This window comes from Gymnodraco acuticeps, unplaced genomic scaffold (assembly GCF_902827175.1).
Source record: "Gymnodraco acuticeps unplaced genomic scaffold, fGymAcu1.1, whole genome shotgun sequence".
Taxonomy (NCBI): Eukaryota; Metazoa; Chordata; class Actinopteri; order Perciformes; family Bathydraconidae; genus Gymnodraco; species Gymnodraco acuticeps.
Genome location: NW_022992100.1, coordinates 3,545 through 287,898, shown reverse-complemented (window position 1 = coordinate 287,898; position 284,354 = coordinate 3,545). Strand labels below are relative to the sequence as shown.

The window sequence follows — 284,354 nt, the reverse complement described above, 5'->3', positions numbered from 1 at the left end:
TACCTTTACAAGTCAGGCCGTCGGCGTCCAGCTCGTAGCCCTGGTCGCAGCGACACAGGAAGGTGCCGTACGTGTTGTAACACCTCTGAGAGCAGGGCGCTCCCATCTCACATTCATTCACATCTGAAGGGAGGGAACATAGATTTGATTGATACACTTAAAAGTCAAAGAGCACACACTTTAATTCTTTTACAGGTGCTGGATCCAAAACCAGAACACTCCAGATAAAATAATTGCACTGAAAACACATTTTCTCAATCAGCTCTACTGTGAGTAACGGGGTCCAAAATAAACACAACAAACCTGTTTAGTTTTCTTTACACAACATTAACTCAGTGAATACAAATAACAGTCTAGGATATCTTTCACGGTTCATGTCAATCAGAATTGATCAAACCTCAAACGATGAAGCAGATTTACTGATTTTTAAGAGTTAAACCCTTTTTATCTTTTATCTTAACGTAAAATGGAGTCATGGACATGTAATGTTACAGATAAATGCTTTAAAGTGTACTCAATTGATTCAGCATTAAACTACTGCAACATTATCAGACTTTTTTGTAAAGAAACTAACTAGAGGGAGAAGATCCAGATACATCCTCTTTATCTATCCCACACATTCTTCCTTCTTAGCGCCAACATTACCCATAATACAACTCCACCACAGACAGAAATGTGGTTGTATTTTGCTAGTAGTGGCTAATATAGCAGGAGAGGGCAACAGAGGTCTCACTCTCTAACTCCACACAACTCCATGAGTTTGTTTTCTCAGTCTTGTAGTCCAACTGACACTGACTCATTTGAGGCAAGTTATCAGATTTCACACAGCTCCCTCTGTAGCCAATAGATGCAAGTATTTTCACATTTTCACAGTATCACTCCCCAAGACCTGTAAACAGACTTCGATATATACAAATCTGTTATAAGTAGGATAATCTTACTAAGGTCATAATAGATGGGGGCTATCAGGACACTGTAGAGTCATTTTGCCTGACTTCAGAGACATTAGCTGTGTGATCACTCACCGATGCAGGAGCGGTTGTTTCCTGCCAGCTGGAAGCCCGGTTCACATTGACAGGAGAAGGATCCGGGGACATTAACACAGCGATGTTGGCAGTACCTGTACCTGCACTCATCGATGTCTGAGAGAGAAACAGAGACAGAAGAGATCATTCAGATAAAGCAGGTTATTAAGGTCACTCTTTTAGATGTAACTAACTTCTCCCAGGCCAAATTTAAACATGCTTATCTACACTATTTTAAATGTAATAACAAATAAATTATCTCACCAATGCACTCTGTTCCAACCTTGCGGTAGCCATCGGGGCACTGACAGGTGAAGGCGCCCAGTGTGTTGATACACTGCTGGCTGGGCTGGCAGTCATGTTCGTCTCGCTCACACTCATTGATATCTGAAACAGGGACACACAGAGCTGTGACTTTAGCGATTGGTCGGTCAACAGAAAAATAATTGGCAACAATTTTGATAATCGATTAATCGTTTGAGTAATGTTTCATGCAAAAATGGCCACTTGAATATGGAGTTGTCCTGCTTTACTTTGTATAAAAACAACTGTAAATGAGTATCTTTAGGTTTTGAATGGAAAAAACAAAGGCCTTGGACAGTTTTAATTTGCTGATATTTCATCGACCAAACACTTCATCAATTAATCTAGAAGATGGATTCATCTGTAGACAAAATAACCTAATGTGCAGCCTTGGACACACATGTAGAAATAGATGTGTTATTATGAGCAAACACAGCATCATTGATCATGACTGAGAGACATGGCGACTCTGTTCTCCTCATTTGCACCCGACAGCTGAGAATATCACATCATGCTGAATCATGTTTGCGGTCCCAGCTGAACACCTCACCGTCCTCCAGCCTGAGTAGCTGTCTCACTGCCAGTCCGGTTCTTAAAACACAGCAGCTGTCCTCGTGTGAAATCCTCCAAATTCCTACAGTCTGTCTGCCTGCCCCCTGTGGACTCACACTCACCCACACAGTTTGCACCTACATGCAGCCCCCCGTCCCAACACCTGCTCAGCCACCTGTGCCTCGCAGTCTGTGACCACTGACAATAAACGTATACAATCACACACACAAACATGCTTAATGGTCATCCTGTGGCCACCTGTCCACCTCCAACCCCCCCACCTCACAGCGGACACCCACCCACACAGCTGTCGTCCTGCGCCTCGTAACCCAGCGGGCAGGGGTTGCTCTCGGTGGGCGTGATGGCGGGCTCTGGGGCCGGGATGACGGAGGCAGAGCGGGGGAGGCACAGGTAGCCCCCGTAGTGGTTGAAGCACTTCATCCCCCCTTTGCAGGCATCTGGGATGGTGTCGCACTCATTTATGTCTGATGGGAGACACAGAGACAAAAGTTTAGGCTCTAACCAAAGTTGATAGGAACAAATCAAAGATGGGAGAGGGCAGGAAGAGCAACAGGATGATCACATCTGGTGCTGTACATAAGAATTAGGTGATATATGAAATGGATTAAATAATGTTCTTTGTTCTAATCTAAGTTCTAAAGCGATTCTCAAAAACAACAAAGCAATATAAATAGAAACAGACAAGTCATGCATCATCGTGTTTAAAAGAAATACAGTATAGTTTACACCAAAAAAGTAGTATATGAAATGCCATTTTAAAGAAATCAAAAACACTTAAAATGGGAATTAGACTAAAATAAAATCAGAAAATGTACTCCAATTAATAATATATATAAAAAACGTTATATTAGAAAGAACTTTGACATTTTAAAAGGGAAGTTAAATTCAGGAAAATCCAATAAAATCTATAACAAAAAACAATGTTTTCAAAAAAGAATAAATAATGAATGCAGGTTAAAAAGTGCTTTACCTTTGCAGTGCTCCGTCTGAAGGTCCCAGTGATACCCATCTGTGCACTCCTGAAGGAGAGCACCAGAGAAAAGTGAGTATGAGAAAATGATGGAAAGAAAGATGTGAACAGGCCCTCTGAGCCAAGTACTTGCATAGTATATTTATAATACATAATTAATCCCCAGTAGTGGGGCTTAACAGAAAAAAACAGAACAGAAGAAGGAAAAACTTGTTTCCTGTGTATTTGTAGGAGTGCTGGGCCAAAAACACATGGAGGCTGCCACAGTTTAAGGATTTTTGACATTTAAAACTACTTTAATAAAGCCAAACGTCACCTCAAAAACAAAGATCTTAAGGCCAATGTTTGGAAAAAGGGTAATTATCATTCTGGAAAAAATATGTTGCAGTGAGCTGCATGAAAGGAAACAGTGAGGCCTGAAGAAAACATGGAATTAAAGCTAAATTTACCCCCAACTAAGACTACTATAACATGTTGGAAAACTGCTGTGGAATATTAAACAAGAAGAAGATGGGGGAATCAGAAATTGAGCTCAGAGAGAATAAAGAGAACTTGAGGCGAACATTTCCACATAAAATAACATGTGCTATATCATATAAAGGAATATGAGATGAAAAGAGAAGAAAGATTTATCCATCCTTACCGTGTAGGTGTCACTTTCTGTAGGTGGCTGTGAAATAGCACTGTGGAGGAGCACTGACACACATATGCACACGCACGAGATTGACACACAAGCACCCTGCATACTAATGCACTAATTTGGGGGGGAGACAGGATGGGAACACACGTAACACATGCACACAAACACACACTCACACACACACTGCTATCCCACAGGCAGTGCTGCTTTAGAGATGAGAGCGGCAGCCCAGAGGTTGTTCCTGTATTTCAGAGGGAGACCGAAGGAAAGACAAACAAAATATACATTAGAAACTCAGAAATTGCAAAAATGTTTCAGTCTCAAAACTCACAGGTGCTTTGAGTTGCTCCCACAGCTGAAATGACAAAATCAACTCGAAGCAAAAAGCAAACTGCAGCCAGATTTGAAGAAATCAGTCAGAGCAAACAGTAGGCGTCTTGGACTTGGGTCACTGCGTTCCAACCAAACAGTTCCCCCTTGATCGCAGCTGGAATAAATGGCGTGAATCACTCTGCCAGTTTAAAACATAAACATTGTGACGTACCCCATGCTTCTGCTGAAAATAACAAAATCAACATTACAGAAATACTTCAATTTTAGCTGCTCACAGAAGACACTGTCTGCAGACTGAGACGCTGGAATGATCGTCTCGCCGAGCGCTGCCTCCAGGGCTCAGATCACTGTGTGTCAGCAAATAAATCCTGTATATTAGTCGCATATTTTATAACAGCATCTCCTGCCCAGCTGCTTCCGTCTGCTGAATTGAACGTTTATTTCTTTTTGTCTCCGTGACAAAGAATCTCCTCTGTTAATACTGGGTTTTGTCTCTGCAATGTGAGAGGGCCTCTGTCTGGAAAGTATGGACAAATGTTGATACCTTGGGGCCCTAGTAGTCATGGACAAGTAAAGGGACTTTTGGCATTTTATCTTTATTTTGGCTTTATTTAATTTTTGGGGCAATTTAGAGTCTCTGATTGGACTATTTTTATCTCCTGGAGGCAGTGAGCGTGTCTTGGTAGTCTTTTTGGGTCCGTTTCTTGAGGTTTTATCTTCTCGGATTATTTTGTCTCTTTTTGGTCCTTTTGTATCTCTGTGGTCGTTTTTTTGCTTTTTTTGTAGCGACCACAAAGGTTGTTTGTTTCTCTTTTAAGTAGTTCTCAGTCACTTTTGAAAATGTTGTACCTCAACAAGAGATCTTAGCAGTAACTGTAAACAGAAGCACTCAACCAGGGGCCTCCTGACCGGTTGAGCCCCCTGGGCCGGTGCACAGTAGGCCAGTTCAGTAATCAGTTATTATTATTTTAGTCACGTTATTTACGTCTACTCCACTACATTTCAGAGTTAACAGAAAGAGAGGATGACATGCAGTATAGGGCCCTGGGCATCACCAATAAGAATAATAGGGTTGTATTTTGTCCTGCAACTAACTGACATAAGAGCCCATGAAGTTTAGTATTTTTGATCTTGTTTTACAAGATTATATCTTTACTTATAACATAATATCATCTTGTGCGATCATCTTAAGGACCCCACAGTAATAATGTATGTTACACATAATGTGTACTCTGACCTTGCTGGTAGAAATGTACCTTTACTCAATTAGAATTTTTAATACAGACCTTATTGAAATTGAGTTTTGTTACTTTTACTTATGTGTAAGATCGGAGTACAGGTAATGTACAGTGCTGTGTATTTTCGAGGTTGATTTATAGTGTATTATCTTTGCTGAGTATTCCAAGTATTCAGATGGACTGGGCTTTCCTCCCAGCAGAGACACAAGCACCCTTCAGTTTGAGTTCCTGGAGAGAAGCTATACGTGTTTAAACAGACGTTAAACATAAACAAATCACCTATTCCAGCTCCCACAGAAAAAAACAGGTCAATTGAAGGATTGAAAAAAAGATTCTGAGAAAGTGCCAGTGAGCTCCAGCAGGTTATAATCACAGGCTGTCTACGTGCACAGATGCACGCTCTTGTGTAAACTCACATTTACAGGCATAGCTTATTGTCTCATTTCATGTTGAGACAAACAAAAGGCCGCAGGGTGAGGATGACATCACAGGCCATTTGTGACCTTTGTGAAAAGGCAGCAAAACATCCCCTCCTGTAAACACAGACGGTAACACATAACCACCGGGCAATCACACGCCCGCAGTACGTGACCTCTCTGAATTGGCCAGGCGGACACCTACAACCAGCAAGAATGTGACCCAAAACCAGCCAAAAACAAACTGACCATCAGTCTGGGGTCCAGTCACCCACTGGCTACTGAGAGTGGGCAGCAGGGATGCATGGGAGTGGCCCTGATGGCACTGGAGATCAAGTGGCGGTGGACCACTGGAATGCCAGTGGCGAGGATGTGGGCTCCTGGTCCAGCTGGGATGCCCTGCCTCGGCCGGGCTTCCCAGACTATCGGGTTCTGGGAAACCCCCCATGGCTCACATAGGGGATAGCTGCTGCCAAACCTCCGGCCACTGCTCCCCTAACCGCTCATCTCTCCTCTGTGTAGGAGGATGGCAGAATGTGAAAAGTGCAGCAATTGATCGTCTAGGATTTGACTGACGTCGAGAGAAACAGGTTGACTGTGATACCATGTAATCACTATATACGGAAAATAATCAGCAACTATTTTGTTTCTGTCATTTTGCAAAAGATAAACGTTTGTTTGTTCCAGTTAGGACTAACACTAACAATTGTTTTCATTATCGATTATCACCAATGATTCTTTCTGGATAAATTAATTGATCGTTGAGTCAACACATTGAGAAAATAGGTTCAAATGTCCATCCTCGTTTCTCAAAGTCCAAGCTTATGTTTTTAAATGTCTTGTTTTATCACTCCGAAACCCCAGATATTCAGCTATATGATATCAAACAGTGAATGGGGAGATCTCAATACTTGAGAGGCTGGTAACAGCATTTTCTGCCATGTTTGCATGGAAAATATTTCACAATTTATCCATTGGCAAATTAATTTGTGAATATTATCAATAATATCAGTTGACTCAGGGACTCTGGATCCAGCTTCACATATACTGTAGGAGCATGTTCTGTTCTTTCTTGTTCTATATATCAAATGATATGTCTTTGTGTTTTGGATTGCTGGCCATGCAAAACAAGACTTTTAAAGACATTGCCTAGACTTTAAGAAACTAGACATTTGTAAATATTTTTGGACATTTTAAAGACCAAACTATTAATCCATTACTCTCAAAACTAACTATCAAAGTAATGGATAATAAATTAATTAACTATTTGTTGTAGCCCTAGAAGACACTTTAAAACATTACTGCTCTAACACCTGTTGTGTATACTTTTAACGACACGTCTATTATAACTACCATTTGGGGCTCAAACAGCAGGATGACCCATTTCGAAATTCACACAGTCAGCACAATTTAACAGGCAAGATGTCCGGAGGCCTATAAAAGTGACCACATGGGGACAAGAAAAAATACACACACACAGTGAATGGTCATCATGTGTTGTAGTGTATACATGGCTAGCTTTGTGTTGTTCTGCTCGGTTGTGCGTGGAGCTGCTGGAAACACGGTGGCCAACACGCTCCGTTACCACTGTGGCAGTGAACCTGCAAATCCCCACCCAGGGGGTTACACACACACACACACACACACACACACACACACACACACACACACACACACACACACACACACACACACACACACACACACACACACACACCACACACACACAACACACACACACACACACACACACACACACACACACACACACACACACACACACACCACACACACACACACACACACACACACACACACACACACACACACACACACCACACACACACACACACACACACACACACACACACACACACACACACACACACACACCACACACACACACACACACACACACACACACACACACACACACACACACACACACACACACACACACACACACACACACACACACACACACACACACACAGACAGATTCAGGCTTGAGGTTTCAGAAACTCTTTTCTGCTACCACTACACTACATTTGACAACATTAGTTACTTTGGAGATTCAGATTATTAAAACTAAATATAAATCAACAAATGATGATGTATTATTATTGATTAACCTATCCAGCAGTATACAAAAGTATTTAAAATGAACTCCTAGCTGCAACAATAAAGTCTTTAACAAATGAATGCTCATAATCCGATCATTTAAAATACATCATTATGAAATGAGTCATTCTTCATAATGGACACTTTTAGTTTTGGCACTTTAAGTATACCTTGATGCTAATAATGTTTTACATTTACTTGTGTAAGATTTTGAATTCAGGACTTATTTGTAACAGGATTGTATCACTTTAGTATTGCTGTTTTTACTCAAGTGAAAGATCTGAGTATTTCACACACACACACACACACACACACACACAGACACACACACACACACACACACACACACACACACACATCACTTCAGGGGACATTACATTGACTTACATGCATTTCCTGGAGACTAATCCTAACCTTAACCAACACATGCCTAACCCTAACCCTTAACCTAACCAAGTCTTCACCCTAAAATTAATTATTCCCCTCATGGGGACCTCCATTTTGTCCCCATAAGGGAGGTGAGTCCCCACACGTGACTATGTAAACAGATTTAGGTCCCCACAAGTATAGTAATGCTAGGCCACACACACACACACACTCTTATTCTGGGAAAGTCGACTGTCAGTGATGGATAGTGGCCTGCAGGAGATGCTCACACACTGTAGCTGTAATGAATCCCTCTGGGCCGGTCCTGTTCTCCCACTGGTGATTCTGCTCTGTCTGCCTGTGTAAAGAGCTTTAAACGTCTGTGATGTATGTGTGTGTGCATACAGTGTGGCACGAGATGATGGCCGCTCTCAGGGGAACTCTGCTCTCTTTCCTGTTGCCTCTATAATCCCACCTGAGTCATTACAATGACAGTAGAGCTGTCACATGTTAGCTATTAGGAGTGGACAGATGTTAAATACACTGTGCAACATTAGTGAGGCAGCATCCCACACTGTCTTAGATTTCCGAGTTGTTATGTCTTGTGTTTTCTTTGTATTCGTTCCTGTAGCTGCCACCTGTTTCTTCTTCTTCTTGTTCATTAGAAGCTTCTCTCATTGTGAGTCATTAAGTCATTGAGTCATTAAGAGGAGATTGTGACACCGGCTTGTATATGAGGGATGAAGTGAAATCACTTTTGCAACATAATGTCCAATAATGCATGCCCTGTGAGTCATTACCTCTCTTCCTGTCCACCCCCTATTACAGTCTGAAACCCAGAGCCAAGAGGCAGACTGCAAGCCACATTATCTTGGCTGAGTGTAGCTGTGAGAGCAGAGCAGCGGTGCAGCTGTGACGTGTTTGGCCTCTAGCAGAAAAGTGGAGTTACATGTCACCTCCGCTACTTCTCCTTAAAACTCTCGCAAAATATGGTCCACCGGCTCTCTTTAGACACAAATGTCTTCTAGTCGGACGTTAAAGAAACACAGGGAAACTCACAGATGATAGTTTTCCGATGGGTCGTCTGCCTCTGCCCTCTGATGATTGTCCTGCTGCTGGCTGTGGTCGTCCCGATGAGTTGCCGTGGAGAAGTGGTCCCTTAAACTCCTGCCTGCATGACCCTGAGAGAGTGAGTGGGGAGACAGACAGCTGGAGCAGCTGAACACATGCAGAGGGAGGAAGAGAGAGAGAGAGAGAGAGAGAGAGAGAGGGAGGAGAGAGGGACAGCCCAGTCTAACCCCCCCTCTCCCTCCCTCTGGCCCCCTGCACAGCCATCCTCCACTCTCCAAACCCCCTCTCCCTGACCCCCCAGGATGCAAATTCCTGGTCTGCGGCCAAAATACCAAATGCCAAAATCCGTCGAAATCGCAGGCGGAACAACAACTCACAGATTCACACACATGCCCCCCCATCTTCTTACCCAATGCCCCCTCTTACTGGTCCCACAACACACCTGGTTTCATTTAAACTGAACCCCCGCAAAAGCCCCAAGCTCTCCCAATGTTTCCTCCCTCCCTTTTTTCCTTTTACCCCCCATCTATCTATACTTACCTCCCCCATGTTTTACTTTTCTTTTTTCCATAAAGCAACTAAAGCCCTAGCTCAATCTGACATGCAGGATATTTATAGCCGGGGAGAGAGAAGTTAATGGAATGTGGACAAAAAATTTGAGAGTGGAAGAGTAAGAGAGGGGAGACTTATTCGGAAAATGTGTCAGCTTATTTCTCAGAATAAACTAGAGACACTTTCTGGGATAACATGCAGAAAATAGAATATGATGATTATTTGCGACCAACTCTTCTGCTCTGTTTGTAGATGACTTTTGCGTTACTGACTCATTTCGAGCAGTATTTTCTTTGGCAGAACAGAACAGTCTGTTGCGGTACAAACTGGCTTCGCTGCGGCTTAATCCACTTTCGTTTTTATGAGTTTCAGTCTGACTCAACTTAAAGTCAGACTTTAAGGTCACACTTGTATTTCCCCAGGAGCTTTCCTAAAGCCGATTGAAATTAACATGAGCAGCAGTCATATTACTCTATTGCAGTTCTAGGATACATTGAGATGAATATGACATGGATTACAAAATGACAGCACTTAAGCTCACAACTATACATCTTCAATCTTTGTATATTTGGAGTGCACAGTCATGCTATTTTGAACATTATAGTAGTCATTTTTTATGTTTCTCCTGTTTTAAAAGTAAATATTTAGTTAAAAACCATTACTGACATCTGATTGTTTATCTGCCCTGTATTTCTGGGTGGTGGCACTGATGGCAGCTGTCATTACAGGGGGATGTTGACAGTCACGCTGAAGACCCCCTAGCTGGACCAACTGTGCCCCCCTGGTTAGTCCCTTACCTCCATGACCACACACAGGCACGGGAAGAGGTCTGAATCCATGACACGTGTACTCTACTAGTCGTATTTTAGTCGTACAAATCAGTATGACATTTTGTTGTATATATATGTTAAGTTTATTTACAAACCAAATGTACAGACACTCTTTGGGGATAATGGGGCATGAGAAGTAGGATTCATCACCGCTGACAAAAAGAAATGGAAACAGCACGAACGACGGCTTTGTCGAGGGGGAAGAGCAGGGAGAAGTGGCGTGGCGAGCCACAAAGAAAACGCTTCAGTCGTGATACATTTTGAAGATACAGCCTTTGATGACGCCCATGTATCTGTCCCACACAACCTGGTGTCTAAGGGCAGAAAGGAGAGACAAAAATAGAGCAAACTGTAAGTAAATGGAGCAAATAGCTACTGTAAGTCTCATGGCAAACTGTAATTGTGAAATCTGGGTGAAGTAAATGAAGCAATCTTTGTCCACTCCAGTGTAATAGTGTTGGGCGGGGGGGTCTATGTCTCTTTTTATGAATATCTCTTTGTTAAGCATGTAGTGGTGCAGGGCTGTGTAAACCCTTAACCACATTCCAGAGTGTTTGCAGGAGAAACAAGGTAACTACAGTTTGAGAAATAAGGGGCGAGATAGGGTGACACCCACTGGTAGAACAGAGACATCAATATTAGAGAGGGTTTAACATACAACCTTAAGCTTGGGCGGCTTTAAAGACTGCCTGAGTTTGTATAATATGCAGTTACTGGGGAGGTTTCTCCAAGAGGTTTTAAAAAACGCTGACTGTATTTATAGCATGGGTCGCCGCTATGGGAATTAGAACCTCGGCAGAGTTGGAGCTCTACTTGATAAGAGTAACAGAATCAAAACACATGAACTCACTTGAATGTGTCGAGTATGTGTGCAGAGTTGTTGTAGTGAGTGAGGTAGAGTCTGACGTCCGCAGCTGTCCATCGGTCTGAGCGACACGGCTCAATAAACTGTGGGGGGGAAAGGGGTGGAGGCGTTACATCACACCGTCTCAAAGGCAGACTGGCCTCAGAAATATGGGTTGAATGATCGCACAGAAAAAAGAAAGAAACTACATTTTTTTTAGAAGTACACACCTTCTCCACAAGATCAAGGAAGAAATCTCTGACATCTTTTGTGTTTGTTAACTTGGCGGCGATGTTGACAAGTCCCCTGGAAATATTCTATAAAAGAAGAAAATAGTGACTTTCAAAAACGTACTTTTATCGTAGGAGTTACTGACTGATTACATTTCAGATGTAATGTTTCTCACCTTGAAATTAGCCTCCATCTCAGTAAAAGCTTTAGTCTTCCCTCTGAGAGCTGTACACACCAAACTGACCAGAGAGGAGGGAAAGCAAAAAGATAAATCGTCAATTGGAGTGTGGACATTTATTTAATTAAAAGCCAGTAAGAAAATGTATTGCTCAGTTTTTGCCGTTACCTTTTGTGTTGATCCAGCAGATCTTTGTCAGTGATTAAAACCTTCAGTTCTTTCAGATCTTGTAAGAACTCTTTATCCAGATCCACGTCCATGTCTTCCACCATGCTATCTACAGAGGAAACTCCAGTCAAACACTGCAAAATCAGTTCAAAGGATGCCTATTCTTACAACTTTTATCGCTTCTTTTTCTCACAATTATTATCAGACTGTGCCCAACCCAATTCAAATGTTTAATTGTACTAATTGGTAACTACACAATGTAAATGCCTCTTCACCCTAACGAGGATCTCTAAAACCTGAAGGACCTCTGGTGGTCAGTGTGTCTCATTGGAGGAAGCTCTGCTCTAAATGTCCCATATTCATAACAACATAAACAGTATACCTCTTATTCATATGCAATTTATATACATTTCTTATACAGACTGTTTTAAATGTTGTCTCAGTTTACAGTTGTTATTTTTCCTTGCATTAACCACTTTTATTAATCCTCTTAATGTGTCTCAGTTTGAGGCTTACACATCAGTAAATATATGTTACATAACTGATTTTAATGTTATACACGTCCCTTACATTCCAGATCAAAATGACAGCAAACGGCCAAAGGCAACAAGACAAAGGGCTCACCAACTGCCCCAACGGTCCAGTTGCTGATAAGCTGCCCAGCACAGAACGCAAAGTCCTGGAACGTGAGATAATGCAGTTTTCTTTTCCCCGTCTCAAAGCGATTGTTAGCAAAGAAAACGATGGCAGCATAATCCCTGAAATAGATGACGAAAGCGTTAAAAGAGCTAACAAATAAACAAGACTATCAGTCAGAACCTTGTTTAAAGGGGACCTATCATGCAAAATGCACTTTTGTACGTATTTTAAACATGAATGTGTCCCCGGTGTTCCAGGGAACTCACCAAGTGTCAGAAAACACAACCCTCTCTTTTCCTCCATACCCAAATCTCAAAAAAAGGGGCTGCAACGGATCTGATACAGACTGATACAGATTTGAACACTGTCCTGACGTCAGGACGGTGGTGCTACGGCTATTGGTCAATTCTCCACCTATCAGGGGAATGTGGGGTTGGGCCACGGCCGGCCATTCCTGCTCAAAGCGCTGGAGACGCTGTAGTACATATGCCAGGCCTGTAAGTGGCGCTGTAGTCTGCCACAAAAGCAGCGAAGAAGACTTCCCGCGCATGGTTGCCCTTCTGTTTATTCTCTGCTGTGGCTCTTTTTCTCCCTCCCCGAGGCAAGCTTTTGCGCCTCCTGCTTTAAAACAAATGAATAATGACTCGATATAATCATATGTAAGGGATAATGTGCAGCGACGCGGCTGATCAGATAATGACATTATCCCGCTTATTACATGGCCACATTCTCGACAAAGTAACGACATGACTCCCAATATTAATTGAAATGCTTTTATGGATTTAGAAAATGATTTTATTGATTTAAAAAATAGTTGTATGTATTGATTTAAATTGACATGCATCCGCTAAGAAAAATAGTCCGTTGTTACTGTTTGAACTAACGTAGCAACGGCAGGAACTGCTTCAATAGTGTTTTTGAGGAGCGTTTTGATTACAGATCTGAAAACATCATTGCTTGCTTTAAAAGTAGCACAATTCATTATGTCAAACCTTGGAAAGTATCTAGATATCCCTGCACTAATGCCAAAGTAACTGCCAACTCCCCTCTCCTGCAGGGGGGCGTGGTCAGTTGCAGCTCACAGAATCAGCCCCATGCAAAAACAGGGCTGGAAAGAGCAAATAGAGCGAAATGAGGCATGGCTAAAATGCAGGATCTGTTTGGTATTTTGAAAATAAATAAATAAATATATATATATATATATATATATATATATATATATATATATATATATATATATACATATATATATACATACATATATATATATATATATATATATATATAAATATATATATATATATATATATATATATATATATATATATATATGTATGGCCCTACAATATATGTTTCAAATATAGCATGATAGGTCCACTTTAACTAAACCATAATGCATTTTCAGGTGCTTTTTTATAAGAGTTAGCCTAAATACTCATACAGTAATTTATCATAAACACTACAACAGAATGATTTTGAAGAATAAATCTGAGGCAGGGAGATTTCTGCTCCGTTCTTAGTGATTTTTTACCTTGCAAGCTTGTCAGAAAGAAGAAAGTGCTGACGTATGTTCTCCACCAGGGGTCCCTTCAGCTCTTCCACAACTTTGAAAACACGTTTGAAGTTGTCAAACTAAAATGAAACACGTGACACAGGAGATTTTATAAAATCAGAACCTGACTTGTATAAAACACAGTAAAAGGAATAGTACAGTAGAAAGTGCAAAGAACTGGGAACAACACTCATTATTCCAAATGTTTCCAACCATTTTCAATCCTAGTCATTTGAATCAAGGTGATCAAGGTCTGTTACATTTGGTTTGGTATTATGCCAACTTTTAACAACCGTGGTTTTTGGTATTGCTTTTAACCAGATGGATCCTTAGAAAGAAGCAAGATCTGCAAATGTTCCCAGCAGCCAAATAACATCTGAGAAACAGTTTATTTGAATGTAAATCACAGTTTATCCATTTTAATATCCAGGTATTTTAGTTTTGGAGGACAGAAGACCTCTTCAGATTTTCAGTCAATAAACATGTTTGTAATCAATTTTATCAAAAGCTTCAGAAAATTACATATGGTGCTTTTAAAGTGCTGAAAATCTGAAAAAGTGGGCACTCGTATAATACAGATGAACAGATGAACAGTCATTGTGATGTTGTGATCAGAGTTCCCGTTAGAATATTTTTTCACCGGTCAACATGTCCGTTAAAGTTGAAATCTTCTGGACAAAATGTGAAAAGTGCCGGTCAAAGGTCTTCTTTGTTATTTGTTGAGCTTTAAAATTGATATGATTCGATATTAAACAAATTAATTATAGTAGATTAACTACATTATTCAAAAGTGTACAGTAATGTACAATAACACGGGAATAACAGAGCGCTCTCTCGTTCTCAGCCCACCAGAAAAGCCTATCATGCAGCTCGCGGGTCAGTAATGAGTGACCCGACAGTAAAACTAAACATATCTATAACTAGTTTAGGTAGTTTGAGAGGTAATTAAAAAAGCTACGTGTGATATTCTAACCTGAAGTGTGTGTTTTGTCCGCTCACCGCTGCGTGTCGACTCGTCAGCACCAGCTGATCTCTCTCTCCCGTCAGATTAGACTTCACTCGCGTTTATGTCCATATCGATCAGATCCAGCTAGTTCTAGCTAATGATAGGACTACCTGCTTATCAAAAGACACCTAAGCAATAAGCGTCGCTATGCAACCGGGTGAGGCCACAAAGTATAGCGCAGCATTATGCATTTGTTTACATGCCCACCGGAACCCCGAGGCATTACCAACAGATCAACGCACAATCAACCCACACAGGACATCTCTTTCTCCACATTAAGTGTTAGACATTAGAATTGACTATTCTTGTCTGTCACATACTCTTTTGTCTGTCACATAAGTGGCGCAAGTGGCGCAAGTTGCGCAACTGATGCGGTATTGCGCTAAGCGGAAATTATTTTGACCGGACACTTTGACCAGAGAGATTTAGATTTGCCGGTCTTCAGCATATTTTACCGGTCATAGTCCGGTAATTACCGGCTAACGGGAACTCTGGTTGTGATGCTCTTACCTGTCGTCTGCAGCTCTTCAGTGTCACACTTGTCTTGGCACTGATATCATCCAAGTCTTTCTTGGTTCCTTTGGAGAGTTTCTTTCCCAGGACCTCACGGACAAATGCATCATCGAAGGTATAGTATCTATTCAAGGAAACCAGAGTCATAAGAGGACACTTCAAAAATGACATTTTCCTTTATTATGTTAAGAAGAAGGGATAAATGAGTTGTGTTCAATACCAAATACACATATGCCTTGAGAAGTTAAAATACCTGGCTAAAAGTAGGGATAGAAAAAGACACTGAACACATTTGATGATTGAAGAAGAAATGAATGAGACATTATTACTGCACCTCTCGATGAGCATGGCTTGTCGATGGGGGGGGATCTGAAACAGCAGCTGGTTGCCTAGTTTAGATGGACTGTGCAGCAGACGCTCACACATCTGGAAAGTTCTGTACTGGTCCATAGTGTCACTCAGCAAAACATCTGCACTCGCCTCACACTCCTCCATCACTCCTCCGTCTATTCGTACCTTCACCGCATCGAACACTGTTGGATAGATCAGACACCTCATGATCCCACTGAAGCTGTAGTCATGTACAATAACCTCGGCTAACAAAGCTACTGGTGGTTTGAATATACAGCAACACCTGGAATTGTTTTTCCATCATTATGCTTAACATTGGCTACTAGTAAATAGCACAAGATGAGGATCTCAATTATAAAATACATCACAATCATTATAGGTTTAATTCTCTTAATGTTTCCCCATTGTTCAGCTAACTCCACAAAGAAACACGGTGTCTATTAACAGATATTGTGAAACATATTGAAATATATGAGTGTATCCAAATAGCAGAAAAATAATATTGATGCAAAAATGACTATTCCCACCAAGAGTGTGAGTCATATTCCAATTTTAATATCATAACATAATTTGAGTGGCAGTTATATGTTGTATTCTTTATTACCTATATTTGTTATAATCGTATGACCCCTCCGATGTATCTTGTGACCTTTGGGTGGTCCTGACCCCAGATTTGGAAATAACTGCATTTTGAATGATGTACTTGACTGCAGAAAAAAACACATTGTGTGCCTCTTTGTAAGATAACACCCCCAACAAACCTGGACCCTGTTTAAGTACAGCTACTTAACAGTGCGTGTCACAGTCTACTGAAGAACACTGTGACCCATAGTCTGTGTTATCACTCATACCTGTGTATCCATCCAACCAGAGCTGGTAAACCTCTTCATCCATGATAGTGGTGTTACCCACGAAGACATCCAGCTCCATAGTCATCTGTGTGGAGGCAAAATAGAGAAAGCAAGTAGATCAGGAGATGACCATTATTATTTGTTAGCTTAAGTAGCCATCAACAACCAGATTAGCTCATAATAACACACACGTTACCTTGTTTGAGTGTTGTTCCGACCAGTTTGCGGCGCAAAATCTACAATAAAAGCTGACAGGCGAAGTATACCGTTGAATGTTATGAATGGATGAACTTAAATGTTCTTTCCATGGCGTCTTAATCGTCTTAATGAGCTAACTTCCTGCCTTAGAGGTTAGCCACTTATGCTAGCTTTGACGCTAAGCTACAAGTGTTAGCGCTGACTAAACTGACAACAAGACAACGAAAGGATAAATTAAGACCAACTTAACTTGACGACTTAAACATTTAATTAGCGTAGGTGGTCTAAAACACGAACATCAACCAAATTATATAGCTATGGGTGCTCAGTGTCAACAACAGCAGGCAGGCTAAACAGACTTCCGGTTTTATTACGTCACAGGAAAGGCACTACACATTTCTAAAACGTTTAATACTCTGTTTTCAATTATGGTTGTTGTTGTTGTTGTTTCCTTCAAACACGTTAAAAGGACAATTGTATGCGCAAACACACACACAATTGTCCTATTGAAAAAACTGATGTAATCGGTGAGTACTCAGATCTTGTCCTTAAGTACAAATTAGAAGTACCTGAGTGTAGGTATGAATACTATGTTAGAAGTAAAAGTACTGCAATCAAAATGTTACTCAAGTAAAAGTACAAAAGTATTAGCATCAACTTGTTGTGCTTCTGTGTGCATGTGTGTATTATGAGCAGGGGCGCCGCCAGGGACTTTGGGCCCCATGAAAATATATCACATTGGGCCCCACCACCAGACCCAGGCCACGCCAACTAAGCACAATGCTGTAACCACACCTCCAGAACTCAACCGACTCATTTATGCTTTAAATAACTACCTGTATAGGCTTGCATCTATTTTGTAGTCCAATACTAACTGCACAATATTTACTGACAATGAGCGGTGAACATATAACACTGTGCAGACGTGGAACATTCTACTGCAGTAGAATTCACTATTTGATATAACACTAACATTCCTGACAATAGATCTCAATAGTCATCTTTTATGGTGTACATGCCTTTTTAATAACATTTTTGAATGGAACATTCAAAAATCAAAATAAATATAACTTAAATATCCATGACCTCTTAAATTAAAATAAAGTGAACATTAACATATTATCATTTATAAAATGCTATAACAAAAAAATAACATAAGCAGCAGATTTTTTTATTAAATATACATACAAACTACAAAATAAGCAGGTATTAAAGTGTAAATGGACAACAAAACGGAAATGGAAATGAAAAGGCCTGATGGTGGTGCTACATCAGAGCCTATTACCTGTTCTCAGTCTTTTTCTCATCATGCATCTTGTGTGTAGTGATCCAATATCGTTACCATAGCCTTGCCCATTAACAGTTATTACGAGGTACTCACCAAGAGCCCAGCGCCTAGCCTTCTTACAGGCAAAGTCACTGATCAAGTCCTTGAAGTCCAGCTTTCTAGCCAACTGGCTTCCAATGGACAGCATGGCAAGACTGCAAAGCATTATGGGGGGACAGGGCTGCGGAGCCTAAAGATGGATCTGTTGGTCCTGGCACCAGGGGAGGGTCAACTGATTTAGTATGAATAGCTGCTAAAAATGTACCTGCATTTATTAAATGTCAGCTAAAAGAGGAGTGAAATGAAAAACCTCTGAATTTTCTGTGAAGATATTAACAGTAGTTAAAGGTGGGGTAGGTAATTTTGGAGAAACCAGCTCGAGTGCGTTAGAATTTGAAAATACACAACCGAAAAAAATCTGCCACTTCCTTACAGAGCCCCTCCTCCAACACACACAAACGCGCACATGACCAATGAGGGCACGAGATAAGTTCGTGCACAGATGGAAGGCTGACAGGCAGGTAGGCCATCCAGTTATTTTAGCCGGGCCGGCTAAAATGATTGGTCGTGCTTTTTACAGCGCCACGGCTTCCACAGATGACGTTTTTTGAATGGATTTTTTGTTAAAGCACTTAAGATATTCATTGATTGATTGATTGATTGAAAAGTTTATTAACAGCTTGTATATTGGGTACAGTACAGTACAGCTCAAAACATACAATTGTTAAGGGGATGCAGACCAGAGAAAGACTTTCGTCTTGTTTACATCAGGGTCCCCCATTTCCAATTAATTCATTGCTATCGGGATGTTAAGAGCATTTCATGCAATATAACAAAAAGTGTATCTCGAGCCGGTTTCTCAAACTTACCTATACCCCACCTTTAATGTCAGCAAAACATTACAATTATTATTTACAATGGACTACGCTGAGCTAACAGACTAATTTCCACCACTCATGGACCACACCCACCTTTTCTTTTGAAAAACTGGGTGCCGCACAGCGTTTGAAGGCAGGACCAAACCATTACATGTAAATAGAGGGGGGTGTTAGATGCTTTGGATAATTAACTTTTGGAAGAAAACAAGTTAAATGAATCGTAAGTTTAGTGAGTACATTATCAATATGACGTTATATTAATGTTAATTATTGATGATTGATGAAAGGTTACTTAAACATTTTTTCTTAATGTTCTAAAAATGTTTGGGGACCCTGTCAGTCACGGGCCCTTAGAATCGTCCTAACTTTTCACCCCCTTACGGCGCCCCTGATTATGAGACTGTTCTGAGCCCATATTCCTTCGTTTATCACAACTTGTAAAGGTGCAGCTAGTTTGAATTACTTTGTATGCTGCAGGGTTGTCTTTGAATGTTACTTCAGGTGTAACTAAAGTCTTATTTAAGTGTTTTTTATATTTCAAATGATTAATCAAAATCTGCAAAGTAACTAAAGGTAGGCTACATTTAGTTTAGTAAACATACACGATTTACCTCTGAATTGTAGTGGAGTAGAAGTACAAAGTAGCATAACATTGGAAAAAGTCAAGTACAGTACAAGTAGGCCTATCTCAAAATTATACTTAGGTACTGTACTTAATGTAGGCTACTTAGTTACTTCCCACCTCTGCATAAAGTACACGTCCCACAAAAGTGTACTTAAGTACAGCACTTGAGTAATGTACTTAGCTACCACTTCCCTTTGTTGTAAAAAGTTCTGTAAAAAGGGTATGCTTTTATTCTGAAACGATCATGTTGGTACAGTTGTTGCTCTAGCAGCATCCGGTTATAGCCGAACCTCCCCTGTCAGAGCCGTTAGCTGAAATTGGCTTCAACCAGCGCCATATAGATAGAATATGGCGCTGGCTTCAACGTTCTAATGTATCTGCGTTTCCCGCTTTTTGTCGCTTCTTAGGCTTCTTACTCGTTACCATGACACAATGAACGTTCCAACGTTCTATTATAGCAACAGTGTAGCAACGGTTCTGTGCGTTCCAGTGCCAACGCAGACCTCTGTAATTATGAATTGGTAAAATGTGGCTCAATCCACTAATAATCCCTAAACTATGCGTAGTAATAATAATTGTTATTACGAAAAATAATCCAATAATATTAGGCAATTTCTTTTTGTTGTCTTTGTCGTTTTGGTTTAAACCAGAGTAAAATATTTAACCGTATGAATTCAGGTGAAGGCGTCTTTTCTGACCAATGAACATTGCACAGGCGCAGACCAAAAGAGCAGCGTAGAGAAAATTGAGGATTGATCATCAATACAAAAAACAGTTATAAACAGGGCTGTGTATGCTTCGATTAAATAAAAATCGTTTTTGGAAGAGGGCAGTGCATGGAAAAATACGCCACATGAATTTGTCTGAACACCAATAGGATGAAAGCATGATCTTTTTATATTTGTATTCATTTTTATATAGCTTATATTTTTACTTTGTTTTGTATGCAGGCTATGGTGAATGCATATAGGGATAATAAACTATATAGGCTATGGCTCAATGATTGGGACCTATCACTTTACAATATACACCCAAGAACCTCACTCAACACAAAAATGCTATTGATTTTTAAAAAAAGAAAAGGAAAGCCATCAATGGCTTGAAGAAACAATGGACGATTGAAGACTCATATTACCATGTCTGTCCTTTCTATTTGTGCTCTTATTTGAAATGTGTCAGGTCAGAGAAAGGAGTCTGTGTGACCATCTCTGTGGTTTGCTTACGTGTACACAATCTGCTCTCTTTTCCTCCGGCGATTAATCTAAATAAATCCTTGCAAATCCCTATCCTCACCCTCCCTGTCTGTGTTTCTGCATGTGTCCTTCAAAAATCACAACAGAAGGGAAAACGACTCAGTCAACATGTCTTTTTGTCGGATCCCTCGCTGCACATCAACACTCTCATTTCTAACCTCACATGACACCCTGATTCCATCCCCAGCTCCCCCTTGCACGGTTAACACCCTACATTGTTATGGCCTCAGTGAAACAATGGAGGTGTGACAGAGGGCGGAAGGATGTGGCTGAATGCCTCAGCATAAACCCATGGAAAAAAGCCTGAAGTCACACTTTCCGCATGTGTTCTTTGAAAAGAAACGAGCCTACAGCCAGAGTCACCCTTGATACAACTGCACTGTACAGTACATCTTGGGAACTGCAAAGGGGTGTAGGGCATATTTATGATAGGCCTTTATCATGTGCATAGGTTTTGGGATAGTAACAATAGTCAGATGTCTAGTTTTTAAGGAGGAGTCTATTCAAATAAACAGAAAACAGTTGTGGAATTACAAATGCCTTTATACTTATTTTCTTTGTGATGTGCTAATCCGTCTTGTTTTGGTTTCATAGAATAAACAAGGGGAAAGTATGTTTTTAAATCCAAATGGGGGCGCACAAGTTCCTCACAGAGAGAGCACATGCACACATCTTCCCCTTCATATATTGAGGTTTTCTATAATGTTGCTGAGAGGGTCAGATTCAGTTCATCTAAATCACTGAGACGATCGATTATACACGTTGCCATTTACTACCATGTCAAAAGGAAGGTATGCGAATAGCCACTGCAAACCTCAGAGGAAACCACAAATATGTCTGATACTGTCTAAACGACGTGTCAAAGCAGCAGTCGTCATGAAACGTTAAGCTTCCGGCAAAATCACACTAAATAAATTAATGTTACTGAGGAACCTTATTCCATTGGACCCCAAGTAAGACACCATCAAACAAAAAATGACAACAAACAATACAACTCAATTGCAGTTTATTCAAAAACATTTTCACTTAGGCTACTTCATTACCATTTAAAATGCGCGTGCTTTTATTTTGAAGGCGCTAAAGACGGACTTCCGGTAATGTTTGAGTTTGACACCCTGCTTAGCGGAATCAGAGCTGTGAAAGTGGCGGAGGCGGACATTGTTGTGGTAACAGTCCAGCCCCAGAGGATGAGCAGCGATGATGCACTTACCGTGATCGGATAAACGATGAGATTGGATTTTGGTTTATTTAGTTTTCGCTTGTTTTTTTTATCTAAAGAATGAATGGTTTTTGAAAAAGCTGCTGCACCGACAACACCACCTGGGAACGGAGTTCATTCAGCCGTGGTGAACAGAGCCCAGCCTGCTGAGACGATGCCAGCGACGTAAAATCACAACATCTGCAGCAGGGTGTGCATCCGAGGCTGCTGGATTAAGCCTCCGTGGATCAACCGGGCCTTTTTTACATTCAGCAGGCCCACACAAGAGCCCATCGGACGGCTATTGCCTTCAAAGTACTGCGAAAGGAGGTAAAATCGGGACAGTTGTGTTCCTGGAGGCCTTTGGAGCACACAGCTTGCTGTTGCGAGGATGACAGATTGACATTAATGGGGGTTTCATCCACGACCTCATTAAGACATCATCCACGAAAAACAGCCACCGGGTTCAGCACACATAAGGACTGGAGTCACAGCGCCTTGAAGGAATCCATCTAAGTAAAGAAATCACATGTTTGTGCCATGATTTGGCCTCCGGTGCTCTAGTAATTGCATAGCCTATATATCTTGAAAATATGCAGAGGAGGAGGATGTGATGGCTCTGTGTTGAGCATTGAAGCACCCAGCTACATCTCTCTTTCTACAGATTCTCAGGTAGCCTACAATTTAGGTGTAGATTTTTTTTAATAGAAAATGGGTAGCGAAGGGGAGATAATAAACAGAGAACTGTCAAAGATGTCTGACGACGATTTGCTGGCGTGCTCCAAAGAGGAGCTGGTGAGCCGGCTGCGTAAAGAGGAGACGGAGAAAATATCAGCCCTCATTCAGCGTGGACGGCTGATAAAAGAGGTCAATAAACAGCTTCAGGGACACCTCATTGAAATCAGGGAACTGAAAGTCATCAATCAGCGCCTGCAGGAGGAAAACGTGGAGCTGCGGGATCTGTGCTGCTTCCTGGACGACGACCGGCTCAAAGTGAAGAAGCTGTCCAGGGAATGGCAGCTGTTCGGGCATCACGCAGCCAAAGTGATGCGGGAGGATCTGGGCGGTTACTTGAAAAAGCTGGCCGACCTGGAGCGTATGCAGGACGGGCTGGTGAAGGAGAATTTGGACCTGAAGGAGCTGTGCCTGGTTCTGGAGGAGGAGTGTGTCAGCAGGAGTGACTCCAGCCCCGGGGGGTCCAGTGAGCTCAACCTGCCCTGCATGGTGGTCCGGGACCTGGGGGACGGGTCCTCCAGCACCGGCAGCGTGGGGAGCCCGGACCAGCTGCACCTGGTGTGCTCTCCTGATGACTGACGCCAGGTTCATGTCAAATAAGGAAATCGTAGGGGTGATTAATGGAGACACAGACGCTTTGTCAGACAATACAAATCAATTTGGTGCAAATCAAGCATTAGGGCTTTCTGAATGCTGCAACGACGTGTGTGCCACTAGGTTTTCACTTGACAAATAATCTACCACTATGAACTATTTCAGGACTTTACAAAGACAATGACTAGATGTTTTCCAGATGATAGTGTATCTACATTTTACAGTATTTTTTTTCTAATGACTCCTCTGTTTTGGGGAAATTCTCCTTTTTCAGTGGTCTGTTGTCTAAAAAAAGAAAAAAAGAAATGGGACCAAAAAAGTGGGTCACATACAATTATCTCATGCACTGGAATAGCCTACACTGGTAGAAGCCTTTTTTCTATTGCACTGGACAGCGTTACAATGGATCTTTAAATCACTGATCTAAAGAGACATTTCAATCCAGTTTTGAGCCATATTTAGTCCACTGAATTCCAATAGCACTGAAAAAGATGAGTTGTGATAAAAGGAACAAAAAGAAACTATTTGATATTTGCTTTTGCTAGATGCCCAATAATGTGTAATATTTGATGCACTCTCTTCCTCAGGACAGGATTGGAGTGTCATATGTGCATGATGATTGTCACAATGTGTACAGGCCTGTTAACCAGTCTGATGTGAAGGCCCTTCAGGTTTCATGTGGGTGGGGCTGCTGTGCATAAGGATCGAGAGCCTGGGCAGAGCCAGCACACGGGTCATAACGTTTAGGATCAGACATGATAGATGTCCTTGGACCTCACTCAGAGCTGAAGCGAACAAGTTCTGTCACTTTTTTAAAAATCCAACTGGAAACTCTTTGTATCAAACTGGAAGGTCTACAACTTTTAAGGATTTGTATTCTATTCAAGCTGTTTAAATCCACTTGTATTACATTTTTTATTACATTGTTTTCAATGCTCAATTAGCATATCACAGAGTTTGTTTAAGTTGGCGACAGTCAGCTTTGTCTTCTGTATCTCATGCCTTGTATTTACCCTGTAACATTATGGATAGTCTTAACTTTGACCCTTCTTTATCTTGATTTATCTGTATTAACTTGCATAACTAACCGATTTCAGTTAAATCATAGATAATGCACATGGATTAGAAAAGATTTATTTTGTCGTTAGCTGTTTTATTGGTGGGCTATGCTCGTAGTGCATTGAAGAGCTTTAAATACAGTGGGTATGATGACACTTCGGCTGTTCTGACCTTTCTTTGTGCGTTTGACTTTGCAGAAACCAGCATTTACACATGTACACATGACACAGAAACAAAGGATTGATTTCTGCACTTGTTTTGACCTTCATGTCTAAATGACTGCGCGTGATTGATGTTCCAGCTATGTCACACATACTGACTTTATGGATGTTCATCAGTTTTATTTTTGGATCCCTATTTGCACATTCTGGAGGGCTGAAGAGGGCAGTAATGCTTTCTGCCACTTAGTGATGCACGAAAGTCCTTTGACGGCAGCGCACATGCTGATTTCTTCATGCTTTATAGTGCTCTCACTCTGACTCTCGTTCCATCTCGTTTTTCTCTCTAACCCCATTTTAGTAGAGCAATCCAATGCCCTCTGAGCCATGTATGTATTAGCATGATATTCACTTCATTTTGGGAAACAGAACACAGTGTTCACATTTTCAGTGTAATTTGCAGCCAGCTAATGCTTTTATCAAGTGTCAGTAAAAGAGTTGTGATTGTTTTCATCATATATTGTTTCCCTCATTTGCATTTTCATGTAAAATGCAAAACACAGTCAAAAAAAGAGAAAGAAAATTGCAATTATAATTTGTATTCTGACAAGCATTCCTTACCCCAAGACAGCTGCAAACCCTCACGTTTGAAAAGCTTCAACCAACGAACATTACTAATTCATTTCAAGTTAAATGCAAAAGGATCTTCTTTCAATTGACTATAAAGGAATTAAATACTCATAAGTCCAAAAGTGTTGCTGTTCCTGTTTAGGTTAAACTGTGTCTTGGTGTTCACAAAGTGTACAAATCTTCTTTACACTTTAAATGTTTCATTCTTAATTTAATTTGATGAATTGGTTGTTTTTAAAATCTCAGGATATTCACATTCTTCGTTTGGTTGTAAATAATAACACCATCACAAATTGTACACATGCTAGCTCTTTATTGTCTGTGCAGTATTACTACTTTGCGAAAAATAAAAGTAAGGCACTGCCAAACCAAACAGATCAGAGACAACAAAAACATTTACAAATATATATATATATATTACACTCTGGAAATATAAATATGTGATTATAAAATCTATATTAACTCCTACGGCCCAGCCTTAGTGGTCAATCGTTTGCATAGACAATATTAGGATTTATTAGAGGACTCGTACAAAAATAAGGAACCTTGTTTATAAGTAGTCTATTTCCCTAGCTGAGGACGTTTATAAAGTGTTACAAAACATGATGTAACAATGTAAAAAAGGCATTAAATTCAACATTTACTGTAATATCACAATTATTATATTACTAGTTTGAGTTATAGTTATTTCTCTAGAAAAGCTTGTATTATAAATTCTGCATGCAATGCTTTGCTAATAAACTTCAAACATGTTCACTCTACATAATAGCTTTTAAAATGAAAGGTAAAAGACTCTATATTTGTATCAATACAAAAAAATAGTAACATTTTTATCAAAATCGGGCCTCTAATTGGCATATCATCCAAGTAAAGATCTACTTTCTGAAATAAGACATGAAGCTCATTTTGAAATGCTGAACACAATCATCGTTTTCATTTCACACCCCCAGAGATCCCTCCTCTCACACATTAGTGTTTTGTCAGGGTGCTGCGGGCTTTGATCACAGCGTGAGGATGGTCGGGGAGTGCAGGGAGTGATCCGATTGGTCTCCACTGCTGCTGCTGCGGCGGTGGGCTATCCCGCAGGGCTGTGGGACCTGAGAGTGGTGGATGTTTCCGTGATGGGAGGAAGCATGGGACGTGGTGGAGGCGCTGGTGTCCAAAGAGGCAGAGGGGTAGGTGAAAATCATACCAGCTGTGAAGGGCGTGAGGGAGGGAGTGGATGCGAGAACCGGAGTGTGGAGAGACTCTGATTCAGAGGCAGCAGACGAGGCAGCCGCTGTTTCACGTTTGGTTGGGATGGTTATCCTCGGTTTAGGCTTCTCTACTTTTGTTGGCTGTCTGGTTGAGGGTCCGGGTCTGCTGAAGTCATGTGGCTCCAGTTTGATGCCTCCCAAAGCAGAAATGGATGGATTTGGGTCCGAATCTGAATCCGATCCCTCTATTTTACAAATGGGACGGTGAGCTTCCAGGACCAGCTCAAGCTTGTCCTTCTCCTTTTCTAATTCTGCTATTTCCTTCTGTAACTTTGACTTTTCATCTTCCAGTATGTCAGTCTCCTACACCAGGGGGAAAGCAGAACAAGAGAAACACATAAGTAATTTCTCTCATGTGTCTTTGAGACAATACATTATATTTAAAGCATTAATGTCATAACATGTTTACAATGTGCACTCACATTTTGCAGTGTGTCTGTTAGCTCCCGACGGCGATTGCGACATTTTGCTGCTGCCATCTTATTCCGCTCCCTTCTTATTCTACGTCTCTCCATCTCTTCTTGGGATAGCTTTAATGAGAAAGACAAAAACAAAGTTTAAGACAAGATACCCCAGACAAAAACATTGTTTTAATGCACAACTCAGTGGCTAAAGTTATTATTATACTATGTTCAGACTAGTTAGACACTACTTGGGACACATTCTCTATCTGCATCTGTAGATGTATTTTAAATATACCAAAACTAAACATTAGATTAGGTCTCATTTGCATTGCAGAAACGTTGTAATAAAAAACAATTGTGTTGATGTAGGTTATGAAATTGGGAATGTTTATGGTGAAATCCATGAGTTCAAATGTTTCACCATTTGCAAAAGGGGTGTCTTTCCTAAAAATACAGAAAATAAGTTAACCTAATGCAGTAGCGATATTTTCTAAATCCCTTTAATGTCTAACATTTGATTGTGAAACCTTCTTGCTGTGGGCAACATACACAACATTTGAAGTGTAAAGCCAGACATGTTAAAGTACATGACACAGGAGAAATACTACCACCATGTGCGTGCTCTGAGTCATCACAGCCATGGCAGCTAAATGATTTTTGAAATGTCTGAGCTTTTGTGCCTTTTGTAACACCCAAACTCTGACTACATCCAGCGCCCTCATGAATAATTGCTGTTGATCCAATATTTCCCGGGCTTTCATTGGTGATGAGTCATGCTCAGTCTCTAGCGGTGACTCAGGTGTGAGTCACTGAACATGACTTGCCCCTGTGAGTCACATGACAAGTCTACTTCCTGTACCATAGAATTACAACTTCAGGGAGAAAAAAACTGTGATGTGTGCCAACATGTGCCTGAGGAAACTACAGAAACTACACTTTGCGGAACAGGGTGATGGTTCTAAAGGTTAAAACTGGGTCACTTTAACATCTATGGTAACTTGTTTTTTTATATACTTGACATTGCTCTCCTGCCAAAAGACTAATCTTTGCAAACAGTGTGTCACATGTGATCATTTTTACTGAATCAACATTGAGTCAAAGTAAACACCATCAAAGAACATAACAATGTGTTTTCCTCCTGGGAGAAAATTATCCTTTTTTTTAATATATTAAGTAACCTCTCTACATAATCTTGTCCTTACTCTATTGCTAAATGTATTTATCGGATGTGTAAGTCAAAAGGAAATGACACATAGAGGGTATTACACACTAGTTACACAAATGATTCTGCTCCTCCACACCCCTTACGAACAGCCCCCCCAATAGGGAAAATATGACTCCCAAGAGATCTAAGTTAATACCTATCACTATTTCTCAACAGTAGAAACACACACAATCCACACTAACCAGTGTCTGTATCAGTGTTTGTATGTTCATAACGTTTCAGATTCATTAAGAAGTACTTTCTTACATGCTGGTCATTCCTGTGCCTTGTCGAAGCAGTAGTGTGTGCAGCAGCTCTTATGACACCTGGTCGGAGGAAAATGGGGGTGGTGGAGCCAGAGGCCGTGCCCCAGAGAGGGTTGGGTAGGGAGGAACTGGAGATCTTGAAGGGCCCGGCGGATGCAGGATTGAGGGCTGGACCAACCACTGGAGGTCCTGGTTGGTTGTGATGGCATTGAGGCTTGGTACAAATGGACTGCTCCCAGCCATTGTATACTTCTGGGTAAAATAGGTTGAAAAGACAAACACAAAATAGGTTGAAAAGACAGACATTAATAAAGTTAATTTAAGATGGGATCGATTACAAAACACAAAACAATTAAAGTAAACCATTAATGTTGAAAATAATTAAGATCCTTAATATTGAGTTTGACTAATTCCAATATGATAAGTGGTGGAAGAAGTTTTAAAGTAGAAATATCTCACAAATAACATTTCTGAATTTAAATGATTACATAAGTAAAAAACTTCTAAAAAGTATAACAACAAATTCCTGGTAGCCTATCAAAAGTAAATGTAATGGATTCTTATGCAGAATCCAAAGTGTTATTGTACTAATGGCTATCATTCAGTTGTAATCACATTGAATGAGTATATATTTAAAGTATCTATCTATCTATCTATTTGTATCTTGTAGATTGTCGAGCCAACTTAGTTTGTATACTGGGTTAGTAGTGTAGTACTGCATCATATCATTGTTTATCATATGTCCAAAGTACAACATTTCCCCTCTGAGATAGTGGAATAGATGTAAACTACAATAAAGAATACAATTTAAATGCTCAAGCAAAATAAAAATGAAAAATCAGGAGTGTTACATTCCTATTCCTACTGGGTATAATGCCTGTATTCTACTGCACAAAACACATATATATATATATATATATATATATATATATATGGTAGCTTGGTATTTACAATTTAAACAACTTTTTGTTACTTTTACAAGAAAGTTAATATTGTGTTTTACCGATTTGACCACTGACTCTGTGATAACCTATGGTCTAGTTAATTGAAAGTTCACCAACCTGCTCCTGCTGTGTGTTGCTGGTGCTTCCCTGGGAGTGAGACCCAGAGGAGCTGCCAGTGTACGCCGGGTTTCCTCTCCCTTGATTCCCAAAGTTTTGATACATCCTTTCTGTTTAAATGAAAAGAAACTAGCTCCCGGCTGTGGATATAAAGCCTTTACCTCTCACGAAAAGTACTTTCGGGATGATTCTCGTGTGTCAATTCAAACTCTGGGCAAGCCCACCTTATTGCGGTAAATCGGTAGAGTCCAAACAGGCACGTCTTCAAGGGGGTACAAGGAAGAAAATATCACCTTGCTTTTTTTCAAATCGCCTTAAAACCTCTGAAAACGACTTTCAGTACGTCCTCCCGGAGTTAGTCATATATTTTTAACCAAAAGTCTGGGAATGATTGTGAGGTTGTAAACTCTTAAAGCGGCACTGTATGTTCACCACGCCCCTCCGTAGTTACGGGAAATAGTGCTGTCTGGAACCTCGCACGAATCAAACCACGTGCCGTGACGTAATTGACCATATATGGTGAGAGTTTCCTCCACGCGGGATTCCTCACAGAAACCACTTCTGATGCATTGGTTGAAATACTACTGCAATTTCCTACAGCAGTGGAAGTACTGTCGATTACGTAATAATTAATTTACTCTAACGTTAAATATTTGAATAAAAGGTGATATAAAAAGGATTGTTATATAAAAAATTGAACACTGTCACTTTATTATTACATCTATACATTTAAGTACAGATCTGCCAGCAATTGTACATTTAGGAATATTATTATGTTCCAGAGAGAGGTGTATATTTACCTTTATGATTGTTACTGAGGTTGCAGTAAGTGTTCTGAATTATACTGAAATAAAATTCTTCTCTCCATCATGTCATTCTGAAAATATTGTCGTCTATCACATTACCACTAAAAACTACAACCAATCAATCATTAAAATATAATATACTGTATTGCTTTCCGGCCATGTCAACCCAAACGTATCACTAGTATCTGTGTAAAGGCAGTGACTGACTAGTTTTCATTTTCAAATAGTTTTCAGAAATTATAAATATCTTGATTATGATGGGCTACAATAAATGAATTAAATAACCAATTAGTTAATAGCAGACTTTACCAATTACTTACGTAAGCATGAAATTGTGGACTTTAATATGTTATACCAGTACAAATACTTTTACATAACAAAGAGCTAATTCCACTATTTGTCGACTGTATAACTGTCAGGTCTGATAATTACATGTGACTTGTTAGACGCTTTTATCCAAAGCGACTTACATTACATTACATTACATTACATTGCATTTAGCTGACGCTTTTGTCCAAAGCGACTTACAATAAGTACATTAGACCAGGAAGACACAACCTTGAAGAAAACAGAATCATATAAGTATATCAGGTTTCATAGAGCCAAACATTTCAAGTGCTACTCAACTGGCTTTAGGTAATCCAGTCCTTTATTGGTATAAAAGTGCTTCGTTAATAGTTCTAACGCTCGAAGTGGAGTCGAAAGAGATGAGTTTTCAGTTTGCGCCGGAAGATGTGCAAGCTATCTGCCGTCCTGATGTCAATGGGGAGCTCATTCCACCATCTTGGAGCCAGGATAGCAAACCCACGTGTTTTCGCCGATGGGAACTTGGGTCCCCCTCGCAGCGAGGGCGCAACGAGTCGTTTGGCTGATGCAGAGCGTAGTGCATGCGCTGGGGTGTACGGTTTAACCATGTCCTGGATGTAGGAAGGGCCAGATCCATTTGCAGCACGGTAAGCAAGTACCAGTGTCTTGAAGTGGATTCTAGCAGTTACCGGAAGCCAGTGAAGGGAGCGGAGGAGCGGAGTGGTGTGGGAGAATTTAGGAAGGTTGAAAACCAGACGAGCCGCTGCATTCTGGATGAGCTGCAGAGGTCGGATGGCACATGCAGGTAGACCAGCCAGGAGGGAGTTGCAGTAGTCTAGGCGTGAGATGACGAGAGCCTGGACCAGAACCTGAGTCGCTTTCTGAGTCAGCTGGGGACGTATCTTCCTGATGTTGTAAAGCGTGTATCTGCAGCAGCGGGTTGTAGCAGCGATGTTTGCAGTGAAGGACAGGTTGTTATCTAGAGTCACACCCAGATTCCTTGCAGTCTGAGTCGGGGGAAACAACTGAGGTGCCGATGTTGATTGTCAGGTCAAGAGTTGGACAATCTTTTCCCGGGAGGAAGAGCAGCTCAGTCTTGTCAAGGTTGAGCTTGAGGTGGTGAGCAGACATCCACTGAGAGATGTCAGCTAGACAAGCAGAGATGCGTGCGACGACCTGGGTCTCTGAGCGGGGAAAGGACAGAATTAATTGGGTGTCGTCAGCGTAGCAGTGGTAAGAAAAACCATGCGGGCTAATGACTGATCCGAGCGAGTTTGTGTACAAGGAGAAGAGGAGGGGACCAAGAACAGAGCCCTGAGGGACCCCCGTAGTTAATTGACAAGGGTCGGACTCAGACCCTCTCCAAGTCACCCTGTAGGTACGGTCTTTCAGGTATGAGGTGAGGAGGGAAAGTGCAGAGCCAGAAACTCCAAGTTTTTGGAGAGTGCGAAGGAGGATCTGATGAACTTACATACTCAATACTGTGGGAAATCCCCACAGGAGCAATTTGGGGTGAAGTGTCTTGCCCAGGGACACAACGACATGCTGACTGCAGTGGAGTTTGAACCTGTGCGCCCCCTGATCCGAACACCAACGCACAGCGCCACACGCCTCCATAATAGTTAAAACTCTTATTATGAGACAGCAGAAAGAAAAAAAATGCTAACATTTTATCTTAAATATGAACTTTAAGATTACATATCTGCTCCAGGATCAGTTATGAAACGGATCATAAAGTAGGGATAAAGCTAGAAGCATGAGCCTAATGGCGGTGAGGTCTTAGGTCTTTGGTAGTCACTTTCACTACAAAAACCACATCAACACACAAGCATGCCTGTGGAGATGAGTCAGTGCATCGCCACAGTGCTTCTCAATTAATTCACCATCCGTTTCAACAGATGTTTTACTATCAAGCACAAAATAGACCAGATTCAAAAGCTGCATGCTGTAGATTCAGTAAGCTTAGGCTGTCACAGCAGCTGCTGACCTTGCAGTCCCCAAGGACAGAGTTCCCGGCAAAGGCTGATTTCTCCTCACTGCTGATACACCAGTGTCTCACATTACTCCTAATTCTACTTATATACTGTAGGAATAAGAAGTGTGGAATATTAATGTTTTTTTAAAAGAGTCACTAAAGATAATTGCAAAGACGGTTTGTGATAATTTTTTTATGTGGGAAAAGGAGAAAAATGTTGTATATTACTAATCCTCATCTACAGAGAAGTTAACACGTTGAATCGTGGCCTTCTGTCTCTTCATAACTTATTAATGAGGATAGATACAATGGAGTTAAACTGAAACTGCCGCGAGCATGACATTGAATAAAGCATGCCTGTTGCTCATTGGTCCATTTCACTGCCGAGTTTTAAATTTCACATTTCAACAATATTTCACCCTGTGATAATGAGGACAAATATACAGGATGTTTTATTGTCAATGTGGTTGGTGGTATCATCGGAAGAGATATGGGGTAAAGGTGAGAGTCTGATGACTAAAGCTTCAGGAATGCTATGAGGCCAAACAGGCTGTGTCTCTAATTGTGTCCCAACATGTCGGTCAACTTTTTTCTCCTGATTGCAGCTTCATTCATCCACCAGCTGTTCCTTTATCTCTTTTTTTATTAGATAATGTCTGCGCATCAGAATATTTTTGAATTTTGCATATTACATGTTAGCATATGAGTGTTTTTTTTTTGTTTCACTCCATGTTTTCCCTACAAAAGTTAACCATTTTCTGGAGGGGAAAAATAAAGTTTAGATTCCAATACCATTCACTCATCCTAAAAAAACTCCCCCACACCCACCCACACATCCCACACACAAACATGCCTCACAAAGCATTAAACATCCTCATGCCACACACTTTTTTTATTTGGTTTAGTGGGTGTTAAATTCACACCTTAATTGTTTTGCTGTGACTATACAGTGCATATTGTTACATGCCTAAACAAAGTATGTAAAGTTTACTGGTAGTAAAATAAATGTCGATTCAAATCTATAAAAGTGGTAATTGTATTTAAATAATGTAATTAAAATACTGTAAAACGGTATGGGAAATATTTTATAACATATTATATATTGTCAGCTTGGCATTGAAATAGTATTGTATAGAAAAAAAGTATAGATGCATAGTAAAATGTACTAAGTAATAATAGCAACAACTTGTTCTGAAGTGGCCAACATGAAAGTAGTGGAATTGTGGCTGGTCCAGATGGAGTTAATTTAACTGCATTATTTGACTACTGTTTAGTATTTTTACGTTTAATTAACTTGTTTTAAATGTTCAAATAATGAAGCATAGGTACTGTATAAAGGTGCTAAAAATGAAAATAATCAAACTACAAGTATCTCAAAGTATCTGAGCCACCACCGCCCAACGACAGATGATAAGATTTAAGTTCCATATTCAACTCAGGATTGTAGTGTACTGGAAGTATACATTTGCAGGAATACTGACAGTTCATTAAGAACAAGTTATTTGCCACTACTGAGAATGTAATAAATCAGTTTCCCTCTAAAATTCTAAATGCAACCAACAAACAGATGATAATGGAAAAGAAAATAGTAAGATCAAAAATGATTTACACAAGGAAGTCTTAGCAGTACCTGCTGTGTGTATTTGGACAGCTGTGTACTTGTATACTTACATGGTTGTCTGCCACGCAGGCACACTGAATTCAGCCAACCGCAGTGGATGGGTGGGATCAGTCCGGTTGTAGCCACGTAGCTAGCTAACAACGTTAGCTGTGCAGGTAAGCTGGGCTCTTCTGCTCCTTATTTACTTAATAGTCGTAAACATTATCCATCAGTCACGCAGTGTGTACCTTTAAAATACTGATGTTATATGTGTAATCCAACTGGGCGGCTTCATCGAGTGTTGGTTGAAAATATGATGTTGTTAACTTAGCTTGCCTGGCTATGTAGATAGCAGTAACTGTTAGCATTAACTGTTAGCATTAACTGTTAGCATTAACTGTTAGCTACCATTGAATAAGTTTACACGTAGTTAGGTTAGCTGTTGGTATTAACGTGAGCAAAGCTAACATCTTACTTGTATCATGTATTGAATGAAATGTTTTAATGTAAGTTGTGGTATAACATCACAGTGCTTCTCTAAGATGGCAAAAATGACTTAAATTAGCTGAGATGTAGCTAATGTGTGAATGTTTTTATTTTAAGCTAACGTCAGCAAACGTCAACATGGACTTGCCACAACAGGGGTACCGAGCAAGTAAGTGGAACCTTCATGAATCACCGTATTACTCAGAGTTAACGTTTTTGTGAAAAATTTGACAAATATCCGTCCATGGTGTCTACTTCCTATTTTCTTACCAACTACAGCTAGACACACTGAGCTTAAGTTAATCTCTTCCTGCTTTAGGTTTATTATAGTTCACCTTAATTGATCTACGTGGTTTGGAAAATATATTAGAAAGACCAGTCCAATGCATTACAATTCAAGCATCACAATGACAGCCTCTACAACTGTACATGTAGTTGAATCAACAATAGGTACACAAACTGAAAATCACAACTTTTTGAATAGGATTTGTTTCAGGAACTTCTCATTATCTTGCTCATCACTCATATTCATCTATTATATGAATAAATTAAACAATTTGAGTTCAGGTTATTGTTGATATTGTGGATAATAAGCTGGTATAAATACATGAATATCACCAAGATTTGATACTTATTAAATACCCTCTTTGTAATCCGTTGTGTTTTTCCTTTCCACAGCTAAACCGAGAGCTCGTGCACCCCCCCCCACAGCAGACTCTGTGCTGTTTGATGACACCAGCTCTGCAGCACCAGCAATGAACAGTCAAGGATACTACACTCCTGGGTACAATATGGCAGGACCCCAAAATGACATGCAAGGGGGTGCTGGGCCGAACAACATGTTTGCTGACCCGATGGCCAACGCTGCAATGATGTACGGCTCCTCTTTAGCAAACACAGGAAAAGATATGGTGAACAAGGAGGTGAGCAAAACAAGGATATTGATTTCTACTTTTATGGGGTTTTAACTCAGTAACCTATAAATAAGGTAAAGTCCTAGATTTGATAAATAATAGACTTCTACCACAAAAATATTTTCTTGGGTGATTCAATCTCAAGTTGACAGTTTTAATACAGGTGTCGATGAACCACAAATACATAATGTGATAAAATAATAGGTCTAAACGGGTGCAAAGTCAACGTTTTCCTCCATGAAGGTGTTCTTGTGCCATTTTATTTAATTTATGTCCAAAAAGGTAACAAGTTGGTCAATTAAAGTTATTCAACATAGAACCACATTGATGTGTACTTTCATTTACACTGTTGAACCGCTCAAATCAATTGTCCAAAAATGACAACACTATTATAATATAAGTGCAGCCTCGTCTTTATTTGCAGCTGTGCAGAAATACTGGGTTTAAACATAATTACTAAGGGGAGTCATTGTAAGTGGACAGGTCTTTCAATAAAGCAGACACATTTCTGGTTTGTCTTTTAATAAAGAGAAACCGTCTGTGAAGTAACTCACCGAAGAAAAAGGGTAGGTCCTCACAAAGTAAATATTGCATGTGGAAAGCAGTTTAATTAAACTGATGTTGATCTGCCGGATTAGTAACTCTACATAGACTGGGTGTTGCACAGTGCTAAGGGCGGTCAAAGCCTCCTTTTTAAAGAATACCATGTAATACCAACTGTATTTATTAACTTTCGCAGACTTTCACTCTTCATCTGCTAAGTTAATGTTTGCCCTTCCTTTGCCTTTCAGATCAGCAAGTTCATGTCTGTGAACAAGCTGAAATACTTCTTTGCCGTCGACACCAGATATGTGTTGAAGAAACTTATGATCCTCATGTTCCCCTACACACATCAGGTAATCACAGCCATTCAGACTTTGTCCTACAGCATTCAGGACGACACAAAACATTTAATATCGTACATAGCTGCTTGATAATTTTGCCTGGTATCATATTTACACCCACATACTGTATCTCATTGAAACCATGCAAACAAGATAATCAGCCACTTAATCACCACTCCAACTTCATTTATACATCATGATGGCGTGATTGTCAGGGTGGGAAAGTGCACTAAGCTCAGTTAGTTCCCACACACTTGAACTTATTGAGATTGTTAATCAAGTCCCAAACAATCTGTGCCCTGATAATGACTGAACTACACAGACCTCGTAAAGCAAGGGTCACAAAAGGCCATACATATACGTACACATATGTACAGACAAGAATAATTACGATAATCATTTAAAAATATAACAGACAAAGATGGCTCAAGTCAAATTATATCTAAAAATGTCCATAACACATACTTGTGTATCATGTGAACTGTTAATATAAAATAAAAAATGTGACATATCTATTTCCAGTTTCCCTTCTTATCTTCTTCTTCATTATTTGGTTTTAAGATGCCATATTTTCTTTCAAGAGCATATTTTAAGTGTTAAGTGTTAATGTGTGCTTTTATCAATCTTCTAGGACTGCTGTTAGTCCTAATTTATCATTGAGCTTTAATATTGTTTGAATTAACTTCCATAAAGTTATTCTCTAGTTTCCATTTTATTGTTTAATACAAACTACGTTTTTCCATCTTGTAGACCCTTCAGATTAAAGAGCTTTACTGACGACAGCCTCTTCTGTATTTGTGTTCTTGTTAGGATTGGGAAGTGCGTTACCATCGGGACACGCCACTGCCTCCACGACAGGATGTGAACGCACCAGATCTCTACATACCAAGTACGTTTTCTATAAATACAAAAAATATCAGTGACAGAGGATTTTCTGATGCCTGTATATAGTGCATTAACTGTGCTTTGTCTTTTAGCGATGGCTTTCATTACCTACATTTTACTTGCTGGAATGGCCCTCGGCATTCAAAAACGGTAAGTTATTTTTCCATATTTAATTTTCTTTATGACTTACAGTAAATATGTATTTAAAGTTTAATAAGAATTGTCTCTGTGTGAAGGTTCAGTCCCGAGGTTCTTGGTCTGTGTGCCAGCACCGCCCTCGTGTGGGTCATCATCGAGGTGTTGGTGATGCTGTTGAGTTTGTACCTGCTGACGGTGCACAGCGACCTGTCAACATTTGATCTCATCGCCTACAGTGGATACAAATATGTCGGGTAAATATTGTGTTATATTTAAGATGCTTATGATTATATTTTACAAAGCAAGTAAGTGTAAGGGTTCGTTTTTTTACCAAAGCTCCAACTTATTGTGTAATAAAACATTTCAAATGCTTCATAAATTCATATTAACTCACTTTTTTGTAATGCTTCCCCTCTAGGATGATCTTCACAGTGTTGTGTGGCTTACTGTTTGGCAGCGATGGTTACTATGTGGCCCTTGCCTGGTCCTCTTGTGCCCTTATGTTCTTCCTTGTAAGTATTAACAACTATATTTCCAATCTTAAGGTTTTTTTCCTAATCAGAAAACAAAATACATTTGAATACTTTCAGCTTATTACTTTAAACTGAACATGCATGATAAAGCGTTTACCAAATCCTGTGTATCTGGTTTTGATGATCAAAATATTAAATATACTAATATGTTAAAGATACACTGTGATATCTCATTGTTTAGCATTTTTATAAAATCATAATCTTTTTGATGCCTAACAGTGTAAGTTAGCTTGTTACAGCAGCTCAGGAATAAAAAAAACAAAGGGAAAAAAAGTTTAAAACAAGACAAAAATACGAATACAATATATAAAACATTAACACAGCTTTATACATATTCAAACTGTAAACAACTTTAAACCTTTACAGATATGACATATACCTGTTTACAGTAGACCTGGCCCATGGTGATACCTGAAGTGTAGCCTTAAATATTTTTCTGTCTTCGCAGGTTCGATCTCTGAAAATGAAGATCATTCCCTCCACGGACTCCATGGGAACCGGATCAAGTGCCAAACCTCAATTCCGTCTTTACATCACTGTAGTGATTGCAGTGTTTCAGCCCATCATTATATATTGGTTAACCTCTCACTTGGTCAGGTGACCGTGAAGCATTTCTTCACCTGAAATCCAAGTGTATTGGACCCAAAACATTTGGTTGTTGAGTGTTTGTACTCCTGCCTTTATACACTCTTTTGTTGGTAAACTCAAAACAAATGTAGATGGTGTTGAACTGCAGTGTGTGTTGAGCTTGTCAGATAGACCTGTTGATTAATGAAAAGGCTTCATTGATTTAACCACAAAGTGTGACACAGAAAATGTCTCAGTGAACGTTGTTTTTCTCCATGAGTAACTCTGACAAATGCTTATTTTTGGCCATCTAACTTTGAAAACAAAGGCTTTCATTGTGAGATGTGTTTAATCTCAACTCAAATTCAGTTCTAATTCCCTTTTATAAAATGTCCCATGATTTACAGTATTTTCACGCAACGATAAACTCACCCCACAGACATAAAACTCACATTGCACACATGAGTCAAGTACCATTTTCTGGTATGGTGATGTTGCTGCATTATCTTTCTTGTAAGTCCTGAATTTTATTTAAATACATTTGAAAAAGCATGACAATGTTTGGATTTTTCTAGAAAAAATAAATATATTAAGCTTTGTGTATTCGATTTGAAAAGTTTCTAAAGCTAGTTCTTCTGTATTTTTTTGCATCTGTTTTATTCATGTTCAAATGAATGTCTTTGGGTTTTGTGCTGACAAAACAAAGACATCTAAAAACATCTCGTTGGACTTAGAGAAACTGGAATGAACAGAAAGGATTAGGGCAACATGTGAATTATTTCTGTTGTGAGAACAACTTCCGACTTCATCTACAAATGTACATTTTCACTGTTTTCTGATATTGTATAGACCAAACAGTTAATGTAAAAAACAATAATCGGAAGAATGTAAACGATCAATAGGTGTTGCTCCTGCTGCATTATGACCACTTGATGGTGGTGGACGTGAGTTGCGGGTGGACGTGAGTTGCGGGAGCGCGCACGACAACGCGCTCAGTGCAAAGCGTCCTTTCGGTTTCCATGGAGACCCCAGACGGCAACAGAACAAGGAGGGAGAGTGTCCGAGTCCAGTTTTAAACACCACAACTTCACCTTTAACTCTTCAAAGGCTTTGTTTTTTTTAACACTCAAGGAGAAGTGTTCTGCCAAGGTCATCGTTATTGAAAATTGGTGAGTAACTAGTTAATAATATGCATTTTGAACCACTAGGTAACATCACCTGAGGGGAAAAAGGCGGCTTTCTTGTCTATATGAAACTTTATATTGTTCCGCCATTTGCCTCCTGAACTGCATTGTCGAGCCATGTGGCTGGCATCACATATAACCCTTCAGAGCATTATAGATGAGTTTTTACACGGCAATTATTGTGTTAAACACACTAAATCAACGTTAGCGTACTTTGAATTAGAGTAACAATTACTCTCTAATAGACATGCACCTGTTCACCGGACAGGTTTTGTGCCTATAAGACAAAGGTACCTGACCGTGAGAGTGCTAGAAGAGTGTGAACTTTGCACGTTTAGAAGATGCTCATCGGAGGGGAACGGATAGCTAACATTTAACTGAAACATTTTTCCTTTTTTCCATCAGTTTTGTTGGACCTTCCTGAATTATTGTTTTTGTTTTGAAAGGTAATTTTTTGGGTTTGGTGAAAGTCAAATGCTTTGCATAACCTTAATGATTTGTAATGTCGGCTTTATTAATACATCGGGCTGGAGTTGACGTGAATCCTTAATGCAAAGTTACTTACTTTTAGATAAATAATGAATGGATTTAAGTAGCCTACATATCAGAGTACAATAGTAGGACTAATAGTAGTCCTAGTAGTAGTAGTCATAGGAAGCAAATATTCATTTAGTTTGGTCCTTATTGACTATTTAACAGTTTGTACAAACTGTGAAGTCCACTGAGACAAATGTAACATTTGGGATATTGGGCTATATAAATAGACATTGATTGATTGATTACCCAAAAGGCAAAATATGTTTATAGAAAAAACATTAGGGATACTGAATAAGATACAAGTGCAGCTCTTAGAGCCAACTTTTAATCCTGTTTTCATGAAAACAATTTTGCAGCAGTAACTGATTCATTTATCTCGTTTCTTCCAGCAGCTGAATGATTCTGGATGTTTTCTCCTGGAAGAGAGATGGAGAATAGCTCTCACTTGCTGTCGCCCTCGTCACCATGTACTTCTACTTTTGGAGGGTCCCTGCCTTTCTCGTCTTCACCGCAGCAGACCGGCTGCTCTAATGGTCGTCTTTCCCTCCCACTTTCACCCATTTCTTTCCCCCCGTCCCCTTCCTCACTTTCTCCAGCAACAGCAGAGTCTCTCCACTCTTTCTCGCCTCTTTCACACTGCACAGCGTCTCAGGGCCTTGAAGGACAAAACATACAGTGCTTCAGCACAGCGACTGTCCCTGACCAGGACGACCTGACCTGCCTCAACTGGCTGCATCAGAGGGGCAACCTGCTCCCGCTGCAGCCCCTTCCCAAAATCACAACGCTGCCTCAGCTTGAGTCCTTCACACCTACCCAACCTCTTTCACCTGCCATGTCCAAACCACCGTACTCCTTCAGTAGTCTGATTTTCATGGCGATAGAAGACTCACCTGACAAGAGGCTTCCAGTTAAGGACATTTACGATTGGATAGTGAACAATTTCCCCTACTACAGGACGGCCACCGGAGGCTGGAGGAACTCTGTCAGACACAACCTGTCGCTGAGCAAGAGCTTCCGTCGCATTCAGAGGGACAAGAGCCAGGTGGGGATATGAAGCAATATATACAGTGAGGGCAAACAACAAAAATTCAAACTAAGTTCAATTTACCACACAAAAACAAGGGGGCGTATACAATACTAGAGAAAAATTATGACAGATAACATTACATTTCATTTAGCTGACACTTCTATGTGTGTGTCAGTGATGTACACACTTTAGTGCAATCAACAATGAGGATACAAAAAGCAAAAATCCAGGAAGTACATGAGCTTAAAATAAGCCAAACCGTTTTAGTAAAACAGTACAAGGATCCAAACAATAAAGACATGTAAATACAATGGATGCAAAGAACAAAAGCATGTCTACAGGTTTTAAGAATGAATTCAATAGTGATTACTGGTTCTGCGGGCCTAATCTCTTTAGGCATGGGGACCTGATCAAAAAAGCACAGTCACCATTAGATTCAGGTCAGAGGATCTAAGACTGAAAACGGGTTCATATGAGGTCAACATTTACAATGTAGCCATTGGGTTAGAGACCCTCCGTATGTGCTTTAAAGGGGATCAGTCAATTCTTACAATTCTCAAACCATCAGGGAGTCAATATTGAGAAGCCAGGATTGGCATGCTGAGCTGCTGCATCCTGAACCAGCTGGAGGCATAAGAGTGACTTTTGTTTAAGGCCAGAAAGGCGGGAGTTACAGTAGTCAAGAGAGAGGATAACATCATGAATGACTTTATTCAGATATGTCTTATGATGTCTTGTGTTTATAGCATTAGGAGCAACCAAAATGTCCTTGAGCAACACTTTGAAGCTAGATGTGCTGATCTGTAGTCGAGTCAGCAACTAAACTGCCCTTTTCTATAATTTCTATAATGTTCTCCACATGTGTTGAGGTTGTTTTGGTCAGCGTCTTTGCATGGGCTGCAGCAGTTTGAAATGTGTTTTTCTATGTTTGATTCAGTCAGTGGGGAAGGGGTCGCTGTGGTGTGTGTGTCCAGAGTACCGGCCGGCGCTCCTCGAGGTGCTGAGGAAGACCCACAGTTATCACAGCACCAACATCAATCTGTTAAACAAGCCTGCATTGTGAGTACACAGAGTTTGTACAACAATCAATATTTTTCATTCTGAAAAAACATCTTTAGTTCCACAAATTCAAAGCTAATAAAACTCTATTAAGTATAGTATTCAATACATCAAATGCAACCAGCTTCATGCACCTGTGGTACATTTAGGTACGCTGTTTTAAGTCGTAACTTTACTAAGCATTGGATTTGTTCAGTTTTTTTTTAGTTAAATTATTTGATGAAAAAAAAATTCTTCGACTTCGCAAATGTATGAATCTTTCTGTTCTCACAGTTCACATTTATTAATTTTTTTATAGAATATCTTGAGATTTTTTGGGCTACACAGTACAATGGATGAAAAATAAAATGTCGAGACTTAAAAATTGCAATCTTTCACTCTTTTTTGTTTTAAAGATATATTGTTAGATTTAACAATAGGAGGAAAAATCATAAGAAAAGAAACCCAAAACATTGCTTCAGTGATATTGTTCTAATGCAGCAATGAAATATACTCGAGATGTTTCATCTTAATTGCACATTCGAATGACTCTTTACTGCAAACAAACAAAAACAAACACATGTAGTTGTCTAACTTTCTCTCCGTGTTGTGTGCAGGCTGGAGGGAGCAGAGTTTGGGGTTCCTGCAGTGTGCGACTCTATGGAAATGTCAGGTCAGTGGAGAGGACACTCACAGCAGGCTCATGTCTCTTAATTAGCCCTAAACTTACATATTTGACCTTTTATGAATTTTTATTCTTCTGCAATGTTTCTTGAATGCAGGAACATCTCTCTGAGACACTTTTATTACATGCAGCTTTTCTCCCTCTCTGAAGAATTCACAGCATGCAACATTGTTCCTGTGTTTGTGTTACGTTGTCATGGCAACAACCATTTATTACCTTAGCAACCCATCAATGGCTTAGTTTCCTTTATGTGTCCCCCGTTTTTATTCCCTAGCCTATGTGCTATATGGGCCCACGTACCCACTGAAGAGTCTGACAAGTGGTTGTTTGACCAGGAAAATGATTTTTCTAATGAATGGACAGTTGACCAAAAATTTGAAATACATGTTGTTCCTCTTAACTACAGCATAGCCATCCTAAAAGTAAAGATAGTTTTTATAGCGTTAGTTGATTTTAGCTTCACATTTTGACACAGTTTGACTAGTGGTAATGTTCTGAGTTGCCAGATCTCACAAGAGTGTGTTACTGAGGCAGACTAACAGACAAGTATGTCTCGAACAAATGTAATTTCTTCTGATTGGTTCATCTGAAAATGTAATTTTATTGTTAGATCCTTTGGAAAATATGTTGCATTTTGAAATGTGGTTCAAAATAGACTTTGGTGATTTTGTGGCAAAAAGGTTGTTTATAATCTGTGTTAAATATTTTCCATTGGAGGTAATGGACTCCACCAGATCAGTCTCCTAAAGGGTGTACGGCCGATAAAAAAAGTGACACAGAAACAGGAAATGCATTCTCTGTGTGGCGTCTGTTTTCTATAACGTCTGGCTGTAGTGCTTCTTTCTGACTCATATTCTGCTTCATGCATCGTTTTTCATTCATGCAGATCCTCTCTCTCACACCCTTCTCCTCTCCTCGCCATCAACCCAAATCATGGCCGCTGATAACACACCTTTCTCTGAAAACCCACTGTGCCCTTTGACCCCGGATCACGAGGAGCTCGTCACCATGGAGTCGGTTGAATACCATCATCAGGGCGATGTCAGCGAGGACATGGAGAAAGACCCCCTGTCAGACAGCGGTTACATCGAGTTACATTACTACGAGTCTCACCAGTACCAGTACCTGGTGCTGCCCGGCGACACAGAGCTGGACCTGGAGACCGTGGAGATCCTCCAGCTGGACGCAGAGGCCCAGGAGGCTGCTGGGTCGCTGTTGGACCTGGCAGGCGGAGTTTATTAATCAAAAATCCCTTTTAACAGTCAGAGCTGATGCTTAAATCCATCGTAAGCTCCAACAAAGCAACATAAATTGAGATTAATGTTTTAGAATCTTAATCGATAATGGATGGAGTGATGATGTTAGGAATATCACTTCTTCTTCCTGAGACGTTGACACTGCCCTTATTCTTGATTTTTAGTTAGATAAAAAATATAGTTTCACCTTTTGTTGGACTAACAAGACTAATGAATCACATGACTTTAGTTCAGGCACTTATGATGCAAAAGCTAAATTGACCACCATACAATGAAAACCTGGACAAATACTTGAGAGTGTAATCCTCAATGGAAAAGGCCGGACAAAGATATACTCAGAGGTTTTAAAACTGAGGGGCAAGTATTAATAGAGTTGGATCTTTGTTACAAAAAGATTTGAGCTTTTCAGCTGTGTTTCTACATTATGTTCATTCTCAGGGGTGTAATGGAAAAACTGTTTCTGGATTAAGATGTTTTCCATGTTAGGGTACGATTTTTATAGCCTTAAAACCTGAAAAAGAAAATACTAAAATAGCTATTGACTCACATCCACACTGTTGCCTTTTCAATATTAATAAGCCTTTCCAACCAGTTTTTCTCCAAATCATTCAAATAGTGGCCATCTTTTCTTTATTATGTCTTTATAGAGGTTACTTTTTGAGGGAAAAACATTTAGACAAATGTATTTGAAATATATTTTACTTTAACTCTGTTACTGTATTCTGAAAATACTGCCTTTTACTAGTTGAGTGAAACACTTAATTTATAATGTAGCTGCAATTGTAGATTGTGCTCCGAAAATGGGAAAGCACTACTCAATTACAATTATAAGTACTTCCAATTTTCTTTCTATGTATTTCTTTACACCTATTGTCATTTTTCATATAATTTGTGCTTGAGTTTTATTTACATTATGTAATGTTACAGAATGACTTTGAATTTTCTGTGAATTTTAAAAACTAGATATGATCTTGTATGCTAAGCAAAATGTTCTTCAATCAGGAAGTCTTTGATTGGAAATTTGAGTTATGAATGCAAAACGAACCCACTGCCATTTAAAATGCTTTACATTTCAGTGTACACGGAAATTCTGTTTGTTAATGTTCAAAAGTTTAAGATTTTGTAATCTAACAAATACAATCCATCCTGCTGTTCAGTGAATCAAAACGGCCTATTTTTCTGTTAATTTAGGTGCCTTTACAGTGTGTAACCATCAGTGCTGTAATGTAACTGTACATTTACTCAACACTCTTGAGTAAAACGGTAGACTTGTTCTTTAATTGAGTATTTTCACATCATGTCACTTTATGCTTTTACTCCACTACATTTTGTGGACAAATGTAATTTTTAGTCCACTACATTTGTTTTACATATTTAGTTACTAGTTACTTTGCAAATGTAATATATGATATACATTATAATATAGTATTATAGGTTAAGCTAGTGCATCAAGTAGTTCAAATAAACTCCACCAAGTGCAAAATGTAAGTGATGAACACATGAATGCACCAATAATTGTAATACAATACATGTTGCCTAAATGGCCATTTTGCATAACGAGGAATTTTGCGTTTGGACTTTAAAGCATGTATTAATGCGTATACTGTTGTGTTGTTGTCTATTGTCGTGTTCTTTTATTCCAGGAAAGACAAACAACTTCTAAGTTCAACTATTTATTAAAAGAGAGCAAAATATATATTACTTCGCCAAGGACCTATGCCAAGGACTCGTCACGTGATAGAAATCACAGGCAGCAAAGCTGTTATCTGTAACCATTACTATTTCCATAAAGAGCCTCGAACCTCGTGGGTCAATACATTTTATTACACAGGGCTTTGCCCATACATTTATGATTGGTTAAGACTAGATGGAAAGTAACCTTGGTTTTTACAGATATAGTGGAATCTTCATTATACTGGTTCCTAGTTATGCGTGAGCGCGGAGCTCAACCTCATCTCAAGGCCGAAGCGATGTCCTGCTCTGAATAACCCTGTCTTGTCTGCACCACGCTACTTTCTTATTGCAAGCTAAAACTTTATTGCTATGACTTTTCCCTTCGTTCCTATCCAACCCATCAAAACTTGGGATTGGTGATTTTGTCAATTTATTCCAAAGTCATAGAAACATCTCATGAGCACAATTAGCAAATAATAAGAATCAGTCTTGTAATGTTATATAAAAATAGACTCCACACTATAAAAGTTAAACCATTAGAGGGCGTAACAATCCCACACACTGGACACAGTTTGCTAAACATGAACATGTTATGCCCAGCCCTCAAACTAAATCATGTTGCTAAGATACAATGTCAATATTTTAGATATGATTTGTATACACGCAAAACACAAAAGGGCTGAAACCTGTCAGGTAGTTACGTATTACGCATCTAACAGTAGGGCCGGGCACATTGGGTAACGTAGTTCTTAGACAAACGTAAGCAGAAGCAGGAAATCCCATAAAGACTACATTTCCCAGACGACGTTGCGCATGCTGAACGCGGAAGTGTGTGAGTTTCACGGTGGAAAAAAGTTATCATAGTTGTTTTCATGCCAGACAGTTTTAAAAGTCACGCTTCTGCCGTTCCTCGACTCTTGATATTGTGTTGAAGCCGTCTGAAGACACCAAAGGTAACATTACAACATAAACCTGCAGCTAAAGCGAGTAGATACGTTTTATATAAACTAACTTACACCTTTAAAATGTGCTACAGCGCTTGTTTTTGGAACACTCGTTTCTTCCAACAGCTTACAACGGATACGCGTTAGCATTTTAATGTTTTTATCTGAGTACACACTGACACACAGACTATTAGCCACAGCCGATAAGTAGGGGAAGTATTGTCTACAGGCATGTGCTTCAGCTAGTTAGCTAGTTGTTGAGCTATAATAAATCCATTAACGGTTAATAGTTGTTTTTAGCCTAGCCACATTGACAATTGAAGTCCTTCCAGTTTAGTTAGCCAACATTGATGTAACCGTTAAGTAGCAGTTGCTAAGATCATGCACGGGTAATTATAGACAGTACTGTACAGTTAAGCTTGTTTAATGTGGTGTTTGCTCACAAGACAGAGCAGGCAAGAGGTGTTATCTGTCTATGACCAAGAGTAGACATCTTTCAAAAGTAAGCTGTGGAAAAAAACAATACATTAATCAATGATGGCAGCATCCATTACTAAAAGGCATTAAGGGCCTATTCCTTATAGGTCCCTTTCCTGACACTGTCCAGCTTCACTTAAATATGCAATTTGGATGAAAACCCCACCCAAAGGTGTTTACTCATAAATAAGGTTTACCTGTGCCTTTTGAAAAATCTGACTTGCACTAATCCTCCCATCAGACACAATATACAACATATTACAAAATATGGTTTGGTTTTATTAAGGCTGCAGACTTTTCTTTCTGCATTGCAACGCAATCCCCACAGAGAAATGCCTGGCATGCTGCTGCCGACTGCCACACCTTTTTTGGGCGTTTAGTGAAAGGAGAGAACTCAAAGACATTGTGTATTTGTATTGTAACCGCAGAAAACTCCTATAAAAGCACCTCCCTTTCTTAGTCATCATGGGAGAGAGGACGTCCTCTTCACAGAGCAACAACAATGCAGTCTATTGAAGCAGATAACATGAGCAGTCAGTGTGCTGTGCAGCATGGTGAATCCACTGGCTGGAGGCAAAGCAGCATGACGCCCATAAGAGCATCCCACAGTCGGCTTCACACAGAGCTAAATATTGTGTCTGCTGGAAGGATTAGGGCATGTTTGATTTTTCAAAAGGCACAGGCAAATGTTATTTATGAGTAAACAGCTTTGGGTGGGGTGACCTTAAAGCAATGCATGTTGTCAGTGTTTTCTTTATCTATCCCAATTAATATCATGATCACGATATTCAACTATGTTATTGTTTATTGCATTCTTTCTTCACAAAGTGCAGCCCTAACATGTAACCAGCAAGTGCTTGCAAAATATAAATAACTAAGGCCCCATTTACACGGGAATGCAAACGAAACGCAAACAAACCGAATTCGATATCAAAAAAGTATTCCGTTCACATGGATACGGCTCAATAAACGTGTCCCTTCACATGAGACCACTCGACCCACTGGAGACGCTGTAGTACATATGCCGAGCCTGTAAGTGGCGCTGTACTTCCGCCACAAAATACACCAAAAGCAGCGAAGAAGACCCCCGAGCAAGGTTGCCATGGTTGCCTGGTTGCCCTTCTGTTTATTCTCTGTGGTGGATTTAGCAACATGTAGTTCTCCATGTCCACTTGTTGCTGATGATTGTGGTAGAGGAGCTGTAGATTTTGCACTAACATCTGTAGCATGGTCAGTAGCTACTGACCATGCTAGCATCCATTACTAAACCGTTTGAGACCCACTGAGATAACTTAGACTAAAGTTAACTATCTAACTATCTAAGTCCTTTGTTTAGCTCACCTGAGCCTCTCAGTCTGAGAGGAGAGGACTCTCCTCCAGCTTGTTGTGGAACAAACAGCTCCTTATGTCCATTAGTGCAGCTAGCCAACCAGATGCAACACGGTCCCCGCTGGCACCGGTCGGTCTCTTTCACATCAGCGCTTTTCCCTTTCTAGCTCCGAGCGGGCGCTTTTCTGGTTCAGCTCTGGTTTCCCCTTTCTGCTCCCGCTCTGTTCACACCGCCCAGAGCTGCCGCTGCTGCGTCATGACGTCACCGTTTACGTGCCTGCTTCATAAAATCCAAACTGCGCGGAAATCCCTCACATCGACAACAACAACAATGGCCGATTGTATTGAAGCGCTGTTCGCTTTGGTTATCCTCTTACGAAACGAAATGGAAGGCATCGGACGACTTTACAAGGGACGACTTTACTTGGAACTTTACAAACATCACATGCGAAATGCAAGACTTCTTTGTGGTCTTCAGCATCTACTTCAACGACGAATCTGCCCCTGCCCCCGCCTCGACGTAACGGCCCGTCTACCCTACAGGCGTCAAAAAATGCTTTCAACGCTTCGCCCATTCATTTGAATGGGGTGACGTAGGATATTTTCAAACTTCGCCGAACTGCATTGTGGGTAGCATGGCAAGGCGTTGCAAGCATCGCGAGCGTCTATCGGCGTCAAAAGTTGAACAATGTTCAACTTTTGAGGCTCGATGCTTGCTCGAAGCTGGCGTCAGCCAATCAAATCCCGTTTTTGCAATTCCCGCCAGTACAAGCGCTAGCCAATCAAACCGCGTGCAAGCTGGGAGAGCCAGACCGCAGTTCATTTCCTCATATTCCAAACGAGAAATTACGGTAGCAAATCACCCGGTTCTTTCCGACCAGAACTATTTACCGGGATACAAACCGGAGGAACCAGGCATGGAGGGAGGTGGCAGAGACAGTGGGTGAAACTGGTAGGTTTTCGCCTGTTTGGGGATTTTATATCCAGTTTACTTCGTTTTAACATTGCTATTGCTTTGTATGTCGTGGGCGGAAGATTCATTTGATTGGTTGTTGGTCGCGTTGCTCGCAAAAAATCGCCAAGCTTCAGACACGCCCAGCTTCAAGCTTTTTCGATGCCTGTAGTGTAGACGGGCAGAGAGACGTAAGCGACGCCGCCTCTTAGCTCCGAAGCTCTTGCCTCTAGACCGAACATTTTTTGGAGCTGGAAGTGAACCGGATTCCGGAGGTAAGAGGCGGTGTGAACAGGAAAAACCTGTACTTTTCAGGTTCCAGCTCCGAGCCGGAGCTGAAACGCGTTGGTGTGAAAGGGGCATCTGATGCGCTATCGCCACTAATTTTCACCTCTTTTTTAATACCTTGCACCTCATTCTGAAAGAAAGAAGTGAAATGTGCCAACGTGACGTCCGTCTTGGTGTGTGGTGCGAGATGGGAGATGTAGTTCATTGAGCGGTTTCTCACAAAAAAAAGTGTTACTTCACAGTTTTACGACACATTTTTTTTTTTGACTTGCAAAATTATCTTTTAAATTGACAAACATCATATGTGTAATTCGTGGCACAATTCAAACGGGATCGAAAGATAATCTTTCTCTCTCCATTGACTTCAATACATAATCTTTCAGAAATAAGGTCCCATGGAGCTCCCCCATGGATGTATAATAAGAACTGGATACAGCGTGGAAGGCGGGGCCTCATTCATTCCTATGAGAGTTGCTCGCATGGATGACAAAATGGCCCAACTTTTGAGAGAGTGAAACGTCACAGATTACCCAGCATGCCTGAGAAGTAGCCGTATGTGCGCTCATAGAGCATGCGCAACTTTAACCACGCCCCCCAAAAGGCTCGTTCACATCACAAGCACGTCAATTTGCGTACACGTAACAGCACCGCGCGTTCTGGATAAACCAAACCGTTTGTAAAGCAGTCAAGATTTCAGCGAGTTAAGAGTATTTTTGTAAAGATCACTCGCCTCACAACAGCTGTAGCTGTAGTTGTTGACTGTGGCAAGATGGCTGCCGGTGAGCTACGCTGGCGACTCCCCCTTGAGCCATCTAATGTTTATATATATCTATGGACGCAAACAACAAACTAGACTTTTTAAACTACAGGAAGATAAGGAGGACTTTTACAAAAAAGTTATAGATTGTTGTCCACTTCATCTTCAAGTCAAGATAAGACCACAATTGTAATGAAAATGGGATCTTACTAAGAAAGAACAATCCAATATTTAGATTGTGGGTATCCTTTTGTTGAACGGTCTGTTTAAAATGAATCGAAGCATCAGACTAAAAAAGCTTTTGAAAATAACCGAATATTTTGATTAAGGTCAAAATATAATATTTGTAAATCTGACTCTGAAAGAGTCAGTGCCTCACCAGCCATGAACCTCACCGCACGTCACTGGATTCCGCGGTTCGGCCTCGTGTGAACGAACGGCCTATACGAAAGAGAAAAGTAGCGGATACAACCCGTTTCGTTCCCGTGTAAACGGCACCTCAGTCAACTGGCAGAAAATGTATCAGCAACCTCTTTTATTTTTTCATTTATCAAAATATGGCAACATTTGCTGTCCTCTCGACCGGAGTGTGAGGATTAGCTTTTGTATGCTTTATGTCATTGTACATTTAAATACTTTTGCTTTTTAAGACAAGTTGATCACAATTAATAAAAAACAGACATTTAAATCAATAATAAAAATAGTCTTTAATTGCAGCCTTGAATTGTATTTGCTGTACTAATATCAACCTGCTGTTTCTGTGTGTGATATTCACAGGAACCAGTACCTCTGAAAGATGGGAACTAAAGCAGGCCCAGTTCAGGTCGTCGCCGTGTGTAAGGAGGAGCACTCCTTCGCTCTGGACACCGAGGCTTTGGCTCGGATTCTGCTGGCTCCGGAGGTCCAAGACAAGAATGTGGTGGTGCTGTCTGTGGCCGGAGCCTTCAGGAAGGGAAAGAGCTTCCTGCTGGACTTCATGCTCCGCTATATGTACAGAAATGTGAGTTACACTGTCAAATTATTGTCTCACTTCTCCAGATTTAATATCTTACTACTCATTCTGCTGGCAGTACTCAGAAATCATAATACATTCCTAATCCCATTTGTGCCAGCAACTTAAATGTGTAATTCCCATTAGAGGTGTTCTCTGTGCCCAAGCACACATTTGCAGAAATGTTCAAACTGTTCAGCTCAGTTTTCCTATCATACTTTAGTCATTGGGCACATGTCACTACTGATTGTTTCTATATATATTTTTAGAAACGTTCACCTTATGAAAAACATTTAATAAATACAAACATAGCGCTTGACTGACTTTGAATGTTTTTAAAAGTAGAATTTTTCAACTGATCTTTACATTTTCAAATGTGTATCTTGCCTATGGCTGTTACAGAAAGCACAGCCCTGCTGTAACATGTGAACTAACTAGTTTACTGAGCAGGATCTTGGTGAATTTACTCATCACCAGGAGTGGAGTCTGTGTGAATGCCCAATGCCTGACGTTACAAAATGATGTGCTCATAGATTATGTAACTTTATTACTGTTGCTGTGGTGCCCCCATCAGGCCAACGTTATGATCTGTACCCAGTGAAAATTGAAAAGAAAGCCTAACTGGGGAGATGACTATAATTAGTTAAATATGAGCAGAGTAAGGTCTAGTACTTTTTAATGTTCTAAATTATGCAGAACATCGGACATTTCTATTAACAGTTCAGGGTAAAATGCTTGCAGCAGCTGCTGCTACATTCCTCAGGAGAATTGCTACTTCATTACTAATATATATTACAGGCTGCTTTAATAAATGGTTTAATACATTTTGAATAAGCCCGAAAGTTTATGCACAGACAGAGAAGCACAAGTTCCCCCTTGCCTGATCTTAAAAGTGTAAACTCCAAGATGTCAACCTGTCTTTATGACAAAATATCTTGCTGCAAAAAACACCAGATTTGCCGGGAATTATAATATTGTGGTCGCCTGCCCAAGAACTAACTCAGTGAAAAAACTTTTATTTACAGAACCATAACAAAAAAGGATCATTACATCGTTAATATCTGACTAAGTAAAAATCTGAGGCAATTATTGGCTGGCAAGTGACGGGCTGCATGGTAGCAGGTAGGGCTGTGCGATTATGGCAAAAATCATAATCACGATTATTTGGGTCAATAATTGATATCACGATTATTTTGACGATTATTCATTGACCATTTATTGAACTTTAAAACAAATAATATTTTACCAATAAACAAGATCAACAAATATGTTGGAGCGCACTTCCAAAACCATACTAAACATATATTATTAATATGATAAATAAAAATAAATTAGACCAAAACAAATGAAATCAAACATGTTGCAGTGCACTGTCACAACCTGCTGAAAACTCCTTAACATATAGCCAACATTTTGGTAAAACATAATCAACATATTCCACTCAGTTAAACGTTGAAGGCTGGCCAACCGTCATTGTCCAGAAGTAACAGGAAATAAATGTTGAACTACAATTTAAGACCAAATAAAAATGTTTAGGCCACCATGGCAAATGCTGGTAGGGCTGCTCATGTCATCTCTTAAAGATGTTTTGCAAGAAACAACAGCCTGTTTACATGGTCTGGTTTCAGAGATGAGCGCAGGCAGGTGACAATATTGCCACCTGTACTGAAGACCCTCAGCCACGCCCCGACACATGGGGTGACGCCGGCCAATCACAAAGCTTTGATGCGTTCAAGTGCATTATTCTGGCACAGGAAGATTATGTTACAGGACATTAACGATAAAACAGAATATTGTTGTTCTATTTTTAGACACATCTCGCGATAGACTGGTTGGGCACCCCTGGGCTAGACCATAGGTCTGTTGTGGTAGCAAAGTAGAAGCCACATCTCTCTCAACTTCCCCACGGCATTTGTCATATAGTGCAGGCAGCGCAGACCTGCTGAAATAATACCGAGACGGCATCGCGTAACGCTTGTCCAACGTGTTGACAAGTTGCTTAAAGCGCTGGTTGCTCACAGTGCTAACTGGGCACATATCTTTAGCGATGTGAAATGTAATGGCAAGTACTTGCAAATAGTGGAAATAGTTTTACCCTTCTTTTTAACGAGTTGCTGCTCTTGTTCTGACATCTTCGCTCGCGCTGAACACTCACAACACATGTCACTCCCACGTGGCCGAGTGGGCTTTTAGGGAGGGGCGAAAGCGCACCAGCAAAATAATCGTATTTTGTCAATTATGCTGTTTTCATAATCGTCGCAAGCCATAATCGTAATCGCGATTAAAATACGATTAATTGCACAGCCCTAGTAGCAGGTATCATTCTTGGTAGTTTTTAAAGGGCCCATGTCATGGCCATTTCTACTGATCATATTTCTATTGTTGAGGTCTACTAGAATAGATTTATACTGAGCAATTTTCCAAACTCACATTGGTTTCTCATACAGCATCTCTGTAAAGTATGTGTATTCACTCTCTGTCCTAAACTGCTTGTTGGAGCTCCTGCCCCCCCCCCCCCCCCCCCTCCCTGTGAGCCCAGTGTGCTCTGATTGGACGGGCTCATTGCTCGTCTGCGAGCTGCAGACAGGCTTCCGGGTTGGCGATACAGCGAGAACAAGCGAAACTCATCCTGAGCACACACAAACACTCACAGCCGAAGTAAAAACAATAAGTGTGGCTTGATATTGAGCAAGAAAAAGGTTTATAACGCTGTGAGAATGGGTCTGCGGAGAGAATGGGTCTGCGGAGAGCATTTCTCCACGATCCCAACGTAGAAGTCTGAAAAACGTTTACCCATTTAAACAGTCGTGGTAGATACCTTGTTTGTTTTAAACATCATAAATACACAAACAACAATGAATACTTACATGTTGTGTACCCGAATCTCCCGCTGGTCCAAACAAAGTAGGAACAGCATCGTTCTTCAGTGCCCTACGCTGTACATATCCGGCATGAATCGCTGAAAGGTTTGGAAAGCTTTGTTTCGTGAAATGCTGGCAGAGGGTGTGGCCTCTGGGTATTCACACGTCAGAGTACCCAGGAAGTAAACAATGGAAAATGAGAAATCTCCAACGAGGCGTTTTGGGGCAGCATAGACTGTGTTAGAGTTTTACTCGCTGCAGGGTGTACTTTGAGGGTTTGTGACTCTGCAGACTGTTTACATGCAGAAAAACCTTCATAACACACAAGGGGACGGGTAATAACCGGAAAAGCATGACATGGGCCCTTTAATATCCATGATTTGCTTGATATAAGTTGTGTTATTTTCATTCTTTTTCATCACCTTCATATAGATCTTGCATAGTATTTAAGGTCTTTATTTGTGCAGTGTTGATCGGCTTTCAATTGCAGAATAATTTATTTCGATGGTTGAAAAAAGCAATAAATAAATGGGTGTGTAAATCAGCGGTGGACGCTAGGAGGATTAGTTGATTGCTGAGCTTCAGGTGATCAGGAAATGTGTCATTTGTATTTCTGCAGGCTGATGCAAACTGGCTGGGAGATGATGATGAGCCGCTGACTGGATTCTCTTGGAGAGGAGGTTCAGAGCCAGAGACAACAGGCATCCAGATGTGGAGCGAGGTTTTCCCCATCACAAAGAGCGATGGAACAGAGGTACCTTTCACTTTTTAAATATATAAACCCTAGTGTTTTGGGATGGGATACATGGAACTGTAAACTAAAGTCAAATCAAGAAATTTAGTTTCGACAATTTAGGTCTTCTACTTTCATTTTTTTTTTTTTTAATGTATGTTTCCTCAACATTCATCCAATATTATTATTTTATTCCACCCTTTCACCCCTTATTTCTTTAACCACACTTTCGGAATTGTTAGTCTGACTTGCATGTTTGTTAAGCAGGGAGAAAAATGATATCTGAACTACAGAAAATAAGTTAACAACGAAAAACAAATTATTTGCTATTTTTGAATAATACAAATAATAGTTATATTAAACTGCTTCTTTTTTTATTTGTTTTTAATATAAAGAAAATAATACACTTAACAACATTTCAAAGGATAGATTTCAACAGTATTTTTAATATTTAAGTGTAGGGTGTTTAAACTCCGTCTCAGTGGTAATGCTGCGTTGTGTCTCCTGTAGGTGGCGGTAGTGCTGATGGACACTCAAGGAGCCTTCGATAACCAGTCCACTGTGAAGGACTGTGCCACCATCTTTGCCCTCAGCACCATGACCAGCTCCGTACAGGTGGTGGATTCAATCTGATTAACTCTGATTTTATATTTTCTCATTGCTCCCGTGGTGTCTGCTCACACAGTCTCTCTTTGCAGATCTACAACCTGTCCCAGAACATACAGGAGGACGATCTGCAGCAGCTACAGGTCCGTTTATATGGGTGCTGAAAATCATTGAAAACATTTGGTTGTGCTTGAAATTGTAATTGTTACCGTTGTGTGGCTGTCATAACTTTAGTTAGGGTTGTATAAAACATCTAATGTGATAATAATCAGTATACCGTATATACAGAATGTACATTATATACAAATGTAGTGAACCTCCTTGCTTGCTTGAAAGTGTTTTGAAAAAAGTAAAACTAAGGAATTAAATACAACATACCTGCTTTGATGTGGATGTTTAACCTTTAACACACAGGCTAGGAATATAAAGTTCTGTAAAACAATAGTGTGTGTGGTCCAGTTGTTTGTATCTCAGTATTAACTCTGCTTAATTCATGCCCCCCCCCCATCACAGCTGTTCACAGAGTATGGTCGTCTGGCCATGGATGAGATCTTCCTGAAGCCCTTCCAGGTACAGAACCACAGGATGTGAGGATTGTGTCGCTCATGTAACCACTTCAAATGTTTTTTTCTTAAATGGAACTGCTTTGGTTTTATTCCTACAGTCTTTGATGTTCCTAATCAGGGACTGGAGCTTTCCATATGAATATACCTACGGGTTCAAAGGAGGCAAGGAGTTCCTGGATAAACGGTTACAGGTACCAATACTGTCCTGTGGATTCCTTAATAACAGTACACCAAAGACAAATGTCTGATCTTAAATACTGATTTTGGGATTTCACCTTTCTTTTGATTTCTACAGGTGAATGAGACCCAGCACGAGGAGCTGCAGACAGTGAGGGATCACATCCATTCGTGCTTCACCAACATCTCCTGCTTCTTGTTACCCCACCCTGGACTGAGGGTGGCCACCAGCCCTGTCTTCGAGGGACAACTTAGCGGTAAGAGCTGTCGTTTTTCACGCTAATCTACCTTTGGGGTTCATACCAAATCATTTCAGTTTGAAAATGTGTCATCTTAGCTGTTGTGTCCTTGGGGAATGCTTCATTTGTTATCATAATCTGGTGTTGTGTTCTCCTTGTGTTCACTCATCATTCACAGCTAGATAAATGCCTTTCTCTAGACATTAGCAAGAATTCAATAATCATGATTGTTAAATATGGACAGCTAGCAAAATCAACAAAGTGCCATTATACATTGAGGGTTTTATAAGTGTATTGTAAACGCCCTGAGAGTCTGGAAATCTTTAGTGAGGGTACTTTTAAAAGGGCTTGAAATGTACTCTTGAAAAGCGGTATGAAACATCTACTTGTTTAGGTTTTTAGCAGAATGCCCAATTTGCCTCATTTTATTTTTCAGCTGTGGCCCCGGAGTTCAAAGACGAGCTGAGGAGTTTGATCCCTAAACTGCTGCATCCCGACCGCCTGGCTGAGAAGGAAATAAATGGAAACAAAGTCACCTGCCGGGGCCTGCTGGAGTACTTTAAGGTAATATTTCCTCCATCTGAGTTTTCTTGCTAAACACAAATATGCTTTTTCTTTTTTTCAAAATGTTGTGTTTTCTTTACCAGGCGTATATCAAGATTTACCAGGGAGAAGACCTACCACAGCCAAAGACTATGCTCATGGTATGTTGCAGGATTAACATACGTTTTAACATGTGTATGCTTTGTTTTAAGCTCAAATACATTTAACATGTGTCTGTTTGTCTCACCAGGCTACAGCAGAGGCTAATAACCTGGCTGCCGTGGCAACAGCCAAAAATCAGTATACCAAGAGCATGGAGAGGGTAACTGTTTTTCTTTTATAATTACTTTTCCATTTCTGTTTAGTTTCTGACTGTGTTTGCTATATTTAGCTTTGTTTCAGTTTTCCGGTCATAATGTGTCAGAAGTTTAAACTCTAAAATATACACGGTAGGAAAGCGGTATCTGAACGGCTTCGAAGTTTAAATCTCTTGATTCAACTTTCACTAGCACACTGAGGACTTGTCGGCTGCAGTTTCATCCCAACAAAAGCTGCCTAAAGAGGACCTGAGCCCAAGCCATTGGGCTCAGGTCCTCAAAGGGCATTTAATGAACTACAATATTTAAATCCTGTTTTTGTTATTCAATTATTGACTATTCTGCATGCTAAAAACAACAGGGACTCATTTAAATCAATTGCGGTATCGCCTTCTCCTGGAAATATCGTTCAGTTTTCTTAAAGTAAATTGTAGCATTGAGTTTATTACAATATTTTCCTAACATACATTACATTACATTTAGCTGACGCTTTTATCCAAAGCGACTTACAATAAGTAAATTCGACCAGGAAGATACAACCTTGAAGAAAACAGAATCACATAAGTACATCAGGTTTCATAGAGCCAAACATTTCAAGTGCTACTCAACTGGCTATAGATAAGCCAATCCTTTATTAGTATATAAGTGCTTTGTTGATAGTTCTATCGCTCGAAGTGGAGTCGAAAGAGATGAGTTTTCAGTCTGCGCCGGAAGATGTGCAAGCTTTCTGCTGTCCTGATGTCAATGGGGAGCTCATTCCACCATCTTGGAGCGAGGATAGCAAACCCACGTGTTTTTGCTGATGGGAACTTGGGTCCCCCTCGCAGCGAGGGCGCAGCGAGTCGTTTGGCTGATGCAGAGCGGAGTGCACGTGCTGGGGTGTACGGTTTAACCATGTCCTGGATGTACGAAGGGCCAGATCCATTCGCAGCATGGTATGCAAGTACCAGTGTCTTGAAGTGGATTCTAGCAGTTACCGGAAGCCAGTGAAGGGAGCGGAGGAGCGGCGTGGTGTGGGAGAATTTAGGAAGGTTGAAAACCAGACGAGCCGCTGCATTCTGGATGAGCTGCAGAGGTCGGATGGCACATGCAGGTAGACCAGCCAGGAGGGAGTTGCAGTAGTCTAGGCGTGAGATGACGAGAGCCTGGACCAGAACCTGCGTTGCTTTCTGGGTCAGCTGGGGACGTATCCTCCTGATGTTGTAAAGCGTGTATCTGCAGCAACGGGTTGTAGCAGCGATGTTTGCAGTGAAGGACAGGTTGTTATCTAGGATCACACCCAGATTCCTTGCAGTCTGAGTCGGGGAAACAACTGAGGTGCGGATGTTGATTGTTAGGTCAAGAGTGGGACAATCTTTTCCCGGACAGAAGAGCAGTTCAGTCTTGTCAAGGTTGAGCTTGAGGTGATGAGCAGACATCCACTGAGAGATGTCAGCTCGACAAGCAGAGATGCGTGCGACGACCTGGGTTTCTGAGCGGGGGAAGGACAGAATTAATTGGATGTCGTCAGCGTAGCAGTGGTATGAAAAACCATGCGGGCTAATGACTGATCCGAGCGAGTTTGTGTACAGGGAGAATATACCAATATAGAAATATTTAATATTTATTTAACCCCAATTTACTTACATGTAAAATACACTGAATTAACAATGCCTCTTCACTGTTTGTTTATCATTGTTTGAACTGCTGTCCTAGATCAGTGTTGCTTAAATAGGGGTACGTGGACCCCTAGGGGTACGTTGGAGTACTGCAGGGGTACGTGAGATTTATTTTATGTTAATGAAAAAAATAAGTAATGCATTTAAACAAACTACTAATAGTAGATCCATCCATCCATCTTCTCCCGCTTATCCGTGGTCGGGTCGTGGGGGTAGCAGTTCCAGCAGAGAGCCCCAAACTTTCTTTTTCCTGGCCACATCAACCAGCTCGGACTAATAGTAGATGAACTACTTTATTCAAAGTTAACAGTAATTCTGGATAATAAAATGGGAAAAATAAACGGGGTGCTCTCTTTTCCTCTCCCTCTCCTGACAGCCCGTCTCGTGCAGCTCGCTGAACCTGTAATAAGTGACCCGACAGTAAAGAATAAATATATTTATAACTAGTTTAGCTAGTTCCAGAGTAGATAAACTAGCTAAGTGCGTCACAGCGGGGGAGCTGTGATCATGCAGAGCTGCGTGTTCTCCGTCAGCAGCAGCTGATCTGATCTCTCTCTCGTGTCCGGTCATACTTCACTCGCGTTTATGTCCAAATCTATCAGATCTAGCTAGTTCTAGTTAATTATATGACTGCCTGCTTATCAAAGGACACCTAAACAATAAGCGTTGCTTGGCAACGGCGTGTGGCCACAAGTATAGCGCAGCATTATGCATATGTTTATATGAGGGGTCAAAATCCCATGCTCATACAATGCTCATATATATTGTTTGTCTTCATTCCCCACGCCCCAAAATAAATAAATATACCAATTTTAGGAAATGTAACGAAGTTTGAGCAATGTGGGTTTTATATTAACAGAGTTACACATATTTCAAAACGTGAAGTGTAATAACTGCAGTTTGCCTCCCTGTCAGAATGACAAAGATCCTCAGTGAAGCACAAGTCCATGTTTCTCACTATATTGTACAACTTGTTAAAAAGATCAGTTCAATGCAACTAATGTCATCTTAGTGTTATTGCATGATGTTAAAATTGGTTTTCCATGAATTTAGTGATGGATTGTAAACATTTTAAATGTAGGATTTAAGTGTTTCTCAGTTACAAGGTTGTTGTTTTAACAAATCAGACACTGATGGTGCAGCGCTGTACTGTACCTCTTTATATAGGCTTTTTTTCCTTAACAAATAGTTTTTGCGCTGATCAGGGGGTACATGGCTGAATTTTTTTTTCAAAGGGGGTACGTTATTGAAAAAAGTTTGAGAACCACTGTCCTAGATCACCAGCAGAGCGGTATTTAACCCTGACTACAAACTCCTTTCTTAAGTCTCGGCTCTCTATGTTTTCCTCTCTAAGGTGTGTGGGGGGGACCTGCCCTACGTGGCTCCTGATTCTCTGAAGGAAAAGCACACCTTTAACCTGGAAGAAGCTATCCACAGCTTCTCCTTCACCAAGAAGATGGGCGGACAAGAGTTTTGTGACCGTTACCGAGAGCAGCTGGAAATGGAGCTGGAGGAAATGTGGCAGTCCCTCAGCAAGCACAACCAGGTAAGAGACTATTCCAACAACATGAGATAACATTTGCATTTGTGCCTTTTTGATATTTAAACAAACCTCTCAATCTTACACAACAGCACTAATGTTCTTCAATTATAAATAATAATAATAATAATCACTAATAACACCTTATTTTAAGAAACCAATAGTTCAATTATGCAAAAATAGGTACACATACTTTATTCCTTGTCACAACCATTCCTCATTGCAACCCATTTGACATTTATACATATTTTCTATGCGTGTCTCATTACCCTTGTTTTTTAAACATACTTATACCCCTAAATTCATTTGGGCTATTTTTATCTTTTCCAACAACCCCTGAATACAGTCAGTAAGCAAATGTGCAGTTTTAAGATCAACTAGATCCAAACATTTTAAAGCAGTCAAGATGTGGGATGGTTATTTTGTAAGGATAAAACGAGATTTTCCCACCTAAAATGACTCTGATTGAAGTATCTTATTGTTGCCTGCATTGTTGTGTCTGGCAGTGATGATATTTCTTAATCTTTGATTTGTCTCTTTGCCCTAAAGTCTAAGAACCTGTTCAGCGCCTTCCGGACGCCTGCAGTGCTCTTTGTGCTGGTGTGCCTCCTCTACGTGCTGTCGGGCATTTTGCTCTTCGTCGGCCTGGCGACCTTCGCACTGGTCTGTGACATCATTCTGGGCGTGGTCATGATGTCCATGCTGACGTGGGCCTTCATCCGCTACTCTGGTCGATACCACCAGGTGGGGGGGGCCATCGACCAGGCTGCAGGAGTCGTCCTGGAGCAGGTGAGAGTAATGGCACCTACGTCCTTCAGACGGTTTAATATCAAAGTCCCTCTCTTCTGTCTCGTTTTCATCTGAGCCACGACACACACATTGATCGATACAATCACAAAGTATGGTCTGATTTTAGTCCCTCTAGTAACTAAGCCCCACCCACATATTCTGTTGCAAATGGAAATGTATTTGACTGACAATTACAATTATTTTTTTATATTTCCTGTACAAAACTATTTATTTGTAGATGTATTTAATTGGATAACCGACACAATTTAAAAAACATATGCTGGACTGAACACAAACGGAAAATGAAAGTAAGAGCCTCTGAGGCTGTTTAGGGTTCATACCCTCTTACGTACACGAAACCAGAAGTGGTTTGAGTTGATCGACTCTCTGACGGATGAGGCTTAGAGGTTTCAGTGAATTACCCACAACTAACAACAAAACAGAAGTCAGCGACTGATGAGAGAAACACACAGCATGACTTCCAGCGTGGGCAGGACTACTTTTAAAACCCTGTTGAAAAGATTATAAATAATGTAACTTTTATAACTACATCAAATGAATGTTTCTGATTAAATTAGTAACAAATGTTTTAAACCAGGCAATAAGCTGTCAAGTGCTCAAAAGATATATTTGTATGTGACTGATGGTGATTATTTGTTAACTGATCATAATTACATTTATTTAGTAATAAAACGATTACTCCTCAACACTGATGCCACACATGTAACTGTCCTCATTGGTTTCCCTTCTCTGTCTGCAGGCCACTGAGGTGTTGAACAAGTCGCGAGGTGCAGGTGCCACTGCACAGAAGAAATCCAGTTAGAGGACCTCTGGACCCTCGTAATCTGATGCAATGCTACCAGCACACAACACAAGCACACATTCAGCACTAAAGCCTTATCATGCCTCCCATTGGAACGAACATGCAGCTCAACCACACCGGCACCAACATGATGCCGATCCACCTGCATCTTTATTCACACTGGCTGATATAAAGGTGACTGGAGGCGGGGAGTTAAACCATCCCAACCCCTCTTATTGACTCATGTCTTCAAATTGACACTGCCATCATTTTACAAGTTAACAATTGGTCTTAATAGACAAGTCTATGTTTACCTTATAAAACACTCACTTGGTTGTATATTGTTGAACCAGGGGTAGTCAGGGTGATTTTCAAACAAAGCTTCTGCAGTATATCTTAATACCGTTAAAACAAAAATGCTGGCTTTAAAGCTTATACATTTATACATATTTTCTTCGTGGCTATATTTTTTTTACTTTGTGGCCTTAAACACATTCCATTCTGTTTGTAGATTTGCTTTATATTTGATATTAACGAGCATTTCTAGAAGAGTGAACTATTACTACTTTGAAAGGAGAAGAGGATACGCACTTTCTGCATAGTTTACTAGATTTTGAAAGCTGCATGTAATGGGATGTCAGCTGAATCTCAAGTGCTTTGCTGCTTATTTCTTGATGGAAATGTGTTACACTTTGTACATTTTGATACTGTATATTAGACTCTTCTAGCTAAATTATATATAGGAAATTCTATGCTGCAATATTTTCCAACTCCAAAGAAAATACATTATTGGAATAATAATAAAAGATGGTGATTGCACAACTATGTAAAACTAGCCAAAGAGTAAATTATACTATATAGCACTACAATGAACTGTCACTCAAATATGGACAGTGTTAAACAAATAAAAAGAAGGATGTTTAAACAGACAGAAAACTCAAGTAATCAGAAAGCACAGAGCCAAGGCCAGATGTACTATCAATGTTCACAAAAGTCAAACATAATGCATGTCTCTGCCCCATTATTCAGCCCGGCTCCAGAATTAAACCGATTCTTCCTCGTCCCACACCACACCATTCCACCAGCTTTTGTGATCTTGCTAAAACAAACAAGAAAGGAAAACATAACCTCCTAATCAGCACTTAGACAGATGATGTCTGCTCATATCTGAAGTTTACAAAAATCCTTAACATGTAGCCATGTGTGTACCTCAGGAGATATTTCCTGATGTTACTTCTTTAATGTAGCCTCAGCTCCACAACACGCTCTGTGATCACTGTGATGCATTCTGCCAGTTGGTGATCTGGCTACAGCTAAAAGGGACATTACAACTATTTCACAGCTACTCATCCTCTGAATAGTCTGGTCTCTGGTAACCTCTCAAGTATATCTTTGTCAATGATTTTATTGTTAAATGAATCATTGACAAATAATAAAACCACATCTCTTAAAAGTAAAATAATAGTTGTTTATATGTTCTCAAAGTCCTTTGTTTACCTGCAATCAGTTAACCAGTAGTTTCCGAAGAGCAGTCATACATCATGAAATAAGTCGACAGTGGAATGATTAGGTTTTAGTGTTTCTTTGTAAGGCGGGTAAATTCAGACAGATTCAACTATGCCCTACATCGTTGAATATAAGAGTCAGATTCTCTTAATTAAATATTGTAAAATAGGTCTCTCTTAAATGCCTGAGAGCAAAAGAAGGTGAAATGTAAAAAATGATCATCAAAAATGCTTTAATCTCTCAGTGATTACATACTATAGCTCTTATGATCACTTGGCAAAAAAAGAAATGTGGAAATTGGAAGGACGATGATCTTTGACCACCATTTTGCACATCGACAACAGGAGGACAAATGTATCAAGCACTTTCTATTTCACTGCCCTCCTCTGGTTGTTTTTGCAGAACAGCTCATTGAAAAGGGGATAATGCATGCACTGTTACGGCTAATGTAATCATCTCGTGTGGGGTATGGTGGCCTTGACTTGAGAAATGCTGTTTTCTAAAGAATAAACAAAGCTTCAAACTGTTAATGCACCTTTTCAATCTGTTCCCTTCACTGTTTTTATTTTTGAAAAGTGGTCGTAAAATCTACATATTTTGAAAAAAAGGATGAGGACCTTTTGGGCAGTTTCAGACGAGAAGCACTTTTTTTTTATTGCAACAACACAGAATATTATTTCTGATTCCATATATGTTACAAAACTTGACTTCTATTGATTTAATGTAGAGATTTTCATTTCATGAAATTGTAAATCAGATTTTTCAGATTGCATTTTAATATCAGTTTTAGAAAATATTAAATCAGATTAGATTACAATTTATAATAATGTATGATATGTATATGTGTTACAGTTGAATGTAATATCTCATAAACCATCAACTACTTCATAGTATGAAATGTAATACTGCCTACTGTAACTGCTGCACATACTCTATATCTTAGCATAATTATATATAACCCTTTTTGTTCATTTTCTAAATATAATGTTTTTATATATTAGGCTACTCTGCACTTAACAGCTTCTTGCACCTCTAATAAGATGCTAACAATGAGTTTAATGTCTGGGTGCTGTGTTATCTAATATGTACTGTAGGATGTGCGAAAATAGGATTTTGAACACTTGAACAGTTCATATTCTGTCAGCTAAGATGTAAACTATGTTGTGAATGTAGATAATACTGAATTACTTAGCATTCAAACTTGTTAGCGCAGTTCAAAGTGCTTAACAGACTATGCTAATGGCGATAGAAAATGGATTCAAAAGCTACAATAACAGTAATTATACTAAAACAGAGTAAGCAATTGTTTAAAATATATATATTGGCAATAGGTGGATCTATACATGTTGGTGCAATCAAATACTACATAACTGCACCAAATTCTCCATTCAGGAATATTATATTGTTTGCAGGAGGTGTTATTTTTTACAATGTTTACTCATGTCGCAGATAGTGGTGGTGTTGAACTAGTCTGCTCTATTATGTTTCTTTATTCACCCCCCCCACCCTCTCTTCTTCTTCTTCTTCTTCTTCTTCTTCTTCTTCTTCTTCTTCTTCTTCTTTCTTCTTTCTTCTTTTCTTCTTCTTCTCAACATATTGAATATATTGTTGTCCAGTACATCAAAGCTGAAAGCTACATCCTTAATAATAATCATTAAATAAAAGAACACCTTTTTCCAGTGTCAAAACTGATTAAATGTTTAATGACAATGGCTGAACTGTTAAATTGGATTGCATTAGATTTTACCTTTCTTTATACAGTCTATGGATTTGATAATTTACCTTAGAAAGTGGCCACTGAGTGTATTTCAATTCATTTATTTTATTTATTTATTTAGTGCTTTTTTAGTCCGTAACGAATGTGGGTCATATTTAGCAGGCTTTGTGTTTACTACCATATCGCCACACACACGCAAACAACAAAACAACAGCTCTGTCTCAGAATGAATTGACCTCAGCTGTGACGTCATAGCGTATATATCATGTTATTCTCCGGAGAAAAGTAAATGGACCGCATTTAAAAATGTGTGTATTCAGCTCCCTGCTTGATGTGCCATCATCACTGTCCCTGTCATCCTCACACTGGCCCTCTCTGTCTCTCTTTCTCTCCCCCCTTCAACGCGATGCCGTGTACAAAAATCAGCTACAGCGGATTTCGTGTCCCTTGTTTCCTTATATGGTGATCAGCGTCGCGGGCCGACCCTCCTCGCGCTGTGAGCGAGGCGCGTGCACTGGCCGTTCACCGTTCACTTCCTTATTTGGAAGTGAGTCCAACAAAACCCGCAGGGAGGGGAGGGAAGAGAGAGGAGGGAGTGGGGAGAGAGGGGGATGGATGGCGGAGAATTTCCTCCCATCCTGAAAACCGCTTTGCGCCTGGCTGGCTGCTGAATGTCGGTTAAAACAGCAGCAGCACAATGGCTTTACTTATTAATCTCTCCTCACGCCATTGGTGTCATAATTAATAGGATTCATGTCCTTGACACCCGAAATTACACCGTAAATCACAGTAATGTCTACATTTAAACGTTGAGTGAAAATCATGGTTTATGTAGCTATTAATATATGCTACGATACAAAACAAAACAATAAGAGTAGCCTATAGCTGCTTTCAAAAGGTGTGGTCCGATTAACGGCATCATAATCCTTATCACAATTTTATAAATCCAACACTAATTCAGCACACTTACATCATCAGCTGTTATAAAGGAGTTGTTGGTTTATTCATAAACTACACATAAAAACACATATTCCCATCATTCTCTTCGCTAACCATTTGGTGCGTTTGATTTGCTCACCTATGCTGGCCGCCACCGCCAAAACAAATACATATAATAAAGGAAATAGCAAAGGAAATATGATAAATAAAATGAGAAGAAAACAGGCTTAAAATATTATTTATCTCATACGATTTTCGGTTGTGTAATGTTCAATACAAGTGGCAAAGAAAATATAAAAATGTATCTGAGAATATTTCTTGGAGGGATTATTGATGATTAGCTATATTTCCTGTTTATCAGTGTATGTCATATACTGAACTGAAGTAAATAAATAATAAATAATTAAGCCCTCCTTGTGTTATCACATGTAGCAAAATAGCAATTCATCAGTAAACACGTAGCAGCAAAAAAAAACGCCGGACAACCAGGGGTGACAGACATGCGCTCCTGTTCCTGCTCGTGCACTTTGCTCGGGTTTATAAGCGCGTTCACGTTGGGTATCCAGTGTGTGAGCGAGACCGACGATTCATCATCACAGTCCATTCAGTTTCCAGAGTGACGCTGACCTACTCAGAGCTTCACCATGGTATGTTCAACTGCGTCTTCATCTCTCTTTATGTACTATAGGAGCTTATACTGATCAATAGAGATGTATTCTCCAGATATGACGATGGTTGTGGTTATGTTTCTTATTTCATTTTTAGATGATGGTTTTGGGTTTAGCATCAAACGTAGCAAGCCGGTTCTGTGCCGCAGGAACTGCTGCTAGCGCTGGGGCTAGGCAGGAACAAGAGGCGGTGCGAGAGGCTTGACCGCCAACAAAGCTTTCATACAGCCGGGAAGAGCTGCCTTTTAACACTCTGTTGATTTTAATCTGCATTAGTTTATTGATGAGCGTGTTAAAACACCGGAAATATGAAAAAATGTCCAAAACAACTGGCGCCATTTAATCTCTCCGTGTTCCCCGGACACAAAGCGGCCGGGGCCTGCTCTGTGTTAACGGCTCACCGTTGTCATGACGCTGGTCTCGGTGTCTCCTGCATCATGTTTCCGTAACTTCACCTCCTCGAGGCTTCCTCTCAGAGCCGAGCTGGCAGGTGCAGCTGCGCCCCGGGGCTAACCTAGCTAACGGTACTGTTCGCTGAACTAGCTGCGTTAGCAGAGGCAGAGAATGACACCCATTATGGCTGGCGGTGTCTGAGATTTTCTTGTTCTTTGTCTGTACACGGCTCTCTAGTCAACATGTTTTTTTTAGACGCTGCTTGCCTGCTTGCTCCACATTAGCTCAGCATTCGCCCACAATGACACTACATGGGTCATTTGTAGGTTTGTGGCTGAGATGCTGTGTGACAGTTAATGTGTGAATTGACAAACGTTTGAGCAGAGCTTTGCCTTATATAGCAAGCTAGCGCACACACGTGCGTGTGCTGCATTCATGGCCCCACCCTGAATTTGGTGCAAAGACCATTTTGTTCGCTGATGTATTTTTAAGGGATCTGCCATAACTTTTAACTTCCTGCTGTATCCATATAAGATGTTGTCCATGTATCTATACGGATGTAGTACATATTTGACAGAATTGTGCCCATTATGTAAGGGCAGTGGGCAGTGTTGGATCCACTAGCTGAAGCTAACGGGCCGCTGTCTGTGGATCTTCATGGTCGGTATTGCGCATCTTATTTTAGTTGCGCATCTAATTTGTACAGTAGTTGAATACACACTGTAAGCCTGTCACTTCAATAAACTGCTTACCAAGAAGAAAACACAAACTGATGCAAATATTCTTTCAGACAAAACCATTAAACGTTCATTTATTTTATTTTTTTACAGCAAAAATATAAGAGATTCATTGTAACGAACACCTGTATTAAGTTAATGTATTTTCTTATTGTTAACAATCAGCTATTTCATTTTTTAAATTACTTTCATTATGCATTATAATAACCTGAACACTTTCCCTGTCAGTGCTATATATTTCTACTTTCATTTGTTCGCACTTGTATACATGTGAAAGTTAATGAAAATGTATAACATTGTACAAGAGAGGTTCAAATCCAAAAATGCGTGCCCTTATTTCATATCAATAGTCATACTTGGAAAAAGAGAGGAGATATATATATATATATATATATAGAAATAAATCATTAATCTAAGTGTGTATGTTTTGGAATAACTGTTATGTAGAGAAGCATGTACGTTGTTCCAAAGAATGTCTCCAACAATACAGTTGAAAAATAAACCAATTATCAGGCCTTTTGTTTTCTGGTTAAAATGGCTCCTATGAGGCCTATAATCCTAACTGTGTCTAAAGGAATTCTAGACTTGGATTGCGACTGTTTTATATTCACTTGAACCTTGACTTGTAAAGAGAAGTATTGGTGGTTAAGATTAGATAAGGCTGGATCTTAGTGATCGTGACTATGGGGAAATGATCTCGCTGCTACATCAATAGAAATAAACACAAGCTAAACAATTGTGGGAAATTATGCCAAAGCTAGGCTGCAGGAAGTAAAAAGTAGAAAACTTAAGTATTTTGAATTTACAGATGGTTGTGTACAGGAAAAAGAGGGCTGCAAATCATATGACCCCCCCCCCCAGGAGGAGTGCTGCGTGTCATGTGCTGTCTCGAATGCAGACTGTATAGACATTTGTAAACCTCAGCACATATTTTAGAGACAGACTTGGATATTTCTCATATCTTGGTTGCTGTTAATGCAAAGTACAACTTGTTTTATTGATGGAGTGCGATTAAGGAAGTGTGTAAGGTTGTTTGCTAGTTAATTATTACTCTGAAATGCCCCGTTATCTCATCCTTTTACGCCCTGAGCAAACAGTGTCGGCCTGTGCTGCTCTGCAGTTGTGTTCCTTTTCCGTCTTTCCTGTCTCGTTATTTCCTTTTCATTGTCTTGTATTTTCCATTGACACGTTGCTGGTAGATAGCAGTTGTCTTCTCCTGAGACGGCATTTTTCTCCGTGATGAAGTGCGTTAAACAAAGTCAGAGGACCTGAGTGAGTTACGGAGCAGCTGTGACTCTGCGATGTGACTTGTATTTTATATTTCTACAGAAGAGCCTTTGTTTGAAACCAGCCCTGCTGCTTAAACGCTTAATTCCTGACCTCACCCACATAGTCATCTTCCTGGTAGAGATACAAGACTGTTCCCTCTGAAAGAACTTGAGTAATGTTTTTATACTTACCGATTACAGACACTTGGACACACCTGTGAGCTTGACTTGCTTAGTATTCATATTCAAAATGCACTTTGGCTTTGCAGTTCACGACACTCTGTGCATCAGTCCAGTATTCTTTCAGGCTGACCTTAAATAAGGATGTACAGGCTATAATGACAGTCGGACAATACAATCATTTTCAGATGACATCACGTCTTGACTCTTCCACCACCATAGCTATCACCTTGTTATGGCCACACCTTTTTTCTAATCAATCGTATTTATCAGTTGACCTCGTAAGGAGTTTTCCTTCCGTGTGTGAGAGTCACATGACGCCCTCTCAGGCCTTTCTTCAGCCTGATGTCGGTATTTACTGTAATGAAGTCGTCACTTGTCTGTTAAACACAATGGCAACTGTTTCCTCCTTCAGGCAAAAACGATCTCTGAAAGTAGGGCTGGAATTCACTAACAAATACTTTCATTAACAATTGGTCTCAATTTAAATGAACTTTGACCTCGTTTATTATCACAGGACTAAGAACCAGCCAGCATTTGAAAAACTGTCATTGTTTGATGATATGGAACTTAAAAGTGTAATGTCCATTTTAAATGTAAAACATTTTGTGTTTAGATAATATTTGAACATGTTTAAATGTTCTATTGTAGATGTGGTTATTCGCCTCCGTCCTGTGTAAAACGTGATTTCATATTCTTTCATTCAACCGTATTTTCAAATCAAAAATACATTTAAGAGGTCGAGAATGAAGCATTGAAACTGGTGCTTACAAAAGGTAAAAATATTAAAAAGACAAATTGGTAAAATAATAAAAACCTAAAGAAAAAAATGCAGCAATAAAACATTTAAGTCAATTTAAATGACAACCAGAAGAATTGTAAGAATGACATTTAAAGGAAAACCTATTATTCTTGCTGTGTACTCTGTAAACACTGTGGTTTGCTGTTTTTGAAATCACCTGTAGCTCTGACCTCAGTGTCACAAATGGCCGTTGAAATGTAAATGCATTAACTTGAGGTAACTGATTGTTCTTCTCTCCGCAGGCCTCCGGTGTGAAAGTCACAGATGAAGTTATCGCCATCTTCAACGACATGAAGGTCCGTAAGGCTCAGGCGAACGAGGAAGAGAAGAGGAAGAGGAAGAAGGCCATTCTGTTCTGCATGAGCAAGGACCTGAAGAACATTGTCCTGGATGAAGGCAAAGAGATCCTGCTGGGAGACTTGGGCACCACCGTCACCGACCCCTACCAGCACTTTGTGAAGATGCTGCCCCCCGACGACTGCCGCTACGCCCTGTACGACGCCACCTACGAGACCAAAGAAACCAAGAAGGAGGATCTGGTCTTCATCTTCTGGTGAGGGCTGCTTTTATCAGATATTAAAGTATGTATGTCCATCATTTAAACAACATTTGGCTTTAATAATGTTTCTCCATCCAACGCAGGGCTCCAGAGAGTGCCCCTCTGAAGAGCAAGATGATCTATGCCAGCTCAAAAGACGCTATCAAGAGAAAGTTTGAAGGTAAACAACTGTATAGTTTGAGGATGAGAAAAAGTCTCAATCTATATCACAAACCATGATGTATTACTCACCTGCTCCTATCAAACAACATCTGGGACTTTGTTTATTATTTAGCTTATTTTATGAATCTCTATTGTAGGGCAGCAACAATTAGCCGACTAATTCGTAAATCGAAGCAGTCGCCAAATTTCATAAATGTAAAATGTTCAGCCTCAAATGTGGAGATTTCCTGCTTCAATTTGTTTTGGACTGACAATACATGGACTTAGAGGAATTGGGATGGACACTGTTTTCTGACATTATAGACCAAACTATTGAAATGTGCAGGGGTTTGAAAAAAAACATTTTTATAAAAAAAAGGTATATATATTATAATACATTTGAAGTGTTAATTACAGCCCAAGAATAACGTTGTTGTTTTTGGGGGATTTAGAAAATTCGCCAGATTATGACAATCTGTATTTAATTTGCATGATGGAACATTTATTTGTTTATGCGTCCCATTTATACATTTTCCATTTTATGATTTAGCTTACTTTATCATCTGTTGACGCAAACCTTGTTTAATAAAAGTGAAAATGCAGATAGATTTAATCAGAACACTCTGAAACATTGTCATTCTCACACTCCTTCTTTTAATTCAGGTATTAAGCACGAGTGGCAGGTGAACGGTTTGGAAGATCTGAAGGACCGGCAAGCTCTGGCAGAGAAGCTCGGAGGCTCGTCAGTAATCAGCCTAGAAGGAGCCCCTATTTAAATATCCCCCCCCCCCCCTCTCTCCTCTCTTGCTTCGATTGAGGCCTTTCAGACGCATCTGTTGGGTTTAGCGGTTCAATCCAGTGTGGTATGGTGAAGGGCAGAAACGGCACTATTTGCGGGACTCTCTGGGTGGGATATTGTGGGCGGGCTTTGGGTCATGTGACAGTAAACAAAAAAAATTTAAAAAGAGAAATTCCACAAATGACTGTCACTCCAGTTCACGCAACATAAAGAATATGAACAAAACACACAAAAGGAACAAAATTAAGATGCAACAGAGGAAGGAGGATGACGACGTTAAAACTTAAATACACATATTGTTCATGTTCAGGGTTCTGTTATTATTTTCTGGGTTCCATTTGAATGACTGCAGAGAAAGGGTCAGACAATAACCTTAGTTTTCCAACCATTCAGTCCTGACAAATAATCGTTCCAACTACATTATTTTTGCCAAACTTCTAGTTAAGTTTTGTAAGTGTGTGTGTAGTTGAGACTAGTTGTAGTATGAACTAATCACAAGTTGTATCAAAACCCTTCTCTGGGGGGAACACGGTTAAATATATATATTTTCGCGTTTTGTTATTCCATTTTGTTTGTTTTTGAACATGCAAATTCAAAAATTTGAGTGATTCCTTTTTATTTCCAGTTCAGGTTCAATATCATGGCATTTGATGTAGTTAACAGACAACATTCCTTGTACTTGTTGAAGCGGGGATCTCCTTGAATTAAAATGGTTGGTGTTATGAAGGCCTGATGGGGAGCGATGTGTAAATGGAAGACCAGCGGTCTAAGTTTAGACTGAAAAGTGAATGGTGGGTGTTTTGTATCGTCTCCTTATCTCTAATAAAAAGCACTAAACTACTGACTTGTTTTGCTCTTTTCAACTTGTAGCTTTTTGTGTTTTGCATGTTTTATGTCATTGTGTTTTTAGTCACATTTCTGTCTCTTATCTTTACTGGCATCATGATTGTGGTGGATGGCTTTCAATGAAAAATCTTACATTTCAATTATCATCAGACATTACAACACAAATTACTAAAGAGGCCCTATTATGGTTTTAGGGGTTTTCCTTGCCTGTATTGATGTATGGTCTGTAAAACATAATTCCCACACTCACACACCCCCTGCCGGAAACACCTCCATTGAACTCCTTTGTTTACTTCCGGAACATAATCACAATGTAAAACTCGTGCATCGATTGGCCAGCGCTCCAACACATTGTATGTGATAGGCTAAGGAGCGGGACATCTCTAAGCGCTTGACCAATCACATCAGAGCCGACCAGCTAACCAATCAGAGCAGACTGGGCTCTGGTTTCAGACAGAGGGGGAACATAGGTGCTTAAATACAGACAGTGGCCGTTTCTCATTGTCGAGTAAAGATGCTGCAGAGCCACTATTTAAAGTATACTACGTCATCGAGTGGCGCCGAATGCTGGGCATTTAAACAGTCCTTCGGCGCCACTCGATGACGTAGTATACTTGAAATAGTGGCTCTGCAGCAGGTATACTCGACATTGAGAAACGGCCACTGTCTGTATTTAAGCACCTATGTTCCCCCTCTGTCTGAAACCAGAGCCCAGTCTGCTCTGATTGGTTAGCTGGTCGGCTCTGATGTGATTGGTCAACCGCTTAGAGATGTCCCGCTCCTTAGCCTATCACATACAATGTGTTGGAGCGCTGGCCAATCGATGCACAACACATTGTATGTGATAGGCTAAGGAGCGGGACATCTCTAAGCGGTTGACCAATCACATCAGAGCCGACCAGCTAACCAATCAGAGCAGACTGGTCTCTGGTTTCAGACAGAGGGGGAACATAGGTGCTTAAATACAGACAGTGGCCGTTTCTCAATGTCGAGTATACCTGCTGCAGAGCCACTATTTCAAGTATACTACGTCATCGAGTGGCGCCGAAGGACTGTTTAAATGCCCAGCATTCGGCGCCACTCGATGACGTAGTATACTTTAAATAGTGGCTCTGCAGCATCTTTACTCGACAATGAGAAACGGCCACTAGTATGAGGGAAATAAATACCTTTTTGAACCTTAAAGCAGGTAAACATGTCACAGAGGCACAAATATGAACCTGAAAATGTGCATATCCTCTTTAAGTAATATTATCAGCTCATCCAAATTAGTACTGCAAGAATTTTCATTATAAACCTTCATCTACTATTTTATATCCTAAATGTAGAATTGAACAATTTGCTTTGTAAAGCCCTAAATTAATAAAATATTTAGAAATGCCTGGGGAAACTGGACCATTCAATTTTTGTATTTTTCAACAAAAAAAATGTGACCACCTCCTTTTGATGCTGCAGTACTTGTTCTGAGCACAGGAAGGCGCCACAACATCACGCCTGAAACCTCAAAGTCAAGACTACTGACACAAACATTGTTATAAATCTCTTTTTATTAAAATATATCAAACATTTTTCAAAAAAATAAAATGAACACTGTCTCTCAGAAGAGCGTACTGTCTGCTGAAAGGACAGGAAGCATCACTGACGTTTTTACTGTGTATTATATTATTCTATGTGTATAATGTAATGTTAAGTGTGCACTATGCAGACCAAAGGGATAAACCAAATCATCCTTAAAGAGCTTTTAAAATGCTAATACAATTTCCCCAAAGTCAAAAGAGAGAACAGGGAAGATTTAAAGTCAAATGTCAGTAGATTAGATCATCCACACAGTAGGAGAGTAATCCTGTATACTGACACACCGCCACGCCAGGAAAAGTGTTTTTTTCTTCTTATAAAAAGTGGCTTGTGTTAATACTGTGGAAACCCTGACTGTTATTCATCTGACTGTGGGTGAAGACATATGAAAAGATGCCGTATGATCTCACAGGCAGATAGACCCGGAGGTTACAGGGGGCAAATTAAATAGAGGGAAATAACTCGATGGAGGCGATCCAAACTGTATGGATTTAATGGTGTGATACATAACATCTCCACATTCAAATCTCTTTATATGACTAAACCTGTGTTACATGTTTTGTTGAGTTGTGTTCTTATATTTCCAACATTTTTCAAACCTAGAGAAATCTGTCATTTTAATCAAGGTAACGGTTTCATACCACCTGTGTGCTGTGCATGCGTCAGCTTCTAGTGGTTTGCCAGAATAAATAAATCCTAAATTCACTTTTCATCGAGTTTTAAGCCACATATAACTACTTTACACCTTTAACTTATCTGTCATTGACAACAATATATTTTGACTAGATTAAGGTTTTTAGTCTTCGGATCTTAGGACATAAAATGATAAACAAGCTGATCAAATGTTAGTAGCAGCCAAGCAGCGTTTGAGAAACAATGATTTTTAGATTTATGAAGTACTTTTACTGGTTTTAATGACAGAGCCTGTTTGTTTTGGAGAGAAGGAGACCACTGTGGGTTATTCTGCTCCTGGTAAAAACTACTCAACCATGAAAAATGAAGGACTCCTCACTGGAAGAAGCTAACGCAAAGACGGCAATGCTATTTAAGATATCAACTCCCATGATCCCACACTACTCCACGATGACACCAAACTCTGTCTTATGTTATGGTTTTTAATTGAGAGACCCTCTAGCGGGAGAAATGTACACATTGTCCTATTTCACTCTTTTTTTCTTCAGGCAAAATAAACCCTTTCACCCTGTAGATGTTGTGCTTTTTGGAGTTTTTCATGCTATTCTGTCAAAACCTCTTCGTTCTTTAGTCCTGGGCACAGTCTAATCTGTTACCGTGCACCCAGTAGCAGATCTGAGCAAACTTCAGAGGAGTGATGCGCACGGCCACATTGTAATCCCGGCTCTCCCCATCTATCTCCAGCCACTGGTGTCCGGAGAAGATGCCGATGACCTTCCTCTCCCACCGCTCTAAACTGTTGTCCCACACTCTGCCATAAACTCCCGACCCGCTGGCCCCCGGTCGGGCGTCACAGTGCTGGTATATCAGGTCGCTGGACTCCTGCTCCACGGGACAGAATCTGTACACCAGCTGCCCAGATCTGTCACTGTCGAAGCCAGAGAAGTGGATGCGGTGCCCTGCCAGGTCGTCAGAGTCGGGGGCTACCGAGAGACGCATGAAGGGCCGTCGGTGAGGCCAACGCAGCTCCAGCAGAGCATAGTCAAAGTCCATGCTGACCTCCTGAGGGCCCTGGATCCAGCCCTTTGGCACACGGGTACGCTTCACCCTCACCCAGCGCACCAGAGGCCTCTTGGAGGACGTGACTTTACTGCCATTGATGTTTGGAGGTAACAGGAATCCCACCCTGAGCTTTCGCGCCCCCTTGACATAATCCTTCCCATCATGCACACAGTGTGCAGCAGTGAGGACGTGCTGCTGAGACACGAGGACGCCGGTGCAGCCGGTGGAGATCCGCACGGCTGTGGAGAAAGGGTAATCCAACAGGAAGTTGTCCCCTTGGATGTTGAAACGTCCGTCGGCTCCGTAGATCTGCCGCCTCACACGTTTGTGCCTGGGCTTCACTCTTGCTCTTGGAGTTTGAGTGAAGGGATTACCCTCAAACTCCTCATCATCATCCTCCACATCCACAGTGGTGAGGGTGCGGGAGCCGTCTGCGTACAGCGTCTCAAAGGCCAGTTTCTCAGAGAGCTGCTCCTTCTGGGCCTCCTGCTCTCCTCTGTGGAAGCAGCTGGAGTTGCAGTGAGTGGTGAAGTCCAGCTGAGTGTGAGCGCTGAAGTGAGAGCGGAGGAGAGGCGTCGGTACGTGAGGGACGAGCGTGGGGACGTGGACGGGCGGGGGGTGCAGGAGGCAGACGGTGAGGGGGAGGAAGAGCAGGTGAGTCAGCAGGAGGGAGATCTGGCTCATCATGGTGAAAACACTGCAACGACAGAAAATAATCACAGGTGAGAAAACAGTGTCTGGGATTTGGCGAGCTCTACACTTGCAGATCGCAACCAACTGAATAACCCCTCCCTTTACAACAGTGCGATAACGAGCATTGGGCCCTCTTAACGGTCAAACTACTTTGCAACACATTTCAGGAGGCTGCTGGCAAGACCAAGATTCATGGCAAGGAATAGTCCATCAGATGGCAGTAATGCAATACCTGCCGACCGTCATGAAACAAAATACAAGTTAAAACCACTTATTTTGTCCTTCAGTGTTCTTGTATAGTAGTAATAATTATTATTTATGAATGAATTGTTAGCTGTCAAATCAGTCACAAGTATTGGCGTCAAGGCTTAATGCTAAAACATGAACAAGACATTTTTGCCAGATAGACATATCCCTTTACATGCTCCTTACTGCTTTCATTCACACTAACACAGGATTTCCCCTGGCAAACTACAAAGTCTTGAGTGCTCCAAGAGTATCGACCCCTGCTCCCATTCACACATGACCCCATGCATAGGCCTACAGTGTTCCTGAACATTTCAGGTATGCACTACATGTGTGAAAGGGACTTTTGATTGCATGAATTCCTACATGTATGTCGAGATAACAACTGTGGAAAACATTCTCAAAAAAGGCGTCTTGCAGACACTTATCCCTCATAAATCTGGACTCTCTCACAGTTGATTGTTGATTGTAAATCACAGCAGTGATTTGTGAGGTCAGCTTGCCAAATCTAATGTTGCAATGCACGCCTGAGTTTGGTGTGGCGAGGCAACAATGAACCACTTGTTCCTACAATATAGATTAACAGGAAGACAGGATTTCAGCCTCATGGAAACAAACAAGCTTTTTAGTGAAAAAGTTACCGACAAATTCCAAAGCAGGAAAAGGAAAAAGTTCAATACCAGAGACAGTAAAGTGGTCACAGACATAGCTGAGAAGTAGACGCTCTGAAAGGGAAAATAACTGCAGCGTGTCATTATTTAATCAAAAGGAAAACATGAGGATGTATTTTCCTTGCTTATCTGCATTATTGACTGCATGTAATAGTTTCAGACTGAGCAAGAGGTCGGGAGGTTACACTAAAAACCCTCCAGTCTTGTGTGTGTCAAAGCTCAGAGGTGGGATGTGGTTCGCCATCAAACATGAACTACTTCACAGTGTGCACGGGGCTTTCAGAGCAGATTAGCAGCAGCAAGGAGATACTTGATCCCCTCTAAAGGCAGTGGACCCGGAGGCACTCATGGCATGAAGAGAGCAGGTGTGTAAAAAGTGAAAAGAAACAAGTCGAGGCACGGCGGTAAAACAGAGGATTATTCCTAACAAAGAGCAGGGTGTGGCCGGTACACACACCTATGTGCTGCTTCTTAAATCCCTACAAAGGAGAGAAGTTACTTCTGTAAGCAGGGAAACTACAAACTGACATCAATGTTGACGTGTCAGATGCTTGACAGTCGTGGCAGACAGAGGATCTTAAGTGGTAAATTGGCTAGTAAAGAAGTGGTAAACTGGGATAAAAGCCCGTAGTGCAATTTAAAGTAATGTATATGTATCACTGTCAAACAGGCTGGGATAAAACGTATGCAAGGCCTTGGAATTACTGTGTTTTGAGAACTTGTTTCAGTGTTTGAACCCTCTATATAGTCTATGTTTAAACACATTGTTTAAACATTTCCAAGCTCTTCTTGAGGTTTCAGAGGCTCATTCTCCTGGAAACAAACGGGAAATCATCCAGACGACAACCCTGTGCAAAAGTGACAACACCTAAATAGAATGTTATTTTTCACCGCTGTAACCTGGAGAAATGTAGTTTAAAGTATTGCGTATTCATCCTTTCACAGTCATTATACTGCAAATAGTAATAGAAGGTGAAAATACAAAATACATGTACTTTGTCAGGTATCCAGAAACACAGTTTGAGGGTCTGAAGCCTATGGACTCCCTGTTCGGCACCTAAATGTGATCCTGTCTGACATAATGTATGCAGAAGAGTCAAATTAAGTTCAGCGCCCTCTCACATCTGTCATGCAACAAAGGAGCACAAGATCTCTGTCAGATTGAACTGGGAAGATGATTATAGGAATGTTTTGGACCATGAAACAGTATGGAAACACCTGACACCACATACAGATATTCCTAATTTAATAATGATATAAACGTTTTGGTAGAGCAACACATGAAGATCAAAGTGCTGTACAGTAAGGACATTGAAAATGAAAATAGACATATTTATGAAAATATAAACTAGGATATTATCTACTTTATATTTAATCTTTGACAATCATTACACCCTCACTTTTGGATTTAAATGAACCTTTCACCTGGCAGCACAATGCTTTAAAATTCCTTACTTTAATTTATGGAAAACCCTGTAAATATAACACAGGTGGTCTGTCCCACATTTTAGGCACAAGTGAAGACAGGATAAGAGAAAAGGGACCCTTTGACTTTTGTCAAATAAAATACTAAATGTAATCCATTACCTCCTGACTAGAGATCGATGATCCGTGTTTACATCCCTCTCAGGTTGTCCTCCCCATCAGACGGGTCCCTCAGGATCAGTCCCAAGGTTTTCCCTCATCCTCTCCGGTGACAGGCAGGTATTTTCTCCGGGTTAGTCCTCCAGAAATTCTTTCTCGTTGATAAGTGAAGCGCCAGGTTGTTTCTGAGTCGCTCTGGATGTCCGGCAGCGACAGCCCTTCTTCTGAAAGCTGCCAGCTCAAACTACAGAGACACAAATAAAAGTGTCCCATCTGAAAAGAAGTGTTTACCCTCTCTCTGCCTCACGGTCCTGACGCCCCGCCTCCCCGCTGTTGAGGGGGGAGGAGAGGGGGAGATACAGTATTGACATAAACCTTCAAACACAGTTTTTTCCACACTTGAATTTAGTTTTTTTAAACATAAAACACGTAACAAGTACAGAAAGAGAGATATAGCAATCATGAGCTAGCTAGGCTAAACTGGTTTGGTTTTATCTACACTTTGACTTTGATATGACTATTAACATTTGTATGACTTTTAGTGGAGGTGTAAGAAGTACTCAGATGTTATACTTAAGTAAAAGTAGGAGTACCAGAGTGTATCTCTGTTAAAAGTTAAAGTCCTGCATTCAAAATGTTACTCAAGTAAAAGTATAAAGTATGAGCATCAATATATAGGCCTACTTAAACCAAAAGTAAAAGTACTCATTATCCAGATTGGTCCATTTCAGAATAATATATATTAAATATTTGGATTATAATTATTGATGTATTAAAGTGTTATTAAAGCTGGTAAAGGTGCAGCTAGTTTTAATTACTTTGTTTACTGCAGGGTAGCTTGTGAATTTACTCCAGGTGTAACTAAAGTCGTATTTTTCACATCATAAAGTAAATTACTTTGCAACCTCTGCAATAGAGTAAGGAAGTGGTTAGGTTTTATCAACACTATGACTTTGTTATGACTATTAACTCTTTTATGATTTTTGTAGGCATACTATACTTATCTTTTTCTTATCTAACTGACTTATATTAGTGAAGATTATGCTAAAAGTATTAATATTATATACAAAATATTTTGATAGAGGACCACTTTAGTTTTTTTCAAAAGCATCCATGTCATGTGACCCAGTGACTCCACATTCATACCAGAAATTGTAACTTCACTGGACAAGTATAGTTTTTGATTTTGGTGCTTCTTTCTATTTTCTTTGAATATTTTAATGAAAAAATCAGCAGTTTTTTTTGTTCAAAACTGTTGGTCCTTTTTGTCAGAAGCTTATCACGTAATGACTCATAATTCTTACAGTATTGCCACACTTGGCAAGTAGGACACACGTTTTTTCACAGAAGCCATTGAAGTAATTAGACTTGTGTCCTACTTTTCCAGTGTAGCAATACAATGCTACATTGATTAGAAGTAATTGGGTCATATGACATAAGCTATTACAGAAAAAACAGCAGAATTTTCATTAAGATGTTCATATGAAATAGAAAAAGCACTAAAGTCCTTACAAAATAGAAGTGTAATACATTTCTTAAATGATTTGAAGTAAGTGTTTCACATGACATTGAAGCTATTACAAAATAATTGGAGACATTATCAATAAAACCATTTGCATAAGAATATTCATATAAAATAAAAGAGGTACTCAACCCTGATTAAAATGAGTGTGTCCTACTTGTCCAGTGTACTGGTACGATGTTGCAAAGATCTGAACTCATAGGGCAACATGACATAGAAGCTAGTGACAACATCTAGACATTTTTCAGGAAAGAAACTCCTGAATTTAATTAATTTAGAATTCATTGAGAAAACCTCCATCCCATTCTACTAAACACTATCTCTCAGGAAATGCATTGATGGAATTTCTTCAAACCTGGCCCAAACGTCCATGTGGAATGAGGAAAAAACGAATTACAAATGGGTGATCAAAGGTCCTTGATCAAGAATTCACTCACTAAAGATAACAATTTCACAGAAATGTCTAAGGTGATCAAATACAAATGTTTTAGACAGACAACTACAAGGCAGTATTTCTAGTTTACGACATACTGTGACATTTCTTTTTGCATACGAACAATGAAATGTTTGCACAACACGCCATCAAATATTATTGTTACGGCACACTATACTAAGACATTTGCTTTAAAGACTTTGCCATATAAAAACATCTTTCAACAGAAAGGTATAAAATGTAAAAATGTTGCACTTTTAAGGCATTAGTTAGTCAACATTGTTAGTTTAGCTGGTTTATGGCATTACAGTAAAAACAAATGCAGTCAATCATGACTGCTGACTGTCATTCTTTCCTAACTCACAAGGGTTTATATTTAAGCGTTTGATACTTTCATTTGTAGCCCACAGCTACACCCAAGCAAGATAAGACTTGTAGCTCACATTACAGTATTGTAATCATTATCTGTGCCAACAGCAGTGATAGATAGCGGTGCGGACGCTCAGAGATGGCAGCTGGCAGGCAGAGCACTGTTGAGGCTTGTAGGCAACAGTGCTCACCTCGCCCTCTTCTGCCTGACCTTGATCTCCAAGAGGTCTTTCCTGTCTCTTTCACTGTCTCTCGGAACATGTGGAATTTGGGAAGCCGTGCAGCGACGCTCCCACAGGGGTTTGGTGCAGCTTCAGGGGTGCTGAAACAGAGCTCCCAGTCACAAAGACAGTGCTTTCAGGAATGCTGAGGAATCTCCCAACAAGGACACAAGTCAGGCTGTCGGCACAATGCTGCCGCTGTTTGTCCTCGGAGCAAATGTCACCCCAGAGGATTCACCTACCAAACCTGCTCCTCCTCTGTAAATGTTCCTGTAGCGTGACCAGTGCAGTTCCTGTAGCGTGACCAGTGCAGTGCTGACAGATTAGGTGTAAGGTATATTCCCACAGAAATATGGAGGGTAATCATCTGTGGGTGGTAGCAGGCCAGTGAGGTGTGAATGTGTGACTCTGTAAGCATGCTACGTGTGATGATGGTATCACTGCCTCCAGGAGAGAGCGAGCACAAGAGCTTTCCTTTGTGTGTGTGTGTGTGTGTGTGTGTGTGTGTGTGTGTGTGTGTGTGTGTGTGTGTGTGTGTGTGTGTGCGTGCGCGCACGTGCGTGCGTGTGTGTTTGTCTGTGTGTGTGGAAATGCGGAAACCTTGGAAACTTGGCTACTGTTTCTCTCTGGATTCCTCTCTTTCCGTTCGCTCTTCCTCTCCAGAAAAACATTTTTGACTGGTATATTTTCCAGCACTGTCACATTAAACAGGACAGATGATAGGCTACTTATTAAAGGATAGTTTGCCCCTCCTAGCTATGTTGAACCATTCATTTGAAAACGGGATTCTACCTCAATCACTTAGGGAGGCCAATATCTCTCTTATCCTTAAGAAAGGAAAGAACCCTGATAAATGTGCCTCTTACAGGCCGATAGTTTTATGCACTGGAGGAATTTGGCCTGGGAGCTAACTTTATCAAGTGGGTCAGGGTTCTCTACAATACGCCAACTGCAGCCGTTCTTACTAACGGGCTGAGATCTAACAATTTTTCCCTTCACCGTGGTAACAGACAGGGTGATCCACTCAGCCCGTTACTATTTGACCTGGCCATTGAGCCCCTGGCCCAAGCAATAAGGCAGACGACTCTAATATCGGGTATTTTCATTGGAGAGAAGGAGCATACAATTACTCTTTATGCGGATGACGTCTTCGTATTTGTATCGAGGCCACAAACCTCTATTCCCTGCCTGACCCAAGCTATCTCATCATTCTGTGTTTTTTCAGGGTACAAAATTAATTTCTTTAAGTCCGAGGCCATGCCACTATAAGGGCAGATCTAGAACGCTGGGCCGCCCTGCCTCTTTCCTGGTTGGGCAGGATTGCTCTCATTAAGATGAACATCCTGCCCAGACTTCTTTACACACTGCAAATGATCCCTATTTTGTTATCTAACAAGGTTATCAAAGTTCTTGAAGGCTGGTTGAGTTCCTTTATTTGGAGCAAAAGGAAGCCCCGACTGAAGATGGCAAAACTCCAAATGGTTGGTTCTGAAGGGGGTTTAGATGTACCAAATGTCAGACTTTACCAACTAGTAGCACACCTCCGGGTGTTAGCTGACTGGCTTAAAAATGACACATTCTCAATCTGGCTCGACATTGAATCTTCTCAGTCCAAATGCCCTCTGTGGTATCTGCTGTTTGTGAACGACTTTAAATCTGTCAAAGACCTCTGTAGTAACCCTATCACTTTAAGCGCAGTCAAAGCCTGGAGATCCATTCGTACTATAGAGGGCCGTGCTCAGTTTTCATCCCCTCTCACTCCCATTCTGGAGAGCCCAGACTTTCTGCCAGGCTGCCATGACCAGGGCTTCAGAGTGTGGCACAACCAGGGAATAACAAAACTCGGTGATCTGTTTGATGGCCAGACTCTACTATCATTTTTACAGCTACAGCAGCAATATGGCCTGCAGAAATGTGATTTTTTCCGATATTTACAAATCAGACACTTCATCACCAAAAGTACAACTTTAACAACTAATAATACCACTTCACATGTAGAAAAGGCACTGTCTCAACACGTATACAAGAAACGTATTAGCGCATTTTATAAAGCCTTGAGCTCCAATTCATCTCTTACTTCCCAAGCTACTAAGCAAGCCTGGGAGAGAGACCTGGGCATCACTATTGACGACCTAGACTGGCAGAATATTTGGGTCTATGACAGGAAAATATCTATTTGTAATCGGACCAAATCTATTCAGTTTAAAATCCTACATCGCACACATATAACACCTGCTCTCAAAAACAAAATGGATACTAATGCTTCTCCACTCTGCAGTAAATGTAACTCTGAAACTGGGAACCTTATTCACTGTTTCTGGTCATGTGTGAAGCTACAACGCTACTGGTCTGGTATTGTGAAAGAACTGTGTGTTATTTTTGGTGTTCCAATAGAGTTAAACCCTATGTGCCTTCTACTTGGTCTTCCAGATGGTCATATTACAAATACCAAACACAAGAGGCTATTTATTTTACTGACTTTTGCAGCTAGAAATTTTTTTTTGATGTTCTGGATCAAGGATGTTGCTCCAACGAAGAAGTCGTGGCATAACCTTGTAATGGAGTGCATTCCTAACGAATACATCTCTTGTATGCTTCACTCTTCGGTGGATGCTTTCCAGAAGATTTGGCTCCCTTACTTGGACTATATTGGACCAACATTGTCATCTTCCATATTATGAGGGTTTCCTCCTTCAGCCTAGCGCTCCTATGTACTTTGGATTTGACTGTTTGTATGCTTTCCTGTAACCTTGTTACCCCTGTCGTCTGTATTTGTCTATTTATTTTTGATAATTACTACTATCTAACTTAATTTAGTTATTGAGAATGGTAGAGGTTGGGGATCCCTACACTGTGCAGTGTTTTTATTTATTTTCGTATTATTATCTACGTACCTTACTTGTCATGTCATGTCTGAACTGTTGTGTTATGTGTTGTATTTGAAAAATGTAATAAAGATATTTTTTTTTTTTTAAAAAAGGATAGTTTGAGATTTTGGGAAATATTTGTTCGTTTTTTGCCAAGAGGGAGTTGAGAAGATTGATACCACTCTCCTGTTTGTACGGTAGATATGAAACCACAGCCAGCAGCCAGTTATCTAAGCTTTAAGACTGGGAAAAAGGGGCAACAACTAGCCAGATCTGTTGAAAGATAACTAAATCTGTCCAAAAGCACTGCTAACACTCACTAGTAAGCATATTATACAGGGTGTTCTCATTTCGTAGACAATATCTATGAAAACTATTGCACTATAATTCATATAAAACCTACGTAATCTTGAGCCATGACGTACCAGGCTGCCTCTAGGATGTCAGGTGAAGTAGCATGTCCCATGTACAACAACAATTTAAAATGGAGTTGTTTGAGGAGGGAGGTGCCGCCGGAATTCAGTAATGGCAATTTGCAAAGAAATATTTAAAATAAAATAAAAATTCCCGCAAAACTTTACATTTTTGTATTAACACTTACATTTTTGTACAAATTTAACAAGACTTGTTAGCTTTAGAGTTGCTGTACGCTAGCTGTTCTCCCTCTTTCCAGTCCTTATGCTAAGCTAAGCTAACAGGCTAATTGCTGTACCTTAATATTTAGCGCACAGTCATGTAAATTATATTTATCCAATTATATTACTCTCAGCAAGAAACAAGAAGTGGATTTTCCCCCAAAAATACACTAACTCTTATTCAAAAAGTGTAAATTATTCTTAAATTATTAATGCATACAACTAGGCTAATTCAACTTCTACATCCTTTCTTGAACATATGAAACCACTTTTTGAAACCATTGCTGTTTTGGAAAACTGTGTCAAATCTTCTGACACACGATGGAAACTTCCAAATACATTTCTCACAATTTGTCAACCTCTGTAAATTGATGTGTAAGCTACTAAATCTTGTCAAGATTCCTTCTAAAGCCTTTCAGGATCCAGTGTCCCACCTGTCTCCTGTCCGTTGTACGGTAGATTAGCAGCTCCTTGTATAACATGTGCGTAAAGGTTCGTTCATGGTTCAGTTTTCAAACAAGGCATCAACACCACATTTGACAGCTTAAAGGAAAAACCTGCCTTTAAAGCAGCTGTTGATCGTATATCTCTCATTGCCAAAACAGTCCTGTCTGACATAATGATTCAATTGTTTAGGCTTTACCTGCTTCTGTCACGGGCCAAACTAAGCTAGAGCCTCAAACCTCCCAGCATGCTTTGAGTGGTGGACAAGTGTAAATAAACACTCCGCACAGGTCAAATTTTAAACTATAAATTCAGCTGATTCTCATGTCTTTTAGAAGGACACAGAATGAGCGCTGGGCGAACATGTCGTCTCCAGATGAAAGGACATTCCTGCACTGAGAATCGACCCGGTGACACAGACACACTGCTGTTCTGTCTGATAGAGTAATTTTTTCACACAGACCATGAGCTCCACGTCAGACACTGTTCTCTTTTATACGTGGACACCAGGTGGGATGGACACAGCTTTTGTCAGGTACGGTATTGGCTGTGAAGAGAAGGCCTTCCTGTCAGTGAGCACAACAGAAGTGAACACAAAAGACTTGCATAGTTGTTATATATTGAGTAAAGTTGTAGAGGCACACAATGAGCATAATACATCCTCTTTAAGATTGAGGCCCTGAATTTCATGTCAAGTTAACACTTTTAGAAATCAACTGTAGTTGAATGAAGTGTTGTTCAAATCAACGGCATTATATATTACTTTATATATCATAGTACAAACATTTTAAAACAGCTGGGAGCAACCAAAGGCCATTGAAAATAACTGTGTGGTTTAATAAAGAGGGAACATTTGATGAAAAGCAAAAGGCTATTTGGATGGATAGGCTTTGGAGCTACTACCACAAAGGCTTGTTCTCCTTTAACCACCAGCCTTGACTTTAGAGTTCTGAGGATCAAACAGACCCATAGAGTCGGAGTAAGAGCAGAGATGTTCTGAATGTACAGGGTCAGTAAACTTCCTCCTCAACCCCGACCCTCAACACCTTAAGGCACTTCTTCAGACCTGTACTCTCACACTTTCCAAGATGATTCATTTAAAAAAACAGAAAAGGGCCTCAGAGACTTTTTCCCCCTCTGGAGAAACGACTGTCATGTTCATTAAAATCTGAACACTTTGCCAGGAAGTGGCTTATTAGTCTGTCACTGGAGGAAAATTGGAAAACACATCAAATGAAGCCACCAGGTTAGATGCATGTATCTCTTTAAATTCATTCAGTGTTTGTGCAGGAATTTCCTAATATATGTCATTACTGGTAGCAGTCAGGCCTGGAGGATTCCAGATGAGTGAGTTCACGCTGGGTCTGTGTGAGCATGCATACCTTAAATGTCCATGCAAATGATGCTGTGGCACAAGTCAAAGCCTGTAATAGCTCCATATTCTACAGAGTTCATCTCAAATGTATATATATTTTCCTCATGGTAAATTAGACTTACTGAAATGCATGTGTAGCCACACAATTGTTATTTGTGTATCAATTACTAACCCCGTTTTATCTTGAAAGTCTTGGTAATTTGAGGTAAATGGGGTCTGCTTTAACAAGAGCAGAACTAGCCTATCAAGATATCTGTTTACAAACTCCCCCATGACTTGTGCAGCATAATCTCATTTATCCACTGCTTTCCAAACATATGTATTTTCGCTTAAACCCATGTACATCAATCCATCACAACTTTACTCCAACTTCGTTCACCTCGGAGACATGCTGGAAAAACCAAGTATTCCTGTAAGAAATGAAGGTAGCACATGGTGAGTAAATTATATACAAATGGTAATTTTGTGGAGTTCCCTTTTAGGTGGTAAACAAAGAGGAAGACCATGGTGGGCCCAGGGGATCAAGACTCCTGTAAACGTTGAACTGACAGGCTGTGAGGCCCCGCCACAGTTTCTGTGAGCAAATGGGGATTTACTAACGGGATCACAGGTTTTCTCTGCACTCTTTAATCTGATAATTGGATTCAGATTCAAACAAGCCATCTGAGCCTTAAAACAGTGGAGAGGAGCTTTTATAACAATCCTGCAGTTCTTGTCAAAAACTTCTCGTCACTTAGAGACCACAGAAACTGGAGGATTTATTTTGGAGCGGTGCTTTAGGGAGGGAACACAAAGAATGTCCCCTTTCTCCAGCCTCAGTGTTTTATGTCCCCTTTTCCTCCATGTGGATATATTTATTGCTTTCACCCCGTCCCTTTTATCAACCCATCTGTCTGTCCTCTCCTCATCATCAGCTCAAGATATGAGCTTATGAGGACAGTTTCCACGTTTTCAGTCCACATGTTGTTGCAGCACTTGACAAAGAGCGTCATCTTTTCCAGGAATTACCTTTTCAGACGTTATATTTTCCTCCCTGATAAATGCCTCATCCTGCTGATGAGCTGATACCTCTCTCCGTTGCTCCCTTGTTATCCTGCAGGGCTTTGTGGGTACACACTCAGCACCACTTCCCCTTCGACATGATGTAATTTCAGTTTGGCTGCATGAGAAAGAAAAAAGAAAGAAAGGGAAAAACACAGTTAGCAAAAACAGAGCTATGGAATGCAAACTGCGATGAAACCCATCAGGAGAGACGTGCAGCGAGTGTCTCTCAATATCTGTTACCAGCATGGGCAGAGAGAAGTGTGTAGGAGTGTCTTAAAGATGTTCATTAGCACCAACCTTTGGGTTGCCAAAACAACCTTAAACATCCCTCTTGCCTGGATACATGGAGAAGGGCCACTGTTTGTGTAATGAAGTGATACAACAGGAATTATGGTCCAAACGGCAAAATACATCTCTGTAAATCCACAGCCAGTTCCCTGTAAAAAAAGGTTGGCCACAAATATTTTATATCAATAAGATAACAATTATAAATATTATGTTTCTGTCAAGTGATATTTAAGCAAAAACAGCACAGAAATGAGTCTAAATTGGCATGTAATATCTTCTTATTCAAACCAAACCCTACGATCTCTGACTTTGTTTGCTTTTAGTCTCATTTCTTTTTACAAATATTATTCTTGTGATGTTATTAATGACCCAGAACAAGTCTTGATGCTGAATACAATCATGTCCAAAAGCAAAGACAATTTAAGTCTCCAATGAAGAAATACTTCCCACACAACCTCCCAGTATGATGAGACGATCAGCGCCAAAATATTTGATTGGAACTCATCAACGACAGCCGCTACCCAAGTGTGGGTATTTAGTTTAACCGACACCAGAGGGGAGAGATGACTCAGGGACAAATATCAGAGATAATTAAGAAGTATCTATTCATCCGTGATGAACAGTGACACTTGAAGTGAAAGAGTCTGGATTGGAGATGGCGGCGCAGCTGTTGCAATTTGTGGAAAATGCAAACGTGTGTGCTTCAACAAGTCAAAGCACAGCCTTCATCACACCAGTATGGTTGGAATTTCAATAACTCATCAAACAAAGCTTTGATGAAAACACAGCGTGAGCCACTGCAAAACATCTGACCACATCACATGGATGAGACTTCCTGAAACTGTTTCCGTGGAGCAGATAAAAAGCATTCAGGTCCTGTGAGTGGAGAAATAAATCTGCTGTAAAGGACTCTGCAAACAGACCCAAATATTTACAGCCTCAGAGCGAACATTCCCGCTGACACGCTGTGTGAGTCTCTGCTTCCTGCAGACAATTGAGTTTCACTGATGAGATTGCTGCTGAAAACATACTATCACCTCCAACCTGTGTCCCTGTTTGACGCTGAAAGTATGAGAGGATGATCCTCTGTCAGCAACCAGTGAACCTGCAGGGAAATGTTGACTTAAACTGGAAACTCGAGTCATATTGACTCGATTATTTTTCATGCTTTGCTTGCTTTTTGTTTGTTGCCGATATCAAATATCCCCAAACACTGTTACTTGTCACCACATTGCATCTTTAATCAAACCCAGATAGTTCCAGGTGCAACATTAGCATCCATTAGCAATTGTCGTTTTAGCCCTCTCAGGAATTAAAGTCCATTATTTACTCTACTATTAGCTCTGTTTTCATTCTCCACTTTTCCTGAGATCAAATCATGATTTCTTTAGCTTGCTAGCTGCTGTTTACTTTGTTCACTAGCTAGTCACTGCATTTCCAATGCATGGTACAACACAGCTACTTAACTTGACTCTCTGTTAGTGGTGTTACTAGCAAAGGTTGTGGATAGTACCTGGTAGGCTACTATTGTTCACCCATGTCGGGGTTTCAAACTAACTGAGAGATAGTGTAAGATGGAGGTAAAACACTGCAGACCAATGCTTGGTCGGAGAGAATGATCACTTGTGCAACACTGGACATAGCCAAGCTATTGCCAATAGCGACAGCATTTACTTTATTCACTCAAACCATTGTACTAAAACGTACAATTGACAAAGTTTGTTGATGAAAGGATTAATTTCCCACAGGTTGCTATGGTGAACAGCTAAGAGTCCACAATGGAAAAGTATGAGAAAAGGACCAAAACTGAGTCGAGTTGAGTTGAGCCATGATGTGGTCATGAGCATATCTGTGTCCATCTGCCTTTTGGTGCTAGGCAGGTAGCAATCATTATTAAAGAGTATAACGTTTTTATATTTTACCAATCTGACAAAAAAAGAATCCCACTTAATCAATGTAAGACAACTTGATAATGATGTTTGGTATCAGTAAACTGTCCATCAGGCTGAGGGGACACCTGAGTCCTGAGTGGAATGTTCCTGAATGTTCCGGAATGTTATCGCCACAGAGAACTCACAAAAGATCCGCCCACGGGAACAACTCTGTTGCTAGGTAACGAAGAAGTCTTGATAACGGCCAGTGTAACAGTCTGTGTTTGCTGGTGTGTGTGTGTGTGTGTGTGTTTGTGTGTGTGTGTTTGTGTGTGTGTGTGTGTGTGTGTGTGTGTGTGTGTGTGTGTGTGTGTGTGTGTGTGTGTGTGTGTGTGTGTGTGTGTGTGTGTGTGTGTGTGTGTGTGTGTGTGCACTTACCCCAACCCCCAAGTACAATCTAGTCACCTTTGAGGAATAATAAAGCCTTTCATACCTGAGAGTAACAACTAGGTGTTACATTTCTCATTTGATTGTCATTTTATTTCTTTTGTATCCTTGTAATGTGTGGCTCTTGTGGTTTTCATGCAGCATGAAGCAACAACAGATCCAGATGCAGCTCTCCAACAAACAGAGCTGTGAAGCTGCCAGAAATCTTCACTCGGCTGTTATCTGCAGCTGCTAATCCTCGCACTTACATGCTATATTAATGTAGTGACACCGCTCTACAACTAAACACAACAGCAGTTTCCATAATCACTGTCAAGCTTGCTAAGGGGACATAACCTCGGCAATACATCAAACAACTTGTATGAATAAAGACAGACAGGGATGCCTTTTTTAACAAGGCACACTCACCAACAAACAAACCAAATTAGCAGTGCATGTGTTGAGCTGTAGCTGCTTTCCCTCGGTGAAATAAAATATTTTTTCCACTATCCACCTTTTCCCCCCATTTATCTATGGTATTTGAAATGTGCCAGAACTGTGCAAGTGAATGAGGAGCTGAGCAAGCCAAAAAGCTGCACTGGGAGTGTTTCATGGTTAAGTCTTCAAGGAGGAAGAGAACGTGGCTCCTCTTGCTGCATTCTTTCCTTCATCAGGAATTCACTGAGGTCTGGCCATGCACTTTTTACTGGAGCCTTTTTCCTGTCAGACTTGGAGCAACAAGGCCCTCCTTATTTTTGTGTCCCTGTGTGCTTTGAACAGAGGAGCCGCAGAATGTTTGAGAGCTGTCTTAGTGCTCAGGGCAACTCCACACCCACAGTTTAATCCTGTAAACGCTGCACATCACACAGAAACAAAGCCCACTCCCAGTGTCCAAAACAGACCCCTGAAAGCCGTGGAGCTTATTTCCCTGAGAATAAGAGCTCTGTATGCAGATCAGCCACAAGCTCGGGTTCAGGGTTTTGTCCCCCCTGGCTGGCTCTCCTTTCAGCTGCTGACAGATTGATGGAGCAATGACGCTAATAATTAGATTCCAGCATAGCACATCTCTGCTCTGTGCTCAGCTGGAGCTTAGAGTTTCTGACCAGCATTTAATTCACAACTGATTGGGGTCTATAAATTCAACTGACAGGAGATGGCACAGAGATTTACAGCTCCAAAAAGACTTCAGGGCTATGACAAAACATTCCCGGAACAACTGTTTAATTGTTATCTAAAGATTATTGGCAACCAGATGAACAAAAAGCCCACAGGACATGAATGCTTGAGAATATTGGATCATCACAAAAGCTTTGCATACACATGTCTGTTTATAATAAGCGGCAGAATCCAAAACACCCAGTGCAAAGCCAAAAAGAACTTGGACAAAATCCTCAACTGTGTCTGACACCAGGGATCCAGTTGGAGGACACTTTGAAAGGGACGTCCTGTACCAGGAAAAACAGTAAAAAAAAAAAAAAAAAAGGTTCATAAATGTCCCGGCAGTCTCCACCTGTCATAAAGTTCTGGATGTACTAAATATTGAATAAAACTTGTTTTGAACACATTCTGCTTTAACTGTCCTCTCCGGTCACTTTTTGGTTCATAGGGAAAACAGTGATTGTGTAACCCTGATAAAAAGTAGTTTTTCAGCCCAAATATAATAATTTGTAATTGAGATGATTTGCTTGTTACCATGAATATGTGCAGAAAACTGTGTTATACTCGCATAACTCCACGTAGGACAACGAATTGAAGTACATGGTGGCTGCGTTTAACATCAGAAGAAATACATAAAACATCTGTTTACAAACTCTTACACAACACAGTATCAAGTCTCATATATCCAGCTTACTACTATATTAAACATGCATTCTCCTAAAACCATGCTGTTCAAACACAAACAGAACTCTCACTGGCAATATCGTGTCTGCACCAGCATGACACTGTTTAGGTGGAAGAGTATTAAATAGCACTCTTTAAGTAAAAATGCTTCATTTGGGGGGAAAGTGAGCATACGACTCTTAGATTATACTGAACGAGTTGTTTTAGAGTTTGTAACCAGATGTTTATGGATGTTGCTGTTGTTTTCAGATTCTCTGTTCACTGTTTACGAATGATAAATACAGTATTGTGCAAAAAGGTAGGGTGAATAACTGATATACAAGTTCTCATATTTTGAGTCAAGTAATCCTTAAGACACACTGATCCAATCACAGTGTTTGTTCTCTATGTTCCCCGAAATGTCTTATGGTGCAGGCGTTGGGACCGGTGACAACAGTCTGAGAGAGAGAGGCTCTGCGATGTCCAGAGTCTGATCTCAGAGCAGCGAGGCTAGGCTGCAGCTGTGTGTCCTCACATTCAACTCCATCCAGATCCAGATTAGTAACACCATTACTCAAACACGGCCTGCTCCCACCGACACTCAGACATACACTGGGATAGCTTCTTATCTTCTAATGCATCTGAAGTATCTATATATTCACAGTTCATTCAAATAAATTAATGATACCAAGAAAAATCATTATTAAAAAGTAACTTCATTAGGTAAAGAATATATTAAGAGTTATGTTATTCATAATCATGGACATACTTTGTTGCATAGTACATTGGCTTCATTTAAGTGGGTAGCTCATTTATTTTGTCCTCTTTCCATAAAATGTTTTTCATTACTAAATGAAATTGTTCTTCTTTATTTTATTACATGCTTTGGCTTGCTTTAATATATGATGTTATATGTTGGACGTGATATGCATTTATATCCACAATCATTTATATTATTATCTTCATTGACATTTTGACTTTAACCGTATCTCCTAAACTTGTGGCAACAAAACTTCTTTTGAAAAAAAAAGTTTTGTAAATGTTTTTTTCAGGAAGGAAACTCATGCGACTTGTCCACGATGAACAGAAAACTAGCTAAAATCCCTGATGTTAAAAAGCTCAACTGGTGTACCTTCCCACCTGGCGGCAGTGTTGTAGTGTTGTAGTGTCATTACTCTGTGACATGACTGCAGGGTGTGGTCACAGGTGCCACTGGCAGACGTCTATCTTTAGCTTGGTCTATGTATATTTTCACTTTCATGTTTCCCATCATGTCAAAGCCGTTTAACGTCTCTCCCTGCATACAGTATGTGTTGCTGTAACTCTCTCCTCTCATGTTTGCAGGTGGTGTTGGTGAATTATGAGCCTGCGACTTGGCAGGGTGTTGAATGACTGTCAGCTTAAAGAGCGCCGGTTCACCAACTCCACCGCAGAACCAAAGCAACTCCACTCATCCACCAAGTCCCAAATGCCCTCTGCTCACCCACAACAAACACCCCGAGGACACATGAAGGCCTCAGAGGTTTTAACCTGTCATTAGGTCCCTTAATGTTGATGATTTATTTCACTTTGCACAAAAATGTGCACAACAATTACAGAGTTTTGCACAAAATCACTCTGTAAAAACTTAAACAAGTGTGTGTTCTTCTTCAGCTGCCTGTTAGCTCCCGAGTGAGTTTGAGTTTATGTCACAACTTCCCAGTTACTATGATCGTACAAAGCAGCAAAATACCTGGTTTTCTATCTTGTAAGAGGTGAAAACATTAGTTGTTTACTGTTAGTAGATCGACAGAAAATTGAATAACTATTGTGAAAATGAAATAAGAGAGCACAAATGTTTCCTGTTGCAACATTCCAGTGTGAGAATTTTCTGCTTTATTTTATTGCAAATTCAAAATATTTGTAATAAACGTCTTGTGAAGGTCCAATTGCATGGTTTGAATGTGGTCTCAAAATATGTAAAAATATATATTAAGGGTCTTTTTCAGAATATTCCAGAGTATACTGCAAAGTTTGTGCAAAGGTAAAACGTTCCTTTGAGCCTTGGATTGGAAGTCACACAAAACACAGTGTTGTGATTCCAGGAACTATAACGTGCCGATATATCTATGCTCAAATGAATTCTGCAGTGTCCTCAGATTACATTTGCACTATTGGAACAGAAGCAAAAGAAGTGCAGAGCGTTCAAGGCACAGCCTGTGGGCTCTTAAATCATATCTTTCTCTTCCTGTATATTAAACCAAAGTGAGTTAAAGCACCAGAAACAGTGTGAACCTGCTGCTCATAAATCAGACGCCTGGCAGCTCAATGGACTCCACCTGACCTTCTCTTGTTGCTGCTCTCAGCACCAGAGCTGCTGCCGGGCCGACGAAAAGATCACCGCTGTGTTCCAACACAAAACAAGAGGAGAAACAAATAGAGAGCGGCAGGGAAGACGTTTTAATGTAGGCAGACCTGAACGTTGGCATCACCCTGGTTCCCTCCACAGAGAGACTGTGGGAACTTTCTATTGGATTTTGGATTATTGCACGAAAGTAAAAGAGTAAAAGTAAAAGAGGTCCTACGCTGCTTTTTGGGGTTTCCCCTTTGCTGTAGTGTATGGTCTTTGCATGTAAATGGTCTGGAAAGGAAGAAATCCCTGTGTTCCCTCCAGAGGGAGTTTCTCTTTGTTTACTTCCGTAACATGGTGACATCACTATGTAACACATATGCTCGTATTGGCTAGTGCTTAAACATGTTGTACTTGTTAGGCTAAGGGGCGGGACATCTCTAAGCGATCACCAACAAGGCCAGCCAGCTAACCAATCAGAGCAGACTGGGCTCTGGTTTCAGACAGAGGGTGAAAAGAGGTGCTGCAGCACAGGCAGAATGAGGAAAATAAAGACCTGTTTGAACATTGAAGCATGGAGACATGTCCCAGCAGAGACACAAAATACTAATATGAACCTGGAAATGAAAATGAGTAAACACAGTAAACAAACTACACCCCCCTCTAATCACATGACTTCAACGTCATCAACACTAACTAATTGTAATTAGATTTGTTTTGCTAAATCGAACAAAACTGGAAAATAAATACTATAAACTGTTAATTAACAAGTTAGAAAACGTGAGATAAATAGGTATTGCAATAAGGCTTTAAAAGCTGACTAGTGATGATGTTTGATATCTTCAACAACCTCTGTAGTCTCGTTCAGCCATGTGTTAGCAGCCACCTTTTTTAAGGGACTCTGCCGTGTTAAAATGGGGTATTCAAAAAAGTGGAAAACCACAGACCTTACTTGCATCAGGCATCTTAACAAAAACGTGTTCAATTCCCTTTTGGGGAACCAGAAGTGCAAAAATGCTGACTAATTTGCAGGTTTGAGCCAATAAATATACAAATGTTTTATTTGTTCCCTTGTTTTAGGGCTCATATCCTGTAACACTATAACAATCAATTATAGGATTCTAAGTACGCGTCAAAGGATTGTTTATTGCATCTGGCAGTTTAAGTTGTTGTTACCCCAGAGAGGATCAAAAAGCCTGATGAAGAACATGGGAATAAACAAGTCACAAACACGTTGGAGGCGCATGAGAGCAGCAGCAGAGGTGGTGCTGGTGGAGTTGATTTCATGTGGTAACTGAGCTGAGTTTCTTTTAAAGAGCCGCCATGTGACGGACAGATGGATCGTTAAGTCGTGACGCACACAGACACTTGCTTCTTCATTGAGGGACAGCGCAAAATGAAGGATTGAAAGACAGACGAGAAGACCCTTGGCTGTCTTTAAGGTTATAATATCCTGATAGAAAAAGACTGATTTCCTCAGCAAGCAACCTTTTCAAAGTTTGTCTTTACTTCTCTCTTTGTGAGGTCTCCACAAAGAGACTTATTCCACCCTTAATTCTTTAATAATCCTCCAAGCTGAGGTTTTTCTCACTCCCTCCTCTTTCTTTTAACTTTGGCTGTAACGCCGGGAAACTCCTGAACATATCCAGCAATGTTATTCAAGTCGAGCAGAGCAGAAAAACGTAAAAGCTTTGTGTCTGAGGCCCGGGCGTCCCTTTAGCTCTGCATTACCCGATACTCTCTCGTTGGGTTGCAAACGGTGTCAGATTCAACTGGGTCGAGGCGTGGAGAGGCTGACATTCTGAGAGGGAGAGACAAAGACAGATCCCTGACAACCTGAGTGCAGACTTACTTTGTTAAGCTCCTGATACCAGAGGGGCTAACGCGAGTCACACATTTGATGATTTTAGGCTCTATTTGACAACCTGACTTTAATACCAATTACTCATTGCGACTTCACTTGGATTTCAGCCTATTGACTTGAAAATACTTGATACACTCCCTCAACTTTAAAATTAAAAATAATGTAATTTGAAAACTGTGCCACAAAATAATGTATTTCCTAAACCCACTAATGTTGACTTTATTCATTTGCAGGCAGTTGCCGCTTAATTCCCCTGATCAAATTCGTTTAACACAGCGAGTGATTACTGACTTTCACGTTTGTTTTAGTGTTTTTATGGTATCTTGTAAATAAATATGCTTTCTGTTACACGTCAAGTTGTCTTGTTTGACTTTGTTGCAGCCTCCAGTCTGTAACAATAAATTCCACTTAGTAAAACGGGGTCAAAATGGCATTGCACTTCCTGAACAGCGCATACTGACATGTTTTGGTCTCCAGACTCGAAGCTTAGGACTTGGGATTTGACTTTGGACTCAGTTCAGAGTGAGACTTATTATTTGTGACTTGCACAACAATGACATTGCTGAAATGCTGATTCCTGAGGTTTCTGTGTGTGTCCAGTGCTGTAAATGTTTCAGCAGCAGCATGTGCAACATATTTGCTGGGCCCCACATGCTAAATGGCACGTGGGAGCGAGGCCAGGTATCTTAATCCCCATCACCCTTGGGATTCTCCACCAAGAGATCCCATTAGTGAGGATAAAAGCTGTAATGTAGTCCGGAGAGGCTCGGTGCTTCCCCCACAGGCCGGCGCTGACCTCCATCTGATCCTAGCTGGAATCACAGCTCAGGCTCCAGCAGGCAGTGTAAAAGAGCAATGAACTGTAAAGCATGTTGGTGTTTAAATGAACAACATACACACGGCAACAAGTCCAATAAAGGGCACCTGTACAATTAGAAGCAGCAGCATTAGCATAAACACATGTAAAGGCTCACAGTGTGAAGGAGGGAAGGTATTTCTAACACTGAGAACAATAACGCCAGTATTTAGGAATGAAGCAGCGTGACTCCATAAAGGCTAATAATAGGATCTTTGTTTGAGCAAATGTGTTTTAAGAAAGAAGAAAACGTAGTCTTGCATGTTGAGGAGTCTGGAGGGGGACGTACAGTGCAGCACTGGGTCAGCACCTGGTGTCACTGAGCAATAATCACACACAATGTGAACATGTGAAGTAATTCAACGAGTGGATCCGGAGATCAGCAAAATGATTCACTTTAATGATGTCTGCAGAGTGATCAGAGCGGGTGTCGGTGCGTGAAGATGGAGAAATTCGAGACACCTGAACATAAAGCGCAGATGTTCATCCTGGAAACAAACAGGGATGGAAAGAAAAGAGTGATCACGTGTCATAAAAGAAAATGGAGTCAGTTAATGATCATATCTATGAGGGCCAAAATAGAGAGCCAACGTAATCAAGATCAGAGGGAAACAACCCGGGGCCGAGCAGCAGGAAAACACTGATCAAAATACAATGACTATAATGAGCAGAACTCAGATCAGGTCCAAGTTGTTGCATCAACGCAGGTACACAACACTAAGGGCTGTGATCATTTGTTTGTAATGAGTGAGACAGACGTTTTCTGGACTGCATTTGTTCCAAGTTCTGGCCTCAGTCCTTTGCGTAATAACTTTAGCATGTGTTTCCTTCATAGCTTATTTTGTGCTTTTGATTTGAAGTGAAACTCGAGGAAGAGAGTTTGGTGAGAAGCCAGTGCCCATCTCAAACAAACAATGAGGACACAGTTTACTGAGCCAAGAAATCACAGAGAAATGATGTAACGTTACTGTAAATGAAAATGTACTGTTTTTGCACCATCTCTGAGATGTGTGCCTAAACAAGGACACTTTAATAATGTGTGTTTTACCATCACATGGCCATCTGTTGTCACCTATCAATGTGTTAATCATGACATGTCAGGGACTTTAACCTTTGACCTTTTAGGGTCACGCTGAAATGTACATGGCTAGTTATACAGTAACACTTTGGAGTATAGCCTGTGTTATTATTTGTAAAAAGAGATTTACAGGGAATCTATACTGGGACAAATGTGAAGATACAGGGAGAAAATAAGATGTGAATAACAACTATGTGCTTAAGAGGGAGTTAAATGACTTAAATAACTTTTATTCTTTACTTGTCTTCACTCAGTATCAATTGAACTGGTTATAAAGTACATTAATATTGCGAGTGTATAAGACATTTTAATATTAGTTATGTTATACTGTGATAGAAATGTCCATTTAGTTTTGTTCAACCAAGTGTCTCACATACATGAGAGTACTGAGTCCTTCTTTCCCACATAACATTTACAACTAACTGTGTAGCTTCGTATTACCTGATAGTGAGTTGTTTTTGCACTTGGTGGGCAGTCTCAAGGACGCAGGTGTTTCAACAGCTTCAAGTTAACCAGATAAAACACAAGCAATCTTGATTCAGACTTTGCAGACTCTTGGCTTTGAACATGTGACTCTGTAAAGTTTGATTCTATTCTGTGCAGAAAAGCATATTAAATATGAAAAGAAAATCCCTCTTTCCACCACAATAACAAGGCAGGAAGTAGGGCAACAGTGGCTGTGCTTCTAGGACATAAATTGTGTTATGATTCATTTAAAGAAATTATGTTATACTTTTTTGACATACATTTAAATATCTGCTTGACATGATGGCGCTATTGTGAAATGATATTTGGCTGAGCCAGGTGGTCCCCTGGACGTTACAGTAATAATTAAATATGTACTGAGTTATTAAAAAAGTCCTTTCAAAATGTATTCACCATTCTGACCTTGTACCTTTCAATAAGATACCCAGAAAGTATATATTGATTTGTTAAAATTATTTATTTATTAATTATTTGTATGAAGGCACAGTCTTAAACTTTGCACAGATATTCTTTTAAGTAGCCTATTTACATTTCCAGATCATATGATATTCACCCATTATTGTTTATTTTTAGTTTCTTAAGTCCATTTTGTCTTTTGTTTTCTACAGTGTATTAAGGTGCTGCTATTGCTAATCCAATTATAATGCAGATTTAGAATAACCCACAGTTTACTGTTGTGATGTGAAGTGTAACCAAACACCAACTTTAACAGCAACCCTGGTATTATTTTCACCTCGTGAGTCTGTGCGTGTTAATGTCCTCCTGTAGAAATACACTGTCACAGGAACTAGTGATGAGGATAACAAATATTATTCACCATGAGGCCTTAAGGTTTTGTCATTTCTATATCCCAGAGGATTGTGATAGCAGTGTGTGTTGTTGACCTTACATTTTCCATCCCCTGCTGCTCAGTAATGCTGTGAAATATTTGTGTATGACATTTTTCTCCCTCTCTGGTGCACAGGGCGGATATTGTTGTCAAAGCAGCGGCTCTTTACAGTGGCATGTTACAAGGAACGGAGGGGCCATCTGGTAAAAGAAACAGTCCAATAAAAAGAAGTTGACTGACCGCGCTGTCTGTCCTTCTGTTACAGATTTGGACACTCTTGTCTAAAGCTACAACACCTCCTCCTCTGCACACACCTGGTACACACCTTCATCTGGACACAAAGAGCCACATAAACAAGTGTTTTCACAGCCATGAGCAGAAGGAGGTCCTGAGATGAAGAGAGATAGTGGCAGCTTCAGGAGTCAGCATGAAAGCTGCTCATTTGCTAACAGCCCGCCGGGTTAATGCAACCCCTGCATGAGTGTGTATGTTTTCACACTGGCCTACTGAACTCTTTCATTCCGTGCCATCGGAGGACCTCTGCTGTGGACAAATACACTCAAAGGAATGCACACATGATAACACACATGCAGAGTCATGACCGCACATTCACTCTTAATCATGAACAGTGAGGAAGACGCTCCTTTTGTGATTACTTTGATCTGTTTTTAGTTTCTGTGTCAGATTTCCTGTCACTCTGCGTGGTATCAGAAGCCAGTGTGCTGCTGAGTGTGTGTGTGTGTGTGTGTGTGTGTGTGTGTGTGTGTGTGTGTGTGTGTGTGTGTGTGTGTGTGTGTGTGTGTGTGTGTGTGTGTGTGTGTGTTCACAGCTGGTTTTAATATAGGAGGAACATATATGAAAACAGTAAGAAGCAGTGGAGGGAATACAGATTTACAGCTGAAAGTCAGAGCAGAAAATAACATATATCACAACCTCATGTAGACTCAGGCATTTTCTAACTTTATCTGCCTATCCTTAAGCCTGAATATCCAGAGAGAGCAGAGGAGCTGTGAAGATGTATAATAGATGCCAAGGTTTAGCTCCTTAAAGATATATGAAACTCTCCTGCATCGAAATATGTAAAAACAACTACACCTACAGTATGTTGAGCATTACACCAATTGTTTCCAAGGATTTTCAAGCCTCAACAAATCTGTATATGAAATCGAGCTTTCAGTCTGTTTCATTTGGGCTCCTGTAATGGCAACGTAACTTATTTGTGCCTGTTTCAGTAATTTTCAATAATCAGTCATTTTTTCAGATACTTTATTTTTACAAAATGTGAAATTAAAACGTTTTAATTGAAAAAGGGAAATTAAAGTTCAACTCTAATTGTCACAAAAGAAAGTGAAATCCAAACACTAAATGTAACCCATACTAGTATGAGCTAATGGTTTCAAAAAGGATTTGACCTTTTCCTCTACTCAATGTTTTCAATCCTATATAGCAGAGAGGAGACTGGGGACAGTTTCAACACCTTTTGCATTTATCTTAGTTACTCAAAGATGATCTTCAACCACATTGTTATATAACTTATGTCTGCTAATTACCTATACCATTTAAAGCTGAATTCTTAAAGCATATTGTTCTCAATGATTACTTGAAAGGAAGAAGTCAGATGTTGCAACTGACCCCAGACCTCGGAACAGTTGCAACAAGTTTAAAATCCCATTAAATTCACTAATTCACTTCCAGTTTTTGAAGGAGCTTAAAATATGTGGGTCATTCCAGAATTGGAGGACATTTCATGTCCCCCATATAAAAGATCTAATAATCCATGCCCAAAATGCTAAAGCATGCACTTGTTGTGTTAAACATACTTGTCTTGAGACTAAATGTATATAAAGTTGTAGAAAAAGTGGTTTCAAAATATTATTTAAATGATCAAATAGCTCTCGAACATACCCTAAAATGGCATTTTTCTCTTGTCCCCGCTTCTTGGTGTCCAACTTGCATGTCAAATATAACATTTAAAATAGGGATTTTATTTACTTTATTTGGTATTATTCTATTGATATATGTCTCTTGTAATGGTAAAATCAAATTGTTAAATCATAAACATATTTTAAATAACAGTAATTTTTGCACAGAAGGTGTGTCCCTCAACATGCGTTCAACCATAAACCTTTTTAGATTGGCACAGGAAGTGAACAAACTGTAAGTCAGATGACACAGTTTGTTCAGTGCCATGGGTAGACCAAAACTAAGTCCTCTCTTTTATTTTTCATATTTTTACAATCTTTTCAGTCTTAAAAGAGTGTGGCACTCTGACCCACTCAACCCTGTTACTGATATTATCAGAATAAAGCATATTCATTTCAAAGTTATCTTTCTTGCATTAGATATCCAAGTTTGTCCTTGCCTTGAAAGTAGCATTACATGCTACATCTAGCAATACTTCCTGAGGTTAAAGCTCAAATTAGCATTGATTTTCAGCCCTGTTACTTTCAACCCTGTATATAATTAGAGTAACAAGGGTAATTCTTCATTGGAAAATATACATTTGATGCCTAGCTGGGCAAATCACTTTTTTTGATGGTTTATTATCTGTTCTTCCTGAATACATAAAAAAAATAAAAGGTTCATTTTTCAAAAATGTTGGTGTCTAAATTGTCCTCCAATTCTGGAATGACCCATGTATTGTTTTACCTCTACTTGAGCATGACTCTTTTACACTTAACTGCAGGCTGAGCCACTGCCAGGGAGTGAAGCCCTCCATATCTGGACTTGAGGAGCAGCTGTGAGCAGGCCCGGACTGGCCATCGGGAGGACCGAGAGGTTTCCCGATGGCCTGGCCTGCTAAGTGGCCTGCTGGCCTGAGGACTTTATTTTATTTTATGTAGCCTATGTATTGTGAACGCAACGCTGCACAAATGTGGGTCTGACTCTGCCTCACAGAGGGTGACTGGCTGTCTACATGATGTGGCCTGCCGACATGGCCACTTTCATACAGATCATACTAATACCCTCGATTGGTCTCTGTGTGTCATTCAAGCTCGGGAGGGTGTGTGTTATGTGTGGCGCGAGCGAGTGAGATAAAGCACGCGCACCGGTTACGTGTATTGTTGTTGTTAGCATCTGGTGCTAGCTAGCTGCGCTAACAGATATAAGGAGCTTTTTCAACAACAAGGTGGAGGGAGAGTCCTCTCCAGTCAGACTGAGAGACTGATAACCTCAGCTCAGGTGAGGTAAAGGACTCTCTGAGTGCTAGATAGTTAACTTAGTCTAAGTTATCCCAGTGGGTCTCAAACGGTTTGGTCACCATTTATGTAAACACATATTTCCATTTGAGGGGGGAGTGATTAGTAAAATATGCATGAATAATTTAAAAAAAACGTTAACTAGGTGAAAAAAGGTAAGATAAACTATTAAAACTTGTTGAGAGCTAAAACTAGTCTTTGCTGCTGCCTCAAAGAGGAGCAGGGAGGAGAGGGGGGAGACAGGAGAGGCTGGTTCAGGAGCACAGACACACTCACAACTATAAATGAACCAAAAACAAATAAATAAACAAGTTTCAATGTTTTTTCATATTGGATATGGTATGTTATTGGTTATGGCCATGTGCTTATGATTTTTATGATTATTTAAATGTATACAGTTCTGTTTCATATGGGTGTAGTCTCTTCATTTCCACCTCAAAGTGTACCAGATTGATGCATTTAAGGCCCCCGGACCCCCCTATAGGATTTGAGGTACACCCCCACTTAAAATATGTTCACATAGGTTCCTATATAGATTTGCACATTTTTTAAAATAGTAACCCATGTCCATATGTTTACTTTTGGGTAGTAGATTTAGAGGGCTATCACTACGGGCAGCAACGCTGTAAATATTGACAAATAAATCCAGCAAAATGGCACACAAAACTGGTAGTGGCCTGGCTGGGTGTATAATTCCCGGCCTGACTTATTGTCCCAGTCCGGCCCTGGCTGTGAGAGCAGCCGGCCTCCAGGGACAGACTGAGTTGGTTGGACCGCAGCACACACAGAACTGTCTGCACGCGTGCTCTGAGTCATGTCCACCGCAGAGAGCCATTCATTCTGCAGTAGCTCCCAATGTGGGGCACTTAAGTAGCAAATACTTCTCCCTCCCTGCACTAATGACTGCTGACCACTCCTGTGTGGACTTTACACTCAACTCTGCGGGCAGTTCAGACAAGAGCAAGTGGAAAAAGTGAAGAATGACGAGTTGTTTAACACAATAGCTTGTTTTAGAGGTGCAGTACAGGGAAGTAAGTGGGTTGATCGCTCTTTTCCTAAGCTGCGCTGCCAGTGTCAACTGGAAACCTGGAGTTCTTGCAGCTACACGTCAGGAGCAGATTCCTGAGGCAGACTGAGCAAAGCTGTGGAAATTAACTCAACAGAAAGTTAAGACCCAATTAGAGCACAAGTCCACTGACTTCACATATGTCTGACCAAAATGTCTACAGGTATATTTTGTTTCCTTTAAGCTTTTAAGCATTTTAAAGTGTTACCGTCAGTTGCTTTATAAATATCAACTGGTCTATTTTTAACAGAATCTAACCATTTAGTTACTAATACTACTTTAACTTGTATCAGAGCATTTTGTACAGACAAAATAAAATATATAAACTTCAATCCATCAGCCCCTCATAAGGCTAACAGAGAGACACCGCCACCTAGAGGTAGGCAAATAAAACTTCACAATTGAAACATTTATTTTGAGACAGTTAAAGGTGAGGTGGGTAATTTTGGAGAAACCAGCTCTAGTCATGGATGTCTCTCGTGCGCTAGAATTTGAAACTACGCAGCCGAAAATAATCTGCCACTTCCTTACAGAGCCCCTCCTCCAACACACGATGGAAGGCTGACAGGCAGGTTACTTGACCAGTTACTTTAGCCGGGCCGGCTAAAATGCCACAGATGACATTTTTGTATATATTTATTGTCAAAGCATTTAATATATTCATTGCTATCGGGATGTTAAGAGCATTCCATGGAATATAACAAAAAGTGTATCTGAAATAAATTACATACCCCACCTTTAAACAAAATAAATTATAAAGGACAACTTGGTAAATGCTACTGATTTATTTTGGATTCTTGACCAGTGACAATTATGATGTTCTCCTTCCTGTCGACAAATGGCTACGTGCTAAAATGTGACTGAAACTCCAGCCTCAGTCTTTAAATGGATAATTATCCAGTCAGTGAATAACCTGCAGTGGATGACAGCTGGCACGCTTCCAGTTCAGTGAAGCAGAAAGTATGTTCCGTCAAGGAGTAAAGCAAGTTATAGCTGGATATGGGAGCTGAAGCTATTCTAGCAACCTAAACAAAATCCAGACAAATCAAAAATCAATATCAGTTTGAGGGTTATCTATACCAACAATATTTTACCACTTTCCCTTGCTGCCCTTTTGACAGGGAAATGAAGTCATGTTGCAAAACCCACCAAAGTCCAGTGACAAAAACAATAATTGTACGGCTCAGAACACGGGGGTTTTCTGGTCTACGGCTGCCTCAATCTGTTAGTTTGTGTTGGTGAAGCAAAAGTAAAAAGCACCAAAGTGATCACCAAATGATTGTTTTGTCAATGGGGTCTGGTATTACACTGACTGCATAAGATCTTCATAAAACCTGCTTTAAGAGCAAATTATCCTTTTAAAAGTAAAACTTATTTGGTCTCTATGACACTCCAAGACATTATTGACAGCTGCAGATTCAACCCTTGGCTTCCATCACCTTCCTACCAGAATGAAATATATTTTAGTTGCAAATAGAAAAGATATTGAAATAAACCAAGAGAAGTTGCCTTATTTAAAGATTTATTAATTTATAATACAAGCTTTTATGTAGACCACATTGCATTTTTTGTTTTTACATGTATTCATACTGAGCTAAACTTCATAGCAGTGACATTGACAAACACAAACCAAAGGACACTCAATGGAAGGAATCAAAAGGTTTCCGAAGAAACCGCAGCCCATGAACACTCCCAGTGCACCACCTTAATTTTTTTAAGAGCACATGCCCTCACTAGCCATCATACAGTATGCCACGTGCATCACACACCCTCAGACACACTCACATACAGACTCACCCACACTAAAATTTAACAAATACCTATACACAAGATAAAAATTGATATATTTAAATTTCAATATTAATGATATTACTGATTTCCACGATAAAAGGCAAACATGAAGCAAAGACAGCATCCAAATGAAAAGGAGGTGAAACACCACCAACAATGTTTCCTTTAACTCTTCCTCCAGGTGGGAGAAGCTCCCCCCTGCCTCGCTCTCAGTGTCCAGTAGAGGGGGGACACACCAACGACACTCCTCCCTCACATCTTCAACTGCTTCTTCTGTCTGCGATTCACTGGCCCGCCGCATCGCCCCCGCTGCGAGGAAACATCGACGGCCTAGTCCTTAAAGTCAAAGCCTCAGGTGTGAACACCCGGCGGCACACGAGCTACGCGCCGACTATCTTTTTTACGCCTCCAGTCTGTTCCCGTTTGATCCTGAATGCCCCCTCAGGTGGTTCCTCTTCCTTATAAAGTCCTGTCTCCATTGGTCCATTATTCCCAGGATAAACAGGTGTAAGGTAATGGCACAAACGCCACTGGTGCTGATACAGACCGCCAGACTCAGTTAGTGAGGAACATGACGAGGACGGTGATGGCACATTTTTTACCACGTGGGGAGTTAGGGTCTGTTCCTCTGACTAAATAAAACAAGCCATTGAGGGGGGGAAATGATGGCGATGAAACACGATAAACATTTTCTGAATCAACAAACTGGTTAAGTGCAATGACAGGGTTAACAGCATTCAGTAGGGAAACATCCATGTGACTAGTAGGGAAGAGTAATAGCCCAAAAATCTATTTACAGCAACTCTGTGTCCATTTCCACCACGTGTGACGGCTCTTTAAAACTTTTGCGGTCCGCGAGGGAGCGGGGTATTGTTTAATGTCATGATCTTCAAATTAAAAGGAATACTAACAGCAAATTCTGCCGACACAGTAAAAGTTTTTGGGGGAGAAGGGAATATATTGGCACAAATGAAAGCCTCAGATTGGACAAGCGTTCAACCAAAAGCGGATGAGAGCCCCAACCGGACTTCCTGTGATCCAAATCCAGATGACAGGCAGGAGAGAACAGGGTGTGTGCATGTTAATAAATGTGTCTCATGTGTGTGTGTTATATATGTGTGTGGAAAATGTTTGTTTCAGTTACTTTACAAGAGGAGGCAGCAGTTGCTCTCTGTGGTTTTTTCTCTGTTCCTTTGACCTACAAAGAGAAGACAGCAGAGACATGAGGTGAGATTTTTTAAAAGCAACCAGCTGAAACATGGCTCTGCAGACTGAGAGGGAGCAGCCGTAGCTACACCTACTGAATGATGCATGTGAAAGGTCAAACAAAGTGGAGCCTGAGAAAGCAAATTATCAACTTCCGTGCTCTGCTGCTGTAGACACACGGCGCTTAAAGAGATCCTACGCTCATAAATCCTAAGAGAAACCTCTAACATTTACCTAAAACTGCATCAGCATATTGAAGGTGCAACGGAAACATAGGTGTAGCCCTGCAGTTTGTTTTGGCTGTTTGTCAGCCCAGATATCTTGTGAAAAAGCTACAGTTCACCCAAATAAAAAAAAAATCTAAAAACTTACTGAATTTAATTTGGTAAAAAGAAAATAATTCTACATAAAAAGGTCTGTGGATTATCTTCTGTCTAATAATAAATGCTATTGTTTTAATATCTTATCATACACCATCGTTTTGTGTATTGCATAATTGTTTTAAATATTTATATTGTTGTAATTGAGTTGTTTATTGCTGTTGTGAAGCACTTATTATTAATCTCTCTATGGCTGATATCTCCAATAGACCCCAAAGCAATCTAAATGCAGAAAAAGCATAAAAGTTTGGTGGAAAAACACATATTTTTAGGTTATTTTGTTCTTTTATGACTTTGATTTCCTACCTGCCTTCACCAGGCTTTTCAGAAATGTAGCCGTTAACTGTTTAACTCAGTAACTTCAGTTCAGCTTCAGTAACGTATTATTGTCCAGAGTGAACTATTTTAGCTTTTGTTAGGCCGAGCAGCAAGGCGAAGCTCTTCCATATTCTCAGAACTGTCACCTTTTGTAACAACTTGGGAGTTTTCAGGCATGAAGCTACTTAAATCTAACAATATACCTTGTTCTGTAACTATATTCTGCAACGGAAAAGACAAGAAAAGATCCTCACCATGAGAGTTGGGCTCTGGGAGAGTCTCTCTGGCGACCAGGTGCATGACGGTGGTTCGGCCTGGTGGCAGCTTCAGAGCTTTGAACAAAGAAAGACACCTCATTATTTATTTATCCTGCAGCTACATTAAACAGTAAGGTCCTGAAGAAGGATTCATGTTTATGATACAGTTTGAAGATACATCATCATGGTGCTTTTGAAAGGACAACACAACCATCTTAAAAAGACTGAGGTGACTTCACAAGCTCCTGTCACTATGGCAACAGATGTGTTAATCACGTCACATCCTGAATCTGTGAAACTGAAATAAACCACAATGCTGTTTTAAGTCAGAGCACCAGTATTCTTCAACTGTGAAATAACTTAAGATTACAGTTATGGCCATTTATTGGAGATACTATTTTATACATGTTTCCAGTTTTACCTGTGGATTTTCATCTCTATTGTGAAACTTGAATATAATGAACCAACAGGACCAATACAATATTTTGCTTGTAAGCCTAATAAACCTGCAGATACGCTGTGGATGAACAACCTACAGAGCTGCTTGAATATCGACAAAATCTCCCTTTACTACATTTGGAACAACTGTGATTTATATAAAGACATGTTGCACCTGTTGTCTTCGGGGAAACATTTAAGTTCAAGTGGAATATAATGCAGTTTATTTACCTCCCAGGGTTACGTTGCCATGAAGGAAGCGTCCCTGGAAGATGAGGCGCAGGATGCTGGGGCTGCTCACCGTCTCCTCCTCCCATCCTGCAGAGAAACAAGAGCATCACTTACTGTAGCCACAACTATACTGGAGATCTGAGGACAACAATGATGTTGAAAAGGATCTGATAAAAGGGTTAGTCACTTTTTATATAAACACATTCATCTAAAAACGCACATCACTAAGATTTGTAGGTTTCTCCAATTGTGACAAAGATATGCAATGGGCAAATATTTTACATAAAAAAACACAACATATGTTAAACTTTTTCTAAATGATCCTAAAACTATCCAATGTATGGATTTATCTGCAATACGGTAATATCAGCGGATTTATTGGCCTGGTTTATTTATCTATACAACTCAAATGTTTACTGGAACTTTTCTACACACTTTTACTATTGTGATTACCTGTGTGCTCCCTTTTGACTTATTTAAGGAGTGGGAAAGTGAGCCTTTTAATATTAGCATTATAAACGAGCATGTGCAGGCCTTGCTAGTGGTAGTCCACAAAGAAAACAGACAAAGAAAATAATCAATAATATTATATTAATATCCTATAATATGGAATTATTGACAGAAACGGAGTCAGCAAAGAGTATGACTGAAACAGAAGAGCTGCATAGCAAAAACATCTGTGAAATATATCAAATTAACACAAAAAAAAACCCCGCTATCTGAATCATATAAAAACGTACCTGCGGGCCAGTTGTCAAACACATGCTTGGCGATGTCTGTGGCCGAGTCATTTGGGGAGAAAGTGAAGTCTTGCGTTTTCCCGCTGACCAGGATTAGGCGGAGGTGCACCTAAAACAACAAACAAAAAAACAGCTCAATCGCAGTCCATAGAAAAGTCGTACGAGCGCCATCACAGAACATCAAACATCCATTAGAGTCGATCTTAATTAGTGTCGGAGGAATCCCTCCACTTCCTCTGACCTCTGCAGATATGCGGTGACCTCCACGCGGCTGGGAAGAGACGGGCATTCCAGTCTAATTAGATTTATCCACACCAGATCTCCACCCTTCGAACTGGGCGACTTCCTTCACCGAGGGCTTACACTGAAGTGAGCCCCTGTTGCCAGAGAGGACAACAGATCAGGGTGGGGCTGCGGGGGAAGACTGGCCCTTTAGTTCCTTTCCGGGCTGTCGGCCTAATGCGATAACCCCAGGTGTCCCAGACAGCTCTGGGCCACGTTATTACATTTAGATGGCCAGTGCGTAGCCCCGAGGGGGTTGTGCATATGTGTGGGAGGGTCTTTAACGGTGGGGCTGCCTCAACGTTTTATCCTCTGGGCAACCACAAAAACCAATCTGTTAATAAACGAATAAATAAAAAGGAGTTGCTTTTACTTGCCTTGAAGCCGTACATATTCACAGGACACCCATGTGGGACACTCCGCACTCGGACTACATCAACACTTTAAAAAACACTCAGAGCTGTCACAACTCATTGATGAAATGATCAACATAATATATTGTTTTGGTATTAAACTCCTTCATTTTTAAAGTTAAAACTTCTTGTTTTCCCTCTTTTCTTTGTCTTTTGTGAACCATCTTATTTGGATGTTTTAAAAACACAAAAAAATGTGATACAAAATATTTGTTTAGCTCCTTTGTATTAAATGAGGTTAGGGACAGTGCAGACGTTCAGCTTTCAGGGTGTGTGTGTGTGTGTGTGTGTGTGTGTGTGTGGTCACATTCATGTTCAACAGTGTTGAGATTTCACACATGGTCCCCAAGCGGATGTCTTCATCAACAAAATCAATCAGCTGCCATCAGACAAAGAGTGCTTAAGGTCAGCTGCAAGATGTGTTTCCGCTGAAATATGTTTCGATGGTCGAACACCACCATGTATTACACCAACTTTAACCTAAATAAGTTACTCTAAATGCAGTCCTGATATGTATTTATTTGAACGCGAAAAAAATCAATATTGTTTTGTCACCTCCTTTTTATATTCATACGATTTTTGTACTTTTTTTCTTTCTTAAACAAACTTTTAATGTTTGTTGTAAGTGTTTAATACAATGGGTGAGGCTAGTAATTGTACTGCGCTTAGTAATGGAAAAAAAAGGTCAACCATATACAGTTATGATTAACAGAACTTACACTTTACCCATCCAATGTGTACAGGGTTAAACATCATCAATGTTAGTGTGTATTTAAAAATATGATGTAAATGGACTGAGTATAATGTCTTTCAGTACACATTTTATTTGAGATTACTAGATGTTTTCCATTTAAATAAACTTTTGTCTGGAGTCCTTCCAGCTCCTTCTCACAGATTTCAGGCAGTAAGAAATAGAGAAGGGATTGTACTCATTTTTTTATATTCATTTGTGTGCTTACTAAATACTGTTTGTATAGTCAGCTCATGGCCAGGATTAAAACATCACTTTGATAATTTATGCTGCACCGAGTCCTGTTCCTTATTAATCCATTAATCCATCATCTCTGGTCAATCATGCCGCTACTCCAAAATATAACTTGGAGGGAAAAAAGCATGCAGTCAATTAAATCTTCTCCTGAGACATCTCTGCTGAGGGGTCAGGATTGACAGAGGGGTTTCATTCCCCCCAACATCTGAAGGTGTGACATGAACTTTCTTCGGGTTCACAGAGGAGAGAACAAAGAGACTTAACACGAGGTGTGACGTCAGGAGGGACAACCCCACTCTCTGATCTGTTTACAAATACAACCCTCCCTCAGTGGCACTTCCCCTCCCCCCTTTGAACTGAATAACCTCGATGTGGGGTTACATACCCATGTCATCATTACCAAGCTTTGTCCCCTTCCCCTTTCAGCCCCAACAAAATCAAAACAAAGTCAGATCTGCCCGGTTACACATGGCAACATCCCGCATCACAAATGTTCTCCAATCCAAAGAAAGACATTAAATCCTTGAAACAGTGCCGTGAATTACTTTCTGAATGTTTACCAAATACTTATCCATTCGTGATGTCGTCAAGTTTTCTAAAACCATTCACAAGCTCACGGCCATGGCTTCTCTGGAGAGACGATCCAAACAAACCCGAGCTGACATTACCTGATGTAGGAGTTCTGGATAAAAGGTCATTGGATTAACTGAATAATGCTTTATTATAAATCACTTTAGATATAATTAACTGATTGTCCAACAGATTGTCAAACAATTAATATTGTCTATCTTTAATAACCAAATGTATGTTTTTATTATTTATTAAATTAAAAGAAGATGCAATTCAGCTTCACACATACAACAATCCTTTATTTGTAAAATATGAATATAAAGTTTATATTTGCAGGAAATGGTATGGCAGCAACTACCAGTTATTTTAAATATCGATTATGCTGATTATTTGAGTGATTAATCATTTGGATTATAAAATGTATATATACAAATATTAAATAGTGAAAGAAAACATCTCAGTTTGTCAAAGTCCAAGGTGGATGTCTACAGAGGTCTTGCTTTGTCCATCCAAAACCCAAAGATATTCAGTTTAATATGATATTAAACAGTTAATAGATTCACAAATGATTGGCGTAAACATTTTTTGATCTATCGACTAATTGATCAGTCGACTACTTGTTGCTGTTGTGAAAGCAAGCACTCATGGGTTTCATAATAAACACAAACAATTTAAATTCAATATTTTGTGATCCGTCTCTAAATGGGTGTTGTGTGTCCATTCCAATAGTGGGGGACTGTTGCCAGGATTTAGTAAGAGGGTACAATCAATTGGCGTCTAAACCTTGAAAGGAAAGTAGGGCAACGTTTTAACTGAGATTAGACAGATGGTGTTCACAGGAGCAGCAGTCACTGTCCCAGCTAAGTGTTAGTGGAGGTTAGTAATCCCTGACCCCTCCCCTTTTCCATACCATGGCCCCAAAACCCCAAATTATTTTTAATTTAGGGGAACGTTTATGTCATGTCATCCCCATATTAATCTAAATGTACAATCTCTGAATATCATGCAGCAGCTGTAGGTGTGACAGACTGCAGAGACACATAGACATCAGCCAACAGAAGATCACCTTGGTGTTGGTGTTTGGAAAATAACTAGAGAAAAGGTGTCAGACCCTCACTCACCATATCAAGATCCCTCTGGGTGGTCATGGCTCGGTGCGGATGAAGGCTGTGGACGAGGATCAGAGAGGACAGGGCTGGTGTGCTTCAGCTGCTGGAGACGGGGCCAGAGCCCTGACACAAACAACACAAACACTGTGAGCTGCACCGCCTGGCACCATCACTGCATATATAATCCATTAGCACCCGAGCTAACATGTCGCAGCCAACATCATAACACTGTCAATCAAACGAGTAACATGCACAAGATTCAACAGCTACCTAAAGTAGGGAGCAAACTGGCTCACTTCCCCGTGATTTAAGCTAATTAAAACAACTAACTGAGCTCGGCAGGCTACAGCAGAGACGAGCTTATCCTCCACACACTTAACGTTAAGCTAGTGGAGCAGGCGGGCTAATGTTTATTATATTAGCCTGATTTACCTAATGATGCAAATCAGCTGGTGTCAAGTAACAAACCAAATGTTGTTGAACATCTTTAAAAATGCATTTAGCCTGAATACACTTACTAGCACCGAGTTGTGTGCTGCTGACTGATGTCGAAACTGGTCGCTGTGAATAGGAAGCCTTATGCTAACATTAGCATTAGCTCCTGTTTTAGTTTATGGCAATCCTGCTATCTCTGGTTAGCCGCGGGCTAACTGGCTAACTAAATGTGCAACGGAGATTTGTGTCCCGTTAAGCTCACCTGCATCTGATGACTGTGATGAAATGTTGCATTCAGTTGAGTTGCCGAATCAGCGGGGAACGCTTTTCGTGGGGAAAATATCGAGTGTAAATGGATATCGTTGACTGAGGTATATCGGTGGCTAATGGACGGGAAGACGCCGGATGTCAGCTGGTTGTAAACACAGTGAACCACCGCTAATACTTCTGGGAGTTGAAGTCCAGAACAGAGATTATCGCCTCAATTCAAAACCTATTAACAGTCAGGGGAAGAGGAAGTACTCAGATCTTGTACTTCAGTAAAAGTAGAACTACCAGTGTAGGAATACTCTGTTACAAGTAAAAGTCCTGCAATCAAAGTGCTACTCAAGTAAAGGTAGAGAAGTATTGGCATCAACATATATTTAAAGTATGCCTACCAAAAGTAAAAGCACTCATTATGCAGATTGGTCTATTTCAGAATAATATATATTATATTTATTGATTATAAATATTGATGCATTCATGTTTTTATCAAAGCTGGTAAAGGTGCAGCTAGTTTTAACCTGTTAAGCCCCCGCAACATCTTGCAAGAAACAGCGTCTGACTGAGGGCTTCTTAACATTTAACAAACTATGAATGTGTCATACCCACTTAACGGGAAGAAACTCAGCTACCTGACGATATGAACCATTTTTACCGAAACAAAACACAAGTCTAACGCCGAGCCTCTGAATTAGCACTAAGCGAAAGAGTGCTAACGCACTTAGCACATAACTCACAGTATAAATATGTTATACTTCATCGGATCTGCACAAACTAGATATCATATGAAAGCTGAGATTCCATAGATTCCACTGGTATAAGTATCATCACTGTGCGACCAAAACTTGTGGCAGTGAAAGCCAGCAAAGACAACACACAACTTCACTGTACGGAGCCAAAACGGCAAATACGTCTTACCTTTGCTGTTTTCTGATCAAAAGTTGTGTTCAAGGGCATTACAACACTGCTGAAGGTTAATCCAATGTCTCTGTGTCACTTTGAAATGATTACTGATATTCCATCATCATATTTATGTCAATAAACTGAGTTTTCATATAGAGTGTATGAGAGCTATAACCCAGCTTCCGGGTTTGGGCGTGCTGGCTGCGCATCACTCTCATCCACCAATGGTAATGTTTAGATGGATTTAGTTAAAAAGAGATGTCAATCATCAAAATCGACCGATGGGTTCCAGAGATATGGCAAATACACCCAAATGTTTTGCATCAATCTTGATACAGGGTACTTATTATATGTTATAGTTTGGATTCCTAAAGCTTTTAGCCTACTATTCCATCATTCGGGTGGTTTTTCACTATAAATAATGTTTTTCTTTTGGACGGAAACTATTATTTGCATTTTCTTTACTATGTTCAATCTGAATTTTCTTTAAAAATAAAAACATCTATATTGATTCTGATTCTTCTACATCCAACTCACAGGTTTGTCATTACTTTGAGAAAAAGATGATTAATTTTTAGAAGTGAAGATATAGTCATTTGTTCTGGGAATGTCATTTTGGAGCCTGAGACCTGAAAAACAGGTTCAGAGCTCAACAGGTTAATGACTTTGTATACTGCAGGGTAGCTTGTGAATCTTACTCCAGGTGTAACTAAAGTCTTATTTAACTGTTTATAATATTTTACATCATTATTCCAAATATGCAAAGTTACTAAAGGTATACAATAAATGTAGTGGAGTAAAGTAAACTTTTTACCTCTGAATTTTAGTGGGGTGGAAGTACAAAGTAGGAAAACATTTAAATACTAAAGTAACCAGTCTTTCAGAATTGTACTTAAGTACAGTACTTGAGTAAATGTATTTAGTTACTTTACACCACTGTAAACAGTCTATGTTAAGAACGTTACAGCAAGCCCTCTTCTGCTTGATATCGTGCATAAACTGTGAAACGTGATTATGAATTTGGTGCATTCCTTTTTTGTTAGCTACAATTATCTACAGTCTGTTCAGTGCATTTTCAAGGTGAATCTTATTCACAATGATGCAGATTTTAGATGATGTGTTTAACTGTTCAGTGTTAGGGCCTCTAAACTAAAAGAGATTAGATCAACATATTAACTGAAGATTGCAATATTTTCAGGGTCATGAGGAACTTGGTGGACACTAACTCTTTGAATCGCTCAGTACCAAAACGTTTAGCCACAAAAACAATTCCTTCCCATCAACGACTGGACTGCTGAACAAGGCCTGGGACCCTCACAGACACGTAACCCCTCCCATGTACAGTATGCACATGAACCTACTCATGTGAGCCAGCCCTCATATTCCATACTGTAAACCTTCTCTGAATATTTAGCAAAAGAGTAAAATAATAGACTAAATTGTCATTTTGTTATTGTACTTTTTTGTATATTTGAATTTATTGTAAACATTTATTTTTGCATATCTTCTAATTGTATCATGGTTTTTAAAACTTTTAAAATAGTGATATGCCTGTTTCTGTTTCCTTTCTTTTTACAACTTAATTCCTATTATTTTTTGTTTATGTATGCACCATTATACACCAAAGCAAATTCCTTGTACGTGTAATCCTACTTACCAATAAACCTGTTTCTGATTCTGAAGTCAAGGAGGCTATCTTCAACAAATGGCACGGACTGAGACACATGTCCTGCTGGTATAACTACTGTATACTGATTATCATTACTTTGTGGTGGGTTACAAAAAAAGCATTTTACATTCAACCAATGAAATGTTACTAGATATATGTACCAAATGACTGTACCACCATATTTACATACTTTAACTTGATTCTTTTTATTTTTCCACTACATTTCAGAGATACATATTGTACTTTGTTATTCAACTACATTTATCTGACAGCTTTTGTTACTTTTTTACATCCAAATAAACGCTTATTTCATATGATGCATGTTATAATACTATAATCTACCCAATAGTATAGATCTATAACTGTTACCTTTTGTGATAAAAACTGAAAATACAATCTTCTAAAATAATACAACAATAAAAAAGGATTCATTCTGCATAATAAATACTTTTACTTTAAAAGCTTTGCGAGCATGTTGATGCTTATACTTGTAATTAAGTGTTGGAAACTCTGGTATTGGATGTGAGTAATTCTACATGTTATTCAACCATTAAGAAGTGTCATTACATTAAATCATTTACAATGATATCATAAAAGAAGAAACAATGCACACAACTGTACAGATGGCTGATTGTTAAACTATAAACTGTATCATTTGGATTTAAAGCAGAGATAAGATTGTGAAATTGTGAAAGAAGAATCACATCTGGCAGGTAAGCCACCTGCAGCAGTCCCGCATTTCTTGCCTTTATATTAAATAGTTTTACTTATTTGATTCATTATTCAAAATCATATTTGATTCATAATTTAAAGTAGGAATTTCAACACTAAGTTTAAATTACATTTAAGGAGGTTCCTGCATTTTTTTATACCAATCTTCTGGGTAGAGGTTCTATCAAAATGTAGTTAAAAGTCCTTTATCATTTTTTTCCACTTCTGATCTACTTGAAAGCGTTGTTGGCTAATGTGTCTTTTTATTACTGCAAGTGCTTGTGAGCCAGAGTATCAAACATCGAACAGGCTCAGGATATTCACGAGGCAAGATTTCTTAAAACTGTGGAATCTATTTGTTTAAAAGACAACCCTCCTTCTATATTTCACAAAAGTACTAATTTTACCACTTTTGAAAATCAAAAATTTCTAAAATTATTGTTAGGAATTTACTAAAGTTTTAGAGTAGACCCCGACGTTTTCATTGGTGTTGTTCAATGTAGGTTTTTTTTGTTAATTGAAATAGATTTACAATTTTATAAAGAAAGATATGCACCATCCAGTATTATTATATATTATTTGTATCATTTGTATTATTGTTAAAATATTATTTTCTGAACACAAGATAAATTAAAATGATCAAGAGGGATAAATATAGTAATAAGTATAATAAAATTAAATATGTTCAAGAAACATATATGAAAATACAACCAATATATACAAGAAATGGGAATCGGAATAAAACATGTAAAAAAACATTGTTTTGTAGTTTTTGTTGTTGTATTTGATTAGTATCAGTACTCTAAACATCGGTAATACCTTAACTGACCGAAGTGTTCCTGGGACTTAGCACACTTAACAGACTGTTACATAATGTAGTGTTAGAGCAGGTACATGTTGCCTCATTCAGCTGCTGTTTACGCCTGTGCTGCTGTCACATGTTTGACTCCTTTTCCCAGAAACCCCCTGTGCGCAGGCGCAGAACGCTTCGCCTGACAGTGGTAAACAGACGTCAGAAGGGAGTCTTCGCCTCGAGTCAAAACAAAACAAAACAACTCAAAAAGAGACTGAAGGAGTGAATATTTGGACAGCCACGACGACAGGAAGTTTTAAAAAACTCATCGCGGATTAAAATCGGCCACTTGGTGGAAGTTATCGGGAGCTTTTCACGGATTGTAAACTCTGGAGTACAGCAGGAGCTTAAGCAGCTAGCGTTACGGAGGCTATCGTGCTGTTTTCAAAGTGCGGCGGGTTGGATTCGACACACCGCCGAGGACACACAACTTCACCCAACACCCAGGAATCCGCTTTCTAGTTTGTTCTCCGGGACTTGGTGGCGGATCGACCGAGCTCCGGGCCTCGCTGAGAGGGTTTTATAGCCGCTTCTTCGAGCATCGTGTGCGGCGGCGCGGCAGCAGAAACATGGCAGATGGTGACATGCGCCTGGCCGCAATGTGGCGGATCGTACAGACCTGAAGCACGGACTTTACTCACCAACATTTCTCTCATCTTTCCACTTTTATTAACTTTATAAACACCATTTGTCACTGACCTAAATCCCTTCCCTTTTCCCCCGCTCTAAATTTTTCTGGTTTTTAGTTTTAGCGGCTTTTACTTACAGGCCGAGGAGCTGGAGGCTGCTTTTTAAACACTTTTTTTTACAGTTGCAAACAAACTGTTGTTAGGATGATCAGTCGTTTTTAGTTTTTACACTTAACTTTGATTTTACCGGACTGTTTTTTTTTTGCGTTGTTTATTTATTTGAAGTTTGTTTGGATGTTTTTGTTGCCTTGTGTAGATCACAGACATCACGTTGTTTACAAGTGGAGACGGACAGGGGCTCCTGAGAAGATCCTTTGTAATGCCTGTTTGTAGTCTCATAGCTTTACAGTAAAACATATAAACCCTGCCTGTTTTGAATAAGACAATTTAAATATAAAATGATACATTTTGTACGAAATATTTCTTAATTTTGTATTTATTCAAAACATATTGTTTTTAGTTAGTTTAGCATTGCTAATTATATTTTTCACAACATTTACCATTTAAAAAAATGGTTAAATAACAGGAATGGCATTATTTTGTATCCTTATACCTTTAACATTTTGGTATTCATTTGCAGGGGAACCAAAACCTCTGTAGAACCAGATGATTTGGTGCTCACTCTGCCACTTTTGTTTTTATTTCATTCAAACAAAGGGACTCTCATCCCGGCCCTCCTTTATTCTATATAATCGGAAGGTTTATGATAGTTACTATTAAAGAGATTATTTGGGTTCCCTAATCTCCAATCTGAGGATTAACCGAGGCTATTGGTGTGCCCAGATTATTCAGTCTCCTCTCCAGGCCCCACAGTCTCTGGAGCATATTGTTTTTGTGTCAGGAAGTGTTTTTTTTTTTACTCATCATGCACTTAAAGTTTACCTTAACTGTTTAGAGTAGATGTTTTAAGTCGTGACATATTTTTTTGGTTGAGTGTAAATTCAGAGGACCACCATGGAGGACTCTTCGGTGCCACCGATTGACCCAGATTTTGAGCCGCAAAGCAGGCCCCGCTCCTGCACATGGCCCCTGCCCAGACCCGACATCTCGGCTGTCAAACCGGAGGGGGCGGATGGCTCCGAGTCCTCCGCCGGGACCCCGCCCGGGGATGAGGACAAGCCCGAGCCTCAGCAAATCACGTCCGAGCCCGAGAAGGCTTTGGAGGGGGCGGGGGCGGAGGGAGGGGCCGCGGCCGGCGGGGGAGGAGCGACGCCCCGCAAAGGGTCCTCCCGCCGCAACGCGTGGGGAAACCAGAGCTACGCAGACCTGATCAGCCAGGCCATCGAGAACTCACCTGAGAAGAGGCTGACCCTGGCTCAGGTCTACGAGTGGATGGTGAAGACAGTGCCTTACTTCAGAGACAAAGGAGACAGCAACAGCTCGGCTGGCTGGAAGGTGAGCATGTGGGAGGTGGACATGTATACTGCATCACTTTACAAGGTGGACTGTAGAGCTTTATGTGGCACAAGTTATATATTTATAGCTTTACAATTCATGTTGCACCATAGAAACACTGGTATGCAGATAACCATCATATTACTTGGGCTGGGCAATATGGAAAACAATTTACGGCAAATGGCGGAACATAATTTAATATAATTATAATTTTTTTTATATGTATGAAAATACCCTCTTTCAAAAAAAGTGTAAAACTTTATTTCTTTAGGTATTATATTTTGTCTTTAATGGATGTCTTTAATTATCTCCACTGCACAGTGTTTCCCACAGAATTTGATTCTATTTGTGGGGGCACAAATAGTTCTGACTAATAACCCCTTGAAACAAAGCAATCAAAAAACGAAAACATGTTTAATGAAAGAAAGCCCACTGTGCATAATTTTTCATATTATTTCATGTTCTCTATCTCCTGTTTTAGAATTCAATTCGCCACAATTTATCACTCCACAACAAGTTCTTGAGGGTACACAATGAATCAACAGGAAAGAGCTCCTGGTGGATGCTCAACCCAGAAGGAGGGAAGACGGGGAAAGCCCCCCGCCGCCGCGCCGCCTCCATGGACAACAGCAGCAAACTGCTGAAGAGCCGCATGAGGGCAAAGCAGACCAAGAAGCAGGCGGGAGCCGCCGGGCTGGGGGGGGCAGGAGGGGGGCTGCAGGGCGACGGCAGCACAGGCTCCGGGGGCGCAGACAGCCCCAACTCATCCCAGCAGTTTCCCAAATGGGGGGTGAACAGCGGCAGCCCCTCGTCCCGCGGCAGCCTGGACGACTCTGACATGTGGACCACCTTCCGCCCGCGCACCAGCTCCAACGCCAGCACCCTGAGTGGGCGTCTGTCCCCCATTGCTCCGGGACACGAGGACGACGACAACCTGCCGGAGGACAGCCTGCTGGGCCGATACAGCTCCAGCAGCCTGACCCCCACCCTCACTGAGACCCTCATGGAAGAGCTGGATCTGATCGACGGCCTCACATTGATGACCGGGCAGCAGGGAGGGGCCAGTCCCAGCACAGCCCCCCCGGCCCCTCCCACCCCACTGCCCTCCGCCTCCACCCTGCTGCCCCGCGGCTCCAGCTTCTCCTCCTTCAACCAGTTGCAGCAGTCCAGCCTCCCGCCGCCCCCCCCCCCTCACAGTGGGACCCAGGCCTCTCAGTGTGGCAGCAAAGAGCCGTCATCCTTCAGCAACTCCCTCTTCAACCCCATGTCCAGCTCCGGCTCTCGTGGGGGCGGCCATTACACCAGCCATGTGCCTTCCAGCCTGGAGGCGCTGCTCACCTCCGACTCCCCCCCCCCCAGTGACGTGATGATGACCCAGGTGGACCCCCTGATGCAGAGTCCTGGAGGCATGATGGGCCTGGGCTCATCCGTGGTGGGCGTGAGGTCCAAACCCAACCAGCTGCTGTTGGGGAAAGGGCTGGAGCCCAACACGGTGGCCCCCATGGCGCTTCAGCAGATGCAGCAGCGCCACCTCCACCTCCAGCAGCAGCAGCAACAACAACAACAACAACAACACCACTCACAGATGGGGTTGGGGATGATCCTCTCAGGTATGTCTCAGGACCCGTCACAGCTCTCCGCCCTCAAAGCCCAGCACACAGCCCTGCCAGCGGGGGGCTCTCACCCCGGGGCGGCCCACCCTGGCTCCAGCCTGCTGGGGATGGCTCAGTTGGGTCAGTTTGGAGCTCCGTCCTGCTTCCAGCCCGGGCAGGACCGGCTGCCCACAGACTTGGACATTGACATGTTCACCGAGAACCTGGATTGTGACGTGGACTACATCATCAACAGTGACCTCATGGACGGGGACGTCCTTGACTTCAACTTTGACCCCATCCTGCCTGGAGGCCAGGGCTACGCCGGCCCCGCCTCCACACAGGGCTCCGCTCACAGCTGGGTGCCGAGCTAAGTCCTCCGCTGTCCAGTCAGCCAGGTACGCTCATCACTCTTCCTCTATCAGTTAAACTATTGGTGAATGGGGCTGCAATTTGCAATTTTGCAATTTTTATTATCGATTATTATTTTCTAGATCAGTCAATTCATTGTTCGGGTTATACAATTACAGAAAATAGTGTCCATACCAGTTTCTCAATTTCTAATTATATGTTTTCAGTTTAATATGATATAAAAGTGTGAAATCTCCATATTTAAAACACCTTAACCCTTAATTGGTTATCAAAACAGTTAGAGATGACTTTGTCCTCAATCGACTAACTGAGTATTCAACTGATTGTTGCAGCCCTATTCTACACCTTAGGAGGTTCACTTTTTAACCTGTATCACTGTAAATTGAATAAGTTTGGTCTTTGGACGGTTTGTGGCATGAAACAAGACATTTATGTCTAAATGATGAGCATTTCAACACCATGTTGAGCAGTACACATGGATTACATTTACAGTGATTGAGCTGATATGACTTTAAGTACATCATAAGGATTTATTACGATATATCATCACGAAAGACCGTTTTATCCTTTTGTCTTGCAGGAACTAATCTCCAATCAATGAAACCTCAAAATCGTTCAAAACAACCGGTGCATTCCTCCTCCCTGCTGGCTGGATTTTAAAACTAGATGCTTCACTCGGACGTAAAAGACAGAGCCTCTCCCATGTCATGTGCCAAGACATGCGGAGGACAGGGAGGAGCGTCATGCTACTATGCACAATATTTCTCCCTTTTTTCAAAAAACAAACACTTGCAACGATTTGGCTGCTAGCCGATTAACTTTTTTTCTTCTAACCAGAACTGATGTTTTTTAAAAGACGTGTGACTTGGTGTTTTAAAGAGTGAAAAGACAAATCATAATCTCCCCTCTGCTGGGGGTTTATACTTCAGTTTTTGTCACACCAGAATAGCTTTTGGGTGGATACGGTACGGGACTACTTTGGTATTGAAGACTCAATAGACTGTTTTTTTTGGAGAAATGGCCAGTTGTCCATACTACACGAGCACGAACTGCCAGACCAAATGCTGTCGGAGGAAAAAGCCTCCTCACAGGATTGTGTTGCGAACAGACGGAAGATAAAAGACTGGGCGACTGGAGGTATAACATGTTTTATTTGACATCTCGCCCAATTGTATACTACAATTATGTGTACGGTTTAAATTTCTCACTATAGAGAAAGAAGATGCATTTTTTTTTTCTCCAATGGAATTTGGTGATGAACAGTTAAGAGGGTCTGTATTTTCAGTTTGGCTATTTTGACTTCAATCCGGTGTGTTGCGGTAGATGTCAGTTAGAGGGTGTGTTTTGTTTTTTTATCCCTGATGTGCAGTTAAACTAACAAAATGAAGAAATGTGATTTTTGAATTTATACACGGGGCATTCAAGGGTACATTTATTTGCCAACAAGTGATTGGTTGGCCAAGTATTATATTGTTTCAGACAGCAGTATGCCACCGCTGTCAGACATCTACTTGACTATTATCTCCTCTTTTTGTTTTCATCGAACCTGTGCATTTTCATAGCACTTAGGTTTCCTGCGAACCAGGAACCCCAAACTAGTAGACACATTAGGTTATAACATTTCATCAAATGAGTTTAAATCCTGTAAAAAATAAATAAAAGTATATGTTGCACATGTACACGATGAGACGCTATGCAGATTTCTGGAGAGAACTAAATGAAATCTTGAAGGAAATTTAAAAAAAATCACTTCTTGAAGGTTTTTTTGTTTAACATTTTCCTGAAATGTTGAGACTTTAATTTTTCAAGAAATGAATTCTCTGTGTGAGAAGTACACAAAAAGAATATATTTGATTATAGTTTTAATATACAATTTAGACGAGGTAATAAATGAGATATTAATACATATGAATATATTACTAATGACAAGTGATGTTTTTTTACATTGGAGGAAGCATTCTCAGATAATTTGTAACGGTAATTTTCTATACTTTTATTTTTGTAAAGAATGAGATGCATGTAGATTTTTTTACATAACCAAAGGAACACTAATATTTGCATGGCATGTAGGGCCAGCTTGGGCCTGACGCAGTATCTTGTGTACATAAGCTTTGCAGAAGATGCCTGTAACATAAGAATCTGACTTGTAGAGTGAGGCAACGTGCATCGATACTTGACCATTTAAATTCCCAATGATCTGCCTCTTTGTTTTCTGCATTAATCGTGAATCCAAAAGAGAAACAGTCCCACTTTCAACATGTCACCGGATTCTCATCTCAAAACGAGACTGATACAACCGTTACCTCTCAGGGTCGCTCACAAGAAACACAGGAAAACAACTTTATGATCACTGAATATATAGATTATTTTTTCTTTATGATCACGTGACCATAAAGCAAAAATAATCTATATATTTTACCCATTTGTCTCTGGACTGGAAACCTTCACGTCTTTGTTTTCCTGGAGGATCTTCTGTCTTAAAAAGAGTTGACTTTAAATTTGACTTCCCTTTTTTTATATCAGTGGTAGCCGATCCCTTGGGTTTCCTTTTTTTTTTACTGCCAATATTTAAAACACTATAGCATGACTTTACTCAGTAGCAAGATGGACTTTATTTGTCCTCTTCCCCCCGTACATTTTGTGCTTGTATTTAAATACTTTTGTTCATAATTGTAATCAGAAATAACATCCCTGCAGTTTGAACTCTCATCATTTCACTGCAGGTATGTTAGCCTCTGATTTGTACAAAGCACTCTTTTTTTTTGTTCCAGTTTTTTTTCAAACATTATGAACGGTGCTAGATGTAATTTGTGACGTATCCTGCAGTACGTCATGATGCAATGGGTGCATATCAGGGCCTTTTGAATTCTCTGTACACAGCTCAAGGATCTGGATGAGGTGTTAGGTTAGAAGTTAGCACACGATCAAAAGTCCTTCCCCTTCCTCGTTGTTTATGTTTTTATATATAAATATGATAACCCCTTTCTCCAAACTGGTCATTCATTAGATCTGGAAACAGGAGACCAGCTTGTTCAAAGTGCATGATTTTCTTCTAAATCATAACATGTAATCATTTTTAGAAAGTTGTCTATGCAACAATTTTGCCCCCTATTTTGAATTAATGTCCATGTGTTGGAAATGTTATTAACATTTAAAGGACAGACTGCAGCATGTAAAGGAGCGGTGGTTGGTTTGATGTCTCTAGTTTACGGTTGCCTCGTTTAATTTTTTTTTAAAAAGGGCAGGTGTGGTGTTATTACTCCCCTTGTATCTCCCCCTCTATGTAATAATTATCTACATATTTTGTTCTTCAGTTTTTTAAGTAGCAGTTAGTCCCTTAATGTTTGTTTTGAACTGTTAAAATTGCCCCTATTTTACTCAGTATTTTAGTATGCGGCAAGGGTTTTTCTTTCATAAGGGGAGGGTGGGGTGGACATGGAATGATGAGTTGTGCATAAGCCAATTATGTTTATGATTTTTGATTAATGTTGATAGTGTTAACCCCCCCTACCTCTTTATCTTTCTTTACACATTGTAAAGTCAGCCAGAGATGACAGTCAGTTCTGAAAAGCAGAAATAAATTCAATAAACTGTTTAACCCACTGTCTGTGTCTTTGGTTTCAAAGTGATTCACTCTTTGTTTCATTGAAGTCAGACTGTGTTCAGTTCAGCCGCCAGGGGGCGCTGCTGTCACACAGCTACTGTAACTGTCAGATAAACAGTAAATATAATGTGTATATATAAGGCTGGTTAATAAAAGCAGGGATTGAGGACTTTTTGAGAAATTACGTAAAATATTCTGTTACAAGTCAAATGTTCTGCTTTGAAAAAGGGTACTTAAGTACATTTAGTATTTAATCAGGAAAATGTATAATTAAAAAAATCATTTGATTTTATAAAATGTTGGGTTGTTACACTTATAACAAAACATTTAAATTATAAACTTGTTTTTTAGTGTGTGAAGAAACTATAAAACTGAAGTGAGGTAAGTACAACATTCCCGCTGAATTGTAATTAATCAGAAAGATTACCCGGAGCGAGGACCCACACAGTGACGTCACCATTTGGGACTCCCCTAATGGCGGCGGCCTGGTCCCGGAATTCCCCACCCGGCCGGCGGATAATGAATTTTCTTTTGGCGAGTAATATCATATACAATAAATATTACGATCAATATCCATTGTAAAATGAATAAACTACCGGAATATTATAGCTGTAATTGGTGTTTCCTTTCCCCTTTAAAGGACAGTACAAATACTTAACTCTCCATCATATCTTCTTGGTCATATATCAGGAGAGTAAATATATTCATGATATTGGAAAAAGTAGTTTAAGCAGAAAAGCAAGTACTTTTCCGTCTTATTTCCTTTGCTTTTAATTCAACCTCACAGGCGATCAGCAGACGGTGGTGGAAAGATTTAGAAAACAATACATGGAACTTAAATGAAATGGTTTAAAAGTCGGACTTGTAGAGAGTAAGTGAGAAACAAAAGGATTGCTCGATATGATTTGGTTACAGTTTAAGGTTTGTGTGATTTACCACATTATGAAAAACATTGAGGTTTCCTGGGGATGAAAGTAAAACAGGAGACAGGATTTATTTTCATAGAGCATCTTTATAGAAAACATTTCTTCACATTTTCAAAAAACAGTTTTGCTTTTTCACTTGTTCTCTTTTTTTTAAAGAAGTTTCTTGTTTTTTTAAAGAGAATTATCCTTTATTTTTATCTGCTCAAGTTGAACATGTTTAACATCCATCTGTGTCAAGGCTCTTTGCCGAGTTGCTGGGGTTCCCAGGTGTCTGATAGAGGACACACACTGACAAACGCCAAGAAAAAACTTCTTTTTTTCCCAACTTGTTAAACCCGTGTTTGAAAAGGTTTCCCAGCTGCCACCAGAGCCCACATCCAGCCTCCAGTAGTCACCTCCCTCCACTTCAGCAGCATCCAGCTGTATTCTGAAGGCACCTGTGTTATCAGCGCTTTGCTTGACATGCTCGATATGCACTTGTTTATTTTCTACATCTTGCAGCTACTAATTCTAAAGTCTGTCAAAACTCTACGTCTACCTGAGCTACAGCACAACAAGCAAGTCCTACCGTCAAACCCAGAAACAAAAACTATAAAAATAAAAAAAAGACAGAAAACAAGATACACGCGTTTCAACGAATAGTTTGCACATTGTTCTGCTTTGCAAATTGTACCGTGGATTTCTATAATCAGCTTTGCTACAGCTCACAAGAAAAGCTTAGACACAGCTTTGAGCAGAACGTCTGAACTCATGACCAGTGCAGATCGACTGGGAATTTTGCATCCATCCAATCCTTCAATTTGCTTCTTTAATGACCTTTGGTCTGAAATTCCCCGGGCGCCGTACATAATGGCAGCCCACTGCTCCTAACACTAGGATGGGTCAAATGCAGAGAAACTGTTTCGTCACATAGTACCTGTACTACGTAATGACAATAAGTTGAATCATCTTCTTCTTCAATCTTCAAATTCAGTCTCTGATTTGATCACTTCTGAAGCGCAAAAAACAATCATTTAGCGAATGGCTCAGCTTAATCCTCAATGACTTCCTAAGTTTAGTTACACGTTTTCTTATCAGGCGTAAATTATGTCTTGAAAACATTATTATCTTCAAAATCCTTCTGTGTGTCAGCACTGACCTGAACGTAACAAGTAGAGCAATAATTCACTGTAATCTGGGGTTGAGAACAAAAGCTAATTTGAAAGTTACACGACAAACAGTCTCAAATATTTTTTTCACACGTCATACAGTCGAGAAGAAAGGCGTCGGACACCGACACCGTGCGTCTCAATGTCTACTATTGAGTTACCTTGCATTATAAATATATAAAGTTTAAAAAAGTGCTTATTAAAAGAAACTATAGTGATGTGATAACTTCCAGCAGTGTCACTGTGGTGTTTGTTCTTGACCAGCATTAATACGAAATGTTAGGGAGGGCGAAACGGTCGTCCTTCACGGTCCACTCACTGTCCTCCTCCAACACTGACGAGGATTGTCAACAAAAATAACCTGGTCTCCCGTTAACATTCAACGTGTACAAAACGATATTTTTTGGGGAAAGCATAGTTAATACAAAAGGAGACCGATCAAACTAAGGAGAGTGTTGGCCGCTGTAACACTGCTACTACCGAGCAGCTTCGTACAGAATGAACACAAAACAAAAAAGGTACACATTGAAACATCTCTAGGAATAATTGCACATAACGTTTGAGAGCCGAGATGTCTGATGAGAGGACTTCACAACAGGAGAATCTGCATGAGGAGGGGGCGTGGCACACTATGGTATAAATACATTACATCTGAGAAAAAGAAAAGCACATTCATGAGGCACAGCTACAAAACCATGAGCTCTGTGTCCCTAAAAGTGTCCCTCTCGTCCCACCGTCTGCTGTTGAGATGTCTTCATCCTCGCGTCTCTCTGTACCGGCGGAGAGTTATTTCACTCGGTGCCTCTCCGAGCGCTCATGCGATCATGTACTGAGTGATGGCTCTCAGCGCGTAGAGCAGCTCCGCCTGCAGCCGGGCCTCCATGATGAGCAGGTTCACGTGTATCTGAGGGGAGGGGAGGACATGGGGTTCACTCAGAGCGCCTCACAGGGTTCAGAGTAAACAATGAGGATTAGGACGGCACCAAATAGATAGAAGCCTAGTTCCTGATATTGATATTCTGATTGAAAAGCTTTGCCGATTTGTTTTCTTTTTAACGTTTAGTCGTCCTGTTTAATAGCCAGTATTTCTGTACAGTTGCAGACACAGAAAAGACTACACTATTATTATTAATGTAATACTATGATTATAATTACATTCGAGTGGTGGCTGTGTATGATTTCCCCATCATTCCACAATCCAAACATTCACAATAACCTCAAAAATTCAAAAACTATTGAAAAAAGAGATACGTTTGTGCACAGATGGAAGGCTGACAGGCAGGTAGGCCATCCAGTTATTTTAGCCGGGCCGGCTCAGATGATTGGTCGTGCTTTTTACAGTACTACGGCTTCCACAGATGGATTTATTGTCAAAGCATTTAAGATATTCATTGCTATCGGGATGTTAAGAGCATTCCATGGAATATAACAAAAAGTGTTTCTGAAGCGAATTACCTACCCCACCTTTAAGCCTTTCAAAAAATAACATTTTCATTGCATTCAAAAAACCTGTTAGCTCTCCCCAGTGGCGGTTCTACAACATTTTACATGGGGTGGCAAAGGGGGGGCAAGAGGTCATGCCAGGGTGGCATGGGAGGGCGGGCAGTATGTGGTATTTTATACTGTATATATAACCTATTTATTGTTAAATCATGCCCTAACACAAGTGTTCTTAATTCACAAGAGAAACAAGGTGTTCAGACAAACAAACTAAAATATAGTACAGTTCAATACTCATGATACCCTAGAATTCTGTTTACCGTAAGTACAGTAAAAGTACTTAGTTATAAATAAGTACACAAATAACATCACCCATCTCTTAAGAGAGCTAAAGGTGACCGGTGCAGAAACATGTGTCAATACTAAGAGCTGCTAGATTGTGTTGCTGTGATGGAATATGTAAGGAGAATAAAAACATATCATGTGGTCCAGCTGGAGTTTCATCTGCCTCCTGATCCCTGCCTCTGTCCCTCTTTCTGACACTTCATCTTTATTCCTCACATAAATGTCTTCTTCTTCACTAATGTCTTCATCTCCTCCTCTTCCTCCTGCTCTGACCCTCCTGGTCTCTTCATCTCGTCCTCTTCCTCCTGCTCTGACCCTCCTGGTCTCTTCATCTCCTCCTCTTCCTCCTGCTCTGACCCTCCTGGTCTCTTCATCTCCTCCTCTTCCTCCTGCTCTGACCCTCCTGGTCTCTTCATCTCCTCCTCTTCCTCCTGCTCTGAGCCTCCTGGTCTCTTCATCTCCTCCTCTTCCTCCTGCTCTGACCCTCCTGGTCTCTTCATCTCTCTTTTCCTTTTCCTCTTTCTGTTCATCCTGATCACTTCTCAGATATGTCTTTGTGTTGTTTGTTGACTCACTCCAGCTACTCTGGCCTGCAAGAGTCTACTTGTGAAAAGCATTGGTACAAATGCTTGTATAACTTTACACGTTAGGGCCATGTAGCTAATAAGTAGCCTATAATAAATATAACATCAGAAAGTATTTATCAAACGCACACAGGCAGCTGTGTTGAGATCCAGTTTGACGGTAAAGGATATATCCTGGTTTAATTTATCTGGCCTCATTGCTGTGATGTGTAATTTACGTGGATTTAATAGTACCGCATAGTTTAGCAAATAAAGTGATCGATCTCCCAGCTAGCGCTGTCTGCGTAGTATTTTGTAACGTAACGTCCCAAACAGCGACCGTCTGTTAAACGCTATCGATTCAAACTGCAGCGTTTTATAAAAAAATATATGTCAATGTCAATCTCTGATCTTTAGTAAAAACAAAACTAGTGGAAGGGGAAATGCTCCCAGGGGAATGTGATCCACCTTCAGGTGCGGGGACAGCTCGCTCCCTCTCTGCAGCGGTGCGAGCCGCTGTCCCTGTGAACCCCGCTCCGCAGTTTAATGCAGGGCCGTAGCTGCGTTTTTAACGGGCCTAAGATGATATTTTAAATGATTCTGTTTTAATTAATGCACTGCTTGTTTCGTTGCTTGAGAAGCTTGTGGACATAGTGTAGGTTTGTTTCTACAAGTACAGTTTTAGGGACACAAAAGTTAGGGGGGAAGCTGGGGGGGCAAGGCTCTACAGTTGCCCCCCCGTAGATCCGCCCCTGGCTCTCCCTCAGTTAAAAGTTATATTCATAAAAGAAAGTGAAGGAAAGAAAGAAATTCACTCTCGAATTCTGATAAATCACTATTTAAATTAAGGATTTTGTATGTGGATTTTTTTTTAATGTACTTCTAGAGTAGTGACGTCACAAACAAAACAACATACACATAATGCTTAAATAAAACACCTCTATGGAGGCTTCAAATGTAGCAAAGATAGTCGGTACAGCTGTGTTAAAGGGGCTCTTACCTGCTCTGAAGGTTTGAGCGGAGCCAGACTGAGCGGACACACTGGAGTTTTGGTGGCGTCTGGAAAGCAGGCCACAGACTTGATGTACAGCTTCAGATCCCGCTCCAGCAACTGGTTCACTTCTCCATAATCATAATCATCGTACCTGTAACCACAAACAAACATTCATTTAATCTACTAAACACAAAAGGAAAACAGGGCTTTAGTTCGAGTCTCAAAGGGTGTTTGTGTCTCACCGTATTCCTAACACGCAGTGGATGTAGTTCCAGATGGCCCTCTTCAGGTCGGGGCTGTGCATCGAGGGGAGGGTCGTCACGCTCCTGAATCTGTCGTCCAAGAGGTGGCCGATGTCCGAGTACAACCTGTTGACTAAGGAGAAGCCGTGGTCCTCCCATGAATAGTCCTGCAGAGAAAACAACACATCAAGTCAGCAAGGTGGCGATGTTAGTTAAAGATCATCAAATATTAAAGTGCGGCAGTGGTTCCCAACCCACGTCCTTTTGTAAGCAGTTCAAATAAGACGGTTGTTTTTATTTGAATAATTTAAGAAGCCTTAAAGAGGTGAGATGTGATTTAACAAAGATGGAACAAATCCCAAAGGTAAAAGGAAAAAACAACATCATTTTGTAAGGCCATTTTTTCTCTGCTTCTCCAATAGTCTAAATCATTTTGTGATTTTGTTCCTAAAGAACCATAAAGTATGGCATCAGGATCTCAATGGGGTCTGTGGGACGAAGTCATGTGTAAAAGAAATGGAAGGTATTTTCTGACGCCGTGGGATAACGAGCCCTAACACCCACTGTGACAGATGTCCGATCCTCACCTGAACTCTAAATACTTGAAAGTGGTCCTCCTCTCTGCGAGCAAACTCCTGGTAGCATAAGTCGGGGTCTGTGATGAAACGTGTGGGGTCTGCAAAGCATATCATCTCCTCCTCTTCTTCCATATCTAAAAAAAGAGACGATGAAAGTAACAGCGATGGAGGGGAGGCAGAGGGAGTGCGTCAATAAATGTAGATTGCTCGAGTTTCACACCATGTGACCTCAAATGTAGCGCTCGAGATAACCATCAGAAGTGAGGGGGAACATCTGAGCGGGGGTTTCTTGCCTGTGTGTTTCTGTTGGTTACCTGTTTGCTGGAGTCCTTGTGTCTGCAGCAGCCGCTCTTCTCTCTTCTCTCGCTCCTCCTGAGACTTCTGAATCTTCTCCTTCAGACACACCATGTCACAGCTGGAGTCCAGAGACTGTCCACACAAACACAGATAAGGTTTAATAAACCTTTAAGCATTTTTACAGGAAGGAACAGACACCAGGCTGAACAATGAACAACCCAATATTACATTATAGATTCAGATGCATCTGTCATTTACACAAAGAGCTCTGTGATGCTGTATCAGATTAAAACCCTACTGTACACTTTTGTAATTATAAAAGTATATTTTATTCATGTTTGCAAGTGGAATATTTGTGTGAAACAGTCTACTTTGTTCTGCAATTATCAGTGATTTTCATTTGAAGAGAATACAGGTCTGATTTGTTACCCGTCTTCTCGTTATGTGTTCAGAGGGAGTGGCGAGCGTCTGAGGCACGTTGGCGTTGCCGTTGGCAGCATCGAAGGGGCAGAAGGTGGGCGGGGTGCCGTTAGGAGACTTGGAGAGAGAGGCAGGGTCTGAGTCTGTGTCACATCCAAACACAAAGCTGCAGAGGGAGTGGCAGTGAGCGAGGATCACCACGGCCTGCACCAGCTCCGCCAGAGACCAGCACTGCTCGCCCGCCTTCAGCAGCGCCTGACAGACAGAGCTCAGGGTCAGACACCTTTTAGAGTTCTTTATACTCGTTAGTGTGCATCTGAGCAGGGTGATTGATTAGTGTAAACAGAAACTGAAATGAGCGGTGAAAATATCTTAACTCAATGAAAATATATTGTCTGGTTATTTAAAAAAAAAAAAAAAAAAGTGCAAAGAGAATGAAAATAATTTATTTTAGTTTAAGTTTTCTATTAAATATCAATTCCTAAAAAAGAAGACGTGACACTCCAGCAGAGGGCACTGTGCTTCACAATTAAAACCTTTCACACACAGTCTGGATTTGTAGAATTTGATTACAAGAAAATGATTTGAAGAAGTGTAATAAACAAACTGCTGTCAAACGTGTATAAAGACTAAAACTAGCAAACGCATACTGAAAACTTTAATTCATAGGTTTATAACCTTGACCCTGAGAGCTCACTTCTGTATTGTGTATTCTGTAAGTTGTAATGAGTAATCATTTGATACTTTCTTGTTACGCTTTATTTAAAAAATGATTGTCTACGTTTTGCTGTGCTGTACCTGGATGTGTGAGCAGGCAGTGAGCCAGGGTTGGTGGGCCAGCACTTTGTTGATGTGGTCAAGCAGACGAAGGCGAGGGGGGGCTGCCTCCAAACCCTGCAGCCACACAGGGTCCCCGCCCACCCTCAGGAACTGGGCTGAGTGCAGGTACACCAGGTAGTTGCAGTGATGTCGCGCTGCAGCCTGAAGGGCAAGGTAAGAAGAAGTTCAGACATTTCTCAAACGAGCGTGTTATTCTTTCATTTTGAATAATACTTCTATGATCCCTGCTGGAGAACAGCTTCCAAATCGATTATCGGTTTGTTTACAGTACAATGGCGAGATCCTGGGTTTGTATCAACGAGATGAGAAAGGCCACTGACCATGATGGCGATGTAATGGCGGTACGGCAGCGGCAGGGGCCCGTCCATGTGCAGGATGTAGTGCTGTGTGCGCAGGAAGCTCTCCAAGTACTGCGGGTGAGAGGCCATCTGCTGCGACACGGCGTCCACGCTGCCCCTGCTGACCAGAGCCTTCATGAACAGCAGCGACACGCGCTCCTTCTCTCCGTTCACCATCACCTACAGAGAGCAGGCAGAGAGGAGAGGGTTTCTGACGGGACAAGCACAATCTTTGTTCCGTTTGTTGTTGCAGTCAAATCGGGGGATGATTTATAGCTGTGATCATGTGTTTGATGCTGAGGCAGAAGTCATTGGACCTGAAACGAGGTACATTTATTGACTTATCCAGCAACAGAAAATGAACTGGTATACATTGTAATAATTCTAATAATTGCTTAAATCAGTATATCAGCAAAAATCCCCCAAATAAACGGATTCCAGTTGATCGGATATGGGAGTTTTAAGTAATAAAACTAGATGAATTGATAAAGAACGAAAACCTTATATGCAGCCATAAATGTCAGATAAATGTGTACTCTGTGTAAAACGTTTCCAATAAAATACTGCTTACATATAAATGGTGATAAGACGTAATAAAACAGTAACACAGGGCAGACTGTCCTTTCGGTGATTTATTAGAACTTATTTTATAGCCAAGAAAAGTTGGCTCAAGATAAAGTGCGGCTTCAGCGTCCACACCGTGTGACGACGGGCACCGACTGTGCTTTGGACTGGAGTCATGTTCCACACCTTAAATCAGCTCATGAGTGTTGAAGGAACAGTGGCCGCGATGCTGGGATACCGGCGCCGGTGGCAAGCCAGTGCATTCCTTACATTATTCTTTCTGCAACTAAAACAAGCAAACAAAGTGCTCAGCCGCCAGCCCCACAGGCACCGAGACACCACCTTGTGTTGGCTGCAGCAGGATCTGAAGCCTCATAAACATTATCATTACTACATGTAGCTGAGCCATATGGGTATCCACATCTATTAATTAAAAGTGGATGCAGTAGACAAACTCAATAGATGGACTGATACAACGACGCAACCAGGAAACCATTACACCCAGGGGAAAGGGGGATTTAATGCTGGGTGGAACCGCAGAAGAAGAATCTAATGTGAAATGTGGGCTTATGAGGCCTTGAAGAGGGAAGCTCCGCAGTAGCAAAGAAGTGGATGAGGCCAAACACACAAACATAGGTGGGATTGGGCCGAGGAGCCCGAGGCCAAGAGAAACAGACCCATGAGGAGAGGGAAGCTGTCCTGCCCTCATAGGCACAGCCATTTATTTCCTGCCTCGCCATCATACAATGGCCTCTAGGAAAAGCCTTGGGCGACGACTCAGTTTGCCTGCATGTGAAACCTGAGAGCACAGCGCTGATCAAAACCAAATGCTTCACTGCAGTTGGAATTGTACGAATGTTGGCGAGGACTTGTCGCAGCACAAACTGCTGTCTAGGATTAATCCTTTCCCCGACAGCTCGGCTCATGTCACGGATAGTCAGAGAAAATGTCCACGAGAGGACCATGTTACTTAACTTGAGCCAAGCACGGCTCTTTGGTATTCACCACCATGTTTATCTGGCTAGTGGCTTCGTGTGGTATTTCACTTCTCTCTACAGTGGACGAGGGTTTGATCGTGCACAAGACTCCACCTCTTGACCTATTTACGCTCAGACCTAGAAACACACATTAAATCAATCTAATGATGATGTGTATTTTAGCCTCATCTCATAGTTTATATAGAATGGAGGAAAGTCAAGAGGACGATTAAAAGGCAGTGAATGAACTGCACTAAATAAAACCTCCTTATAGTCGGACCCTGACCCACTCTGGTCTGTCAGCGGACATGAGGACAGGCTGGAGGGCAGAGCACACAGGTGCCTGCCAATCAAAGGCCTCCTGACAAGAGCACATTCACACAAGTATCTCTCTGCAAACACAAGAGCTGCTGATTAGTATTCTGGGCTGCAGAATCTACGTTACTGCTTCATCAAGCACCAACCGGCTCGGTCACTTAAAGGAAAAGGCCTTACAGAGGTCGCTGCTTTGAGGTCGACTTGTCAAGGACTTTTCATGCAGGGAGACCACTAATTCTGTCCAGCGTGTCACTATAGATCGCAACATAAACAGATTATGACTGATCCATGTGAAACTGTTCAATCAACGTCTCTCAGTTTAATTTATAATAGTAAAACCACACACTCCTTAATCAGAGGTTTAAGAAATGGTGGTTCTGTAGTCAATGTATTAACCTGAATGATGTTATGTTAATAGGACAAGTATCAATATTTGAGTTAAACATTAAACAGTTATTTTTCAGTTATTAATGAATTAAAGTGACTGAAGAATGGAGACCAAGATGTACACACAGTATTTAGATGAAACATCTGCTTATGTAACTGCCAGTATGTGATGGCAAGCTGACACTTGTGCCACTATAACAGTCAGCTGTTGAATGATTATCACTTTTTTGTAATGTACAGAATGTGTTTTGTTGCAGTGCAAAGCTGACGGTATGAATGCAAAACAATAAATGTACTCCGGGTCTCAGATTTACGACCTGTACCAGACGTCCCAAATGCAACACTGGAAATATGGCGCCTGCTTATGAAAAAAAACAGACTATCAAGAAAAACTGAGTCTCTGGCAAAACCTTATCAAAGTGGGTCATCGTGAGCAACCAGGTGACGCAATGAATGTGGGCATAACACAGACTGCTACTTGCTCCAGTAGGGGCTGTGTGAGCTCTTTGTTCACAGTGTGAAGGGAAAACACAATATCTGCATAAGCTTGACTCAGAAAATGTAACTGTTGCTGTTAGAAAATGTTCAAACTGAAATGAGAGAATGGGCTGCACAGCCAGATGATAAACCCACTGCTATTTTACATACAATATGTAAGCATGAGAACACAAACTCCTCATAGCCAGTGGGCAAATAAATGACTAGTTTTGTCATTAATTTGATCTTCAGCCAGTGTCAAATCTAGAAACAAGTAACAAGACTTACTCATGTACAGACAGAGGAGACGGGAATTGTCCTCACCAGCGTCTCCCCATCAAAGAGGAAATTGGTGTTTCATGAAATGTCATAAACATGTCTGGACAAATGCGACAGAAAGCCAATTCTGAAACAGGAACTAGTTGATGTGAGCACAGCAGGAAATAACACATCCTACAGTTTTAACTGAGTGAGCTGACAGCTTAACATGAAAGCACAATTGAAAGTCAGCAGTCAGCAGCTCGAGACAATTTACAGTAAGTTGATGATTATGCTATGTGTCATTTTGAAAAGATTCCAAGATTTTGAAACTACTGAAACCAAAACAAAAAGCATCTTAAATGTCTGACCAGTAAAGCAATGAATATTTCGTTGTTTCCCCACATCCATCCCAGCCCATTTATCAAATCAATACTTGTGATTAATACACCCAGGGAAATAAGGTTTATAGACATGTTTTGCAGAGATTGTGTCCAGAGACACCCATGCACTTTGCTTCGTGTTTTTTGCCTGCACACAGCCGTACTTTTGATAAAGCGATACGCTCCTTATTGTCCACCCACAGGAAAAAAACACCCGCATTAAACAAAAAGAAAAAGCTGTTAACAAGCATATTTTGGTTTCACATAGAAGCAAACAGTCTCATAGAGAAAGATATTAAGGCTTTGTGCACACAACCCTATTCATTCTGCTTACAGTACGCCCAGCAGCGAAGGATTTGGAAACAAAGCCATTTTTTTCCTAGTCAAAAACAAGCTTGGGGGTGACAAAAGCGAGAAGGCTCTGTTGATATTGAAGCCCTGCTCTATTCAAATCAAAAGATGAATTCAAACTTGTGGCCTGGTTGCAAAAGATAGAAGAAGAATGAAAAAGCTGCCTGTTGTGGGAAAACATTTACAGGTGAAGATCATTTGACATTCAAAAAAAAAAAACGTCCCTTGCCGCCACAGGAGAGGTCATTTGTATATTGATCAGAGAGCAGCAAGAGGCAGGGATGACATGAAAAACAGGAGTGACGTCGCTGAAGGGAGGAAAGGTAAATGCAGACAAAGAGCGGCTTTGATGGCAGGCTGACAAACAAAACAGCAGCACTGTACAGGCAGGAACATGAAGACGTCACACAATGATGTGGGAAAATGATGCAAGCAGTCCTCTAAGGGGAATTGTGTCAGTTTGAGATGAGACGTGCATGTGTGCATGTAGTGTCTCTACAGTAGGAGTGTGATTTTGGTGGGCTGCAAGAGGGGGGCTGCTGCGGATACAGGAGAAGGACATTCAATCTGCATTCCAATTGAGCCTGGAGGGGGTCCGTCCTTATCCTGCGCCGGCGTTCTGGCAGCATTAACCCCCCCCTCTTTAAAAAATTACCGGAAACACAAGCAGCCAGGGCCGGTTTTGGCCTTGCAACCTGAACTCAAGAGTGTAACGCAAAACAAACCAGCTGCAGCCCAAAGATGTTTTGAGAGGGGAGGAGAAGAGGGGAGGGTAAGGACAGCAGATACAACACAACCAAGACAAACAAAACACTGTGCTGCAGGATGACAATAAGAAATAGGGAAAGCCGAGCCCATATACGGCAGATGAATTATTGGACCTGTCAGAAAACAAGGCAGGCAGGTAGAGCAAAAGACGGATAACAAGGTCATTCAAAAACAAGCCGAGGGTGAGCGGGTTATAAAAGCGGGTGCTCAAATGTGGTGTTGCTTAAATTGCCTGCTATATACTTCTTTATTTTAAACAGCTTTCGGGTGCAATGTCTGTAAGGAGCTGTAGTACTCATAGGGTTATTATGGTTTGCATAAGCATAGGTCTCAACAAAAATACACATTGTTTGCCATTTAGTTATAACAATGACGTACTCAAATGGCCTGTACAGAAAAATGCAAGCTGAATGTCAATGAATATGAACATAACACAATGAGAAGGGTACTGAAAGGAACACATATTGGACTTGAACCCAAAGTGGAGGGTTTTGAATCCCTTGTTGCTCACATTCCTCCCTGTTTTGCTCCATTTCTGGACTCTAATCTGCAGCATACATGGCTTTTTGGACTGCACTCGGGACAGCGCCCCCCTTCTGTTGCAAAATGGAAAAACAGCCACAGAGGAGAAAAACAACTTTGATTGGCAGTCCAGTTCAGCCAGCAAAAAACAGCACAATAAAAGTCGCCAACATTTATAGCGTCTTGCAGTAAAAAGGACTGAACAATCCCCATATGGCCTCATAGATTAAACGCATTTACACTGTCCGGTCACCTAGAGCATTGCTTATATATTATTTATGGTGAATAAATGTCACTGCATTACTCCACAGCCACCAAAACTGACACACTTGTTTTCCTAAATCTTCAGATGATGTCATCGTCACCTATAGATTTCTCCTCGTACTGCAACATTCATATTTGTTACTGCATTTAAACATTAGTATTTGACTGTGAACCTTAAATATAACCATGTACTGTAAAGGAAAGCACTCAAATCACCACTGATGAACCAACAAAGGAATAGTCTTCGTTACATGGATTGTGAAGGCATAACATCACAGTGGCTGCACAAACAGATTTTGTTCATATTAATGTTTTACGGTAGCTTGTTATACCTTGATATAGCTGACATGTAAACGGCTGGAGATGTAAAGGATTAAAGGTGCCTTGATGATGATAAAAAGTGGCAGCTCATTACCCCCAATTAAACAATTAAAACTATGTTTGATTGTCTTTTCAGTTTGATTCAACTCTAGCATGATTGCTCTATATACCGTTAGCTAAGTTAGCTAGCTAAATCAGTTTGGTAATGCTATTTTTGCTCACTAGCTAGCTTCTAGTTGACAAGTAAAAAAGTTGAGATATTTAAAACTGTTTAAAACTGCAATAGTCATATTGTCAATAAGCTGTTTCCTGTCTAAACATGCTATTTAAATTTAAAAAAGACAACAAAGCTAAATGAAAGAGGTGGTTAAGAGACGAGTTGTTACTCTGATATAAAATAATCCCTTTATCAAATGAATGAACGTTACCCAGGCGACACAGTTAGCCGTTAGCTTTAATTGTGCTGAAACTATTTCCAACTGCTTCGTCTCTTGTCAGCTTACCTGTTTGTGCACGCGCTGACACTGGGTTCTCAGGGGGTACTCCATTTTACTCGTACAGATGATCATTTTCCAATAAAAGTGTGCTACTGCATGGATGCGGCTCTGTCTTTTCCTTGGTGTTTTCCAAGCTATAGCTAACAAAAGGCAAGACGAGCCTGCCTGCCTGCCTGCCGCTAGTTGCAGTCAGCCCGTCGCTCTGGAGCTGAAGACTGGGACAGCAGAGCAGAGAAACCTTCCACAGGCTGACAGCTCCGGTAACAGTGTGGCCAATCAGCGCTCAGGGGGCGGGGCTACGGGCTCATATCAATGCTAATGAACATCTGCAAACAACAGCACACACAGTCCCACTTTACAACACTTTACAACACTGTCCCAACCAGTGTTGTAAAGTAACTAAGAGCATTTACTCAAGTACTGTACTTAAGTACAATTTTGAGGTACTTTACATGAGTATCTTCAACAAAAACAACCTGACTCAGGGACAGCTTTATTATCCCACAGGCCATAGGACTATAAAACTCCTGATCTTTTTCACAACTTCATACCATTCATCTGTTAGCATACAGCCGTATTGTATTCTACTGTGCAGTATTTAATTTTACATCGTGTTTTTAGCTCATCTTGTTCTATTTTACACTTACGTATTTGTGTATTGTTACACCCTGTTTTAAGCTCCTGTGCTGATTTATCTTGAACATACCGCACACGTGAATTAGGGGAATGTTGAATCTGGAAATGGTATAATCTGGTCGCCCAGGGGCCTGTCTCCAGTGGTGGTGTGTCAATAAGTAGGATACATTTAAGTACTGTAAAGGGCTATGCATACTTATATACAGATTATAGGTTCTTGTACTTTACTTTAGTATTTTACTACATTTGTCTAACATTAACGTCTATCATTATTAAACTGCTTTCAGGGACTGAGTAGCTAATTGAGAAGGGAAGTGACCTTCAGGTGAGTTCTTGTTTACTGCAACAGCACACAATGATTATTCATCAGTTTGTGGAAAGGACTTATCAGTTTCAACATGATAATATATATAGACAAAGACACCCGGTTTGGTGGAAAACTGACTTGCAATGAAGATCTGATCTTAGAGAGGTACTATTGTCTTCATATAGATGCCGAATTACCATAAGGGACACAACATGACCAGAAAAAAACACAAAGTAACCAAAATAGTACTACAAGGAGAAGCAACAACGACTACAAAGAGATGTAACTTTGTGCAGGGTTTTATTGAGTCCTCGCCTCTTACTGAAAGGGACCTTTGTTCTATATCAGGCATCTTGTTATTGAATTGAATTAAATCAGGTTGTTTTTGTGACTGAGAATCAGGACATTCGTATCATTTAGTTGCTGTGTTTTTGTACTGTCTTACCAGCTCCTGTCTTAAGATAGGGTCATGTGGTAAGCGTGACATCAATTATTCAGGCAATCACCATGTCAATCTTTTTAATGTTAATAGTTCCTCAAAATGTAAGAATTTAGATTGTTTTCCTTTTAAAAATGGTTGCATGATTCTATGGAAACTTCTGTTTTATGAAAGTGGAAATTAAAACATATCTGGTTGGTCAGTTAAAATGGAGAATGGAAAATGATAGTATTTGCAAATGAACCTCCATATTTGCAGTGTGATATCCACTTACAAAAAACACACTTTTGCTATAAATACAGATCTAATGTCTAAAATCACCTTTGAGTGTTGAAAATATAAAATAGTTAACATCTGAGTAAAAATAAAACAGAGGAGAGCTCTGGTGCGGTAAACATGTGATACGAGACTATAAACTTTCCATATCAGATTAAATAGCAGTCTGCACAAACATCATGTGAATCTACTGCTGCGGTAGGTAGAACCAGTCCAAACCGGTTAGCTATAGTTTAAATTGATTCAGGAGAAACATCAGAAGGTTGGGACTTGTCCTAGAAAATATCTGCAATAATAAGGGGGTATCCAGATTTTAAGCCTACTCCTAGATGAATCTAAGGACTGTTTTCATTATCTAAAGTGACCTCAAAGCAAAGGTGACGTCTTCAATTATATATTACAGTCCAGAACCAAAATACTGAATGTTCTACGTTATCTTAACAAAGAAAACAAGGAAATATTCACAAATGACAAGCTGGATTTAAGGGATTGTTTGCCATTTCAAGACTTAAACGATAAACAATTATAAATACTTTTTTACTAACTTCGAAAACAGGAAGAAAATTGAGGCTCCAACTCAATTTTCTCTGTGCAATAACAGGTCCTGGGAGACATTTTATTAAAGGATCAATTAAATGGAAGAAAGCATCGTATCTCTTTCTATAGAAAAGGGGCAGATTCATTTTAGATCGACAAATAGTTTCTACTCTACAATGTATAACGAAGATATTGACTGAAGATCTTTCTGGGATCAGGGTTAAAACTTCTCTGGGGAACTGGCTGTGAATTCCAGAAAATTCCTAGAAATGAAGCAAATTAGAATGAATTATTAATTCTCCTTTAATTTCAATTTGACTGGAAGCAATAAACCACTTAGCACCTAACAAGGGTGGGGACGAATGATAACGCTACATTTCAGAGATGGTATGTCTGAGTGCCCTGGATCCACTGAGCGTTAAACTTGTTTTCCGTTGTTTGTTAGTATAACTTACCATTTCCTTTTTCAAGCTGATGTGGTTGATCAGCTGTTACCACAGCATCAGACAGTTGTTGTGCTTCACTTCACTGTCGTTTCTACAGAAATTGTTCAAGACAAAAGCAGAAGGGAATTTCCTAAGAAATATGTAGGCGCAGTTCTGGTTTCTTCCTGTTGTACAGTAAGAGGATATTGTTCATCAAGCTGCCAGAAATGCCATCTACCCCTCAGGGAATTTGGCATTAACATTATACAAAACAACTAATAAATGTATATGCCATCACACTGTTCAATTGTTCAGCACCATAACAGGTTTTATTAACACATTTAGTTGGTGAATTATAATAGAAAACAGAAACGTTCGACCTCTGTGTCAAAAAGAGGACAAATGTTGCCTGCCCTGACTCTAAACACTGTTCAGATGTTGAAGAGCTAAAAGAAGCTATGTGCTGCTGTTCACCCATCACTTCCTGTTTAACCAAACCTCTCCTGCTGAAGAAACCGTAAGAGTCAGCGTTGTCTAAGAGTCAGCGTTGTCTGGCCAACATCAACACCAGTTTCCTGATATTCTACAATGTGCCTTTTAAATAGCGACTCTTGGTGAACAAGACTGAAAAAATATCTGTCTCTGGGTTGTTCAGTAACATACACATTATAGAGGATTTAAAGCCTCTCATACAGTTATACATGAAGCAGGCAGACTTAGAAGAAAAGGGGGTCATGGCGTATAAAGAGGGGTTATACTTAAAGGTCACCTATTATGCAAAATCCACTTTTTCATGTCCTTTACACATAAACATGTGTCCCCTCTGTGTAAAGAGATTCTGAAACTTTCAAGAAAAAAGACTCACTCACTTTTTGTCCTGATTGATTTATATAAAAACCTGTCTGAAAATGAGCTGATCAGATTTTGATGTCATAACGTTGTTGGCGAGTACGGCAAATAAAAGTTGTAACAAGCAGTAGCTCTGAGAAAAGTGACTAGAACGCAACCACACTTAAAAAAACAACAACACACTTTATAAAGTCAGGCAACACTAACCAGGCTTCGTGTGATTCTGTTTATTTGTACCTTACTTTGACCATCCGTTCACTGTTATTGATCATTGTGGAGAGCAGGCAGACGTTTTGTTTTGTATTATAGCAGCTATCGGATGGAATCAATACATGGGCTGCACAGGTTGTCATGTCCGACTATCACAAGTAGAATCATAATGAAAAATACGCCGGTAAAATGTGCCTGTAGAAAACGGCTTATGCCACAATAGGATAGCAACAACAAGTAGTCAGTTTAGCTTCGGTTGCTATGCTAACATCACCCATTTTATACCAGAGAAACTTTAATAAAGCGTTGTGATGCTAAACAGCGTCAATTCAGACTGACACACATTCACCTATGGGGAATTGGGGATATGTATCAGCTGCTTGTGTGACAGTCAGACAGTGAATACGGGAATCGCGTTGGTGTGAAAGCCCTAAGAGAATCAGCGCTTTTGAAACAGGCCTGAAACAGAGGGGATTATGGGATGCTGCAATGATGAATGAATGAATGTTTGGTATTTGGAGCCAAACACTTCAGAGACATGTTTTGTATATATCTGAGACCTATAATATATTGATAAAAAACAGTATAATAGGGGACCTTTAAAATATTAACCACATGGTACCATATCAAAAACCTTCTCCGAAAACAGCCTAGAGCTTTAACCCACTAAATGTATGCATCTTGCCAGGTTGGGTAAGTGCTGAAATGATAATCAACATTACCAGGTCAACATTATCTCACCCTTGTGGTAAACATTGGAACAACTTAATTTTCTGTGTGTTGCATCAAATCAATTTCCGTGTCATTATAAAGCAGAGAACTGGATTTGTGTCTGCCTTTGGAATAAGGGGAAGTTAGAAGAAAGTGATATGAAATCATGTACAGAGAGCCTTGTTCAGTGTTGGTTAGATTATTCAGATTTCCTTTCATAATAACCTTGGTAAATTCTGTATTTTTTCATTTATGATATACATTTTTCTTCTTTATTTTTATGTACGAATGCACCACTATGATTTAAGGTCATGGTGGTGCATTCACACATGAAAATTAAGGAGTTATTTTCTACAATAGACACCATAAATGAAATATAAGTGGGTCTTTTTTGACCCGGTGAGGTGGTTTTCTTGAAATAACTTTGTAATTTAAAAAAATTATCATTTCATATTCCAGCTATTCCTCAAAAAACATGTTTTGGATATCATGCCATTCACATTTTAAATTTAAATGTTGAATTGTTATACATTGAAATTGTAGTTTTTGTATTACTACCCCAAGCTTCCAAAAGTAGGTCAAAAATGACCCGCATGCATTTCCTATGGGAACCTTTGATTCTTATCACCTGTTGCTGTCAGGAATACATTCACTGTAGAACACACAGACTATATCACAAGTGACACCTCTCAGGAAGATTATTTTACACAGCAACATCTGATACCTGTCAGTATAATAATAATAATAATAATAATAATAATACATTATATTTTTATAGGGCTTTTCAAGGACTCAAAATCGCTTTACAATATAAGGGAAGGTTAGGTTAGATTGATGGGCGGTGGAGGAGAAGAGATGGAATACTGAGGGTCTCAGAATAGCGGAGATCTTTGCATCAATATGTTCAAAACTTATTTTTTCAAAATGTAAAAAAAATGGCTAAAATTATAAATAGTAAAAAATTAAATATAAAATATTTCTAGTGTGAACGAAAATATAATACTAAATATTATACAAGTGATTTTTCTTAACCAAAATGACAAAAATGGCATAAAAACATATTATTCTAATACGGGTCCTTTTTGACTCACTTATGGAAGAGTGTAGGGTCCAGTCACTCGTGCATCGAAGGGTTAACTTTATTATTTGCCCCTTTTGTTTGTTTGTTTGTTTGTTTGTTTGTTTGTTTACCATGTAAAGCGGCCTCGGGTCCCTTGAAAGGCGCTATACAAATGTAATCTATTATTATTATTATTTTGATGTAATAATGAAATTCTGTAACACTGAGATTTCACAGACAGAAAAAGATATGTTAATATATTATTATTTAATATTCAAAATGTCAAACAAGCCCTAAATTGTTCAACAGTTTGCTGTACAATCAAATTAAAAGGACGCAATCTACAACAATTCCCTCCATATTAAAAAAAGTATCATTATGTTACAGAAAACAAGCAGTCCAGTAGATTTAGAGTTTCACTGAACACCGAGGGCTTTATCGAGGAAATGTGCAAAGTTCTTGGGCTGTCCGGGCAAAAAGGGCTGAAGAACGGAGAGATCCATCGTCCTCAGAGTTTCTGTCAGGGTGCTGAAAAACGTTTTATGAAAAAAGGATTGTTACTTTCATTTAGCTTAAAACGTCACATCTATAATAACATGGAGCACGAAAAAGTATTAAGATATACAAATTTACAAAACAAGGAATTAATAAATACGCAAAAATCTAAATTTAAAATCTAATATAGAAATGGATAACAGACGAGTGTTAATAAATTCATAAATAAATAAACACACAATCAAATTAACAGCAAAACAATAGAAATAAAAAATTACATTTAAAATACATTATTTATATCTGCTTTAATTATTTATTTATGCATTTATTTATTTATTTCCATATTAACTTCAACATGTATTCATTATTTTATTGGTGCATTTAAGTTGGTTATTTAAGTATTTAGAATGTATTTATTATTATATTCAGTTATGTAATTCTTTATCTATACCTGTATTTAAAAATACACATTTATTTATACTTAAGTCATTTATCTGACATGTATACATGTATCAAATCATTTATCTGACATGTATACATGTATCAAATCATTCTGATCTTTATAAAGTGTAAAGATGGAAAGTCATACCTGCATGTGCAGTACAACAGGTGTGAGTCCATGTGCAGCTGTCTGGCCATCTCCAGCTGGTGGTTGTTCATCAGTTTGTCATTGACGACGACCAGCAGAGATTTTCCGGCACCGAGTGACTCCAAACAACTTCCTGCTCCTGAGAAGAAAAAGAAGATCGAGATCCGGTCAATGTGAAGATCTGGAGTCAGGCGTTTTCTTAATTTCTCGTTGTCTTACTATAGAGTGAAAGTTCAAGATAGACTTTCATACAGAGTTTTGAAACAAGCTTAAAACGGTCAATTCATACCAGTAAACTAATTGTCTACTTTGTGTTGTCCGTTGCATTCAACAGGTTGGAAGCTCTGCCATTCAAGTAGAGACGTGCCGAATATCTTTTTTTTCTTCTATTGAGGTTTTCGGAAAAGCTCTGATAGTATGTTGCCATGTTTTATGATGTTATCCCCCTAAAAAATATTTTAAAATGTATTATTTCGTTATCTTGGTTTTTAAATGAATAGTGCCTTTCTAGCTAATTTAGGATGACGAAAGAAAAAGAAGAGAACACTTTGAGTGTTGATGTAGAATTTGGTTGCGTACAGCACTACATTCAAGATGACCAATGAACACAATAACATGTCCAGATTGATGGAAGTCATGTAAAAAGGCTAAAATAATGTTTTAGTTTCATCAGGTTTAAAGGTTGTTTATCTTATAATTAACTTTAATCCAGCTGTTAATGTAACATGATACCAAAGAGTTTTTGCTTTTGTTGGAAAAACATAAGTTTCCAAATCTATGAAATACTTTTTAACATATTCAACAAGGATGTGAAGTGTTCAAATGTGTTTGAAGCTTAGAAATATGGGCTCAGAACAGTCTCATAATACACACATGCACACAGAAGGATTCACACTTGTATTTCATGATCCGCAAAAGGATTCACACTTGTATTTCCGGATCCACGGATGTGTGTGTTTTTCAATGCACACACAAATGTGTTCTGTTTCATATACATGTAAATAAAATCCAAATACAGAAAAATGTTTTACATATGTATTTTTGATCCTCACTTATTAGTTTTCCGTTTAAATCCCCTGGACCTGCAAACACAAACCGCTTTCTGTGCATGGATCGCTGTGCATTCGCGTGTGAGTATTTTTAGACTCCCCTGACGCGCACCCGATTCGTAGTTGTAATTTTTTCTATCTATAGCCAATCAGATGTCTCCTTCATTCTAAGCCAATCACATGAGCGCGCCCCCACGAGGGTATGATTTCTTGCGTTCATGACACTTCATATACGCATTTTGCGCTGTCCGGTCAGCTCGCTAAACAGAGGGCGGAGCTTCAGGTGATCATGCAGAGCTGCGTGTCTCCGTCAGACTCAGCAGCTGATCTGATCTCTCTCTTGCGTCCGGTTATACTTCACTCGCGTTTATGTCCATATCGATCAGATCCAGCTCTCCTGATCGGCCTTTATAGAGAGCACCGATCAAACTATTAAGAGTGAATATCGGCCGATAATGACCGGCAAGGCTCCCCCCGTTGACAGTTCACTGTCTAGCACTGGCTTCGTAGTGCACTGATCGATTAGGCTAAGGCTAAGCTAACCTGTAGCTGCTCCCTCCACACTCACAACAACTTCATACAGACATAAATAAAGCAGCTGTATTCGCCATACAGGAAACACACATTTAAAACGGTTTTGCAGGCAGGCTCCATGGACCGGTCAGCTCCGGACAGCGTAAAATGCGTACATGAAGCACTACGTCATGAACGCAAGAAATCTACCCTCGTGGGGGCGCGCTAATGTGATTGGCTTAGAATTTAGGAGACATCTGATTGGCTATAGAGAGAAAAAATTACAAGTACGAATCGGCTGACCGTCAGGGGAGTCTCAAAAAACCCACACACGAATGCACAGCGATCCGTGCACAGAAACCGGTTTGTGTTTGCACTGCAGGTTGAGCTTTTAAACGGAAAACAAATATGTGAGGATCAAAAATACATATGTAAAACTTTTTTCTGTATTTGGATTTTCATTTACATGTATATGAAACGGAACACATTTGTGTGTGCATTGAAAAACACAAGTGTGGATCCGGAAATACAAGTGTGAATCCTTTTGCGGATCATGAAATGCAAGTGTGAATCCTTCTGTGTGCATGTGTGTATTATGAGACTGTTCTGAGCCCATAGAGAAATTGTAAAAACATGAAACAATTACATTACATTACATTGCATTTAGCTGACGCTTTTATCCAAAGCGACTTACAATAAGTGCATTCGACCAAGAAGATACAAACTAGAAGAAAACGGAATCATATAAGTACATCAGGTTTCATAGAGCCAACACATTTCAAGTGCTACTCAACTGGCTTTAGATAAGCCAGTCCTTTATTAGTATATAAGTGCTTAGTTAGTATCTAAGTGCGTTTTTGTTGTTGTTTGTTTTTCATTGTATTGCTCGAAGTGGAGTCGAAAGAGATGAGTTGTCAGTCTGCGCCGGAAGATGTGCAAGCTTTCTGCTGTCCTGATGTCAATGGGGAGCTCATTCCACCATTTTGGAGCCAGGATAGCAAACCCACGTATTTTTGCTGATGGGAACTTGGGTCCCCCTCGCGGTGCTGGTGCAGCGAGCCGTTTGACCGATGCGGAGTGCACGTGCTGGGGTGTACGGTTTAACCATGTTCTGGATGTAGGAAGGGCCAGATCCATTCACAGCATGGTACGCTATTGATCTTGTGCACAATAGACTTCCTCTAAGGAAAGGTTTTGCCTCATTATAACTCAAATACAGTCGTCCATGACTTGCTGCTTCTTTCCTTTAATTAAAAAGTTTCAGCTATGCAGGATAATGACTTGACAACCCACCTGTTGTCTATTGTCATTCTCACCAACACTGTGCACATGGAAGGATAGGAAGCACGTCTGAAAAAACTGTGAAGTGGCTTAAAGGCAAGTAGGCCACAACTACAATCCAATCCAAGAGATTTGCTTGAATATCATCCTGTTTTTACAGTTTGCTCGACACCCTCTGATGCCCTCATGCTGTGTTGCCTGTTGCTGTATTAATCATCAGTTTTCTGTTTAATGTTTGCACATTGCTGACATACCTGTATTTGCTCTTCCTTTGAAATCTACAGTCATTAACAGAAAATAATGGTTGTGGCACATTGACCTTATCAATCGTTTTTAATAATGAAAATCTCTTTAAAAGGCTTACATTTACAGATTGGCAGCATCAATTGATTATGATGGAATAAGAAACATATTACATTGATACATAGCCTGCACAGTTATCAATCCTAAACTACAACTTCAGTATTAAAGGCTTAACAGCATATACATCAGACCATATGGAGGCCGATTAGTTACTATAAAGGATTCAGATATAAAAGATGGTCAAGCGAATGATTGGTTTCTCTAAACAACGTTTTCTGATCTTAGATTAGTGTTTTTTTATTCTAAATACTTGAGATGTTTTTGGCATCTATGCAATTGAAATAAAATAAAATGTCAACAGTAGGACCATTCTTGTTTTGTTCCGTTTGATTTTGTTTTGTGTCAAGGCAGCAATATCTTTGTGTTATATAAAATGTAAAAAGCAGTTTTTGTGGTTGTTAAAAATCTAAATAAAACACTATTTACGGGAAGAGTGAGTTTCCAGGTGGCAGGAGCTCATGGTTTTTGATACTTTACTGACCTGCATGGCTGATGACGAGGTCGGCCTGCTCGATGTCTTCTGCTATTGAGTCTTTGAATCGATAAGCCTCCAGTGTGACGTGCGGAGAGCTGTCAGCAGCTGGAACAAGAGACCCTCTACCAACCTGAAGGACCAAACGCTCATATCCAAGAGCCGTTAAAGCCTGTGAGGAGAAAAACAAGTTATTATTAAACTAGTCACATGTTCAAAAACTCCTACTTTGAATTTGCTGCCGCGATCAAATCAAAAGTCCTGAATTCTTTGTGTACCTATCAACAAAGAATAATGTATTGCTCAAATTTAATTTGTTTTCACTCGTTAGCAATACAATTTAGTTTTGTGTATTTGGTCCTGCATATACAATTTAGTGCCACAAATCTTAAAGGTCCCATGTCATGCTTTTCTGGTTATTACCTGTCCCCTTGTGTGTTATGAAGGTTTTTATGCATGTAAACGGTCTGCAGAGTCACAAACCCTCAAAGTACACCCTGTAGCGAGTAAAACTCTAACACAGAAAATACCTGTCTATGCTGCCCCAGAACGCCTCACTAGAGATTTATCTTTTTCCATTGTTTACTTCTTGGGTATAGTGACGTATTTGGGTATAGTGATTTGGACCAATCCTCGGAGCCGTTACGTTACATCCGCAGAGCCGTTACGTTTTGGACGAATCCGCGGACTTCCTCACACACACACACTTGGTGGTACGTTGCGAGGCTCGCTGCTGCGAGGAGCGGGACAGTGTGAGCTGGCTCACTGGTGTGGGGTCGGCGAGACAGCGAGACACCGCGGAACTCAGCCTGGGCACACACACAAACCCCCAGCCAGGCTGCGGGCGTGTGTGTGTTTCGGGCTGGGTTTCGCTGTATCTCGCTGTCTCGCAGACGGCCACTGGGCTCACAGGGAGGGGGGGGGCAGGAGCTCCAACAAGGCTTTAGGACAGGAGAGGTTTCTCAATACTCTAATTTCCCCTCCTTGACTCCTCGGTCCTCCGGTTGTGACCCGGAAATGGATTTCAGTGCGCCATGTTGAAGGACATCTAATTTCTCTAAATGCACTTCGAGGACCGAGCATCGAGCAGGCTCTCTGGAGGAGCTCTAACCGAGGAGACACTGATGGGTCCTCCACGGCTCCTCCACGGATGCATTTCCAGGAACGGTGGAAGCGTTACGCACGGCCGGACTTATCTCAGCCAATGACAGCTTTGCATGCATCCCCTGGATATTATTTTAGTAACCGCTTGAACACACCTACACACTGTACCACAGTGTGTAGGTGTGTGTGTTGTACAATGCGTACGTAGATGCGGCGGACAGACGGGTCTCAGTTGGTTTGGTGTCCTTTGCTTACTTTTAATACTTGTAAATACAACTTTTGGCCCGTAATTTCAATTTCCCATTTCAGCGACCAGAGAGAGGGGGGGGATATATATATATCCAGTCTGATTGTGTTAAGTATGAGAGCACTCTCATAATAACGTGTTTGATTCTGAAATTGTATATATATTTATTAGGGCTGTCAAGTTAACGCGTTAACGGAAAAAAATTTTAACGCCACTAATTATTTTAACGCGATTAACGCATGTGTATTTTTTTTCCTCGGCCGCCCCGTAGTTTCAGAGCGCATCGAGTTTAAAATACCATCTACAAGCTGATGCTGACAGCCCCGCTCCTGCCGCCCGCTTGTGGCAGACCACACTTCCACGCTCACCGGCAGGCACCGACTGGCTGTTGGGAGGACCGGGAGGGTGTGTGTATGTGTGGCCCGAGCGAGCGAGAGAGAGACCTTACGTGCATTGTTGTTGTTAGCATCTGGTGCTAGCTAGCTGCGCTAACGGATATAAGGAGCTGTTTAAATGAAAACAGAGGAGCCACATTTCGCAGCACAAGTCAGCACTCTCAGTGCGCAACATGATTGCAGCGTCCAGGCAGCTCCCGTTCGAGCATATGCCTTGAGTTGCACATAGCTCCAACGATCACACACACACACACACACACACACACACACACACACACACACACACACACACCACACACACACACACACACACACACACACACACACACACACACACACACACACACACACACACACACACACACACACACACACACACACACACACACACACACACACACACACACACACACACACCACACACACACACACACACACACACACACACACACACACACACACACACCACACCACACACAACACACACACACACACACACACACACACCACACACACACACACACACACACACACACACACACACACACACACACACACACACACACACACACACACACACACACACACACACACACACACACACACACACACACACACACACACACACACAGTATTGTATTATTGTATGAGAGTGGTTCCAGGTTGAATTGGGCGAATATTTGTAATGTTCAGAGGTTGTTGTGTTTAATATTCATGAGAATATTTGTCATTGTTCAAATGATAATAAACATTAGCATAAAGCATATTTGTCCACTCATATGTTGATAAGAGTATTAAAAACTTGAAAAATATTCCTCTAAGCTACATTTAGAACAGATAAAAAATGTGCGATTCATTTGCGATTAATCGCGATTAACTATTTTAATCGACTGACAGCCCTAATATTTATATAAATATATGTGTGTGTATATGTCCGCATCTGTAGCCTGTTATTGTCTCATTATACCGCACTGTCAATTCATTAAAAGTAAATATATAAGTCGTCATGAACACATCTGTCCATCAGACAGAGGGCTGCTGTGCCTCCTGTCATCATTAATGGACGTCTCTTTAAAATGACCGCTCAGAGGAGAGGAGTTCTCATTTCTCTAACCGCCTGCTGCTTCCCCTCCTCAGTCCTCCGCTCGCATCTCCTGTGGGCGGGACTAAGTATCGAGGATAGGAATCGAGGAAAGGAGTCGAGGAGGGGAAATTAGAGTATTGAGAAACCTCTAGAGAGTGAATACACATACTTTACAGCAGGGGTCTCCAACCTTTTTTAGGATGAGAGCTACTTTCAAAAAATAAAACAAGTGGTGAGCTACTTTTACTTCTCCTTTTTTTGTATTTAGCACATTTGAACATTATGATATGCTTACCTTTAACCTTTGTGTGCTGTTTGGGTCTGTGGGACCCGTTTTCAGTGTTTACTAAAAGAAAATGTATGCAATTTCATTATTTTAACCTGCTTTATTTGGGGGTGGACCTCACATCCTCTAGGGGGGTCCGGGGGCATGATTATTTTTAAAATGTTGAAGTGAAATGCATCAATCCGCTCCACATTGCTTTTCTTCCCGACTGCAACGCTGGTCCCGCAAATCAAGCAAGAACATGATTGGTCGATATTCAAGACATGATTGGTCGATATTCAAGAACATGATTGGACCCCATGGGGGTGGGGGGAGGAGGGGTGTCAGATAGATATAGAGTTGTAGTAAGTAGATAGAGTTCGCAATGATTGTGGTTTCGTCTATTCATAGGGTAGATTCTTTTAATTTACATTTTTTTGTGTATTTTTGACATTTTGGATTTGTTTGGCGTGCTACATATTGATTGATTGATTGAAAAGTTTATTAACAGCTTGTATATTGGGTACAGTACAGTACAGCTCAATTGAGGGCTTGCGAGCTACCGGTAGCTTGCGATCGACGTGTTGGAGATCCCTGCTTTACAGAGATGATGTATGAGAAACCAATGTGAGTTTGGAAAATTGCACAATATAAATCTATTCTAGTAGACCTCAACAATGGAATTATGATCAGTAGAAATGGCCATGACATGGGACCTTTAAGTATAGCCTCGAAGCTAAAACATCCCTTTTATAAGATAATCTGACTGTATACTTTTCATTATTCTAGCCATGTGGGTTTGTATGTGATTTTACTTTGTATGTCAATTTATTTAATTATTTCTCTTTGGTATCCAACTCTTTGAATGATTTACATAACCTGAATAATTATGCTATCATTTAAAAAAGTACTGTTCATACAATGTATTTGTATTGTTTAATTAAGCCAATAAAAACAACAACAAAATCAGAATCAAACTCGGGTGCTCTTTTTTTTAGCTTTAGCTTGTTTACTCACCTGAACGGTCTCTGGACTCGTGATGCTTTCAATGAGCTCATCGAAGCTCGTGGTGCCGACAGTAACAAACACGGTCTTCATAGCTGCTTATCTCTCAGTTTTCTTTATGTGTTAAAGTATTTTTAAAACACTTTACAGGCTTTTTTCTCACAGCTCATCTCATCCTGACAGCTACTTCCGCATTACACTGATGACGTCAGAGTCTGAACCGTGAAAATACGTGCTGCTGCCCCCGCGAGGCCTGGAGCTACAACTGCTATATTTTCATACTGCTAATACCACTTTAAACCCAGTTTAGATGATTCAGAGCTGATTTTCTGAAGTTATACATGAAATATAACAGTATAGAATGTGACTTATTTATAATGAAAATCATCTAAACTTAATTCATACAGCACCTTTTATATCAAACAATAAAACAATAGCCATACGTTTACATAACAACCTATAACTCATAATAACCTTGTAGTCAGGGTTCAGACTGTCTGAGGGAATCAGGACTGCAAACTAACATCTTTTAAATCATTTTTAAAATTTGATTTTTTTTAAAACTTACATACACTCGTTTTTGGTTTTCTGGCTCTGTTTGTTTTATTCTCTTGTGTTTTAAATGTGGTTTGTATTACTGAAAAGCACTTTGTTTTGAAAGTTGATATAGGAATAAGGGGGCATCATTCATATTTATATATTTTCTCCATATACCATATATGTGTGGAAGATTATGAGTGCCAGGCTTTAAAATGTGGCATTTCTTTGTTGCATTTTGAGAATAAAGTGGAAATGCCACAATTAAAGTTGATATTTCAAGATTAATGTTATATTTTTGAGAGTAAATAAAACCTCTAGCGTCAGTGCACATACTGACAGTTCAACTTTATTCTCGAAATCCAACATTTAAAATAAATATTATTTGTTCCCCTGTTCGTAAAGCCCTAATAATCCTCAGTACAATGGTCTACATTTCACAACAGGATTTTTCCTCTGATATCTAGTTAAGATTTAGCCTCTCATTTATTTTTGTCGCCATACATGTTTGCTATTATCTCATGAAACGTTCACTCTTTATTGCATGGATCATACCAGACAAGCATGCTTAATGTCTTCAATATTATGCAAGTATTGTATACATCTACACACACTTTTACAGTCAACCAAATGTGGCAGTTAGTACCTCTTTTGACCTTCAAATCACCAAGTGTGTCTTCATGGAGATATCAAAAGTTATGAAAACAATTAAACGGATTACAAAAATATTTCCCATTACTTACCAAGTACATACTGGTTTTGTTGTGTAATTCACTACAAATTAACAAAACGTGTATACCTATCTGTATGACCCTGGGTGGGGACCTTTGATATTTTGTGGCAACATGAACAGTGTGGAGGCTGCTTTCTCTGTCCTGTAGTTCAACCACACATTAGAGCTGCAGTGATTAGTGTTCTATTTCGTATATGGCTTCGCCCTGGCTATCGCTATTGGGTTTACCCTTCTGCGCCCCCGCGCAGTACTGAAAACACTTGTAGTCCACGCCCACCCGCTAGGTGGGCCCCACCCTCGGGCCTCCTTCCGGTATAAATAGGGAGGTTGCCCGGCGATCTGCTCCCTCTTTTCTTCAGCAACCAGCAGTTTACTGAAGCACGAGAAAAGCAACATCATGAGCAATAAAGAGTGTGTCCGTATGTGCCCTTCGTGCAATACGGGCTACATTATGAGCTACGATTTGCATCCGATATGCACAGCCTGTCTGGGGCCAGAGTACGCGGACGCGGCTCTCAGCCAGCAGGTCGCATGTCCTCACTGTGTGCGTCTTCCTTCATCCGACAGGAAGCGAAGGGCGGACGCTCTAGCTGCTGCGGGTGAGGAAGACGTCTGGGGTGGGCAGGAACCCATCCAGAACACACCACCGTGGCTCCAGAGGAGGCGGAGGAGATCGCTAAGACGGCCAGCACGGCGCTCTCGCTGTGCGCAGCCGTGGCGGTGTCCCAGGCGAGGATTAGCAGCCTGGATGACACAGATCCAGCGTCACCTCTGGTTACAGGCAGCGGTCACAGAGTCAGCCAGGAAGGTTTTACTGGACGCTCCGATCAGCTCGGACGGGCTGTTCGGGCCCCAGTTCCTGGCCATGCTTGATTCCATGAAGGCGGCATCGGAGCAGGCGGAGGGCATCCGCCAGCACGTCGGCTGGCTCCAGCCAGCGGTGAAGCAGCAGCGACACCAGCGGCAGCAGCAGCAGCCAACCCGGCCCCAGCGGCAGACGGACAGACACCAGCAGCAACAGCAGCCGAGGCGTCAGAATCGTCCGTCAGCGGCGGCCGGGGCACCGGCCCACACCTCCAGGGCACCGTCCCGCACCTACGGGCCCCCACCAGAGGGGGGTAAAAAGGGAGTGAGATACTCCCGTTCGGCGTCTGCTCCATGAGAGCCGCCGAGGAGACAGAGCGGCCTTGACGGTTTGGGAGGGAGTGTGAGGAAAATAAAAATAAGCTTATTTTCCAACATGTTGGCTGAGTCATCAGTTTCAAATGTGTTTCACATATCCCCCACTCTGGGTAAACCAGCTGCCTATGACCTATCGGTTAATAGCCAGCAGGATTCGTTACAAAAGCCTGCGCATTTTAATCTATCGATTAATAAGCTGCGGAGCACAGTAACTACACCAGCTGCCTTCAATCTGGTGATTAGTAGGCAGCATGGTTCGCTGCAGGGTTCTGGTGGTTATAACTTTCGGTTATTAAACCACAGACCTCGCGGCATTCCTCTATCCGAGATACGCCACCTACACACGGTGACAATAAGCCCATGAGCGCCGTGGTAACGCCTCATGTGGTTATCACTGCACACACCTCCACCCATCCTCTGAGCGTGTACGCGCATCATGATGAGAGGCGGAGTGAATGCAACGTGTGGAGGCCTCCTCACAGCCTTTTCGCTAGGCCCACCTTGGGTTGCCTCCGCCCCCCCCCCCCCCCCACCAGGAGAGGGGGGGTAAAAAGGGAGTGAGGTACTCCCGTTCGGCGTCTGCTCCATGAGAGCCGCCGAGGAAGCAGAGCGGCCTTGACGGTTGGGGAGGCAGTGTGAGGAAAAATAAAAGAAGATTATTTCCCAACATGTTGGCTGAGTCATCAGTTTCAAATGTGTTTCACATATCCCCCACTCTGGCGTGTACACGTCTCATGATGCGAGTGATACGCAGCGTGTGGAGGCCTCCGCACAGCCCTTTCGTTCTAGGCCCACCTTGGGTTGCCTCACGGGCAGCGGCGGCGAGGGCTCTGGCGTGGCTCGTCGTCATGACAACCACAACACATCTCGAGCATGCGCGCCCGCTGTCAGAGTGTTTCTCGGCGTGGCAGCGCATGTGTTTGATGGACGGATGGATGCACAGGCTAATCAGCAGTTCAACGGGATACAGGTGACATGCCTAACATCCCGTGAACAGTGTCTTGCGCTCCAAGCAGAGCTACGGGAACTCCTGTTGAAGGAGGCTATTTCCAGGGTTCCCCAGGAGGAAGAAAATCAGGGGTATTACTCCCGCTATTTTCTTATCCCGAAAAAGACAGGGGGAATGAGACCCATCCTCGACCGGTCAGTTTTCAACAAGGCAATAATGAAAAGGCCTTTTCACATGCTGACGGTCAAAAAGGTGCTGTGTGTTCATCAGGGAGATTGGTTCACCTCTATAGACCTAAGGATGCATACTTCCATGTACCCATCATTCCGCAACACAGGAAATTCCTGCGGTTTTCATTCCATGGAATAGCGTACCAGTACAACCGTCTGTCGTTCGGCTATTCCCTGGCTCCTCGTACTTTTTCAAAGTGTGTAGAGACGGCGTTGCAGCCGCTACACAGAGGAGGGATGAGAGTACTATTTTTACCTGGACGACCTGCTGCTGCATGGCTCGCTCCAGGGAGGAAGCGGCTTTACAGACGGTACAACTCATATCGTATCTGTCAAAGCTGGGTTTCATGATAAATTGGGAAAAGAGCTGTCCTATTCCAGCCCAGAGTATTGTTTACCTGGGTGGAATTGAACTCAGCCCGCATGAGAGCACGACTCTCACGGCAGAGAGTGGAGTGGACACGCTGACAGCTCTCCTTCGACGTGTCACACCCCGCAGCGTGGTGACGAAAAAGCCCCCCACAGTTCAATGGGATACAGGCAGTGCTGGAATTGGGCCGGTACTCACCGGTACGCAGTACCGGCACTTCTGGTTCTGACCCATGGAGTACCGGCACTTCTTGCTCAGTACTGGCATGCTGGCGGTACTCCGGTACTCATGCACCGTGCCAGTACTCAACACTCTCCCGCCGTTCTTATTATACATCCATATATATATATACAGCCGCCCGGTACTCAGTAGATGCGTCATGAGGTGTCGAACGGACATTCTCATCGCTCTAACCGCTGGAGTTTCACAGCGGCTGTCAGCTGTTTACTCCTGTCATTCAAACAGAACGTGCTGGAGAGGGGGCGGGGCTTATCTTCTCCATGTAAATACTGTGGTGGAAACGACTATGTCAAAATTAACCTATTTGACCGTGATTTAATAGTAATACACGTTTCAAAATAATAATAATAATAATAATGCCGAAGTAACAACATACTGAAAACTGTTAGTAAAACCATGTTTTACAATTGACATACCTAGATGCACGTGTGTTGTGTTTATGCAGTGCAACTCCCACCCAGTGGGTGGCTATGTAGAGTGATAGAACAGAGCAGGCACGCCCCCGAGAGAAGGAAAGCAAGTCACGTCACAAATTAGCATTTCTAAAATGTTAGCGTGGATTAATAAAAGTGCAAAAAGACAGCGGTTGTCGCCGGAAGAAACTTAAAATACAGAGAATGCTGTGCCTGTGTTGGAAATTGTGTCTGATGGGGAGCTTTCTTTGGTTAATCCTCCTGCTCCAAGTTCTAGTGCATTAGCATTGGCACTAGCTCCGCCGCCTCCTCCAGAGCCTCTAACGTTAGCTGCTGCTGGCGCAACTGCCACCACCAACACCGGGCAAAGCGATGCACCTGACTGCTGGACAACGGACCAGGTGCAATATTTTTGCAAGACCAATGCATGGCTCCTTCTTAAAGATAAGAAGCTAGGATGTCGGATATGCAGAGATGTCAAATCTTTGGGAATACACACTGGACAAGGACTGAAACTGTCAACTGAATGGGGTGAGTGTGCAGTGTCTCATTTCGGTGTTGACAAGGGCAAACAACAAGCTAGCCTGAGAAAAAAAATCAAAGAACATAAAGAATCACAAGCCCATGTAAAAGCTGCTGACATCCTTACATCTGCTTCACGTGAAACTATTCAACATCAAGTGCAGTCTATGCATACATCTGAATTAGACACCACTATCAGAGTTTTTCGAACGGCATATAAAATTGGCAAACATAGCCGGCCATTCACAGACATGCCAATTGATTTGAATGTACAGAAACTGAATGGGCTGAACGTGGGCAGGGTTTTGCACTCCAATAAAACCTGTGGCGAAATCATCGACCACATAGCTCATGAGCTGAAGAAAAAAATGGCAAAAGACATTACAGAAAACCAAAGAAAACTCTGTGTTTTGGTCGATGAATCTACCACTATTAGTGGTAAAACGGTGCTTGTTGTGTGTCTACGCTCAGCATTAGCTGATGCTGAGCCCGAAACGTTTTTTTGGGAGCTGATCGAGTTGGATGGAACAACGGCTGATGACATCACAAAGGCGTTAATGGAGTGTCTTGGAAGAGATTTTAACGAGGACTTTTTAGGTCAGTGTTTCATTTCTTTTGCATGTGATGGGGCTAAAGTCATGCTAGGGAAGAGAACAGGCATTGCTACCCAGTTGTGTAGTAAATTCCCAAGCCTGTTTGTGTGGCACTGCTCCAATCATCGTCTAGAGCTGGCAGTTGGGGATGTGGTCAAGGAGGTCTCAGGGCTCAATCATTTCCAGATCTTTTTTGACAAACTCTATTCCTTGTTCCATGCCTCCCCCAAAAATCAGAGGCAGTTAGCGCAGTGTGCGCAAGCAGTCGGACAGCGTCTCCTGGTGATAGGGCGTGTTTTGTCCATCCGCTGGGTGGCTTCAAGTGAAAGGAGCGTCAGAGCAGTCTGGGAAAACTACCGAGTGCTTCATGATCACTTCACAAATGCTGCAAACGACACGAGCAGGGATTCCAGAGACAGAGCAAAGTACAAGGGCCTGGATGATGTGCTCACATCTGCAACGTTTGTCAGCAATCTGGGACTGATGTACGATGCGCTCACAGAGCTCAGCGACCTCTCTCGGCAACTCCAAAAAAGAGAGATGACACTGCCTACAGCAGATAGGCTCTTAACTCGAGAAATACGAGTTTTTGAATCCATGGTCACCATGCCTGGCCCACACATGACTACAGTTCATACAGCTCTAGCTGAGAAGTCCTTCAAGGGTGTTGCCCTGCGTGAGAATGGCAGGCTTGTACAGATTCATGCAGGTCAGTTTTTCCGCAGTATGGTAGAGAATCTGAGACACAGAATGACTTCCACAACCTCCTCTCATGTCAGCACAAGAGAAATCCCATTACATGGCCGGGAGGCCCGGGACAATCAGCTAATCCAGGACATGAAAGTTATCCATCCTGGAAGTTGGCCTGAAGAGGAGTTAGACGTACAGTATGGGGACGTAGAGGTGCTACGTTTGTGCGAAGTGCTGAAAGTGGACAGAAGAGAGACTGTTCAGGGCTTTCGCGAATACAAGGAAACCAGGGCATCCCGTACACCTGCTGCCATGGAGCCTCTACTGAAAGCAGTCCGAACCATCGCTGTCTCCACTAGTGAGTGTGAGCGGGCATTCAGCTGCATGAACGATATCCTTACTGCAAAAAGGAATGCTCTCTCTGTCAGCCGACTGTCCAGCCTGGTTTTCATTAAATGTAATGGACCATCACTAGGACAGTTCAATCCGGAACAGTATGTGAGGTCCTGGCTGGCAAAGGGAAGGAGAAGTGCTGATGAAAGAGCCTGTCCAGCTCCAGCCCCTGATACTGATGTCCCCAAGGCCTTCTGGAGCCTTTTCTAACAATGTGAAGTATATTGCAAAGCAGCTCACCCAGTGAGAAGACTTTTGGCATAATGTGCCGATTTGTACAGATCCTGGAGATAGAAGGACTTCAGACCAACCAGGGAGTTATCTGATCAGCTTGGTGTTCAATGTAACTCTTTACCATGGCTCAGACTTTGTTACTTGCAGTTACAGTTTCTCATTTTAGATTGTGCAAATTTTGCATTTGTTTTTACATGTTCTTTGTTCATGCTCTTTATCATTTTTCTGAGTTGGAAAGTTAGATTGCATCATAGTTTACTTTATACATATTTGTATTCTTCAGTGGTGAAGTATATTGCAAAGCAGCTCAGCCATGTGAGAAGACTTTTGGCACTTTTTCGTTTTTCGTTTTCTGAGTTGGAAAGTTAGATTGCATTCAAAATGTACAGAAATACTTAATTTTGTTAAAGCTTTTTATAAAAAATGCTTCTGACCAGAGCTTTGTTTCCTTGTCATTAATGTTGAACACCACCAGAGGGGCTCTCACCTGAAAGGTCTCTGCTTCATGTGTCTTCAGCAGAAGATCTAGACTTTGATTGCTATATTTTCAGTTAATATTGACCTTACTGAGCTTTAGCCATATCCGCTGCCTATCATAAAAAATGTTAAGTACAGTGAACCTTTCTAAAATATACAGTAGTAAAGCGACAAACCCACCAGCATTATAGTAGCCAAATTCTTGTTTGTGGGCTGTATATATAAAATTGACTTGAAAAAGTTGCTGATTTTAGAGTACTGGCACCTTTTCCATTCCAATTCAAGCACTGGATACAGGAAACACTCCTGTCCTCCCAGAAGCTATGTCTTGCGCTCCAAATCCGAGCTGCTGGAACTCCTGTTGAAAGAGGATATTTCCAGGGTTCCTCAAAGGGAGGAAAATCAGGGGTTTTCACTCCCGTTATTTTTCTAATCCCGAAAAAGACTGGGGCAATGAGACATCCTCGATCTGTCAGTATTCCACATGCTGACGATCAAACAGGGGCTGGAATGTGTTCACCAGGACGACTGGTTCACTTCCACCTGAAGGATGCATATACTTCCACGTACCCATCATCCCGAAACACAGGAAATTCCTGCGGTTTCTCATTTCAGGAAATATCAGACCAGACAATCGTCTGCCGTTTGGATATTTCCTGGCTCCTCCCATTTTTGTGTAGAGAAGGCTGGAGCCGCTACACAGAGGAGGGATGAGAGGGTGGTTTCCTTTGGACGACCTGCTAGTTGCTGGCTCGCTCCAGGGAGGAAGTCGCTTTACAGACGGTACATCTCGTATCGCATCAAAGCCTGGGTTTCATAACAAGTTGGAAGAAGAGCTGTTCCCTTCCCTCTCAGACAAACGTTATCTGGAGTGGAATTAAAAACTCAGCCAGCAGCAGAGCGCTCTCTGGCAGCGAGTGAGAAACTGACAGCTCTCCTCCGGCGTGTCACAAACCACACAGCCCTCTCCGTAACGCAGCTGCTCGGCATTAGCGTCAGCTGGTCACGGGGGGATCCCCCTGGGTCTCCCCCACAGGGGGAGTCTCCAGAGGTGCTTCATTCACTGCAGAAGCCTGCTGTTTTAACCTATTGGTTTATAAACTGCAGAGCTCGAGGCATTCCTCTGTCCCAGATATGCCTTACACACGGTCATAATAAATCCACGAGCACTGTTATAACGCCTCGTGAGGACAGCATACACACACCTCTCATCCTCTGGGCGTGTACGCGCCTCATGATGAGAGACAGAGTGGAATGCAGCGTGTGGAAACTCCCTCGCAGCTTTTTTGCTTCACGGGTAGCAGCGGCGAGGGCGTGGCACGTCACCATGACGACCATTACGGCACATCACAGAGAAGCCTCTCCCCCCAGCAGTTCCATGGGATGCAATAAACACTCCCGTTATCCCAGGAACAGTGTTATTTCCGGCGAATTTAACCGAGGGGCTCGCAGAATGCAGCAGCCGTGCTATGCGAGGAGTATGGAGACTCAGACCGGTGTCACGCACACTGGCGCCTCAGTGGGATTTGGCTTTGGTGTTACGCGCACTAAAGACAAACCCCATTTGAACCTGATAAGGTTCCCCTTAACTGTATTCAGCCAAAGTAGTACTGCTTTTGGCTCGATCAGAGGAAAGGGTGATCTGTCTGCTCTCCCGGTGGCTCCGTCATGTCTCCGGATCCATGGAGATGCAGTTCAGCTGTTTTACGCCCTAACCCGGCTTCATGCCTATAAGGTCATCACAACTCTTTTAGGTCAAGAGTGATCACCCTGGCTGGCTTCTTCCCCCCTCCTCACAGGTCGGAGGAAGGACTCCTCTGCCATGTGCGCGCGCTGTCTGCTATGTGGCGCGCACGGCGGCATTGCGCCGTTCTCAGCGCCTGTTTGTGCACTACAGAGAGCGCTCGATCGGGCAACCTCTGTCTACACAACGGCTGTCACACTGGCTGTGTCACAGGCATATGTCTCCTCTGGGGTGGAGCCCCCGGAGAATATCAAAGCGCACTCAACCAGAGGAAATTCCTCCTCCTCGGTGTTGCGCGGAGGAATGTCAGTGGAAGATATTTGCACGGCTGCATCTTGGTCTTCCCCCTGTTCATTTATTCAATTGTATTTGAGGGATGTCTCCCTTTCCTCTCTGACACGCCCTGTACTGGGTGTCCTGTCAGAGTGAGTGACGTCAGGGATCCAGCTGTGCGCCTCTCTCCTACCTCGCGGCACACAGAGAGCGGCCCTTTTTCCCCTCGTAGGAGAGGGACGTTCCCCTTCCTCTGACACACTTCGTAGGGAGTGCCTGGTCAGAGTGAGTGACGTCAGGGATCCAGCTGAGAGCTCTCCTACCTGGCTGACACGGAGAGAGCGGCTGTTCCCCCTCTATGATCGCAGGACAAGGTGGGACCTTCGTCTCTACTTTCTCACAGCGGCCGGTATGTATTGTTCCCAGCCTTCACCCCGTCAGGAAAACAGGTATGTTTGCTCCAGGGACGGGGATGTGCCATTACGCATGGCACAACAGGCAGGGGGGTGTTATTAAGCAGGTATGTCTGTGCTTCTAGTGCTGGATGGACCCAGTGGGGCGCAGACTACATCATGCTTCGCCCTTAACCCAATAGCGATAGCCTTAGAGGGCGAAGCCATATACGAAATAGAACTGAGGTTACCTAACTGTAACCCAGCTTCTATGAGTATTGGCGCAGCCCTCTAAGCGCTGGGCCCCACTGGCTCTACGAATAGCTGAAGAAAAGTTATATTGTATGGGAGCAGATCGCCGGGCAACCTCCCTATTTATACCGGAAGGAGGCCCGAGGGTGGGGCCCACCTAGCGGGTGGGCGTGGACTACAAGTGTTTTCAGTACTGCGCGGGGGCGCAGAAGGGTAAACCCAATAGCGATAGCCAGAGGGCTGCGCCAATACTCATAGAAGCTGGGTTACACAGTTACCCCCAAAACACACCAGGAGCGTCTGCGCCGCGTTACGTTGCGGCTGTGCCACGCTGCGACCTCCTCCTGAGTCCTGCGACAACACACACCAGACGCGTTTCAAAACGTTGCGGAAGCGGAGCGTCGTGTGTGCAGCCTCGCAGTTGTTGTTGATTTTGGAATATTTCCTGGACATTTGTACTTCTACAAGTAAGTAGGCTATACGTAGTTAAATGGTTTATGTTTGTGTCTGTTTAAATCGTGTTTATTGTTGTTATTTCCTATTTTGTTGTGTTGTAGACTACAGACACAGTTAATAATAATTGTAATATTCCAGTTATAAACGACATGAATCAAAGATGTGTTGCTGTATTTTAGTGGTAAAAAAATATGCATTCATCATCATAATTATTCTATATATATATATATATCATTTACAGTGCCTGTAAACCGGAGGAGAACGCTGGCATGTATTCTCCTACTTGAAAGACTACGGGGGGATGGGAGGAGGAGTTTACCTTACGGCCCGTCCACACAGCAGCTTTTGGCGATTTGTCCACCGCTTCCAGCGCGTCTCCGCCCATTGACTTTGAATGGGGATGACGTCACTTTCCCTCGCTTGTCGCCGAACTGCATTGTGGGGGGGCGAGGCGAAGATTTCCAGGATTTCCAGGATGTTCAGGATTCCAAAGTTGAACAATGTTCAACTTTTGAGGCTGAGCTGGAAGCGACAGCCAATCAGATCCGTTTATGCAAATCTGACAGTTCAAGCGCTAGCCAATCGAACCGCGTGCAAGCTGGGAGAACCAGACCCGCAGTTCATTTCTATATTCCACAAAAATGGAGGAGAAGTTAGTTATTGCGGTAGCAAATCACCCGGTTCTTTATGACCAGTCCCTATTTACTTACCGGGATACAAACCGGAGGAGCGAGGCATGGAGGGAGGTGGCAGAGGCAGTGGGTGAAACTGGTAGGTTTTCGCTTGTTTGGGGATTTTATATCCAGTTTACTTCGTTGCTAGTTTACTTCGTTGCTATCAAGCATAGACAGTATCATTAGCCAGCATGGAATGTAGCATAAAATCACACCATAGACATTAATCTCATAAATGTTCAAAATGTTAAAAGAAATAGTGGAGAAGAACCGGGGTTTTTTGCTTTGTATGTCGGGGGCGGGAGATTCATGTGATTGGTTGTTGGTCGCGAAATCCCCAAGCTTTCAGACACGCCCAGCTCCAAGATTTTCAAGATTTTTGAAAAGCTGCTGTGTGGACGTACCGTTACGGCTGCGCCGCGGCAAAAATAGGATTCATCCTAATTTTAGAGAAGCGCTGCGCCGAGCCGCTTCTGGGACGCGAGCCGTAACGCGGCGCGTGTGGTGTAATAGCACCCATTGACTGGCCGCGATCCTTACGGCCCGTCCACACAGCGGCGTGCGTTGAAGCTTCCAACGCTTCTGCCCATTCACTTTGAATGGGGTGACGTCACTTTTAGCCGAACTGCATTTTGGGAAGCGACGTGGAGCGTTGCTGGCGTAGCTGGCGTCAAAAGTTGAGCAATGTTCAACTTTTGACGCCTCGACGGAGGCGTCAGCCAATGAAATCCCGTGTATTCAAATCTGCCAGTACAATCGCTAGCCAATCAAACCGCGTGTATGCTGGGAGAGACTACGCAGGTAATTTCCTCATATTCAAAAAAATTTAGGGAAAATTCATTGTAGCGGTAGTGAATCACCCGGTGCTGTATGATCAGTCTCTGTTCATCTACCGGGATACAAACCGGAGGAGCGAGGCATGGAGGGAGGAGGCAGAGACAGTGGGTGAAACTGGTAGGTTTTCGCCTGTTTGGGGATTTTATATCCAGTTTACTTCGTTTTAACATTGCTATTGCTTTGTATGTCGGGGGCGGGAGATTCATGTGATTGGTTGTTGGTCGTGTTGCTCGCAAAAAATCCCCAAGCTTCAGATACGCCCACCTCCAAGCGTCAACGCACGCTGCTGTGTGGACGCTCCGTTACGACCGCCGCGGCGCGGCCGTAACGCGACGCAGACGCTCCTGGTGTGTTTCGGGGGTTAGGTAACCTCAGTTATTTGTGTAAGGTGAGTTTGTTTTGTTGCAGCTGACAGCCCAGAGGCACAGTTGTTTTTGTTTAAGTCCTCTCGTTCTGCAATGAAAGAAAAAACAAGCAGGGACATGCTCTCAAACGTTTTCATGTTTCCCCCACAATAAGCTTTGAGGATCTGTGGTGACCCTGAGGGATGCTCGGGCTCACAGAGCACCAGCAGCTCCACCAGCAGCTCCACCAGCAGCTCCACCAGCAGCTCCACCAGCAGCTCCACCAGCAGCTCCACCAGCAGCTCCACCAGCAGCTCCAACAGCAGCTCCACCAGCAGCTCCACCAGCAGCAGCTCCTCCACAGCGCCACCACCAGCAGCAGCTCTACCTAACCACCGCAGAGCGAGAGGAAGAAGAGCGAGCTTCACGCTCTGTGGGATGTGGAAACTGCAGCAGCAAAAGCAAGAAAAAAAACTTGCAAACACACTCCAACTCCACTGGTGCATAAAAACACACAGAGCAACAGGGAAGTGGAAAGTGTTTGTGAGAACTGGTATTTTCAGAGGATGTAGCCTCAGAAAAAGTTTTGTATTAGTTTTCTCATTGTCAGATATGTCCAAAAAGATATAACATCATATGTGAAAGAAATGTCACTCCTAATTTCAATTTCCTCGAAATGTCCAGGGCTGCACAATATATTTGTCTTTGTTATAATTGATCCCTCAAGACTGCTAATAGTATTTTTGAAATATTAAATATGTGCAAGAGATATTCTAAAATCAATCTCAAAACATCCTGTGCAAGGAGTGGAAAATATGTATCTTTGGGCATTGCAACAAGAGACCTGTTTAGACCAGTGATCGTCTTAATTCAAACCGAGTTAGCAGTTAAAAAACTGTACTTTCATTATTGCGACATTTCAAGTTATTATATATTTTACATTTTGCCTCAGTGTGCAGACCTAGCCTGTACAAGTAAACCAATCAACAACACGTGTTATATCTGCAACCAACACGTCTATAATGATTGCTTATAAGTTAAAGTCATAAAAATCACAAGAAAGAAATGTAACCTTAAAAATAACGGGGTGTGTTGGGACCATGTGAATGTTGCTATCACAATACAATAACCCTAGTGTTTAATAGGGCTGCTCAATTAATCGTATTTTAATTACGATTATGGCTTCTAACGATTACGAAAACAACGAAATCGAAATAAAACGATTTTTTTTTATTATTATTACTTTTTTTTTTGTTGGGGTTTTTCAGTTGAATTATACTTAAAGTTCAGGGTAATCAACTGTTAAAAACATACTGTTCAAATGTTTTTTATTGGATGTTTGCAAAGTCAATGAATAATCGCAATTACAATTATTGACCGAAATAATCGAGATTATGATTTTTGCCATAATCAAGCAGCCCTACTGTTTAACTTCATGTACTGGAGCCCCATTGTTATTCATTTACAGTCACGTTTAGGGATGAAAAAAAGATGATGTATGAATGTTTTGAACAGAGATAATACTGTAACTGTGCCAAGGGACAACAGCAGAAAGGCCAGCATGTTTATTACCAAATGACAACAGCTTTTTATATCTTTGAGAAGAAAAAAAGAAACATGAGACCAGGGTGCGACAGAAATGATTTAAGGCTCTGTTAAATCCTCAGCTTTAAAAACAAAACGATGTACCATGTATCCTGAAGTCACAAAAAGCAAAAACTAGTATAAAATTAAAAGTTAAAAACTGGCTACCAATGTCTTTAGTCTTAAATAAATAGGTTACTATAAGATAAAGAAAAATACAAAGTTAAATCTGATTAAGAACTTTTATCAAACCACACTGAGTTATTTGATGACAAGAAATCAGCGTCTCCTGGATTAAAAGCAACACACGCCATATAGTCAAACACAAATATGCACTGTGAGCTTCCTTTGGTCGTTCCAAAATCATTCTCCCACAGAGACTACTCAATGGAAGACCTGCGTCCACGCGATTCTTGCCTTGTAGAGACTTTGACAGAATTCAGGCTAAAAACAGTCAAATGGCTCTTCCTATCACTTCCAGTTGATCTAGTAGAACATTTTTCAATTTTGAGCATGCATGTGTTCAGATGAGTTTTGCTACCTCAGGCTACTTTGATAATACAACCGTAAACTCTTGATGAAACATGTTTAATCCACAAAGTCGTACATCCTGTTTCCTGAAGCCATAGAACTCATTGTGCACGCCGCTGCAGTCTGCGTCAGTTAGAAGAACTATTTTAGAGAAGACTTTCAAAACAAAGCGAGCAGCATACCCGGGCAGCGGCCTTGTCGAAGTATGCATGCTTAAAAGTTTAAATGTTTCGATATTATGAAATACTTTGTCGAATTCCAAATTTGAGACATAATACAAGTAATAATAAAGTATATAATAGTGATTAAAGCAGCTTTAAAAAGAAGCTGCAACCTCACAGACCCTTCTGCTTATTATTTCAGGTATACTTCCGACTAAAAAAGGAGAAATAATAAAAGACTGAAATTCACAGATGGCCGCTCGTAACAAGTCCGTCTGACTGACTCCATCCTGGGTCGCAGCAAAGGCCGTTAAGGTTGCAGCAGAAACGTCTTCTAACAGTTATGATATCAAAAATAGGACCGACGTCTTTCCTGTCAGATGCTCTGTGATAAGCAGTCAGAAACCACATTGAACAGAAACTCTACCACAGCGGTGAGTTCCTGTTAGTTTGTCCCCAGGTTCATGGTTAATCAAAATCCTTATGATGATCCAGACAGGTGATGCATCTAGAAAGAAAAGAGACACAAAACAGCTTATTTATACAACTAATGTTTCAATAGGTATCTTAATAGTAGAAAATGCTTATTTTACTATGAAATGTCCTTCTTTTTTCGGTTTAATTATATATTAAACCGCTCTATGGGTTTTGGACTGACATAACAGTCCAAAAGACATTTGCAAACATCACGATGGACTTTGATAAACATTTTCCACTTTTTTGGGACTTTTTAAAGACCAAGTAGTTAATCGAGGAAATGATAGATGAAAGGAATATTTGTTAAAATGCAGCCCTTAAAACAACATCTTTAAAAAGCTCAAACGTGACTATGTATGGTAACACAGGCAGCATCTCTCACAGAATCAGAGTGAACTTCCTGTTTTGGAACACAACTTATTTTTCAGGATGTCACATTTTCCTCTTTCTCCGGCTGTGTGCTTCATTAGTCTCTCAGCCCGAGCCGCTCATACAGTTGTGTTCTTCACGCCGCATACTTTCTGCGATCTTATGATAACAAGCTAAACCAACGGTTTGCCAGAGCTGCACCACCCACTCATCCTTCTCACTTCCAACCTCTCCTCTCCCTCACACAGCACCGAGACGCCACACAGTCATCCATTTGTCACATTTCTCCTCAGCTTGTGAAGCATTTTACACAGACACCGCAGGGACATTTCATCACATCTTGGAAAATGACTGCTCGGCCAACTGTGCTCTTTGGGACAGCCCAAACATGAACGCAACAGCTCAAGAAAAGATAGGAATGGCGCTGCCGTTACCTCTTTCTCACTGCACCACACAGGCTGTGCAGCACTGCTCCTGCTTCTCCGGCAGTGTGGAATAATTCATCTGTCGGACAATCTCTGCGAACAGCTCGTCCACCATAGTCTTGCTCTTGGCAGAAGTTTCGATAAAAGGGCAGCCCCACTCCTGAGCCAGAGCGCGTCCATCTGCCCCCGCCACCTCGCGCTCAGATTCCAGGTCCACTTTGTTTCCGACCAGGATCAACGGCACCTTCTCAAAGCGCTTCACTCGCACTATTTGGTCTCGCATAGGTCTGATGTCCTGAAAGATGAAGAGCGAGAGTTTAAGGGTGGTTCCACGGGAAACTTCGAACGGTTTACAGAACTGAAACATCAGCTAACTGGCTCTTAGCATATTTGCAATGTTCAGTTTCACAATGGAAAAGAGAGGGAATTAGGTACAGTCAAAAAGCCGACGTCAACAATGAACACACAGGGACAGGGCTGCTGTAAAAAGTTATAAAAGACTATGTTCAAATGCTTAAAGAATAATTGGTATAGGTTTTAAACATGATCTTTCTAAGGTATAATGGGCTAGCTTTTCAAAACTAGTATTTGGTACAGAAACATGGCACAGCTTTTGATATGCAATATCTTCTTGTATAACAACATCATTAGACAAGTATTGCTGTCTTTATGAGACCTTTGAGTTTCTGAGTTTTCTGTTAAACTTGTTGGAACAGTTTTGGTTACCATGAGGCCGAGACGTTTCCTTCTTTAGTGCATGCATGTTAAATCAGAACCTGTTTTGCAAGCTAGGTAGCATTAAGCTGTTACCTAGTTAATTACTTTCACATGTAAATGTCAAACACTTGGGTGTTTCTTTGTATGTTTCTCAAAGGCCTTCAAAGACGCATTCTGAGGTACAAAGTATACCAACAAATAAATGATGAGATTTGTTGCTAAAGCTGGAAATAAGAATATAGAATAACTCAATTAAACCCACATGTACAGGCTGCAACATTAAACATATGAATGCACCAAAACGATATATCTGATATGGGCCATTTTGTATTATAGTATACTTTTGTTAACTACATGTTGATAAGAATTGATTTTGAACTATTGCCTGAGTACGACTTGTAACGACTTTGACTTGTAACAGAGTATGTTTACAGTGTAGAATGGCTACCTTTACTTCAATAATATACCTGAATACTTCAACTACTGATGCAATACACCACATACCAAAGCACAGCATAGACATATGTAGTAAGGATGTCAATTAATCAAAAGATCCTTAGCCAAGATCACTTCAGCAACACTTGCTTTTAAATTGATGTATAGATTGTATTTTACTTCCCTCTTTGAATAATACATAATAAACCTTCAGATGGTGCAAGACACTGCATTTGGGTAGTATGCATCACACCCCATGCACAGTGTATACATGGGATGCTGTGATGAAGTACATAACTATGAGCAGGTAATGTGTGTTTGATGACAGGGGGTACCTGGAAAGACTGCTGGTTGACCAGGCTGTACACCAGGATGAACCCCTGCCCGTTCTTTATGTACAGATCTCTCATGGAGGCGAACTGCTCCGTCCCCGCCGTGTCCAGGATCTCCAGCACGGAGGGAGATGAGTCCACCTCGATCTCCTTGCGGTAAAAGTCCTCGATGGTCGGGTCGTATTTCTCGATGAAGGTGCCAGTGACAAACTGGACGGTCAGTGCGGACTTGCCGACGCCGCCGCTGCCCAGCACGACCACCTTGTACTCTTTCATCGGGGCGGAGGATGCTAACGTAGCAGCTAACGACTTAGCTACACCGCTATACTAGCTTCAGAAACATTTATCAGGCCTTTTAGAGATCGAACAAGCGAAATATTTTTTAAAAAACTCCTCCCCCTTTACATGACTATCTACAGACAGAAAGTCACGGTGACAAACATTACTCTTCCCCTGCACACGGCATATCGATCCCTGCTCACAGCAGCCCGCCGGGTGATGTCCGTCCGGGCCTGGTTCTGGTCCCGGCCCGGAGCCTCGGCACCGGGGCGAGCTATCGACGGACACACCGCGGGTTTAGAGCTACACTCCGAGGGTCCATGGACGACGGGTTATCGCTGTTCCTGTGTTTGTTTGACTCAGTGCTGCGGAGCGTTGGTCACAGAAAGGAAAGCTTTTTTCCACCAACTGATTTCCTGAAGCTAACGGTCGGGTTTCCGCTAACGACAATATGACTTCCGGTTTTATTGTTTTCAAAATAAAAGCCTCTTCTCTAAATTGACCCTCAGTGCTGTTAATAATACATTTACAGACTCTGCAAGACACCAACTTCAGTTTGACTTTGAAGTCATCATCTTATTTTTCAATCAACGCACATGTCATTTCTTGCATTATACATTTGTAAGCATTATCATCACATCCATTTATTTAAACTATATTTGTATAATCTTTCATCCTTGGAAGAAGATTTAGGCCACTTCCTTATTTATAAATAACCATTATGTGTTGCGAATGATTAATGTAAAGCATAGAGTATTATCATATCATCTCACTTAATCATTTATCACTCGTTTGAATTTCACAACCATTTTTCAATACACAATTCTCCACCTTATCCACGAATCGGGTTACTTCCAGCACTCATATTTGACATATTGTTACATTGTCCTGTCAGCAACTGTAGTAACGTTATTTTTAAAAGCAGAACATCAAGGGTGTGGTTTCTCCAGTGGATAATCTTCTGTCATATTGCTACACTGATTTAGAGTTGTGTGTCAGTACTCTACCTAATGGCAGGGTGTGGTCACAGGTGCAACACATTTGAAACTTTGAACCAGTCCAGTGAAACACTGATTATTAACCTGTTATTAAGTTACTAAATTCTATGTATGAAATACACTTTTTAAGGTTTTTATGATTCATATTTCTGTTTCTTTTGGTCTCTTCTCAGCACATGATGCTTACAAAATGATTTGGTTTAAAACAAGCCATTTGATTTGGTCTCATATGAACCTGATACCATTCTAGAAGGTGTAACTATGTATTATGACATACTAGAGCCATTCAGGTAAAAATAATATTCATAACAGCTCGTTTGCACACAAAAAGAGGAAGAACATTAAAAAGCACTCCAAGAGGATCACAATGATGTGTTTTATTAAAGGTCAAACAGAAATAGCAGAACTCATCATAGGCACAGTAACTTACTCTTAATAGCTATACACTGCAAAATAAATTGGCATGTAGCACAGCAGCACGTACAAGCACCACAAGCAGAAAACCGAGTGAAAAGATAGATGACGAAGAAACAGCGGTCACGTTCAAGTCGGTCCTAGAGTGTCAGGGAGAGTTTTTCATATGGCTTAGTCCTGAACAGTCTTTGGCCCCCATCGCCTCCCACGGATTGCCATTCAGTCTGAGACTGTCCTCAATTTAATAACGACTCTCCAACAAAGGATTTTAAATAAAGGGACAAGCTTTACACACACTCAATACATGTGCTGTTTTAAGTCAATTGAAATGCAGAGTAAAAAGAAAGTAATATACATTTTTTATGATAAAGGCACAATTACAACTGAATTGTATTACAAATAATGACAACAATAAATCAATTCAAAACAAAGTCACATTCTTATTCACTTGTTTGTGTAAATGTCAACCCACAGTATGTTGAGTCCACTCTGTGAACAGGATGAGTCAATCCATCACGTGCAAACCTGCAGGAGCAGAGCTGCGTACTGCTGCACGAATCACATTGGAAAACCAGGTTGTTTGCCATTTTGACTGAAAGCCTGAGGAGAAGTCAGATTTGTTGTTGTTTAAGTTATTGACAACAAGAGTGCAAAGAATAAGAAAGATCAAAGTAAAGTGAAATCAAAACCCTATGACAAATTCAACTGATTTGATTTCTGCTCCTCTTTCCTTCCTGCTGCTTTCCAGCCTGCAGGTGGAGCTACGCTGAGCTTCATGTGTGCATCTGCATCCATGTATTTATGATGAGCATTTAACTACTAAGTTAGTCCTTTTTTCCTCCTTTTTTTTTAAATCTCAGACTGATTATTTATCCTCTTGTTTGTTATCAGGTTCAGATAATACAATAAAAGGACTGAAAAAAAGCTTTTTTTAAAGCAAATCATTTGTGGTTTAGAGCTAGGCAATGTCATGCTTGGCAGAAAACAAGGCTCTAGCAAACAAAAATATTGATACGAATAAAAGTAAAGATCCCTCAGAGCAATCTTTTTATACAATAATACAATTATAGACATACTCATAACAATACATTGATTTGATTTTTAATCAACTATTTTTTTCTATATTTATTCAAAATAAATTTGGAGTATTTTGACACAGTTATGTACATAAGTGCAAACAAGGTGAACATCACACATTCGTATACACCTCAGAAAGGATCGACATCACCCAGCACAGCTGGGCACAAAGAGACCTCTGAACCACTTCCTATCTGAAACTGAAACAGCGGAGCTCGCTCCGCTCGGCCTCCACACACACTCTGAGGAGGAGGTGAACATGAGCATCGCTGACAAGTTTGATTTTTACTGAAAAAGATAAAGATCTTTCAATGAATCCAAAAGCCTCTTTACCTTCCTGACAGATAGGTGTCTGCTTTAAAAGTCCATTCTTATTCCTCAAAACACCATGTACAAGAACAAAAACAATTAAGGTCAAAAGAACAAAACAAAATAAACACCTGATCTCCCCTAAGGACCTTTGGATATTACAAGGATTTAAGTTTTCATACAAAATATTTAATCACGCTGCGATAACAAGACAAACTAATTAGACATTCCCTTTTTGAATAAGTTAGTGATGTATGCTATTTCAATTAATGTGAAAAACAAAATCCCAAGAAGGATGATAGAAAGGTAGCCATGTTGTTGTCATAGCAACAATTAACATAAACAATGACTCCATCATTGTATACAAATGAATATTAATTTTAATTAATTAATCTTATATATTTTCTTTGTTGGTCTACACAAAGTATTAACTATGTATAAATGAGTTTTATTCCATGCTGTTTTTTTTTTTTTTTTAAATGTTGGGTTAAAAAAAAGCTTAACTTTCCATTAATACATGTCACTCTCTCATACAGCTATCACATCTTTATACAGCGATCAAGAAGTAAGGCCCTGTGTGCCCCGGGCCACAGAAAAAATTCTCAGGACCAAATAAACAATCCACATGCTAAAAGATCTGTTCACTGGACACAATGATCAGAGCGTTTAGCATTTTCAGGAGTTATGATTCATGGCTGAAAAAAGAAAGGGCTTAAAATAGAATAATAGAAACATTGGAACAAGGGAAAGAGATAATAACAGAGAGTTCTCATGCCACACCATAATTCATTTAACACACTCTTGTGCATTAACAAGAGGCACGATTTCTTAATCAAGTATTCTGTTGTTTTCCAGCTGGATGAGTGAAGGCATACTGATGTGAGGGGATGTGTTCGGCTGGACAAAGCTAGTATTTAACAACTTTAAGATTTAGACAAACTAAATTGTCTGGACATTCAAATCATTCATATTATTGAGTAGGAGAGAATTATTTATTTTCAAAGATTTGAGAAGATGTAGCTGTTCAACACACTCAAGAACAGGGGTAGAAGAGAAGTGGTTTACCTTTAGTTTGATCCACCGTATGGTTAAAGGACATAAATGGTTGCTAACAGAGCACTTATATACTAATAAAGGACTGGCTTATCTACAGCCAGTTGAGTAGCACTTGAAATGTTTGGCTCTATGAAACCTGATGTACTTATATGATTCTGTTTTCTTCAAGTTTGTGTCTTCCTGGTTGAATGTACTTATTGTGAGTCGCTTTGGATAAAAGCGTCAGCTAAATGCAATGCAATGTAATGTAATGTTTCAATAGAAGCTTCAGAATTTTCGGAAATATGTTATTTACTTTCTCTAAGAGGTTTAGATAAGAAGATTGATGTCAAACTCATGTCTGTGCGGTAAATAAGAGTCTTGAACCAGGAGAAAGGTTGCTTAGCTTAGCATAGCGACTGAAACAAGGGGGAACCCAACTCTGTTCAAGCTAGCAATAAATTGTCAAATGTTAGCTTGGAGAGGAAGTCTTTTCTTTGTCTTTATAACGACAAATAAGTGATAAGAAATGGCAGTACAGAAAATGACGCATTTCAAACTTTCTCATGCTAAACTGCTAGCTTCATAGCTATCAATCTGGGGAGCAGTTATTCTCATCTAACTTGGAAAGAAAGCAGATAAGCACACTGTTATTCTAAGTGACACATTTGTTCAAATTCAACGTGAACTTAAGATACAGTTGAAGTAACTCAGTGGTGCTAAGGTTGTGTTTCAGGTCGATATTATTCACTCAAGGGGAGAAATCATCCACTCAACCCAATGGGAGCGGTGCCTCCACGTTTCCCCCATTGAACACCGTAGTTAGTGTTAATGGCGGGAGGCGGGTGAGGGATTGGATCAGGGGTGTCCAAACGTTTATCACCGAGGGCCACATACAGACAAATATATGAAGGGCTGGGCCACTCACTAGAGGTATATTGCCTCATAAGTTCAGTTATATCAAATGTAGGTAAATGATGCTTGTGAGTGTTGGCAGCTCATCCCTTAAAACAGAAGCCTCAGATTGATTATAATAAGGAGAAATATGAAAGGGTGTATTTCAAGCTTGTTATGTAAATAAGTCATTGGGCTTTTTTCTACTACTTGTAGGAGCCTAAATGCTACCTAGCCTGAGTTTATTATTTGTATTATTATTATTTAATATATTTTTACATTTATATTTCAGAGGTAAAATATAAGACAAGCACAAGTTTCATTTGTGGGCCATATTCCATTATACTTTTTTAATTTGCTGAGGGCCGATTCAAAACGGTGGGCAGCATTTGGCCCCCGGGCCGTAGTTTGGACACCCCTGGATTAGACCTTTGTCGCAGGACTCATACTGGATGGTTTCTCTACGCTATTACTTATACAATCTTCCCAGTTAAAAAAAAAAAATGCAGATTTTTGCAACTCTTCCCCCGCGATTATACCGTTGTTTCCAGGTGCATTTTGGGCACTTTGGGATCTTTAGGGTTAACTGACAGTTAGAAATGGTACTGTAATGTACCTGTACACTTCTGCTCTACTTTTATCAGAGTGAAAGATATTTCTAAAAGTAGTCACACCATCAATTGACATTAAATATAAATCTATATAACAATACACATACTTTAATAGGTCCGAACAAAGTATCAGCATGGTAACTATGTGACCTCAGAAATATAGTGTGAGTGAATCGTTACATTTCAACATGCCCGTTATTTGGAAGGGCATGTGTAGAGTTTTTGCATTAGATACATTCACGACACAATAACATTATTTAAAATGAAAAATGTTCAGTGGGAAATGCCGTAATATCTGCAGCACTTACAACTAATCATATGGAATCATATGTCTCTGTCTGTTTCAACACACTTAAGTATGCACAAAACTCACAGATCAATATCTTTACATAAACATAATAAGACAGCACAGCTATCTCAGAGAATAAACTAGTACAGATGTGATTTAATGTTATCATAATGTACCAATTAACAAATCTATATTTGAGCACTGGTCTGTTCTTACAGTGTATTGACAGTGGTGGTTTGAGGAGACTTAAAGGTGGGGTAGGTAATTTTGGAGAAACCAGCTCGAGTGCGCTAGAATTTGAAAATACACAACCGGAAAAAATCTGCCACTTCCTTAAAGAGCCCCTCCTCCAACACACACGAACGCGCACATGACCAATGAGGGCACGAGATAAGTTTGTGCACAGATGGAAGGCTACGGAGCCCCCTAGGGGACGTGGAGAAGAGAAAAAAAAAAAAAATTGAACAGAAAAAAAAAAAAAATGTTTTGCGAGATATCGCAAAACCTTTGCGAGATCTCGCAATACTTTTCATTTAGTACTTCCTGGTCTGTTCGGCTGCTACGGCAACACAGAAACCACAACAATGGAGTGGTTCATCGATTTTACTTTGAGCTTGGCCTTAAATATAAAGATATAACATCAGTGCTTGTCAATAGGCACGGGTTTCACACATAGACTGTATATATAAAGGGTTTCACATAAGTGAAGACACCTCAAGAGAACACTCAGAGTGAGGGGACATGCACGTTCCTCTGAGCTGAGTTATTGACAGATTCGAATTTCGCGGATCAATAACTCATGATTATAACGTTGTAAAAATACAAACAACATGACTTTACAATCATAGCAAGGTAGACAACGAGCTACAGAGTCGTTTTGATCAGAACAGTTCGATACGCGCCGTCATCCGAGCTAAACATCAATAATTTGTCACAATCCGCAGCTGGAGGAGGGAGAGGAGTGCTTAGGGACCGTCTACAAACTGCAACGGGGTTTTGCGAGATCTCGCAAAAGTATTGCGAGATCTCGCAAAGGGGTTTTGCGATATCTCGCAAAGGTTTTGCGAGATCTCGTAAAACATTTTTTTTTTTTTCAAATAATTTTTTTTTTCTTCTCCATGTCTCCTAGGGGGCTCCGTAGAAGGCTGACAGGCAGGTAGGCTATCCAGTTATTTTAGCCGGGCCGGCTCAGTTGATTGGTCGTGCTTTTTACAGCACTACTGCTTCCACAGATGACATTTTTTTATGGATTTGTTGTCAAAGCACTTAAGATATTCATTGCTATCGGGATGTTAAGAGCATTCCATGGAATATAACAAAAAGTGTATCTCGAGCCGGTTTCTCAAACTTACCTACCCCACCTTTAAGAGAGGCACATTTTAATTTGGATAAAAGTGATTTCAGGCCGTTTTCCAGAGCCGTTTCTTTAAATTATTTGCACCTAAAGCAATTTACTTACAGACATGTGCAAACCAAAAACTGGCTTCTCTATTTTTATCATCAGACATCAAACGTAGTGATTCTTTTCCTCCATTTCCTGACTTTACCTAACAATTCTGCTAGCTTTGGCTGCAATATTCAGAGTCTGACTACTTCTGACAGAAAGGACACATCAGTAGAAAAGACGACATTTATAAAGTGAGACAGGACATTTTCAAGTTCTAAGCTTTCTCCCTGAAGTGAGTTAGAGAGGAAAACATTCATTTAGAGCGATTACGCAGGTATTGCACTAAATGGGGGCAGCTCAACCACCACTTGGCACATCATTTAGGCACAACATCAGGAAACAAATCCAGCTCCCATCTTGTGCAATAACTCTCACATCAGGTTTAAAAGTTTACAAAGAAGTGCCAATTATACCAGTCTTTAACCTTAGATGTATGCTTTTGTCTTACATACTCTGATTTCATGTGAGTTTGACACAGGAAATCTGGGTTTGTGTCTGAGACTCATTGGCTGCAGATTTTTATTCTTTTAAACCATGTTTGATATCAAACCATGGAGGAAAACGGGCCAAACAAAGCTTCCCTTTCAGTTATTAAACAATTACCCATCACGACTGAAGATACTGCAGCACTTCATAAAAACCGTTTTAAAAACCTCATCTGCTTTTAAGGCAGTTTGTTCTTAGATCAAGAAATTAAGAGCCATAATCTTAAATATCTCTCAACTCAGCTCCTTGAGTATCGAAGTGATTGCCTCCTATTAAAATGTCAAATTTAGTGTTTTTTTTAAGGTTGTTACTTTGCATTAAGAGTAAAGCCTCATTTGCAGCTTTTATACAGTTAGTACCAGATACTGACTGTGAAACCAGGGGGATACAAATCATACTTATTGATCATAAAACAATATGAATTTAAAGTTGCAATTAATATAATTCCCTTACATTTTCTTGCTATAGGTTGATACGTATTGTAACAACTGTAATTGTCTTCATTTGCGATACCTTTCAATGTATGTTGGATCTAAGTCTCCTCTGCAGCTGAGCAGATAAATCAAAGGCACAACAAATGAACAACAATTTGGTGTTCCTTCAGGCGAGATGAGAACTAAATGAAACATGATACAACACAAACGTCACATGTGTAGCCATCTTGAAACGTAAACATGATATGATATGAAACACTTTTGACAACACTCTCTGGATTTAGACCAGCAGCAGGTCCATTTGTCACTTTCATTTCCAGAATAAGCTTTTTAAAGTTTTTGACTTTGGGACAGTCAGAGTCAGGGGTCGCCTCATTTGATGGCTCCAACCCGTGTGTGTGTGTGTGTGTGTGTGTGTGTGTGTGTGTGTGTGTGTGTGTGTGTGTGTGTGTGTGTGTGTGTGTGTGTGTGTTGCACTTTTAAGGTGTGTGTGTATATGGCTGTAAGAACAAGGGAGCTCTATTGCTCAGCCTGATCGAGTCAGTGTACAACAGTATCACGTCCAGGCTTGTATTGCGTCAACATTCGCAGCTTTCTGACGTTCACAATAAGACGTTTCTCACTCTGTAGGAGAGGCACATGTTTGCTGCATTCAGGAAAGATGGCCGCCCTGGTAGTGCACAGGTTTGGGACTTTAACTATGGTTTCGGGAAAGGCTTACTGAGTTTAGCGCCACCGGAGCCGCCATCAGCAGTTTGGGGACGGGACAGAAATGTGTTTCCATGGGAACGCACTGGAGCTCCACTGGATCCGGAGTCAGGAGCTCGGAGGCGTCTACTGCAGGAGAGACAGAGACTCAGTTAATATTTGCAATGTTTAGCCAGTTTCATGACAATGTTTGTGTGCTTTTATGTATTTTGAAAAGCCTCCAACTGCAATTACATTATAGTTTAAAAAAACGGACAAAATATAAACAATAATAACATATGATGAATTGAAAAGTATACATGTATACAAGTGGAAACAATATTGTTCACATGTTGCTCAGCCATAGACAAACGCTATATCTCCTTAATGGTTGAAGAACTTTTGAATAGTAATGGGTTTTTGTGATAGAAAGCAAATTGACACTGTATCTAAGGGGAATTCACAAAAAGTAAAAGCATTTAAATGATGGCAGGGTTGCTGTATGCCCACAGAGACAGACAGTGAGGCGAGTTGCACCAAACTACGATGTTGAAATGCAGAACGCTTTTATTTGAACTGTCATCATTTGCTCTGAACACAACAGACCTGAAGGTGAAGACAGATGAGATGTGAACACAAAACACGTGACACTACAGGCGGGGGTTTCCTTAACCTGATGAGTTAAAGAAGACTACGACTCTAAAAATAAAAGAGAACTGGAACAAAAGAGCAAACCTGATTCAAGGCGGCAGATTCAGCGAAAACATTGGTGACTGGGGTCGAAGCCGACGAAACAGTTGAGGTGGCACCGTGCATCATGGGAACTTTTATTCAGGCGAGTCAGACGAAAGACAGAGGATGTGGGAGGGGAGGAGGACGGGAGGGAGGGAGGGGGGACAGGAATGATATGGTTACCATGGCTAAATGTGTCTGATCAAAAGTCATGGCACAAGTCAAGTGATATTGCCAGGATGAACAAATAAAACGACACATGCAAACAAATAATAAAGTTACATTACTGATTAGCAAGACAAAAATAATATGCACTGTTTCCGCAACAAATGATAGTTAAACAAACAAGGCAATACACAGGCATACAATCTGATCAGACTGGAGCATCTGATTGTATTCAAATAAAAAGGGTGTGTGTATGGAGGGAGCAAATGATCCATAAGAGAGAGAACACACGTTTTTAATAATGTCACAACTTGTGTGTCCTTGAGTTCCACACACACACACACACGCCTTAGCATTTTGTTGTTACCAGTTTACGACCGGGCAACTCTCTGTCAGAGATAGTTATTGTTGTGGGACACCTGGAACACATCCTTCTCGGGGTGTAGATTAACCCGAGCCATAAGCGACAACAAATGTGATCCAGTGTCCTCAGCTGTTTAGTCTATTGAAGAATGTTGATTATTACACTCTGAACTAGTTAAAACCTGGAACTACAGAAGAGTTCTTCAGAATTTATTTGGCATCTCTACTGTGTGGTCAGATCGTGGCCCGTGACATGTCTTGTCAATTCTCTGGCCGAAGCTCCAAATAAACCCTCAGTGTTTGACATCAAAGCTCCAGCTCTCCTCGTGTCTCTCTGAGTCCTGACTCCAATTGCTTCAGAAGTTTCCCCCACAGTACACAAATTCACAATCAACTAGTTGTTCATTAACATGCATATTAGCAGTATATTGGCTCTTTATTAGTCATTATAAAACTCTTATTAATGCCTTATTCTACAATACCATATTCTCCCAGTAGGCCATTAGCTAAGAGTTTTTCCTTAATAACCCTCTAATTAGTGCTTATTTATTTTAAGTAAGGAAGTTGTTGTATATGAGTTTTGGTCTTAATATGCTCAATATGGGCCTAATAAGGCAGTAGTACCACAAGAATAGTAATTCTCCCATAATTACACTAAACAAATATTGTCTATTCTTATGTAACAAGACATGAAGCTACAAGTGTTATTTGAGTCAAAATAACTCAAAATTAGGTATTTCTAACTCAGAATATGTTCCCTATTTTAAAGTGAAGTCTTGTTCATAACAAACAAGCTAGCAGTTTGACTCTAATATGCATGTTGTTATTTTCTTCTTTACTCGTTTGTAAAGCACTTTGAGCACCAGGAAAATAGCTATATAAATATGTATGTATTATTACTATTATTATGTTAATTAACAACAACTAGTTGATGGTGAATAAGTGTACCTTAATATAAAGTGTTACCACAGTTTGGATTTAACTGTAATTACTTCTAATAATAATGATCAGTTGTGGCTCTACACGCAGCTCAAATAAGACCTTTTTTCTGTGAGGTTTTTGGGGTCTGGGGAGGGATAACGTGCAGAGTCCCCTCACCACAGAGTGCAGGCACTGTTCAAGAGACGCATGCACACATGAACACACACCCTGCATGCGTGCACAGAGAAATAAATGAATGACTTAAATAAATTAAAGATGAATGTGATTGCAGACATGACACATAGACATGATGCAATGAAGAAGACAATGGGCTGAAAGCTCCTTAATTTATCCCCATATATGGTCAATGTGGTTTTCATTGGCTGACTAAATAAGCTGCATTTGTAAAGCTTTTTCTATTCTTTTTGAGCCCATTGGTGAGCAAGGGATTAAATGGACAGTTCACCCCAAATTCAAATTTCCCCTTACCTGTAGCGATATTTATAAATCTAGATAGTTTGGTGGGGGATGTTGAGTGTAGGAAATATCAGTCATTAAGATGTCGGCCTTCTCTCTAGTATAATTAAAACAGATGGCGCTCAGCTTGTGGTGCTCAAAGCGCCAAATAAAATAATCCCCACACCTCTTTGTGAGTGGATTAATGTAGGAACAATTCTCTTTACTGTTTCACTGCGTAGAAGGAAGTGTGCATCTACTCATGGAAGAGAGGCTCGAGACAGTGCAAGATGTAAGCATTAAAAGCATCTTCCTTCGCTGAGCTGTAACATTAGTTATCTGAGACGAAGTCAGTGATTCCATGAGTGCATGAACACTTCTTTCTGAGTAGTGATACGGTTTACGGGTGTAGTTCGGTAGAAAGGAAATAGTTCTAACACGTTGATCTCCAGCTCTGATACAACTGACCTACCAATGTCTCCTGAGGGCATCATGCACAGAACAGAGCCTGTCTCGTTAATGTTAGCATAAAGGAAGAGATGGATGAGAGCGGACGAGAAGGAGAGCAGGAGGAGAACAAAAAGAAAACAAAGACAAAGAGATGTGGAAAAAGAAAAGGTGCAATCAGCAACAGCAGGTTCAAGGCGAGTGAACAGGTTCAGGTTAGTGCAGGCAACACCAGGCTGTCACTGAGAGCAAACACACACAGTAAAGCTGTATTGTACAGGTGACTACATAAGAAACCCTTGCATTTGTCTGGCCAGAATCAGGCTCTGTGATTGAGTTTACCTTCATGTGTGGTGACAGTATGATCGTGTTTCAGTGTGCAGGGACTCACTGGTGGGGATGAAGGTTTGCTGCTGCAGCTGCATGTTAGCCAGGGCTTGCTGGTAGTGGAACATGCTGGGGTTAAAAACGGCGGTGGCTCCGTTGCTCTTCTCTAACATCTGCCTCTTTGGAAGCTGCTGCATGCCACCCGGAGGGAGAACCTGGAAAGATAGAGGACTCATCTATTACAGGCAACGTAAGTCACCATTATGTCAAATATCACTGCTGATGATACACAACTTTATATGTCATTTTAAACATAATGATGTTTCACTTGTTTTCATTTTCTATTCTCCTGGTTCTTTAATGACTGTCTTTTATCTTGTTTACATGTGCTTTTATGATGGGTTTCTTTTGCTATTTGTCTCAGAGATTTGTGTAAAGCACTTTGAATGTTCTTATTGTTGAAACACACTTTATAAATAAACATGTCTTGCCTTAATTCGAATGACTTTTTGAAAAGGTTGCAAAACATAATGTTTTTAATTTGACAAACATTGGCAAAATTAGACAATTTTCATTCAAAACGATTGCTTTTAAACAAAACACCAAGATTATTGAAACTCTATCTACTTTTCTCACTGTGTTTTGTCTTAATGTGTTAAGACTGGGTCTTAGGACATTAAGTAAGGACTATCTTTTCATTTGGCTTTTTATGTAGGGTAACTGTAATGCTACCACTTTTATTGTTTAGTTTTATTATGATAAAAAAACGTTTTTCTGTGTTTTGTTTAGTTTTTCCTCTCACTAACTAATGCTATTGCTTGTTATTAATTATTTTCAGCTCATCTTATTTAGTTCATCACTATATATTTTCTTGTATCTTGTTCTTATTATTATATTCATGACTAGTAAAAGTATCTGGTGCTATCTCACTGTAAAATCCTTAAAACCTTCATCCAATTAATTTTGGGTTTTCTGTTTTCGCCACCAGAGGACGCTGCAGTGTCTCAGATTTCGGAAGTGATGCAGGACGGCCCAGAGGTCGGCCAAGTGCAAAATGCTATCGCTATGATTTCATTCATTAATGGAGCGAGGGCTGAAACATCAAACTGCATTGGAAGATAACCAAGGGAATGATTGACCTTGGGAAGTACAATTATAACATAAAAACACACATATCACATTTTAGGATGTTTCATTAATCATTTTTTAAAATTATCCTCCCTGATTACCTGGAATAATTAAAGCTTAGATGAAAAATAACAGCATAAAGTAAAACCATGGATGACATATGTTTTCCATTCCTTTCATTATACTTTGCTTCATCTTTTCCCAGCACTGCGTTTCTTGTTTTTCCTGCATCAGCACTGCAGATTGACCTGATTATGTTACAGCTGCTCTCAATGCTAACTTTAGCCTGTGTAGCTGAGAGCACCGGCTCAGTCTCATGCACAGTAGGAGACATTCATGAAAAAACATAATCCCCTAGACTGCAATATCACATTGCAAGCTGGCTAAGGGATACTGCGATACCCTGATCCTTCATTGCATCAGTAAACATCATCCACGTACAGAACTAAAACATCTTCTCCTGTTTCACTGCTGGGTTGAGCAGAATGTTGATTTGTAACTTCTGAGAAAGTGAGTTAATTTCGGGTTTACACCTGAGCATGTTCACAATGTCATTATGGGAAAATGTAAGGGCCACACATAAGAAAAAATAATAGGAAAAATAATGTTGAATTTCATTATCAGAGGAGGAACCAGTTATTTTTGGTTTGTTTTTTGCATTTCCGAATTGAAGGAAATGTTGAGATTGAAGTAGAAATGAAGGGAAGAAACGTTGAACTTCTGCGAATTAATCTAAATACTAAGGGTTGGCACATATACTCAAAGTTAATCTGTGCTCTCATCATTTCAGCTGTATTCTCGAAATGTTAAATTACTGAAAAAGCCCTCTTCTAACATTAGCTTTCTTATGACTGGCCCAAAAAAAACGTAATGTTGAATTTGTTGGTGTGCAGAACAAAGAGTCCTGAGTGTGTGTGTCTCACCATGCCTGTGCCCGCTGTGTTGTGGCTGGCTTGGTGCTGCGCAGCCTTGATCCGGGCCTGCAGGTGAGCCGGAGGGTGGAAGTATTTGCACTTGTCTCGGCTGCAGCGGCCTTTGATGTAGTCCATGCAGACGATGACCGAGTTCTCGCTGCAGTCCACCATGCCGGCCTCCAGAGGGTGAGCGTAGCGGCAGTCACTCTCGCCCCGCGTGCAGTTACCGCGCTGGAACTCTCGACAAACCTGCGAGACAAAACTGTTAGCAACAAACTGTTCTGTCCGCAGTATCCGCACAAAAACCACCAGACTCAGGGACAGTTTTATCCCACAGGCCATAAGACTGCTAAACACCTGAGTTCTGCTAAGTCCCCCGATAAACATTCCTGTTGTCATCTTGCAATATACTCATTTATATAAATAGTTATCACCGCAATAAACCGTATTTAATTTTGTATTAATTTACATTATTTAATTGTATATTCTGTTCTTGTACATATCCCATATTCTATTGACATGTATATAGACTTTTTGCACTACTGTTTATTTTGTATTTTTGTATTTTATTATATATGTTGCATTGTTGGAGGAGCTCAGGTCAGAAGAATTTCATTGCCATTTCTACACTTTAGCTTTGTGCATATGACAATAAAACCTTTGAATCTTGAATAAAATCTTGAATCTTGAGGGTCAGAAGAGCTATGATCAACATTTACCCTTCATCACATATCGGCCAAACATAGAAACACAACAACTGCCCCGGGCTGCATACCTCCAGCTTGTCCGTGCGCAAATGTTTCTGAGCGGAGGTGCCGTTGCCCATGGCAGCCAGGCCGGTGGGGCTCCCAGGGACCAGCAGGGGGGCGCTGGTCAGCATCTCGGGCATCAGGCTCATGCCGTGGCCCATGTGGCTCAGATAGGGACTGAAGGCCATACTGGGACACGTTCCCAGAGAGGGCGTCATCGGGAATGTTGTCTGAGGGAGGGACATCAGCGCAGAGACCAAAGAGACACAACAAGTTATAGCAGAGCTTTCGCTGGCGTTAGGACAGGAGTTGGTGGAAACATAAACAGAACTTTGTTTTTGACAGCATTGAAAACCATGTAGTTACCTGAAGTTGTAAAATTACTTTGAACATTAACATTGAATTAATCATATTTAAAAGCTCAAGCTCGTCAGTTTTGATTGCAAATTTCACATTTACTTTTAAATTGAATAAAAACAAAGCTACCTTCCCTGTCGCTGAATGATCCTCAATGAGTTTTAACCAAAATTATGAAAAACACTAAAATAAATAATAACGGATAAGTCACAAAGTATTAGGTCAATTAAATGTTTTGGCTATTTAAATGAATTTCAATATTTTATATACATTAAAGTAAGGGATAGAAAAATAATATTTTTGATCTCCCATTTCATCTTTATTGGAGAACAGAAGTAAATATATATTTACTGGGGGCATAACTTAATGAAAGTCCTATATTATTACCAAATAAATGCCACTTTGGTTAAAACATACCTCACAGTACACACAGTGCAGTTAATACTTTGTTGAATAAATGAAATGTTGAAACACATTAAATATGCTCACTACGGGCTGCAGCTGGGCTCCAGGCAGCATGAACTGCATCTGTTGAGCCAACATGGCCGCCGCGGCCTTCTGCTGGATCAGGTTGTTCCTCCCGTTAATCTCCAGCTGCGTTTTCAGGTGCGGCGGTGGATGCAGATATTTACAGTTCTCACGGGTGCAGCGCCCCTGAAGAGGAGAGAGGAAGGAGGGAGGAGCAGTGTGAGAGCAGGGGTGACACTGAGAGTCATGTGACACTAAATCAATCACGGGTGTGCCTTGACATAGAGAGCTCACCTTAAGGCAGATCTAAGTTTAGAAGAGCGCTCATCACTGTAATCAAGCCTAATATGTTCAACTAAACATCAGGAAGCGTGGGTGTTTACAGAGCAAGATATGTACAGTAAATTCTGGTGAAATACAGCAGTAATGAAGTCCCAGAAGACTGCATATTGGATTATTCATGAGAAATGTGAAACCACTTTCTAAAATGTTCATCATTAAAAAGTACGCTATGCTGGAAACAACAACGATCTGAGCAACACAGTAATGTAGAAAGTCAATAGGTTTTTCATGTTTCTACAAGAAAATGACTGAGCCATTGAGTCAAACTGTACTTCCTACTTTGTACCATTAACAAGTCACGTTTAAAGCGTTGTGAAATGACAGGTGGAGTATTTGAACCAGCTTTGGATTTTTCCACAGAAGCACAGCAGTCAGATAAACCTCGCTGACAAGAGATAAAGCTGGAGAGTGAAAACACATGCTCGACTCTCACTGACCTGTACGAGACATTCTTTTATCTAGTTCCACTCAATAAATAAGCTACTTAGCAGAAAGAGAAAGATATCGAAAGAATGTATCTGACTGACTTCAGCACGTGGAGTTGGTTGAATTCAGATCAGATTAATCAATCTATCATCATCATTTAAACTTGTAAGAAAAACTATGAAGTACTTTTAGCAAAAACAACTCAAAAGTTTTAAAAAGCAGAAGTACTTTGTCAATTATAGGTTATATTATAATTGTACATTTCTACAGCATTTTATTATAGCAATAGAAATGCAACAATGCTATCGCTAATTATTGTGTTCATCATCTCCATTACTCCTCACATTCAGAAGGTCAAAACATAACGGCTACGCACAAGTGAAGACATTTTTGATTAAGTGATGTACTTTTCAATTGGAACAAAACAACTAATTATTCCAAATTAGACATGCTTATCTAATGAACACAGAGAACTATTCATGACTATTCATTAACAAGTGCAGCATGTCGGCTTTGCATGCTGGGCTTATTTGCATAGTCAAAGCATTTGTATTGGTCTGACGGCAGACAGAGTGTGCGACTGCAACCTGAGTCTTACACGTGTGCATGTAAGGTAGAATAATAAATGTGGATGAAACAGCAAGAGATGATTATAAAAAACATTCTCACTCGTCATTTCAGGTTATTAAATAAATGGAATATTGTATAACAGCAAACCAAAGTAGAACAGCAGTTGAGGTTCCTCTGATGAGCTCATAACACAGCACACAGTATCAGTGATTAAGGAAGTTTATTTTTGGCGTCATTGGGCAAAAACTCTGTAATAACCCAACATAATGAAACTCAAGTGGTACTCCAGTGTAGGCGGTTTTCTGGAGAAGGTAAAACAGTCACCTTTGAGTGTTATTCATTCAGACATCATTCGATTATGATTGTATTACAATACCATTAGCATTAGCATTATAGCAGCAATTCTTTGATCATTCTGTTTCCTTTGCAACTATGTGGTCCCTTTAGATAACACTGTGCAAGCTATGGTTACTAGAAGCTAAACTATTAGCAACATTTCTCTGTCTGGGATGTTTTGCAAATATTACCTGTCTCTCTTTTTGACAACTTAATTTTCCTTATTTGCAGTTGTGGCCAATGCTGGAATATAAACTTTGCCTGGAGGACATTTCACTGTTGAATCAGTCATTCAACATCTCAATTCAATTCAATTCAAAACCTTTATTTATACAGATAAAACCCATTGAGATCATAGACCTCTTTTAAAATGGTGACCTGCTTCAATTAGTTCCAAACATTAATACAAACATGACAGAAAACAAAGGACATTATATGATACTACAGTTTGTATACTAGTAGCATTTACAGACACCAATATTTTCTGATTGTATAGCGTCGATCCTAGCTTTAAAAACATGAAATGGAATCAAACTGCTTAGCTTCCATTCCTTTTGTAGACTGTTCCATGCTAGCGGCGCTGCGCATCTAAAAGCTGTATTTCCTAATACAGTCCTAGCAGTTGGCACATTTAATACAACCACAGCTTTAGATCTCAGGCAGTAGCCATTTACAATACGCTGTGAGATCAGGGAACAGATGTAAGACGGAAGTTTCCCTAACATTGCTTTATAAATAAAAAGATACCAGTGATCTGAAGGGACATGCACATGCATTTGTAGAACAGCCAATAGGAACGCCCTCCCCCTGACCTTGGATTAGCCAAAGTACAAAAGAGATCCTAATTCCTGAAAACAAGCGCTGAGAGAAGGTGCAGGAGTTTAATATTTCAATCGGACCACTTGAAAAACAGTATGGTGAAATTGTATTATGGAATTCTAGCCAAATAACTAATAACTTACTTATGTTGCTGTTTTAGTCTACCGAGTCTCATCCTAATTGAGCAGCCACAAACCATTTTTATCAAAAGTATTTTTCCCAACTCATTTTTCAACTTGTCATTTTTGTCTTCTTGTGAATCCCTAAATCAGATTTTGAACCACTTATCTTAAAGCAATTGATTTTGCCCCAGCACAATGTTAAAGCCGTGTCCTTGCTCCCTGCTGGAGTGTGTGGGGAAGGTGAAGATGGTGCTGCAGGAACACTGCAGGTCAACACACACTCCGCAGTCTCCATTAAACCCCTGGGCTGACAGCAGCTGTCTGGCCCTGCAGATGAGCTGTTAACCCGCTAAAGTATCAACACTGAGCGACTAACCACACCCACCAGCTCTCATTAGGGGCTGGAGAGAGTGCCGCACAAACTGGCAGCAGAGAATAAAAAAACTCTAAAGACAAAGTGACGTCATGGTGCAGAGACTCTGACGGTGATGGATGATGTCGCACCGAGATGAGGACACAAAGTGTTTCAGCAGCAGGAGAGCTATATAGGACATCTGCAGTGTGTCCTCTACCAGCATCCAGGAGGGATTCACACGACCTCACAATAACACACAAAAAGCATACAAGCAGAACATGTAGCAGCCTGAAAACGGTCGGATTGGCTTACACAAACACCTTCGCCTACACAGGAGAGGAGAGCAAGCTTTGCGTCAGCAGGCTGTGTGTTTAGGGATGAGTCTGTAATGAGGAGTGAGTCCCACGAGCCCAGCAATCCTCAAACTCACGGAGAAGGAAAAACACTTAATAATGTAGCACTTCATGCAGTCTGTGCTCTGCAGCTAAATTAGTTGGACAAAAAGAAAGGAAAGATACAAAACCTTTAAAAAAAGGCTATAAAATGTGGGTTGGAGCCTGAGGAGGAGGCCGATGAAACGTGGCGTTGAGGAGAGTAATGGGTCAGGAATCTCCCTGTGGTTGCCATAGCAACACAATACGCAACACAGAGAGAGTCCCTGTTAGTGCAGCAGAGTGCTGCATCAGAGAGGAGATCAAATCATAAATACACAGATAAAACTGGCCATAATAAAGTGATAAAAAAACAGTATGAAGTACATGTGAATGGTTATAAAATAATGACACTGTCAGCCTTTTTATTGGTTATCTTTAAGGCTTGCTTTCACTATGCAGTTCTGTCTGACACTTGGTACAATCTGCTGGGAATTAGAGGGCTTGATTTATGGCACGAAGATGTGGAAAACAAAATGCAGTGTGTCCTGTGCTGCGTTCCCAAGTCTTTTCCAATGGAAGCAGTTAGCACAATCTCCAAAAGTTGCCATCATGGCCGTTATACGCTCATTTGCCTATTGGTAACGTCATTTTGATAGCATTTGCATAAAGCATAGTCTTGTCTTTTGCAACAGTGTGGGAGAGATCCTGTGCAGTTGGCTGAAGAGCCGTGATTACTCTGCGCAGCATTAAATATGAATTACACTATAATATATGTGAATTTATTACTTGCTTTTTCCCTTATGGTCTGAATAAGTTGCTACATTCTTGGTTAATAGTAGACTCTGCAGAAGACAGCAAGATATCAGGTCGTCTTTGTGGAAGTAGCACCAATAATCATTCAAAATTAAATGAATTGTATACAGTGGGATGGCACTTTGATTCAGACTGAACTATCTCAACAACTGTAGGATTAATTAAGATGCAAATGTGTTCAGACACTCATGTTGCTCAGAGGAGGAATCCCACTGAGTTTGATGATCCTCCGAGTTGTCATTTAGTATCACTATACGTCTGACACTTGTATTTTAGTATTTTTAATTTGTAATCTCAACTTTAAGATGGATTGCAATGAATTTTGGTACAGAGATCCACGTTACTCAGCCGGTGCGTCTCTTGGTCTTGTTAATCGTAAAGATATTACTACAAATATGCTTCTTCCAGCCTCTAAAATGTGAAGATTTCCTGTTTTGACTTTGCTGTTTATGATAGTAAACTATTTATTCTTGGGACCAATTTCTGATTAGACAACAGCAGTATTTTAAAGAAGTCGTCTTTGACCTTTTTATCTATTTTCTGTCATGTTAATTTGATTAAAGGTTAAAACTCTCCATGGATTAATCGATACTGAAAATGATAGTTATTTGCCGCCTGACCATGATGTCATCCAGAAGTGACACTGCAGTTGAATCTGCTGCACGCCGGGCAGATGTGATGTCCACACTAATCATTGGAGATGACAGCAGCACTCCAGTTAACAAGGTAAAAAGAGCCCCCCCCCTCTGCAGCAGGTTCAGAATGACCAGACAGAGATAATGGAGGAGCAGCAGAGAACGACGGCGGTCAGCTCCGACCTGCCTGGAGATGCCAGATATGGTAGGGATGATGAGGAGGGAGGCCATTAGCAGATAAATCCATAAAATTAACAAAGAAGGGAGGGGTGGGCGGGGAGCAGGAGGAAGGAGTGATGCTGTTGAACGAGACACTTCTTTGTTTTTTCCAGCCAGTCAACCAAAAACATCGGCTGTCAGCTGAGAGTAATCCTGAACAACACAGAGGGTAGAAATGGGCTGTGGAGGTGGCTGCTGTTGACACAGTGTGCAGGCACTAAAACCCTGTGCAGCTCCTGATAAAGAAAGCTGCTTTGACCTTCAACTGTCACCAACTTCAGTCCTTTGTCTAATTAACAACACACCACGGGGGGTGTTAAACAACCTAATGTAGCCTTTAATGCTTGTTCGCTGCATGTAATACAAAACAACTAGCTTCTTTCTCCCATCAATGCAACCAGTACAGAGCCAGACTGTTGCTCCGTGCTAAAAACAGCCGTGCCACTCAGGAAGATCAAACTATCCAATGGGTACGCACTCCTGTGCTGTTGCTAGGCCCCCCTCTCTATTTCTCCCTCTCCATCTCCCTCCTGCTCTGGAGGACATAACACAGAAAAATGGCTGAATAATAAATTCTAACTCAATAAACGTGGAGACAGCAGCTGCACTCAGACAGAGAGCCCCTTGTCTGGGTCTCACTTCTCCTTTGCAAGCAAGCATTTTGAACAAAAAAACACAACAGCAGTGTTTTCTCAATTTAAGAGAAATTAGCTATTGATAGTCGGAGCTCTTCTACAGTAAAGCATGATCACTTCCCAGGCTGTTAGTTTTTCCTCTGCGTAAGAGTGGGGCTAGTGTGGTTCTGTGGTGGATCAGCTGAAGTTATGTTGAAGCAGCTCGATGATGGACGGAGAGAGTGTTGGGAAAGAGGCTTTACGAGAAATGTCAATCATGCACTGCAACATGGACAATGTATATCTTTATCATTACTCTGAAGTTGTTATACATATCTACATGTGTGTATTAGAGAAACCTTAATTGATTGAATGTTTGAAACAACCCTATGGTTTGTTGATCTGACATGACCACCGATTAGTTTTCTATATTCTATTTTTCTCGTGTCAAATTAACAGAAAGTACAGCCACAAACATCACAAAGAAGATGTCATTGAAGTTCTTCAGAGTGATTGGAGAAGCCAAAAAAGTTGCAATATTTGAACAACTCAAAGTCCAAAAGTCATGTGGTAATATGCCTGTTTTATCGCACAGTGACAATTTGTAACACAGCACCTGAAATACATCCTCAATTCTGATTGGCTGGAAAGTGTGGTCAGACATGATAACAGCACATCTGTAATGCAGGTGATGATTAGTATCAAACTGTAAGTCAATATAGCAACAACCAGGCTCAGCTCTGTAGGGTTTTAGTGAGAAGTACATCAAATATGTTTCAGCCTGTTAGACATTAGTGAGTGTGGACATCCTATTTTAGGAGAAAAGCGAGGACACCCCCCTGTACAACTTTCATATCATGACCAGATATGTGTCCAACACCAGAGACCTAACGATAATGGTGACTATCCCTCTGATATATATTTTATTGTATTACACCACTGTGTGTCACAACGACAGTCACCACACCTCTCTTTACCTTTTCTTTTACCATCTCATCAATACGTTCTAATAGATGCAGAAATGACCTTGATCTTAGAGGTGCTCAAATTAAACCAGTCACATTTAAATGCATCATGTTTTACACCTCATGTCACCGTTTTCATCGCTTTAGACTCCATGATGACAGGCCAGAAAAGTAATTTTCAGCTGGTATGCTGATCATCTGTAGGAGATCATTCTGTGGGAGACTTTTTCAATAGTTGACAAGAAGCTTTACCATAAACATGATTGTATAACCGCTGAATCACAAGGAGATATTTGATATGATTAAATTAAAGACATTATTAATAAATTAGAAACCTGTAATTGGATCAGCTGAACAAACAACATATGTGCAAGCTTCCAGGAATTAGTTTGGTGTATTACATTTACAAAAATATGTTTATCTAAAAAGAGAGAAAAGATGCTTCGTACCAGATTTACTTATGAGTTCATTTTGCATCATATAGCTGAGGACACCCGCATACTGTCGCATCTCCTCTAACACTTTAATCAGCAGATGACACCCTCAACAATAGCTTCATTAACCAGAAGGGCGTTCAGAGATGATGACCTCCGCCAAGGCCGTGCCGTCTCGCAAAGTCAACAAAAGTGAGAAATAATTCAGATTTCATTACAAATGTAATAGTCTACCTTGGCGTTTGTTATAGCCTTTAACCAAGTTCCATAACAATTGGGCCAGTAGTTTTCCTCCTTGGTGAAGTTAAATATAATTATAGGTGGGCCTCATCACCTGAAACAAAGACCATTTCTGCTGTAAAACACAAACAGGAAACCCTGTGTGTATCTGTGTGTGCCAAAAGTCATCAACTAGCTTGACACCGATCACAATGTCTGAGCAAACAGTGTGTGTAATATCTGTTGCATTGTTACCTTGAGCGAGTCAAAGCAGGCGATGACTCGGCCATTCTCCACATGGCAGCTCCGGGCGGGGTGAGCAAACTTGCACTCGGCATCAGATCGCGAGCAGGTGCCTCTCTGAAACTCACGACACACTTCCAGGGTCAGCCATTTGGTGTCCCGTCCCATAGTCATGCTGACAGCCATCAGAGTTGCTCACAAACAAACAGTGGCGAGGGCACAACTGTCTGGCGAGAGCAGGGGTGACTAATACTGATGCAAGAGAAAAAAATCCCCAGCAACACAGAAACAGAAGCTAAAAGAATGTTCTGTCTTTCCTCAGCTTAAACAGGCAGCAAGTCCTCTCGGGTGGAGAATTTTAGGGGATGTTTATTAGTTCTTCCTGGGAAAAGTGGCAGCTGAAGTTCAAGATAAAGGGGGCAAACTGTGAGCAGAGGCCAGCTCCGTCTCAAAGAGCAAAAAAAAGGAAAAGCAGAAGCTACCGCTAGCTATCACTGGAGCATCTGTGCCTTCACCTGAATGGACTGACACCCACCGTATGTCATTGTTACATTCACGTCAACATGGCCAGGGTCGGGGCAGTCACTGTGGTTATGTCAGAGTAGCCTGAGAAAGAAGATTTCTGTGGGACAGAAACAAAAGCAGAACCTTATGGGGATGGTGTCCTTGCAGTGATGAGACGAGGAGGCGTTTCAGCTCAAGGTATGTGGGGACTGCAGCTCAGTAACGTGGGATGGATGACTCTGTGGCTGTCAGGATAAAATACAGCCTCCATTCAAGGCCAAGCACACACTTAGCCCCGTCCTGCGCTCATCCAGCAGCACACGACCCCTCGCAGTAGGCACTTTGGAGTTCCACTTCCTCCTCTTATTTCAGTCTCTTTCTCATCCCTCCTTCGCTGTCGTCTGTTCTTCTGTTGTCATCCTCTTCACTGACCTCTCTGCTGCATGTCCTTGCTTGTTGTCTCTATGTGGACTGTAAAAAGAAAGAGAACATTAAATCAAAGCGTTGGCAAAAAAAAATGCTTGTAATGTGAAGCTACAACCTCGTGTGGAGCTTGTTTAAACGGAGGGTGACGAGGACCACGAGGCAGGAGGGTGGATGGGAAAGAGCCAAAGAGAATAAAGCGAGGACAAACAAATAGGGGAACAGAGCAAACGGGAGGGAGGGAGGCAGCAATGAACAGGAAAGGGCAAGCTATGTCTTGATTAAGTGATACAAGAGAGGGAGAGAAAGAGAGAGAGAGATACAGAGAGAGGGAGGATGGAGGGAGATTGCAGGCAGGACAGAGACGTCACTTCAACTCCCCTGAGCTCCACGGAGCAGAAAGTAATTGACTAACTTGACATGAATCATGCTGCAATATTCTGTGAAAAGCTGTGTCCTTGAAGTTGCACCGGCTGGCACGTGTGTGGTCGACACTGATGATTCCCAGACAGTTATTAATGTGAAGGGAAGAAGTAGGAAAGAAGAGACAGGGAAGAAAGAGAGAGGGGGGGGTGGGTCTTCACAACTGCAGCTGCTGTACCCAATGCACGGCTGCAGCCAATCGGACAGCGTCTTGCAGGCACGCAGAGCAAATAAATGACCAATGACAGGGCGGTTTCCACAGCAGCTCCTCCCTCCACAGAGCCTGTCCCTGTTCCTTTCTGGATTTGTTCACAGTCATGGCTGAGCCACATGCTAATATTCAAACTGTACAACAACTCTGACTCCCCACAGCTCCTCGTGGACGCGGATGAGGAAGTCATGTCTTATTCAAACAGTGGACTGTGCTGCAGTGTGATGCAAGGAGGGGGGATGCATGCAGGGATCAGAGCGACGTGCCCAGACACTAACTGAATACAGATAACAATCAGTGAGGTGGCTCAATAAAGATACCCTCAGATGCAAAACTGCCATTTAGCTTCACAAGAGAGGGCAAAGTCCAAACTGCATTCTGGAGTTGGTCAAAATTAAAGAGGAAGTACCACTGTCCTGTCTGAAACATAGTCCTGCATTAATGCACAAAGTGAATAAACAATAGATATGCAGGAGAGGGTACAGAGTACAGCATGAAATAGGAGGAGAGGGGGGGGCTGGAGCAGATATTATCAGTTGCTGCGTCTGATGGCGGTAGACACAGACGGAGGAACCAACGGGGGGGGGAGAATGTGACGGAACGAGGGTGTGTGTGTGTGTGTGTGTGTGTGTGTGCATGTAGATCGACAGCCCAGAAGGAGAACACTGCAGTGTAGTGGGAGACAGAGGGATAAGGGGGAGGTGGGAGCTGAATTGATACACCCACCTTCAAACACAAGAACAAAGACACATCCCAACCCCAAAGAAAAGAGAGGCAGGAATGGGAGATGAGCAGGTACAGCAACTGCTTTGCTTGCTTTACCATTATGCTTGTCTATGCCTCCTCCTCCACCTCCTCCCCCCAGCCTACCTACAGATCGATGGAAACTTTTCCCAGGGGGACAGAACAAGCATTCCTCCTGCAGCTTTGCCTGTCCTGCATTCAGGTCCACATCAGTGTCAAGCGCCCTTGCTTACGCACACCCTGACGACGCAGCTCAATATGCAGCCCACATCATCAAAATGCTCCCGAGCAACACCCCTCACTTCCTCCCCTCGCTCTCGCCACACCAGACACCAAATGGCGCACAGTTGCATTTACGAGCGTTTCCTGGAAAGCTACGCAGCAATGCTGGCTCCCCTCCGGTGCCATTCCAGTTAATATGTCACCCTGTAGCTGTGGATATACAGAGTAACGACCTTCCACTAGCTGATATTTACTGCTGTGGCTCTGCTTTCCAAGAGTTTCACACTCTGGAAGATGTCCCCGACTGTTTCCCCTTCCCTTTTTATGTTCACCTTTGGCCTCTACTAGGGCATTTAAGGGTACTGAAAAGTGATCAAAAGTGATATGCATGCAGTTAAAAAACATAGAAATGAAGCTATGGTTTATTGTGTATGTTGGTTACATTGTGATATGCCTACTTTGGTTGGTGATCAAATGGAGTTTCAAATAAACAGTAAGTATGTTAAATTAGTAGGTTTCTCTTTAACCTCAACTGTCACATTAACAAAGCTAGCATTGCTGACATGCTCATGATTAGCAGGGCAATGTTTACCATGTTCAACATCTAAGTTTAGAATAGAAATGCATCAATTAGTCGAGTAACACAAACACAATTGCCAATAATTTGATGATCCATTTACTCATCCAGATCATTTAAAAACAAAAATGGTGTTAATTGCTGCTTGAAAGCAGCAATTAACACAATTTTTGTCATATTTCTGTCAAATATGTACTTTAAAACATGTGTTTTCACTATAGATTGACAAATTAAGGTATGTGAAGACTTCGACTTGACTTTGAGAAGCTGTGACGGACATCTTTAACTAATTTCTTCAATTGTATAGACCAAATGATTAACTAATTAATATAGGATATAATTAGCAGATTGCTTGATAGAGAAATGTTAGTTTTGGCCAAAGTTACGCCATACTTAGTACCAGAGGTGGGACCAAGTCATTGTTTTGCAAGTCCGAGTCAAGTCTCAAGTCTTTGCGCTCAAGTCCGAGTCAAGTCTCAAGTCATTGTTTTGCAAGTCCAAGTCAAGTCTCAAGTCAGGATGGGCCAGTTCAAGTCAAGTCAAGTCCTAAACTTTGACAAAACGAGTCATAAACAAGTCATTATGTGTTTTTCACCAAATGTAATGACATCGATCAACAGAATAATACTTAATAATCAAATTGCTCTTTATTAGTCACATTAATAATTTAATAATCCATTTTCTCTCTGCTGGTAAAGTAACGTGTGTTTTTCTAATTTAAGAGGGATCAGTAAGGTAAGGCTACCGTGACGGTTTGATTCAGAAGGAGTTTAATGGATAAGATCCCTGATGTTGAGGTAACCAGAATGTTTATTTCTACTGTGTACAACATGTTATAAGGGACCCACAATCTATCTTTATGCAAGGGATAATGTGCAGCGAGGCGGTCTCTATGGGGAAAAGAACACCTGAATCTAGATCCCTCTGCAGGTGGTACTTTAAGTATATTTTGATGCTAATACTTTTGTACTTTTACTTGTAACATTTTGAATGCAGGACTTTTTATTGTACAGGGTTCCTGCAGGTTTCGCCAACTCAAATGTAAGACTTTTTAACACCTTTTTAAGACCACTTTGAATAGAATTTAAGACCTATTTCACGGCAATAAAGTATGAAGGAAAATGTATATAAAGAAGAAATACGTCCCATAATCACTTACAAAGTAAATGTATTCATGTTCAACATAAGAACAGTGACTGAACACAACAGCGTAACAGTACAGAACTGTGTTAGCGTGTTAGACAAAAAGTGTGTGTATGTGTGTGCGTCTGTGTGTGCTTGAGTGTGTGTTAGGGCTGTGCAATTAATCATATTTTAATCGCAATTACGATTTTGGCCTGCCACAATTACGAAAACAACATAATCGTAAAAAACGATTATTTTGCTTTGCTAGGTTGTGACAGTGCACTACAACATATTTGATCTAATTAATTTTTTAGTAATGTATCATTTATTTAATACATTTTTGTATTGGTTTTTCAGTTGAATTATACGTTCAGGGTAATCAACAGTTAAAAAGATACTGTTCAAATTATTATCTGTTTTAAAGTTCAATAAATGGATGTTTTCAAAGTCAATGAATAATCATATTTAATAATCGTGATATTAATTATTGACCAACATAATCTTGATTATTGCCATAATCGAGCAGCCCTAGTGTGTGTGTGTGTGTGTGTGTGTGTGTGTGTGTGTGTGTGTGTGTGTGTGTGTGTGTGTGTGTGTGTGTGTCTCTGAGAGAGAGTGACAAGAGCTATATTCAGAGCTCTGCTGCCTTGGCTACACTATTTCATCGTTGCTGTTGTATGATTGGTGTTTAGCTACGGTATTTAGCGTCTACAGCACCTCCGCTTTTAGGGTTGACGTAGACCCAAACTTAGCCCGGAGGTCCCCCGGTGTTGTTGCGGGAGCTGCTGCATTAGCTGCTGCTGCACTAGCTAACGCTGCACTAGCAAAACAAACACTAATTTATTTTGCAAAAGGTGCAGCGGGCTTCAAACACGTTCCCTCCACTGGTTTCAACCAAGCACTAAATTAGATGTTTTCCAACCAAATACGGTTGAACTTACACATCCCCATATTTATTTGTAAGTAGATTCGAAGATAGGCTACATGAGCTGAAGCTTGGTTGCTAGGTTACTAGCTGGGTGTTCTCCAACAAGGGGCCGGGGGAAACAAAGTTAGTGATTACTGGTTCCATGTTGATTTAATTCAATACAAATTGTTGGGGGGAACTGAAAGGCTATTACCGTACTGGTTACTTTGCAGCCCGGACATTTCCCCCAAAACACATTTAGACGCTATCGCAACATAGAAGTACCTTTCAAATCCGATAATTTTGAAAACCTTCTGAATCATATTTAAGACCTTTTTAAGGCCTTCAATTCTGATTATCAAATGTAAGACTTTTTAAGACTTGTTAAGACCCCGCGGGAACCCTGATTGTAACTTTTTTTAATTGTCTGAACTTCTCCCACCTCTGACAATAAATCCTGAGTGTTTACCCTGCTCTGAAGGTTATTCTCATTTTAGAAATCCTGCACTCAGCTTTGCTTTCTCCAATATCATTGAAAAGCAGCCAGATGCTGCTTCTTTTTTCGGTTTTCGCTCATTTCTTGACTTTTTCCGACGCGCTTGCATTTAAATCCGGCTCCCCGTCTCCCCGTCGCTCTGCACATGCTGTGCCCCCACCCTTCTTTCACATAATGGTATGATCCTAGTGTGTCCTCGCATATGATTGGCCGCATGGTGGCCCAGCTAAATAAAGACCCGCCCCTGCCTGCAAGGATTCTCAGCAAGAGTAGGAGCGGCTGAAGATTCTGCTTTCCCCGACGGGAGTCTGCTCTTCTAACGGCAGCTCGCGATCGGCGTGTTGGAGACCTCTGAATTAAAGTAGCAAGTCACCTCAAGTCAGAAGGCTCAAGTCCAAGTCAAGTCCCGAGTCATTGGTGTTCAAGTCCAAGTCGAGTCGCAAGTCTTTTGTGATGTTGTCAAGTCGAGTCTCAAGTCATAAAATGTGTGACTCGAGTCTGACTCGAGTCCAAGTCATGTGACTCGAGTCCACACCTCTGCTTAGTACTAAACACAAAGAACAGCTGAGGTTGATGGAATATCATTAGTTTTGCAGGTATTTAGTCATAAATTAATGTATTTGACCGTTTATAATTTTGACCTTACTCATGAATAAAAAAGGCTAACCAAAGTTATCACAATTCATCCTGGAAGAGACATGGAAGTGTGTGCCAAAATGTTAAGTACACATAGGCCGATCAGCACATTTTACAATGAATCATTTACCTACAACAGCAGACAGGTATAACCCCCATATTAAATCCAAGAGCATGACATCTTTAAAGATGTCTCCACGTTGTTCAAAACCCAACAAATATCTAATTCAAGTGTTTTTTAAGAGACAGCTCTCTTTAGAAGTGCAGATCCTTTAGTTTGGAATGAAACATCGAGTGCCAGGCTGTAATATTGCACACAGTGGAGATAAAACATGAGGAGGCCAAGAGATCCACAAACACAACAAACAGCCAAGAAGCAAATAACTAGGAGGCAGATGAAGTGAAGGACGCGAGTGAGAAGTACTCTTATACATAAGTACTTATAGCTAAACACTGATCAAGAGCTCTCTAAAGAGAGGCTTGATGCTTGAAGCTTGAAACTAAAACTCTCTTTGTTGTTAACACTTGGGTTCTCAAAGTAAAACAAAATATATATGAGATAGTAGGTCTGGGAAATAATTGTATATGATTATTTTAATGTTTTTCAATGGAAATGAATAATTAGGAAATTATAAATATATCTACATTTGCTTTTAGAGAATATAATTTGAGGATTGCAGTTGAGTTTAAAATATGTTTTTATTTTCACATAATTTCCCCTGTAAAAGTTTGTTTACGCTCAAGTTCATTAAAAATGAAAAAATACACGGAGAGTTTCATTTGACAAGAATTGAAATGAGTAAGAATACAAAAATAGAATTTACCAAGTGGTCTTTATACACATGATATATACCTATATTAACTCATAACTACAAAATGTGCTCGATGCGATACGACTTAAAGCTTATAGAAGTTATTTTTCATTGATCAACTCGTCAATAAAATAAAAATGTAATATGATCTATATGTTTTATTAAATTAAACTCAACTTTACTCCCCCATAATTATAAAAAGGAAAACTGTAGTAAGAAGGTGTATTTTGTGTAAAAATAATCTTGGCACACTGAATTTGTCCGGCTTTTAAAAATGCAGCATAAACAGACGTTTGCAGGGATGCGCCATGCTGAATAAATATTGAGTGCCTCAGTTATAACGTCATTATGCTGTCTGCAGGGAGGAGAGGGGGTCCAGCAGTGGGGGGGTCAACGTGTAGGTGGGACAGGAAGAGGGGGGGGGGGGGTTGCTGTTGACTCCGGCGCACTGCGTCCATCATCAAACACAGTGCACCAAAAGGCTCCCGGCGGGGTAACCTTCAGCGAGCTCTGACGTCTGCCTTATGGAGGGACAGTCGGCCGCGTGCAGCACCTTATCTGCTTCTCACTCTGACAGATATATCAATAAAACTGTTGGCCGCACATTAAGTGAAAGGTAAGGTGACACATTAACAAATAACCAAATGCAAAACCGCTGTTATTTCTCCTTTTGGAGTTTCCTTTTGCTGTTTTCTGCTTAATCATGGTTAAGCAGGGGAAATATGTTGGTGTCTGCCCCTTTGATTTCTTCCCAGTGGGCGAGGGCCATATTGGTTGTTTAGAAGTTATACAAATCTAAAGTTGTACTTTATTTTCATGATTCAAACTAGATTGGAAACACTTGATAAGCATGCATTTAAAGTGTCATAGCAGGTTGACAGACACAAAAAGTGTCAGTTGAATAATTAGAAATACTTGAAAAATTGAAGTACTGAAAGAAGATTAAAGTCAGAAAGGTAAGATTGCTCTATATTTGTGGATTTATTGTGAATAGCTCTGGATTGTGGAGAATTTGGTTGAATGTGTAAATAGGTATTGAAATGTTATTGGCTAATTCTGCAGAGAGAACAACAGAAGTAGAACAAGTTGCAGTCTTCAAGAGAAAATGCATGTGTTCTCACTGATGGAAACTTAGCTGAAATAGTCGAAATAGTTGAGATAGACAAATTGGCAAAAAAAGAAAAATCAGTTAAAATGGAACAGGGGAAAGAAGTTAAAAATCAAGCAAGAACATGTCATAATTCAAAAACAGTGTGTCCTATGTCTCTCTTAAAATCACCTTCCTCCTCCTACCGCCATACAAACAAAAGTATGTGTCGTAAAGTCTATGGTCGTAATTCACAAACGGACTAAACAGCTTCAATTAAGGTTTGAGCACAACATTTTAATTTGAGAGAAAGTTTTGAAAAGACGAGGAAGATTCAGGTAATCTTCCAGAACTAAAATACATTTTGGTATTCAGAAATCTAAGCTTGCCCCATTATTGCTGTAGCATTTTGTTAATATGTTAAAAGGTGTGTTAGTTTGATACAGCAGATCGACAAAGAAAACAATAAGATCCTAAAACTATGGAAAACCACCTGGAGAAACAGAGTAAGTGATGTTATCCTTTATACATTGTAAAAAAAAACATTAAAGCCCATACTCAAGAGTCGCAAGAATCTGTAAAATTCCTCTAAGAGTTTTAGTTTAGTTTTTTAATCTGGAGTTTCCCCCTCTCCAAAAGCCTGGTGAATTCCTTGTTCAGAGGCACATGTTTTGTAATGAATACTGTAGCTATCAAAATGAAAATATGATCTTTGATGATTTATTAGTAAGCAGTAAACAAGAACTGGTACAGGACAGGATAATGTCAATGACAAGGTGATTGATTAAAAAGCACAAGGTAGAAGATCCATAAATTATAATGAGAGTGAGAGCTAGCAGCAGGGAGGGAGGGAGCAACATAATTAGGTTAAGTATCAGTAATCCTTTGGGCTCATTAAAGCACCACCGCTCCAATTCAAGCAAACATACAACAAGCTTTTCCCATCATAGCATACAAAAAGCATGAAATACATGCAGTTTAACTTGCCCGCTGCACTTTTATTCATAATATGAACTAGGCATAGGCCCTTGAGATTTTATATTTGACTTTCCTGGTTGTGAGCTTGGAGTTTTACCTCCCTGTAGTGAGATTATGAAAGTTGAATTGGCCCTATAATTAGGGATGTCCCGATCACCTTTTTTTGCTCCCGATCCGATTCCGATCATTTGATTTTGACAATCTGCCGATACCGATTTTTCCGATCCGATCTTTATGCAATGCATTTAGAGAAAAAAAAGGTAACAGATAACGGCTGGTCATCCAACGCGATGAATTCAGCTATCTTGGCTGTTATTTTTTGGGCCTTTTCACTGTTCTGGGGAAGTTTCTCTTTCCTTTTAAAAGTCTCTGAAAGTGTCGGTTGTTTCAGTGCCGTTACCTGAGTGGCCGCTGTGTACTCGTCATGTTGTTGTTGGTGTTTGTTTCTCAGGTGGCGTATTAGATTGGTCGTGTTGAACGTAGCTCTGTTCTTTCCACCATGCGGAACCTCCGCCTTGCAAAATTGCATCTGGCTGTTACACTGCCTTCGCTTTCAATTTTATAATACTTCCAAACTCCTGACATTTTCTCTGTCCCGACTCCCGAGTCACCAGCTGAACGTAGCCTCTTGTTAGCTTACTGCTACTATTAGACACTGCGCCCACTCTGTTGCCAGATTTGAGAGAAATAAGCAACCAGGTCTATGAAAACAAGCCCAAAAGAAGCAACACATACATGATGTTGTGTAACTTTAAACCAAAACTAAGGCCTCAGGATGACTTTAAGACGTGAACATGGTCATTTTTGTTTTGTAACATTAAATAAAATAATAAAAATATTTTATAAAAGAAATCCCGATCCCCGATTTTTTTCTCCCGATTCCGATCTTTTGAAAATCACTTGATCGGCTCCGATCCCCGATCACGTGATCGGATCGGGACATCTCTACCTATAATGCTAATTTTCAGGTTGATATTTGTATTTCGTGCCTCTACTGTGACATGTTTACATGTTTGAGCGTTCAAAAAGGTCTTTATTCTCCTCATACAGCCTGTGCTGCAGCACCTCTTTTCACCCTCTGTCCGAAACCAGAGCCCAGTCTGCTCTGATTGGTTAGCTGGCCGACTCTGTTATGATTGGTCAGCTGCTTAGAGAGGTCCCGCCCCTTAGCCTATTATGTAAATGATGTTGGAGCGATAGCCAATAGAGGCGCAAGTGTACATAGGGATGTCATTATGTTACGGAAACAAAGAGTCAAATGGAGGCGTTTCAGGCAGTTCAACTTTGGGATTTTGGCCTTTGCAGACCATTCACATGCACAGAAACCTATGCATTATCTAACACACTACAGGAAAGGGAAAAGCCCTTGGGGCACAGAAAACTATGCATTATAGTTGAACCAATAACACATCATCATCTTGAAATTGTTCTGATATAGGTTGCTGGTGTATAGCGCCCTATAACGAATGGAGCTTCCCCAGGCAGTTAATGTCTGTCTGTCTGTCTGTGGGAGAAGGTAAATGAAAACAGGTTCTGTGGGAAATGTGGCAGCATGCCCATGTGTGTTTGTCAGTTATCAGTGTTTAACTAAAGAAAACTAGCTAGACTGGTGCAGAGTCCACAGCCTGGAGGGAGCGCATGGACCTGTCTTGACAGGCTGAATGTATTGTTAAATAATTCAAGATGATGGGAATACACATACAGTAATGGGGTTGTGTACAGTACACACTGTAGTGGTGACAACACTGTAGCTATGGTGGTTTGATTGTGTGACTCCTAAGGACAAGGACAGAGACTCCCTGCACTGCATGCATGCATGGCTGGCTGCAGAATCCTGCAGGCATACAGAGAGATAATCAATAAGGAAACTGCAGGTGCTGTCCACTCATGTCAACTGTAACTGAATTAAATATAATATTACAGTTAGCAGAGAGACTCAGAAAGTGAATTCACATAGATTGTTTTGCCCTTCACTCTTTGCTGGCATGTCAACAAAAAAGCAACTTGCACTTGATACACTGGCACAGTTAGACACCCAATAAAATCCTCATTCAACCAAACCCTTGGGGGTAGTTTCCCACACAAATATGACAGGCATCATTTGTATGCACACAACTCTAGACCGACCCAAAGCATGTCAAATGTGACTGTTACTATTTATTACGCCCGTAATTAAATACAACAAAGGCGGTTTGGGATATTCCACGCAACAGGCAAAGAGGAAAAGGCATTTCAAATGACTGCAACGTGGATTAAATATCTAAAAACATTCATATATTGGTGCAAACTGCGCCAGACATGCCCTTACCTTGTTATAGTCCAGTCGGATTCAGATGTCTTCTCCTAAATTAATGTCGTTTAAAATGTATACTGTATGGTTATTTTTCACAAAACGTGTTGTTAATCGGATATACAATCAGTATTGCCTAGAAGTGAAATAGGAATGAGGAAAAAAGCACGTTTTCGCTAGCTAAATCGAAGCATGTAAAAAACGTGTTGCCGCCGCGGAGAGAAAGACGCGGGTCTGGCTGCTGAAATGTTTGCTGCGACTATATTTGCTCGGCTGCAACACTGACTGAACACACAGCAAAATAACAGATTTGAAAAAAATCAAGAGGGAGGGCAAAATGGTGAGGGAGGAGTTCAGGAAAAGCGAGTGAGAGTGTGTGTGTTTGCTTTCGTTTATTAGATAACGTGATTAGCATTGGGGAGAAATCAAAGTCACGACAGAAGGTTGTAAGGTAGGCTGCCATGAACACAGGTAAGCCAAAAGGACAGGTGTGGATCAGATTACACTCGAAGAAGGGGAATAAAGAAACTTCCCTGATTAGAAATGACAAAGATTCCCTTTAAACCTGGTGACTGGTGACCAAATTGTCTGTAGACGAAAACAAATCACCTATATCCCAAAAGTATGGGGGACGAGAGATGCCAAAACAAAGAATTACATAGAACCACATATATAAATAATGTAATATTCAAAAATAAATATAGCTGTTGATATTTATTTTGATTTTAAAAATGTGTATTAAATTGTTTCATTTATGTAAAGATTTAAATCTGTATATTTTTCCTTTTGCATTCTTTCCTCTTTTTTATTTCCACCACTTTTTCTATATTTGCACATGCCTATTTGTTAATCTATTTTTTGATTGGGCAGCTTCCTTACATAAAATATATAGTACATACAATATATATACACAGTGTACCAGGCTTGGAATTTCGTCATTTTAGGGGCAAGGCCATTTGGCCTTCCCGTTCACATTTTTTTCAAGGGCACAAAGGCCACATGACAGGGCACAAAGGCCGTTTGGTTAAATTACGCTGGTCAATCAACATGACTGAAAAGTGTAGCACTAACGTCAACACCAGTCGTTTTACAAATGGCTGAATAGCAATAGTGTTTCTTTAACGTATACGTTAAGTTCAGCCATAAACCACATAAGTCAGTCATGTATTATATCAAAACCGCTTAGCAAGAAAAATACTAGATTCAAAGGTGCCAGCTATCTGCTAGCTTGTAGAAGCAACACTAGATGTAGACCCCTTGAAGGGAAGACGTTAGCGCAATCCAAACTAGCTAGCTATCGCTAGTTTTCATGACAAAATGTAACGAGTCAACTTTAAATAGGCTAATACAATGGTAATTACCTATCAATAGTACTTTCTATAAACACGTAAATGTTAAGTCCTTTCAAATACTACCACATACTTCAGTTAAATCATATCAAAACAGCTTGGTCCGCTTGCTTACCTGTGCTTGTCTTGCTCCCGCGGCTGAGGAGGAGGCTGTCGGGCCCCTACAGGCATTTCTGACGGAACAATCACAGCAGAGCAATCGCTCTGATCCACAGGGCACAGGCATCGCCCGGGACTATCCTACTGCGCGCACTAATATGACTTTACTAGCGTTGTTTACACTGGAACTTTTGACAGGGGCACCAAGGCCACTTTGGCCGTGAATTGCATTTTTTTTCACAGGGCATCACGGCCAAAGTGCGGGGCCACATGGCCGTCGTGGCCGTCGTGAAATTCCCACCCTGCAGTGTACACATGTTAAGGCTTATTCAATCTAACTGTATAATAATATTAGGATAGGGCGTGGAGGGGGGGGGGGGGGTGCAGGAGCTCCAACAAGGCGTTTAGGACAGAGTGAATACACATATACAGAGATGCTGTATGAGAAACCAATGTGAGTTTGGAACATTGAACAATGTAAATCTATTCTAGTAGACCTCAACAATGTAATTATGATCAGTAGAAATGGCCATGACATGGGACCTTTAATATATGTGTTGTAAATTCACAGATATCAGTATGAATCTGTTTTTTAAAAAAAAGAATATTCACAAAACCTTTTAACTGTTGTCTGGAGCCAACTGTAATATTAGTGGCACCAATTTACAGTAAGAGCCCCATAGAATACAGGCCAAATACAAAGCCAAGTCGATCCTAAACAGGAAAGGAAGAAGCAGAGCAGCATGCTTCGTATCAAAGACCGGCTAGTGCTTTTATATGTGCTTTTTGAGATTTTTTGCATCAGTTAAAAACTTGACAGACCAAAAAAAGGACGACAAGATGCAGGTAATTCATTGTAATTGTAAATACACACATATGTATATATATATATATATATATATATATTTGTTATATATACACTGAACAAAAATATAAATGCAACACTTTTGTTTTTGCTCCCATTTTTCATGAGATGAACTCAAAGATCTAAAACATTTTCTATATACACAAAATAACCATTTCTCTCAAATACTGTTCACAAATCTGAAAAAATCTGTGATAGTGAGCACTTCTCCTTTGCCGAGATAATCCATCCCATCTCACAGGTGTGGCATATCAAGATGCTGATTAGACAGCATGATTATTGCACAGGTGTGCCTTAGGCTGGCCACAATAAAAGGCCACTCTAAAAATGTTCAGTTTTATCACACAGCACAATGCCACAGATGTTGCAAGTTTTGAGGGAGCGTGCAATTGGCATGCTGACAGCAGGAATGTCCACCAGAGCTGTTGCCCGTGAATTGAATGTTCATTTCTCTACCATAAGCCGTCTCCAAAGGCGTTTCAGAGAATTTGGCAGTACATCCAACCGGCCTCACAACCGCAGACCACGTGTAACCACACCAGCCCAGGACCTCCACATCCAGCATGTTCACCTCCAAGATCGTCTGAGACCAGCCACTTGGACAGCTGCTGCAACAATCGCTTTGCATAACCAAAGAATTTCTGCACAAACTGTCAGAAACCGTCTCAGGGAAGCTCATCTGCATGCTCGTCATCCTCATCGGAGTCTCGACCTGACTCCGGTTCGTCGTCGTAACCGACTTGAGTGGGCAAATGCTCACATTCGATGGCGTCTGGCAGGTTGGAGAGGTGTTCTCTTCACGGATGAATCCCGGTTTTCACTGTTCAGGGCAGATGGCAGACAGCGTGTGTGGGTGAGCGGTTTTCTGATGTCAATGTTGTGAATCGAGTGGCCCATGGTGGTGGTGGGGTTATGGTATGGGCAGGCGTATGTTATGGACGACGAACACAGGTGCATTTTATTGATGGCATTGTGAATGCACAGAGATACCGTGACGAGATCCTGAGGCCCATTGTTGTGCCATTCATCCACGACCATCACCTCATGTTGCAGCATGATAATGCACGGCCCCATGTTGCAAGGATCTGTACACAATTCCTGGAGGCTGAAAACATCCCAGTTCTTGCATGGCCAGCATACTCACCGGACATGTCACCCATTGAGCATGTTTGGGATGCTCTGGATCGGCGTATACGACAGCGTGTTCCAGTTCCTGCCAATATCCAGCAACTTCGCACAGCCATTGAAGAGGAGTGGACCAACATTCCACAGGCCACAATCAACAACCTGATCAACTCTATGCGAAGGAGATGTGTTGCACTGCGTGAGGCAAATGGTGGTCACACCAGATACTGACTGGTTTTCGGACCCCCCCAATAAAGCAAAACTGCACGTTTCAGAGTGGCCTTTTATTGTGGCCAGCCTAAGGCACACCTGTGCAATAATCATGTTGTCTAATCAGCATCTTGATATGCCACACCTGTGAGGTGGGATGGATTATCTCAGCAAAGGAGAAGTGCTCACTATCACAGATTTGTGCAGATTTTAGAACAATATTTGAGAGAAATGGTTATTTTGTGTATATAGAAAATGTTTTAGATCTTTGAGTTCATCTCATGAAAAATGGGAGCAAAAACAAAAATGTTGCATTTATATTGTTGTTCAGTGTAGATATATGTATAAGGTAATTAATATGATATCAAACATTAGGGGCAGCTATCACAGATTATTTCTATATTACATCTCTGAAGGTTCACACTTATAAATGGTTGAAAATCCTACATGTATTACACCAGTTTTTTTAGATGAATCTGTGATGTCAACTACCACTGCAGTACCTCCTAGTGATGTGAAGTTTGCGAACGATCCGATTCTTTTGAATGGCCCTTTGGCACGAATGAAGGGAACCGAGTCCTACTTGGTGAGAGCTGTTCTTTTTATCGTTGGTTCACTGCCTGTCATAAATCCACTCGCCTTTACGGGAACTTTCTTTCCTGAATGCCAACTTGCCGTAGATGATGGCATAACGCATGCTGCTTGAGTAGTAGTTTGGCTGGCTGAGAGATGTAGTAAGTTATACATTTTCTGTGAGTAAAAGTATATTTCTGGCAATACAGTCAATCATTATCCTGGTGATTATTTCGCAGATAAACCTATTAACCCCGCACCCTTAAAAAATAAACGGCTCTTTTGAACGGCTCTCGGAAAGGAACGGAGCCATAAGATCCGTCTCCTTTTAAAGGGCCGTAATTCCCATCACTAGTACCTCCAGCCGGGATGTTTTGATTATGTTTAGAATATATCAGCGCTCCCTGCTGGTGTTCCAGAGGTTTGCAAGTGCAATACAAAAGCTTTGCAGTCTTTGGTGCACATGATCGGACAAAAGGACTTGAGACACAGAAAGAAGATATCAAAGTCAGTCAAGAATAGAACAATAGAACAATTCATGTAAAAGCATTTTATATAAAAGATTGAGCATTGGGTCACATTCAGTCATTTTACAACATTAGTAGTTAATGCTTCACAATGAGGTATCAATGGAAAATTCTCCTTTTCTGTTACTTAAAAGACACTTAAAATCACAGGTACATTTTTAAATGTATGCATTTTAGACAAGATAACAATTTGGCAAACATATAGATTGTAAATCACAAACAATATCACATTATTGATAGAAACAAGTATCACAGTTCATTGTTCTTTTTAACAAAGTAAATAAAAGAAACACCCCATTTTCCCAATCAACATCACATTAGTGTATGTGTTAAAAAGCCAGTGCCAAGTTGCATAAACTACCTTGAGTTTCAAACTTAAGTTTGTCCCATATGTCAAATATTATTCTAATCTCAAGTGTTTATCGAGAAGAATAACACTCCTTACCCAAGTGTTCAGACTAAGGCTTTCATGTTCTGTAGTCGTAACAGTAACACAGCACAAATGTAACTTGAGTTACAATGGTTACGCTTCAATCACATGATCATCCTTTAACATTACTTTTCAGCTTTATTTTCAAGGTTAGCTGTACTACTCCAAATGGAAAGCAAAGATAACACGAAAAGAAAGCGAAAACTGTGCAGAAGATGAGCATGTTGTTTGCCTCGAAGAATATGACACTGTATATAATATAATCAAAATGTTGAATAGAATACGAGGTTGAAGATTAAATCTATACTCTTTCAAAAGTACAATTTTGCTCATTATCCAGTGTGCTCTGATATATCCTCTCCAATCACCAAAAATAAGCAATGGTCTTATTTTCTACACATTACTTCACACTAGATTGGTATGGATCCTTTTAAAATGGCTACTAAGGACTCTTAGCAACACATGAGGAAATACTTAAATTGCTAAGTACAAACACATCATAAGACGATCCCTGTGGTGATTTAATGCAAATTTAGGGCTACCTTAACCTAAACGGTTTGTATGCAACTGTGCTGAGGAGACAAGTGCAGAAGGTGTGTGTGATCACTGAAGGAGGAAGGTATGCAGCTACCTAGACCAGCCTTTCTTTCTGTGAAAGAAAAAGTATTCATTATGAATGTCAGTTGTGTCAAAGAAATACAATCAGTATCAATAAATACATGTGTGCAATTTGTTCATGGTGAACAAAAATAAAATGTAGTGGAAGGCGTATATTAAAAATAACTTTGATTCATTAACAACCGAAAAGGCAGAGCTTGGCACACATAGTATTAAGACAGCCTTCTGCTCGCTCCCATCACTTCCACTGCTCCACATTGTCCATGTAATCCTCCATGGTGCCGTTCTCATCCTGGTCCCACCAGTCTGGGAGCGGCACCTCTGACGCCACATTGTCCCCGCCAGCCTTCCCCCTCGGTGGCTTCTCAGCGCCTGCAGAGCTACTCGCTGGCTGACGGGGGGGTTCTGTGGGCTTCAGCAGCCTCCCTTGCTTTGTCGTGAGTCTTCCACGGAGCCGCCTCCTCTCCTGCTGCCGCCTCGCCCTGGCCTGCCTGCGCTCCTGCTGCCTCGCCACCTGGAAGCGCTGCAAGAAAAGGTCACGGGCGTACTCGTACAGCTCTACATCCCATCGGTTCAGCTGGAGGATTTTGTGTTGTGCCTCAGGTGGGACATCAACGCTGGAGGCGCGTGTGCCGTTAAGCTGCGTGAAGGGTGCAATGAACTCTAGATTGAAGGTACGCTCAAACAGATACTGGGTTTTACGCTGGTACTCGGTCAGCCCAAAGAAGGCCATGCCTCGTAGGTTACGTTTGGCGCTCTCAAGAAGCAACGCACAGCGCTCGTCGTCGCTCATGGTGGAGACGTTGTAGCAGCCCACCAGGCTGAGGTCAGCCAGCATGCGGGTCTGCCGGTTGTTGGCTAGGTTGTAGGGGCAGTCCATGAACTCCTGCAGGGAGCAGCCGGACCAGTCGTCCCCTGAGTAACAGCTCGGCAGCTCAGACAGCGTCGGTGAACGTCCATCGCACACGTGTAAGGACGCCCTCCATGTAGCCCCCCGCTGCACGTGACGCCACTCACTCAGGAAGCGTGAAACTGGGTCTCTTAAGATGGTTATATAATAATAGTTTCTACTGTAAAGAAGAAAAAAATGTTAGTACTGTGATGGGGTTGTAACCATAAACTTATGTTGATAATAACCATGATATATCAAATATGTATATAAGTACCTTGTTAATAATACACATATGGTAAAAATGTTGTTAGGACTTGCCGATGTTTTGTTAATCTGTTAGCCCTTTATACTATCTGTAATTGGTATAGTTATTTTTAAAGATTTAAATGTTTTATTAAAATAATAATTAATCTGTAGATGATTTGTTTAACTATTGAAATAAGCATTTGATGTACTCATCATTGTGCTTTGATTAAGTATCTAAAGCAAATCATTGGTATGTGTGAAGTAGGTAAGTAAAAAAAAAAAAAAAAAGAGACTTTGTGATAAGCGAATGCGAGCTGAAATAATTAGTACATTGATTGATTAATTGATCGAATAATAAGTATGACTTTTGACGGGATAAACATGAAAAAAAGAAAGAAAAAAAGTTTGGGATGTAAGGCAAACTACCTTGTTTATGACCAAAACTAGGTTGGAATTTTGTGTGATTAACTGGAAAACAAATAAACAAATCAATAATGTTGATCACTTTGTTACCTGGGCTGTGTCTCGGGAGCCTCTCGTGAGTCCATGCGGGACGGGACGCAGCTGGTCAGCTCGGTCCAGTCCGCGTGAAGCCCGCAGCTCCATCCGGTGGAGAACCGGGAGAACAGCCAGGTTTCCATTTTACCTGGCCGCAAACAGGTACACTTCTTCTGACCTGCGTGGCACTCACAAGGCCTTTCCAGCTGGATATTACGCACCAGGTGTCGACCAAACGTGGTGCCACCTGTTTTCTGAATGTGCAGAAACACTATCACATCATCCCCTTTGATGTTGAAGTCTACACCACGATTTAAATCGGCCTGGGTGAAATTGAATCGGGGGATAAAGCGAACCAGGGCACCATCTTCAGCGATGTACGGATCCCTTTGCAGCCCGTCCTGGATTTCATTGCCCCCACCGCTCCTGGAACCAGTTGCAGCCCCGTCTTTAAACCAGGAGCCCAGGTGGTGCAGCATCTGGCACTCAGACCTGCTGGGGCACACATACTGGGTCATAATGATGCCAAAGAGCAACACCATGAGCAGGACGATCAGGACCCGGTGGTGTCTGATGCTGCTGCTGGACCTTTCATCCATTTTCCCGGTACGGACAAAACAACATCACCCGGGCTGGCCGGACCCCTGCCTCGGCTCGGCCGGCGGACCTCGGGGCATCTGCTTTATGAACGCTAGTGAAGCGAAAACAATAACAATGCAGTTGCTAATGCTAGCAAGCTAACGGCAGCTAACCCGAATGAAACTAAGATAAACGTAAATATAAAAACCTCATGTACTGTCTGTTGTATCTTATAAAGCAAGAATCACTTGTCTCGTGTGAAATCACAAAGTATTTTCCTCCAGTCGGATAAATTAGTTGTGTAAAGTGATAATCTTTGTTGCAGCAGTGAATCCGTGCCTCGATTCTTGACCTTTCTTCCCAGCAGCCTCTGCGCTATGTGGGCGTCAAGACTACGTCATGGTATGGTATGCTCCACAAATGATCCAAATGGAGGCACAATGTTAACCTAAAACACTGGTAAATGTTCTATCCATGCTTTTTTGTATGTCACAGTAGAGTATTTAGTATTAAGAAATCCAAAAAAAGTACACTTACGTTATGTTAGGTAACAATAAATTTTAGAATTGCAAAAACACAATTTCACGGCCGAAATAGCTCAGTTGGGAGAGCGTTAGACTGAAGATCTAAAGGTCCCTGGTTCGATCCCGGGTTTCGGCACTGCTTTTGGCACACCAAACAAACCTGGCATTTATCAGTTACAGTGCATATCATGTCAGGAATGTGTTGGAACCATAGAGGTTGGAACTTGATTGTAGCAGTTCAATTGCTATTTTTGATATCCTTTCAATTGGAAAAAAATGCAAAGAGATAAAGATACCATAACAGTACGTGGTGATTTTTAGGGAAATATGTGTCACAGATTAATCGATAGACTCTGATAGACGGATGCTTTATCAGTAGAATGGGTGGGGAATAGTATCATGGATGTTTAGAGGGATAGTCTGGATGCCATCTACAGAGAATACTTTCACCACAACTCCACCCACATTCCTTGCTTTGGCATCCAGCCACTCCTGAGCAATTCAAAACAGTTACTTAAAATGCAGTGTTGTCTTTTCTTCTTCTAGTGCCATTATTAGCCAATTATGAGTCCAAACCATGGATGTATAATAAGAAACATGTTCTAGCCTAGCAGATGAATAATTTGCAAGTCTGTGTGTTTGCAAGTAAACCAGCTTGTCTGGGAAAACATTGCTCTTGTGGCGACTGATTTGGTATATTTAATACGTTTTTATTTGTTTAGATGTGTGTTATTTTTTACAAAGTTAGACTCTTGTATTGAGTTTCTTCTGAACTAAATTAAGAAACCCACTCTGAACACCATCGTGCTGTCCAGGGGCGTTTCCTGGACCTGGAAACATTTGGGGCTTAGCCCACAGTGGCAGCGCCAGAGATTTTCTTTTGGGGGTGCTGTGGGGTAGCTTGACGTGCTCAAACATGTAAGGCAAGGCAAGTTTATTTATATAGCACTTTTCAACACAAGGCAATTCAAAGTGCTTTACAAAAAATGAAAGACATTAAGAAAAAGGCATTTAAAATCAGTCATTAAAAAGAAAAGCTAATAAAATAAACATTAAAAGAAAAAATACATGGATAAAAGTTTCAGTGCAGTCTAAGATATGAATAGTTCAATTAAACATTAAAAGAAAAAATACATGGATAAAAGTTACAGTGCAGTCTAAGATATGAATAGTTCAATTAAAAGCAACGACAAAAAGAAAAGTCTTCAGCCTGGATTTAAAAGTAGTCAGAGTTGCAGCGGACCTGCAGGTTTCTGGGAGTTTGTTCCAGAGATTTGGAGCATAATAACTGAACGCTGCTTTACCATGTTTAGTTCTGACTCTGGGGACAGAAAGCTGACCAGTCCCTGAAGACCTGAGAGATCTGGATGGTTCATAATTTAGCAGGAGGTCAGAAATGTATTTTGGGCCTAAACCATTCAGTGCTTTATAAACCAGCAGCAGTATTTTGAAATATATTCTTTGACACACAGGAAGCCAGTGTAAAGACTTCAGAACAGGAGTGACGTGATCCACTTTCTTAGTGTTAGTGAGGACTCGAGCAGCGGCGTTCTGAATCAGCTGCAGCTTCCTAATAGATTTTTTAGTGAGACCTGTGAAGACAGCATTGCAGTAGTCGAGTCTACTGAAGATAAAAGCATGGACAAGTTTTTCCAAATCCTGCTGTGACATTAGTCTTTTAATCCTAGATATATTCTTTAGGTGATAGTAGGCTGATTTAGTAACTGTTTTAATGTGACTGTTGAAACTCAGGTCAGAGTCCATGACTACACATAGATTTCTGGCTTTATCTGTTGTTTTGAACATTGCAGACTGAAGCTCAGCGCTAACTTTTATACGTTCTGACTTGGCTCCAAAAACCATTACCTCAGTTTTATCTTTGTTTAATTGGAGAAAGTTCTGACACATCCAGTCATTGATTTGTTCAATGCACTTACTCAGTGTTTGAATTGGAGCATAGTCTCCTGGTGAAATTGTTACGTACATTTGTGTGTCATCTGCATAGCTATGGTAACTTATTTTGTTGTTCTTCATTATCTGAGCCAGTGGTAGCATGTAGATGTTAAAGAGAAGAGGCCCCAAGATGGAGCCTTGAGGAACCCCACATGTCATATTTGTCAACTCAGATGTGTATTTACTAGGGCTGTCAAGTTAACGCGTTAATAACGCGTTAACGCAAAAAAAATAAATAACGCCACTAATTATTTTAACGCGATTAACGCATGTGTATTTTTTTTCCTCGGCCGCCCCGTAGTTTCAGAGCGCATCGAATTTAAAATACCATCTACAAGCTGATGCTGACAGCCCCGCTCCTGCCGCCCGCTTGTGGCAGACCACACTTCCACGCTCACCGACAGGCACCGACTGGCTGTTGGGAGGACCGGGAGGGTGTGTGTATGTGTGGCCCGAGCGAGCGAGAGAGAGACCTTACGTGCATTGTTGTTGTTAGCATCTGGTGCTAGCTAGCTGCGCTAACGGATATGGAGCTGTTTAAATGAAAACAGAGGAGCGACATTTCGCCACAACTGCGCCGAGCACTTGACTTTATGCAGGCAGCCAGACAGTGGGACATTGTACGAACAGTCAGCACACTCAGCACGGATAGTGCGCAACATGATTGCAGCGTCCAGGCAGCTCCCGTTCGAGCATATGCCTTGAGTTGCACATAGCTCCAACGATCCATCACACACACACACACACACACACACACACACACACACACACACACACACACACACACACACACACACACACACACACACACACACACACACACACACACACACACACACACACACACACACACACACACACACACACACACACACACACACCATTTGTATTGTATTATTGTATGAGAGAGGTTCCAGGTTAAATTGAGGCGAATATTTGTAATGTTCAGAGGTTGTTGTGTTTAATATTCATGAGAATATTTGTCATTGTTCAGATTATAATAAACATTAGCATAAAGCATATTTGTCCACTCATAGGTTGATAAGAGTATTAAAAACTTGAAAAATATTCCTCTAAGGTACATTTAGAACAGATCAAAAATGTGCGATTAATTTGCGATTAATCGCGATTAACTATTAATTAATTAATTAATCGACTGACAGCCCTAGTATTTACCTATAGAAACAAAGTTGTTTCTGTCCTTTAAGTAGGATTCAAACCAATTTAGAACTGTTTCCGATAGTCCCACCCAGTTTTCCAGTCGGTCTAGTAATATGCTGTGGTCAACAGTGTCAAACGCAGCACTGAGATCTAATAATACTAACACTGAAGTTCTGCCACTGTCTGTGTTAAAGTGGATGTCATTAAAGACCTTTACAAGAGCAGTCTCAGTGCTGTGGTTTGGACGAAAGCCTGACTGGAACACATCGAAACAGTTATTTAAATGCAAGAAATTACTCAACTTTTTCAATGATTTTACCTAGAAATGGGAGGTTTGATATGGGCCTGTAATTGTTCATTACTGAAGCATCTAGATTATTCTTTTTTAAGAGCGGTTTAATGACTGCAGTTTTCAGGGCCTGTGGAAAAATACCTGAGTGAAGAGATTTGTTTACTATATGAAGTAGATCTGAGGCCATGCAAGGCCAAACATCTTTAAAAAATCCTGTTGGAATAATATCAAGGCAGCAGGAGGAGGATTTCAGAAGTTGTATAATGTCCTCTAGGTTTTTATCATTAATCTGATGGAATTGTGTCATGGTGTTTGAATTGATGTTAAGTGGACACAGAGACAACACATTTGCTGTTCCTGATGCAGAGGCACTGACTGCTTTTATGTAGGGTTTACCATTAAGGTACTGGGCGCTACAGTTGAATTTTCTACTGCAACACTCCCCACACGCACACACATACAATGAAGGCTTGATAATCAGCTCACAGCATATAGGTGTAAACAGGGGTAAAGTGCTATTTTTATAAGTGGGGAGTGGACCTAACATCCTCTAGTCTAGGGGGGGGGGGGGTCCTGGAAGATTTTTTTGTAAATATTGAAGTTAAAAAGCATCAATCTGGTGCACTTTTAGTGCAAAATTAAGAGACCTATGGATACATCTCTCAACACCCATATGAAACAGAACTGTAAACAGATTTTCTGGCCCAGGCCAGGCGACGCCACTGAGTGCTGTCGATCCTGGATCGCCTGCTGATTAGAGTCATTAATTATCAGGCCCTGCCCTTCATCAATGATTATCCAGATAATGTCTGCAGCGGTCTGCAGGGGGATTTTTTCCTCTCCTGCACGAGCGGATAAAAAAGAGGTCAGTTGGTCAGATGAGGTCAGGTCGCCGTGGTTACATTGTACGTTACGTTACGTTACTGTTGGAGGAATTTCAAATGATTGTCTGTGGGAAGATGTGTCACTCTGCACAATATTAAAGCAACCTCTCAGGCTAACAGAATAAATGCAAATACTAGTAAAACGTGTTTTTTGGAGAGGAACAAAAGTTGCCAATCAAATGTATAATACCACCGTGTATAAAATACTCTGTTATACACCAACAATTGCAGTATTAAACTAACTGAAGTAAAAGTGCATCGGTAATTGCATGTATACAGGTTAATGGATATATAAAGAAGCATAGGCTACAATTAAAATATTCGTATTAAGTACAATTATTTTAAACTATGAGTAGTAGTAGTAGTAGTACCACTACGTTTTTTTACTTGTATAACATTTAACAGTAATAATAATTTGTCTTTTTGGTTGTTGCTTTACCCTGCGGAGTGATACCTCACCTCACAGAGCGATGTTGTTGTGCAACAGCCGGCGGCCATGACTCGGTCCCCGCCCTGAAATCTTTAAATACCCACAGTGAACCGTTACACGAGAATACACACACACACACACACACACACACACACACACACACACACACACACACACACACACACACACACACACACACACACACACACACACACACACACACACACACACACACGACCACACACGCGACACACCCAGTGATGTGCTGACATTTTCCATTATTTTTAAAAAACTTCGCCGTTTAGTTTTGCACCATGGAGCTGGCCCGGCGGCTGCTGCTGGCTCACTGTGCCGCTCACGCCCTCTCTGTGGCGGCCGGGCTGCTGGTGGTCGTTCCCATGGCTCTGAACGGATCCGCGTTTAAAGGCCGCTGCGCACTCTTCTCCACCGGCTTCTGGAGGACAGAGGACCGGGCAGAGCTGACGGGGCAGCCGGGGGACGTCTCTCAGCTGGTGGTGCAGCAGTGGGGGCATCCGGCTGCCTGCCAGTTCGCCACATTTGTCGGTATTTTCACGGTGCTGTACGGGGCAGCGCAGGGCTGGAGGAGCCTCTTCTATCTGCACGGAAGACATGATGAGTGAGTACCACATTAAATAATAACTGCAGCACTGACCTGATTATACTGCACTTACTTCTATTATTGAGGTAGCCTACTTGTGCTTTATTTGAGTATTTCTATGATAGAACTTTGGCATTTGACTCCATTACATAATCAACAGCAGTGGTGTAAAGTAACTAAGTACATTTGCTCAAGTACTATATTTAAGTACAGTTTTGAGGGCTAGTTCTTGACTTTTGCTACTATTCGGAGGTAAATCGTGTACTTTTACTTCATTACATTTATCTAATATATTTAGTTTGCCGTGTTGGATTTATGATTTATAATAATCAATTATTTAGTTACACCTGGAGTATCCTTGCAGTAGGCCTATACAAAGTCATCAAAATGAGCTGCACCATTAACCAGCTTTGATAACACTCTCATGCATCTATAATCAAAACGTGTTATATAAATGGTTCTCAAATGGGCCAATCTGCATAATGACTACTTTTACTTTCGCTACTTTGAGTATATTTTAATACTTGCATTACTTTTACTTGTAACAGAGTATTCTTACACTATATACATAGCTGCCAGTAATGGAGGTAATGCATTTAGTCTTTTTTTTGTTTATTTAACTTATGTTGAAATGTTTTGGCTCTATGACACCTGACACCCTTCAAATGTGTATCTTCCTGGTCGAATGCACTTATTGTAAGTCGCTTTGGATAAAAGCGTCAGCTAAATGCAATGTAACGTATGTTCTGTGTGTTTCTGCTTAGCACCCTGTTTTCATCCTTCCTGACGGTTGTGCTGAGTGTGTGTGTGCTCTTCCTGTCCGGAGGGGCCAGTGTCATCTTGTCTCTGGGCTTCTACTCCTGGTGCGACACCGTGACTAATCTCAACACTCGACCATACAGGTAGGCACCTTGTCTGAGGGTGAATCCCCCTGTGTGCAGAGCTGAACAACAAGAAGAATCTTCTGTACATACTGTGTCAAATCCAAAGAAATCAAAAATACAGTGAACATTCATGAGTGTTTTTTGTGATAATTTCTCATTCCTTCTTGTTTTGTTGTCCAGCTGTTCAGAGTCCCAGTCTGTTCCACTTTACCTGGATGTGGACACCTCGTCTTTCTACACAGAGCTCAGTCTGGCACAGGTAGGAGCATTCTCAAGTTTACACCCAGAGGAAAAAACATAAACAATTTGTTCATCAGTGAGATAAAATCATATCCACTATTCAACAACAAGCCTCTTCAACAGACAATGTATCTTTTCATAAAATACAGAAACATGATACTGGAATATTCTGTGCTACAGCATTCATTGCTAACATTTATCAGATGCCTGCCTTCATTTCCCACCCTTCGGAGAGCCTCAAGGAGCTCTGGGACTTTCAGAATTTTCAGAATATTATTACAAAATATAGTATTATTCATAAGCTACCTCCACCTTATTAATATTATACAACATATATAGAATAAGTCAGAATACACTGTAAAAGACTACTAGGGAGGCTGTGGCTCAGTGGATAGTGTTCTGGACTTCGAATCAGGGGATAGCAAGTTCCCACTGCAGTCAGCATGTCGTTGTGTCCCTGAGCAAGACACTTCACCCCAAATTGCTCCTGTGGGGATTGTCCACACTCCACAGTACTGAATGTATGTAAGTCGCTTAGGATAAAAGTGTCTAACAAATGACATGTCATGTACTAGAAGAAATATAAACATAAGACACTTCACGATACAAACATGTAAAGAAGTTGCAGTTGTTTTGCCATTTGAAGGTTACTTATTCCTCAAAAGTCTTTCCCCTGGATATTTTCTGGCGATTTAGTTTTTCTAAACCCATTTTTTGCAGCTTTCCACACAGACGAGCGTGCGTGGCCTTGATGTTTTCTTCATGTGAGCGTGACTGTAAGCTTTATTAATCACACCTCTCCTCAGGCGTCTCTGTGGGGAGTGACGGCTCTGTGGCTGGCCCACTCCATCCTGGCCTTCCTGCGGCTCTACCACTCCCACAGCCAGCACATCAGCGGGCCCTGTGGCCCCCGAGAGAAGGAGCTGCTGCTGAGACACAGTCTGTCCGACAGCGGCTCCCCCACACCTCCCACCGCTGCCACTCCCACCATCTTTGTCTAACTGAGAGGTAGTGATACCACATGATGCACTCTGCTGTCAGAAATACGTTTTAAACGTAATGTCCCCCCCTTATCACTACTGCATGTAGAATATGGGCATGAAAGTGTTTGATTAATTTAATATAATTCATACTTCTTCATCTTATGTAATTGAAGAGCCTAAGTGAGAAACAGTATAGGAGTTGATATCAGCTGTCAGCTGATGAATAGCAAAATGTCAGTATAGAAATGCCAAAGATTTGTTTCAGGTCATTTAAAGACAGTCTCCATGATAGGATAGCACTAACACGTCTCTGTTTAGCATCCTGGAGGCAGTCAGGCTGTATTATACATTTTAAGATGTTGAGCATCACTAAAACACCACAACTTCAGTTTCTGCCATGTATGTTCGATTACATTTGAGCCACAGATCTCAACATCTATTTTTCTTAATCCTTAAAAAAAATATATTTTCTAAAATCCTCAAAGACTCTTTTAACCATTTGGATGAAAACAAACCCGTCACTGCACAATAAAGATGCTCATCTCATTTTAGAGTGCAGTTAAGAGTAACCAAAGGTTGAATTATTAGACATTTTCAGTATTTAAACCCAGCTTTGGCAAAAAGAACGACAGAAGATTGAAAACTTTGTCCGTACGAGAGTTAGGGAAACGCATCCTGATATACTTTGGTTTGGTTATTTTGGTATAGTTTGTTATAAATGATCAGATGTGATAATAATACAGGTACAGTTAGCATTTTGTGTACACACCAATCATGTGTTACGTATCTGTACATACACTACATGTGTTGCCAGTTTTCCTTTCTACTCAAATGTAAACACCACACAGAGTCCTCCCACTTTTTGCATATGCGACCTGTGAGGGAGGCCAGTGATTGGAACTTGGTGTCGCTTCTTCTGGTTTCACAAAGATAATGTTAATGAATTACTCTAAACATTTAACACAACACAAGCAACTTAGTTAGGCTAAGTATTTCGGAATAATGTGTGAGAAAGGTTGTTTCCTTTTGTTCCCAAATGGCCTAAATTGAATGAATGCAACATTACATAATGTATGTATTAGCTTGCTTTGTTATGCATGACAAAACATCCATGCAGAATGGCTTACATATGTCATTTCCACCTACATGTTTTTGTTTTCATCTTGCAACAATATTTTTGTTTGTTTATTTATATATATATATATATATATATATATATATATATATATATATATATGGTTAAAAGAGTCTTAAATAACTTCCCTCCTAACTTAAACAATCTGTGGAAAGTTGCATGACAGCCAATAACTGACACTTACCTCAAGTAAAATGGGATTTCACAGAGCGAAAAAAACACTCATTAGAATAATTTAAAGCAGATGTATTAAATTACATATTAACCACAGTGTTAAAATGATCCTTGTCATTTGACGGTACATTAATAATGCAGTATAGTTCATTCAAATCACTGAAACACCACGAGCAACCGGATGGTGTTCTTCCTTCAGTCTTTGTTAAATATATTCAGTATGCATGGTTGTTTACATTGCCTCTGGAGTCTGACATGTTTGCACAGTTGTTACTCGTCAGGGAGAATACACTTTGTTTGTTCTGAGTGTAATATTCAGATGTAGCACTGAGGCGCTTTTATTGTGGAGAAGCATGTGGTGACAGTGTGACGGAGCCACGAGTACCAGGCTCACTGTGTGAGCATGACCCAAATGTTCTGTTGTGTAACGGAGAAATCACTGCTGACCCTCTCTCTTCTTGTGACGATTTTTATCATGATGCTGTTTGTCTGGACGCAGCCGCTCTCAGGGCGTAGATGGAGCAATCAAACAAGTGATGAGAAAATAAGTTACTACCTTTGCTGAGTGTCTAAAACAAATGATTCAAAGTTGTTTCTAAACTTCTCTCCTATTATCTTCAACCAAGTGGCTGTAATGAAACACAGATAGCGGAGAAATAAATCTGAAGTACAGAGAGAGGAGACAGTAGTGAAGTTGAATTGTAATATATGAAATGTTTTTGTATTATAACTGACAATAGTCTTGCTTTTTTACCTGTTTCTGCTTGTTCACCTTTTTGCATTTGTCTTGTTTGTCCCATCATGAAAGAATGTCTCCACTCATAAATACCTAAATGAATACTGACTGTAACATTAGCCTTTTTTGTACGTGGAAAATGTAGGCAGACTGTGACATGATTTATTTGTCTTGCCTTTCAAAGGAGAAACATGACCAGAACAAGAATATAAATATAATACTGGAGATGATTCAAAAAGTTTAAAGTAGGTTAAGGGTTACTTTCCTAATGCTTACACACGTTTTTACAAGTGTCATAGGACATTCATATTATCATAATATATAATTAATCATATCACAAATCCCATTTCAAAGGAACACAAAAGTATGAAATTGGTTTCTTCTTATTTTAATCTCTGATACATATGATCCATATTTCAACAGAAAGAGCAACTTTTTTTTTGATTTGCCAATCATATGTTTATTTAAGAAGGAATTTGGATAAACTTTGACTGAGTATTTTTGTATTTTTTGTTGTTGGTTCTGAATATTTCAATCACTGCAGAACAGTAGAGTCTGTGTACCTTTGTTTCAATTGTTTTTCTTTCTTAAACCAGTAAACGGAAAAGGGACTCCAATGCGTTTTTGTTTTTTTGCATTACTGAATGGTCAAAGGATCTTGGAGAGAGAGAGAGAAATGCCGAGAGATTTTGTTTAGACGCTGGCAAGCCTTCCAGGCAGTATTTTTTCATTTGTTACTTGTTTTTTCCCCCTGTTTTGATAAATGAGTCTCTCTCAAATTACTTAAAGGTTCTCTTTATTTTAATAAATCCTAATATACCCTGGCTCAATCTCATTGAGAGTAATGGCCTTCAACTGAAAATAGATTAATAAGGAAGCTGATGGCTCGGGGGGGGGGGGGGGGGGGGGGGGGGTGGGGTAGTAGTACGTTGATTTTTGGATTACAGTATTGAATTGTATGTAAATTACTTTGGATAAAAGCGTCTAACAAGTGCCATCAGGTAATGTAGTGTTACACAGCCAATACACGTGTAGCGCCGCTTCTCACCATGTGGTGCCAGCAGAGACTTCTGTGAATGTCTCATCTACCAATATTTACAGCAAAGAATAAGAAAAGAGCCAATCACAGAGCAGGGCATCATATTGAACTGTTGTTTAGTTTCAAACATCTGCTCTTCTCTTAAAAACAGTTTACTTTGAGTCTGTTTTTTGACTAAACTACAAACAGAAGCTGTCTGGATCTATTTTCACACGGTAACAATGAAGTTAACCGACATGAAAAAGCTGAAAGTGGCCGAGCTGCGGTCCAGACTGAAGGATCTCGGGCTGGACAACAAGGGGCTGAAGGCTGAGCTGCTGGGCAAGCTGTGGTCCGCGTTAGAGGCGAAACCAAGTCAACAATACGGTGATGAAAAGGAGGATAAACCTAACCTACTGAATTGCAGACCGATGACACCTTCAGCATCACCGGAGACGGTGGACACCCGCCCTCCGTCCCCATCACCCCCGACAGGAGTGCTCACAGACACCGCCACACACGCAGAGACTCCCCCCGGGCTGCTTTCACCACAACACGGATCAGCCGAGAGTGTGGTGTCGGGGTGTCAGGTGGGGGAGGGGGAGGGAGAGGTTGAACATCTGCAGGGAGGTGCAGAGGGTCCTGAAGAGGACAGAGGGGCTCTGCCTTCAGAGGAGAGTATGAGCAAAGGGAGAGCTTTCTACGAGTTCAAAGAGGAGATACGATACGTAAGGTAACCGTTACGCAAAGTAAGATTTGAGTTGTAGTTTTGTTAAGAACAGTGGTGGGAACAGACCAGTACATCTTGTATTTAAGTAAAAGTAGGAGTACCAGAGTGTAGGAATACTCTGTTACAAGTAAAAGCCCTGCATTCAAAATGTTAATCAAGTAAAAGTACAAAAGTGTAAGCATCAAAATATAATTAAAGTACCCAAAGTACTCATTATTCAGATTGGTCCATTTCAGAATAATGTATATCGTACGTTTAGATTATAATTATTGATGTATTAAAGTGTTATCAAAGCTGGTAAAGGTGCAGCTAATCACTTTTGTATACTGCAGGGTAGCTTGTGAATGTTGTGTAAGCTGTAACTAGTCTTATTTAAGTGTTGTTTATATTTCATATCATTAATCCAAAGGTATTAAATAAATGTAGTGGAGTAAAAGTGCACGATACACCTCTGAATTGTAGTGGAGTAGAAGTATGACTGAGCAACACATTAAAATAGACAAGTAAGTCCCTCAAAATTGTACTGAAGTACTGTACTTGAATAAATCTACTCAGTAACTTTACACAACTGGTTTAGAATCATTTAAAAGCTTCAAGCCAAAGAAAATGCACTGTGCAAGGAAGATGAAATAAAGCAAAAACATTACTAAACTTGGTATTTAAAAATCTCTTTGAGGAATATATATGGAAAGGATGTTATAAAACAATATGCTTCTCTATCCCTTGAAGAGCCAAATCACCACAACCTGCAGTGGACGGAGAGGAGACGGAGGAGGAGAGTGAAGATGAAGTCAGACTAAATCCATGTAAGTCTCTGGACTTCACCACCTTTCTGGTGAACGGACCTAAGACAGTCCGCACTTGGTCACAGTGTTTCAAAGTATGATTAGTTAATTTTGTCATAAGAGCGGTGCAGAGAAGTTTTGAAGACTTTCTGTTCCCGTCCCCACAGATGACGGTCACCTCCACTTTAAGGAGGGTCCTGATGGGGCCTGTGGTCAACCGTGGTTCTGGGCCCGATTCCCCTCGCTGTGGTCGGGCTGCAGGCTCACTCACGGGGTGCTGCAGGGCAGGGTGGGCTTTGAGGTGAGGCTGGAAAAGAAGTTGTTGACTACACAGCTGCAGGAACAAGAGGACGTGGATCCCTGCGGCCTGAGAGTCGGCTGGTCTGTGGCCCACTCCTCTCTACTGCTGGGTAAGAGTCATCATTAGGTTCATGTTTGGAAGTATAATTTAAACATATTGAAACTGGAAACGTTAATTTTTTTAAATCCCTCTCTTCTATCGCCAATTGGCTTTATATCTGCCTCTACCAGGTGTGGATGAATTATCTTTTGCTTATGATGCACGAGGGAAAAAAGTGTCAGGTGGGAAGGAGGAAGAGTTTGGAGAACCGTTCTCAGTGGGGGATATCGTCGGCTGTTATGCTGTGAGTAACACTTATCTTGAATTCTTTCTCTATTCACATTCTTTGAAACTTTACTATCTTGTCACCGAGATCTGAGTTGTATTTGTTCTAATCCCGACTCTGTGTATGTCATGTTTACACATGCATGTTGTCAGTCATTCTCTTCAGACGGTGCTGTTGAGCTCTCTTTCCATAAGAACGGTCGTCTCATGGGTCAGGCCTTCTCCCTGGACGCCTCCCTGCTGCTGGCTCGCCCTCTCTTCCCTCACGTCCTCTGTAAGGGCTGCTCAGTCCGATTCCTCCTGGACCCCACAGCTCCTCCCTGGTACCCCGGCCCTCCAGGGTTCACACCGCTGGCAGCCCTTTCTGCTGGGCAGAGGGAGCGTGCAGCCTTGCCTCCTACATCCAGAGCACAGGGCGAGGTGAGAGACAGGAGCTGGGTTTACAGACAAAGTAATACATGCAGAGTTATCACAAAGTGTTTTTAATGCATCCATGTGACGGAAAATGTTGTTGTTGATGAATAACATTTTTAGACTGACATCCACTCTTGAGCTATGACACTAGCATTGCTCATTTGTTTATTTTCTAGCGCTGTACCGAATAGTACGGAGCTTCAAGGCTTCATTCATAAGTTACTATTAGATATTAAATATAATTTAGCTAACGCTTTTATCCAAAGCGAAATAACTGCAAAAACCATAAAGAATCAAACTCCCAACAACAGCAAAAGTGCAGATATATTCACTTCAAACAAGATCAACAGTAAGTGCTGGTGAATCAGATACAAGGCCTAAATTAATTCAACAAATGCAATTTATTTTTGTTGTTGACGAAGTTGACATTCAGATTCTGTTCAGCTTTTTCTGCCCAGTTGCAGACAAAGATTAGGCTACACTGATAGTTTTTGTATTCTGACACTGTTCCTTTTTTTTTAGAATGCTAGGATTCAAACATTTGCAAAACTCTAAATTGCTGCAAAGTCTAAAAGTATAGCTGTAAAAAAAACGACATCCGGTACAGGAAATAAGTAGTCATTACAAGTTGTTATATTTTCATCTCTTGTTTTTCCCTTCAGGTGTTGTTGATGGTTGGTCTTCCTGGTTCTGGGAAAAGCCACTGGGCCCAGGCTCACATGAAGCAGCACCCTGAGAAACAGTACAGGCTGCTGGGCACAGAGGAGCTGCTCGCATCTGTGATTGTCAGTCAAACCCCCAGTCTTTACTTTTGTTAAATATTCCAATATAATGTTCAATTTATGACCAACTTATAAAAAAAAAAAAAAAAAGAGTAACCTGTGTGTGTGTGTGTGTGTGTGTGTGTGTGTGTGTGTGTGTGTGTGTGTGTGTGTGTGTGTGTGTGTGTGTGTGTGTGTGTGTGTGTGTGTGTGTGTGTGTGTGGTGTGTGTTGTGTGTGTGTGTGTGTGTGTGTGTGTGTGTGTGTGTGTGTGTGTGTGTGTGTGTGTGTGTGTGTGTGTGTGTGTGTGTGTGTCTATATATCTGTATCTCTATATATATCTATATCTCTCTATGTCTATATCTATCTATCTCTCTCTACTATCTATCTCTATCTATATATATATATATATATATATATATATATATATAGAGTGGTGGACAGAGGGAGATCTGGCTGCAGCAGGCCTCTCAGTGTCTGACTGATTTGATCAAGATGGCTTCTCAGACTCCTGGCAACTATATCCTCGACCAGGTCACTGCTAGACACATTCATTCATTTAACTCTTGTAGAATCCGAAGTGTACTTGTCAAAACTCACAAATCTATGATGTTATAATCTCAGTATTACATATTACATTTTTTCTTCTTAATTTACCGATTTACTTTCAGTTAATTTCCACGTTTTCTTCTTATTAGTATTTTGTTCTGAGTATCACCCCACTCTCCAAGCACCGTATTCTATAAAAAAAAAAATCAACATATTTTCCAAGACATTTATATTTATTTTACTTCATTATTTTTTTCATTGGTTATTGCAGTCATAGGTATGTGCAATTGTCATTCATTGAAGCACTGAAACGTTGGGCTTATCAGTACATTTAGTTCCACCTCATCATCTCAGTTATCCATTTTTCTCTTTGTCATCTGTGTTTCCAGAGCAACATCCTCTTCTCTGCACGTCGCTACAAGCTGCAGCTGTTCACAGGCTTCAGGCGCCGGGTGGTGGTGGTCGTCCCCTCGGCGGACGAGTGGAAAAGACGACTGTCTCTGCACCGGACGAGCGGGGGGGAGCAGATCCCTGAAACCCCCCTGCTCAAACTGCAAGGTGGGACTTTTTCAGCAGTAGTAGAAGTATAACTATAACAACAGGATAGTTCTGTGGTAATGTATCCCGAGACGTGGGTCCAACTGGTGCAAATATGAAAGGCGTTTCATTTCGGATGAAAACTTTTGAATGAATAATATTTGCATTTCATTCATCTTCTTATATCTTTCAAGCCACCCAAACGTCACTTAGAGAATCAAGGGAAAAGGACCAAAACGGAGTCTACATTATTATGTACTTATGTAATTCAATGCCAACATTTCCCCTTTTTTTCAGTGAATGTTGGCAACATTTTTACTGAAGTCAAAATCAATTTGCTGCACACAAAGGGAAACATGCACCTGTAGTAACATGGCGGCCTTTCAGCAAGCTAATAGCACTATTAATCACAATTGCGTGATGATTTCAGAAATAAGACAAGAGGCTTTAAACTCATTGTACATTTCCTCTCTGTGGGACGAATAAAGGTATTCTGATTCTGAATTGGTCCAATCCAGACTGAACATCACAAGCGCCTCATTTCCGTCTTGCTTCTACATCTTAAACTTGTTTTCTTGCCTCCAGTGATGTTCAGACTTCCAGAGCAGGAGAGCCAGCTTCAGGAGGAGCTGCAGTACGTGGAGCTGCCTCAGGAACAGGCTCAGGCGCTTCTGCAGGAGTTGAGAAACAAGGCTCAAAGACTGCTGCCCCCCAGCCTCAAACAGGAGAAGAAACCCCGACTTCACAGGAAAAGACCCCACCCTCATAGGCCTGCAGCTTCACATAGACTTCAGTCAACTGGATGTCATGGTCAGCATTAAATATGTTCAGCAGCATGTTGGGAGACTTGATATTTTAAGATGTTAGTTGAATTCTTTGTGATCTTTGTAGGATGGAACCGGACAAGACCCGATATGCAGCCTTGGAGGCAGCAGCCGAGATATGTGAGTGTTATTAGGCTGTAATTCTTATGCCTTGTCGTTAGCTTAACTGCACTTTTAAGGCAGAGTTTGGATGTTTTAGAAGTAGGGTTGTTTGAGTTAAGTATCTATTATACTGTTACCTACCGTTGTAGACCAATGTTGTGAGGTAAAATTACTGTTTTTGTCAAAGGACCTCATTTTTGTGTCCTGTCTCTTGTAGACATCTTCTAAGTTCAGTACAAATTAAGATCTTTAAACTTTTTTATTCTTACTTAACTAACTTATTTAGTCTATTGTAGGAATGAAGTAACAGCTACCCTAACCTGATTTCAGAACTAAATCATTTCATGTTATTTACATTACCTTTCAGTGGAGTGGGCCTTATCAGCAGCGGGGCTCTTATGACAGAGACAGCGGATATGGAGGTTACTGCTGAAGAAACCTGGAGCAAGAGGAAACAGAGGCCGATGCACTACAAGTGTTTACACGGACAATTAGGGATGTCATTTGAATACAAATAAAAAGGGCTAAATACACCAGCAAATTATATTATACACAATACTTCAGATTACAGTACACATTGCACTCGGTGCTTTGACAAATCAAGGATAATCAGTGTTGTAGCATTTTATAATTTTAATATTGACAACCAGGTCACTTTTTAGGAGTTTTTATTGAAAATATTCTAAAAACATTGTGCTTTTTTAAAAAACAACTGTATTTTGCACATTTTTAACACCAGTGTTGTTCAGAGTGCCTTAAGTCAGAGTAACAATAAATACTCTAAAAAGTTTGTTTTTTGATCTGTACACTTAATCATCTGGATCTCTTTTCCGATGCGATCGGCTGAGCGTCCGGTTGTCTCTGTCCTCGAGCGCTGTCAGGCCTCACCGTCTGATACAGCAGCACGGCTCCTTTAGCTGAAGGACACAGCTCCGCCCACAGAGGGCTGCTGATGTCCAGCTGCAACACCTCCTTCATTCAAGGGAACAAAATGCATTTCTTTGTATCTTGGTCATGTTCTCTACTTTCCTCCTAAGGCATCTGCCAAAAGGAGTTTCCCTGCAGATAACTAAGTATATCTGTCACTATAGATTACTCACAGTTCTGCCAAGGAAGACAATATCTGTGGACTCATGGGCCTCCGCTCCTCCTTTCCAGTACAACTTTCTTACTTCATCAGATGTCAACGAGCAACTGAGGACACACACATTTCACATTATATCTTTATAAAACAATTCGAGGCACACTTCCATTATATCAAATCAGTACTGAAGGTACTACCTGACGTAGAACTCAGCACTAGGTCTGCCGGCGCTGGTGTGATTCAGAGCGATACCCATCAGGACCGGCTCTCCGAGGGAGCTCAGAGGAATATTCACCTGTGGACACACAAAAAGAGAAGTATGATATATTTCATCCTCTGTTTAGTTTGGTTTGTTTCATGCCACTTTGGACATACTTTATTTTTATTCAATTAGGTCAGCTCGAGTTTTATCAATGAAGTAACTAAACATTAACTTGACATGAAATCAGTTTACAGTGGACTCTGTTCCCACCTCGTCTCTGATCTCGGCGCACACAGACGAGAACAGCTCTGAGACGACGGGCCTCTGCTGCATCATGTCCACGCTGATCTGCTCCTCACACACCGCCTGGCCCAGCCACGCACACACCACCTGAGGGGGGGGGGGGAGGCAGCAGCAGTAAGAAAACATCACCTACTGAACCGGACTACTAGGCACATGGCAGCTTCACCTGCAAAATATCCCTCAAGGAGACCAAACCAAAAAAAGAGACAAAACTACTAAGAGCAGCAACTCGACCAAAAACGGATACAAAATACTTTGTGGTTCTTTTTTTACTTTTTCCAAAGAGACACAAAATTACCAAAAAGGGACCCTAAAAAGCCAAATAGACACAAAATGTCCACAGAAAAGCAAAACCACCATAAAGACACAAAGCAACTATTAAGGGACACAGAAATACCACTAAAAGACACAAAATGACCATGCACACATGTTCTGTTAAACACCTGAACTTTTGAAAGCACATCCATAACATTCATCCGTTTGCAACTTACACATTATGTATCTAATATATCATATTCCAATTACTTGTATATAGACTCTCCTTGCACTATTCTATTTTATTTGTATTTACTATTTTAACTATTTTATGTTTTATTGTGTTGCACTGTTGGAGGAGCCTGTGACCTAAGATTTTCATTGACATATCTACACTGTAGCTATGTACAAATGACAATAAAGCCTTGAAACTTGAACCACAAAGAGACCCAAAACAACCTTTGTCTCATAATGTTCCCATCACCAACATATCTAAAAGACCCTGCACAGTATCTTCTTCACCTTCGGCTCTGGGTGCCCCCCGGGGATGTCCAGCAGTCCCCCGGCCTCCGCCACCTTCTGGCTCCTCCTGATCAGCACCACCTGTCCGTCGGCTGTACACAGGACCCCGCCCACGCCCAGAGGCTGAGCCAGCAGCGCCAGAGCGTCCCCGAACTCCGCCTCTCCGCGCTTACGCAGCTCTGCCACCCGACACGACCAGTTGGTTCCCAAGTAGTCTTTGTAGCATGTGAGGCCGAGTCTCAGAGTGAGGAGGGGCTCGGGGTCATCTGCGTTTTTACTGAACGTGGAGGAAGCTGGTGACAGTGCACTGACACTATCTGCACTTTCTACCTGATTCACAGCTCTGCTCCTTCTGTCCAAACTGCTCTGAGCAGCGTCATGCAGTGAATGTGTGATACATGACTTCTCCATTCTCTGTCTGCTGTGTGGTGTATCACCCTGCTGCTCCTCGGCTCGGTCTGAGGAGGGGGTGTGTGGGGGAGGAGTGCAGGCTGGGTGAGAAACAGAGGACGATGACAAGCAGAAAGAGTGGAGTCTGAATTTTGACCCGTTGAAAAGCCACGGCTCTTTGGACACTCGCTCTGTCCACACCTCCTCTATGTGACGATCTACAGCCGGATCCGTCTGCCTGTTGAATCTGAGAAGAGGAAGAGATAGAAAAAACAAGTTAGCCTTAAAGTTACTGCAGTAATCCTTTCGCCCATTGACAAACTCCTATATTTAAGGATAAGAATGGTGTTATCCATCTTGTTTCATTATTGTCAACAAATCCCATCACAATTTTTTACAATTTTACCAAAACATGAATCCCTTTATCTTTGTTTAATATGTTGTTATGCAATTGTGTCAAAAGGACATTTCAAAATGGCCGTGAACTGAGTTGCCACACCCTTTTGCTCACATCTGATAACTGAAGATCCAGATATCAGATGACAAGGTCCTAAAAATGTGACGTATAAATGTTGCTCGTAACACAAATAAAAAGTACTTTCCTGACAGATTCTGTCAGACAAAAACAACGCTCATGCTCAAAGAAGATTATTAACACTAATTTCTCTGGGTTTAAAAAAATGCAAGAATAATTTGTGATAATGGCAGTACACAACTCAACAATATAACATAAGTCAAGTCGTTTTTATACATTTGAATGCTAAATTGCTATAAATATACCTTCAAGAAGAGAGGCCGTATAATTATATTACTCTGTAGTTTTAACACATTTAAGAGTATTGTGTTATGATGATCGTACCTTTCAGAGAGCTCCACCTGTACCTGGGCCTGCAGCAGACCCCTCCAGGCGGCACAGTGCAGCAGCAGAGACACCTCAGAGTCCGTCATCTCTCACTGAGGAGTATCATTGAAGTCTCAATGCTGCAGCTCTGCAAGTGTTTTTAAATGTTAATATTTCTATTAAGGAAACAAAAGTAAGAGAAGTTGTTGATAAGCAAAGAGGTGAATCTGAGAACATTGAATAACTGTTCAGGTCAGGATGTTTGCTTCTTACTGCTCCTCCCTCCCCTTTTCATACACAATCAGACACGCTAAGAATACACATACAATCACTGATTAAAGCTGAAGTCATTTTGATCACTCATTATTACCAGGGAAAAAACGTTGTATTATTCTACACAGAATTATCAAAGAAGTCGGGGAGACTTGTTGAACATAATTTGCAGTTATTTCAATTTTCAATCTTTGATTTGATTAAAGATGTTATTGAAACCATTATAATCAAATAACCCTTGAAATATTAAAAACGTCTGCTGCTGCTTTGATCTAAAACTGAGTAACACCCCAATCTGTGATGTCACTGCAGGTGTTTAACAACTGTCAAAGGGCAAAACACCTGCAGTGATACAGTACAGATGTTACATTCATGTCGTGACACATCTTTTACTTGTAGTTGATATTTCACATACACAATTCAAGACTTTTGGTCCTTCGCACATTTGTTTGTGCTAAATTCACTTTGTAAACATTGGCTATTATAAGCAAAACACTGTATGGCGATATAGTGACTATTTAGATATCAGAATAGTACTTTTAAGAAACAATTTAGCATTAAAAAAGAATAAAGACAAGTCTATACACCACATTTAAATATACAAAGAACCTTAAAAGATAAAGCTAGGACAACGAATATATGACAATATATGGCAAACTACAGTGTATTATATTTTAAAGTGTATAGTTAATATCCTACGTTCTTATATTTAATGTATTTATTATATTTCTTTTGTCCACACATTTTCTGACCTGCTGGATTTGTTCACTTGTTTATAAAGAGAAAATAAAAGATGAAAACATCTGCACTGACATCACCTGCTGGGCTATGGCCAGAAGAGCAGCTGGGTGCACCCAAAGACCAGTGTAACTATTCAATGTAACATTAACAAACCATGAATTGATACAGCTTCTTTTTCTTTTAACTACAACATTGCCACTGTTTAGTTAGCTTCAATGTTGTGCACTTTTTTAGCTGAAAACTTCAGACGAGCTAACTTACTTCCACTTCATATCCTGCAGCATGGGCACAGCAGGTGTTCCGGATTAACTTGTTTCCCGATCAACTTGTTTCCCCAATCAACTCGTTTCCGTGGGGTGCGTGGCTTTCGACTGAAATACACATTTCGATCGCTTTCTTCTGTCGTTTACATACATCTTTTGGTATATTTGGCTTCTTAGGAACACGTTGATGCACATCCAGTACCAGTGTGTGAGGTTGTGATTACGATGGCGATATCCGGACGCGAACTGCGAGGACTACAACAAGACAAACGAGTTGCTCGAATAAATCATTTAAACCAGCTATTGTTTCCAGACTTATTACGGAATATCGTTGTTAATGTCCAAGTCCATCTGTGTATACCTTCAGACAGCCTCCAAGTGAAGCACACGGTGTTTACTCACAGTTTGAAAGCAGCGTGGAGAAGTCTTCATCTGTGTTAAACTGTGATCCTCCCACGGAACTGGGACCCGCCCAGGTTAAAATGTGACCCGCCCAGGTTAAATTGTGTTACGATTTCTGTGGCTATCTACCAGCGATCATGTTTAATATGAAAGACTACCCACACATGTATCCCTTATAAAAACGGTATTGTGCAGCACTCATCCAGATAAGATGTGACTGTTACCTCGTTTTGCAAAGATAGCAGCAGAAATGTCATTGGGGATATTTAGACTTTAAAATGCTGCTTGGTCGTGAATGTTGGTGTCGGCAAACAATATTACGAATCCTCTATTCAAACAACATATTCAATGTGCATCGACATGAAAATAACAAAAAAGTTCATGCTGGACCCGAGTCCCAACAGTAAAAATCAATCATGGCCTGCGCGTTATGAGTGCGCCACGAATCATCACGTCTTAACAGATCACCACAGCTCATTTTGTTACATTAATATTGTCAACAAGTTCTAGAAAAATGCAACCCGACATCATATTGATAATAATATATGATACAAATGTAAGACTGACAACAATAATAGTTTGTAAAGGATTTATTGACGTGAATGTTTTGAACAGTGAACACAGAAATCGTAACAGTTTGACCTGGGCGGGTCCCAGTTCCCTGGGAGGATCGGTTTAACACAGATGAAGACTTCTCCATTCAACACGTCCTAACAGATCACAAGAGAACAATAAATCAAGTCGCTGTGTTGATGCCTGTTATCCAAAGCGATTTACAATAAGTATTCACTGTTCAAAACATTCACATCAATACATCCTTTACTAACTATTATTGTTGTCAATATGATGTCGGATTGCATTTTTCTAGAACTTGTTGACAATATTAATGTAACAAAATGAGCTGTGGTGATCTGTTAGGACGTAATGATTTGTGGCGCACTCATAACGCGCAGGGCATGATTGATTTTTACTGTTGAGACTCGGGTTTGAGTCCAGCATGAACTTTTTTGTTATTTTCATGTCGATGCACATTGAATATGTTGTTTGAATAGAGGATTCGTAATATTGTTTGCCGACACCAACATTCACGACCAAGCAGCATTTTAAAGTCTAAATATCCCCAATGACATTTCTGCTGCTATCTTTGCAAAACGAGGTAACAGTCACATCTTATCTGGATGAGTGCTGCACAATACCGTTTTTATAAGGGATACATGTGTGGGTAGTCTTTCATATTAAACATGATCGCTGGTAGATAGCCACAGAAATCGTAACACAATTTAACCTGGGCGGGTCACATTTTAACCTGGGCGGGTCCCAGTTCCGTGGGAGGATCACAGTTTAACACAGATGAAGACTTCTCCACGCTGCTTTCAAACTGTGAGTAAACACCGTGTGCTTCACTTGGAGGCTGTCTGAAGGTATACACAGATGGACTTGGACATTAACAACGATATTCCGTAATAAGTCTGGAAACAATAGCTGGTTTTAAATGATTTATTCGAGCAACTCGTTTGTCTTGTTGTAGTCCTCGCAGTTCGCGTCCGGATATCGCCATCGTAATCACAACCTCACACACTGGTACTGGATGTGCATCAACGTGTTCCTAAGAAGCCAAATATACCAAAAGATGTATGTAAACGACAGAAGAAAGCGATCGAAATGTGTATTTCAGTCGAAAGTCACGCACCCCACGGAAACGAGTTGATTGGGAAACAAGTTGATCGGGAAATAAGTTAATCCGGAACACCGGCACCATAGACGAAGTGCCGATCGTGTCAAACCAATATGACCCTGTCTTTTTTATAGCATAAGTTAATTTAAGTAGTTTGGACAAGAATAATTATGATCTAAATGAAGGCATAAACGTTGTAGATGTTTAGTCTTACCTTCCTGGGTGCGTATGGATGCAGAACAGCAATGCGTTTCTTCCTCTTTTCAGACTCACTGCACAAAGTGTTCATTATCACCATCCAGTGACTACAGCCAGAACTACATGTATATGTCTCATTTAGGTTTCATTTACTTAACAGTGTGAAATATAAACGAGTGAGCGTATTTTTTAGGAAGTGTGGATTTTAATTGCTGGGTTCAACGTGTACTGGTAGTGGTAGGATACATACATCCTTAAATGTACCTCTGCAGGTGAACACGGCAACAACAGGGTTAAATCCATGAAACAAACACGTGCAGGAGGGGCGTGTTTGTGTTTTGTAAAGAAGCCAAAAATCAGCAATAACTTCCGATCATTATCTAAAACAATAATCCCAGAGAATGCGTCTCAGGTTTCAAGATGTCATTGGAAATACAAATATTGCATTTTAGGCTATAAACGTACATTAAATATCAAATAAAGTAATATTTTTTAATGTTCTCTATAGTTTTGCAAAAACACAAGTGATTTTAATGGTTATATAAGACATTCTATGTTGCAAAATCAAGTGCATTAGGGTTAGTTATTATGTATTCACATTATTGGCAAAGTTGTGCTTTATTTACCTTTGCAAAAACTCAGATACAATAATAATGTTATATAACTTGTTTTGATGTCTAGCTCTCCAAACATGTTGTAACAAACAGAACTATGTGTCCCTATCTATGGTCCCTATACTTTCTAAAAATAAAAACTCTTAATGACACAAAAATAACACATTAGAAATAACGAATACTGGAAGGAGAATAATGTAATTTGCTTTAGTAAAATTAGGAATTCTTTAAAAATGTTCACGGTATTGGCGGCAGAAACCCTGTGTTTTATTTTGAAGGGTGGGTTTCCTAGGTTTCCGGTTTTAGGTTTATGCAACGGACCTACAGGACAGACTGTGTTATCAAACTGAATCCTGCGGGTATGTCACGCTCTTCTTATTCCGGGTTTATACTTATTCCAGTTTCGTGTGTTTTGCACAAAAATGCTCGCTAATTTAGATTAATATTGTCAGGCTAACAGTAGCGCATTAAAGCTGGCAGGCTGACAAAGCTACCAGCTAGCTCAGGTATCAGAACAAAGTGTACTGGAAAAACTCAATGACGCTGTTTCATCTAAATGTAACAGTTTGTCATGATTGATGTGCAAAGAGCAGCAACATGTAGTCGGTGGTGTAGCTAAACAAAAACAAATTAAGTTAGTTTAATGTACTTATAATTATGTATAAAAACAACTTGTATTGGGTTAACACACCCCCATGAAAAAAGCATGAATGACCAGTTTGAAGGGTTGGCACTAGAGCTGTGAGATGTCGTTAAAGTCTTTATATATGATGTCCTTAACCAAAGTTATTTCACTCCCCTCTTCCCCTGTAGTTGTCATAGTCAGATCACGTGTGGACAGATGAGGGGAAGCTGCTGACAGCATCATTTTCAATGGGAGCACACTGAAAGGTAAAGAAAGGAAAACTCTCTATATCAATGTTAAACCCATTTCCCACCAACAGTATTTATCCTCGTTTTGAAATCTACTTTATCAACATGGTTGGGTTGACAACAGTCCATATCATTATTTCATCAACACGCTGCAGCCATCCTGTTTAATGGCTCTGTGTTGAAGCCACATTTTCTCACTGATATTTACACTGTGCTATGATCCAGGATTATGTCCAACTTTAATGTGACAAAAGTGAAATCTACTTCTATACAAATACATATTTATGTGGTAACTGCTTAACAATATAAAAAAAAAATATCTGCCATTTTTAAGCTCACTGCTTTCAGTGTTTTTTGGCCCTTAAGAGCCATTTTTCTTAATGAATGTTAACTTCAGAGTTATAAAACACCACATTATCTCCTCCCAACACGAGTAGAGTTTAAAGTTTGAATTATCAAAGTCCAACATTGATAAACTTGAAAGTCTGCCAACTAAGTATTTTTAATTTTGGTTTTAAATAACTCCCTGCTTCACTGCTCTGTGTATCATTTGTTGACATCTGTCCTCTGTGCACAGGTCTTCAGTGTAGAACCTCAGACATTTCCCATCATGCAACTGGAGGCTAAGCTGCGTCTATGTCAGAGTTGTCTTTGGTGCTACAAGAGCGGGCTGCGTCTGCTCTCCCAGAGCTATGCTCACAGGTAGACTTTGTGTATAGTATATGTACATGTATATAGAACATATAGTATGTATATGTGTATAGGAGAGTTAGGCAGCATTTCGTTTCTATAGTCCTCTCCAATCATCTGTTAACACCTTTAAATACAATCTTAAACTATGTTTTACTTGTCATTCTCTTAGTCTTGATTCACTAAAGTATATTTTAAAATGTTACCCAACATCTTTTACTGTGGTATGTTGATTGTATTGTTGTAATTGTACTGTTTTGTAAAGTGTTACTTTTGACAACTTGTGCTGTATAAATGAATACAGTTTTACATGCCTTTGTGTCTGTTTTGTTGAATCAGAACCACTGAAAACAATTTAGTGATTGTGTTTGGTTAGTAATGAGTTTTTGCTTTCTCAACCCCAGAAAAGCTGTGAACTACTACGATCTACTCGACGTCAAATCTGATGCCTCCTTGGAGGAAATAAAAAATTCATTTTTCAACAAATCTAAAAAGGTAAGGTCCTCATTTGTTAACAAGCTCTTCATTAGAGAACATTTCCAGCCACATGAGGGCAGCCTTTCCACAGACTAACTTTTATTTGAACTGTTCCCACAGAAAGCTTCCTGAATGTTTGTTTTCATTGCTCCCAGTCTAAATAAGGATGTGCATGTGTATTTACCTTGTGGCTCTGTCATAATTGAGCGTAGAGATAAGTTCACCATTAGACAAAAAAAGCATGGTTGAATACATTTGTTTAACAGTCTAAAATGCAAGTAAACATGTTCAGATGTGTAAATGTCTGCATGTGTGAGAATATATCCCTGGCTTAATGTTTGGTTTGGTCCCTGGACCTCATTACTGTAACGCTCTCCTTGCAGCTGCACCCAGACAGCGACCTCTCCAACCCGGCGCTGCACGGCCAGTTTGTGGAGCTGAACGAAGCGTACCGAGTGCTGAGCAAAGGGCCGAGCAGGAAGGAGTATGACTTCAAAATCAGGCATACGTACAGTGGAGGCCAGGCCTTCAGATCCACTGCCAGCTACACCAGCTACAGAGCCAGGTGGAGACACACACAACAGTTAGTGCTTGCTAATGAGGCTCACGTCACCTGACCTTCTTCCTCACTCTCTATCAATGTTAATGTGGGGGGAAAAGTTTGGATGATGTCCTTTTGTGGCAATATGTCATTCAGTTTAACTTTCAAAATAAGGCCCTGTGGTGTATTATTTCTTTGCTCTCATAGTACAGTCTAATATTGTAAAGACTGAACAGCTGAGACCTTGCGTGTTGCAGCAACACTGAAGACTACATTATTTTACTTTCTAACAGAAGGAAAACACCCCCTGCAACCATTTACCTAAAATAATGATTTATTTCAAAACAAATTCTGATGCGAGAGGTTTTGTTCAACTTTGTGCACAACACTAGAAACAAGGCATCACATGTTCTCTGTGTACAAGGCATTAACCAGTCTTCAGCTAATTATGATTTTGGGTTGCTGTGTTTTTTGTTGTTATTTTCTACCTGGTTTAAATCCTAGAGTTTCTCAATCGCAAAACCAAGTGGAACAATTTGAATTAGAAAAAGTTTCTTATTCACGACATTTTAATGGGAGTGTACTACTTAAATGTCCCCTACTGTTTTTCATCAATATATTATAGGTCTCAGATAGATATAAAACATGTCTCTGAAGTGTTTGGCTCGAAATACCAAACAGATCATGCATTGTAGCATCCCATAATCCCCTCTGTTTCAGCCCTGTTCCAAAAGTGCTGATTCTGTGTCTGTTACTTTAGATGAAAATAAGGAGCCACTCAACACAATGGTGCTCTAAGAGGGGATTCAGGTGGTGGTGGGGGGGGCGGGTACCTTGGTTGGTTATTGGCTAATGGTTACACAAGCCAAAAAAACATTATGACATCATAAAGTGGCCAAAATCTGATCAGCTCATTTTCAGACAGGTTTTTATATAAATGGATCAGGACAAAAAGTGAGAGAATATTTTTTCCTGAAACTTTCAGAGTCTCTTTACACAGAGGGGACACATGTTTATGTATCAAATACATGACAAAGTGGATTTTGCATAATAGGTGACCTTTAAGAGTCCCCCACACTTGTCTTCTTAACACTTTAGTTCAGACTGTTTTTACAGTTCTACAACCTGTCCTATCTCCTGTTTTTGATTTCACCAATCATGATCCTTTTTCAACTTCTCATCCTTCAGTGCGGAACAGCAGGATAATTCTCGTTACTGGAACCAGTTCCGTCAGACTCGAGCACAGGAGACGCCGGGAGAGGAGTGGCAGAAGAGGAGGAGGAGGAACTTCCAGCTGGTGGGATACTGCTTCCTCACCATGCTGCTTGGCATCGGAGTCCACCTGATCTTCTTCAGGTACACAACCAGCACATGATAGACACTTTACAAATATCAATGTAAGCAAGATTGAAATGATGTAACATTGGACCTAATTCACCAACTGTTTCTAAGAAAATTATTATTCGAAAAAAGATTTTGATATTCAAATCCTTGTTTTCTTATGTATGATAAGAACTGAATCTAAGCACACTAAATAGCCCTGTTTCACACTTTTGGTTACTGACATGTTTTGCATTTTCTTCAACTGTACAGTTTTTAAATTATGATATTTGTATCATTTATTTACAACATTAATTGTTATTTTTTACTGCATTATGGCATTTAAAATAATAAAACACAACACTAACACTTCAATACTTGACGTACAAGTAATAGGATCCCATGCATCTTTTTTAGTTGTTTGTTTTATTTTGTATCCACTACTGCCGCTGCGTAATATAACAGCTGATTTGGCGTTAAAGAGAGGGTTTTTTAAAGTTTGTAATCCGGTGCTTCGCCCACTTTACACCTTTGTTCGGGCATTCTTGACTTAATTCTCTCAGCCCCTCTTTTCAGTGTCTGTGTGCACACGACCCTCTGGTCTCATGCCCTTTTATGGCTATTGGCGTTTACCTATGCTAACTAGGATCAACTGGCATGCGCTTTTCAATTAATGAGGACAATGGGTTCCATCATCATCAGGACACAGGGACACAATTCAGAGGTGTAAGAACTTGGGAAGTAATTATTAAATGAGGCCCAATATTCAAACTAGACCCTTCACACTGCAGTCCAACTAATTTACTGACTGAGTTTTTCTTTGCTCCACATTCACATCCAGATGAATGGGATTGTTTGTGGACATGTGTCTGTGCCTTGTGTGTTGGAACTCATTGTATTTGTTCTCACACAATGACTGCGTCTCTTCTGCTTCTGGTGATTCACTTCTTTGTGATCTGAAGAGATGTTATAACAGCTGTACAAACTCATAAAGACAATAAAAGCATACAAAGGGCCCGCTGAGCGAAGAGTTCTTAGGTTAAGCAAAGGTCTTCTGCAAACGCTGTCTTCAACTCAAGTCTTTCTGCGACTCCTTCAGGAAACTGGAACAAATTCACAATACCTTCATGGACGAGAAAGATCGAGTCATCAACGACATTTACAATGAATCCAAAGAGAGGGCCAAGTGAGTGCACAAACTATAAATTCAACTTGAAATACTTCTGTTTCGTTCTTGTGATGCTTTAAAGTGGAGCGGAGTGTGAACGTGTCTTCTGTGGGGTTTTTTCAGGGTCAACGGATTCAAAAAACAGTCTGAAATCCTGCGACAGAGACATGCTGAGTTTCTGGAGAAATTAAAAATCAGTAAAGGTGGAGAGGACAAGTAGGAGAGTCTCCAGCGGTGCTCTGTGGTGATGATGATGATGCCAGCAGGTGGTAGGCAGCGGCAGACTGGATGCGGTGCTTCTTTTAGGATTTTTAAATTGTTTCTCTGCGTTTGTCCTCAGTTGTGATGCTGAGGGCTTGAAGAGACACAGATCATGGGGTGTGATGTGGTAGAGTTTAATCTGGTCATTCAGGTGTTTTTTTCCCCCCGAGGCTGAGCTGCACATCGGACTGGAACGGCCCGTTGAACATGTTATACCTCAGTCAGTAAACAGGGGCCAGTCTGTACACAAACCTCTCTCATGTTTGTCCAAAGGAACTCTAATGTACACTGAATGAACTCTCAGGAACATAGTATTTATTATCCTTCTTATTGGTGTGTTAGTGGGGCTCACAGATAACGGCAAATTAAATCAGATATGAGCGGTTGCTAAGACTATAGTGGAAATCACTGAAAAGTTATCTGAATAATTTGTGTGTGAAATAGGCCTAACATATAATGCAAATGTGTTATTTGCTGAAAGATTGTCCCATTCAGGAACGTGCACAGACATTTGGAGGGGCTATTGCTCTAAACTGGAAAAAGGGCCTCCCCCTGAAAAAAAACACAAGACCTTTAGAACATTGTAACTTGTTTTTAATGTAAAAGAAACCAAACGATTATTACATCAACTAAATTGAACAGTAAATCACATCTCATAACAAAATAAGCTAAGGCGACTACTTGCATTCTGTGACTTGATTAAAAAAAATACTGGTTTGTCCCTTATACCCTAACTGCCATGAGACAACTCAAAATCAAGTTTCCAAAATCTGACACTGAGGTGGTCTTAACGCACCGGCAGATGACAGCGCTGACAAAGTGTGTTTCCCGCAGCAAGACGCTACAATACTAATTGTGGGCTTATCATGTTGATTCGGCCAAAAAAGAAAAACAAACTCTCGCTCTCTCCAGAGGGGCAGGTCAGCCAAAAAGGCCAAACGGGCCGTTGCCCGGGCAACATTAGCCCGTACCTGTGCACGTCCCTGGTCCCATTGATTGAAATCATAAATTGTTTAGCACATGAGGACGCTCCATAATGTTCTCTTAGGTTTGATGGGACAGTTCGGGGGGGTTGTTGTGAGGAGCATGAAGTGTACAAAGTCAAACAATTGTGGTTTGTCAAGGAACATGGTTTAAATATGCCAAATGTCTGTTGGTTCTTTATCATCACAGTCATACTCCTCATTTTTCTCTTGCCCGACCCTGTGTGTTACTGCAGAAATGCAACACCACGCATCATAAAAAGATCCTCCATTTGTTAGAAATGGAGTCGGATCGCTATTATGATTTGAAACCAGGGAGAACAAGTCTTTTACATTTGTTCAACTATTGTTGTAATGCGACTTTAAAACTGCCACTTTTAAAGGGAAAGCAAGTCACAGGATATTTCATCATTAACCACTTTTCCTTACAGTTTTAAATATTAGAGATTGTTTTTTCTGTTTTAGTCTGCCTTACATATTCCCTGAAGGGATGTCAGAGGGAAATTATTAAAATACTTTTTCTCATCAATCATTACTTCCCCTTTTTGTTCCGTCTCTTATTCAAATATGCATTGGACACGCAGGCATGTATTTTAATATATTTTCTAACCAATACAACTAGGATTTCTTTTTCTTTTTTAAATGACATTTTTAAATCTTAATCAACCATTTCAGAAATGGCAGGGTTTACTCAGACATTCAGATGTAGAGTCATCTTTTAATGAGCAACCACACAAAAGAGTTCTGTTGTAAATGGATAATTGGTGATCTGCCCTGCTTTATTATTCACAAGTGTATTTTCCATTATCCCAGCGGTATAGATTTGAACTGAAAACTCTAATATGAAATGTGGAGCTGCAGTTGTGACTAACTGAAAGCTGACTTAACACAGCATGGCTATTTGCATATTTATATTCACTAAATGTCATTTTGGTTATAAGAACTTCCTTTGTACACAACATTTGTTGGCTGGGGACATTATGGAAAAGAAGCTTGGTTTCTAGTTGTTTTGAAGAATACTTGCAGACGTAAGGAATCCCAGAAATATTTTATGAATTGTGTTTTGAGAAGAGATGTTTCTTTTTTCCTCCTCGCTGTTCTTGTCACCGGCGGCCCCTGTCCTGAGACTTCAGCTGGAGATAACAAACTTCTGCACACAGACACCCTCACGCTCATGTGGCGTGTGAGTGCCCTGTCATAACCCAAACACACTTTAATGAGATTCTGGTGTCTGCATGCCTACACACACACACACACACACACACACACACACACACACACACACACACACACACACACACACACACACACACACACACACACACACACACACACTGTAGTGAAATGACAACCTTAAATGCAGTTTTATTTTACATTTATCTTTAGTTTAAAGAAACAGTCGTTCCCAAAATGAAAATACATACCTTTCCTTTTTTATTGTCGCACTTTTCTATCAATTCAGATTATATTGGTGTGACTTGGAGAGTGTTGAGATATCAGTCAGAGAGATGTCTGCCTTCTCTCTGATAAAATGGAACTAGATCGTACTCTGCTTGTGCAGCTCAAAGGGACACCAACTGAAAAGCAATTCTGGCTACACAATGATTTAAATTATTTTATAATATTCACAATACCCTTTCCAAAAAAGCCTTTAGGAGACGATTTGATATTAGGAAATAATAAAGATATTCAAGTATTTTTCTTAAAAGAACAACTATCATACAGTATGGGTTTATGGGCATGGTATTTTGAAGATGCTGCTATCAATCCATTTCTATGGAAATACCAATAACACATCTTTACAAAATGTTTGTTCCTATATTGTCTTCCTGAACTACACAACGTGCAGTTGCAAAATTGCAAACCCAGGGACAAATAAATAGATTTATTGAATTAATAATCAGAACTTTAGGAATCAATAAGCCCTTGTGAAAATGCCAGCTAAAACCTCTAATGTTCAGGAATATTAGTGAGTAAATGACGTCAGTGGCAGTTACATCCCTGTCCCCCACTTGCAGGGGGCCCCTGGAGGCCCCCGGACCCCCCACTCCGGGACCAATAGAGACGCTGCACCTGTATCCAGTGCGCCTGTCCTGTTTGGGAAAAGTTGGCAGTGCAATGGTTACGCTGCGTGCGTCTCAAGGGCAAAGGAAATGAGGAAACCGATCACAACAAGTAATGAAGACTCAGACCTCTCTGTGTCTGTGGACTATCCTGCTGCTTCTGTGTTAGCTGCGCTGCCATGTCAGTGGAGGTTGTCATTCCTGTCATATTTATAAGAGGATAAAAAAACCGGCAAGATGCGCCTGGAGGGGAAACGTCACATTTTCAGAGGGAGCGACAGTGTGGAGAGACTGTGACCGAGCCGGGGAGCGGAATCTGCGGCACTGTCCAGCTCTGCACGGCGGGATAAAGCGTCGGATCTTTACCGGATAAGCGTCCTGTAGCTGGATGATGCGTTTTTTTCAGCCACACACAGGATTCTATGATCGCTCCACGTTTCAGCGGGAATCTGGATGATCCTCTGGTCACGCCACCCGGACCCCCACACCGGCTTTATGGGCTCAGCACCAATAGACTGACCTGGAATAAATAAAAGAAGCATCAATCAAAGTTTGAATAATTCTAATTTGGGAAAAAATAGGATTTAAAGGTTATGGTGCCACGATTTGATAGGGTTATTTAATAATTACTTAAAAGTCATAGCTTTTCTGTCTGTATTTTTAAAATAAGTGGAGGGAGGGGCAGGCCTACCCCACTCGTGTTTTACTAATTTAAATAACAAACTATAATACTTAAGGAACTGACTTTAGGGGAAATTAAGACGATCATTCAGTTTCAAATGAAACAAGATAAAGTTATTATTTAACATCTGAGGATGCCACCCTTGGTGTCCTTTCAAGGAAGGGAGCCTGGAGAATGAAAGCGGGATTTCTGGGTCTTTAATCGGACACAGACACTCGGACAAGCGACCTTCTGTTTGTTTTTTTTTGGATCGGTCCAAAAAATATTTTTGAGTGCCCCTTTGGACTCCTGCACAATGGGGATTATGCTTCAAGTTATTCTAGGAATGTTTCAATTCCTGCTTCTCACCAGAATACCGACGTCCCATGCCAAGGTATGTATAGGATTTGACCCTAAAATATACTTCATGTCTGAGGGTGTCAGACTGACATCTGTAGTTGATTTCCAGTGTGTGTTGATGTCACTTAATGCGCATAAAGTAGCTTAATGTCCCATTTTGTCTGGTGGAACAAATGTGTGAGTTTTAGCTTTGTTGAAGTTATCCTCTAGGTCAATGACACCTGTCACGTAGGTCCAGTGACAGCACCATTCACTATAATAATCATGAAGAAGTCTATAAACGTTATAGTGGCATTGTGGTATTTATTGTCTCCTCTATCATATTTCACAGCCAACTTCTATTGAGACACCCTAACAAAGAGTTTATACGTTGTAATAAATAATTTACTGAAGGTTTAGATCAGTGATTAATCATTCAGAATAACGTTTGGGCTGCCAGGTTATGGAACATCGTGTGTTTTTTTAGCTAGCATCAGGAAGGCAGGGCATTTGGACAGGAATACATTTACTACCCCTTAAATGGGGAATCTCACACATATTTTGGAAAATTTATTGATTTTCAATTGTTTTACATTACACCCACTTGACTGTTATTACCCCTATATTACTCATTAATTAAATCCTAATACAGCCCTATTACAACGTTATTACACCCATATTATACACCTGTTACACCCATGTTAAGCTGTTATTACCCCTATACTACACTGTTATTAGACCCATAATGCACCCATGTAACACCAATTACAATATTGTTACACCCACATTTTATATTAATACACCCCTGTTACACCATTATTACACCCATATTATACCCATGTTACACTGTTATAACACCTATATTACACTTTATTAGACCCATATTACACTTATGTCACACCCCTATTACACTGTTACTACGCTGTTATTAGTCCCATATTACACCGCTATTGCACTGTTATTAAACACATATTACACATGGACACAGCTTGTCAATTGTCTGTATCCCGACAATACACACATGCATTTCCAAACATTTGGACTACCTATGTTGCAAATGTATTATCTTTTCAATTTACACACGGCATCTATTGCACATCTGTCCGTCCTGGGAGAGGGATCCCTCCTCTGTTGCTCTCCCTGAGGTTTCTCCCATTTTTCCCCTTAAACTGTGGGTTTTCTCCGGAAGTTTTTCCTTGTACGATGTGAGGGTCTAAGGACAGAGGGTGTCGTATTGTCATACTGATATTCTGTACAAACTGTGAAGACCACTGAGACAAATGTAACATTTGTGATATTGGGCTATATAAATAAACATTGATTGATTGATTGATTGATCCCCCCAGGATACAGACACCATTTAAGGGTTAAGAGTTAGTATGTTTTGAATGTCATTTAATTGATAAGTAAGTTGTCAAAGTAATATTTCAACATAATACACTTTTTAATTATATACTTTCCTGCTACCACTGGTTGCCTAGCAACTGGTCACTGGTCAGACCCTGAAATAGCCCCAAACAATTATATACAATCTGTTGTGAATGAGCTGCAGAGGTGCTACAAGGTGGATTTAAAAAAAGATTTGTACCAGCGAGTCTATCTGTTTCCAGTCTTTATGCTAACTTCGCTAGACTTTGCTGCGAGCTATCGCTTTATACTGTACTTATGACATTACTGAACACACATGAAAGTGGTTTGGATCTTCTTTTCCAAATCTAGAAAATCGAAAAATATTACTTCCTGAAATGCTAAACTTTTCCTATTTGTTAGTCAGAGTAATCACTGGAATCGTTCGCGAACGTAACATCACTATTGCCTTATACAATACTTAAAAGATTCCTCCAAAATATAATTTTTTGCAATTCATTTGGAAAATTGACTTGATTAATTCATGGACTTGGCTAATGATATAACTCTTAAGCCATGTACTACATTTTATAAATATTTTTTTAAAAAGGCGCTTCATTGACAATTCTTTATCTCTTTATTTGATTCCTGCTTAGTATTTACCATTGATAATACTGAGATGGTCCACACACAGCAGAAGGCACACATACATGGAGAGACCTACGTACATGTGCAGGTTCTTTACTTATGTCTGGAGGCTGGTATCAGGAACAGGCAGTGCTCTGCAGGGGTGTGGGATCCAGCCCTGAATTGTTTTGCTGTATGTTTTAGTGATACATCATCATAGACGCTACATAATACACAGCAGCGTGACTCCTCACCTGCTCACAGCTTCTGTCTCTCACTCAAGTATCTATGCTTTCATGATGTCTGCTTTTCTGACACATTATTTGGAAAAGAGGTCATCTCTTTCCTCCTGTAGTAATGAAGCTTAGTGTGGGGCTGGCACATGGTGTGTAGTTGTAGGAAATGCACACACACATACACACTTGGCTCATCCTTACAGTGTGCGCTTTAGGACTTGTTAGACAAAAGACAGACAGCAAAACCAGTGTAGATGGCACTGGGCTGGCACTCAAGAGTGTGTGTGTGTGTGTGTGTGTGTGTGTGTGTGTGTGTGTGTGTGTGTGTGTGTGTGTGTGTGTGTGTGTGTGTGTGTGTGTGTGTGTGTGTGTGTGTGTGTGTGTGTGTGCCAAAAGGAGGTAAAGTTATCCTCGTCTCAAAGACTAATACAGGAAATACACACTTGCTGAAGCTCACATCCCACTAGTCACAAAATGGCCTCAGTCCCAGCTTAACTCAGAATCACTGTTGGCCAGTGTGTGTGTGTGTGTGTGTGTGTGTGTGTGTGTGTGTGTGTGTGTGTGTGTGTGTGTGTGTGTGTGTGTGTGTGTGTGTGTGTGTGTGTGTGTGTGTGTGTGTGTGTGTGTGTGAGTGTGTGGGGGGGGGGGCAAAGTCTACATTCCCTTACAAGTGGCCTTGGTCTACGCACACACAAGTACAATAACGCCAGTTTGTGTTTTAGAGATCTAAAAAGTAGCCTCTTTCAGTAGCCTGAGAAGTATTTAGATTCTTCACTTAGATACATTTACAATCACAACAATTTAAAAACACACAAAAAGTCCCTTCATTCAAATTCCTACATAAGTGATTATTTACCTAAAGCCTCAAAAGTATATGTTGTGCAGTAAAATATCCCCATTGATTGATATATTATTACAGACAACTTTGTTAAATAGCAGCATTTTACTGTTGCAGCAGGGCAAGGTGTTAGATTAGTGGTTCCCAATCTGGGTGTCGGGCTTCTTCAAAGGGTCTCAAGACAAAACGTAGGGGTCATGAGATGACAAAAAGGAGACAATGGGAGAAAAAACTAAAGCCACTTTTCTTAAATCTTTGCTGTTATTTGCTAAATGTGGGCCTTAACCGTTATATAATGAAACTGTTTATGTAAAGGGTCACAAGCCAATCAAGTTGGAAACCACTGGTTTACACCACTCAACAGTTTGTTTAAAAATCACACGAAAAAGGAACTACTTTTCACCCCATTATAAAGAAATTACTGAAAATAATAAGAGAAATAGCTTTTTCTTGAAGTAATATTCAAGTACCTCAAAATTGTAATTAGAAGGTTCCCTCTCTGATGATACTTAAACTGTATGTGAGTGTAAACTGCATGGGGGCAACATAAAAGTACAATAAAGAAATGAATAATATATTGGATTCCCAATACTGACAGAAAACATAATCTGTGCTAAAAAAGCTGCTGTCGGCGTTCTCCCTTTATCTCATTTTACTGTATAAAATAGTAATGGGCTCGTCAACTCCCAGCCACAAACTGACTGTAACAGTTCATTGTTGAGAAATCCAGTGGAAAATACTCTCGCTGTCTACGGGCTACTGTAAAGTGTTTCATTCTTCATTATCAGGAGATAGACTACTTGAGGGCAAAGGTAGCTGGTACAACTTGTTCAACTCCAGCAGCTCCCACCCTCTGACACTCATGTTGTCAGAAATATGTTTGGATTTTTGTCCCATAGATTTGTTCAGTTACGTGCTAAAATGGACCAATGGAACCCAATGGACCCCATCCCTTTAGAAATAGTAAAAATGTAGGAATGTTCATTTAGCAGTCGTACTACTGTGGAACTGCTGTTACCCTCCTACATGTTATCCTGTGTATCAAAGTTCAGAGTTTAAAATTCCTGTCAGGTACCACCATGCATTATTGAGCGTGTCATATTCAGGTGGCAGCTGTGAAACTTTGTGGTGTTCATTAACAGGAAACGCTTTGATCTGGTAATATGCACCCACAGGCTTTCACAACAATGGCAAACAGGACGTTGCCGACAAAAGCCTAAAAGTAAATGTACTATCACAATATGTGATAGGCTAAGGGGTATGATGGTTGAAGGGGCCCAAAATTATCATTTTATTTTATTTCATATTTGTATTTTGTTCCTCTACTGTGACATTTTCCCATGCTTTAATGTTCAAAAAGCTCTTTTTCTCATACTATCTGTAACACCCCTTTTTACCCTCTGTCTGAAACCAGAGCCCAGTCTGCTCTGATTGGTTAGCTGGCCATCTCTGTTATTATGACTGGTCAACAGCTTAGAGATATCCCACCCCTTAGCCTATCACATATTGTGTTGGATCGCTAGCCAATAGTAGCACCATTGTAACATAATGATGTCACTTTGTTATGGAAATAAACAAAGAAGTCCAATGGAGGCGTTTCAGGCAGAGTAAACTCCCTCTGGAGGGAACTTTGCGATTTTAGCCTTTGCAGAACATGTACATGCACAAAAACCTTTATAATATACTACAGGAGAGAGAAAGCCCCCCAAACCATAATAGGGCCCCTTTAATTCAGAAAACAAATCTTTAATATGAATCTATGCAGATATATTTTATTAAATCCACTATACGGAGCCCTTAAGGGGACATGGTGGGGGGATTGGACAGAGGGCAGCTGGAGCAACTTAAATTCAGCCTGTGCATACCCTCACAGTGCTGGGTCTAACCTATAACTGCAGCAATAGAAAGTTTGTTGGCAAGTTCATTCTTGTCCTATATATGTATGGTCTGATTCATCAAATTCAGTGCTCAAACGTTTGTGCAAGTTCTTTTGGGATATGGAACAAGTTTTCAGAGACAATGCAAGTATTTATCTTTTTTTAAGACATATATTTTGCCCCCTATTTATATATTTTAGAGGTTCTTTCTGGATGTCCTACAAAAATACAAATTGACTCACCTTTGACTGAATACTAGACATATTTTTTCAAAAGATTTTGCTGAACTGGAATTACACCACTAGTCATGACTCCAAAGTGCAAGGCTGAATGCTATCTATCAGGTCAACTCGACCGGGAAACCCTAAACTAAACTTGATTAAACATTATATTTATTTCTCCCTCCAGCTCGCTCACTGGCGGCCTGCAGACTCCCCAAAATCCAGGGAAGGTCGAGAAGGTATGCTCCACGTTTCATAAATAACCCAGAATTACCTCTTGGAGCTGAGAGAGAAATGAATAATGGATGTATTGATTTACCTCCACCAGTGCGCCGGTGGTTGGAGGTTTATTCGCGGAGTGGCTGTGAGCCTCGAGACACCCTGGTGGAGGTTTGGCGGGAATTACCGGGGGAGACGCACCATCTCTTCGTCCCGTCCTGTGTGTCGGTGAGGCGATGTGGTGGGTGCTGTTCTGACGAGGCCCTGGAGTGTGTTCCCTCCCTCACACACACAATCACCATGGAGGTATACATTACACACACACACTCACACTAAATCTTTGCCTGCTCCTGTGCAGATTAATAATGTTTCGAGCCAGGGGGGTCAAACTCATTTTAGTTCAGGGGCCACATACAGCCAGATTTGATTTGATTCTACATTCATTTCCACATCTGTGTAGTAATTCTGACCACCTGAACACACCACCATACAAAATAAAATGAAGGTAGTGATATTTCTCTGCCCTGTAAATGTATAAAATGTACACTTACAAAATACATACAAGTTGCGACAATTGTAGTTAATGTCTTTATGCGGTGAGATGATGTTTTAATATCTTCTGATCTGTGTGCAGCTGATGAGAACCTCCTTTATGAAACATGAGCTTGTCGAGCTGCCGTTCGTAGAGCACAGTCAGTGTGAGTGCAGGTAATAACACATACTCACAGATGCATGGTATACCTGTCCTTTGTTGACTTCACTGCACCTTAATACTCACATTGTCTCTTTTATCTACATGCAGATTAAAAGTACAAGTCCAGCCAACACCTACTACAAGGTAACACCTTTTTCCTTCTTAGTTTAATCTCCTTGTCTGTTCCTGTTTAATTGTGTGTGGGTGAGCTTATTCTGAAATGTAATGTTCCTTCATCATCGCTAATGACTTTATAAAACCCATGTCCGCTAATGATGCTCTTATTATTCCACTGATGATCTTTGATGAGGAGGAGGTATAGGAGGGTTTCAGTGAAAAACTGTTCTGATGAATCTCAATTGAATCGCTAAATGGCGTTAGTCTTAAACAGGGTAACATAAGGCTTCAATCTCTAGTTTTAAACATTTTGTTATTCCTCCAAAAAAAAGTCCAACATCCGAGGCCAATACAGATTGACATAAAACTGACCTGGTTTAATTCAGATGAAACATTGTGAAGAATCATGATCTGATTCAAATCACATTTTCAAAATGCTTAATGGATATAATTCATTTAAGGTGGTGATGTAGTTTGTACAAGAGTCGGTGCAATTAACCTTAGAGCAAGTTCAGACCTAGCTCGTAGAATATGAAGAGGAGCCAGTTAGCAGATGGTTTCCCATTTTAGTGACGAAGCATTTGTGAAAGGTAATACTGTTATTTTCCAGTAAAGGCTTTATAGATTGAAAAGATAACAGTGAGTACCCAACCCTATCATATAAAATACAATAATGTGCCCGAGCCCCGGTATAATCTCAAGGCAAAGAGATAAGCAAGTCTGACATGTCTGCAGGCTGATTTGAAAGAATCAGGTTTGTTGTCAGTGGACTAAAACATGGTTGAAAACTGTAATTAGTCATGACTTTAGGTCAACATATACTGAAAGTAAAGAATCTGCTGTTCAGGCGGTACACACCGTGCTGTTCAGGTTGTGTTGAGGTCTGGGACGGACAGCTTGAGACAGTTAAAGGAACATTTCTGTTTGATCCCTGATGTTTGTTTGTGTACCTCATACTGGCAGGTCCAACCTCACAATCATATGATTGCATCTTTAATGTTTATGTCTTCCTACTTCCTGTTAGGATGCGGACATAAATAAAGGATTCCAATGTATGTGTGTGTATGTGTGCATATGCATTTTTCTTTGGTCTGTTCAGGTTTCATGTGTCTCTTTTTTGTTTGCCGTATCTACGCATGTGTTGGTATTAATGTGCGTGAACGTTTTTTGTTTTGTTTTTGGAAGAACATTTAATTCTGTGTGTGTGTGTGTGTGTGTGTGTGTGTGTGTGTGTGTGTGTGTGCGTGCGTGCGTGCGTGCGTGCGTGCGTGCGTGCGTGCGTGCGTGCGTGCGTGCGTGTGTGTGTGTGTGTTTGTGTGTGTGTGTGTGTGTGTGTGTGTGCGTGTGCGTGTGCGTGTGTGTGATCGGTGTGCTCCTCGGTGAGTTAGCATCTGTGTGACTCTCTCCCTGCCTCCCCTGGGACGGCCCGCATCCTGTTGTCACCATAGTGATGATTTTATCTCCCCTGCCATGTGCTCTCTCACAGACTGACGGAGCAGAGTCACGCATCCATGATATTATATTAGAGCCTAAAGACAACAGCACCAGCAGCACACTCAGTTTATCCTGCCAGAGCAGAGCTGGTAAACACATCATTTGATTAATATAGTTTATAGCAGAGTGGATTAAAGAGACAGGGAACTTAAACCAAAACATACAACAGATTTGGATATGGACAGAGCTAGGACATAGCCAAAACATGTAAATCTAACAGGGCTGCAACCAACAATTGTTTTTAATAATCAATCAATCTCCTGATTATTTTATATTAATCAAATAATAGTTTTATTTACAAAATGTCAGAATAAAACGTACAAAAAGTCATCCCAATTTCTCAAAGTGCGAGGTTTTGTTTTTAAATGTCTTGTTTTATCAGTCATAAACTCATATATATTGACTTTAATATGATATAAAACACAGAAAAGCGAAGAGAGTAAACCTCTTCGCCTCCAATAGGTGTCTGAAAATATAACTCCTAAACATTTAATGTATTTGTTTTGTTTGTCTGATGTACCCAGGCCTCGTCTGAAGCCGACAAGAACAGGCAAGAAAAGGGAGAGAGGAAAGTCCAGACAGAAGACCAGTGGAGCCATCAGAGCCGCGTAAGTTCAATATTCAGTTGCTTTAATCAGGAACGAGCCCTAAACTGATGTGTGTTACCCCTGTTAGTCAGTATTTTCTTGATACTGCCAGTTGCCTTGTGAATGTTTGGATTAGAATAGAAAATATGTTATCTGGTCAACATAATTACTGAAGGACAATTTGTTTAACAGCCACAGTAGTCAAGGTCCCCCACATGCACGCACACAAAAACACAAACAAACACACCTACAAAGCTACACAGACACCTACAGCCCTGGGACTTGGGGGTGTTAAACAAAACATGGTATATATTACGGTGATCAGTTGTATTATATATTAAATAATGCATGACTCTGGCTGCTAAAATTGTCAGTTATGATCATTCAAGGACAATTAAAATATTTTGTAATAATTACATGAAACTGTTACATTGTGATCAGAGAGGAACAGGTGAGTTTGGTTGTGTGTCACAGGATTCCCATGATTCAGTCTCAAGCAGTAAGGGAATAGAGTTTGCTCTTTTTAATATGCTTCCCCTTCACTTTGCTGTCTATCATTTCCGGCCTCCGGGGTGCAAGAGGTGACTCGGTTTGGGTGCGATGTCCCTCAGCTCCCATCCATCACTCAGAACAGGCTTTATTCAGACTCTGGCAGGGGTGAAATCTGTGTAATTTGCTCCCAAATGCCACCTCCTCTGTCCATGCCAGCGGCAGGCGTGGTCATCGGGGTCTGAACAAAGATGGCCCCTCTCTGCCTCATTAAGTAACTTCATTAAAGCCTCCAGCCTCCTGAGGCAGAACCAGCTCCAGTTAATGGACCAACTGACGCAGGCAACTTTCTCATACTCAGTGAGTGCAGAGCGTATAGAGGGGAAACTGAAGTGACTATAGCCATGGAAACGTACAGAAACACAGACTGACAGAGAGAGCAGAAAGTTTGCCGCAAAGGAAACAGTATCCCACATTAGTCACACATCTCCCACACACACATTGTTTGTTTCAGTCTGGCACAGAGTGTTAAAACAAGCCTCGCATTTCCTTTTTAGCCATAATATCGACGTGGTGTGGGATCAATAGCAAAACAGCAAAAAAGATCCTGTGTTGATATGTCAGTCCGTCAGTGGAGGGATTGTCAGACATTCAAGGTTACCCCAGATAAAGACTTCAGACTTGGATGATGGACTGAATTTTAAATGGACTGCATTTTATTTTGCGGCTTTCTAGTTTACCGACCAATCAAAGCGCTTCACAACACATGCCAACTTTTACCCCTTTCACACACTCATTCACACATTGATGGCAGAGGCTGCCATGCTTGGTGCCAACCTGCTCATCAGGAGCGGTTAGAGGTCACTGTCTTGCTCAAGGACACCAGCAACAAACCAGTGACTCTTTGGACAATAGACGACACTCTGCCTCCTGAGCCAGGCCGTCCCCTGTTATTTCCTGTGGTGCCACCACATGGTACACATTTGTGTTCTTAATATTCAAAATAATTATTGGATAAATTCTCTTGAAATCTGACTTTCATGCCCCCTTATAGATACATGTAAAACTCCTTAAATTAACTATTGTTTAAGTAGAAAAAGCTTTGCTGGCAATCAGCTAGACCAGAAATAAGCCTCACCTCGCCAGTTGCCGGCCACATTTTGGGATTAAATACTGACAGCCATATAAAGGTTCGGTTAATGTTTGCACGATGCATCTGCTGACAAATTACACACCAGATAGATATCTTATGATCCCCTAAAGTTAGCCACGACATGAGGTAAATAAAAGAGCCTCACAGAGCCTCCCGCATGGCGGTATATACTTGTGAATCAATAAATGAAGAAATGATTCTGAACTACACTGTTCTTAAACCTCTCTTCTCTCTGTCCAGGTCCCATGCTCCTCCAACTCTTCCTCCCCCATCTTCTCCTCCTCCTCCATCCCCTCCTCCCATCAGCTTCTCTCCCTCTCCCTCACCTTCTCCAAGGCCTAGTTGCCGCCCCTGCAGAGGGAGGAAGTGGGCGCTGGATGTGACGTCCTGTCAGTGCCGCTGCACCATCAGAGCTGAGAGCTGCACCCGGAAAAACCGGAGCCTCAACACTCGTCGCTGCAGGTCAGTCCACAAGCAAACTTTTTCTTTTTATGGATTTTTCTTTTTAACAACATGAAACTTTAACAAAAGCTCCAAAAAAATAATTATTAGGTGTAAATTCTGCTAGTTGGAAAGTTGATCCGTTGCTTTTTGTTTAATGGAGTGAGAAACTTTGTTAGGAGCAGCTGTATCTCAAGTGGTAGCACTGTGATGACCCATGTCAAGACGTCATTGAACATGACACTGGACCCCAAATTGCTCCCAAAGTGGGCATGTTTGATAGAAAAAAAGTTTTTTTGGACAAGAAGGTCCAACACAAACAGCACATGCTCAGATTATCGGTAGACTCAAACTGTACAATCCGTCATACTTGTGAGAATCACATTTTATCTGTCAAAAAGAATGGAAAGACTTCATGCTTCCTCTCTTATTGTTTGTTGTTGCAGGTGTGATGCCATGAGGACTTGACGTGTCCTATCACTGTCTTTTCACCTCCTTCTTTACACCAACCCCTGTTGATTCATTCCCCACTCTCCGCATCAGTGCCATGGAGCATACAGACGCTTGGACATCAAATAACCTTGGACTGAAGGAAATATTAGTGGGAGCACACACAAAAACCTGATGTAGCACTCTTAGTTAACCAACAAGTGCAGCATAACGACCTGAATTTAGATCTAGTTGTGTGTGTGTGTGTGCAGCCAAAAATCTCACCACCTCTCACCTGCTTCTGTGGCAAAGCTTCTCTCAGTCCACATGCGTGTGCAGACATGTAAAGTCACCATACACATCCCATGACTTGAGGGATGAGTGGCAGCCTAATGGCGTGGATTTCATGCAAATTCTTTCTTGGTGGAAACAATCACACAAGCTACTCATATGCTGTGGTTTGGATTTCCTTTACGACCTCCAATGGAACATATACATTTAAGAGAGCAGGGAAAAACACGACTGATGGAAAGAAAAAAATGGATGTGAAGTGGGCGGGTCTTACACAGGTGTCCTACATGTTGAGGTGTTTGCAGTAAAACTGCAAATGGAAATGGATTCCAGGGTGAAGTCAGGCCGTTTTTTGTGCAGAGGATTTGACAGAAAGGCAACTAATTTTAGATGGACACGTCCACACATACCAAAGGGACACAGGACATACGCATGAACTGGCGCCCCAGTGTGCACGGACCCATAGTTGAGCTGAATGCTGGCATGGAGAGTGTCTGTGTGGTCTCCCCACTGAAAGACCCAGATGGGATATCCCTGCAGCCGTTCTCTCTCATTCAAAGCGTATGACCACGGGCTGGCTCTCCAAGCTGCTTTCCGGCATTTGTTTAATTTGGGCCCTTTGTCTCCATCTTCCCTCGGCTCCTCTGTTGAAAGCAGCCGCTTTGCCTCTCTTTGCCTCTCTTTTAGGCAGTGAGGAGAATGACAATAATGAGGCCTGGCGGCTGTCCACTGCTTCACACAGACATTCACACTTATAATACCAGGAACATCGACAACACTGCAAATGCAGACACACACAACCTGACTCTCTTTGTGCTATAGCAGGCACACATTCATATTTACAAACATGCAATGTGGATTGACTATTTAAGCATAAGCATTTGTGTGCAAAAATAGTTGTTTGTATGTCTTCATTTAATATTGTATTCTTTGCCTCATGTTTTATATTTTATTATAATTCTGTCAAGTTGATTGAAAAGATATTCTATATTGCAGAATGTGTGTCTTTGTTTTGTTTGTTCATCTTTAATCCGTCTGCATAAAGAGTCACGCTGGGTGGCCAGCTATGTATACATTCAGCATTTAAACCGATACCCAAATGTATTGAATTTAAACAGACATGGCTCACAAGGGCAACAAATGGAAGACTATAGACATTATAATGTGTAATTCAAGCAATCGGCGGGGCAGTTTTACCCACAGCGCCACACAGAAACCAACAAATAACCGTTCCCAGTGCAGTGAAAGCAAAACATGGCTGTTTTTGTTGCAACTGAGAGGATGTAAATAGTATTATTCATTTGGAACATAACTTGTTTATATTCTGAGCGAATCTCACGGTTTAACTCCATGTTAGTTCATGACTGCTTGGCCGCTGGGTGGGAACTGGGATTTGAACTGTGACTGTTTGAGAAAGGACGAGGTCTTGAGCAGCTTGTCAGTCAGTGTGAGGTGCTAAAGCAAGAGCTCAGAGAACCCATTATAGCGGGTCGCTGAGTTTAAACCCATTTTTGACACTGATTCAGACCTTTTGTCCTGTGCTAAATCTTTCCTGAGAATATTTTACCAGTGACGTCTTATCTCCAGGATAAACAGTAGCTCTGACACTACATAATTCATGCCGTCCTCTCCCCCGGGATTCATACAATCCTGCTGTTGAGACAGTCCAGTCTGAATTATTTGTGTGTCAGCCAGCTAGATAACTTTGTGTCAGTTGCCGGTGTGATAAGCTCTGTATTTATACTCTCCTGAAATTAGATTATTTTTTCCACGCTAGAGTCCATTGTTCAGTGTTTGTTATTACTGCCAATCAATGCTTCAATCACTACCTCTATATCACAACATATTAATGACCAAGTATTAGAGCATTGTTGTTACTTTATCTGTGTTATTTCAGACCTCTTTTTATAATTTGTATTTACATTTAGCATAAGCATAGTCTCCAGTGTAGAGATGTGGAGCTGCAGCAGATCTGTAGTGATAATCACTGATTTAGAGGAACCTATAGGAGTTTTCTGTGTGCGTTTTATTAAACTGAAGGGAAATATTTTTCATATGAGGAGAACTGAACAAGTACAGACCAGACACTGTGTGAAATGTGGAACAGAGGACGGTTTCCCAAAGAGTTTGTAGGTTCAAACTATATGATATTTTGAAGTCTTGGCTTCAAAAGAGAAGTTTGACATTTTAGGTAATGAAGCAATTTAGCTTCTTGCAGAGTGTTATGACACAGTGTAATACCACTCTCACATGTGTGTACAGAAAATATGAAGCTGGAGACATTAGTTAGCTTAGCTTAGCACAACGACTGGGAACAAAGGGAAACAGCAAGCCTGGCTCTCCCTGGAAGGAACAAATAAAGTCCATGCAGCAGCAGCAGCAGCAGCAGCTCTAAAATATACAAGTTAACACCTTAATCGCTTTTGATTATTCTGTAAAGTGTGAAAACAACAAGTTGTGGTTTTAGCAAGCAACATATTAATAAATTAACTTTAGAGATAGATGTTGTGACTTTTAGACAGAGCCAGGCTAGCTGTTTACCCTAGAGAGATTGCTTTCAACCTTCTCATCTTACTCTCAGCAAGAAAGCAAACAAACATGTTTCACAAATGTTTAAATTATGAATAAGTAATGAATGCATTCGTTCTTATATGCCTAATTCTTCGATAACATTGCATTTAGTGAACTAATGTTTTGAGAAACCTAAGAGTCTCAGTACAGATTACACTTGTGTTTAAGATTGCGGAGAACATACTGTACAATAGTCCGTTGGGAAAAAAACTGAAGGAGCAAGTAGACTCCACTAATGTTGACATGTACAACATATCAGAGACATTAGGGCGAAAAAAGGGCCTGAGATCCCTTTTTGAGGGCCACTGTTCTTATTTCTTTAGACCAAATGTTCTTTATTCAAATCACAACATTCTTTACAATTAAAGCTGCAAACCCATCAGACAGCATGAAGTTGCTTCCCATCATTTCAACACAACTGTTTAAGATATACAGCTTGGATATATTAATACAACAAAAACATCAGTGTGCACAGTCAACATTACTCTGTAGCGGTAGCTCTGTTCTAGCCTCCAGTGTCTTAGCCTATAGAGACCCCTTACTAAACTATATAACATTTCATAATCTCTAATATGCCGTAGTATGTAGTGCACACTCTACAGATGTATTTGTAACATCATTTAAGCTATACTTAAAGAATCTCTTCTCTGCGAATACATTGTACTAATGTAGCCTATGTATAAAGAAAACACTCTTTTTTTGCTGCTACACCATTTGTGCCCTTTTATGATGTCTTTGTAGAAAAAGTGTTATGTTGGATTAGTATATAAATGCCAATTAATCGATTCAATGTCCACATAAAAGTGTATACTGCATCGTCAAATATATTGAAAGTGATACCAGGATAAAACCGTGATGTTACAGATGTTAATAAAGGAAATGTCTTATTTTTCGTATAAACTTCTGGTTTTCTTCCTGTCACTGTTTATCCACTCTGGCCTCATGCACGCTCTGACCTCGACTCCCCCCTCTCTTTGTTTTAGTCTCTCAGTGGACGGTAATGAAAGGAAAACAGTCTCTTTTGATTACAGTGACACCCTGGGACTTGGGTACAGAGAAAGTGTGTGTGATGTGACGTGGCCGTGTTGTGAAACATAATATTGTTCCCACACTCCTCTCGTTGGTAGGTACTGCTGAGTCAGAAGCTGGTCGAGTACAAAGGTGCGCAGCCCCACACGAGTGGAGGAAACAGATACATGCATTTACTCAAGTGCAGTTATTAAGGCATTAACTTCACATTCTACTGTAGACAAGGCACACATAAAACGTTGTATTAATTTGAGGGTTACAGTTAGTATTTACTTTGCAAATAAAGATTTTACAGACAAATAAAATGACCAGTTCCACTTGGTGAAACATAGGCATACCCATACATAAAACATAATAAATTACACAAAATATAAGCAACATTTGTAAAACAAATGCTGAAACCCAACCCAACAGTAAAGAAAACTGGAGTACACCCAGCCATTATCCTCACTCACAAAATACATAATGCCTGGTTTTTTTGTTGTTATTACTGTCAGGAAATGTACAACCTAACCCTGGTCCACCCAGTAGTAGTAGTCAGATCGCTACTCCTGCTGATTTTAAAGCTAGGTCTGGGTTGGGTTTCATCCACTTGAATGTGCGCAGTCTGTTAGGTAAACTAGATTTTGTCCGTATCTGGGCAAAATCGACTGACGCTGACGTCATTGTCTTATCAGAAACATGGCTAAACAAATCTATTTTGGCCTCTGACATTGCCTTAAATGGTTTTAATGTGTATCGTACCGACCGGCCTAATAAAGGTGGTGGCGTTGCCCTTTATGTTAAGAATAAGTTCAGTGTAACCGCTGTAGTTTCCAAATCTATCAGTAAGCAATTTGAATTTTTAGCCATAAATATAGAAGTGGCAAAGGGTCAACAGGTCATGGTAGTGAGTTGTTACAGACCCCCCTCAGCTGTCAAAGACTCCTTGTCTTCACTAGCAAATCTTTTATCACAACTAGACTACAAGGAAATAGTGCTACTTGGAGATTTTAACTGGGACTGGTTAACTGCAGTGTCAGAGGATTTTAAAAACCTTTGTATCTCTTTGAATGTTACTCAGATTGTTGACAGTCCTACTCGCCCAAATATTAAGTCCCCTAATAAATCCTCCCTAATTGATCTCATTTTAACTAATGTTCCCCATAAATATTCATCTGTGGGAGTATTTGCAAATGATCTGAGCGATCACTGTGTTGTAGCCACAATTAGGGACACTAAGGTTCAAAAGGTTAAACCTCGCATTATCATTAAGAGAGACAAAAAACATTTTGTTGAGCAGGGTTTTGTGCATGATCTGTTTGATTTTGATTGGGGTAAAATCGATCTGTGTGCTGATGTGGAAACCGCATGGTCTTATTTTTATCTTGGTTTTATGGAGATCATTGATAGACATGCACCCCTGCGTAAATTTAGAGTAAAGGGACGAGACAATCATTGGTTTTCTGCTGAGCTGTCTAGTCTCCTTCATGAGAGAAACAAGGCCTGGGCAAAGGCTAGGCAATCAGGCTCAGAGGTAGAGTGGCTGCGTTTTAGGCAGCTAAGGAATAGCTTCACTTCAAATGTCAAAAGTGCAAAGTCGAAGTACTATTTGTCAGTTACCACAGAAAACCTAAATGATCCTAGGAAATTTTGGAAAGCAATAAAATCTATATCCACCGGTGAGATCCGTAATGAGCTACCTCCGTGCCTCACCACAGCATCTGGCACTATATCGGACAGGGCCACTATGTTAAATTGCTTTAATGAGCATTTTGTGTCCTGCGGTTCTATGTTTGATTCTGTGACTAGCTCTGCTTCTGTGAACACCCCAATCCGTGACTCTGAACAATGTGGTCTGGAAAACCCTTTCAGTTTTACTCCTTTTACTGTCAATGTTGTTCATGAAGCCTTATCTAAGTTAGATCCTAAGAAACCGGCTGGCCCGGACAACGTAGAACCTTTCTTTTTAAAGATAGCTGCAGATTTTATTGCTCTTCCTCTTACTACTCTTTTTAACCTCTCCCTCAGCACAAATGTAATTCCAAAAGTATGGAAGTCAGCTTATGTCTTGCCTTTACTAAAAGGAGGGGAGGCAACTATTTTAAATAACTATAGGCCAATCTCTAAATTGTCAGTTCTGGCGAAGGTGCTCGAACGCCTAGTGAGTGAACAGGTAAAGGAGTTTTTATGTAAAAATGATATCCTGTCTAAACATCAGTCAGGCTTCAGAAAACAACATAGCACCATCACTGCCACAATGAAAGTGGTGAATGACATTACGAGTATTTTAGACAATAAACAGAGTTGTGCAGCTCTATTTGTTGACCTTTCCAAAGCGTTTGATACCGTCGATCATCGCATCTTAAAGCAGAGGCTAGCCAGTATCGGCATATCCAGCCATGCAGTGGGTTGGTTTGTGAACTACCTCTCTGAAAGGTCCCAATGTGTTCAGTTTGATGGGCTGTCTTCTGAGTGGTTAAACATTGCTAATGGTGTTCCTCAAGGTTCTGTTTTAGGTCCACTTTTATTCTCCATATATATCAACAGTTTAGGTGAAAATGTGGATGATGCTACTTTACATTTTTATGCGGATGATACCGTGATGTACTGTGCAGGTCCCTCCATTAAGGAGGCTGGTGTTAAATTACAGGCTGTTTTTAACATTATTCAGACTCAGCTTGCTGAACTTAAGCTTATTTTAAATGTTGATAAAACCAAGGTAATGCTATTTTCAAAAGCTAAAAAGACACCAGAGCCTGTTTTGGATATTGTTACTATCCAAGGACAAGTACTTGAAGTGGTTACCAGTTATAAATACCTAGGTATCTGGCTTGATGATTGTCTTACTTTTAAACTTCATGTCAATAACCTGCTTAAAAAGCTGAGGGTTAGACTAGGTTTCTTTTTCAGAAACAAGTCCTGTTTCTCTTTTGAAGCCAGGAAAAGTCACTGTGACCTTTTTACCTGCGCTGGACTATGGTGATTTGATCTATATGAATGCACCTGCCCATTGCCTGGAAAAGTTAGATGCCGCCTATCACAGTGCCCTGATATTTGTTACTAACTGTAAAGCACTTACTCATCACTGTACCCTGTATGCCAAGGCAGGTCTGCCTTCACTAACTGTACGGAGGCTCAGTCATTGGTACATGTTCATCTATAAAGCCATGTTGGGTAAACTACCTTTTTATATCTGATCTCTGATCTCTCGACGAATTGAAAGTACATATTGCCTGAGATCTCATGATGTTGTTTTATTAAATGTGCCAAGTGCTAGGACTGTCTTAGGGAAGAAAGCTTTTAGTTGTGCAGCTCCACTAAATTGGAACAGTCTGCAAACATGTTTAAAACTGAGCACTTTGGTTCCCCTGCATCATTTTAAAACTCGGCTGGGTGACATGCTGTTTGATACTCATGGTACCTGTCACTGTAAATAGAGTTTGTAAACTGTACCCTGTACATTATGTTGTTTGTCATCCTTATTGTTGTTCTGTTGTTTTTATGTTACATGTGTAACTAATGTCCTGCAGGTCACCCTTGAAAAAGAGATCTTTTGATCTCAAGGGGCTTCACCTGGTTAAATAAAGGCTACAAACAAATGCTTTTTTTTAATGATAAACACTTTATTTATATAACAATATATAATTACATTAAAAAAAAGAGATGTATAATATCAGCATAGGGGGTTCAGTGCCTAGCATTGTGAAGCATATTGAATGTGTTGTGGTATTCTTCCACTATTTCTCAGCTGTTGGCATTGATTATGATGAATATGACGATGACATAATGATGATGAAAGCTGCTTGTCATGTAATGTCCAGCCCTCATTTGTTCCCTTACCATCATCTCACATTTCCAGGCAGACTTTACACCAAAGGAAGGGCGATAAGTTAATGACTATTTGTATATCACTGGCTCTAAACATTGATAAGCTGGCATGGCAGTATTATTGTATAACGATGATTGATGGCATGTATATTAGCAGCAGTTTAATTTAGCTGTTGGTACAGAGTGTTAAGAGAAAAGGAGAGGAGAGGAAAGAGAAGCTAAATGATGCTGCCAACCTATCTGTCTGGAGGGGCCTGATGCCAGCCCAGTACTAAATATAGCTGCAAGATTAGGGAGACAGAGAGAGAGAGAAAGGGACACATCGAGGCACCCATCACGATACAGAGAAGATGCCTTTGCTCCAAAATGTGCTTTTAAAGCTCTGAGCTCGACAGAAACCCCCAAAAAGATGTCATCATCTGCTCAGACATGTGTCACCTTGACTATTTCTTTGTGTGTTCTTATGCTATTCATGCATTCATTTGACTTCATGCATGTTCAATTCAACAATTAGTTCACACGTCTGCCTCCCTTCATCCCTCTGCACCTCTCAGCCTCTGCACTTGTGTCAGAACTTCCTGTATTTTTCCACCTTGCTCTCTCTCTGCGTTCAGAGTCGTGTTTTTCTAATAACTCCAGGCACGGTGTCCTCCCTGCTTTTGTAGCAGCAGCTGTGTTGAAGCAGGTACTGGATGCTATCTGGCCTGCAAGTGTGTTTTGTTAGAGCCCCTGTGTGTGTCAGAGAGAGGGAGAGAGAGAGAGACAGAGATAAAACACTGACAGAGACTGAGTAGAGAATGTGCCATGCAAAGAAGGATCATGTGTGTTTCTGCTGAACTCACAGGAAAGTGAGTGTTTTTTAACATCTCTCTTGTGAATACAAATAACCTTTTATTTTATTATACAAAACAAACAAACAGTGTTATCTGCAACAGAAACATGCATCCTCATCGGTCTCGACCCAACTGAAGGACATCAACCTTGATAAAAGATTTACGGATCTCACATCATGGGGATCAGTATCTACAAAGTCAACAGGGTGAGTTGAGTTTGTGTGAACTCCACAAGCTATTATCAAGAAGATGGAAACCCCTGATTAAAAAAAAAAATATGAATAAATAAAAACCACTTGTTCAAAAAGTTTTAGTAGTGACCAGTTCATGTTCAAGTTAAGTGGTTTTTTGCCAACGCTTGTTGTACAATTTTCCCAATATGAATGTAATAATTCTGCATCTAAGGAATAAGACAACAAATGATTTTACAATACCATATACTATACTATCTGATTCAAAGCTATTCATTAAACACAAACCAGTGTCTTCTGTGCTGATGTTCAGCAAACAGATGAAAACATCATGTGTGAAAACTGAAGGGGAGTGTTTCAGAGGAACAGATACGTTTGGTATAAAGGGTGGAGGAGAGGGCAGATGAGAGGCATAGGGGCAGGGTGGAGGGCTTTTTGTGGTTGGGGTCTAGCAGGTAAGTAGGCGGGGGCATATTTGTGGTCTGGGCGTGCTGGATCCTGTCCGGCTGAGGATGCGGGTGCCAGTAGGAGCGAGAAGAGATCAGAGAGCCTGCTGGATGTTATCTCTTCGTCAGTACCATAACTGCAGGTCGACTCACCTGAGGCAGCAGCCAATCACATCCTGAGTCTGTCTGTGTGTTTGTGCGTGTGTGTGTGTGTGTGTGTGTGTGTGTGTGTGTGTGCGTGTGTGTGTGCGTGTGTGTCTGTCTGTCTGTCAAAAGTTCAGTTTTTCCTGTCATCTCATTTTGCTTGCAGCATGCATCAATCTTAAGTGACCAATTGATCTTTGTGTGCGTTTTATGGTTCTATTAGTGTTCTTATATTTTCCTGTGTTAATAATTTAGGTATATCAGCCTAACTTATTGTTGTTTATTGTTCCTCTTTCCTCTGTGATTTTAATGTTAATGCCACCAATAGGCTCCAATAGGCTCACATTTATCTTGTAGTGGAGGATGGTCAAATAAATTGGCTGAATCTCTTGTCTTTACAATATTAGGGTTAAGTAGCTTGGTATATTGCATACAGCATAACTTCCATAGCCTTTCATTAATATTGCCACTTTTGTTCCCTGCCCTTTATTCAGTGCCCTATGGTTTATTATTTTTTATGTAGATACTTACTCAAAGTACAAGACAATACTTGACGGAGACTGTGACTACTGAGAATAAAACTAAAACAAATACAGTTTATGAATGTACATCCTGTGGAAGACATTTTACCTGCCAGTTAACTCTGGAGATGAAGATGTGAACAAATATATTAATAGGATCAAAGTACTTTGGTTTTACTGCACTTGAAATGCAGTAGATATGATACTGTGTTTTATCAAATCACCACACACCCTGGGTATGCGATTTTCCAGCATATGAACGGATACGGAAGTTACACGAACACGTTATGAAGAGCTTTAAGATATTTTCAACAAATGTTATTCATAATGTCTTTTTCAGTTGTTGTTGATATTTTTTGGTGTAATTGTTTATTTTTCATTATCTGATGTCTACATGTAAATAAAAATCAGATGCACTTTTTTTTTAACTTTATTACCAAACCAATATTTATTAGAAAATATAACTTTTCCATTATAGATCAAACGTCATGACCTGTACTGTTCACGGGGGTGTGGTGCCCTCTGGTGGTCACGTGATGCTCCTGCAGGGATTTTCCGCCTCGGTAAAGTGGACGTGGCAGTGACGTCAGTGCCGGAAACGACCCGGATCTTCGGAACTTTAACTCCTGGGTTGATTAGTTTTCACCAGAAAGATCGAGAGCTCCCGGAATATCATGTAATGTCGACTCAAGTAAGTTGGAAACGATTGATTGGTGTCCTTTACATATCATTGTATCTCACTTGGTTGGTTTAGGTCGAATTTGATCGAGGTAAAAGAGGAGAGACCGATTGTAAAGCTTGGCTAGCCTCCTGAAGCTAACGTTAGCCTGTGGTTAGCCGGTGAGGCCGCGATCAGCTGTGAGAGGATCGGCCTTTACTCCCACAGAGAACCGCCACTAATCCCTGTTACGTAATGATATGTATATTTACCTCGCATGTGGTTTTATGTTCAAGCTTTAGGCACAATTGTTGTTTATTGTCCGTCTCTTAGTAGTGTTGTTTGGGGTTCAGTCGTTAGCTAACGGCACAAATAGCTTCACACTAGCTAACCTCACATATTGTTTATTTATTAGTTACATTTCAAACTGTCATCCTACAAGCTGTTTCATTCTGACACGTGTTTTTTCCCGTTACCGCAGACATGTGTGTACAAATGTGGATGAAGGATACCCCACCTTGGATGTGAGTGTGTGCGTACATCGGGAGGTCTTCTCAGTTATCCATCACACAGAGCAGAGGTGGTCTCAGGTGGTTCTGCTACAGCCGGCTGCTGCGACCCTTTCCCGGCGGCAGAATGACGTGCCGTGACCGGACCCTCGAGTTCCAGTCGGCCTGTAAATCTCTCCAGGGCAGACCGGTATGTTGGCTCAAGACACCTGACATCCTAACACAATAACAACAACATCTCTTATGTAACATTATTAATTTGCCTTAAAAATGGAACACAAAATGACGAACTTAATTGAAGTCTAGGACCCCTTACAGTATAGAGTTTACGTTGTACTCCCTCATATATTTCCCTTGGAATAATTTGACCTGGCCTATTTTACATATAGGCAAGATCACAAGATAAATCTCTGATAAATGTAGACCTTTATTTAAAGTATGTAGCACCTTTTAAGACTTTAACTATTATAGGTTTCAAGGTTCATAGGTTTATTTATTGAAACATTTAAATATAAAATAAAAAATATATTCTAAGTGTATGAATCTAAAAAGTCCCACTGACCCCATTTTGATAATCACTAGGTAACAAATACATAAAAAGTTCACTCTGTGTTTCGCGGTACTTTTTTTGTTGTTGCGCAGATAGACTTTTACTTTTGGTTTTTGTTTCTTATTTTGCCCTTCTGAATGATTTCTCTCTGCTTCTGGTTCCACACCAGTTTGCTGCAGTCTGTTCGAATTAAGCAAAAATAAAAGTCTTTCCTTTTTTTTGCACATTTTCGGTCAGGTTAAACAGATGTTCTTGCTCCTTCAGAAACTAGGGGATTGTTGTAATCTCCAAGATAAGGGCAATCGGTTTTAAAACAGTATATATAGCACGATTTGAAGCTGATTTTTTTGTGCTTGCAAAATGCCTTTGGCTGATATTATTTATCCCAGAGATACTGGCAGACCCGGTGCCAGAACAAATCTAAAGGGAGGGCATATGATTTTCATGGGAGGGCACAAAACCATCACCTGCTGCGGGCCTGCGGCACAATATATATCAAACGGCAAGGCCAACAGCATTGCGTAAAGACGCACACTTATCGCAAATACATACACAAATAAAGGGCAACATAGAAAGCACTTTTGAAACATTGTGTGCGTGGCAGCACAAACACTGGTAAATCACGAGCAAGGCACACTGGTTAAGGATGGCAGCTTCCTCATCATTGCACTCGGAGAGAAATAGTAGAGACGGAGACGATGAACTGTTTAGTCCGCCTTGGGCATGGTTTATTTTCCTATGCACTGCAGGTGCATCCTTTCGCTCAGCCGAGCTAACTTAGAACATTATTTTGGCCAACTCTGCATCTTTGTGCAGCGTAGCCTCAAACAGCGATAGGAAGAGCCCACTGCCTGACATGCTGTGGAGTGAATCGTGGTCACCTCTGAGAGGGAGTTGGTTGACAGCTAAAAAAAGCTATAATATCAACGACAGCTGACGCGTAATAACGGCTCCGTGCAGCTGATCTGCACCAAAGTTCTCATTTCCTTATTTGTTTCCTCGCGTATCTCTCTCTCTCTCCACAAACTCTCACATGAAATGTGTTCTTTTGATGCGGCATGCCTTAGCAGTCCTTTATCAGTCTGTAATGCGTGTTTCCAGTCGCAAAAACCCTTGACAGTAAAAGCCGCATCAGATGAAGATGTATTTACTTTAAACTGTCTACAGGGGAATCAAAAGGCTGCGTCTGCTTTTAACGAATATTCAAGCCATGGTCTGTTGTTGTACCATGCAGCGGCAAAAGTGCGCTTCTTTCCTGAAAACAATCTCTCTGGAAAACGATCCAGTTTCTCCTGCTGGGTTTATTAACCCCAAGATCATCTGGGGCTGTTGGTCTTTGAGCGGTTGCTGGACCAATAGTACCTGTTGATGTGCTGCAAGGTAGCCTCTGTAGTGGAGGCACCGGCACGGAGGAGGATGCTGGCGGGTGTGGTACAGGGTGTGGCAACGCAGGTGGTGATGGTAGGGGCACAAGGAGCTGTCCCTCGGAGGACAGCGTTGGTGGCGGCCGCCTTGATGAGTCAAGGATTGGGCTCACTAACTCAGCCCCGGGGTTTGCCGAGGTCAAGCTTGTGACATTAAGGCGTGCTGCTGCATCGCTATTTCGTTTTAATAAATCCTTAGACGTAGCCTGCTATTTTTTGTTTTAGTTACTATCTGACATCACATACATCGTAGCATAAAACTTCACAGTTTATTTCTAATTAAAAATATATTTTTTTTAATTTTTATAAATAATAAAAATCGTGTTTATTGGGGGAGGGCAGGAATGTCAAATGGGAGGGCCCTCCCACGGCGCCGGGCATGGATACTGGTGTGGGTACATGTCTGCTTAAATAACCATTGCTGGAAAAGAATACCAAAGATACATTTGAAGTTATTTAAAAACACTGTTTCAGTTCGATAGTTTTTCCACCAGACAGCACAGATATGTTAGGTTGAAATTGTCTCTGTGTACATTGTGTTCAGTTTTCTTTAGCAAATTATAACGGGATCCTTATCAAACGTGCGTAACCTGTTAAACAGCAGTATTGGCAAAATTGTTGTTTTCAGGTATGTTTTTAAACTCCCATGTGACACCATTGGTATCAGCCTCAGCAGTCCAGTCTCTGATGGACTATAATCAGAGGTGACCGGTGCTCACAGTGACACCATTAAACGTTACATTTCTTGGTTATACTAAGAGCCCACAGTCTTATTTTCAAGCTTATTAAAAAAAGTATTAAAGGGAAGTGTCTGACAAGGAAGTAATGACTACGATGTTTAGTAGATACACTACATTTGTTTCAATGCTTTCCCTGTTGTTTGACCAATTGATTAGTCATAAATCGATTTAGATATTTTCAGCCTCTTATTTTGAATGTGTCTTCTTATCTCATACTCTCTACGTTCTTCCTCTCCTGGCAGAATGGAGTCCAGCCCAGTAAACCGGCTCTCAGCGCCCTCAGGCAGCGCAGTGACTTCACAGTTATGGCCAAGTAAGTTCCTCTTAATCTGTTTTTCCACTGCTCTTAAATGTTTGCTCAGTGTACTTGTACTTTAATGTTGATTTTGGGTGTTGCATTATTTGTATGCACACACTTGTCTCCTCCTAGTACTTATTGCAGGGCACTGTAAATGTATCTTTATTGGTCTTAAAGCATCCTTAGAAACATAAATCCTTTATATTGTATTTACTCTGTTTAATGGGAAGATTGATGTCTAGCCCAGCACAGACTGTTAGCAGGGAGACCAAAAGCACAGAGATAAATTGGATATCATCTTTTAGCTGTCATGAATTCAATCTAGCATATTTCACAAGGTATTGTTGTACTTCTTTTACTATGTGCATGACAAAGAAAGCTTTGTGTTTGTGTGTTTCCTTGTAGGAGAATTGGAAAAGACTTGAGCAATACATTTGCCAAACTGGAAAAGCTCACCATTTGTAAGTTTTCCTTTACATTTTTTATTAGAATAATTAAAAAATAATCTAACATTCTTGTGTTTGTGTCTCAAAGTATCCAAAGTGCTGATTCTTCATGCTGTTGTTTTCATTTTCAGTGGCAAAAAGAAAATCTCTGTTTGACGACAAGGCAGTGGAGATCGAGGAGCTAACGTACATCATCAGACAAGTGAGTTGATTTGTTAGCAGCCCATGGAATGGGGTTTTGCAAACATATTGTACATTGACTGTGAATACAGTGGCTCTGTTTAATCCTGGGATATCTTGTAACATGTCCTCACTCCTGTGTGTTCAGGACATCAACAGTCTAAACAAACAGATAGCACAGCTGCAGGACTTGGTGAGATCCCGCGCTGCTCCGGGCGGCCGACACATCCAAACCCACTCTAAGACTATAGTGGTGTCTTTACAGGTACATCCAATAATGTTAAATTCATACTATATTTGTTTTGAGTCCAAATGCACTGTTCCGTTTTAAAATTGTCATACATTTTGCTTTTCAGCCAGTGTTACCGACACTACAACAGATGTTTAAATTAGAATTTTCATGTACCTCAACATTTTTTAAGTTTAGACATTGAATAGTCAATGTTGGAAGAAAAAAAACTTAAATGTGGGGTAGGTAAGTTTGAGAAACCGGCTCGAGATACACTTTTTGTTATATTCCATGGAATACTCTTAACATCCCGATAGCAATGAATATCTGAAGTGCTTTGACAAAAAATCCATAAAACAATGTCATCTGTGGAAGCCGTAGCGCTGTAAAAAGCACGACCAATCATTTTAGCCGGCCCGGCTAAAATAACTGGATGGCCTACCTGCCTGTCAGCCTTCCATCTGTGCACAAACTTATCTCGTGCCCTCATTGGTCATGTGCGCGTTTGTGTGTGTTGGAGGAGGGGCTCTGTAAGGAAGTGGCAGATTTTTTACGGTTGTGTATTTTCAAATTCTAGCGCACTCGAGCTGGTTTCTCCAAAATGACCTACCCCACCTTTAATTAATAACATATTAATCCAAATGGTGAGTCCGCATTTAATGAGGCTTGTAAAAACATATTTTTTAATTAATATAATCTTTATTATCAACAATTTCTTTATTATTATTGTCTGACATGTCTCATAGATAATGGCATGAGCGAATTAATGTGAAATGATCTTTTACACATTTTAAACGTACAAAACTGCATTTATTTTAAAGTGTACTTTATCTTTTGTTGTCCACAGTCCAAACTGGCTTCAATGTCCAATGACTTCAAATCAGTCCTAGAAGTTAGAACAGAGGTGAGTTGTGAATCTCTTTAATTTCCAAATGCAGACAATATTTCTGAGTATACAGTCGCAGGGCTCGACAAACGGTTGCCATTGGCAACCATTCAGAAAAAATGTCAACCACTTCTTGGCCTTTGGTTGCCATCACTTTGAAGAAATAAGGGCAGCAAAATGTGCACCCCAAAATAGATAAATGTTAATTATTTGTTGTATTAAGAGTGATATTTAATTATTGTTGTGACCAGTCGGAACCTGATACTTAAGTTGCACGTGCATTGGTGTGATTACGGTGCCAGAAAGCGATGCACGTTTACTCGCGTGCACCGTGTGTTTGTTTTACAAACAATGGCGATGCAAATTAAGTTGTTTGACTGTGGGGTGAAACGTCCGACCAACCCGTCAACATCTCAAACGAATGTTCAAAGTGATTCAACTGATAAAGCGCAAGGTGAAACCTAAAGCAAAGAGGAAATGGGTAAAATCTTGGGAGGCGCAATATATACGTACATTCTGCTCCGTTTTCCATTCACTTCCGGTAAAAGTTCCTTCAAAATAAGAGTCCCGATCTTATTACTACCAAAATAAAAGTGCAAAACGAAACTTTACCATAGGAAAATATTGGCATACAAATATAATCGCTTCTATAAAAAGGTAACACATTTTAAATATAGTTAGACATATTAAAGGTAATTTATAGCATTAATATCTAATTCTTAACTGTGAATGGTTTTCATTTATTTAACATTAGAAATGTATTAGTCTGGCCAATCCAAGACTTCAATGCTGAAGGGCCAATGGATCTATGGTGGGGGTCAGCACAAAGGTCAAGAAAACCCACATTTGAAAGGGAGACTCTAGAGGTTTCTCAATTCTTAAATGTCCCCTCCTCGACTCCTATCCTCGATACTTAGTCCCGCCCACAGGAGATGCGAGCGGAGGAGCCGAGGAGGGGAACCGAGGAGAGAGGAGGGGAAGCAGCAGGCGGTTAGAGAAATGAGAACTCCTCTCCTCGGAGCGGTCATTTTAAAGAGACGTCCATTAATGATGACAGGAGGCACAGCAGCCCTCTGTCTGATGGACAGTTGTGTTCATGATGACTTATATATTTACTTTGATTCATTGACAGTGCAGTATAATGATGAGACAGTAACAGGCTACAGATGCGGACACACATATATTTATATAAATATATACAATTTCAGAATCAAACAAGTATGAGAGCACTCTCATAATAAAGTAACACAATCAAAGACTGGATATATCCCCCCCCCCTCTCTGGTCGATGAAATGGAGAATTGAAATTACGGGCCAAAAGTTGTATTTACAAGTATTAAAAGTAAGCAGAGGACACCAAACCAACTGAGACCCGTCTGTCCGCCGCATCTACGCACTGTACAACACACACCTACACACTGTACCACACACACACCCCTACACACTGTACAACACACACACCTACACACTGTACCACACACACCTACACACTGTACCCCACACACCTACACACTGTACCACACACACACCTACACACTGTACCACACACACCTACAGCTCCTAAAGCATAATCAGGCTACAGCCGTTGTGTAATTTATTATGTGACGCACAGGATTAATAAAGTATATCATAATAAAAAAAGCACTAAATGGTCTTCAAAAAATATCGACTCTTTGTTTGTAGATATCTAATAAACTAAAGCAAATAAAGAGAGTAGGCCTGTTATACTGAGTGATATATATTATACACACTGCTCTGCTTTCTGCACGGACCTCACAGCTGTTCTCTCTGGAAACATCGCGATGCGATGAAAGCAGTTAATAAAATAATATCCAGGGGATGCATGCAGAGCTGTCATTGGCTGAGATAAGTCCGGCCGTGCGTCACGCCTCCACCGTTCCCGGAAATGCATCCGCGGAGGAGCCGTGGAGGACCCATCAGTGTATCCTCGGTTATAGCTCCTCCAGAGAGCCTCCTCGGTCCTCGATGTGCATTTAGAGAAATGAGATGTCCTTCATAATGGTGCACTGAAATTCATTTCCGGGTCACTACCGGAGGACCGAGGAGGGGAAATTTAAGTATTAAGAAACCTCTAATGGATGACCAAGAAACTAGTGACTTGCTCAATTCCTTTGTGAGGGATCTGTGAAGAACATGACAACAGCTGCACTACTGGTATTTTGTATGCCAGCAATTGAGGGCAGACACGTTCACTACCACTTAAGTTTCAAATAATTGTGTTAATTACTTATTGTAAAGCATTTGAACATTCGAACATTCTTTTGTGTCACATGTTCATTATTAAGTTGATGTATAAGTGTATAGTATCTTAATTATTTAAAATATAAGGTGACTAAAAATGTCAACCATATTTTCTGTTTTGGCAACCAAAAGCTGATGCCTGGTTGCCAGCCTGGCAACCACTTTTAAAAGTTAGCGTTGAGCCCTGAGTCGTGTTAACCTCATCATTGCCCATGTTCCTGCAGAACCTGAAGCAGCAGCGCAGCAGGAGAGAGCAGTTCTCCCAGCCCCCTGCGTCCTCTTCTCCTCTGATGGCCAACAACTTCAGTGAGTCCATCCTCAGCATCACACTACCACTATGAGTTTGAAAAGGATCATTCTGGGGTAGCTTTATAAGGGCTTGTTCACTCTGTACTGACTATTATTAGCGGGTAAAAGGGAACTGTTATCCTGTCAAACCACTCTGTTTTCATTCCGTTTCACACTAACTGGTGTAACTTTAACACGCAGCACAAATTAAATCCCATTCATCTGACCTCCCCCAAAACTTGATAAATCAATTATTAACTGAATAATTTCCTGCTGTTTATCTTTCCATCTAACATGACTGTTGTGCCGGTCGTTCCTAGAAGCATCATAGAGTGAACACACCTTTATGAAGTATTTGTTTTGGCTTTGAGGCAATATTGGACCTTTCTGGCTGCTGCTCAGTTTACCGTTTTCTAAACATATTCCTCCAGAAAGCTCAGATGCTTTCTGTTATTTACACTGCCACTCAAATGTTTATGAACAGCCTATGTTTCAGCATCTTTGATAAAACCTCAAACATTCTGCTCACTGTTGATATCTTACAAAAATACAAAGTTGTATTTAAATTAAAAACCTTATTAAATCAATTTAATTGATGTAAAAAATCGATCGTTTGATTATAATGGCTTTAATTAGGCCCCTGTATCACACTACATGTAATATAACCATCTTACCTTTTATTGATTGACCTTTCTTTAATACAAATTATACCATTATGTCTAAAGGTACTTGAAAATAAAGGTTTACACTTTTTGAAGTCTAAACTAGGAGACTGTTACATTTAATTACATAATACAAATAATGTGTTGATTTCAAGGTTTCTGTATTTGAGTTTCTATTTATGAATTTGAGTTTATTCACAATGAGCAACTTGGTTGAACTAAGTCAGAAATGCCATAGACGTACAGAAACAGTTTGACTGGCAGTGTATTTCTCGCACAGCTGTTATGATAGGGACCTGCTCCATGTGAATGATTATTACTGTATTTGGTCATCTATAATGCAAAAATTACAAAATATTTTAGGGAGCCGCAAAAAAGGGGCCCAGGAGCCGCATGCAGCTCGCGATCCGCGCAATGGTTACCAGGGCAATACAACCTCAAATTTAAAAGGTATTTCCCTGGAACGTCTGACTCTCCCAGCGGGTATAACTAGTACTCTATGTGCCCGCTGTTCTTTTTGTTTTCCCCCCTCTACCATTGAGGATATCTGTCTGATCATTTTGAAAATGTGTTTGTGTTTTGCTCTTTGTCTCCCCTCAGAGAGCTCGGTCCTGATGCAGGATGAGTCCAGGAGTTTGGGGGACGTAGCCATCGATATGGACTCTCAGAGCAATCCCTTGCAGCTCCAGCTTATTGATGAGCAGGTAGACCGTCGCTGTATATTTGTCAAACTTGTCTTTCTCATTTGCTAGCACAAAAGCTGTGTGTTTGTTAAATAGTAGATTTTGTTTGTCAGTGTCCGTCAAACTTTTATCCACTGTAAACGAAACATTGAAGTAAAATGTAATGAAATGCTTGCTCTAATGTGGTCCTCACGTGTTTGTCACAGGACTCGTACATCCAGAGCCGGTCCGACACCATGCAGAACATCGAGAGCACCATCGTGGAGCTGGGCTCTATATTCCAGCAGCTGGCTCACATGGTCAAGGAGCAAGAGGAGACCATCCAGAGGTAAGAGGCAGCAAGAACTGGAGGGAGAAATGTGGAAATATGCTAGTTTGCTCGTTGTGAATTGCATGACAAGAAGATATCACTCCCATGTCAGTGGGTTGGATATGAAGATCAAGTCAGGTACATTTAGATTAGCACAAAGACTGGAGAACAGGGGGAAATGGCTAGCTTTACTATATCCAAGGCTTAAAGAAATCTACCTCAAAGCCTCTCTGATACTCATTAGTCAACACGTACATTGTTCATTTTCTCTTCGAAATTTGTAAAAGGAAGACCAGTAGAAATATTTACAAGTCACCATTTCAAATGAACTTACCTGTACTAGAACCTCCCAACTCCAGTACTAAAAACAACTGAAACTGGGATACACTTCTGTCTTTAGCAGGCAAGCAACTGGTGTTTTCCTTAACATTGTAAAACTATATTATACACTACTTTTTGATAAACAAGCAATTCTAATTGGGGAAACTGGTAGTAAGAAGACAAATGCTGAAAATTGTAAAATAAATTAATAAATAAAAATGCAGAATTTGGTGGGCCTTTGGATCAGTTAACATGCTTCTTTTTTTTTTACTTTATGTACTAAAATATAAAGAAACATTAAGTTGCATTCTTAATTTACCAGTAATCTTCTTATTGCATTTGTTTTCAAATCCCTTTCTCGTGCTTCTCTCTCAGGATTGACGCTAACGTTGAAGACACCCAGCTGAACGTGGACGGCGCTCACACAGAGATCCTCAAATACTTCCAGTCAGTCTCCTCCAACCGCTGGCTGATGATCAAGATCTTTCTCGTCCTCGTCGTCTTCTTCATCATCTTTGTCGTCTTCTTCGCTTAAAGTAAAGAAGAGGGAACAGCACATCAAAAGAGTGGAAGTGAAGCTAAAGCTGGACTCGAGCGACATGTCCAGACGACGTATTTGAAGGACAGACTTCTTTATTAAAGTGACACTTATGAGGCTTGGGAGCTGCTCAGATTATAATAAAACTTTTCCATTAACACAAAGACTTTCCGGTTGTTCCCAAGCCACAGACTCTGGATCTTAATTTTGACGATTCAGTGAAGAATGAAGATGTCGAACTCTGTCCAAATTAAAGATTAAATTATCTAAAACCCCCAATTTGTATAGAGAGAGAGCAGGAAACTGCTTGTTAATGTACTATGACCAATTATTCATAAACATTTAATCAAAATGGCTATAATTTAATGGTTTGATTCTGCAAACTGTCTTTAATTTTCTTGCTGACCCGAAATGTCATTAATTATGATTATGATTAGTATTATTTCAAAGCCAAACAACTGAACTGGAGTTTATCATCAGATCATTTTGTTTCTTAGTTGACCTACTTTGCATGATTGTGTCCCTTGTTTATCAGCTATTCTTTACTTTTGGATATTTTCTATTCTCTTATGCTTTCAAAGTTTATTTGCCAAAAGGGTACTCGTATAGAAATGTGACTCAATACGAAGACGCTCGCTGCGGTCCTGCATTTCGTGTCCGGAAAGCACAAGAGACAGCTGAAGGGGGCCAGTTTAATTTGGATACGAAATAAAAAAAGTTATATAACGGCACTGTCTTTAAAGGAACGGTTTGGTTGAAAAAGTGTAATCCTCTTACATTCAGTGCTGCAGAAGTCAGCATGAGACGTGTACAGTATCTGCAGGATCCAGGTTTGACATCAGTGCTTATGAAGGGGAAAGTCTGGGTGTGCAGGTCCACTCATAAAGTGACTCAATCAGCCAGATCCCTTGAAGTGTCTGGTTGGATGTCAACGCTGAAGTTCCTTTCCCTCTTAATCTATCCCAATGTTATTTAAATGACTACAGCTTTTTCAAAAGAAGAAAACATTGTTCTCATTTTTCCCTGTCTGTTCCTCTTTTTTAGCCAAATGCCTTGACTTCTATGTATAAAGTGCAAATAGTGATAATGATGTATTGATAAAAGAAGTGCATATTAATAAAATGGTAATGGGGTTTGGCTTCATGGCTGAGATGTTCTTGGGATAAGAGGATTAATCACCAGTGGTATAATTAGCCATGCTGGGAGGCTAAGACTCGCCAACAGATCTAAGCAGGTGCAGCTTTCTGTAACATATTCAACACAACTACACTAGATGTACACAACGTATTTATATTTATTTACAGAGCAGGTTTAGGCTTTCCCACTACAATTTCCATTTCACTTTTGTAGGTAAAGCTTCAGGGCTACTATTTAAAAAATAAGTCTATTTAACATATATAAATGGGGGAATAACAAAGTCACATTAAGTCTGAAATGTACATTTGGAACGGAGCAGACATCTTTCTTGGAACACACCTCAGAGAAGTTAGGAGAACATATCTATATTTACAAATATACATTCACAAAATTAAAAAGATGACAGATGATATGCGGTTTTTCCTTTGCTTGATTATACCATGAGATCTCCCAAACACAAAACAAGTTGCAGCAAAACAAGGATACAAACTAAAACCAGATAAGTACAGAAATAAATAAGAATATAGATAAGAATTACAAAACATTGAAACTTTACAGGAGCATTTATAGACAAAGAGCCACTGTGACTTCTGTCCTAACCTGACTTCTCTCTTCTATACAGAACACAGCTTTGCTCTTGGTTGCACAACATGTATTTAAAGTTCATTAGGTGTGTATTAGTCATCAGGAGCTCCTGCAGCAGCTGTTTGTATAAAAGGATTAGTCACGTCATCCAATAGTATTTGACAGGAAACCATTGTATGAGATTCCTCCAGGAAGTACCGGAGCTGGGGACTATGTTATGCACGTATATCATTCTAAATTGTCAGTCAATTGCTGGCAACTCTTTTGCATTACTTTCACAACATTGTAAATTCACAGTAAATTACTGGCAACTCCTGCATTGCTTTCACAATAGAAATGTAAAAGTACAGGCCCTTGTTGTAATGCATGTCCAACACAATGATGTAATTTCCCAGTAACATACTAATATCACAGTAATTCCTTAGTCATTGAAGCTGAAGTTACAGTATGTTTTACCTTTACAAAAATGCATTGTAATATCATGGATGTGAAATTACAATACATTGCTGTGAAGACGTTCACAGTAAATTGCTGTGAACCTTACTGCGAAAGTCATGCAAAAAATTGCCAGGTAATTATTGTGAATTCACGGTGAATATGTTTACAGTGTATGTACAGCCGAATACAGCCAGCCATAGCCACTGTGCACATTCTCTCCCCCGACTCCCTCACCCCTGTGCACTCTGCTCCAGAGGGCTGATCTCTGGCATGCTCCTGCTCCTTCCCTTTATCGCCCTGGCCTTGATGGCCTCTTCCTCCCCATCTTCATCTTCCTCCTCCTCCTTGTACCAATCCACCTGCTGCTGCAGATTCCCCCTGGAGCCTCGCAAGCCGCTGCCCTTGAAAAGCTGACCTTTGCTGAACTTGCTGCAGAAAGTATCAAAAGAGAGGCTCTTGCTGCGCTGCTGCTTGTGGAAGACAGCGCTCTGAGTCTGCATGTCTTCAGCTCTGTTCACTTGGTCCATGCACTCGTGTAGCACTGAGCGAAACAGCCGGGAAACCTCGGGAACGTCAGGCTCGATCTGAGATACCAGCTGCCTGAACCTGCAGGAATATAACAGAACATAGGGCAAGTTATTGATATACAGATGATCATTCTAAGTGGGGAAGTGCCATCGCCATCAGGTGGGCATTGAAGTCTTTTTACAGGGGTCCACAATCCCTCGCTATACGCCCATGGTAACATATGAACTCTGATTACACCAAAGTGTCCTGGAAAGTGGATTATGTAAAGCCAGTCAGTGTCAATTATTGAATACTTAAATCCTTTTATCTTCAGAAACAACAGTTTAAGATCTCTAGTCAGGTAAAGTCCTCTCTGAGAGATGCAGCATATTATCTAAGTTATAGTTAAGGGTGTTATGAGGATTGGATTAACAGCAGCTCTTCTTCTGTTTCCTCTATTCTATCTTCCTGCTTGTATTTCAAGCTTTCCGTCTTCTCTGTCACATTTACTTTTTCTATGTCTCTCTGCGTTTCCCACCTGATGATCAGAGGGCCACACTGTGCAGGGGGGATCTTGGCACAGAGGTCCTGCAGCTCCAGCAGGTTGCCGGGCGTCAGCTCGTAGGGCTGCGGGGTCGGGTGGGAGGCCAGCCAGCTGTAGTTGGCGGTGGAGGAGGAGCTGCGACGCCGACCCTCTGTCAAACGCTCCAGACGGATGCGCTCAGTGCGCTTCACCATGGCCCCCAACTCCAACATCAGAGTGTTGGTCACCAACTCCTCAGTGCTGCGCTCGCCGGGCACTTTGGGCTCAGAGAAGAAAACTGCAGACCAAGGAAACATCTGGGAAAGAAGGGCAGAGTTGACACACACACAGACACACACACACACACACACACACACACACACACACACACACACACACACACACACACACACACACACACACACACACACATACCATGTATACATCACTTCGGGGGACATTACATTGACTTACATGCATTTCCTGGAGACTTATCCTAACCTTAACCATAACCAACACATGCCTAACCCTAACCCTTACCCTTAACCTTACCCTTACCCTAACCCTAATCCTAAACCTAACCAAGTCTTCACCCTAAAATTAATGATTCGTCTCATGGGGACCTCCAATTTGTCCCCATAAGGGAGGCGAGTCCCCACACGTGACTGTGTAAACAGATTTAGGTCCCCACAAGTATAGTAATGCTCGGCCACACATACACACACACACACACACACACACACACACACACACACACACACACACACACACACACACACACACACACACACACACACACACACACACACACACACACTCAGTCTTTTGCAATATTGTCCTTGTTGAATTTCACCCATTAAAGCATATTAACCCTTAGATACATAAGTGGGTCTTTTTTGACCCGGTGAGGTGGTTTTCTTGAAGTATCTTTGTAATCACATTTTAGTATCATTTCATATTCCAGCTATTCCTCAAAAAACATGTTTTGGATATCGCCATTCACATTTTAAATAAAAATTGTATACATTTTAAGAAATTGTAGTTTTTGTATTACTACCCCAAACTTCCATAAGTGGGTCAAAAATGACCCGCATGCATTTTCTATGGAATCCTCTGGGAACCTTTGAT

At 40.7% G+C, this 284,354-nt stretch overlaps 23 protein-coding genes and 1 non-coding gene across 48 annotated transcripts in view; 12 read left to right on the top strand and 12 right to left on the bottom strand.

Moving 5' to 3' along the window:
• efemp2a (EGF containing fibulin extracellular matrix protein 2a) overlaps positions 1 to 9,243 on the bottom strand; it is a 12,948-nt gene extending 3,705 nt beyond the window's left edge. The window contains exons 1-7 of the mRNA XM_034202918.1: positions 9,045 to 9,243; positions 3,515 to 3,752; positions 2,872 to 2,920; positions 2,180 to 2,365; positions 1,290 to 1,412; positions 1,026 to 1,142; positions 4 to 123 (exon numbers count right to left, since the gene is read on the bottom strand). Of these exons, the coding sequence (XP_034058809.1) occupies positions 4 to 123; positions 1,026 to 1,142; positions 1,290 to 1,412; positions 2,180 to 2,365; positions 2,872 to 2,920; positions 3,515 to 3,616 (697 nt within the window). The 5' untranslated portion in view covers positions 3,617 to 3,752; positions 9,045 to 9,243. The remainder of the gene's footprint in view (positions 1 to 3; positions 124 to 1,025; positions 1,143 to 1,289; positions 1,413 to 2,179; positions 2,366 to 2,871; positions 2,921 to 3,514; positions 3,753 to 9,044) is intronic.
• A 1,254-nt stretch (positions 9,244 to 10,497) lies between these two features.
• fibpa (fibroblast growth factor (acidic) intracellular binding protein a) lies at positions 10,498 to 17,335 on the bottom strand. Of its 2 annotated transcripts, none has more exons than XM_034202831.1 (11): positions 16,968 to 17,335; positions 16,772 to 16,856; positions 15,904 to 16,102; positions 15,567 to 15,693; positions 14,030 to 14,130; positions 12,484 to 12,617; positions 11,860 to 11,980; positions 11,689 to 11,752; positions 11,513 to 11,599; positions 11,289 to 11,386; positions 10,498 to 10,752 (listed from the first exon to the last, which is right to left on the bottom strand). In XM_034202831.1, the coding sequence occupies exons 2-11, from the start codon at positions 16,854 to 16,856 to the stop codon at positions 10,683 to 10,685; spliced, it is 1,086 nt and encodes a 361-aa protein (XP_034058722.1). In that variant the 5' UTR covers positions 16,968 to 17,335; the 3' UTR covers positions 10,498 to 10,682. The 2 variants fall into 2 exon arrangements, with proteins under 2 accessions (XP_034058722.1, XP_034058723.1); XM_034202832.1 differs by having other exon boundaries at positions 11,860 to 11,968.
• A 4,836-nt stretch (positions 17,336 to 22,171) lies between these two features.
• Positions 22,172 to 25,548, top strand: ccdc85b (coiled-coil domain containing 85B). Its single transcript, XM_034202914.1, has one exon. It carries the CDS (start codon positions 22,962 to 22,964, stop codon positions 23,562 to 23,564), a length of 603 nt encoding a protein of 200 aa, XP_034058805.1. The 5' UTR covers positions 22,172 to 22,961; the 3' UTR covers positions 23,565 to 25,548.
• Positions 25,549 to 25,722: 174 nt separating this feature from the next.
• Positions 25,723 to 29,722, bottom strand: fosl1a (FOS like 1, AP-1 transcription factor subunit a). Its single transcript, XM_034202913.1, is given in 5 exon segments — positions 25,723 to 26,985; positions 27,105 to 27,212; positions 28,558 to 28,631; positions 28,634 to 28,808; positions 29,618 to 29,722. Coding segments are annotated over 5 exon segments (1,020 nt in total). The 3' UTR covers positions 25,723 to 26,427.
• Positions 29,723 to 34,374: 4,652 nt separating this feature from the next.
• Positions 34,375 to 39,319, top strand: yif1a (Yip1 interacting factor homolog A (S. cerevisiae)). Its single transcript, XM_034202867.1, has 9 exons — positions 34,375 to 34,480; positions 34,908 to 34,959; positions 35,469 to 35,713; positions 36,496 to 36,600; positions 37,399 to 37,477; positions 37,566 to 37,623; positions 37,710 to 37,865; positions 38,030 to 38,123; positions 38,593 to 39,319. Exons 2-9 carry the CDS (start codon positions 34,929 to 34,931, stop codon positions 38,743 to 38,745), a joined length of 921 nt encoding a protein of 306 aa, XP_034058758.1. The 5' UTR covers positions 34,375 to 34,480; positions 34,908 to 34,928; the 3' UTR covers positions 38,746 to 39,319.
• Positions 39,320 to 39,732: 413 nt separating this feature from the next.
• si:ch211-145o7.3 (forkhead box protein N2) lies at positions 39,733 to 45,605 on the top strand. 2 transcript variants are annotated; one of them, XM_034202865.1, is made up of 5 exons: positions 39,733 to 39,880; positions 40,822 to 41,474; positions 42,397 to 42,518; positions 43,115 to 43,170; positions 44,069 to 45,605. In XM_034202865.1, exons 2-5 carry the CDS (start codon positions 40,839 to 40,841, stop codon positions 44,422 to 44,424), a joined length of 1,170 nt encoding a protein of 389 aa, XP_034058756.1. In that variant the 5' UTR covers positions 39,733 to 39,880; positions 40,822 to 40,838; the 3' UTR covers positions 44,425 to 45,605. The 2 variants fall into 2 exon arrangements, with proteins under 2 accessions (XP_034058756.1, XP_034058757.1); XM_034202866.1 differs by having other exon boundaries at positions 39,739 to 39,880; positions 40,825 to 41,474.
• A 1,325-nt stretch (positions 45,606 to 46,930) lies between these two features.
• Positions 46,931 to 64,717, top strand: atl3 (atlastin 3). The gene is made up of 14 exons (XM_034202864.1): positions 46,931 to 47,065; positions 51,637 to 51,859; positions 55,331 to 55,465; positions 55,955 to 56,059; positions 56,143 to 56,193; positions 56,564 to 56,620; positions 56,715 to 56,807; positions 56,912 to 57,050; positions 57,469 to 57,596; positions 57,680 to 57,736; positions 57,826 to 57,897; positions 60,905 to 61,096; positions 61,640 to 61,879; positions 62,640 to 64,717. Exons 2-14 carry the CDS (start codon positions 51,656 to 51,658, stop codon positions 62,700 to 62,702), a joined length of 1,536 nt encoding a protein of 511 aa, XP_034058755.1. The 5' UTR covers positions 46,931 to 47,065; positions 51,637 to 51,655; the 3' UTR covers positions 62,703 to 64,717.
• Positions 64,718 to 67,309: 2,592 nt separating this feature from the next.
• On the top strand, positions 67,310 to 73,234 carry cfl1 (cofilin 1). The gene is made up of 4 exons (XM_034202909.1): positions 67,310 to 67,490; positions 71,134 to 71,444; positions 71,534 to 71,610; positions 72,255 to 73,234. Exons 1-4 carry the CDS (start codon positions 67,488 to 67,490, stop codon positions 72,365 to 72,367), a joined length of 504 nt encoding a protein of 167 aa, XP_034058800.1. The 5' UTR covers positions 67,310 to 67,487; the 3' UTR covers positions 72,368 to 73,234.
• Positions 73,235 to 74,765: 1,531 nt separating this feature from the next.
• Positions 74,766 to 80,155, bottom strand: LOC117537650 (serine protease 23). The gene is made up of 2 exons (XM_034202933.1): positions 79,704 to 80,155; positions 74,766 to 77,203 (listed from the first exon to the last, which is right to left on the bottom strand). The coding sequence occupies exon 2, from the start codon at positions 77,191 to 77,193 to the stop codon at positions 76,072 to 76,074; it is 1,122 nt and encodes a 373-aa protein (XP_034058824.1). The 5' UTR covers positions 77,194 to 77,203; positions 79,704 to 80,155; the 3' UTR covers positions 74,766 to 76,071.
• Positions 80,156 to 106,229: 26,074 nt separating this feature from the next.
• Positions 106,230 to 114,302, bottom strand: ubl3b (ubiquitin-like 3b). Its single transcript, XM_034202927.1, has 6 exons — positions 114,145 to 114,302; positions 113,460 to 113,570; positions 110,086 to 110,194; positions 109,346 to 109,432; positions 108,674 to 108,751; positions 106,230 to 107,713 (listed from the first exon to the last, which is right to left on the bottom strand). Exons 2-6 carry the CDS (start codon positions 113,484 to 113,486, stop codon positions 107,661 to 107,663), a joined length of 354 nt encoding a protein of 117 aa, XP_034058818.1. The 5' UTR covers positions 113,487 to 113,570; positions 114,145 to 114,302; the 3' UTR covers positions 106,230 to 107,660.
• Positions 114,303 to 118,390: 4,088 nt separating this feature from the next.
• foxo4 (forkhead box O4) lies at positions 118,391 to 125,933 on the top strand. The gene is made up of 3 exons (XM_034202903.1): positions 118,391 to 120,366; positions 120,848 to 122,356; positions 122,911 to 125,933. Exons 1-2 carry the CDS (start codon positions 119,926 to 119,928, stop codon positions 122,330 to 122,332), a joined length of 1,926 nt encoding a protein of 641 aa, XP_034058794.1. The 5' UTR covers positions 118,391 to 119,925; the 3' UTR covers positions 122,333 to 122,356; positions 122,911 to 125,933.
• A 993-nt stretch (positions 125,934 to 126,926) lies between these two features.
• On the bottom strand, positions 126,927 to 140,364 carry si:zfos-80g12.1 (sestrin-3). 2 transcript variants are annotated; one of them, XM_034202923.1, is made up of 9 exons: positions 140,159 to 140,364; positions 134,048 to 134,245; positions 133,686 to 133,868; positions 132,897 to 133,142; positions 132,485 to 132,599; positions 132,180 to 132,304; positions 131,593 to 131,759; positions 131,357 to 131,501; positions 126,927 to 128,912 (listed from the first exon to the last, which is right to left on the bottom strand). In XM_034202923.1, the coding sequence occupies exons 1-9, from the start codon at positions 140,222 to 140,224 to the stop codon at positions 128,823 to 128,825; spliced, it is 1,335 nt and encodes a 444-aa protein (XP_034058814.1). In that variant the 5' UTR covers positions 140,225 to 140,364; the 3' UTR covers positions 126,927 to 128,822. The 2 variants fall into 2 exon arrangements, with proteins under 2 accessions (XP_034058814.1, XP_034058817.1); XM_034202926.1 differs by lacking the exon at positions 140,159 to 140,364 and adding an exon at positions 137,077 to 137,488.
• Positions 140,365 to 145,852: 5,488 nt separating this feature from the next.
• Positions 145,853 to 154,687, bottom strand: zgc:92907 (uncharacterized protein LOC436733 homolog). The gene is made up of 4 exons (XM_034202908.1): positions 154,477 to 154,687; positions 150,374 to 150,536; positions 146,687 to 146,825; positions 145,853 to 146,130 (listed from the first exon to the last, which is right to left on the bottom strand). The coding sequence occupies exons 1-4, from the start codon at positions 154,555 to 154,557 to the stop codon at positions 146,019 to 146,021; spliced, it is 495 nt and encodes a 164-aa protein (XP_034058799.1). The 5' UTR covers positions 154,558 to 154,687; the 3' UTR covers positions 145,853 to 146,018.
• A 13,862-nt stretch (positions 154,688 to 168,549) lies between these two features.
• On the bottom strand, positions 168,550 to 172,761 carry rap2c (RAP2C, member of RAS oncogene family). Its single transcript, XM_034202956.1, has 3 exons — positions 172,034 to 172,761; positions 170,556 to 170,841; positions 168,550 to 169,783 (listed from the first exon to the last, which is right to left on the bottom strand). Exons 1-2 carry the CDS (start codon positions 172,304 to 172,306, stop codon positions 170,563 to 170,565), a joined length of 552 nt encoding a protein of 183 aa, XP_034058847.1. The 5' UTR covers positions 172,307 to 172,761; the 3' UTR covers positions 168,550 to 169,783; positions 170,556 to 170,562.
• Positions 172,762 to 179,085: 6,324 nt separating this feature from the next.
• Positions 179,086 to 207,220, bottom strand: mbnl3 (muscleblind-like splicing regulator 3). Of its 15 annotated transcripts, none has more exons than XM_034202948.1 (9): positions 206,957 to 207,220; positions 195,516 to 196,478; positions 188,039 to 188,203; positions 187,219 to 187,437; positions 186,453 to 186,692; positions 184,466 to 184,637; positions 184,096 to 184,135; positions 181,726 to 181,814; positions 180,866 to 181,140 (listed from the first exon to the last, which is right to left on the bottom strand). In XM_034202948.1, exons 2-8 carry the CDS (start codon positions 195,687 to 195,689, stop codon positions 181,745 to 181,747), a joined length of 1,080 nt encoding a protein of 359 aa, XP_034058839.1. In that variant the 5' UTR covers positions 195,690 to 196,478; positions 206,957 to 207,220; the 3' UTR covers positions 180,866 to 181,140; positions 181,726 to 181,744. The 15 variants fall into 15 exon arrangements, with proteins under 15 accessions (XP_034058832.1, XP_034058837.1, XP_034058836.1 ...); XM_034202944.1 differs by having other exon boundaries at positions 184,100 to 184,135; XM_034202949.1 differs by having other exon boundaries at positions 184,100 to 184,135; positions 184,466 to 184,616.
• A 4,474-nt stretch (positions 207,221 to 211,694) lies between these two features.
• Positions 211,695 to 215,316, bottom strand: hs6st2 (heparan sulfate 6-O-sulfotransferase 2). 2 transcript variants are annotated; one of them, XM_034202957.1, is made up of 2 exons: positions 214,386 to 215,316; positions 211,695 to 213,804 (listed from the first exon to the last, which is right to left on the bottom strand). In XM_034202957.1, exons 1-2 carry the CDS (start codon positions 214,967 to 214,969, stop codon positions 212,973 to 212,975), a joined length of 1,416 nt encoding a protein of 471 aa, XP_034058848.1. In that variant the 5' UTR covers positions 214,970 to 215,316; the 3' UTR covers positions 211,695 to 212,972. The 2 variants fall into 2 exon arrangements, with proteins under 2 accessions (XP_034058848.1, XP_034058849.1); XM_034202958.1 differs by having other exon boundaries at positions 211,695 to 213,801.
• Positions 215,317 to 215,536: 220 nt separating this feature from the next.
• On the top strand, positions 215,537 to 215,609 carry trnaf-gaa. The gene has a single exon. It is a non-coding gene; the product is annotated as a tRNA-Phe (tRNA).
• A 4,730-nt stretch (positions 215,610 to 220,339) lies between these two features.
• Positions 220,340 to 225,072, top strand: zgc:153018 (uncharacterized protein LOC767701 homolog). Its single transcript, XM_034202940.1, has 4 exons — positions 220,340 to 220,830; positions 221,577 to 221,714; positions 221,877 to 221,955; positions 222,743 to 225,072. Exons 1-4 carry the CDS (start codon positions 220,508 to 220,510, stop codon positions 222,935 to 222,937), a joined length of 735 nt encoding a protein of 244 aa, XP_034058831.1. The 5' UTR covers positions 220,340 to 220,507; the 3' UTR covers positions 222,938 to 225,072.
• A 992-nt stretch (positions 225,073 to 226,064) lies between these two features.
• Positions 226,065 to 232,098, top strand: si:ch211-107m4.1 (heterogeneous nuclear ribonucleoprotein U-like protein 2). Its single transcript, XM_034202852.1, has 11 exons — positions 226,065 to 226,715; positions 227,442 to 227,518; positions 227,665 to 227,907; positions 228,029 to 228,141; positions 228,276 to 228,542; positions 229,199 to 229,321; positions 229,729 to 229,830; positions 230,235 to 230,403; positions 230,968 to 231,192; positions 231,274 to 231,326; positions 231,676 to 232,098. Exons 1-11 carry the CDS (start codon positions 226,225 to 226,227, stop codon positions 231,739 to 231,741), a joined length of 1,929 nt encoding a protein of 642 aa, XP_034058743.1. The 5' UTR covers positions 226,065 to 226,224; the 3' UTR covers positions 231,742 to 232,098.
• Positions 230,060 to 236,665, bottom strand: nudt22 (nudix (nucleoside diphosphate linked moiety X)-type motif 22). 2 transcript variants are annotated; one of them, XM_034202854.1, is made up of 9 exons: positions 236,181 to 236,665; positions 234,924 to 235,053; positions 233,675 to 234,311; positions 232,865 to 232,984; positions 232,590 to 232,687; positions 232,409 to 232,502; positions 232,116 to 232,280; positions 231,669 to 231,747; positions 230,060 to 231,053 (listed from the first exon to the last, which is right to left on the bottom strand). In XM_034202854.1, the coding sequence occupies exons 2-7, from the start codon at positions 235,010 to 235,012 to the stop codon at positions 232,122 to 232,124; spliced, it is 1,197 nt and encodes a 398-aa protein (XP_034058745.1). In that variant the 5' UTR covers positions 235,013 to 235,053; positions 236,181 to 236,665; the 3' UTR covers positions 230,060 to 231,053; positions 231,669 to 231,747; positions 232,116 to 232,121. The 2 variants fall into 2 exon arrangements, with proteins under 2 accessions (XP_034058745.1, XP_034058744.1); XM_034202853.1 differs by having other exon boundaries at positions 231,669 to 232,280; positions 236,181 to 236,664.
• Positions 236,666 to 237,910: 1,245 nt separating this feature from the next.
• Positions 237,911 to 245,919, top strand: dnajc4 (DnaJ (Hsp40) homolog, subfamily C, member 4). Of its 5 annotated transcripts, none has more exons than XM_034202856.1 (9): positions 237,945 to 237,964; positions 239,364 to 239,430; positions 239,885 to 239,962; positions 240,522 to 240,646; positions 241,039 to 241,129; positions 241,495 to 241,676; positions 242,841 to 243,008; positions 244,072 to 244,158; positions 244,264 to 245,919. In XM_034202856.1, the coding sequence occupies exons 4-9, from the start codon at positions 240,555 to 240,557 to the stop codon at positions 244,358 to 244,360; spliced, it is 717 nt and encodes a 238-aa protein (XP_034058747.1). In that variant the 5' UTR covers positions 237,945 to 237,964; positions 239,364 to 239,430; positions 239,885 to 239,962; positions 240,522 to 240,554; the 3' UTR covers positions 244,361 to 245,919. The 5 variants fall into 5 exon arrangements, with proteins under 5 accessions (XP_034058749.1, XP_034058747.1, XP_034058748.1 ...); XM_034202857.1 differs by lacking the exon at positions 237,945 to 237,964 and adding an exon at positions 238,183 to 238,216; XM_034202858.1 differs by lacking the exon at positions 239,364 to 239,430 and having other exon boundaries at positions 237,911 to 237,964.
• Positions 245,920 to 246,781: 862 nt separating this feature from the next.
• On the top strand, positions 246,782 to 262,974 carry vegfba (vascular endothelial growth factor Ba). Its single transcript, XM_034202928.1, has 8 exons — positions 246,782 to 248,502; positions 253,781 to 253,832; positions 253,922 to 254,118; positions 254,447 to 254,520; positions 254,615 to 254,650; positions 256,642 to 256,725; positions 258,587 to 258,808; positions 259,234 to 262,974. Exons 1-8 carry the CDS (start codon positions 248,425 to 248,427, stop codon positions 259,253 to 259,255), a joined length of 765 nt encoding a protein of 254 aa, XP_034058819.1. The 5' UTR covers positions 246,782 to 248,424; the 3' UTR covers positions 259,256 to 262,974.
• Positions 262,975 to 269,605: 6,631 nt separating this feature from the next.
• stx5a (syntaxin 5A) lies at positions 269,606 to 281,169 on the top strand. 2 transcript variants are annotated; one of them, XM_034202919.1, is made up of 12 exons: positions 269,606 to 269,743; positions 270,192 to 270,409; positions 273,176 to 273,246; positions 273,637 to 273,692; positions 273,809 to 273,879; positions 274,006 to 274,122; positions 274,934 to 274,990; positions 277,459 to 277,540; positions 278,548 to 278,634; positions 278,785 to 278,888; positions 279,074 to 279,195; positions 279,874 to 281,169. In XM_034202919.1, exons 2-12 carry the CDS (start codon positions 270,347 to 270,349, stop codon positions 280,031 to 280,033), a joined length of 990 nt encoding a protein of 329 aa, XP_034058810.1. In that variant the 5' UTR covers positions 269,606 to 269,743; positions 270,192 to 270,346; the 3' UTR covers positions 280,034 to 281,169. The 2 variants fall into 2 exon arrangements, with proteins under 2 accessions (XP_034058810.1, XP_034058811.1); XM_034202920.1 differs by lacking the exon at positions 278,548 to 278,634.
• Positions 281,170 to 282,426: 1,257 nt separating this feature from the next.
• On the bottom strand, positions 282,427 to 283,543 carry zgc:162144 (RD3 domain-containing protein). Its single transcript, XM_034202833.1, has 2 exons — positions 283,242 to 283,543; positions 282,427 to 282,802 (listed from the first exon to the last, which is right to left on the bottom strand). The coding sequence occupies exons 1-2, from the start codon at positions 283,541 to 283,543 to the stop codon at positions 282,427 to 282,429; spliced, it is 678 nt and encodes a 225-aa protein (XP_034058724.1).
• Between the last annotated feature and the right edge of the window lie 811 nt (positions 283,544 to 284,354).

What these genes read in the sequence shown, in the direction of transcription:
- zgc:153018 (XM_034202940.1), top strand. Translation starts at nt 220,508, where the DNA reads ATGGAGCTGGCCCGGCGGCTGCTGCTGGCTCACTGTGCCGCTCACGCC. An exon ending in CTGCACGGAAGACATGATGA is followed by an intron (nt 220,831 to 221,576) that starts GTGAGTACCACA and finishes GTTTCTGCTTAG; the next exon opens with CACCCTGTTTTCATCCTTCC. An exon ending in CAGAGCTCAGTCTGGCACAG is followed by an intron (nt 221,956 to 222,742) that starts GTAGGAGCATTC and finishes ACCTCTCCTCAG; the next exon opens with GCGTCTCTGTGGGGAGTGAC.
- stx5a (XM_034202919.1), top strand. Translation starts at nt 270,347, where the DNA reads ATGACGTGCCGTGACCGGACCCTCGAGTTCCAGTCGGCCTGTAAATCT. An exon ending in TAACGTACATCATCAGACAA is followed by an intron (nt 273,880 to 274,005) that starts GTGAGTTGATTT and finishes CTGTGTGTTCAG; the next exon opens with GACATCAACAGTCTAAACAA. An exon ending in TCTGATGGCCAACAACTTCA is followed by an intron (nt 277,541 to 278,547) that starts GTGAGTCCATCC and finishes AAAATATTTTAG; the next exon opens with GGAGCCGCAAAAAAGGGGCC.
- dnajc4 (XM_034202858.1), top strand. Translation starts at nt 240,555, where the DNA reads ATGCAACTGGAGGCTAAGCTGCGTCTATGTCAGAGTTGTCTTTGGTGC. An exon ending in GTCCACCTGATCTTCTTCAG is followed by an intron (nt 243,009 to 244,071) that starts GTACACAACCAG and finishes CGACTCCTTCAG; the next exon opens with GAAACTGGAACAAATTCACA. An exon ending in GAATCCAAAGAGAGGGCCAA is followed by an intron (nt 244,159 to 244,263) that starts GTGAGTGCACAA and finishes GGGTTTTTTCAG; the next exon opens with GGTCAACGGATTCAAAAAAC.
- si:zfos-80g12.1 (XM_034202923.1), bottom strand. Translation starts at nt 140,224, where the DNA reads ATGATCATCTGTACGAGTAAAATGGAGTACCCCCTGAGAACCCAGTGT. An exon ending in ACAAGGACTCCAGCAAACAG is followed by an intron (nt 132,305 to 132,484) that starts GTAACCAACAGA and finishes CTCTTTTTTTAG; the next exon opens with ATATGGAAGAAGAGGAGGAG. An exon ending in CGCTCAAACCTTCAGAGCAG is followed by an intron (nt 128,913 to 131,356) that starts GTAAGAGCCCCT and finishes CCCTCCCCTCAG; the next exon opens with ATACACGTGAACCTGCTCAT.
- vegfba (XM_034202928.1), top strand. Translation starts at nt 248,425, where the DNA reads ATGGGGATTATGCTTCAAGTTATTCTAGGAATGTTTCAATTCCTGCTT. An exon ending in CACACACAATCACCATGGAG is followed by an intron (nt 254,119 to 254,446) that starts GTATACATTACA and finishes ATCTGTGTGCAG; the next exon opens with CTGATGAGAACCTCCTTTAT. An exon ending in CTCAACACTCGTCGCTGCAG is followed by an intron (nt 258,809 to 259,233) that starts GTCAGTCCACAA and finishes TTGTTGTTGCAG; the next exon opens with GTGTGATGCCATGAGGACTT.
- ubl3b (XM_034202927.1), bottom strand. Translation starts at nt 113,486, where the DNA reads ATGACCACCCAGAGGGATCTTGATATG. An exon ending in CCCAGAGGGATCTTGATATG is followed by an intron (nt 110,195 to 113,459) that starts GTGAGTGAGGGT and finishes TTGTTGTTTTAG; the next exon opens with GTGCACCTCCGCCTAATCCT. An exon ending in TGGCAACGTAACCCTGGGAG is followed by an intron (nt 108,752 to 109,345) that starts GTAAATAAACTG and finishes CTTTGTTCAAAG; the next exon opens with CTCTGAAGCTGCCACCAGGC.
- ccdc85b (XM_034202914.1), top strand. Translation starts at nt 22,962, where the DNA reads ATGGGTAGCGAAGGGGAGATAATAAACAGAGAACTGTCAAAGATGTCT.
- yif1a (XM_034202867.1), top strand. Translation starts at nt 34,929, where the DNA reads ATGGACTTGCCACAACAGGGGTACCGAGCAA. An exon ending in GCCCTCGGCATTCAAAAACG is followed by an intron (nt 37,624 to 37,709) that starts GTAAGTTATTTT and finishes CTCTGTGTGAAG; the next exon opens with GTTCAGTCCCGAGGTTCTTG. An exon ending in GTGCCCTTATGTTCTTCCTT is followed by an intron (nt 38,124 to 38,592) that starts GTAAGTATTAAC and finishes CTGTCTTCGCAG; the next exon opens with GTTCGATCTCTGAAAATGAA.
- si:ch211-145o7.3 (XM_034202865.1), top strand. Translation starts at nt 40,839, where the DNA reads ATGTTTTCTCCTGGAAGAGAGATGGAGAATAGCTCTCACTTGCTGTCG. An exon ending in TTCAGAGGGACAAGAGCCAG is followed by an intron (nt 41,475 to 42,396) that starts GTGGGGATATGA and finishes TGTTTGATTCAG; the next exon opens with TCAGTGGGGAAGGGGTCGCT. An exon ending in CGACTCTATGGAAATGTCAG is followed by an intron (nt 43,171 to 44,068) that starts GTCAGTGGAGAG and finishes TCATTCATGCAG; the next exon opens with ATCCTCTCTCTCACACCCTT.
- rap2c (XM_034202956.1), bottom strand. Translation starts at nt 172,306, where the DNA reads ATGAAAGAGTACAAGGTGGTCGTGCTGGGCAGCGGCGGCGTCGGCAAG. An exon ending in TCAACCAGCAGTCTTTCCAG is followed by an intron (nt 170,842 to 172,033) that starts GTACCCCCTGTC and finishes TTCATCTTTCAG; the next exon opens with GACATCAGACCTATGCGAGA.
- fibpa (XM_034202831.1), bottom strand. Translation starts at nt 16,856, where the DNA reads ATGACTATGGAGCTGGATGTCTTCGTGGGTAACACCACTATCATGGAT. An exon ending in CTGGTTGGATGGATACACAG is followed by an intron (nt 16,103 to 16,771) that starts GTATGAGTGATA and finishes TCTATCCAACAG; the next exon opens with TGTTCGATGCGGTGAAGGTA. An exon ending in TCCTTGATCTTGTGGAGAAG is followed by an intron (nt 11,387 to 11,512) that starts GTGTGTACTTCT and finishes TCCCCCCCACAG; the next exon opens with TTTATTGAGCCGTGTCGCTC.
- mbnl3 (XM_034202941.1), bottom strand. Translation starts at nt 195,689, where the DNA reads ATGGCTGTCAGCATGACTATGGGACGGGACACCAAATGGCTGACCCTG. An exon ending in TGCGCACGGACAAGCTGGAG is followed by an intron (nt 186,693 to 187,218) that starts GTATGCAGCCCG and finishes TTTGTCTCGCAG; the next exon opens with GTTTGTCGAGAGTTCCAGCG. An exon ending in GCAAACCTTCATCCCCACCA is followed by an intron (nt 181,141 to 184,465) that starts GTGAGTCCCTGC and finishes TCTCTCCTGCAG; the next exon opens with TAGACGCCTCCGAGCTCCTG.
- zgc:162144 (XM_034202833.1), bottom strand. Translation starts at nt 283,543, where the DNA reads ATGTTTCCTTGGTCTGCAGTTTTCTTCTCTGAGCCCAAAGTGCCCGGC. An exon ending in TGTGGCCCTCTGATCATCAG is followed by an intron (nt 282,803 to 283,241) that starts GTGGGAAACGCA and finishes ATATTCCTGCAG; the next exon opens with GTTCAGGCAGCTGGTATCTC.
- LOC117537650 (XM_034202933.1), bottom strand. Translation starts at nt 77,193, where the DNA reads ATGATGAGCCAGATCTCCCTCCTGCTGACTCACCTGCTCTTCCTCCCC.
- zgc:92907 (XM_034202908.1), bottom strand. Translation starts at nt 154,557, where the DNA reads ATGAAGACCGTGTTTGTTACTGTCGGCACCACGAGCTTCGATGAGCTC. An exon ending in CCTCGTCATCAGCCATGCAG is followed by an intron (nt 146,826 to 150,373) that starts GTCAGTAAAGTA and finishes TTTTCTTCTCAG; the next exon opens with GAGCAGGAAGTTGTTTGGAG. An exon ending in CTGTTGTACTGCACATGCAG is followed by an intron (nt 146,131 to 146,686) that starts GTATGACTTTCC and finishes AACGTTTTTCAG; the next exon opens with CACCCTGACAGAAACTCTGA.
- si:ch211-107m4.1 (XM_034202852.1), top strand. Translation starts at nt 226,225, where the DNA reads ATGAAGTTAACCGACATGAAAAAGCTGAAAGTGGCCGAGCTGCGGTCC. An exon ending in TGAAGTCAGACTAAATCCAT is followed by an intron (nt 227,519 to 227,664) that starts GTAAGTCTCTGG and finishes CCGTCCCCACAG; the next exon opens with ATGACGGTCACCTCCACTTT. An exon ending in AGCTGCTCGCATCTGTGATT is followed by an intron (nt 229,322 to 229,728) that starts GTCAGTCAAACC and finishes ATATATATATAG; the next exon opens with AGTGGTGGACAGAGGGAGAT.
- atl3 (XM_034202864.1), top strand. Translation starts at nt 51,656, where the DNA reads ATGGGAACTAAAGCAGGCCCAGTTCAGGTCGTCGCCGTGTGTAAGGAG. An exon ending in CTTCGAGGGACAACTTAGCG is followed by an intron (nt 57,051 to 57,468) that starts GTAAGAGCTGTC and finishes TTTATTTTTCAG; the next exon opens with CTGTGGCCCCGGAGTTCAAA. An exon ending in CAGGAGTCGTCCTGGAGCAG is followed by an intron (nt 61,880 to 62,639) that starts GTGAGAGTAATG and finishes CTCTGTCTGCAG; the next exon opens with GCCACTGAGGTGTTGAACAA.
- cfl1 (XM_034202909.1), top strand. An exon ending in GATCTGGTCTTCATCTTCTG is followed by an intron (nt 71,445 to 71,533) that starts GTGAGGGCTGCT and finishes CATCCAACGCAG; the next exon opens with GGCTCCAGAGAGTGCCCCTC. An exon ending in TATCAAGAGAAAGTTTGAAG is followed by an intron (nt 71,611 to 72,254) that starts GTAAACAACTGT and finishes CTTTTAATTCAG; the next exon opens with GTATTAAGCACGAGTGGCAG.
- hs6st2 (XM_034202957.1), bottom strand. Translation starts at nt 214,969, where the DNA reads ATGGATGAAAGGTCCAGCAGCAGCATCAGACACCACCGGGTCCTGATC. An exon ending in GCTCCCGAGACACAGCCCAG is followed by an intron (nt 213,805 to 214,385) that starts GTAACAAAGTGA and finishes TCTTCTTTACAG; the next exon opens with TAGAAACTATTATTATATAA.
- nudt22 (XM_034202854.1), bottom strand. Translation starts at nt 235,012, where the DNA reads ATGACGGACTCTGAGGTGTCTCTGCTGCTGCACTGTGCCGCCTGGAGG. An exon ending in CAGGTGGAGCTCTCTGAAAG is followed by an intron (nt 234,312 to 234,923) that starts GTACGATCATCA and finishes TCCTCTTCTCAG; the next exon opens with ATTCAACAGGCAGACGGATC. An exon ending in AGTGCTGAGTTCTACGTCAG is followed by an intron (nt 232,503 to 232,589) that starts GTAGTACCTTCA and finishes GTGTGTCCTCAG; the next exon opens with TTGCTCGTTGACATCTGATG.
- foxo4 (XM_034202903.1), top strand. Translation starts at nt 119,926, where the DNA reads ATGGAGGACTCTTCGGTGCCACCGATTGACCCAGATTTTGAGCCGCAA. An exon ending in ACAGCTCGGCTGGCTGGAAG is followed by an intron (nt 120,367 to 120,847) that starts GTGAGCATGTGG and finishes CTCCTGTTTTAG; the next exon opens with AATTCAATTCGCCACAATTT.